General features: G+C 62.6%; 10 protein-coding genes and 1 long non-coding RNA gene across 30 annotated transcripts; 7 read left to right on the forward strand and 4 right to left on the reverse strand.

Annotated features, from left to right (window-relative positions):
* Positions 1–880: 880 nt before the first annotated feature.
* Positions 881–63506, forward strand: TNRC6C (trinucleotide repeat containing adaptor 6C). Of its 6 annotated transcripts, none has more exons than XM_045835884.1 (21): positions 894–926; positions 1683–1704; positions 17458–17784; positions 30322–32907; positions 40647–40862; positions 42549–42715; positions 45247–45327; positions 46469–46526; positions 48181–48323; positions 48513–48662; positions 49843–49986; positions 50696–50815; positions 52512–52595; positions 52809–53040; positions 54404–54607; positions 55373–55564; positions 56265–56408; positions 58269–58463; positions 59058–59128; positions 59403–59542; positions 62796–63506. In XM_045835884.1, the coding sequence occupies exons 4-21, from the start codon at positions 30540–30542 to the stop codon at positions 63154–63156; spliced, it is 5070 nt and encodes a 1689-aa protein (XP_045691840.1). In that variant the 5' UTR covers positions 894–926; positions 1683–1704; positions 17458–17784; positions 30322–30539; the 3' UTR covers positions 63157–63506. The 6 variants fall into 6 exon arrangements, with proteins under 6 accessions (XP_045691841.1, XP_045691840.1, XP_045691844.1 ...); XM_045835888.1 differs by having other exon boundaries at positions 54440–54607; XM_045835886.1 differs by having other exon boundaries at positions 17458–17769.
* Positions 63507–69623: 6117 nt separating this feature from the next.
* Positions 69624–85028, reverse strand: TMC6 (transmembrane channel like 6). Of its 5 annotated transcripts, XM_045835894.1 has the most exons (22): positions 84968–85028; positions 83001–83070; positions 80938–81355; positions 80648–80790; positions 80381–80476; positions 79852–80010; positions 78700–78805; positions 78515–78602; positions 78023–78280; positions 77525–77715; positions 76537–76681; positions 75422–75577; positions 74817–74968; positions 74639–74720; positions 74317–74414; positions 73535–73627; positions 73190–73265; positions 72341–72474; positions 72017–72193; positions 71831–71909; positions 70547–70614; positions 69624–69922 (listed from the first exon to the last, which is right to left on the reverse strand). In XM_045835894.1, the coding sequence occupies exons 3-22, from the start codon at positions 80979–80981 to the stop codon at positions 69772–69774; spliced, it is 2496 nt and encodes an 831-aa protein (XP_045691850.1). In that variant the 5' UTR covers positions 80982–81355; positions 83001–83070; positions 84968–85028; the 3' UTR covers positions 69624–69771. The 5 variants fall into 5 exon arrangements, with proteins under 5 accessions (XP_045691850.1, XP_045691852.1, XP_045691853.1 ...); XM_045835896.1 differs by lacking the exon at positions 84968–85028 and having other exon boundaries at positions 80648–80787; positions 83001–83147; XM_045835897.1 differs by lacking the exon at positions 84968–85028 and having other exon boundaries at positions 78023–78154; positions 83001–83147.
* Positions 83880–93351, forward strand: TMC8 (transmembrane channel like 8). 7 transcript variants are annotated; one of them, XM_045835903.1, is made up of 17 exons: positions 83880–83932; positions 85109–85175; positions 85691–85938; positions 86058–86206; positions 86517–86666; positions 86912–86994; positions 87417–87553; positions 87899–88046; positions 88373–88543; positions 88851–88987; positions 89954–90077; positions 90928–91025; positions 91226–91409; positions 91555–91685; positions 91813–91971; positions 92391–92441; positions 92876–93351. In XM_045835903.1, the coding sequence occupies exons 3-17, from the start codon at positions 85784–85786 to the stop codon at positions 93270–93272; spliced, it is 2274 nt and encodes a 757-aa protein (XP_045691859.1). In that variant the 5' UTR covers positions 83880–83932; positions 85109–85175; positions 85691–85783; the 3' UTR covers positions 93273–93351. The 7 variants fall into 7 exon arrangements, 6 of the variants coding, with proteins under 6 accessions (XP_045691859.1, XP_045691858.1, XP_045691861.1 ...); XM_045835902.1 differs by lacking the exon at positions 83880–83932 and adding an exon at positions 84649–85008; XM_045835905.1 differs by lacking the exon at positions 83880–83932 and adding an exon at positions 84651–85008 and having other exon boundaries at positions 91555–91677; positions 92876–93220.
* A 1650-nt stretch (positions 93352–95001) lies between these two features.
* Positions 95002–105108, forward strand: CUNH17orf99 (chromosome unknown C17orf99 homolog). Its single transcript, XM_045835945.1, has 6 exons — positions 95002–95135; positions 95499–95531; positions 101945–102244; positions 103516–103785; positions 103915–104011; positions 104982–105108. The coding sequence occupies exons 1-6, from the start codon at positions 95078–95080 to the stop codon at positions 104986–104988; spliced, it is 765 nt and encodes a 254-aa protein (XP_045691901.1). The 5' UTR covers positions 95002–95077; the 3' UTR covers positions 104989–105108.
* On the reverse strand, positions 103502–105510 carry LOC123816757. The gene is made up of 4 exons (XR_006785342.1): positions 105394–105510; positions 105068–105228; positions 104449–104603; positions 103502–103625 (listed from the first exon to the last, which is right to left on the reverse strand). It is a non-coding gene; the product is annotated as an uncharacterized LOC123816757 (long non-coding RNA).
* Positions 105511–106107: 597 nt separating this feature from the next.
* SYNGR2 (synaptogyrin 2) lies at positions 106108–110133 on the forward strand. Of its 2 annotated transcripts, XM_045835948.1 has the most exons (4): positions 106114–106283; positions 108342–108579; positions 108896–109035; positions 109155–110133. In XM_045835948.1, the coding sequence occupies exons 1-4, from the start codon at positions 106185–106187 to the stop codon at positions 109350–109352; spliced, it is 675 nt and encodes a 224-aa protein (XP_045691904.1). In that variant the 5' UTR covers positions 106114–106184; the 3' UTR covers positions 109353–110133. The 2 variants fall into 2 exon arrangements, with proteins under 2 accessions (XP_045691905.1, XP_045691904.1); XM_045835949.1 differs by lacking the exon at positions 108896–109035 and having other exon boundaries at positions 106108–106283.
* Positions 110134–111658: 1525 nt separating this feature from the next.
* Positions 111659–117759, reverse strand: TK1 (thymidine kinase 1). The gene is given in 8 exon segments (XM_045835946.1): positions 111659–111857; positions 111860–111959; positions 112072–112191; positions 112494–112583; positions 114356–114449; positions 116250–116360; positions 117396–117427; positions 117544–117759. Coding segments are annotated over 8 exon segments (702 nt in total). The 5' UTR covers positions 117610–117759; the 3' UTR covers positions 111659–111768.
* Positions 117760–117855: 96 nt separating this feature from the next.
* On the forward strand, positions 117856–136665 carry AFMID (arylformamidase). 4 transcript variants are annotated; one of them, XM_045835940.1, is made up of 11 exons: positions 117856–117971; positions 119549–119639; positions 132122–132226; positions 132309–132357; positions 133399–133484; positions 133569–133641; positions 133838–133935; positions 134205–134283; positions 134400–134541; positions 134741–134845; positions 136068–136665. In XM_045835940.1, the coding sequence occupies exons 1-11, from the start codon at positions 117912–117914 to the stop codon at positions 136101–136103; spliced, it is 924 nt and encodes a 307-aa protein (XP_045691896.1). In that variant the 5' UTR covers positions 117856–117911; the 3' UTR covers positions 136104–136665. The 4 variants fall into 4 exon arrangements, with proteins under 4 accessions (XP_045691896.1, XP_045691897.1, XP_045691899.1 ...); XM_045835941.1 differs by lacking the exon at positions 132309–132357 and having other exon boundaries at positions 117892–117971; positions 132118–132226; XM_045835943.1 differs by lacking the exons at positions 133569–133641; positions 133838–133935 and having other exon boundaries at positions 117892–117971.
* Positions 136666–137965: 1300 nt separating this feature from the next.
* On the forward strand, positions 137966–145374 carry BIRC5 (baculoviral IAP repeat containing 5). Its single transcript, XM_045835952.1, has 4 exons — positions 137966–138181; positions 138305–138414; positions 142139–142256; positions 145149–145374. The coding sequence occupies exons 1-4, from the start codon at positions 138071–138073 to the stop codon at positions 145236–145238; spliced, it is 429 nt and encodes a 142-aa protein (XP_045691908.1). The 5' UTR covers positions 137966–138070; the 3' UTR covers positions 145239–145374.
* A 16224-nt stretch (positions 145375–161598) lies between these two features.
* Positions 161599–166790, forward strand: LOC123817210. Its single transcript, XM_045836762.1, has 3 exons — positions 161599–161803; positions 165641–165842; positions 166317–166790. Exons 1-3 carry the CDS (start codon positions 161599–161601, stop codon positions 166618–166620), a joined length of 711 nt encoding a protein of 236 aa, XP_045692718.1. The 3' UTR covers positions 166621–166790.
* Positions 166791–216032: 49242 nt separating this feature from the next.
* SOCS3 (suppressor of cytokine signaling 3) lies at positions 216033–219378 on the reverse strand. The gene is made up of 2 exons (XM_045835947.1): positions 219062–219378; positions 216033–218476 (listed from the first exon to the last, which is right to left on the reverse strand). Exon 2 carries the CDS (start codon positions 218386–218388, stop codon positions 217699–217701), a length of 690 nt encoding a protein of 229 aa, XP_045691903.1. The 5' UTR covers positions 218389–218476; positions 219062–219378; the 3' UTR covers positions 216033–217698.
* Between the last annotated feature and the right edge of the window lie 11340 nt (positions 219379–230718).

The raw sequence follows: 230718 nt of genomic DNA on the forward strand, positions 1-230718 counted from the left end.
GCAGCTGTAGAACACCATGGTGCGGGGGCCGAGGGAGGGGACCCGCGGGAGGACTCAACTGGAAGAAGGCGTGGCTGCGGCCCACTGGGTGGCAGGGCAGCCCTGCATCTGCCCGGGCCAGAGCTGGTCTGCCCTTGCCGGGCAGCAGGAGGCATTCCCCGGAGCACAGCCGGCAGCCAGTGGCGCGGGCTCACAGGAGGTGGGGGCTCTGGTGGCAGCCCTCCCGCTGGCAAATGGCACCCGCATGGCGGAGCACTTGGGTGTGCAGAGGGAGTGGGGGTTTTCTTGCGGCAGGCACGGGGCACATGGTGTCCAGTTGGGGGAGCCATGTCGTGGGGAGGACTGGGGTGGGACAAGCAGCAAGAGGCCTTGGAGCACACAGTGTGTGTCTTGAAAGGGTCGCATCTCCAAAGAGTTGGGCTGGGCTGGGATGGGATGGAACCCAGGAATCTGTGGGTTTAGTAGGTGCCCCCATGATTCTGATGCCGGGGGTCCCAGAGACAACACTTAAGGGCGCCAGGGCCAGGGCTGGACGGTAGGGGCTGTGTGTTGCTCCTTCTGTGCCCTCATGGCCTGGGGAGAGGCCGGTGTTCACAGGGGGCTGGACGAGTGACCGGCTGAACCACTCCAGACGGCAGGCGCCTTGCAGCCGTGCCAGAGGCCCGTTCCAGTGGGGGACGAGTCCACGCCTAACACCTCTCCTCGAAGTGTCCGTGCCACACCGGCGACACTCCCAAGTGCCTCGCGACTCCCCGGAGACCCTCTGTGTTTGTTTTTTGGTTTAAGATGGACTCGTACTAATGGCACTTTCCTTTGTACTTAATAGGGAGAAAGAACAAGAAACACAAAAAGAGGAACATTTGATGGAAGAAAAGAAAAAGAAAAAGCAGGAAGAAAAGAAAAAGAAGGAAGGTGCTCAGAAAAAGGTTTGGCTAGAGTTACTCCTTGCTTGTCTTTATACTTGCGTGTCTCATTGGCATCACCGTGGCCATCCCATCGCAGGAGTTCATTTCATCACTTGGAAAGGTCAATGTGCTAAGTCTGTAGTTAGCAGAAAATAGATATTTTGCTGGTGAAACAAATACAGGGTGACAGCCACAAAATTTCTTTCTTAAGGACCTCGAAATACTAGAGCTGTGTTTTAAAGACGTTTGCTTCCGGTGGTTGGTGGCCGAGGGTGCTCACACTGTTCTCCGCTTCAGCGAACTGCCCGGAAATGAGAAGGGGGCCGTTCGGCTGAGGTTATTAGAAAGCGAGAAATAATTGTTGTAACTTTGGCAAATGTTCTTCTACAATTCCTGTTAGTAAATATTAAAAATTATACTTAACCTTATAGTCATGCTTGAATTTTCTGGCATTTAATATACCAAGTTATGCCATTTGTTTTTGCTCTCGCCTGGTTTAATGGACATTGTCGTTTAAACTGTGTACCTTCTAGACTTCATTAAAGTAAAGAGCTCATGTGAGCACCCAGATATACTTGTTTGCCTTTGGATCGATACCGGCATATAGTTAAAAGCATGTAGACAATTAGACATTATTCCCAGAAGTAGAATGGATTTTAATCAATGAACTGGGCAAAAACTTGTTTTTAAAATTTCCTATTAAAGTCTACTTATAAACTTTCATAGATGTGTACGCTCTACACATTATTCCTAAAGAGTTTCTAATTTTTTTTTCAGGCTGCTGATCAAAAAACCAAAGGTAAGTTTATTTTATTTGTGGGGGGCACATTTTATGGCAGTACCAAGCTTCTTTTGACAAAGATGACTTTTGCTTTAATTGATGGCTAAAAACGGAGGCTCTGACCCTGCCTCTGAATCCGCTCTTCATTGTTCACTGTGAAATTCCTCCTGTATCGCTGGCTCCCATCCGCGGCTCGGTGGTGTCGGTTTGACCTGGAGGCCTGGACAGCAGGGTGCTAGCTTTCCGCACAGCGAACAGCGCTCTGTGGTTCCCCCTGGGTAGTTTCCCCCGGCAAGGGGTCACCTGATAAATCGCTTCAGTTCGATTAAGAATAACCAAAGGACCCTGAATCCTTTCACAGCTCCTAATTTGTCTGTGCCAGCTGTTTATAACGAGACCTGTGTTCTTCGTGCGTTCCCTCTTTGCGTATTAATATGTAAGGTTTCTTTCATCCTGCAAGTCCAGAGCTTGCTTGTTGTTGTCCTAACGGGTGTCGGTGGGAACACACGTGAAGATCTGTCTCGGTCGCTCAGGCGTCCCGAGATCGCGTCTCCGCAACGAGCCACCTGGAAGCGCCACCCCAGCCTCTTCATTTTGTGCTTGACGGGGAGGGGCACTGGCTCCATTTCTTTAGGCCTCAGGCGTCTCCCGTGTCGAACAGGAGAGGTAATGGAGGAGCGGTGCCCCGCTCACGCAGCTGCCGTAAACACGGGAGGAGAGCTCTCGGGGAAAGGTGCGGCGCCGCGCATGCAGGCGGTGCTCAGTGGAGGGCGCTGCAGCCCGTTGTGTTATTTCTGAGCTTTCGTCTCGGGGGGGACCGTCGTTTGCACACAGTTGCATACGCAGGCAGGTGCGCTGCGGAGGCTTCCCTGACGTGCGGTCTCAGGCCGAACCCCTACCTGTGCTTGACTCTGGTGCGGCATTTTACAGTTTTCAGGGTGAGGTTTATGTTTCTTCCCTCCCTTGAACTTCATACTCGCAGGTGTCAGTTTACGTTGGAGGCACTGAGGCTGAGAGCGTGAGTTCCTTGGCTTGCTCTTGGCTGGGCAGTCAGTGTGAGGAGGGGTGTCGGGGGTGGCTCCTGGCCCCACTGGGGCCCCTGGCCCATCCGCCGGGGGCGGCGGGCCGCATCGAGAGGCGGCGTGCACAGAACGCAGGTCGCCGGAAAGGACACGAGGGCCTGTTCTGTGCCCTCGGAGCCGCGGGAGCTTATGTGACACTTCCCACGAGGGTCCAGAGGGCTGTGGTGTGGGGTTGCATTTGAGTTCATGATCTTGAATAAGAAACAATGGTTTCTTTTAATAGTTATTTAAAAGTGCAGAATTGTTTGAATCATCCATTTCTTTCTATTTTTTTTAACATTTTGAGAAGTTTTTACAACCTGATTCGGTACCAGCTGTACTCCATTGTCACTGTCAGTGGCGTTCTTTTCTCTTCAAACAGTGCCGGTTGCTGACGGTCCGTCGGTCCGTCGCCTTCCCCAGCTGCTGCTGTCTCTGCTGCTCCCGCTCCCTTCTCACTGCTGACCCCCCTCCGCGGGCCTCGCCCTCGCTCTCGCCCTTCGTCTTCCCTAAACTACTGCTCCTTTGGGTGCAGCCTGTCACCCTACTAGTTAGTAGCGACCCTACTAACTATAACTAGCATCAGAACAGACCATAGTTATTACTATTATAATAATGTCCTTCTAAACAAAAACAATGCTTTTTTGAATTGTAAATAATCTAGCTGAGCGGTTAGGTAATTCATTCATCTACGGTTTTCTCAGCCTGTCTGTTACTGCCGTTCACGTGAAAGTGAGCTGCCTGCGGCCGGTGGCCCGAGTCTCTGACTGAGTGCCTGTAGACCCCACACACAGGCCTGTGTGGACAGGAGCCGCTCGGCAGGGGGTGGGGCTACCCCCGTCTCATGAGCCCCAGCTCCTAGCGCCCCGCTCAGTCGGTAGGCTGGTCGGCGCCTTCATGCCAGTCTTCACAGAGTGTTAATTATACTTGAAAAGTTTTTAGTTTCTGCAGTAACCGTTGAACTCGAACAGTGAATCTTCTTTTAAAAGATGAATGCAGAACAAATCTCAGTAGATACTTCTTTTGTGATGAGTTCATTCTAATACAGTGTGCTTCCCGCTCCCACCCTGGAATCTTACAGTTTCATCCCTGATTGTGTTTCAAACCCCAAAGCGCGGTTCCTTTGGAGAGGCCCTTTTCCTCCAGTCACGAGATTCAGGCCAGCTGAGCCAGTGTGTCGGAGGCACCGCATGGCCCCCATCTGCCCCCAGCGCCCCACCCTGGTGGCCCGGGGCAGGCCTGTTTCCCCAGTGCAGACACTCCGACTCTGCTCCGGGCGGCCCCCCACCCATGGCTCTCCCTGGGCCTCTGCCTGGGCTGCCCTCCCTGTGTCCCGCCGGGCATGCGAGTCCAGAGGAGGGATGAGGGCCTGTGCTTGTGGGGTCCTTGCTCAGTCAACTTGCCTTTTCCCCAGTGATGAAAGACATGGGAACACAGTCTCGATGGAAATCACGGGCACTGCCTAAAATGAAGGGCAGGCCACTCCAGATCCTTTCTTCCCGAGATGCTGCCCAACCGCCCGCCGTCGCACACCCGCGGAGGAATCTCTTCGTGAGCGCACACGCGCACTCGCAGAGCTGCTTCCCGCAGCTGACGCTCCCGTCGGGGACCGCACTGAGCCGCTGGGGAGCAGGTTCGCACAGCAGGTGGTCCCTTGTGAGCCCCAAACAGTGTCTTTGCCCGGTGACTGAAGGCAGGGCCAGCTGCTCACACTCGCCCGGGACTCCTTTGTGAGACCCTGGCGCTCTCGTACGGGGGGCGGGGCCGCACACCACTGTTGGCTCCCGAGCTGCGGCTCGGCAGGGCGCCCCTCGGGTCGGTTGCGCTGCGGTCCCCAGTGTTGTTCTCCATTTGGGAGGGACGCCACCCTGAATTTGGTCACAGACAGTAGCTTTACATGCGATGTGGTGGCTCTGTGAGCCTCAGTTTTCCATGTTGTCTTCTGGGTTTCAAACGGATTATATGAAGTGAGCTGAATTTGGTGGTTTTTAGCCATATTTTCTGAATCTCATAAAATAGATAAGTTTTCATATAAAAAGCTCAAAGTAAATTATTTTATGTGTGAAAGTATGTTAATGACCCAGTATGGCTTCAGGTCCATGTAATCAATGGTTTGTGATTTTAGGGCAGCCCTGCACTTTTATGAATTCATACATTTTAACTAGTTGCCTAACCCTGCTGGAAAGAACTACAGATTTTTTCAATCAAGTATTCAACTTTGCCACGCGTTCACTTTGCCACTGTTAATCTTCAGAAAACCTCTGCATGCTTTTGTTGGTGCAAACCAACAGAAACCACGTTCTTCCGGAGGCCTGGCGGTGAGCGGCGAGGCCCAGGGCGGCCTCCTGTGAAGGCTCGTTCGCTCTGCACTTACCTTTCCCGGAGCTTCCCCTCGCCGGGAGCGAGGCATGGTGACGTGGGCTTAAAGCAGGGCCCCCCCCGCTTCGCAGTCAGAGGTGGGCGTGGATCTGCACCCATGCACTTCGCCGGGGAGGTGGCGCGTCCGTGGAGCCGAGCGGGGGGCCTCCCCTGTGCAGGGGTCTCTCGGGGTCTCCGCGCAACACGCAGCGAATAGTATTTGTGGAGCAGCAGACCCGTGTTTCCCTGAGTGACGCTGTGCGTGAAAACTGGCCGGATTCCCTGAATTTACAAGTGTGCATGTTCGTGTGAAGCAAATTACTATTTTGAGTGTGCGACTTACTCTTAAAGGCAATAACTGAAAGTCTAGTCAGTGTGCTCAGCACAGTGTGTTTTATAAAACATGGCATCTTACTTGCCTGTCTATAAAATTAATAAAATCTTAGCGCTTGAAGGGTCCTTAGAGGTCATCCAGTTCCTGTGTTGGATGGGAAATGAGACTCAGAGGTTAAGTGACTTGTATAAGTTTTGACAGCTAGTTTGTCCGAACTAGAACGAGAACCCTTATCTTCTGGTTGTCAATTATATATTTTTTTCTGCCATCATTCTAAGAAGTAATTTAGGATCTTTTCAAACACGGCTGAAAGAAATTCCTGAGTCAGATTACGTGCGAGACCTCTGTGGGATGGCATCTCATTGGGAGGGATCTCCGGTGCTGGGTCTGTCTTGAGCCGTGCTGCTCCGTGTGCAGCGCAGTCACGCACCGCACAAGAGCGGTCCGGTCCGAGACGCACCGCGTGCATGACAGTGGGCCCACAAGGTTCCAGTGGAGCTGGAACGTTCTGTTGCCTCGTGCAGTAGCCGTCAGAAGGTCGCAGCGCACACATGGCTCCCTCCCTGTCCCTGGTGGTGCTGGTGTGGACACACCCCCTGCACTGCCTGGCGCACGAAAGCGCAGCATGCGCAGTCTCGCGCAGTCTCGCGCAGTGCGTGATGCTTGATCCCGATCACTCACCACTGCACTTTCAGTCGTTGTTTTAGAACGTATGCTTTCTGCTTAAAATAAAAAGCTTGTTATAAAGTTGTGGCCCTAGTATGCTGGCAGCAGCCTGTCAACCAAGCATAAATGAGTCAAGAGGCTTTGCTAGAATTAAGTGACAAGTTTTATTTGAGGGTCTCAGGCGCACCGCAGTCCCGGAGAGTTTCCACGGTACAGAGCACGTTCTTGAGAAGAGTCGATGCCGCGCTCTCAGCTTGCGGAGCGGCGGCCCCTGACGGAGAGCGCTCTCCCAGGTGCCCCGTGGTCTGTGTGCTGCACGCCCCTCCGCAGTGCCTCAGGGGGGTCTCCCGGGTTTCTGTGACTCCCGGTGCTGACGCACAGCTGAGAGCTTCAGGTGCATGGGTCTAATTCTAAGCCAGTCGAACTAAGGTAAAGTTAACTGCTCCCATTTCAGCCCATTCTGATTTCAGTAGTTGTGCTGGCCTGACTGCAGTTGACTCCATTTTGTTTCCTCACTCTTTCCTTGAGCCTCACGCGTCTCCTGTTCACTGCGTCTCCTGACGGCATCGTTTCCTCCTGTGCTCGATGCACCGTGTTCTAGGGCCGTGAGACACACCGGGCCGTGAGACGCACCTAGGTTTTAGAGGAGGAAAATAAGGGGAAAAGTTTTGAAGCAAAAAATAGGGTAAAATATTTAATAACCTGTGACCCCACTCCACCCCACCCCCCAGCCAGGTAAGCTGCATTCAGACTATAAGACGCACCCCGCTTCCTTCCCACATTTGCGGGGAAAGTGTGTTTTACAGTCTGAAAAATAAGTGATCCTGTGTTTCGTTCGGTACAGCCCCTAAGCTTTGCGCAGCGGCGGAACATACTGATGCATTTCTCTGCACGCACCCCCGTCGCTAGGTGATGCGTGACTGTATTTAATCTTACTGCTGAGCCCCTCGTGGAAGGAAGACATAACAAGTGCATTAATTTTTTTCCCATGAGGACAAAAGAAAGTGTATTAAGATGTGGTATTTCCCCGCTAATTATAGGCAATTTGAAAGGATAAAAATTTATTGGAAAAAAACTACCCAGGTACATAAATACAAATTCGTGATTAAATCTTAGAAGGAAGGAAGTAACCAGTTGTAACGGGGAGCACACTGCTTCTCCGCTGCCCGCCAGCCCCTCTGACCGCATCTGCGGGGCCCTGCGTCGAGTCTCAGATACAGGGGAAGTCCGCACCTCTAGCTAGTGTAGCTGTGCGCTGAAACGTTAACACGAACGCAGTTAACAGAGAAAGCTACAGTTCAGAGCTCTAGAGGAAGCTGACTGTCTGCTTTCCGAGAAATAATTGATCAGATTACCTGCTTTTCTTTGGGCTTTTTCTAGTAGCTTTATTGTGTTAGAACTGACACACAGTAAACTGCACTTATTTGAAGAGAACAATTGAGTACGTCGGCATGAGCACACCTGTGCGACCATGCCCACAGTCAAGACGGTACCCGTCATGCCCCGGAAGGTTCCGAGCGCCCCTCCCCGCCGCCTGGCCTCCTGCCCGTCGCTGCAGAGGTCTCCCCCCCACCCCCACCCCCCGGCCCCAGACGGTTCGGTGGGCAGGTGGGGTCACACAGCCGACACTTCTGAGAAGCATCTCCACTGCTGCGTGTGTCAGTAACGCATTCCTGCAATTTTGGGCACTATCTGCCGTTTGGATGATGTATCGCCACTGGTTAGCCCATTCATTCACCTGTGCGGGGACATTTGCGTGGTTTTAGCTTGCACGAATGCAGTTACCATGAATGCTCAGGTGCAGGTCTGTGTACGGACATGCACTTCCTTTTTCCGCTGGTAAATGTGTCGGAGAGCGGCCGGGTGTTGAGAACAAGGTAAACGTGTGCCAGAGAAATCACCCCTCCTGTGGGCCCTGAAGCTGGCTGTGAGGACAAGGGCGGGGGACGTCCCCCCCCCTCCTGGAGCCACCACCCATCAGGCCCTTGGGACGGAGCACTCTCCACCGCCTCTGCAACAGAAGGGCTGGAGACAGAGGGGCAGGGAGGCCGGTGCGAGGTCCTCGTGCGCTGTGCATGCGCAGGGCCCTGGAGCGAGGTTTTAGACCGGAGGGCGTGTCGGAGAGCTCCAGGTCAGGGTGACAGCAGGAGCTGTCTGTCTGCGGGAGGCCGCCGAGGTGCTGGGTCGGACGGGACTGGAACAGGCGGAGCGAGGGCCGGAGGCCGAGGGTGCAGTTAGACTGCTGGCCGTGTAGTTCGGGCACAGGTGCCTCTGCCACTGGGTCAGGTGGACAGGAAGGGGTCGAGTTGATGGGTAGACTGGGCTGAGCATAGAAACTCCCTGTGCTGATGGTTTCGTTCAGCAGGTGCTTTTACCAAGCGCTGCTGTTTGCCCTGCACTGCACTGTTCCCTACGGGGAGAAAAAGATGTAAGGAAACGGATAATCCTCCCACTCCCATGGAACACAGAGATGTCTGGGGAGAGGGATGAACCCCAGTGTGGCGCCTCAAGTGTCGGTGCCGACTGAGCGGTCACGTGGCAGGAATGTCGTCTCACGAGCCCGGAGAGCGGAGGGCCTGGGCCGGGCCGTGGGGGCCTTCTTGGAGACGCCTCAGTGGGGCCTGGAGGGCGACAAGAGCATGATGGGGCCTGGGTCTCCCCGCAGAGGGAGCAGTGTTGGCAAAGGCGCTGGCTGGGGGGCGGCACTTCGCGGGTCCTGAGCGGCAGCAAGCCGGCCTCGCAGGCGACTGGTCAGCCAGGTGGAGTGTGTGGCGGAGGCACGTCCCCCGCCTTCCCTGACCACTGTCGGCATCGTTAAACTCGGGCTCCCCCTGCTGGCAGTTGGTGGAGTCTGCACTTTGGGGGAAAACATCCCAGGGCTATTGCTGTCCCACAGTCCCTTAATTCGGTGCAGAGGCCACACAGCCCTGCTGCACGAGGCGGTGCACGCCCCTCGAGAGGACGAGAGGACAGGCGCCGGGAGCCGCGATGCCACGGGGGCCTGTGGCTCTCAGGACTGGGACTTGCCGCTCCTCGGGGGCCGGTTCGGCTCAGGGCGGCGTGGCGCGGAGAGGAGGGGGGGCCGGCTGGGCAGGGGACGGCAGCCGGACACCCCGTGGGCGTCCCCTCCTGTCTGTCCAGTGTGCCGTCCCATCCGGGGGTGTTCAGCTGACCTTGCAGGTGGGAAGGGTGGTGGGAGAGCCGGTACGTGTTAGTGCTGTATTGGTCACGTGGCTTTGACGGACGTGGTCATCGGACTGTCCTGTTTTAATCTTTGAAAGCAGCTGGCTGTTGTTCAGAAGAACTTAGAAATACCTGCTTGTATGATTAACAGAACCTCTTTCAGAGGAGAAGAATCCAAGGACCAAAACAAAGTAAACTTCTAATGAAATGGTTTTAATTGTGAGTAGTCATTAAAATAATTTTACTTTAACATTTATGTTACTCATTCTGGTATATCTAGAGTAGCACCTAAGTGAACACCTTTTAGAAAGGTCATTAATATACTAGACTAGAAAATATCTCTGAATAGAATTTCCCATTAGCAACAGACACTAAGTTGATGTAGTTAGTAGTTAATGAGTTTGTGCCCATTTTGAGTTGGGCTCCAGAAGTTGCCTTGGCGACAGATCAGCCAGAAGCTGTCAACAGAACAAACAGAAGGCCACTGCTGTGTACCCCCCTGGGACAGCCGGTGAACACGGCAGATGGGCCCGAGTGGCGCACGGCCGCCCTACCTGCGTCCCATCGTTCTCGGGGAGCTGCCGCGAGCCGTGGCGCTGGCCGCGGTGCCAGCTGCAGACGAGGTGGTAAACGGGGAGTCGCTGGTTGCTCCAGCACAGGAGAGGCGCTCTCTGTCGCAGCCACACGAGCAAATAGTCCGTCACAGATGTTTGATTAAATTTAAATGTAAAATTTTAAGAGACTCTGAACCTTTCAGTATATATTCCAGAATGGCTAGAATTAATGCATGCTTTTTGAACATTTTTTCTTATTGTCTTGTGGGTTATCTGCATAGGAGAAATTCCATGCTTTACATACAAAATTTCTTAAGTTCTAAGATGCCATCAATTATAGGCTATATCATTGATTTAATAATTCTTTTTTATTGATGGAGTCTGAGGATGAATGAGGGAACTATTTAATTTATGCACCAGTTGGCCCTGCCTGGTGTCACTCAATGGAATGAGTGTCGACCTGTAAACCAAAGGGTCACCGGTTCAAATCCCAATCAGGGCACATGCCTGGGTTGCGGGCCAGGTCCCCACTGATAGGTTTGCAGGAGGCAACCAGTTGGTATATCACACGTTGATGTTTCTCTGCCTCTCTTTCTTCCTTCCCCTCTCTCTGAAAATAAATAAGTAAAATCTTAAACAAATGAATGAACTTATGCACCAATTGTAAGATGCATCCAAATTTCAGAAATAAGACATGTTAGAATGTGTGGGCTCAGATGCCCCTCTAGGCTAGCACTTCCCTTTGAACAGCTACTGAGGAAGTGTTTCCGTAACCCACTGCGTGCCCGCCTGTCAGCGTGCGCTGGGCTCGTGGTGGCGGCCTTCAGCAGGCTGCGTGAGGTGTGTGGGTGAGTCACGGTGTCGTACGCGCCGTCAGAAGGAAACCATCGTTGAATACCTAGCTCCTGCCGTATACCACAAGGTCCAGGCAGATGACAGGTTTAAGTGGACTACTTGCTAGAAACCTGGAGTCTTCACCGAAGTTCAGCCTCAGGATGTGGAACCGTGCTGGGGACGCGGGTGTCTGTAAGGTCACCGCGAGGCCAGGCCTCCAGAAAGGGTCCCCCAGAGCACCCTCCTGAAGAGCCGCTCCTGGGAAGAAGCAGAGGCCCGTGGCACTGCTGGCGCCACCTGTGCAGTGTCTCTGCTGCGGTCTCGAGGTCCTGGACTGGCACCGGTGCTGTCTCGCTGCCACTAAAGCAGTTACTGGAGACTGGGCCCGCACAGAAACCTCCACCAACCACCCCCAGGGCCGTGCTTACCCCGGGAGCAGAGCGGTGCCTGCTCTGCCGGCCAGATTGGACCGCAGGTCCCCCAAGGCGGGGCCCAAGGCTCAGCCCGAGGAGGACCCTGTCCCCCTGCGCTGGGGTGCGAGGTGGGGGAAAGGGGACAGCTTTGACAACTGCTCTGTAACTTTTTTTTCAATGATGGGGTGACTGTTTATTTACACTGTGTAGTGCTTAACACCTTCCAGACAGTGGAACTGTGAACCCCAAATTAAAGCGGGGGCTCAGGGCCGGACGAGGGGTCTAATCCCCCAGTCCTGAGAACCGCCGCGGTTCTCTCTCCTGGTCACCTGCAGCTGCGGTAAAAGCTCGGAGTCTCTTCCCGCTTTCTTATCTTTTTTAGCTCGTATTACATGCGGTTCATCCAGCAGGACTTGGTTTTTATTTGATCAGCCTGGAATACTTGCCATTGCTTCCGAGAGGAGGGTCACCCACTCTGCCCGACAGATCCTCCGACCCAGCTGCAGCCGGGCTAGCGGGCCCTCTCCCCGGCCCGCCGTGCGTTCCCTGGCAGCCCGGCTGCGCAGGAGCCGGCTGAGTCCGCCTCCTGGGGTTCGCCCGAACCCCCATGTCTGCTGTTTCCTCGTGGTGATCCCCCCCCCCCCCCGCCGCCCTGTGGCTGTGTGTCCCCACTCACCACGCCGGGCTCCGAGTTGAGCCCAGCCTGGCCCGGGGGGAGTCCCACGGCAGGGGGCCCGGGCCCGTCTCGCGTCCTGAGTCGGGCCGGCCTCACTGTCGTGTACGCGTGCCGCGGGGCTTTCCCCTTGCACACAACTCGAGCACGCGCAGCATGTTTATGGTGTGCCGGACCCTGCTGTAGGTGCTTCTGCCACCTGTCAGCAGTTACTCCCCACGGGACCCTCAGCAGGGGCCGTTGCCCACGTTTTACAGGTGGCACAGCTGGGGGACAGAGGGGTTAAGGAACTGGCCCAGGGTGGCCAGCCAGGAAGTGGCCGGGCTGAGGTCGAAACCCCAGTCCGTGCTCCGCATCTCGAGAGAGGAGCGTGCCCCGGCGTGCGTGCAGTGACGGCCTCACCCGGGAGGGAGGAGGGCGCGGTCGGGGAGGGGAGGCCGGGGGTGCTGGTACGACTGCCATGTTCTTGGTAAGCTGGAGATCGGGCACGACGAATGTCGTGGCAGTGACTTGGTGACTCGGACGGAAAGGCCTGGGTGCTCTGGGCGCCCCCCGCTCCCTGCCCTGGGGAGTCCCTGGTGAGGAGCCAGGTGGGTCGGAGTGGAAACCGGCCCTCCCCAGTGTGTCCCAGCCTGATGCCGACCCTGCCGGCAGGATCCGTGTGTTGTGGCTGCAATGAACAAATGCGCACGAACTACAGAGTCCGTTGGAGAAAGGGGGGCGTCATGGCCGCTCTCTAAGTGGGAGGGCGAGAGGGCGCCCCAGCCCCTGCCTGGACAGGCTTTTATTGCCTCTCTGGGTACGTTACACAGGGGATGGTCCTCATTTACTGTGCACACGTTTACTGCAGGTGATTACCTTTTACAGATAGCAGAGGAAAGAATGTTGCTAATACATGTTGCTAAAGAATGTTACTTCAAAGAGAAGGATGTTGCAGACCCAGGGGAAAAGTGGTTGAACCGGTTACACTCGATACCATTACATTCCATCCCCGGGAGATTTAGCACAGATTTTAGGAAGTTACAGTAAGTACTTACTGCCTCAATTCAGGGTGAGGGGGTTAGCAAAAGCAAGCGTCATAGCGGCCTAGGTACAATGCAGGCCTGATTCCCCACGGGAAAACCTCTCCGTGGGCGTGGCCCTGTGTGCTGACTCGCTTCCCACTGGCCTTTCCCAGTGGGACCTGAGCTGCATTTCCACGCCGCGAGAAATGGCTCTCCGTACCAGCTGTCTGTAGGGCTGTGGAGCGGAGAGAGGAGGGCGCGGCACCTCACCTGGAAAGGTGCTATCGGTCAGGGCCGCCTGGCGGTGGAGCCGCACAGACAGTGTCTCGGTCCAGTCCCCCGCTTGCTGAGTGAGCAGCCAGTGACGGTCACATCGATCGGTACCCCATGAGCTTGTCACCAGAGGGACCTGCCCCTGGAGACCTGCTCTCCAGACTGGAGGTTCCAGCTTCCCCACGTGCTGCAGCCAGGACAGGAACACCGTGGAGGGGTCCTCCCACCGGGCCGCCTGGCCACGGTCCCTCAGCCCCCGCGCTCTGGCCCCGCCAGCCTGCGTCAGTCCTGGGGAACACGGGGTCCCCTTCCCGTGCACCGTCCCCCTGCAGGAGGGACAGGCGGGCCTGCATGTTGCCTAGCCCAGTTCTCGGGCTCCGCCTAGGGGTCCCTTCCTCAGAGGAGCCTTCTCTGAGCCCCTGACCTCACTGTTGCTGCTGCCGTGCTCACCGCAGCCTGTAACTGTGTCCTTGCAGGACGGCCGTCAGGGTCGTCTTGTACCAGACTGTCACCCCCAGGGTCGGGAGCCCTGCTCCTGGCACAACAGGGCGCACGCCGGCCACCTCCTGAGTAAGGAGACGGGAAGGTGGGGGGTGCTGGTGCGCTGTGTGAAAAGGGTGGTGGGGTGAGAACGTGGGGCTCGCCCCTACCTGCACCCCGGCGGGCGAGTCTCTGCGGCACTTGACGTCCGTCGGTGACTGGCGTATGTGTCATGGTGGTCGTGGGGCTTCCCCCGCCGGGGTGGGAGCCCCACGGGGTGGGAGCTGCCTTCTCCGCTCGCTGCTGCATCCCCAGTGCCCGAGGAGCAGCTGGGCCGTGAAAGGGCCGGGGGCCAGTGTGCTGAGCGGAGCGGCAGCTTCTCCCGCGGTGACCTGGGAGCCACGGGCCGAGGGGGAGCCGCCTGGGGGGCGGGTGCTGAAGGGCGCAGGGGACGTGGCACGGGCACGGGAGAGGGGCTCGGCAGCGTAAGCGGGGAACAGACCTTGTGTCTTTCGGAGCCTGTGGTGCACCCGGCAGTCCAGACAGCAGGCTGGAGGCTGGGGCAGCGTGAAAGTGTGGGCGGCACAGAGAGGGGGTGGCCGGGGCCTTGGCGTCCTGGACGGCCATGTAGAATGGCTCTGGGGGCGGGAGGGAGAACGGGGCGAGAGCCAGGGCCCTGAAATCAAGGAGCTGGGGCAGCAAGAGACGCTCTTCTGCCCTTGGTCCAGAACGACAAGGCGCACTGTGAGTTCAGAGAAGGCGCTCCTCCCAGAGCCCCCCAAGGCCCCGGAGGGACCGCCCGAGCTCCCTGCCGCGCGCTGGCCCGTTCTGGGAGAACAGTGGTAGGGTTTGTGAGCTGTTTGGACCCTGCTGTGGCAATGCCCTGGGAACATTTCAGCTAAAAGCAGAAAATTGTTTCTTGGAAAGAACATTATTTTAAGATTTGCTTTCTTATGTAATGATTTGACACACCACCTTTTCACCAGCAGATGTCGCCCTCATTGAAAAGAGGAAAAGCTGATTAGGCAAAGGAGCCTAACCATAATTTCCAGCTTACCAGCTTTTTGATTAGTTATGTCGTTATTAGCTGGGTGCTATTGTAATTTTTTCTAAGTAAAACGAATGATTTGTTTACGATCCATGAAGAAACTCAAACCTGAACTGCCCTCGCCTTGTGCATGTGCTGGGTGACACGGGTGTGCCGGCGCCGTGGCCGGGCCTCGGCCCTGCAGGTGTGGCCGGGAGCGTCAGGACGGCCTCGCACCCCGCGTTGTGTCGGGGCCACGGCAGGCGGACAGAGGTGGGTCCGAGGACCATGCACGGCTAGCCGGGAAGGGCCCGTGGGATCTGCCGATAAGGGTGGATCCAAAATCTGAGGTCCTCCACTTACCAGTTTGGTGTTACGTTCACTGGCTCCTGGTTTCAGAGATCTGAAAAAACTGGCTTCAGCCAGGAAAGACTGGTCAGCAGCTCACAGGAGAGAGGCCCGAGGCGCAGCTCCACAGGTCCGAGTTCCTGGCTCCCTCAGTGCTGCTGCTGAGCGAGGCTCCCCCGCCTTCCCCGGGGCCGGGGCGGCTGGCAGTGTCCCCGTGAGGAGTGTGAGGGTAGCCGACAGGGCACGAGGCTCCGGGCCCCCGGCCTCTCGTTTAGCTGAGCAAATGCTTGGTGGCGCTTCTACGTGTGGGTTAAGGCGCCAGGACTGGGGCCGGCCCAGAACCACAAGGGGACATCGGAGAGCTGGCGACCTGCCACAGCTGACAGTCCTCTGTGAGGTGGCCGTTTGCATGTACACGGTCCTGAGGACTCAGCCCAGACTCCGTCCCTGCAGGAGGCAGACCGTGCTGTTCGGCAGGGTCTTCTAGTTCAAGCCACATGAGTCATTTTAAATATTCTAGCAGCAACATTTCAAACAAAAGCACAGGTGAAATTACAGTTAATAAGAGACTTTTAGCCTAGCACACTTAAAATGGTATCATTTCAACATGAAATCGATGTGAAAGTTGCCAGTAAGATGGATTTCCTGGGTGTTGCACTAACTGAAGTGCAGTGTGTGGGCGCATGCGCCCGTCTCGGTTCAGGCTTCCAGGGCTCGGCGGCCGCGCGTGGTGCGTGGCCCTGGCTCCTGCGTGACCGACGGCCAGTCAGCGCCCCGTGCTCCCTCGGCGGGCTGCCGGCCCACTCAGGTGACCGCCCTGCGCGCCCCCCTCTGTGCAGCACTCCCGCCGCCCGGGGCGCAGACCCAGCTCGTTCGCGTCGGGCCTTGGGCACCTTCCGTGTGAAGGGCGGCCGCTTCCCAGCAGCACTGTCCGGCGGGCAGCTGCAGATCGGGGCAGGACTGAAGCAGAGGGCAGCACGGGGCAGCATTTGGGTGTCACCAAAACTGGGTGACCTTTCCGGCGAGTCCAGGGCAGAGGAACGAGTCCAAAGGCTTGAAGCCCGTGCGGGGTCTCGGGGCCCGCGGGGCCCGGCGGAGGCCCTGAAGGGCCCGGACAGCCAGCCCGCCCGTCCTCTGCGGGCAGGCCTGGAGGGGTCTGCGCGGGGTTTCGGGGAGCGGCCGAGCGCACCCTCGAGCTCGGCGTGCTCCCGTCGCCCACTGCGCGGTGGCAGCGTGCTGCCCCTCCGTCCAGCGCTGCAAGGGGCCGGCTGTCCTCGCAGGCGGAGCGGAGCCCCGGGACTGATGGATTAACTGTGATTATTTTTCCTTTTAAAACCGAACAACACCCACACGAGACTTCGAACGAGCTGTTGACAGCAGTGGGACTGGGCAGACCCAGGAGACTGCAGTGTGGTCAGGAAGAGGAGGGCGCCCTGGGTTCGGGACCAGGGTCGTGGTGGCAGACAGCACACAGCGTGGCTGTGATTTCCCGAGAGAGAGGGAGCGGTCTGAGCCCAGGCGGAGGGTGGGGACGGCGGCTCCCACCCTGGGAGATGAGAAGGGGGAACGGGAACGTCTCGCGCTCTCCCCCGTGCTGCCCGGAAACGGTCTTAGGGTGTCCCCTGTCCGGTCTGTATGAGACGCACACAGACTAGGTGCAAACTCCTTTCACGCGGAGCTCTGCTCAATTAGGGAACCAGAGACATTTACACGCTGAGTAGACAGAAACTCTTCTCATTTCCAACACCAAGATACACGCGGTGTTTGGTGGATATTAATGTTGCAAGTGCAAGATCGGAAGAGCCGTTGGGGCTCAGGTTCTCTTGCACTGGACACGTCTGCGCGCCCTTCCTCCTGCGGGGCTGCCGCTCGGACCGCCCCCAGCGCTGGCGCGCCCGTCGGGGGAACCCCATCAGGGTACCGCTCTGCGCTCCCACTCCTTTCCTTAGTTAAATTGCTGTGCAGCCTTCGTCGAGCACCGTCCTCTGACAGGGTTCTGGCTTTCGCTTAACGCAGAGGCATCACGTGCAGATCGGCCCTGCGCTCTTTCCCAGTGAGTCCGTGACGCGGGGCGGGGGTGTCGCGGGCCCCACCCTGCGAACGCCGGGCTGTCTGAGTAACCCAGGTGCATGCCCCGATGCGTGTTCTTTAGACTGTCGTTAGAATTAGCACAGCACAGTTACGTTTCAGTCGTGGGCATCCAACTTAAAGACCCCACAGGTTCGCAGTGCTCCCTCCCCCGCTCACCTACTCCTTCCCCCCGGCGGGGCCCAGGAGCCGGGCTCTCGCCGGCCGAGGCCTGTGCAAACTGGAGGGTGAGGGCTGCTCTCTGACTCGACACCCATTTCGCAGACCAGCACCCTGGCTCAAGGCTACGGTCAAGACTGGTTAGTCTGTAGGAAAACTAGGCGTCAAACCTCGAATCTAGACTTCAGTCCAGTTCTGTTCCCAAACACTGCATTGCCATCTCTCTCTCAGATTTCTGCTTCCTTCCTTTTGGTTTGGGTTGGGTTTTACAGGGGCGTCACTAAAGTTTCCGGTTCTTTTCATTTCGTCCTTCTAGTGCCAGAACCTACTAAGACCTGCTCCAGCCAGCCCCAGCCTGCCGGCCCCGGGACCAGCACTTCCACCAGCACTCTCCCCAGCAGCAGCAATGGCAAGCGCGCACCTGCCGGCGGCCAGCAGCCAGCTGCATCCCGTTACCTGCCTCGCGAGGTGCCTCCACGCTTCCGCCAGCAAGAACAGAAGCAGCTATTGAAGAGAGGTCAGCCGTTGCCCACGGGGGCGCTGACCAGTGGAAGCCCCACCCAGGGTGCTGGGCCTGCGGGGGTAAGCCCTCCTCCCCCGCCGGGAGCCGGCGCACAGCAGCAGCCCGGTAAGCTCCAGCCAGGTAAGACCCCACAGAAGGGCAGTCCCTTACCTGGGGGCTGGGGCGCCGTCTTCAGCCTGGCTGCCCGGGAACACAAGCGGACGTATTTGTGTCCGTCTTCAGCGTATACGTGGAGCGGAGCTAGCTGGGTGGGTGATAGAGACACAAGTAGATTAGGTCATTGAGAATGGGTGGGTAGGCAGGTAACAGGTAGATTCACTTCAGTTGGATTTTAAAGTTGAATTCCCTTTCCCCCACTTGTTTATAGTACGCCTCACGTACTTGCACTTGGCAGCAGCTGCTCTGTCGCTCTCCGGAAACCAAAGGTCTGGACGTCGGCACACAGGAGCGTGTCAGGGCGGGTGCTTTGGAACCCTGCGGTGAAAACGCGTCAATAACACCCTTTCTCTCGGTTCACTAGGGTCGCTCGTGACCTCCCACACGTGTGCGTCGCAGGGAGGTGACCGTGTTTTATGTGATGTGGGTGTTGCTAACTGTCATGTCACACACGTCCAGCCAGACCTGCCTGGCAGCCCTCACCCTCAGCCCTGCGGCGTCTCGGGCTCGACCCGCCTGCTCCGGTGGGCGCGGCCTTCTCTTGCTCCCGGAGAAATCGCCCCTCGTTCGTTTGCTTTCCAGCTTCCAGAGTGTGACGTCTCACCTCCCAGCCCCTGTTCCCGGCGTCATGACTTTATGGGTTTGGACCTAAAACTTTTTTACTGGAATTCTAGAGGTGTTTTTGGAAGAGAGCGAAGTACATGCGTTCCAGCGCCAGGCTCCCCTTTCCTGCAGCCCGCCCGTGTTAACGACTGGCTCTGGTCCCGGCGCGGGGACCCTGTCTGCTGGCGGCAGTGGGGTCCCGGTCTGTGGTTAGGGAAGGGGGGCTTCTTGGATTGGGTGGAATTTGAAACACACATGTCACGAATCATGTTAACATTTTTTCTTTCATGGGCTGCCTTTTAACGTGGGGAATAATTTCCACGTGGTGTAAAAGTGTCTGTAGCAGGGTTTCTCCAGACCGGGGCGTGCTCAGAACAAAGTCAGACGGCCTGGCCGTGTTTCTCCCAACAGGCGTGACTGTCACCTGCTGCGTCCCTGGGAGAGTGGACACAGGTCAGTGATCAGATACATTCATTGACCGAGAGTGTAGTCCGCCTCCTTTGCTGCAAGCCGCTTACAGTCAAACGTGCCGTTACTTTCTAAGCTGAAACGTGGTCCTCAGTGAAGCCGTAACACGCACAGAGGTTGTGTACTCGTGCCTGAGAGGCTTGATGTGTTAGGTTGTGATGCGTATTTTTAAAAAACTGAGGAGCCAATGTGGCGGCCTGCCCTCTCCGGGGCCTTCCCGTCACGGTGCTGGTCGGGCGCCAGAGCTGCGTCAGTGTTCCCGTCGAACGCTGCTGGGGCGGGTGTTGCCGGTGTCCGTCTTCTCAGACGTGCAGGGAAGTGACAAGAAATTCATTCGCTGGAATTTTATGTGAGAATATTTTTTATTAAAACATTCGTCTCTATACCTGTTAACGTTCTCTAGAAAGTTATCCCTAGTTCATTTTACTTTAAAATATATAATAAAGACTAGTTCATCATTTTATGTATGAAAATATCTCAGAAAATAACATTAGTCCACATAATATTAACAAAATAAGGAAAGATTAATTTTTGGCTCTCAAACTCAACTCTTCACTTTGCACCAGTTTTCTCCCGGCAGTCTCTGCTGTCCCGGCAGAGGAATCTTGGCAGTTCGTCCCCTTGCACTGACTCAAAGGTCCCTGCAGCCCCTGTGCAGCTTTCCGCGGCACCCGGTGCCCCGTCGGACAGTCCCGCCGCCTGGCCGTCCTCGTGTCCTCAGAGGTCCCTCACGGCCTCCCCTGCCAGCGTGTTCCCTGCTTCTCCCCACAGCCTGCCTCCCGTGCTTCCTGCCGGTCTCACCGGTGTGCCCACCTGGCATTGTCGCGTCCAGTATGTGCGCACGCTTGGCCGCCCTGCCCCTCCCTGCACACCACTGTATCGCCTGCCCCCCACCCCCAGGAGGCCCGGAGCATTCCCACCCTCGCCGTGCCCCGCTCTGCAGCAGGCACTCCCACCCGAGTGCTGTGTGTGCTCACTGCGGCGCGCTCTCAGGACGGGGCCGAGCCACCCCCGCGGCACGAGGGCGGCGCGGCGAAAGGACTCCGGGGCGCAGGGAGGGCCCGGGCAGGGCGCCCTCGGAGCTTCGCCTGCTGCCGGAGCCTCGCGGCCCGTCCTCCCTTCCCAGAGCCCGTTCGCCCTGTCACTGGGAGTCCCTGCTCGCTCTCCGGCTCTCCCCCTCCCGAGGCCCTTCACGGGGCTCCCTCCAGTCACCACATGGCACTTCCAGGCTGCAGCCGCCCCACTGCTCTGGACGCACCTGTTCCCGTGGTCCCCGAGAGGACTGCCACCCTCGGGAGGTCGCAGGGGCGGGACTAGTGGGGTGGTGTGAGCCCGGCGGGAGGACCGCGTCCTCCCTCCACCGCTGCCGGTCTCCAGGCACGCAGGCACGAGGCTCGGGCACTGGGAGGGCTCCTCCCAGCCCCCGGCCCGGCCCCGGCGCCAGTCCTCCCTTCAGATAGCAATTGTCTGTCCTGACGTGGAATGCGGACCTCTGAAATAACTCAGGGAGCTGGATTTTCACATTCATGTATTGAATTGGCAAAAAAAAATTTAACTGGTAAAAGTGTAAGTGTAGTGACTCGGGTTCCAGAAAAATGTCATTTTATCACATTGTTTTTCGTTCAGACCCTGTTCCTGCAAGTCTGAAGCAGAGCTCTGGCTTGGAACACTTGGGAGCTTTTATCAGTTTTTAAAAGCCTCTCTTTAGTTGTGCTAAAGACGGACAGTGTATTGTTTCGGTGGCCGCTTTGTACGTGTCGTGTATAAACAGGCTTCGGTGACTCGGCGGCTGTGTTTGCTGCTTAGACATCCTTCATATGGAGGCAGGAAGGTAATTAAGGAGTTGGACACTTGCCAATTTGCATATGGTGCTCATTTGGGATATTGGAGCCAGTGTCGGAATGCCAACTGTTCAGGGGGCGAAGACGGAGAGGGAACGGAGACAAAGGCAGCGAGAGCGTGCGGCGGCTCATTTGCATGCGGCCCACGGCCATGTGCCGTTGTGCTCTTGGCTGACTTTCAAAAAGGCAGAAGAAAACTGGCTCTGACGCTGCCTGTGCCCAGGGCCCGAGCAGGAACGTGGCGGCAATGGAGGGAACTGAAAGAGGAGGGAAGATCGGTTTAGTGTCAGCTGCAATTAGATAATCAAAGCTTTCCAGGCCCTCCGTGGGCTCTCCCCCGCAGCGGGGCAGCGGGGCCTCCCGGAGCGGAAGGGCTGCCAACGCTGCCCGCTGGCCCCCGCGGGCGCCCGCAGGTTGCCTGGGACTTGGCTGGCAGCGCGACAGGATGAGGCTGTCGCTGTGCGCGGCTGACATGGTGGAGCTGAGAGCCCAGGCCACCCTGGAGGCGGGCGAACAGGCCGCCAGCTTGCAAGGTAGCGTCCCCCGGGGGTCGGGGGCCCTTTCTGCAGGCACTTCTGCCCCGTCAGCCCTGGCAGAGGAGGGGAAACGAAACGCACACGGAGCAGAGCGTGTGCTCGTCCCGAGCCAACACGTGACGTGCCCTCAGAGAGCAGCGGCAGCTCCGAGCCCGGGCTGCCGGCACAGGTCGCGCCGTGAAATGGCGCCCTGGGGAGCTGCTGGCCCCGGGCTGGGCAGGGCGGCCCGCCGGCCCCCCTCCACCTTCTGGGCATGGGCCGGCCTCCCGAGGGAGGACGCTGCTCCTCAGGGTCCCAGTGGTATCTCGTCCTGACAGGGTGTCAGCCTGGAGGAAGCGGTCTTCTTCCCTGCTCGTTTGAAGAGAAATCAGGGCAATAAGCTTATTCTCTTCAACACTTCCCATCGTTGTTGCCAGTACACCTTTTACTCTGAAACCTGTACTCAGGTTCCTCACTCTCGGGCTCGAGCGATCGGCCGGGTGTTTTGGACTCTGTCTGGCGACAGAGTTGTGCATCCAGGTCTCCCCGCAAGCTGCCCGCACAGTAGACGCCATCCAGGGAGGTGTCGGGGGTCCTTGGGGGCCGGCAGCGGCTGCTGGCGAGTCCCGCCGCTCGGAACCTGGGTGACAAGGGACTTGTGTGGCCGGCGAGCGTCTCGTGGAGTGTGTTTCCGGTTACGGAAAGCCATTGGAGCTATTTTTCATAACATCTGTAATATTTTTCTAATTTCCATTGAAAGGCTATGGTGATAAAGAATGAATTATGTCCCGTTTGTCAGCGTTACGACTAATTAAGCATTCTGCACACTTCTGAGTAAATCTTGTCCGTGCTTCCCTATCTGATTAATTTGATACCTAATTAAGTTTTTGCTTAATGCAGCTTTTGGAAGCTCTTTGTTAAATACTCTTCCTTGAAAACTTTATTTTTACATTTTTAACATTTTAAAATTTAAAAGGAAAAAAAAAAGAAGAAAGCTTTTCTCTTTAAACCAAGCTATCCTGTCATGTAATCCTTTTTAATTTAATCACTTAAGGCAGTTATGTTACTTAGATTTTTATAGACATTTATTTTCAGAATGTGTGAGCCATTGAAACAGAAGAAAAGACAATTTGACATTATATACAAACTTCATTACTTTTTTCTTTTTAAGACTTTTTTTAGGGGAAATTTTTCTGATAGTAGAATGGTATAGTGGAAAGAGCAGTAGGATTTTATTCTAAAAATGTGGGCTTTAGTTCAGTCCTCACTGCTTTATTTGTTATATTTGTTATAACACCTTTTCCAAGTTTGACTTCTCCTAACCTCTCTTTCCCCATCTCTGAAGTGGACATAACTTGTAAGGTTCGGTGCACTCACTCACTGTGTGTGGAAGCACTTTTAGACCTTCAGAGTGCCGCGCAGTGTGTGCCGTCTCCTGGAGTGAAGACTGGCTCGGGAACTTGCTCAGACCTGCTGCGTACAGGCACGTGGGACACGGCCCCCAGGGCCCTGGACTGCGCGGGGGGCCTGCAACCCCTTCGAGGCGGCGCCGCCTCCGTCCCTTTACGGCTTTTATTTATGGCAAAACGCTAGTCCTACATGGCCAGTCTTTCCACAATTTTTTTTTTCACGTAGTCCTGTCTTTTAGGTGACTACTAAAAGACAGATTGGTGAACTGAAACATGGTCAAGACACTTTGGGTTATGAAAAGCAGATTGTTCAAATTTTGTTGGAATCCAAGTTCCAAGAAGAGTGCGTGCGCTGCACATAAAGAGAATAATGGTCTCTTTACATGTTCATTTTTGGAACAGATTCTGGTGTCAGGATACGTTGTGGTGACGGTAAGGGGGTGGTGGCGCTGACGGTGATGATGGTGCCCTGGTCGGTATGGTTCGGTTGGTTGGGGCGTCGTCCCGTACACTGAAAGGTCGCAGGTTTGATCCCTAGCCAGGGCTCATGTAAGAAGACAGCCAGTCAGCGTTTCTCTCCTTCTCTCCCTTCCCCTTCTCTCTGAAAAGCAATGAAAAAATGTCCTCAGGTGAGGCTTAAACAAAAAAGATGATGGTGGTGGTGAAATAATGGCGGAGGCGGTGGCAGGAGTAGTGATGAGGACAAGAGACATTTAGGGATTCCCTGGGGCATCTTCTCAAACCTGCTCCTACGGTGCTCCCCACAAGCCCCCAGAAGTCGTTAAAGGAGTCTCAGCGGTGGGAAGGGACGGCGGCGAGTGGGTAGAACCTGATTTTCCCAAAGTGGCTTTAGGTTTGACCGTGTGTTGGGGATACAGGTCCTGCTCTTCACGTTCTGTGGCTTGTATTGTTTCTGCCCCCGCACCAAGACGACAGTGGTGGTGGTATTTTCAACTCATCTTGAGTCTGTATTTGAAAACCATAAATACTGCATTACAACCATGACGTTTGCTTTCTGGTTTTCAACACCTTTCCAGCTTTTAAATACATTTTATGTTCAAACTATTATTTTTTTAAATTAATGGTTTTTCTTAATATTTTATTTTTAGAGAAGGGAGGGAGAAAGAGCGGGGGAGAAACATCAGTGTGTGGTTGTCTCTTGTGTGCCCCTTACTGGGGACCTGGTCTGCAACACAAGCATATGCCCTAGACCAGGAATTGAACTGGCAACTCTTTGGTTCACTGAGCCACACCAGCCAGGGCCCAAACTATTTTTTTTTAATTAATTTATTTATTTTTAGAGAGGGAAGGGAGGGAGATAGAGAAACATCAATGTGCGGTTGCTAGGGGCTATGGCCTACAACCCAGGTGTGTACCCTGGTTGGGAATCGAACCTGCCACACTTTGGTTCACAGCCCACGCTCAATCCACTGAGCTACACCAGCCAGGTAATTTTTTAAAAATATATTAAAGTAGGAGAGAACTTCCAGTCAAGATGGTGGCACAGGTAAACATGGCTCGCCTCCACACACAACCACATCAAAGTTCCAGCCCTGCCTGGTGGGGCTCAGTGGATTGAGCGCCAGCCTGCAAGTCAAAGGGTTATCAGTTCAATTCCCAGTCTGGGCACTTGCCTGGATTGTGGGCCAGATCCCCAGAAGTGGGGTTGATTTGAGTGGGAGTCTGACAGCTATGGCATTAGAGAAAACACATCCGTCCAGACTGGTAGGAGGGGTGGAGGCACTGAATGGCTTGGCCCCACATCCACGTGTCTTGGATAAATATTCGGGAGGGATATCTTGGGAGTGAGAGTCCCAGCCCTGTATCAGCCCCCCAGCCCAGTTGTTCCAGTGCCGTGATGATAAGTCCCCATAACAGCCATCTCAGACTGCTTTATAGCCCAGGCAGAGTAGCCCCAGGCAGAACACGGGTGGGAGCTGACCTTGGCTTGCACCACCCAGGAAACTCCAGAGTCTGCACACCCAGGGCTGCAGACCATGTCAGAGCACCATCACCCTGCCGCCCTGCACAGCTGATCCCCCATGGAAGGCCGAGGGTGGTGGTCGGCTGTCACAGCCAGTCCTTGTAGCTGACTGGCCTGGGTAAATCCCTCCCACTGACCTGCCAACAGCAGTCAAGCCTTGACTATAAGAGGAGAGTGTCCTCAGCCCACATGAAGGGCACACTGTGAGTACCCAACTTGGGCAATAGGGGAGGTAGTACCCTGGACCCCACAGGACACCTGCTGCATTAGGCCAGACCACCAAGACGCGGAGTCACAGCAGCTCTGCCTAGTACGTGGAAACAAACACAGGGAGGCTGCCAAGTGAGGAGATAAAGAAATATGGCCCAAATGAAAGAACAGATCAAAACTCCAGAAAAAGAGCTAAACGAAATGGAGATAAGCAATCTATCAGATGCAGAGTTCAAGGCGCTAGTTATAAGGATCCTCCAGGAACTTCGGATCTCAGCAGCATAAAAAAGATCCAGTCAAGATGAAGGATACACTGAAGCAAATAAAGAACAATTTACAGGAAACAACAGTAGAGTGGATGAAGCCGAGAATCACATCAATGATTTGGAACATAAAGAAACAAAAAACAACCAATCAGAATAACAAGCAGAAAAAAGAATCCCTCCAAAAATGAAGATAGTGTCAGCAGCCTCTGGGACAAGTTCAAGTGTTCCCAAGTTCACATCTCGGGGGTGCCAGAAGAGACGAGAAAGAGCAAGAAATTGGAAATCTAATTGAAAAAATAATGAAAGCAAACTTCCCTAATTTGGTGAAGGAAATAGACGTGCAAGTCCAGGAAGCACAGAGTTCCAATCAAGATGGGTACAAAGAGGCTCACTCCAAGACACGTCATAATTAAAAGGCAAAGGCTAAAGATAGAGAATCTTAAAAGCTGCAAGAGAAAAGCAGGTAGTTACCTAAAGGAGGGTGCCAGTGAGGCTGTCAACTGATTTCTCAGAAGAAACTTTGCAGGCTGGAAGGAATTGCCAAGAAATATTTGAAGTCATAAAGAGCAGGGACCTACAGCCAAGATTGCTTGACCCAGCGGGCGCGTCCTGCCCACTGTTGTGCCGGACGCTGGGATGGAGGAATGCCTTTTCTCCCCGAGCCCTTTCTGCAAACCCGGCAGGGCAGGGCCGCGTGGGCGGAGCCGGGTCGTTGTGCTCCGGCGGCTGCTGCAGGCGCGCACGCTCCACGACGCGGCCCAGGCGGCGCTGCAGGCCGGAGACACCTCACTGGGACGGCTGGTGTTCACCCTACTGACTCCTGTTGTTGTTGAAGTGCGGGATTTTAAAAAATGTATGGGAATGAAAAGGTCCTTGTTCTTACAGGATTATCTCCTTAATTCCAAGGTGAGCCTCTGTTGCTCTTGAAAAGCTCTAAGGGCAAAGGCTGTCCATGACAGTGCAGAATCCCAGGGCCTGTCAGCAGGGCCATCGCGAGTCCCTGCCTGCCCTCCGAGGGGCAGGGCACTGCGCTGCGTGGGACTGGTCGCCTACCTCAGACTCCAGCTGCCTCGGGGAGGGGTTTCTGCCTTTCGTTTTCTCGCAGAGCACGGGGCGGGGCTCGGACTGCGAAGACCCCCACGCCTGTTTGTCTTTCTCGTGAGCAGCAGCATTGCCTCTGCATTCTGCCCTCTCGGTGCCCGAGATTAATGTTCCAGCTCAGCTTGGGTTCACATTTATTACTTATAGTTTAATGTCCTGATTACAGATATTTGTAGAAAATTTCAAAGCAGAGCCAGCAGAGGAGGATGGCGGAGGCTGGGTTGTCTGTCCTACATCTGTGTGTGGGGAAACTCCCTGCGCTCAGGGTTTCCTTACCTCTCGACGGTGCAGCTCTTCTGTCTTTGTTCGTTTTCAGTAGAATAAAAAAGTTCGATTATAAAAACAACTTTGCTTTACATCTGAAAGGATGCTCAACATCACACCGATTGTTAAGGAGCTGCGCATGAAAGTCACTGAGAGCCGCCACTTCCCCCCAGGAGGATGGCTGGCACCCGCAGCGCAGCCCATAGCAGGTGCCAGTGTGGCGCGCGGGAGGGTGGGGTCCTTGTGGGTGCTGGCCGTGGCGCTTACAGTGGTCGGCTGCGGCTGAAACCATGCCTTAGCCCCTCCCACACCAGTCTGGGTCTGCACATTTCGAGCTACATCCCATAACCTTCTACAAGAAAAGGTAATTTATAAAGCAATCCCACTTCTGTGTGCGGACCCACAAGAATTGAAAGCAGGGGCTGGAACAGATACTTGTATGCATGTGTTCATGGCAGCGGTGTCCACAGTAGCCAGATTGCCTGCGGTAGGTGAATGGGTAAGCAGTGTGGCCTCTGCTGACAGTGGAGTGCCGCTCCGCCTTGAAGAGTAAGGGAATTCTGACACATGCTAGAACGTGGATGGACCTTGAAGATACTATGCCGAGTGAGACAAGCCAGTCACAAGAGGACGAATACTGGGCGACCCCGTTTACAGAAAACGCCCGCAACAGTCAGAGTCGCAGAGAGAGGGGGTGGGGGGGAGCGGTGGCCGCCAGCGTCTGGGCACCGGGAGTGGGGTCGCTGTCCCGTGGGCAGAGGGTCTCGGTTGGGTGTGGCAGGCAGAGGCGCTGCCTGCGCTGCAGGAGTGCGCTGAGCCTGTGTTCTTTGTGTCTCCGGGAAGCATTGCTTGGTCGCCGAGTCCGTGGCAAGCACGATGGATATAAAACTAAGGAGATACCATCCATCCCCTTGAGAAACTCAACTTCAGAAATTAGACTCCTAGTTCAGTGACCAGAGCGTTATTTTAATCACACTGAGCCTCTTGGCTCTTGTCAAGTTTTCACATTTTTCTAACAATACAAATGTGTTCTTTTAGTTACATTCCTATTACTTACGAACATTGGCTGCTTACCTCGGGTACGTTTGGGGATTCCATCTTCCACCTCATTGATACCATGTTTAAGCATTTTACTTTTTTTTGTAAAATGTCATTTACTGTTTCTAATCCTCACCCAAAGATATTCTGTTGCTGACTTTAGGTAGAGAGACAGAAACACCCGTCAGCTGCCCGGTAAACTCCTGAGCCGCGGTCGGGCCCACAGCCTTCTGGTGATGCTCCGACCCGCTGAGCTACCCAGCCAGGGCACATGTAAACATTTTTCAGAGTTTTTTTTAATGTTTTTGAAGTAGAAGAAACTACATAGAAAGTAAAACTATTCACAGTATAAATTTGCCACAGTGTTTTGTCATATTTCCTTCAGATCTGTTTTAGAAATGTTACAAAAATCACCCCCAATTCCATTCTTACGTCCCCCCAAAAGAGCTGCGGTTCTGGGTTCTGTTGTGAAAACGATCGTCCGCGGGGCGACGTGCCCGGTTTCTGAAGGGCGCGCCTCGAGCGCCGCCGGGGGTGCTCGCGTGTCGTGCCGCTTTCTCTTCCCTGCGCTGCCCTTTGCGGCCACTTCGCGGCCTGTCGGACTGCCGGCGGCCTCCCTTCCTGCCCCTGGCTGGTTTCCCGCTTCCTCTGCGTGACGTCTTCTGTCGCGCACGTGCCGTTAGCACCACGGTCAAGTCTTTCAACTTCTGTGCGTCTTCTGTAGGAAGGCGCAGTGTCCTAGGTCATAGCGATAGCCTCCTGGGTTTCTTTATTAAGCTTTAAGAAGTTTGGCATTTTGTAACTCACTCTTGAATTCCTCTAGAGCTTGTTTTCATGTATGGTTTGAGGTAGGGATCCACTGTGACTTCTGCCACACAGCTAACCCCCTTCCAGCAGCACTCAGCAGTCCTTCCCCTCTCCCTGGTTTGTACTGCATGCTGTCCTGGTCCCTCGGATAGAAACAGCTGTTTCAAACCTGACCCGTACCCAGCGTGCGTCCCTCAGATTGGGGCTGGGCAGTACTCAGAAGCATTTTACAGGAGCCCTCAAAGCAGACCAGTAACAAAGAGCCGATCCTCTTCCAGTGGGGCCCATAGGGAGTGGGAAAGGTGATGGGAAGTATTCGGAAGGCACTGGGTGCTGGGAAGGAAGGCCGGGACTCCGGGCGGCAGCCTCCGGCCCAGGCCAGGCCGTGGCGGGGCTGCAGTGCGCGCTGGCCCGCCTCCTGCGCACCCGTCCGGGAGAGAGCTGAGGTGGGTGTTCTGATGACGGGGCAGTCTGTCTTTTGAGTCGGTCTTGTTTTCTGTGTTGAGTGATGTGTGTCGCCTGTCTCTTTAACTTAGTTATTATGTAAGCTAGCTCTTATAGTATGTGCAAAACCAGTAGGGGAAGTCATCTTAACCTGGGACTGCAGAACCAGCCCCTAATACTTGGCAGTAAAAGACTCAGTTGCTTTGTAGTAGTTTACATGCTGACAGTTTTCTGTTGCCCGTCCCCATTTTCCCCTGCGGTGTTCCCCTGGGATGGCCTGCCCCTGCTAGAGCCTAGTTCCAGCTCAGCACCACCCTTTGGGTCGGAGCAAGAGTGGTTAGCGTGCTTGTCTCTAAGGTTGGAGCCAGCTTTGTGTTGCCTTTCTAGTGATACTGGTATTCTTTACATACTGCCTTTTTTTTTTTTAGCTCCTTCAAACTTTTAAAGAGACTTTCTTTAAAAACCAATTTTACTGTTCACGAGTAAGATTTTTCTCGTTAAAATAAATTTGAATAGAACATAATGATGAAAGGTTCCAAAAGAAAAAGAAATATTTTATTGTAGTTATCTGCATATCATACTAGAAAGAAATTCTGTCAAGGATTTCTAAATTGTGTGAATTTGTTATACGTACAAGTTAATTTTTTCATTTCACTGTGTTTTTGAGCGATACATTAAATAAAGTCTGCTGGAAAACTAATTGGAATATAATTTTGATTGCCGTATGAGAAACACTCGAATTGTTAGGAAATCAGAGGAGATAAAATACACCAGGCACTGGATCCTTTTGAAGGACCCTAAGAGTGAAAGGATAGAAACACTGTAGCAGGAGATCACACGAGGAAGAGGCTCGTTCGGGGAACGGAAGGCCGTTGCAGGAGTCCTCGGGGGTCCAGGAAGACCCCAGGTGTGGGGCAGAGAACGTTTGTTATTGATGCGCAGGAACCAGTGATGAATCATGAGGTAGCACAGATACGAGTCAACCCTTCTAACCCTTAGTATGCTTGATAAAACACAAGACAGCATTTTGTCGTGTTTTTTCTCCCCTCCTGCCTCTGTCCGCCACTCCTCGGGGAGTGTTCTCGCACGTGATGCTGTGGCGCACTCACGGCTCTTCTCGGCTGCACACGCTTCCGCCGCTGTGTGCCGCTGTGACTCCAGCTGGGTCTTCGAGGGCACGTAGAGAGCCTGGGGGGCCTTGTGGCGGTGTCTCCCGAAGCCGGGGCGGCCAGGGTGGCGCAGCCGCTCTGGGACACGAAGCAGTGTCCCTCACTGCAGGTGTCTTCAGAGACTCGTGTGCCGCTGGAGTCCTCTCGAGAGGACGACACGTGGTGTACTGCCAGGAGTTAATGTGATTGTAGCAACATTAACTCTTTGTTTAATGGGAGCTTTTAAGAAGACAAACAACTCTCTTCTTTAAGTCCTTGTTCTAGCCTTTTTCATTCCGAACTGAAAACTTGAAATAACGAGCTTCCTCCAAAGAGGAGCCGAAGCTGATTCCTTGACACATGGGAGGAAAATCTAATTTTGAATGTGTTTCATCTTTTTCAGATCTCAGTCACAGCGGACTGGCAGATCATTATGAGAGCTCCCACTGGGGACAGCAGCCCACTTTCCGAAGCGAAGCCGGCTGCAGCTGGGATAAAGTGATCATAGACAGGACCGATAAGGAGGCGTGGCCTGCCATCGCGGGGACCGAGACGGAGTCTGCCTCAGAATGCGCTACGGACACTGACTCCGCCTCCAACTGCGGCTCGGAGAGCAGTAGCATGGCCACGGGGGGCGCCCAGGGCGGCTTCACTGGACACGCCAAGAAGACCAATGGCAACAACGGCACCAGCGGCACACTCGTCCAAAGCCCCCCGAACCCGAGCGCCCTGGGAGCAGGGGGGGCCAACGGCAACGGCAGCGCGGCCAGAGCGTGGGGCGTAGCCGCGGGCTCCAGCTCCGGCCTCGCTCACTGCTCGCTCGGCGGCGGGGACGGGAAAGTGGACAACATGATTGGAGACGGGAGAAGTCAGAACTGCTGGGGCGCCTCCACCTCCAACGCTGGCATTAATCTCAACCTTAACCCGAGCGCCAACCCGGCTGCCTGGCCGGTGCTCGGACATGAAGGAACTGTGGCAACAGGCAGCCCTGCCAGTATTTGCAGTCCGGTCAGTGCCATAGGACACAGCATGGGCACCCAGAACGGGAACCCGGCGGGCACTTTAGGTGCTTGGGGGAGCCTGCTGCCGCAGGAGAGCACAGAACCACAAACATCCACTTCTCAGAATGTGTCTTTCAGCGTACAACCTCAGAACCTTAACACTGATGGACCAAATAACACTAACCCCGTGAACTCTTCACCAAACCCTATCAATGCAATGCAGACAAATGGGCTGCCCAACTGGGGCATGGCTGTCGGCGTGGGGGCCGTCATCCCGCCCCACCTGCAAGGCCTTCCTGGTGCTAACGGATCGTCGGTCTCTCAAGTCGGTGGGGGCGGTGGCGAAGGGGGCGGCAGTTCCGTGTGGGGACTGTCCCCGGGTAACCCTGCCGCAGGGAGTAGCGGTTCTGGGCTCAGTCAAGGGAGTGGAGACACTGTGAACTCAGCACTAGGTGCTGAACAAAATGGGTCCAGCAGTGCTGTGCAGAAGGCGGGGGGCGGAGCGGCTGCCTGGGACTCGGGGCCTCCTGCTGGCCCCGGGATCCTCGCCTGGGGGAGGGGCCGCGGCGACAGCGGCGTCGGGAATACCCACTCGGGCGCGTGGGGCCGCCCCAGCCGAAGCACTGCTAACGGGGTGAATGGGGAGTGGGGGAAGGCCCCGAACCAGCATTCCAGTGGCGACAGCGGCGGGAAAGGATCCACGGGGTGGGACAGCCCTGGCGTGAGCGGCCAGAGCCCCGCCGTGCAGCCCGGCGGTGACCACCTGAGCTCATGGGCCAAAGCCGCCTCTTCCGGAACCACGGCGAGCGAGGGCAGCAGCGAGGGCTCCGGCAGTCACGGCGAGGCGGGTGCCGGGAGGGAAGGCGCCGAGGGCCGGAGGCGAGAGAAGGGGGTTCTAGACCAAGGGCACATCCAGTTGCCAAGGAACGATCTGGACCCGCGAGTCCTGTCTAACACGGGCTGGGGACAGACTCCAGTAAAGCAGAACACTGCCTGGGAGTTCGAGGAGTCCCCGCGGTCCGAGCGGAAAAACGACAATGGGACGGAGGCCTGGGGCTGTGCGGCCCCGCAGCCTCCACACTCAGGGGGGAGGAGCGATGGGTCCATCACCAACAGTACAAATACCTCTTCGGTGTCGGGCTGGGCCAGCGCCCCGCCTGCCGCCGGGCCGGCAGACGCGGGCTGGGGGGACAGCGGCGGCAGGGCGCCGAATGGCCCCGGGGTCTGGGGGGACTCGGTGAGCTCCACTGCTGTCGCTAATGCTGCTGCCGCCAAGGGCGGCCACTCCTGGAGTGGGACCGTGGGTCAGGAGGACAAGTCACCCGCCTGGGGGGAGCCTCAAAAGCCCAAATCTCAAAACTGGGGAGACGGACAAAAATCGAATCCAGCCTGGAGCGCGGGAGGGGGAGACTGGGCAGACGCGTCTTCGGTCCTCGGACACCTGGGGGAGGGGAAGAAAAACGGCTCCGGGTGGGACGCCGACGGCGGGCGGTCGGCGTCGGGCTGGAGCGAGTCTGCGCGGGCCGGGACCAGCGGCTGGGGCAGCGGCACGGGTGCAAAGGTGAACGCAGGGGCGAGCTGGGGGGAGTCTTTGAAACCCGGCCCCCCGCAGAACTGGGCGAGCAAGCCCCAGGACAGCAGCGTGAGTAACTGGGGGGGAGCCGCCTCCGTTAAACAGACGGGGACGGGGTGGATCGGGGGGCCGGTCCCTGTCAAACCGAAGGACAGCGGCGAGGCCACGGGCTGGGAAGAGCCTTCTCCGCCGTCCATCCGACGCAAAATGGAGATTGACGACGGCACCTCGGCGTGGGGCGACCCGAGCAGCTACAACAACAGAGCCGTGAACATGTGGGACAGGAACAACCCGGGCCTCCAGGGCAGCGCCGCCGCCGCCGCCACCACGAGCAGCAGCAGCACGAGCGCGGTCGAGACGCCGCAGCCACACCCGGCCAGCGCCCCACTGAACCGGTCGCCGCTGCTTGGTCCAGGTAGGCGAGGCCTCGGGTCTCTGAGGGTGAAACCGCGTTCGTCCTCGCGAGGTGCGCGTGTATCCGCCCGCTCACGTCTCCTGGCGAACGGCACTCGGTGCCCGCCACCTGGTGGCAGTGCTGCACCCCCGTGTCCTCGGGGGGCCGCGAGTCGCGCAGGGTCCCTGGGAGCTCTGTCCCCGAGAGGCCCCGTCCTGAGCCGAGCAGGGAAAGCAGAGGGAGGTAAACACACGCCCTCTTGGGAAAGGACGGCCGTTGGGTGAGCCTGCGCGTACGTGCGGAGTCCCTGTTTCTCTCCGACTCGAACCAGCGGCCCTCAGCCCAGGCCTGGTTCCAGTGCCCTGGGGGCGCAGGGCCGTGTCCTGGGCCTGCGGGGAAGCCCACCCACAGGCACTTTCTACAGCTCCACGGAGCTGGTGGGTGTGGGGGGGGCTGGCTTTGTAGCGTGTGAGTGGTGTCGCGCAGGAGGAGGCGTGCTTTGATTTCAGCTGAAAGAAAAACCTTGAAACCTGACTAAAACTTGTGTTTTGAGTTCTGCCTCGCATGAGGCGCTCTCCTAGACACTGGGGCGGACGAGAAGCAGAGCCCAGAGCAGCGCCAGCCCGCAGGGGCGGGGTTGTGACAGAGAGTGACTGGGGGTCCTCCGGGCCGGGGCTCACCGCATGGGAGGGAGCGGGAGGAGAGTGCAGGCCCCCCCTTGACACTTCCCACCCCCAAAGGCCCACGTGCAGGGCCCCGGGGCCCCACCCCACACTGCTTTCCTGGCCACTCCCGCCATCCTACCTCGGGACTGCGTCTGTGTCTGAGCCTCCCTGGCCCCTCGGCGCCCGGAGCTGCACGTGGGGTGGGTGCCGGGGTGGGGCAGAGCGGGGCTCAGTCTCCAGCCCCCACTGCAGAGCCTCAGTGCCCGTGCACAGCCCTGACGTCCATCCTCTCGTCGTCCAGGAAGTGGCCCCGAGCCCACTGCTGTCCCTCGGGGGCTCAGCTTCCCGTCTTCTGGTTGTTCTCCGGGTGCCCGCGCCAGGGCTCGGGGTCGCTGCAAGTGCGGTTTAACCGGCGCGGGGTGGCGGCGGCCGCAGCCCTCCTGCCTACCTCCCCGCTGAAGCCGCACTCCTGGGAGTGCAGTCTGCGCCCCAGCCTCCGTGAGGCGTGCTGTGCCACTTCTCTTAAATCGTGCTGGTACCGGGAGCTTTCGTTTTCACTAAGGCTGCTGTGAAGCCCTGCCTCCCTCCTGGCCAGTCGGCCTCTGGGTCCCAAGTGTAGAGCTTCATTCCTGGGAAGGTGCTGGACCCCAGCCCCGCGGCCGGCCGAGACCTGCCTGGACCCTGGTCCTGTGATCGGCGTACTCGCTCTTTCTGGCAGCTTCTCGCCGTCCCTAAATGCTGTAAGCAGGCAGCGCAGGCAGGGCTGGGGACAGGGTCCTCTCTCCGTGGCTGTCCACCCATCTTCTCACGCGTGGGGCCGAATCTGCATCCCAGAGCCCTCTCTGGAGCTCCAGACTGTTGAGCCCCCCCACACACCCCACTGTCACTAACCCGAAGGTCAGACGGCTGGCGGCCCAGGGCCGCGCCTGCCCCCACGCACCTGCCCTTTGGGCACACGTTGTTCGTGTGCATCAGTGTTTTCAAAGGAAAATGTTCTGTATAAATTCCAGATTTCTGGCTTCTTTTGGAAGCCTGGAAGCTCTGATACCTTGGCCTCCCAGGGCAGCAGTCGACCGGAGCGACCCCCTCAGTCAGACAGGGCCTGTGCCTTCCGGCGTGCCAGCCGCCGTGGCTCCTGGGGCGTGTGCTGGTCCGACCGGAACCGGCTGGCTCTCCTGGGGTATTCATATGTGTGATTCCTGGTGGTTTCTTTCCCCCACTAACGTATGGCTGACACTTCTCGGCACTCGGCTCTTGTGAAGTACTCAGGTGAAGGGGGGGCAGCACGGAGGAGGAAGGGCAACCGATGCTGGGTCTGGTTCCGTGGGCGGGGCCGTGGTACAGTCAAGGTAGGCAGAAGGTTCTCTGCGACTGTCGTCCTGCCCCCCCAAGACTTTCTCCGGGAACCCTCGTTCCCATGGCTGTCTTCCCAAGGTCATGCCCGACCCCCCCCCCCACACACACACACACACACACTTTTCCTGGCAGAACTCCAGCCGTACAGCGCGCCCTTGTGCCTGGCACGGGCTCCTGGCGGTGGGCGTGGTGACCACAGGGGGCTTGTTCCTGCGTCCTGCCGTGTGACGCCCGTGCTGTAGGGGGCGCAGTCTCCCGAGGGCACAGGCAGAGAGGGGGTGGTGAGGCTCCGCCGTGTGAGACAGGCCTTGCCTGCACCTCTTCCAAACACTAGGCCCCCCTCCCCGCGAGACGAGCCCCACCGCACGGGGACAGCTGCTTCTCCTCCCTCTGCGTGTTTCCCTGGATCAGCCCTTACCCGTGAGCTTCCCCCGTGTGAAGGCCTTCCTGGTTTGTCGGCAGGGCCAAAGAGACTGTCTCTCATCTGCAAAACGTTTACAGGTCGTTTTCCAACAAGCTGCACATTATCGCCCAACGTGAGAGAGGGTGACGCGGGTGACCCCCACACGCAGCACCGGTGTAGACGCAGTCCCCACGGAACAGAGACAGACAGGGCGGGTGCTGGTCTCCAGGCAGTGTGCTTGTCTGCAGAGCCCGTGTCACGTGTAGTGTGTCTCACGGCGTGTGGCGGGGTTGCTTCGCCATGTTTTTCCATTGATGATGTTAGCCTCTTCCACCGCGACACCCAGGGCTGCGAGAGCCGTCGTTCCTGCCCTCACTGCCTGGGCCCTTGAGGCCTCTGCCCTGAGCCAGGCCCTCCTCGGCCAGGAGGGCGGCTCCTCTGCTGCAGGCTCATCTGCTGCCCGAGCTTGTCCCCGCCCAGCACCCCCCGCCCCCCACACAGCTGAGCTCGCTGCTCAGCCCACAGCGGGCTGGCTCCTGCGGTCCTCTCATGAGGGGGGGGTGGGGGGGTGACAAGTGGGTGCCCGAAGCAATGACAGGAGCAGCAGTCTCAGCACCGGCCAGGCTGCAGAGGAGCTGTGGCTTGAATACGAGCCCAGCCTGGACTCCGTGAACTGCCCAGGGTTCTCCGCCCCAAACGGCCAGGCACACACACGCCTGAGGGCCGTCGACGAGGCTGCTGCTGCCTTGCTGCTCACTGCCTGTGCCCAGCTGCTCAGGCCGGCACGCTGGTGATCCCCGGGCATTCGGCCCTGCCTGCCGTGGTCACCGGGGGTTTCGTGCTGCAGCTGGAGGAAAGCCAGCCCCCTTTGCGCTGGGCTCCTCGCTTAGTCTAGTGCTGTGCTGTTTGCCTGATCACTTAGTGTTCTGGACAAATACTGTAAGCAAAGGCAGCGATCATGTGAATTCATCATGGAAGAGGCAGATCGCCCACGCCCTAAACTAAAATTTGGGAGTGCTGACTCTTGTGGCTCATGGACTGAGCACCAGCCTGTGAACCAGGGGGTCGCCAGTTCGATTCCCAGTCAGGGCACAAGCCTGGCTATCAGCGCCAGGTCCCCGGTGGGGGACGCATGAGAGGCAACCACACACGGATGTTTCCCTCCCTCTCTTTCTCCCTTCTTCTCTCTCTCTAAAAATAAGTAAATAAAATATTTTAAACATAAGTAAATAAAACTTGGGAGGAATTAGAGTTAGGAATTCTCTGGCTTAGGGAGCTGTTTCCCTAAGCTCAAAAGCAGAAGCTGGGGGACCTTGTCCTCCCTCCGAGACGCCCTGTCCTAGCTGCCCGGCTGCCCCTTTGTCTTCCTTGGGGTGGAAACGACACCCAACACTGGAGTCACCTGCGGGCCGGATGAGTCAGCAGGGCGCCTTGCGCGTCCAGCTGCGTTCACGCCGCAGCCTCAGAAATGGATCCCGCCGGCCTCTCCGGCCAGGGCGGTTCTATTTTAAGCACCATCAGCAGTTACTAAAAGGGGTGATCTGAGCGAGTGCTCTGTGCTTTTTATGGGTCCACGGGGCTTTTCTCGGGTCTGGTGCTGTGGGGCGGTTTCTGTTCACCCCTGTGTGGTGTGGGGGGCTTGGTGGGTGGAGCCGGAGCGGGGAGCAGAAGGCCCCCCTGATGCAGTAGGGGGAGGGTGTCCTTCACGCACGCACTTCCGGGGCTGCGCGCCCAGTTCAGGCCCTGGCTGGGGCGGCTCCGGGGTGGGCCGAGCACCGGCCTGCGCACCAGAGGGGAGCTCCCAGTCGGTCCGGGCGCAGGCCTGGGGTGCGGGCCGGGTCCCCAGCAGGGGGCGCATGAGAGGCAACCACACATTGATGCTTCTCTCCCCGTCTTTCTCTCTCCCTTTCCCTCTGTCTAAAAAATAAATAAGTAAAATCTTTAAAAAACAAAACCGTTCGGCCCCCACCACATCTCAGTAAGACAGACTTAGCACATTCAGAAGCTGTATCAGTGCATTAACATAAAAGCTAAGTAGATTTTTTCTGTTTCTAATACACTCCTGTGAGCGGCCACTGTGCCGCTCCAGGCCGCGTGGCCAGCTTTGGAAAAGACCCTTGTCCGAAACCGCCCACTGCAGTCCCCTGAGTTTGGGACAGAAGTGTCAAAGACATGGCATGGAACGAGGCATTCGGAAAAGCAGTGCCCCCGCCACCTCCCTGAGCAGACGGCTCTGGCTCTGCATAGGGCTTCGCTCCCTCCCGACGCTGACTTCAAACGTGAGAAGTTCCTTGCTGCGGCAGTGACCCGTTCGGCACCGTCCCTCCGCAGGCCGGCAGCCCGGCAGGCGCCGCAGTGACGCGCGCTGCGCTCAGAGGGCCCCAGTGTGAGGGGAACCCCACCCTAGGGGCGTCCGAGTCAGTTCCTGAAATGCCGAGCACAGAGCAGATACTCAGGTGCTCCTCCAGGTGAATTTTTAGTCCTTTATCCTCCCCGTAATGGTAATCCGCTACTCTTCAGCTCAGCCTTTCTTCCCAGAAGGGGCTGCCTGCCACACTTACAGAACTGTGGAGGCAGCATCCGCGGAACGGGCTAGAACTGGTTTCTTATTTCACAGAAGAAAGAGCGTCCCCTACCGACACCACTGTAGTGCCCGAGATGAGAACCCTTCCACCAGGTGAGGACTTCCCCTGGGCTCTGTCTCCTGGCCTTTTACCCGCTCCGTGTTCGTCTTCACGTCGGCCGCCCGGGCACGTCGCCGGCTCTGCCCGGGTGGAGAGCCGGAAGTGCGGCGCGTTGAAGGTTGAACGGAGGCAGTGTACTCCGGGGGTGTCCGTTACTGTCATCTCGTTCCCGGTGCCAGTTTGCCGGGCTGAGGAAGGGAGACAATGACTCCTGAACCCCAGGAATGAGCGCGCCGCCCCCCCCATGCAGAAGTATTTTGCCCAGAGCAGTGGTACAGGGTGGGGCGAGAGCAGGGTTGCATCGCTCAGTGCTGGAAGCACAGCCTGTCCTTGTGGTACTTACTGATTATTGCATTATTTTTATGTGAACCACCGTAAACCTGCTTTTGCCCCACTCTGTATTTGAAGGACCGTTTTTTAAAATGTTAATGGCAATGTTTTAAAAGTAAGTTAGGAATTTGTTCTGCCTCATTAAGCCCAACTTGTAAAAGACCTCTGTAAAATTACTAACAAAAGAAGATACCAGATTCACTCCACCAGTAACCACTGAGCAATGGAGAATGTATTTATTTTAGTAGTGTGTATGTAAGATTATTCGCAGCCACTGAAAATACTTGCTCGTCATCGAAATTACCCAGGGGGCCTGCCGTTGGCGTGTCTTCCAGGGCCTTTGGCACGTCCAGCGCGCACGCGTCCTGACGTGTGCGTCCGCCCGGCGGTGCAGGTGAATTCCGCTCCTGCCGGAGACGAACTCGGGGCGGAAACACTGCAGCCTTTAGCTTCGAGCGATGACTATTCTTCCACCTATTTTTAAGGTTTTGGAACATGCTTGCACACCATTTGCCTTCTGTATAAAAATATTCTGTAGACACTTGTGCCACTTTAAAAAAAGGAATTAAAAACCCTTTGTTAAAAACTATAATTACCGTAGTCTTAAATATTTACTTAGATTTAGTTAAATAATTTGTAGTATTGCCTTCCAAAGATATGGCAGTACAAGGGTGATAAAGTTTAGGTGAATTCTTTAATTACCTAAATAAATTAATATTTTTACTACTGATTGGCTTTTAGTAACCCCTCAATTGTCATTCCAAAACACCCATAATTTGAATGAGCTATGTTAATTTTCCCAATTTAATTTTGTCCCTTCAGTTTGTAAAACTACTTCTCCCGATACACTTCATTATTTTCTGGGTGAGTATAGGTGATGTCGTGGTTGGCAGTCGCTGGCAGTAACTGGTTAGGACTAACCTTCCTGTTATCAGGAACAACTTACATACTACGTCGCTCAGCATAGAGCTTGCCATTAGAAACGACCCAAGGCCCTGGCCCGGCAGCTCAGTTGCTGAGCGCATTGTCCCGATGCTCCAAGGTTACTGGTTCGATCCCCAGTCAGGGCGCGTACAAGAAGCAGCCAGTGAGCGCACAGATGAGCGGAACAAGTCAGCCTCTCTGCCTCCCTTCTCCTCCCTCCCCTCCCCTCCCCTCTCACTAAAACCAATAAGTGGAAAAATTAAAATGGCGCAGAGGTTGAATGTCCTTTGGTCACTAATGAATATTATTGTATTTCATTAGAATAAAGCACGTCAAGGGGACTGACCCTGTGCTATTTTTAGTCAGAAAGTTCGTGTTTTCTAATTGAGATAGAGATATCCATGTGCCAGCCAGTTTAAAATCTGGTTAACTTTGCATCTTACGCCCTCTGTTCTTCTGTTCAGTTAGCGTCTGTCTCTGAGAAACTGTATCGATCTGAAGATGACAGCTGACGTGTCGTTATGGCTTTCAGTGGTGGGGGGGGGGGAGCAAAATGATCAGAATGTGCGTTGCTCCAGGGGAATGAGGTGTATGTATGTAACGTAAAAAGTTTTCTGGCTGAAGTGTAGAGGGAGACCGTACTGTGGCCTGGTTCTGTGACATCTGTGCCGTAGATGGTAATGCCTGACCTTCTGGAATCATGAGGTACCCTGATCAGGTGCCAGTCCCAGATCAGCAAGCTCTGGTGACAAGACTGGGCGGAGGGAGAAGGAAGAATTTCTGGAAAACCCTTGCAGTCACTGTGTGCACGCTGGGACCACCCCGAGCCCAGACCGGACCCACAGCTCCCCCACTGGGTCCCCATCTGAAAGACAAGGGCCTCAGCTCTAACTCACCCCCTACCCCAGGGCACCTGGGGACTGTCTGTGTTCTCCACCCCTGTTCAACCTGCCCAGTCTTCCCATTTCTTTGCCCGCATCTGTGTCTTTGATGGTTGGTCAAAAGATAAGCAAGAATAATTTCTCAATATACATTTACAACTTGCAAATTTTTCTTTTAAGGAAATAATGTAACAAAATTTCTTTTAGGTTGTTACCTATAATACCAGAAGTAAAAAAGCTACTTCTTAATCTTAGTTTTAAACTGTGCTTTTAAATACGATTATGATGCAAATACTGTGACTATAACGGTCTTTAATGGGGTCAAGAGTGAGAAAATTGCAACTCTAAGAAGCTAAACAAATCTGATTAGATTTAATGTGTCCTTTTCACTTTCTGCTGAAAGCCCTCTTAAAGACAGATTATCTCAAATTTGTGTTGGATTTGAAAGTACTGTTTTTACTTCCTCTGTTTCACTTCTGTTGCTCTCTCTCTCCCTCCCCCACGGGGCCCTTTCCAGTCTCGTCAGGCTGGGGGGAGATGCCCAGCGTGCACTCAAAGGCCGAGAACTCTTGGGGAGAGCCGTCCTCCCCCTCCACCCTGGTCGATAACGGCACAGCAGCCTGGGGCAAGCCACCCGGCAGCGGCAGCGGATGGGGGGACCAGCCCACGGAGCCAGCGGTGACCTTTGGGAGAGCCGGCGCGCCAGCCCCAGCCCCAGCCCTGTGCAAACCAGGTAGGACGAGCCCCCGGTCTGCCCGCCCTGATGGGCGGGTTAGAGATGGGTCAGAGCAGTTTCTCTAGAGGGATGCTTCCTGTGGGATTTCAAGAATTAAGTCTTAGGACACTTTCCTCATTTCATTTACGCTTTAAAATTAACATTAAACTGAGGCCGTGAAGAAACATTTGCTGTGTCTGATACACGAGCACCAAGGAGCTTCCCGAGAAGCCCAGCTTCCCTTTTCGAAAGATCAATAATTAAAAGGACCAGAACGGTACAGCGTGTCTGCCTGACACCGCCCGTAGCCTCCACCCGCGCCTTCCTCAGCGCAGCCGCCCGGCTGCTGCCGCGAGCGGTCAGAGCCGGTCGCCTTCCCTGTCTGCGGCTGGGGTCTGGCACGCGCGCCACCCTGCCCAGCGGGCCAGCGCGTCCCGCCTTGCTTTTGTCTTGGAAACAAAAGTCTGCTCTGGGTACTCCAGGTTTCCAGGCTCATGCTTTCTTTCTCCTCTTCTCTTTTTTCCCTCCCTTCCTTTCTCTCTCTCTCTCTCTGTCTCTCTGTCTCTCTCTTTCTGAAAAAGGGATGAAAACCGTGCTGCATTTCCCTCCCGCTATCTGAGAGTGTGATAGTGCACAGATAGAAATGTATTCAGATAGAAATGTATCCTTACAAGTGTTCAGAGCGCGTTTACCGCGGGGAATTCTCTGAGGTGTGGGTGTTTGACAGGGTGATCCTTTTGATACTAGTGTGAGACTGCTGACTGAAGTCTGAGGTTAAAATCAACTGTTCCCACGGCTGCAGAAGCCGCACATTTTCTCTGGACACTCTGTGTGTCTTAGATCTTAAAATGCAACTCGAATAGCCAGCGTCTCGGCCCCTGGCTCACCCCGGGCAGCGTGCTCCACGTCTGCCGTCCTGCTGGACCGTTTATGCCCTTCCTGTTGCCCCCGTCCCGCATCTGAAGGAGAAGCCAGCTTCTGGGTGTCGGGGGTCATGTGCCGTTTGGAGGCGGCACGTCTGTCTGTCTGATTGGTCCTCAGAGGCCCGACGATGCGCCCGTCGGCCTCGGGAGCACCACCCCTCCATGGCCTGCAGTCCCCGGCGGACTGTGCCACCCGTCTTTGGCCTACTTAAGGTTCTCCCGGGAAGTGGACATTTTAGATAAATTTGACACCAAAACTCACGGAGAAAAAACAATACCCTGAAATAAAGGCTCAGTGCTCAGCCTGTAGCTCCACCTGCCTGGGCCGCAGCTGTCCCCTCCAGGTATTCCGGGGCAGCTCCTGGGGGCTGGTCGGAGACAGAGGCCTCGGCATGCAGCCACAGACCTGCCGCGCCCCCCACGGTCCCCAGGCGACTCCTGGGGTCACGCTGGGGCACCCTGGTCAACACAGCCGACCGCTGCAGGTTTGGGTCCAGCGGTGACATTTTCAGGGCTCTGTGTGTTGCTGGCCATCATCCCGTGTAGAGACGGCCACTGTCTCCCGTGGCCCAGGGATTCGTGTGAGAATGTCCGTGCGCCCACGAGACCCGTCCCGTGGGGTCCGCCCGGGGTTGGAGCAGCACGGACGAGAGAGGGCTGGCGTTCGGACGGAAGAGCGCATCCACTGGGCCCTTCGGTCTGGGGGAAGACAGGTGACAGCACCGCTCCTCCAGATGACGGGATGACCCATCTGATGAGTTCGTGTTCGCTCTCTTTCTAGCTTCAAAATCTATGCAAGAAGCCTGGGGCGGCGGTGGGGACGACATGAGCCTCGGCCCCGGTCAGTGGGAAGATGAAGAAGGGGGCGTGTGGAACAGTGCTGCTTCCCAGGAAAGCGCCTCCTCCTGCGGCTCCTGGGGGAACGCCCCCAAGAAAGGACTCCAAAAGGTGTGCGCGCGCTCGGGGGAGGCAGGACGCGCCCTCGGACACGCACGCAGCTTCGCACGGCGCCCTCAGCTAGCGGCGGCGGCGGGTCGGCCTTGGGGCCCGAGGACCCTGGGAGTCCCCGGGAGCCTGTCGGGGGTCTCCGCTCAGCGCAGGGTGGGGTTCTCTGGAGGCCGCACGGGACCGCTCTCACAGCAAAGCAGATGCGGAGACGGGCGGTGGGGGGGGCCGGTCGGCCAGGAGACCCGGCCGTGCGCACGGCAGCGCCTTGCTTCTCCCGCCCCTCCCTCCGCAGGGTCTGTTCCAGAGCACGGAACTGTTTTCCACTTAAGTGCCTCCCATTAACGTGATGCACTGGCTATTTTTTAAACAGATGCTTCTAAATTTCTCAGTGTTCACTGCTAATGCAGTACACGTTGAAGGACGTGGGTCCCGAGCCCCAGAGGTCCGTCCCTGGGCTGCCGGGGTGGGCCGGTCAGTTGTCCTGAGACACGCAGCCGCCCCCTGGGAAAGCCTGAGCAATACAGGCACCCCAGGAGCCCCTAGGTGGATCACAGGTGCAGGTGTGAAAGGTGAAAGGACGCGGTGCGAGAGAGTTTTCCAGGCGCACTGCAGGGGGGGCCGGTCTAGCCGTGCTGCCGGCCTGAGCCGGTGGCGGGGGGGGCGTGGAAACGGTGGCGGGCGAGGACACAGCTGCCTGGCAGAACGCCAGCGTGTCCGGAGTCGAAACACAGACGGCCGCCTGCAGAAAGGGTTTGTCATTCACGTCGAGGGGAAGGCTGCCCTCCCTGGTGTGTAAAGAAGGCCCCGGAAACTGGTCTTTTTAAGACCAACCAGTACCCGGATAGAAAACACGCAGAGCTTGAACAGACGACTCACAGGACAGGGACACAGACAGCCCCTAGCCCGGGGCGGGGGAGGGGGGGGCTGTCGGCCTGGCCCGCGGCGTTCAGTGCAAAGCGGCGAGAGAGGCGCCGTCCCTAACCTGAGACCCGCAGAACGCCGCTTTCATGAGCACGCTCTGCGGGGGGCGGGGGGGGAGCCACGCCGTGCCGCTTCGCAGGCAGCACGCACGGGAGCGCCGCCCAGCGGAGGGCGCTGCCTGCCCGAGTGACCAGCTCTGCCCGGCACGCCCTCTGGCCATGGGCCTGGCAAGTGGCGTTTGCACACAGTTTTCTGTTGCAGCGTTTTTCAGTAAAAAAAAAACAACTGCACGCACATGACGGGGTAGCTGCTCCAAGTGTGCCGCGTCCATGTTGCAGAAAGCTGGACAGGTGTTTTGAAAGGGGTCCCCTCTGTGCTCATAGGAAGGGGTCGCCGAAGTGGCAAATAAAAAGGGTAAGATGCATACAAAGTGAGTGTAATACACTTGTGTCCAGTACTGCAGTATCGTGTCACTTTGGGGGGAGGGGAGAAAGGACAGAAGTGTGTCTGAGTGTGAGCACACGCGCACTGGTGGCCCCCACGGAGCTAGAAAGTCTGCAGGGGTGAGGAAGGCGCCGCTCAGGGTGGGCTTTCCTCGGAGAGAGCAGGGGGCGGGCGGGCGGGGGCGGGAGACGCGTGCCCCTCCCCCGCTGGCAGGTCGTGTGCACGGAGCAGTCAGTGTTCGAGCGGTTTCCACTGAGGAGAGCGCTCAGTTATCAGTGAGCGGAACCCGGAGGCTAAAACCAGGGTTCTCGGTCGTGAGGGGTAGCTGGGATCGCAGGCATCGAGGAGGGGAGTCTTCTCACAAGCAGGCTGGCAAGTAACCCAGTTGGGGGGGGGGGCAGCCACAGCGCGTGGGGAATTAAACGTCGTGGGGTCCTGGGAGCTGCTCGGGCAGCGCTGTGGGGGTGTGCTGCTTCCTCAAGGAGAGGCCCGACAGGTGAGGTGGGTGCCCCCCAACGCCGCCTCCGCACCCCCGGCCTGTGGTCAGGGTGGGCTCCATTCTGGAAAGCCCCGTGGGGGAGGACTTATTGTGCTGTGTGGGGGCAGCGGGGCTGCAGCTTTGTGACTGGAGAGGGAGGGGGGAGCCCTGGGGAGCCCCTCGCCCCCTCTGCCCTCAGGGCCGTGAGCAAGGAAGAGTTGATACAATTAACAGGTTTTTCTGTTCCTTCCTTCTTACTGCCTTTTTTGTTCTGCTGGAAGGGACCCCCTGCGTTCTGTCATCTTTTAGAACAAAGCTTACGAAAGGGGGGGAATGTAGTTTTTAGTGAACTCCACGTAGTATTAATGTTAGCAGAGGGCTGTGTCAGGGGGACACTTCCTGCAGGTATTTGATGCTGGAAGTGACGCGTGCTTGTGACGAACTAGAGTCATTGTCGGGAGCAGAATTATCTTGCCTTAAACCCACAAATCCCCCGTGTGGCCCCCTGCAGACGCCCCTGCAGCGCCCCACAGAGCCAGCCACAAAACAGTGTCAGGGACACAGCACTCTCCGACAGTAGCACAGAGAGATTCGGGGACTCGAAGTTCTGTGAACTTCCGGTGCCTCCCATGACTAGAAGAAATACACGCAAATGTACTCACGGGCCCCCCACCCACACTCGTTCCAGGGCGTGAAAGCATCCGGCAAGCAGGACGAGGCCTGGATCCTGAACCGGCTCATCAAACAGCTCACGGACATGGGCTTCCCGGTGGGTGCCTGGCTCTGTCTCTTGTTCTGCTGCCCTGCCCCCCACCCCCTGCTCCGTGGGTTCCCTCCCTCACGGCCCCCGCTGTGTCCTTTCCACACTCCTGGTGCGACAAGGAAACTCCCTTTCATCTCGGCACTTGCGTTTAGGGCTCACTGCTTTGAACCACAGTGAAGAGCCGCGTCCCTTCTCTCAAGGAAGGCACGAGGGCCTTTTCCTAGAATTAAATTTTCACTGGTTCGTGCAGTCTTAGAGTTTCATTCATGATTAGAAGTGAGTTTATATTAGTTTGCACAGCAGATTGACAAAAGTAGTAAGAGAAAGCTTGGTGTGGAGGAGAAGCTTCGTGTCCAGAAGAAGAACCCTAAGGGGGCCTGGTCGGTTCCTGAGTTTCAGGGGGTGTGCAAGGAGCTCAGAATCACGGACGTGCCTCTGAGTGGGGCCGCGGTCTGTCTGGGCCCTGCGGTCGGGGGCAGAGAGCAGGGGGGCCGCCTGCCCTGCCTGTGCCAGGCAGTCCCTCCAGACGCCTTGTCTCCACGCACGTATGCAGTGGGTGCTCGTCTTGTGAGCGCTGTGGACGTCTCCTGAGAGAGAGTCCGGCGGGGCCCCGGTCCGGAGGGGGGAGCTGCCTGCTCCACGTGGGATGCAGGCCCCCCCCCCCGCCCTGAGCAGGGCCCCGGGCTCGGCGGGTCGTGGGAGGGAGACGAAGGCCAGTCACAGGGACCATTGTCACAGTGAGCCTCTGTGCTTCGTTTCTCGTTCCCCGGGGGGTTAACAGCAGAGCCCGGAGTCCCTGAAGGAGAGGGTGGGCCTCCGAACTTCAGCTCCCGCGCTGACACTCGCACAGCTGCAGGGGCACGGGGGTGGGTGGTGCCGGGGCGGTCCTGCTGTCCTGGCCAAGGTGTGCGCCTCACTCTGGGCGTCAGTGCTCGAGCCGGCTCGCTGCGTTGTGTCCTTCCAGTGGCTTTTTATGTGCAAAACACTCTCCTCGAACCGCAACAGTGAAAAGAGGGTATTTCCGGTTCTGAAATCTAATAACATTGGGTTAACAACAAGCACTTCCCTGAGCTGATAGTGATTAACTCCTTGTAAGCGTTTCCTTCGGCTAACATGCCCGTCTAACGAAAACTCTGTTTCCCCCCAGAGAGAGCCAGCCGAAGAGGCCTTGAAGAGTAATAATATGAATCTTGATCAGGCCATGAGTAAGTAGCGTGCACACTCAGAGTCCGTCTTCTCAGAGGTCCCAGCGCGAGCATTGCACTGTAGCCGTGGGTTACTGGTGGAACCCGTGCTGGGCGGACAGGACCAGCCCCAGCGACGGGAAACTGTGTGATGTGCCCTAAGCCCGGAGCAGGTTTCGGGACTGTGGGCTGTGGGGACAAAGGACCAAATGCCACCTTGAGCCATGTTTGCTTTTTCACCTTTTTCCAGAGCTTCGACAAATAGATGAGGTCCCCCCCCCCCCGCCCCCTTTTTTGAGGAAGATAGTCGGGACACTCGTGGAGAAAGGCCCCAGCGCACACGCCAGCCCCCACGCCGCACTGGCTGAGCTCTGGCTCTCGCTGAGACTGCCGGGAACGAGCCCCTGGTCCTGGAGCCGCCCTGCCTGTGACTGTCACGTTAGGGGCTCCGTGTGAAGGCGGGTCGCTCTGGTCGGCCGGCCAGCCCTGGCCTCGTTTTACCCACGTCTCTGTTCGGAGACCCGATTTCACACACATTTCTCACAAGTACGCCATGTTTCTTCATCATGAAAACTGGCTGACAAGGGTTTAACGTGTCCCTGGGCGAGGTGCCTGCCCGTAAATTTCTTGGGCTTTTAGACTCACACCTGCGCTGCTGGCTACACTCTTTTTTCACCGGTCCCCTCGTGAAGCTGCCTCTTTCCCACAGCTTCGCTGCACACGGCAGGCACTCCCCTGCCCTGCCCTGCCCTGCCCGGGCGTCCTCGCGCGCACAGGCGGCAGCTCACCTCTCCTTTTTCTGGAGGCACCGCCTTGTGGGCTTGTCAGCGCTGAACCGGTGGCCAGGAGCCCCATCCCCGGCCCGAGCGGTCCCACCTGACCCACACGCTCCCTCCGTGGGGTGCGTCACAGCCTCGCGCTCGGGGACCCCGCCGCCAACCAGAAGCACCGAGACGTGCAGACGTGGCACTGAGTGGGCCACAGAGCACGCCGGCCTGCTGGGGGGGAGCTGGGGGCAGGGCACCGTGTTGTTGGGCCTGAGCGGGGAGCGAGTGTGCGCAGCAGCCGGTTCCCACCGCCCAGCACGCTCCAGAGGGCCCTGGGAGTGCTGCGGCCACTGATCCGGGCCGCCGGAGGACGGCACCGGCAGATGAGTGCCCAAGGACGGGAACTGCCGACGGCGGGGACCCACTTCGTGACCGCGTGCAGGGCCCGTGCAGGGCAGCAGCTGCCAGAGAACGGGCGGGGCGAGCTGGGGGGACGCTCCCCACCTCTTGTCACTGAGAAACAGACAGAGGGGCTGAGAGCCAGTGGGCGGCCTCCCCAGACAGAGCGCCCCAGGGCCCAACTCTGGACTCCGCTGTCCTCGCTGTGTTGTGTCCCTGGCCGCTCAAAGAGCCCTCGCGACTGGGGGCACCCAGCAAATGGAAACGGTGGCTGTGGGGGGACAGGGTAGCTGTGTTAGACGGGTGGCTCGGGGACATCCCCTCGGAGAAAGTGCCCGCTGAAGGGGGGTGGTCCCGGGAAGAGCCCAGCCCAGCCCCGAGGGGCGGTGTGGCCGGATGGAGGGGGGGCTGAGAGCAGCACCCCCCGTTTCCTGGGGGTCGAGGGTCTCGCACTCAGCGTCGCGGCCGACCCTCAGGCGGCTGTCTCAGGGGTTTCTGGCGTGCTCTAGGTGCTCTGCTGGAAAAGAAGGTGGACATGGACAAGCGTGGACTGGGAGTGACCGACTACAATGGAATGGTCACCAAACCCCTTGGCTGCCGCCCACCAATCTCCAAAGAGTCTTCCGTGGACCGCCCCGCCTTTCTTGACAAGGTGTGCATTCAGGTGTTTTTTGTCTATTTAACCAGAGGTGTCTTTCATTTTATCTGTGTCTGTTCTGCCGCATTTTTGCTCCTCTAATTCTTTTTTTTACGCACATCCCGTACGTGTCCTTGGAAACTGCCGCGTGCCCTGTCTGCGGGCAGACACCGCACACGGCCCACCCTGTCTTTCTCCGTTCAGGACGGCGGCCTCGTGGAAGAGCCCACGACTTCACCATTTTTGCCTTCGCCAAGCCTGAAGCCCCCCCTTTCAAACAGTGCACTCCCTAACCAGGCCCTGGGCGGGGTCGCCTCAGGGCTGGGCGTGCAGAACTTGAATTCTTCTCGGCAGGTAAGGCCTCGCTCGGGGGGTGGGGGGGCTCTGTCTTGTCTGCCTTTGAAAAGGCTGGGGCACAGGCTTTCGCGTTTTAACCAACGTCGTGTTCTAGGGTGTGGTCAGACGCGTAACGGTGGTCACGACCCTGTAAACGTCGTCTTCCCGCGACTTGCTGGTAGCGGGGCTCGAGCTCAGTTCCTGAGATTTAACCACATTGGAAGAAAAGCTTCAAAATTGTATTTCTTTTCCCACGCACCTAAAGTGTATTTGAGTTCAGCTCCCTTGGTGTGCTAACTTACTGCTCATTTAAACGGCAGACAAATCGAAACCATAAATGTCTTCCTCTGCCGAGAAACACCACCTTGCCCCCTTGTTCTCAGAGAGAGGGAGGGCCTCTCCTGTAAGGTCCTCGGTGACTCTCGGAGCCCGCCAGCGCCTCTCCCTGCCTTGGACCCTCCTAGGGAAGGGAAGTCACTGTCGGTCAGGCCTGAGGGCGGGCCGGAGGGTTTTGATTGGCGGCTGGCTGTTCCATGTCCCTTTCCGGCCCCAGATTCTCCGGAAGGGAAGGGTGTGGAGCAAACCCCGCCCATCCCACCTGGAGAACGCCTCTTCCTGCTGATTTTGTCCTGGGCGAGGCTCACGTGCACACATCTGTGAGACTTCTAAGTAGCTGCGGCGGCACTGAGGGTGGCCGAACAGTCCCAAGCGTGCCTGTTGTCCCGGCCAGCCACCAGCAGTGTGTCTCCCACTGTCTGCAGTGTCCCCAGCTGCCTGGCCCTCGGGGCCTGACGCGGCCAGCCCAGGGCAGTTCGGCGGGACGCCTGCCACCTGCAGGCCACGGCCCCGGGAGCGCGCAGTGCTCCTCGCGGTCTGCTGCCCGGACGTGTCCGTTTGTGCGACGCCAGGGCTCGCCACTGGAGCAGCGCTGTATCGTCCCAGTCCCTTTTCGTGTGATGGACTTATCTCAGGACACTTCGAACCCGGCGCGTCTGTGGTTTAAGACACAGGCTAGCCCCCGGGGCCGATTCTCACCACCCGTAGCCCATTGACACAACAGTTAGTAAAGCGACGCTTTGGCAGGAGTTACGAAGGGATTGGAGACCCTGTTGCATTCCTGTTCAGGAAGACAGATTGTTTGCCACCCTGGTCCTGTAGTTCCGACTCTGTGACGACTCTGTCCCCCCGTCCCCCGCAGATACCGAGTGGCAGTCTGGGCGTGTTTGGCAGTAGCGGAGCAGCACAAGCCAGGAGCATGCCGCCACCGCAGCCGCCCATGCCGCCGCTGAACCCCTCCCAGCCCGGTCTCCGTGCGCAAGTGCCTCAGTTTCTATCCCCTCAGGTGAGACCCGCCGTCGGAACGAGACAGAGCGCACAGTGGGGGTACTGCAGTCCAGCGGCCAGCCCCCGATTGGTTCAGGGCAGTGAGTTCCAGGCAAAAAGGTGCCGTTGACCGTCAAGGTCAGGGCTGGCAGAGCCATGCAGGTGCATGTGCTGCACGGGAGGCTGGGGACACAGTGCTCACTGAGAGGAGTGTCTGCCTCCTCCCACGAGCAGGGGGACCGCTTCCTGAGCCCGTGAACTCAAGAAGGGGCTACCGCCCCCCCTGGGACGAGACCCACTGGTCGGGGGCACGGTGCCATCGACAAGGGGGTGTGCACCTGCCTCCCTTGAGAGGTTCGGCCTGAGCGACAGGGACCCCTGCCCTGAGGCCCGCCTTGCACTGCCTGCAGCCCTTGCCTCGGGCCCGCTGACTGTCACTGTGACGGGGGCACCCGGAGTCACTCCTAGAAGGGAAATGAGGAAGTTAGTGCATAACCAGAATGTTTGGAGGGAGAATCTCCTTCCTTCCTCCTGCCCCCTCCCTTCTTCCTTCCTTATTCCTCGCAGAAGCGTGTTAACTAGTGTTAAGAGGTCCACAAATGTTTTAATACTCATTCACAAGATGGGTTAAGTATCGTTTAGTTAGCAGTTCCGAGTGCGGGGACGACGCAGGGAAGAAGATGCCCTCACAGTGACCCGCTGCCCCGGGCGTGTTTTGTGTCGCGCAGGTTCAAGCACAGCTTTTGCAGTTTGCAGCAAAAAACATTGGTCTCAACCCTGCACTATTAACCTCGCCGGTTAACCCTCAGCACATGACGATGTTGAACCAGCTCTATCAGCTGCAGCTGGTGAGTGGCCGGGCCGTCCAGGTCGCGTTCTGGAGCACGGCGACAGCGCCCCCCGACCCTCACAGCCACGGCTGGGCGTGCGGCGCCTGGCTGATGAGAGGAGTAGGGGCACGCTTCCTTTGTCCTGGAGGCCTTTGCGCTGTGAACTGTCAGAACAGGTAGCCAGTCTTCCACTTGGCGGTGTTTTCCCTGCGTGAGTGAACTCCGGTTCGCAGGGTCTCCCCCAGCCCCAGTTGGGCGTGTGGCAGCTCGAGCTCCGACTGGCCTTCCCCGTCCAGGGCCTCTCGTCTGTTTAACGGTCTCAGTGCTTCTACTATAAAAGGTCGTGACCTTACGTCTAGGGACACGGCGAGTGTGTGTGCACTGAGCACCGCGTGCATTGTTCCTGCTTTAGTACGTGGCCACCTGATCTGCTTAGAGGTCTGTCCCACATCTCTACCTCCTCGGAAATGCCCAGGAGTCATGCAGGGAAAAGGGCCCGTCCTGGGCGCGCTCAGTCCAGCCCGGGGAGCGTCCACTCTCCCCAAGGCACCCCGGCGGGAAGGAGGGGGAGCGTGTCCTGGAGACCGTCACGGTCTTTGGGGAGCGCCCGGGGCTCGGGATGGGGGTCGGGCCACCGCTGGACTGTCAGGGAGACGGGCTGCACCGCAGGGCTCACTGAGGCCCGAGGACCGAGGGCAGGGGTGTCACTTGCAATGGCCGGCACTCGGAAGAGACCCTGACCTCAGGCGGAGAGGACCGGGCACGGCGTCTGCGGCGCTGCTGCTCTGCGTCCTTGACTCGCACGCTTCGCTGACCCTGCGCGTGGGAGGGCCCCGGGAATGCCGCGTCACGTTCAGTGCATTTTGATTTTAAAGCACCACGTACTGTCTCCACATTTTCTCCAGAAAAATGGGGAAAAGAACATTCCAGTGCATTCTACGATTACATTTTAGGACCTGTAGCATTCACTTATGTGAAGTATTTCATTCCTTCATAAGTAATCCTGCAGGTTAAGGAGGCATTTCCAATAGTGCGGTCTCTCCATTTGCTTGGATTCTATTTTCATACAGCCTCTTGCCAAAAACTTCCCAGAAAACCCATGTTGTATGTAAAAACTGACGATATTGAAGTGACATTTTGAAATAGATGACCAAACCTTCTGCATTTGCGTGTGAAAGAGGGTCACGGTCACGGTCGCCGGTTCACGGACGGGGTCTGTGTCAGACGTGTCACGGGTCTGGCTTCAGGCTCCACGCGGTCGGAGCGCGTCTCGCCACACCCGATGCGACTGACGAGCCCGTGAGCCTGCGGTGTTGCGCGCCCGGGCAGGGAACCGCCTCTGAGCCGCCGTGGACAGCCTTAGTCTGTGTCGTTATAAGAATGAGTGGTTTTGGTTTTGTTTTTTTTGTGTTTTTTTTTTTCCATTTTTCCTCTTTTCACTTTAATTTTAGTTTGTACGATTGACCAGGAGAACTCTGATCTCCTCGTTAACTGAGAAACACCCCTGGCATGTTTCCTCGCCAGCACTCAGCAGGGGCGCAGCCTGGGGGTCTCTCTAGGAACCTCTGGGCGCCCCCCACGGAGGGCTTTGGGAGGGCACTTCGCCTTCCAGAAAGGTCCCTTGGCACACAGAATGTGGAAGCCGCCGTGTGGTGGGGGGGAGCGCGGGCCGGTGGCCGTGTCTCAGCGTCCCGGTCGCCCTCTCTGCCGGCAGGCGTACCAACGTTTACAAATCCAGCAGCAGATGCTCCAGGCCCAGCGGAACGTGTCCGGACCCATGAGACAGCAAGAGCAGCAAGTGGGTGCCGGCAGGGCTCGGCGGGGCCGTGGGCGCACGTCCTCGCTGCCCCCGGAGACGCCAGTGGGTGGGCTGGTCCCCTGTCCCGGGCTTCCCCCCCCCGCTCAGCCTCCCCCTCTGCAGGGCTTGAGGTCACCCGGGTCTGGGAGGAGGCGGGCAGTGGGGACTGGCCGGGGTGGCCGGGCCCGCTCACCCGCACACGTCTGCCGCCAGGTTGCGCGCACAATCACGAACCTGCAGCAGCAGATCCAGCAGCAGCAGCGCCAGCTGGCCCAGGCCCTGCTCGTGAAGCCCCCGCCGCCCCCGCCGCACCTGTCTCTGCACCCCTCTGCAGGCAAACCGGCCATGGACAGCTTCCCCCCGCACCCTCAGGCCCCCGGCCTGCCCGACCTGCAGACCAAAGAGCCGCAGTCTTCGCCCAGCACCTTTGCTCCCTACCCTCTCGGTGAGTCTCCGCGGCCCGGCTCGCGCGGGACACGCCGTTCCTGGCAGGCTGCGAGCGGCTCTCGGGCCTCGTGCTGACGGGACAGCTGTAAATACCCCAGTGCGGCCTCTTCTAAGCAGCACTGGCCAAAGCGCCCAGGTCACCTCGTGCCCCTTGTCGAATCTGCGGTCGCTGCGCTCCTGGGCCACTCCTGACTCGCCTCAGCTGCCGCCGTCACCCGGCCTCGGCTGCGGGGAAGAGGGTGGCACGGTTTTCCGGCCAAGGTGTTGGGGTCCCTGTGACCCAGGCGCTTCTTTGAAGTGACAGACCCCCCCGCCCGACCGGGTGTGCGCAGTGGCAGGGAAGGCAGTCGCGAACGCAGAGCCTGCAGACGGGCAGTGTCTCACGTGCACAGGCCTTCGGTCGGTCAGGTGTGCACAGCGTGCGTGTGTGTTCACTGCCGACACTTAGAAACTGCAGTTCCAGATGTAAGTGGCTCCCGGCTTCTCTTGAGTGGCGGCATTCGGGCTGCGTTCCGTGCGGGCCCGGCAGCACCTGCTGGCCCGGGACAAGCGCTGTCCCCACCCAGCCCACTGCCCTGGGCTTGCGCTGTGCACTGGCCCGTGCAGGCACCTGCGCTTGCAGCCCTGACTGAGGGGAGAGCAGAGGCGCTGAGCCCCCTGCTCAGGGCAGAGGTTCACCGGGGCCTGTGGGGCGGGCCTGCGGCTCGGGGCGCCCCTCAGGCTCTGCTGCGCTGCGCTCCCCTCCCGGCGGTGGTACTGTCCGGCTCCGGACCGGCGTCCCCACCCGGAGCTCTGCTCTGGCCTTCCCGCCGCCCTCCCCGCCCTCTTTGTTAGCCCAGCACAGCGCTGGGCCGCGCTGGAAGCCCCCGGTAAACCCAGGGTGGCACAGCATGCCGGCAGAGGCTGCCGCAGCACCCACACTCTCAGGTGGGTCTGCGCCCCAGAAGTCGTTCATAGTGAACTGATGAACACCCTCCGAGCGGACGGTGAAGGCAGCCCATTAGAGGTAGACTGGAGTTACCCTGACCAGCTTGTTCCCGGGCTGGGGGGCCCTTCAGACCACTCCTCCCGGCTCGGAGAGGGGTTTTGATCCAGCGATTTCCACAAGAGACCTGAGATCAGAGAAGGCTCTCCTGGCAGGCTGGCCCTGTCCTGTGTTTCTGTGAGTGGGAGGCCTCAGGACCGCGCCGAGCGCCGGGAAAAGCAGAGCAGAGACCCGCTGGTCTTCCTCCGACGAGGACTGCTCACCGCCTCTCCGCCCGAAAGAGGCGCGGCTCCTTTCCCTCCTTTCCCGCGCCAGTGTTGGGTGTCGAGGGTCCGGCCGCGGACCAAGTCTCAATGACGCTTCGGGCGCGCTTTAGGAAGCCGCCCTGCCCTGACGGGGCCTCTCTCCGTAGCTGGACTGACCCCCAGCGTGAGCGTCGGCAGCATGGACATGACCGGCGGCTTGCCAGTGAAGGACCCGTCTCAGTCCCAGTCGCGCCTCCCTCAGTGGACACACGCCAACCCAATGGACAACATGCCCGGTGCTGCTTCTCCTCTCGACCAGAACCCCGGCAAGCACGGTACGGCCGAGCCCCGGCACCCAGCCGCGCCGCGGGCTCTCCCCTTGCCACCCAGGCTGCAGCTGTCCTCTGGGCGTCAGTGCCGGGAGCTGCCCAGAGAGGCCCTGTTCCCCTGCAGGGACGTGGGGTCCCAGCTGGTTGGCGGCCCGCTCCCTGAGCCCTCCCGCACCCCGTCTTAGCTGCCGGCCCGAGGACGGAGATGCCCCAGAGCAGCAGAGAGGACAGGTCACAGCCTGCATCGTTTCCGCTACATCCGTAGTCCTCAACAGAAACGGTGAACTGCTGAGAAGAGGGTTTTTTAATGAAAGGATAGCATGCAGTAGGAAACCAAAAGCTTAGAAAGGAAGAAGCAAAAACACTAATAAGCATTGGAGGTGACCTCCGTAAGCATTCAGTTTGGTTCTGAATTTCATGGTAGCGTAAGCAGCAGAGGAAATATGATAGGGTGTATCATCTTCTCTTGATACAAAGCGTTCTGAAAGGAAAAAGTCTGATGGCGAGTTCTCCAGGACGGCCGTCACGTGCTGTCAGGGCGCCTCCCTGGGCCAGCTTCCCGCCGTGGCTGTGCGGTCCAGCGGGGTGTCCAGCGGGGCGAGCAGTACAGCTCTTAAAAGAGTTTGCCTTTCGAGGACGAAGCCACTGGTTCTCAGAGAAGGCCGGACTGACCACGCCGGCCGCTCACACTCTGGACGAGGGCCGGACCTGGTGCTCGGCGGGGCGGGCTCAGGGTCCCCGCTCACACGCTGCCCCCCGCTGCGCCCGCAGGTGCTATCCCCGGAGGCCTGAGCATCGGGCCCCCCGCTAAGTCCTCCATCGACGACTCCTACGGCCGGTACGACTTGATCCCGAGCAGTGAGTCGCCAGCCAGCCCTCCGGTGGCGGTCCCCCACAGCTGGTCACGTGCCAAGTCTGACGGCGATAAAATCTCCAACGGCTCCAGCATCAACTGGCCCCCAGGTGAGAGCAGGGGCCACTTCACGCCGCGGCAGGCCGGGACCCTCTCCGGGCCCCAGGGCGGGCAGTGAGGCCCCAGAGACCCAAGGGTCCTGGAGGGACAGTCCCTGGGCGGTGGCTTCCTCACTGGAAAGCCCCGGGTCAGATCAGCGCGGGTGCGGCTGGTGCCACGCGCGTTTCCGTGGCCCCTCCTTTCGGTGGAAGGCGTGGTCGGGCGGCGCTGGGCTCCGTCTGGTGTGGAGTCTCGGGGCTCAGCGTACCGGCCGAGCCGTTTCACGTGGTGGCTGCAGTGCCTGGTTCTGCTCTGTTCCAGAGGGCTGCTGATTTACGAGAGAGCGCCTAAAACGTCCCTTCGGATTTAATGAGCAGGTTATCGAAAGTTTGACTTATTTAGCAGATTATTAAAATTTCCAGCCCCAGCTGGCGTAGCTCCGTGGGTCGAGTGCAGGCTGTGAAGCAAAGGGTCGCCAGTTTGGTTCCCAGTCAGGGCGCATGCCTGGGTTGCGGCCAGGTCCCCAGTGGGTTGTATGACAGGCAACCACCCATCAACGTTTCTCTCCCCTTCCCTTCCCCTTCTATAAACATAAATGAATGAAGTATTTTCAATAAGTAAAACAAGATTTTCGTAGATTGTCATGGAGCAACGTGAAGGTGCCTAATACTCCTGTTTTGATCTTCACTTTCCTTGGAATCAATCTGCCAGAATTTCACCCCGGAGTTCCTTGGAAAGGACTTCAAAACATAGACCCTGAGAACGACCCCGACGTCACCCCTGGGAGCGTGCCCACCGGGCCGACCATCAACACCACCATACAGGACGTCAACCGCTACCTCCTCAAGAGCGGAGGTAAGGCCGCTGCGCCCGTCCGAGTGCGTGGGGGCGCCCGGCGGGCCCCGGGCGGCGGTGTGGGCTCCGAGCGGGTGCGGCCGGAGGCGCGCGGGCGGGCCGCTTCTCCAGCCGCTCGAGGGGTGGCCGGGTGGTGCCCGTGGTGACGACGGAGGTGGGTTTGCCAGGTGTACCAACATCCCATGCTTTATAAACAGTGTAAAGGCCACCTCGGCTTTTCCTGGGGGCCCTGAACTGGGCTGGGGCGTGCGGTGTGGCGGACAGCGGGCCTGGGCTCCGCCGGGGCACAGCTGCTTCCTCGGGCTCAGCGGCGATGGCGGCGTCTCCGCCGGCGGCTGCCGGATGGCTGTGGGAGCTGCTCCGGCCCGAGTGGGTCTACTTGCCTCTCCCCGCCACCTGCCCCCCGCCGCACAGCTCTAAGACAAGCGTGGGGGGGTTCTCGTCCTGGAGGCAGTCCCTGCCAGGAGCTCGCTGTCCCTGCATGTGCCACCAGGGCGGAAAGCCGCCGCCGCGGTCCCTGAGGTCAGCGCCCGCGTGCCCACTGCCCACTGCCCACGCTTGGCTAAGTGCAGTTTCCCTCTGACCACGGACATCACGAGTCCTTCCAGGAAGAGCCGAGAATGGCTTGAGACAAACCTCGGAGGAGTCTGAGCCTGAAGCGTTGGGAGGGCCAGGACATAAAGCTGCGAGCGCACACACACGCACAAGGCGGGCGCCGGTCCGTAGACAGGGCGCACGTGAGGAGGGCGCACTGCTCTCACGGGTGTCTTCACGTGCACTCTGTGTCCCCGCCGCTCGCTTCCCCCCGGGCTTGGAGCCCGCGCCGGAACGCTGACCTGTGCGGGCTCTCTGCTGCCCGTGCGTGGTCCCTGGGGGAGGAGGCCGTTTCTGCGAGCTGTAGCATCTTACTGCAGATGGGGGAGGGGGGAGTCTGCACTGGCTCGTCCCTGCCCGCCCGTGTGTGTGCTCTCCGCTCCTTACAAGGGTGCGCTCGGAGACCTTGGCTGCTCCCCGGACCGTCTAGCTGAAGAGGGGGGCCAAGAGGGAGCCATCTTCCCTGCATCCAGCGTCGCTTTTTGGCATCTCTCTTTCTGCTCGGCGACACGTTTGCCAAGATGAGCATTTGTTTGTTGTGGGGTCACAGTGGACTGCGGTGGCCAGAGCTGGAGACCTGCCCGTGGGGTTTCTGTTGTCCTGGTCACTGCGGGGCTGTCCGGGGAGCAGTGACAACGACACCTCCGCCACCAGCGCCTCCCATGCAGCCGGTGAGGCAGGCGCCCAGGTGTCTGCACCTCCTGGCCGAGCCTGGCCGCAGCAGGGACTGGGGCTGACGGGAGTGACCATTTTTTTGGTTCCCCAAAGAGACTTAAACAGGCCCCCACCCAGGTGCCAAGGCGCCCAACTGCCCGGCCGTCCAGGTGGCTGGGCCGCTCCAGTGCTGCAGGGCGACAGGGAGGGCGCGTCTCAGAGCCGGGGGAGGTGACGGCGCGGGCGGGAGGGCTGTGCAGAGGGCCTGGCTCTGAGCGGGGGCTGAGACGCAGAGAAGCCGCACCCCTCGGGCTCCAGCCTCGACCGGTGCGTTGCCCCCTGCGTCCTCGCAGATGCGTCGAACTACACACGCGCTTTGCGCGAGAGCCGACGCGCGCCCGCACGTTCAGCGCGTTGGTGGCTAAGTGTCAGCCGCACTGGCCCGGCCGACGCTGGATGAGGCAGGCGGAGGTTCGGGAGGGCGGTCCCGTGCTTCTCGAGGTGGGGGGGGCGGCGCTTGACTGCGGCCAGCAAGGCCCTCGGGGGGCCCCAGGCTCTGCACGGACCCCCTCTCCCTCACAAACACCTGTGCCCGTGTCCTCGCCCTTCTAGGGAAACTGTCAGACATGAAATCGACGTGGTCCTCCGGCCCCGCCTCCCACACACAAGCCTCCCTGTCTCACGAGCTGTGGAAGGTGCCCAGGAACACTACTGCGCCCACGCGGCCGCCGCCCGGCTTGACCAACCCCAAGTCTTCCTCCACCTGGGGGGCCAGCCCCCTCGGCTGGACCAGCTCTTACTCCTCGGGTGCGTACCGGTTCCCGTGTCCAGACGGGGTGGGGGTGGCGGCTCCGTGTCCCCTCCACTTACTCTCGGGGGAGCGTGCCTGCGCCCCTTGGGAGCACTCTGGGCCCAGCGCCAGCTGCCGACGCTCTCAGCATCGGCCCTGGGCGAGGAAGCCCACGCAGGTCCGCTCCGAGCGGGCAGGTCCAGCGTCTCGGCACATGCAGGGGTCACATGGGGTCCTGGGGCCAGTCCCATCGACCCTTCCCTGAAGCGTAGGGCTTTCCTGGCCAAGCACAGACCCCCGGGGTGAGTGAGACTCCCATCCTCACACCGCAGCTCGGTGGCTCCCCGGCAGCGCCCTCTGCCGGCCGGCAGGGATGGGAGATGGGCACGGGGCGCCCAGGACCCTGAGGCGGAGCCAGCCAGGCAGCGTGAAGTGCCCGTCCCCTCCTGCTGATCACAGCCCTGTGCTTGGTCTCATGAGTACGTCTCTAGGGGTGGGGAGGCGGGGGCAGCCCTGTTCCCAGCCCCAGGGTCTGCGCAGCGACGCTCCGTGCCGGCGGCTGCCCGCACGCAGGCGGCTCGTTGACCCAGTCCCTCCCTGGCCCGGGGCAGGTTCTGCCTGGAGCACCGACACCTCAGGAAGAAGCAGCAGCTGGCTTGTCCTCCGCAACCTCACGCCCCAGGTACCGTGGGGGGGGCGGGCACCATGACCCTCGAGGGCCCCTGCCCACCCGGAACACTGTCTTTGCACTGGGCACCTCATCCGGGGACGGGGGGGCACGGGCAGCAAGGAGTGGACGCGCCCGGGGGTCTTGGAACCATCACGTACAGGAAGCCCTTTCAGAAAGACGCTTTCCCAACATTCAGTGCACCCGATCCCATGTACGTTTTCTTTGAAGAGCGTAGTGGAAGAAGTCCCGGGAAGCTCGTTACCGCCCCCTGTGCTTCCTCAATCAGATCGACGGCTCCACCCTGCGGACGCTGTGTTTGCAGCACGGGCCGCTGGCCACGTTCCACCTGAACCTGACTCAAGGCAACGCCGTGGTCCGCTACAGCTCCAAGGAGGAGGCCGCCAAGGCCCAGAAGTCCCTGCACATGTACGTGCCCCCGTGCCTTGGCAGCCCCGGCAGGGTCGGGTCGGGTCGGGTCTAGGGTGCGGCGGGCATGCCCTTGGGCTGCCGTGACCGAGCGCCAGCGGCAGATGGACACGGCCCCTTGGTTCTGGAGCAGGGAGTCCGAGGTGTCGGCAGGGCCGGCTCTTCCCGAGGCCCCGCCCCTGGGCTTGCAGACGGCCGCGGTCCGTGTGTCCGTGCCCTGACCTCCTCTTCTTACCAGGGCACCAGGCAGAGTGGGCCGGGGCTCACCCTGGTGTCCTCGCTCTGCTGGAATTGCCCCTTTCAAGACTGTTGTCCAAGTACAGCCGTACGCAGCGGTGTTGGGGGTTAGGGCCTCGACACATGATTTGGGGGAGACAGCATTCACCCTGCAACTGCAGCCGAGTGGCCGTGGCCATGCCCTCCACGAGGGAAAGGCCCCAGGAGAGTGGGCGTAGAGCCCGGGGATGGAAAGAAGACACCCTCCCCCCGCCTCGGGTAACAGCGGGCGTGCAGCCCGCTCGTGTCCCCTGCTGGGCTTAGCAGTGGTCCTTACAGCCCCCTCTTCCCCCCGTTGAAGCACGGGGTATTTTTTAACTTTAATATTTTTGTGTGTGTCTAGAGAGAGGGGAAGTTGGTAGGGGAGAGAAAAGGAGAGAAACATCCATGTACAAGAGAAACATGGATTAGTTGTCTCTGGGGGTCTGGCCTGCTGCTCAGGCCTGTGTCCTAACCGGCCACGTTTCTGTGAGCAGCCGGCGCTCAGCCCCCCGCGCCGGCCACAGCAGCCGGGCTGCGGCCCGGTTTCAGTCAGATGTGCGCAGAGACCTCCTCGGTGACCGCGCTTGAGGTGCCGGCCGGGATGCAAACCACTCTGATCCTGGGTGGTGCTCCGGTTTGCTTGTGCGTTTACAACAACCTCGGGGGGGTGCTGTCCACAGCACCCCCCTGTGCCCGCTGCGAGAGTCCAGAACGAGACGCATTTCGCTCTGGGCCGGGGCGCGGCCGTGGTCGGCAGGAGGCGCGGCCTGGTTCCAGGGTCCCGGGGCGGGAAGCCCTCGGCCCAGCTTCTCCCACAGCGGGGGCGAAGGCAGGGCGGGGCGGCGGCGCAGGTTGGGAGGGGCTGTGTGCTCACGCAGCCCCGGCCTGTGCTTTTGGTTGCTCCTTTGGGGGTTTGGGATAAAGTTGACAGACAGCGTGTCACTTCAAGGGGTGCAGCGCGTCAACATGACGCATTTCGGTGTCGCAGCGTGGTTGGCGCCTCCGTCGCACCGCGTGGCCACCGCGTGTCCCTTCCTCATGGAGAGGCCACGGAAGGTCTGCTCTCGGAGCAGCTGCCCCGTGTCCGTGCGGGTGGTTAAACTGCCGCCGCCCGGCTGAGCGTCCCGCCCCAGAGCCCACCCCTCCTGACGGGAAGTTGGCGCCCTCCGGCCCACGCCCCCAGTTCCCCCCGCCGCCGCTGTCCTCCCTGCTCCTGCCAGTCTGGCTCCTCCACACCCCGCGCCCAAGTCCTGCCCGGCCGCGGCTCCTTGTCTGCCTGCCTGCCTCTCGTAGCTGAGTCACGTGCGTGCGTGTAAGCGTGTGTGCGTCTTGTCCACTCTGCCCATTCTTGCGTCCGCCGATGGGCGCCGAGGCCGCCCGTCTTCCAGCCGGGTGGTTTGGGCTTCTGTTGTGGAGCTGCGTGAGGCCCCTGTATCTGTCGGATGCTGAGCCCTCCTGGAAGAGACGGTCAGCGAACAGTCCTCGCTGCACAGGCGTCTTGCCGTGCTCAGTGCTCTCCTCCGCCGTGCGGGCGCCTCTCGGCCCTGCGGGCTCTCCGGCCGGCTCGTGCCGGTGTTGCCAGTGCTTTACGCGTCCTGTCCAAAAAGAGTGGTTGCCAAGGTTAATGTTAAGGAGCTTTTTCCTGTGTTTTCTCTTAGGAGTTTTATGGTTTCGGGTCTCACGTTTAAGCCTTTAACTGATTTAGTTAGTTTCTGTGAGTGGTGCAGAATAGAGGTCCGGCGTCATTTCCGTGGGTGTGCCTCTCCGGTTTCCCCGCGGCGTGTGTTGGAGAGACGTGCGTCCCCGCGGCGTGTTCTGGGCACTCTTGTCCAACAGCAGCCGGCTCTGGGGGGCGACGCCCGGGCGCTCTGTGCCGTCCGTCTCCGTCTCTCTCCGTGCCGGCACCGCCCCATCTTGGTTCCCGAGGTGTCCTCGTGGGCTTGGAAATCAGACGGCGTGATGCCTCCAGGCTTGTGTGTATCCGCGTCGCTTCCGCTCGTTCGGGTCTTTCGTGCTTGCGTACGCATCGTGGGGTTCTTTGACTGTCTCTGGGGGGAAACCACTGGGATTTTGATTGGCTTTTCATTGGCTCTACAGATGGCTTTGGATTATGTGGACGTTTTAACAGTTTTAATCCTCCTGATCCTTGAACGTGGGATATCTTTCCGTTTGTATCTTCAGTGTCTTTCGCTTCCTTGGTTAAATTTACTCCCGAGTGCTTCCTGGTTTTCCTGCTGCTGCCGTGCACGGGGTCTCCCCAGCGCGTCACTGTCAGTGCACAGAAGCCGCAGGGGCGTCCGTGTCCTGCTGCTGCACTGCTGACCGCAGCGGTGAGCCCCTGCGGTCCTTCGGCTGCGTCTCCGGGGTTTTCTTCATGCAAGGTCATGCCATCTGCAGATAATGACAGTCCCATGGGTTCCCAGTTCGGGTGGCTTCTGTCTCTTCACCTGGCCCACTTGCTGTACGGGCCCCGGCACCGTGTTGAAGAGCAGCAGGGGGGAGGGGGCGCCCTCTGGTCTCTGGTCTAGAGGAAGGGCTCGCCGTGCGGCCTCTGTTCCCTCCGCGCCCTGCCTGCTGGGGGTGTTGATCACGCGCCACACGCCGTTTCCGTATCCATTGCGATGGTGATACGCTTGGATCCTTGGTTCTGTAATGCGGTTTGTCACGTGTGCGGGGTTGCAGGTGTTGAGCCCTCCGCATCCGAGGGAAGAATCCCACTTGATCAAGGTGCATGACCCTTTTACTGTGCTCCAGAACTTGGTCTGTTAATATTTTGTTGAGAATTGTTTGTACCTAGCTGAGTTTTGGTCAAGATGGAGGCATAGGTAAATATGCTTTGCCTCCTGGTACGACTGCAGAAAAAATTACAACCAGGACTGGAAACAGAGAGTGCCCAGAACAAACTAGCCTCTCCGTGGCTAGTCCAGCTGCAGGGCTGTCGGCGTCGTTTCTCTGGGCAGAACCGGGTCTCAGCTTTGTCGCTCTTCTCCGGCAGGTGTGTCCTGGGAAACACCACCATCCTGGCGGAGTTCGCGGGCGAGGAAGAAGTGAACCGCTTCCTGGCCCAGGGCCAGGCGCTGCCGCCCACCTCCAGCTGGCAGCCCGGCACCGGAACCGGCCAGGCGCGGCTGGGCGCCGCGGCCAGCTCCCACGGCCTGGTGCGGAGTGACGCCGGCCACTGGGGCGCCCCGTGCCTGGCGGGCAAAGGGAGCAGCGACCTGCTGTGGGGCGGGGTCCCCCAGTACTCGAGCAGCCTGTGGGGCCCGCCCAGCAGCGACGACGGCAGGGTCATCGGGAGCCCCACGCCACTGAACACCCTGCTTCCCGGCGACCTTCTCAGCGGGGAGTCCATCTAGGACCGCCAGGACCCCGCGGGCGCCACAATCATCCATCAGCACCGGGGCGGGACGCGGACCCTCTCCGGGCCGGGCGTCGCGGAGGACCCGCTCGCCGCGCAGCCCGGCAGCCCTTCCAAGTACCTCTGCCCAGGACTGAAGACGGACCTCGGCGCGGCCCTTGCGAACTGTCCCGGGACGGTGCGGGCCGCGCCTGGCCGGCGTCCCTCGCCAGGGACAGGACGCTCCTCATGGCTTTTCATTCTGTGTTGTCTCACGTTCGTGTGGCGTGTCGTCATTTTGATTTTTTAAGTATAAAAGCTGCTTAGAATAGTTCTATCATGAAGGGCACTTTTCAGATTGTGGGCTGGAAAGGGTTATTTTATCAAAGGGGGGGAGGGAGGGGGGAGGGAGGGAGACGAGAAAGCCTATTTAAAACGAGCCTGTGACGATTATGCACATTACCAGAGGCGGACCCCGCGGTCGGGGGGGCTGGCGCTCGCCACCGGGCCGCGGCCCCGCGAGCGGGGCGGGAGGGGCGGTCTGCCATCTGTCCTCCGTCCCCGCGGGTCCGCCCACGCACATTACCCTTGTCTCATTGCTTTTCCATGTCATTGTTTTTATCCCAAAAAATATTTTTTAAAAGTTTAGACATATCAAACATGCAAATACTTGAATCCAGCAGGCCATAATGAAATGTGAACACTTTCTAAGTCTAATTCTACACTTCCAGGTCGGCATCCGTACGCAGAAACAGGCTCTAGGAGAAATTTCTAAGTTCACAGCCTATGTGTGTGCGTGTGTGTGTGTGTGTCTCCAAACAAGCGAGTGTGTGCGCGTGCGCATGTGCACGCCCCCGTGTCCGTGCGTCCGGCGTGTGAGGGCCCGACCTCGGGCCTCCCCTTGATTCAGTGTCTGCTTCTCCTCGGGCGTCAGTCCGGCGTCCGGCGTCACTCGCTTCTAGCTTTGCACTGAGTGTCCCGCCCTCCTCCGGCCGGTCCGCCGCGGGCGGACGAGGACTCGCAGGCCAGGGCCGCGGCGCTTCACGTGTAAATGTTTACTCAAGGACTCTGTTCTCGCGTCTAGAACTTACCGTGTGTATCTCTGGAGAAATAATATGTGTACCTACCTTTAGCAGCTTTTTATTGCGGACTCATGCAAGAAAACTATTACCAGAGTATTGCACCATTTTTCCACTCGGAGTATCAAGTTCAAGAGAAAGACTGTTGCCGGACCGCGGCCACGCGTCCTCGCGGAGGGCGGCAGTCCCGCGGGAGGAGCGGAAGCGAGCACTTGGACGTGGGTCGTGACTGCTTTCGGAGGGGCCCGTGGTGGGGGCTCCTGCCTGTTTACAGACCTTTTTTCTCCTTCAGACTTTAAAATAAAAAATTTTAAAAAGGAATTTAAAAAAAAAGAAAAAAGAAAAAAAAAGACTTCCGTCGTAAAGAAACCTATTTTCAGAACGCAGACGCGCTACTTCAGAGCTCTGGGATCGAACAGTGTTGTTTCCCCCCGGCCGTCGCCGGGGGCTCTGTCGGTCGCCCCCCTCCGCCCCGGCGACTTGGCGTCGTGGTCACTGTCTTGCACACGCGGAAGCGCGCTCAGGAAAGCCGGGGTTCCCGAGGGGCGGCTCCACACCGTTTCATGTATTTTGTAACCCAACTCCTAGCACTGAAGATGTTATTAAAAAACAAAAAAATACATAAAAAAAGAAAAAAGAGGAAAAACACACAAAGAAGAAAAGTACCTAATCTCTAATGTGTAGCAGTTACATATTTACCAAATAATGGACTCAAAAGAAATAGATGTTTGAAGAGTGCTTTATATATTAAAAATTGCTTTATGTTTTAAAAAAAAAGAATCAATGTTTTGATTGTTTTGCAAGAAAGAAAGACAATGGCATAACATACCCTCACGTATGTTTTAAAAATATATATATATGAACTCTGTGCTCCCTGCCTGCTCGATCAGGAAACTCTTGTGCATTACATTTTTTTTAATTCGCTTTTTAATGGTTTTATCAAAACGAAACAAAACAAAAAAAAAAAAAAAGAAAAGGCAAACGAGAAGAAGCAGGCCCCGCAGAACCGCGGGTCTCCGGAAGCTGGTTTTCTAGAGGATCACGAACTATGCACACCTGGGTCCCAGGCCTGTTCCCCGGGTCAGCGTGTGTGCGGCTGAACGGCCCGCCCTTCCTCGGAGGAACCGCGTCCCATGGCCATTGCGTGCACTCGCTGTACTTGATGTACGCACACCTGCCGAAGTGTATCAAATATGCGGGCGTGCATGCGTGCGTGTGCACGCGACACACGGCTCCCCAGGCCGCCGTCGGTAGCGTTGAGCTGTAGAAAAACTGACGTTTGAAAATTGGGGATGGGAATAAAGAATCTGTTTGTTTGTTTTTGTTTTTTCTGTTGGGTTTTTTTTTTTTCCTGACCTCTCATTTTGAATGGAAGATTTCTAACTCTGAGATTAAGAGACAAGTTTGTGGCTTTTCATGTTTTTTCCTCATAGAATGTGATTGTTGAAGAACACGCACCGGAAGTTGCTTTCAAAAGTACAACGCTTTGTTGAATCTTAATAAATCGCAATTTTTTTCTTGGCTGTTGAAATAAATGTGGTTTTTTTTTTTCTTTTTCAAAGGCAGATGTCATCAATTTTCACTTTGTAGGTACTGAGAGAGTGTCGACCTGCTGAGTGTGACAAACCCCCGTCTCTGTGGTGGCACCCTTCCCGTCTGTATCGTTAGCCAAACCCCGAGTTTCGGGTGTCCGATTGCACCTTCACCACCACCTGCGTGGTGGTGGTGCAGTGAACACTGAAGTCGCATTCCCGGTCGCCGAGAGGTGCAGCAGGGTGGGTGTCTGAGCTCTGGCACCCGGTGGTAACCACCGCTTCTGTGGGGCTGTCCCCCGAACAGCAACGCCTGCCGCAGGCCTGGCCTCCACTCCAGATGGCTCCCCGTCATCGTCATGGAGACCGGAGGCTCCCCCAAGCAGACCATGTCTGCAGCCGCCCGCACCCACCTGCGACCCAGCCTGGGCGTCAGAAATCCGGGGAGAGGCGAGCATAGTGACAATCCTCTGTGTTTCCCAGACGTCTGCACTGTCACCGCAGTCTTGCAGGCGGAAGTTTGAGCTCGGAACACTGACCGTGAGCTGCGGTGCAGGGCCAGGCACCTGCTCCATCAGGAGTAACAAAACCAGCCTCTGGGAGACAGCCCCCGCCGCCCCGTGTGGCTCCTTGCTCAAGAGACCAGCAGACCAGTGTCCCTTGTCTCCCGCTCCTGTGCGTGAGTCCTTGTTTCAGCAAGAGTACGGGACGTGGCCGTCCCTCGGGCATGGCGGCGAGCCCCTGGCTCTGCAGAAAGCTGAGAAGGAAAGCGCCGAGCGGGTTGCAGCCAGGAGAGAAGGTGCAAGACCAGAGGAGGGAGGACCGAGGCCGGACGACGCGCCTGACCGGGAGGACCAGCGTGAGCCTGGAGGCGGCAGCCGCCAGCACGGCCAGCACTCCCGCGGGCCTGCGTGCGGCCACCACGGGCACAAGCTGCCAGCGCCCGGCCCTGGAAAACCAGCTTCACCGAGGCAGCAGCACCGGCCCGGGGCCTGGGAGGCCGGGTGGGGCTTTGACCGACCGGGGAGGGTGAGGGAGTCGGGAAATGGGTCGGTTCGGAGCGGCATTTTCTGGCCGCTCTGGCAGCGCCGCGGAGCGCGGCAGGGAGGGGAGTGGGGGCTCCGTGAGGGCGGAGGGACGTGCGTGGGCAGCCCTGTTCCCGGAGAGGCGGAAAGGACTGGTGGTTCCCGTGCCGCAAGAGACGCCCTCGGAGCTGCTGAGGAGCCGAGCTCGCATTTGCCAAGAGGGCGGGGAGACCCCGAGGCGCTTCAGGAAGAGTCTTCAGGGGAACGCCACGTTCGGGACGGACCGCAGACGCCCGCGCAGGGCTCCTGGCGGGAGCGCGGCCCACCAACCGAACAGCCGTGCCCGTCGGTCCTCGGCACAAGCACCACTGCCAGGCTCTGCTTGCATGTGACTCTCCCGGAGCGGCAGCCCCTGTGGCCGGTGCCCGGGCCTTGTGAGAACAGGCCGAGGCCCGGGGTGTCGGCTCGGGCTGGGTGCAGCGGAGCAGCGCTTCTCCCGTTTGGACGTTTTCTGGGCCCCCCGGGCTCGGCGTACCCCAGGCTGGTGCGGCCGGCATCCCAGGGGTGGGCCCGCGGCCCCAGGCTCTTCCATCTCCCCGCTTGGTACCCCGTCGGGCCGAAACAGCTGTCCCCCTGCCCACATCGCAACACCGGTACCGCGGAGTCCGCTTGGCCTCGCCTGGCAAGTACAGCAAACCCTTGGGTTTGGTTCTTGTAACAGAACTGCGCCGTGCACACTGCTGAGCTCTGTGTGGGAGCTGTGGCCTTCGCCCCACCAGCCCTGAGGGCCAGAGCCCAGGCCCGCGCGGGCCGCCTCCCCCGCACACGTTGGAAGCTGACCAGCCATGGAGGACTGCTCGCACCGCAGGCGGGGCGGGGGGCCACGGCCCAAGGCGGAATTCCTCCGGAAGACTCTCGCTCTCAGCCTTTCAGATGATTGGGGGAGGTCCCCGCCTCTGGCAGGAGAGGTGGCCTCCTTGAAGTCACTCAAGCTGCAGAGTCCCTGCGCAGCGACACCTCAAGTAGCGCTGAAGGAAGTAGCTGGTGTCACTTCCCGGGCAGGCCTGTCCCCGTGTTACAGAACCAACAAGGGGGGGCCCGAGGCGATGTACTATTACTGAAAGAAGCCCCCAGGTCCGTTATGTCCGCCGCCAGAGGAAAGACGTCTCAATGCCAGAGATTTGTGAAAAGGAAAGGAAACGTTTATTTCATGCTATACAGACTTAAAGTAGGGACCTAATGTCTTCACCAAAAATCCTCAAGTCCCTTAAAGCACCCACAGACACACACAGTCCTTCCCCCTTTGCCCAGTCCAGAGTACTGTATCTCCTAAAGCCACGGGGGTCCCTACTCTGGCAAAGGCACGCGGTCCTCTCTCCCCGGGCCATGGGAGTCCCCACTCTGCCAGAGCCGCATGGTTCTCCCTCTCAGGGCTGCGGGAGTCTCCACTCTGCTAGAGCTGTGTGGTTCTCTCTTGCAGGGCTGCGCATGGTCCTCCCCCTCTCCCCGCCCCAATGGCTGCCGCGTCTCGGCTTAAATCCCAGCGCCAGTCTTCCTCCGAAGCCCCATTTCCGGCTCCTCTCACAATTGGCTACAGCTGCCAGATTCTGGGCAGGTGTGGCCCTGTGGTGTGGAGCCAATTACCTCCAGGCTTTTCTGGATCTTATTACAGACCCCTATTGGAGGCTCCCCTCCTGGCTGCACCCTGTCACACCCGTCTGTCCCAAGTAGCTCGTCCTGACTTCAGAGTGGCCCTGAGGCAGCTCCGTGGGTTGGGACCGACAGTGATGCCATCAGTTGGAAGTGGTCACCTGGTGCCCATCACTGGAGGGAGGCGTCTGGCCGGGTTTGGCCCAGAGACCTGAGGTCGGCCGTGCTCTCCGGACCGCCCGGCGCCCCCCAGCAGCGCTCATGCGCAGAGCCGCCACCCAGACCGGTGCCCGCTGCTTGCAGGGGTCCCTCAGCACTGCTTGGCCGGGATCGGCCACACGCCCAGGATCCTGGCGTGTCGCGCACACTGAGGGTGCCGTCCCCTGCCTGCAGAAGTCAGACTGACTGGGTGGACCTCGGGCTGCATGGACACACGGCACGTGCCCGGACATGCACGCTGGACACGGAGCACCTCCGGGGGACTGCCACGGTGGGGTCCAGGCTGGGCCCTGCCGGCGGTGTGGCGCCTCGCTGTGGGGCCTGGCACGGCCCCTTCCCCACCCAGGGCCAGCGCCCCGGCTCCCGCGGCCGTGCGGCTGTGACCCCTGGGCACACGTCATGCCGCAGGCTCCTCGGTCCGCCTGTTGGGACCTGCGTGCACCCCTCCTGCCCCAGCCTGGGCCCTGGCTGCCCCTCCGCCTGGCCGGCGCCTCTCCCCACGGCTCATTTGAGACTGAAATGCCACCCCTAGCCCCTCCCTAAATGTGCCTCCACCCCAATAACCACGAAGGCTTTCTCGCTGCTGGCTCTGTCACACTGGACACGCACACCCCCACAGTGGTTCCTGCAGGCTCGGGTCACCCCCCAGCCTCTCGCTGATGAGGTGGCGTTCCATCTGGGATGCATCAGTCCTGCCATCTGGAGCTTGGCCAGCAGAGGGTGCTCTTCGCCGAACACTGGAGCCTGGTTTGTCGATAATGAAACAACCTGGCACGTAGAGACGCCCCACAGAGGACCTGAGCACAGGATGAGGCCGCTGGGGCCCCTGTGTGGCAAGAGGAGCCTCAAAGAGCCAGGAGGAGGAGGAGGAGTTAAAGGGGCTGCACGCAGTCCCAGGGGCAGCGGGAGGCAGGCCGGGCACACCTGGGCACACCTGAGCGGGCCCATGCAGGCATGAGCACAGGCTCCCACGAGATGAGCCCATTTTGCAAAATACGTTTAATCAGAATAAATAGAGTACCAGGTGCGGGGTTCCCCAGGGGGCACCCCAGCCCCACTGCCGGCCGTCCAGCTCGAGCCTCACACAGGCCGCAGAGTCCCGGCAGGGTCACCAGAGGGGCCAGCCCGCTCAGGTTGGCGCGTGTGTCTGCAGGGCCGTGGGGTCCGGGCCGAGCCGGTGGGCAGAGGCGGGGCTGCCGGGCCCCGCGCTGTCCTGCCAGGGGTCCCAGTCCTCTGCATCCAGGGCTGGGGGCGTCACAGCCGCCTGCGTCCTGCCAGCCCTGCCAGAAAGGGAAGTCAGCCAGCGGCCGCTGAGGCCCCCGGACCCCGGCCGAGGCCGGACACCCAGAGCTTCCTCCTGAGAGCTGAGAAGCGAAGGGCCTGAGGGAGGACAGGAAGTTGGTTCTGCAGACCTGAGCCCTGCCCCCTGGCCGGATCTGTCTGTCTGTCTGTCTGTCTGTCTGTCTAGGCAGCAGGAGGAGGTCCGAGTGCATCTCCCTTTCCCTCAGCTGAAGCACAAGTGACGGAGATGAAGGGTGGGAGGCAGGGCTCCCTCCTGCAGGCCCAGGGCCTCCAAGGCTGAATCTCGGCTGCCCCCTGACTGACACTGGGAGGGGAGGAGGCGGGGGGAGGAAGGAAGGGCAGGAGGAGCCCAGCCCCACCCTTCCCCCTCTTTCACTTCCGTTTTCTCCTCTCGCCAAACTTGACCTTTTTTCTCCTCCCCGAGTGCCCCCCTCTCCTGGTGGGGAAAGTGGGGAAGGTGGGCAGAGCGGGTCCGAGAGGCCGAGGGCCGCTCCCCTCCCACCCCGAACTCCACCCGACGCCGCAGCGGGAGAGGCCCAGCCGCGTGCCCCTCCTCCCCACACGCGCACACGGAGCGGCCCGCGCGGCCCCAAATCCCGCACCTGCTCCTCTCTTTCCTCTCGCAGACGGAGTGAAGCTTGTTGATTAGGAAGATTTTGTCCTCCCCCTCCTAGAAATGCCAGAACAGGAAAGGTCAGAGATCAGAAGAGCTGTTGCAGACAGCCCTTGGGGACACTCCAGGGAGTGTGCAACATCACAGGTGGAAAAAGTTTAAAGAAGGGGGAAAGAGGCACCAACACAAGAACAACCCCGCACCAGGCAGTGGGCGTATGTGCAGGTCTAGGCTTCCCAGTGGCCAAGGTGAAAAGGGAAAGGGGACCAGCCACCCAGTGAGGGTCCAGAGCCAGCCTGACTTAATTTAAAACTGGCCCCCCCATACCAACACTGCCTGTGCAGCTCTGTCCTCTGACCTCCGGGTCACGTGTGTAACGGGGGGATGAGAGTGTCTGAGTCAAGGGGCTTCTCTGAGTTCCTGCTGTCGCTCTAGCCAGTTGCTGCAAACAGCCCAAGTCCACCCCCCTTCATTCTGGGGGTCAGGAGTCCAAAACAGGCCTCACTGGACCTGGACCGAGGTGTGGGCAGGGCTGGGTCCTCCTGGAAGCCCCCCGGGGCAGAACTGTACCCCCCACCCCTGCCTCCCGGAGGCGGCTGCAGCCCTTGGCCCACGGCCTCCCAGCCGCAAAGCCAGCGGTGGCCAGCCAGGGTGGGGAGCCAGCGTGGGAGGACCTGGGGCTATTTTCATAACTGAGTACGAACAGCAGAGACCTGCTGTCCCACGGAGCGGCCAGCCCAGAATGGGCAGGAGGGGCGGAGGTGAAAGGCCACGGTCCTGCTTCCCGTGAGCGTGGTGACTCACTGGCCGGGAGGGGGGGCTGCGGGGGCAGGGGCTTCCCCGCTTCCTGGCCCACCTGCCTCTCCCTCTTCTATGGCCAACTGCCCCGTGCTCAGTAAGGGCGGTTTGACCCTGAGCCACTTTTAACCGTTCGCAAGATGAGAGTGCAGAACAGGGTCTGGGTCTCCACCTGGGTCCCCGGGCAGTCCCAAAGCCACTTCCAGGGTCTCAGGAACCCTCACGGAGACTGCCCGCACCCACACTGGGCCCCACCCTGAAATGCCGCTCTTCTCCCGTGCGGCCGGCCGCAGTCGGGTGCTCTGGGCCCAGGGGCCCGGCTGCCTCGTGTCCGCCCCTCCGCCTAGTGCAGACTCCGCCACGTTCAATGGTGTAATCTGTTTGACGAACAAACCCTTTCCACAGCCCAGGTCGGGGGGCCTTGGGGCACGCTCACGGGTGGCCCCTGGGTGGGGGCAGCCAGAGGGGCACTCACGTTGCTGATCTGCTCCTTGAGGAGGCCGATGACCTTCCGCTGGCCCTTCACCACCTGGATGTTGAGGTAGATCATGGCCCTGCCGGGGAGGGGACAGGCCAGGAGACAGCCGGTGGTCAGGCCGGACCCCCGCAGGAACAGGGGACGGGGCTGCGGGGTGGGGGCCCTCCTCCTGCCCACACTCACAGCAGCAGGGCCGACACCAGGTAGACAGGGAAGGTGTTCTCCACCAGGTACCGGTGGACCCAGGGCAGCCAGGAGACCCTGGGGCCCGCCCTCTCCAGGTGGCGCACCCACACCTTGCCGGCCTCGTACATGGTGTCCAGGGTCCGGAAGGGCCCGCAGAGGCTCGAGGGCCTCACCCTGCGGGACGAGGGCGACCTGAGCCATCAGCCGGGCAGAGGCGGCCACCCCATCACCCCGAACCGTGGCACCCCCACGGGCCCTCCAGGGTGCACCTCCCCACACCCTGGGGGCACCCCACCGGCCCCGAGGCCGGTGCCCACTCACTGCCAGATGGCGTAGCAGAGGAAGATGGCGGCGCCCAGGAAGGAGGGGAAGCAGAGCAGCGAGATGAAGACGGTGCTCATGTGAGAGGCCAGCCAGGGCCTGCGGGGCGCCTGGCAGTTGGCCATCAGGCTCGCCTGGGGACAAAGGCTCCGTTCTGCCACCACCCTCCCCCACCCCCTCCCCCAGGACCCGGGAGGGAAGAGCCGTGAGGCCTGAGCGAGGCCCCAGGACGGGACCGGACGGCAGAGAGGCAAACACTGGAATCTCAGCCCGGGGGTCAGGAGGCACCAGCCACGCCCCCGGTTTACGGAGGGGAGACCGAGGCCCGTGGGGATGGCCTGTCCAGCCTCTCCCGTCTGCGGAAGGGCTGGCACTAACGGCCACCTCCGCGGGTCCGAGGTCTCTGCGGGGCCAGCGCTTTATAAACACCATCTCCAGCCACCCCCCTGGGGCGCTGTCCCCGCCGTGCAGATAAAGAAGTGGAGGGCCAGGGAGAATGGCGCCACGCACACCCGCCCCAGGACGAAGAACCGAGGTCGCTTCTCACGGCCGGTGGGCCTGGGGCTCGGAGCGCCCCCCGGCTCCCCGGCCCTAAGCTGGGCGCACGGCACCCAGCCGTGACCACGGACCCGGCGGGGCGCTGCCCAGCCTGCCAAAGGCAGCGGTGCTGGGGGAGGGGACCACGGCAGTGACCCCGGAGGGTGACCCCAGGCTGCCAGCCCCATACCACGTGGGTCCGAAGTCCCAGAGCGCTGAGGCTGCCCGAAGAGCTGCTGCCCGGGGCCCCGCCCCCTGGAGGCCCCGCCCCCATGGCCCACCGCCCTCCCAGGACCTAGCGGCCCCCGGTACCTTCTTGATGTAGAAGAGCAGCAACAGCTTGATGACCTGCACGGCGGGCAGGAGGGGCGAGAAGAGGACCCCCAGCCTAGGGAGAGGAGGGGAGAGCTGCGGTCCAGGGGCCAGGCCTTGGCGGGGTGGGATCAATCCGCCGCACGCCTCCCCTTCCCCCGCCCCCTCCCCAGGCCAGGAAGGGTGCAGCACAACCGGCCGCAGACTGCGCGCCCCGGGGGGGCAGGCGCCAGGGCCCACGCCACCCCGCGGTCCCAGGGCTGGGCCTTGCTGCGGTCCCAACGGCAAAGGGGCGCAGCCGCCCCCCCGGGGAGGGGCAATGGGCGGGGCCTGCAAGATGCTCACCAGGTCAGGGTCTGCCCGTAGATCAGCTCCAGAACGTTCCCGGCAATGTCAAACTCGGGCTTCCCCCTCCTGAGCTTCTTCTCGGAGATGAGCCTGCGGCAGAGGCGCGGAAGGGTCACCGGTGGGGCCAATCCCGGAGACCAGCCCTGTCCCCGCCCCTGGAAGACGAGGCACCCGGAGGGTGACCCGCACACCAAACTAACGTCCATGCCCGCCCCACTCCGGCGCCCAACCCCGGTCAAGGGGACACGGCACCTTGGGGTCCCTGCCCTGAGGGGCCCCAAGCCCCAGCTGGCCTCATCTCGGTCCTTTTTCTAAGTCCGAGCGGATACCTCCAGGCACAAACACGTGCGACTCATGTCACGCCTTGCACATCTATGTTATTACCACATTCACATGTTCTCCAAGGAAACACAAAAAGGAGCAAAGAGCGAGCGCCTGCCCCGCGGCCCGCGAAGCACTTTGAAACGCCCGCCCCCTCCCTGCCCTTCCCCCGACCCCGCCCCGCCCCGCCCCGCAGCCTACATGCGGCCCTGAGGCTGCGCCGCGCGCCTGGCGGTGGCCTGTTCTGCTTCCCGACCTAAAAATAGGTTGCGCCCCGACCCGGGTTTTCCCAGATTAACGATGTTTTCCGAAAACTGTCCTGGGCGGAGACACCCAGCCCTCCACGGAGAGATCGGAGGTCAGAAAACCTCCCACGTGGCCCCGCCCCGCCGCGCAGGTGAGGATGCGCGCCTGGGGGTGGGGGGGGCCCCAGGAGCCCAGCGGGCGGGGCCTCTCACCGCCACACCAGCTCCCCGAAGAGCGTGTCCAGCAGCGTGAAGAGGAAGTCCGTCACCACGAGGCGGTACAGCTCTTGGCCCACGAAGTTCTCCCAGCACTGCAAGCAAGGGGCTCAGCCCTGGGGCCCCAGGGGGTCCCGCCCGCCCCGCTCACTCGAGCAGCCCACCTGGGGCCTCCAACCTGCCCGCAGACCCACCCAGCCCGGGGAGGGCTGGGAAGCAGCGCCACTGTGCGGCGCCACTAACCCCCTCCCCGCACCCGCCCCTCCTGCAGACCAACGCAGCCCCTCACTCCCCCAGCGCCGCCCAGACCCCCGCTCACCTGGTTCTTCAAGGCGCCCACCCTACGGCCCAGCCAGTGGTAGCAAAGAATCCCCAAGACGACCATCTTGAGGATGAGGTTCCTGCGGAGGGCGAGGGGCCGGCAGGCTGAGGGAGGGGTGCCTGGCGGGCAGAGGGCGCACCCTGGGGAGCCCCACCTGCCCCACCTGGCCACTCACCTGCAGATGGCCACGTACACCTCCAGCACGGGGGAGTCCTGCCGCTCCAGGACGGCCAGCCCACGGTACAGGTAGGGCGCCGCCAGGTTGAGGAGGCCGACCACGAAGGGCAGGCCCAGCAGCGCCCCCTCTGGCTGGACAGACACTGGGCTCTGCAGGGGCAGAGGGAGGGGCGGTGGTCACCGCGGGCGCCCGGTCCAGGGGCGGGGCCGCATCCACCGGTGGCGGCGGGGGTGGGGGGCTGTGGGGCGGGGTCCCGCAGCGGAAGGAGGGGGTGGAACTGGCAGGCTGCAGTTCCCCCAGATACATCCACCCCGGGCCTGCTGTGGAAACCACACAGGAAGGGGGGTGGATCACAGGTGTCGGAAAAAGAAGAGTTAGACGAGCAGACGAGAAAACAAAAGGAAAGAGAATGGGGAAGAGTGTGAGGGGGGTGAGAGAAAGGCGGTCCCAAGGGAGGGCCCCCCCCCCCCCGCCAGGGCTCCCAGGCAGGGGGGGGAGCAGGGACTGAGTGGATGCCGGTCACTGGGGACCGGGCCCAAAGCAGCGCGACTCTGGTCCTCCCACGGCCAGAGCCCCCGGGCCCACCCGCCCTGTCCCTGCACCTGGATCGCCCGCTCGGAGAAGGCGTAGACGGACACGGTGCACCCGAGCGTGATCCCCAGACACAGCAGCCACACGAGGGCCAGCACCGCCGCCCGGTGCAGCCACCCGCACAGGCTCCTGGGGCCGCGCTGCAGCCGCCACTCGGCCAGCAGCTCCTGCGGGAGGGCGAGGGCGGGCGGGGACGGAGGCTCGGGAATGTGCAGGCATGCAGGGGGGACCCCCAGAACCCCCGCTTGCCCCTCCCCCAGCTCTGGGGCCGATCCCCAGGCAGACAGCACAGAACTCGGACCCCACCCACCCTGTGGGTCACCCTGCCTCCCCCCCCCCCCAGGGCTCCTGCTGCATCCTGAGGCCAACCCCACCCTCTCCCACCTCCCGAGCCAGGGCGGCCCCCATGGGAGCCCCCCCAACGCCAGTCCTGCGGCACAAGCCCCAGAAAGGCAGCGAAGTTTCCGGCTCCGCCGCCCTGGGCCCTGGACACGGGACTGGGCCTCTGGGCCTCAGTCTCCTCCATCGTAGCCTGGCTGGTGGCCCCGGGCTACTGTGATGAGCGGGCAGTGCGGCCCGGCAGGGGCCCCTCAGGCCCATACCGGCCGGGGACTGAGGACCCGGGGACCCCAGGGCGAACCTAACCGCTCCCCCTCCGGAGTGCCAGCCCCTGGTTCTGCGGCCCAGAGCCGGGCGGATGAGCACACCGAGTGCCCACGGGACGGAGCGCAGGCTGCTGTCCAAGGCCGCCCCTGAGCACGCACGCCCCCGAAAGCCCCCCGAGGGCAAAGCTTCACGCTGACTTGGCTCCTGCATTGCCCGAGGGCCGTGGGTGCTAACACCCGCCAGCAGGCGAGAGGCAGCCCCAAGTGGGGGGCGTGGACGGGGGCAAACCCAGGAGGACTCGGGTGCCCCCTCGAGTCCCGGGAACCGGGAAGCAGCTGCCAGGGCACTGAGGGCAACACGAGGCCCTGGCACCCCACGTCCAGCCCGCACGCAGTGCTGCCGCTCTGGCTGTCCGGCCCTAAATGACCGCAGGCCGGGGCTCGGGAGCCGAGTGAGTGGGCTGGGACTGGTGCCCGGGGCTCGGGGCGGGGCAGCGCCCCCCCCCCCCCAGCAGGCTCACCTTCAGCTGCGTCCGGATGTTGTCATGCTGGAGGCGTGAGGCCCTTCTCTGAGTCACCTTGTGGTCCCAGGTGCAGAAGACGGTGATGGCGTGGGCCCCCGAGGCGCTGCCCACCCGGTAGCTCTCCCCGAAGGAGCGGGACATGCTGGGCGCACAGAGCCGGGGCGGGGCCGACCGTGAGGGGCGAGGGAGTGGGGCCGGGGAGACGGCAGCCCGGGCGGTCGCCAGACCCCACCGGCCCCTGGGAGGAGCCCTGCTGGCCCCGGCCCTGCCCCTGGCCTCCCGGTGGAGGCCTTCGGTGACTCCGCGCCAGCCCTGTCCGAAGGTGGTGCCCAGCAGCCACAGCGGCCGGAAGAGCGGTCGGGCTCCACTCCCCACTGACGGGCCGGCCGCAGCTGGAGGAGACACTGCTCACCCCAGGGCCTTTGCACTGCCTCTCCCACCTCCCGGTGTGCCTTCCTCCCCTTCTCCCCTGCCCGTTCTTGTTTAAGTGCCCCCCCTGAGGCGAGCGCCGCCACTCCTAGGAAGCTGGCCTGACTCCTCCCCCAGCGCTCCCTCGGGTGTGTGCCCCGCTCCCGGGCACGCACCCAGCCTCCTCACTGGCCTGCAGCCTCCTCCCCCAGAGGGCGAGCCCCCTGAGGGCAGGCACCGGGCGCATGCACCTTCTTGCCCCGAACTACGCACAGAGAGTGCCTGTGGGGCGGACGGGTGGTGAGTGCACGTGTGGGAGGGAGGCCCGTGGGTGGGGGGTTGGATGAGTGGGTAGCTGGATAGGTGAGAGGGTGGGGTGATGGATGGGTGGATGGACGGGTGGATGGATGGATGGATGGACAGATGGATGGGGGGATGGATGGATGGATGATAGGTAGATGGATGGAGGGATGGATGGATGATGGGGTGATGGATGGAGGGATGGGTGGATGGACAGATGGATGGGGGGATAGATCAATGGCGCTGGGAGTCAGGCGCACAGGGGGAGGGCCGTTACCTGTACACCAGGGTGATGCAGGTGATGAAGAAGGCGGCGCCCACCGTGAAGAGGTAGGCCAGCGGCATGTTGTAGGGCAGGCCGGCCGCCTCGGGGGTGCACTGGCCGCCCTGCAGCGGGCCGGCACACGGCTGGTTCAGGGTGGCGTTACTGTAGTAGCCGTAGTACATGACAGTGTCGGTGAAGCGACCCTGAGGGGAAGGGAAGGCCCGGCCACATCAGGGACCCGCCCCCTTCCCCACACCTGACGCCCCCTCGGGCTTCAAGGGGCGGGCGGGGGGAGGGCACCCGAGTGGGGGGTCAGAGCAAGGCCGGCAAGGACCACACAGAGGCAGACGGGAGGCCAAGGCCTGGGTCCCGGGTCCTCCCAGGCCCCCCTGACGAGGACGACAAGGGGAGCTGACTGTGGCCCACCCGGAGTCACCGCGCTGGGGGGAGGCCGGGGTCCCCCCAGGGGAGGCTGGGGCGAGAGGGCGCCCCGCCCCGCCAAGCGCTCACCCCACCAGTGAGGAGCTCCAGGCCGGTGAAGGCGGGGGCGGGGCCGCGGGGCGCGGGCGGGAAGGCGGCCTGCACGCCCACCACGAAGGCCAGCAGGGGGAGCAGCAGCAGCACGTTGAAGGCCAGCAGGGTCTTGAGGAACAGGAAGTAGGACAGCACGCTGGAGCCGAACTGGCCGCCGATGCGCTTCAGGGCGTAGTGCCACGGAGCCAGGGTGCGGAGCCCGGCCAGCAGCCCGAGCCCCGGGTGGTGCGAGGCCTGCGGGGACGGTCACGGAGATGCGGCGGGGTCCGGCCCGGGGGGCCCTGAGCGGGCAGCTCGGGGCCCAGAGTGGGGCTGCAGGGGCAGTGGTGGGGGCGGCGCTGCTGGGGGCCGGCGCCACGCAGGCGCCAGAGCCAGGCTGAGGCCAGGGGACCCCGCAGGCAGCACAGGTGGCCACCCCCCGGCCCCCCAGCCCCATCCCCAGTGGCAGCCCAGCCCGGGGGCTCCTACCAGGACCCGGGCGCAGGGGAGCCGGCTGCAGCAGGAAGGGAACCTCAGACGGCCCCGCCGCTTCCCCCTCGGGGTCCGGGTCTCCTCTCTGTGGGCAGAGGTGGTAGCATCGGGCCTGGGCGGGGACAGGACCCAACCCCCTCCTGGGGACCGCCCCCCGCCAGCCGGGAGGGGGCGGCACTGACCGCAGGCGCCGTTTCTCAGCCAGGCCGAGGGGCATGCCCCGCAGCATGTGGTCCCGCTGGGCCGGCGCCAGGCCCCGCAGCTCCTTCACCAGGAGGGCCCGCTTCTCTGCCGGAGGAGAACCAGGAGGCCCCGTGGGGTCCCCTGAAAAAGCATCCCCCCCTCCGTCCCTCCCTCCCTCCCTCCCTGGCAGGCCTGCCCGCTGCCCACCCCACCCCAGGCCTCCACCCACCTGCCTCACACGCCACCCCACAAACCCTCTTCATTGAGTTCTCAGCATCCCCCCAACGCCCCCCTCCTGGACCCACACTGTCCTCCAGCCCCCCCCCCACAAGCACCTCACTCCGACCACCACTGACCCCAGCCCCGCCCACCCCCATCAGCAGCGGTGGGGTCCCAACCCCACCCCTGTCGGACCGCTTCCCCCCACGCCAGCCCTCGCTGGGGGAGGAGGGAGGGCAGGACTGGCAGGTCCTGGATGAGAACTGGGGTGCTCACTCCCCTCACCCCCCACCGTGGGGGGGAGCCACGTGAACCCCAGTGTTACAGGTGAGAAATGGCACCCGGCCTGGTGTGCAGAGTACAGCTGGAATGTTCACCCTGACCGTCGAGCCCTGACCACCCTCCACTGCTGTGTTGTCCCCCGCTGGGCCCTTGGGGAGACCCGGGGAGGAACCGGGGGCGAGGTCCCAAGAAAGCACCCCAGGCCTGGGGAGGTCAGAGTCCAAAGGGCGCAGCCAGGCACATCCCCCACCTCAGGGCCTTTGCACATGCCCCTCTACTCTAGCGTCACCTCCTCCAGGAAGCCTCCCTGGATCCCTCTAGGCTAGACGGCGTCACCATGCTCTCCCGGACGATCGCCCTCCCTCAGTTGCCCTTGTCTGGGCCTCAACTGCCTGCTTCTCCGTAGATTTGGGGCCGCTCTGTGTCACCGGGCAGACAGCCGGAGGCACAACAGCCCAAAGCTCACCAGGTGGTGTGGGCTGCATGAACTAATGTTTCTGGGTGTCTGCCAGCTGGAGCCAAACCCTTTGCAGCCCGGAAGGCCCCCACCTGCCCACCCCTGCCCCAGGGGCCCGCACAAAGTGAGCGCACCGTTGGGTCCCCTGCCCCCGGCCCTCACCCTGGCCCACCCGGCCTGCCCCCCCACTCACCCTCCTCCTCCAGGGCCGTGGAGTCCAGCTCCAGGTCGTACAGGCGGAGGCTGGGCCTGGCGGAGCGTGCCAGGCCGCTGAGTGGCGGCCGGCTGGCGCGGCGCCGCAGCTCCATCGTGCGGTTGTAGTACTGGGAGATGATGGCGCCGTGGCTGCGACCTGCAGGGGCCGCGGCGGGTGGGTCGGCGCGGGCACGCCGGCCCGGACGCCCACTCCCGAGGGAAGGCGGCGGCTGCTGTCCCCGCCCCTCCCAGGACCCAGGAAAGTCCTTTGGTGAGAGCCCTCGGGTGCTGCCTGCCGGGTTCCCAGGAGCCTATTTTTATCCCTCGGCCCGCAGGCCCTGGAGTCGTTTCCACAGGGACCCGGGCTGCACGGGGCTGCACCGGCCGGAGACGCAGTGGGGCGGGCGCCGGGAGGGCCTGGCCCTGCGGGACACAGGTCCCCTGGAGAACCCGGCCCGGCCCGGTGCGGGGGTGGGGGGGGGGTGCTGGGGTCAGCACCAGGACTGAGGGCACAGGGCCCCACTCACCTATGGTGCGGCTGGGCATGCTGGCCAGGATGCGGAGCGTGGCCGCGCTGTAGACGGCTGCCCCCTCGGGCCCCAGGAGGGCCTGGCGGTCACTGCCTGGCAAGCAGAAGGACTTGTCCAGAGCGCCCGGAGACGCTGCCCCCCAGCAGGTCCCCCGCTCCATCCCCGCCCCCTCTAGCCAGGCTGCCAGGTGGGCTATCTGAGAGTCTAAGGGGGCTCAGGGCCCCGCCGGCACCGTCCGGCCGGCGGGCCAGGCCGCGGGCTCACCTGGGGGCCCCAGGGTCCCGGTGCCCGGGCCCAGGGGCTGCAGCTCCAGCCCCTCCTCGGCCGCCCTCTGGCTCTGCTCCCGGATCAGCTGGTGGAAGGAGTCATGCACCACACTCTCATCGTAGGGGCTGGGCTCCGGGCTGCTGGCAGGGGAAGGGGGGGGCCGGTCAGCTCGGGCTGACCAGTCCTCACCCCTGCAGCCTGCCCCTTCCCGAAGGCCGAGGTCCAGTCGGCCCTCTCCTGCGGACGGCACGTCCCCGCCCACAACCCCCCGGCCCCAGAGCACGTACCCCTGGTCCTCTGGGGTCTCGGAGACGTCGAGGACAAAGGCCATGTCTGCTGCCCACGCCTCGCCCGCAGCGGCGGCTCAGAGCCTGGACGGCCGCAGCCTCGGACGCCTCCCGCTGCCCGGCTGACGAGGCGAGAGGGCCGCCCTGCCCTTGGCCTTCAGCGCCCAGCTTGCTGGGGACTGCGGGAGGGGCCGCTCACTGCCCAGGCTGCCCCAGACCCTGCCCTGCCCCCATCCACGGCCAGGGCGAGGCCAAGCGAGTGCCCCCAGATGGACTCAGGCCAGAGTGGGCTGCAGGACGGCCCCTTCCAGGGCAGGGCGGGCGGAGGCGGGGGAGGAGGCGCGCCGTGCGGGGGCCGCGAGAGCGGGGCAGAGGAAGGAAGGGCGGCGTGCACCGGTTTGCTCGGAGGTCCCAGGCCCTGGGAAATAGGCAAGGGGCGGGTGCTGTGGACACAGCGGCCAGCCCTGGGGTTCTGCCCCGGGGACACCGCCCCCCTCCTGGGGGGAAAGGTCAGGGCCGCTGTGAGACCTCCCCGTGACCTCACAGCACTTCCTCTCGCAGGAAGTGCCCCCCGCCCCCACCCCACCAGCCCGGGCCCTGCGGGATGACCTGCCTCGTCCAGCTGGACCCCCACCCAGCCAGCATCCCCCTGGCACGTGCACACTCACACACACACACACACACACACACACACTCACACTCACACGCACGGAGCAGTCACCGCGCCCCCGCCTGCAACACAGACAGCTCTTTGGGGACTGGGCCTCCACTCAGCCACCCAGGGCCAGTGGGCCGGTCAGCCGGCAGGGGAGGGGCATGAAACAGGCCGCCTTTGTCTGCCTTTGTCGGGGCAGAGGGCCGGGCCGTCCCTGGGACAACTGGGACCAGGGCGGCCTTGCCTGGGCTCCTCGCCCCGAGGGAGTGGGGCGGGGGTGGCGAGCTACCAGCCGCCAGCAAGCGGACGCCTGCAGGGCCCTGCCCCACCACGCAGGCCGGCCCTGGGTCAGCCCTGCCCCCTCCGCCCTCTCCTCGCTCCCCACCTCCCTGGGGCGCTCAGCGCTCAGGAGAGCTGGCTCAACTCCAGGGGGCTTCCTGGGTGAGACCAGGGTGCCCAGACAGGGCAGGTCCTGCGAGGGCTGTGCCCGACTGGGTCCTCCTCACTTAGGGGCACCCAGGACGCCCAGTCTCTGAGCCCAGGCCCCCAAGGCCCCCCAAGCCCCTTCCCTGCTCCAGCAGGAGCACAGCACGGGGGACCCGTGGAGAGGGCTCGGGTTGGGCGTCGGCCCCTCAGTCTGCAGAGTCGCTGCAGGGTGCTTACGGGGAGCCTCCCGGCCCAGCCCCTGGTGCTGGGACCCTGCAGACCCACCCTCCCGAGCCCCGGTCCACGGGGCCCAGACACAGCCCTTCCGCACGCAGGGAGACGGGAGGTGGTCCAGGGGGCCCCCCTGCCTCCCCTGGGAGGATGTGTCTCTCCTGGGCCCACCTGGGCACCGTCCGGGACTCACTTCCGCCTGGCGCCCTGGCCCCTGCTCCAGGTCGGCGCAGGTCTGGTGAGTTTCCGGGCGGGCACACCATTCCTGAGCCCTGAGCCAGGCGGGGCGGGGTGGGGCGGGGCCCTTGCTGGCAACCCCAACCCAGCAGCCAGTCCTCGGAGCGCGGCCCAGCCTCCTCACCCAGGGCCTGCGCAGCCCCGGGGCCCCTGGGCCCCGGCCGCCACCCTCCACTCCCTGTGGGCGGGCGGGCAGGCGGTGGCACTGGCCTGTGCACTCTACCTCCTCACCCTTTCCCACCCCAGCCCTGGGCTCACACCCCCGCCCCCTCCTGGGTGCTGCCTGCCGGCCAGGATGAGCTGGGGGCTCCCGTTCCCCGGCCCCCGCCCCTCCTGAGAAAGTCAAACGTGGGGACACCCAGGAGAACCCGAGGAGATAACCAGTGGGGAGGGGGTTGGCTTGTGACCCAGTGGCCCCAGGGGCCAAAGGAGTTCGGACAGCCCAGCCACCGGGGACTGCAGGGGCCCGGGGGTACAAGGCACCTCCCCCAAGCCCCAGACCAGGGGCACTCACCTGGGAGGCATCAGGGAGGAGGCCCTGTCCCAGAGAGGGCTGCTGGGTCCTGTAGCCGGATTCCCACCGCCTGGGGGAGGGACCGGGGGTCAGTGGGAGGAACCCTCCCAGGGCCAGGGGACCGACCTGGGGCCCGAGGGAGCTGCACCGCCCAGCCGGGCCCACGTGGTGGCATCACATGACCGGGCTTGGCCCAAGGGTGAACCCCACCCCTGCACCCCTGCCCTGGGCCCCTCGGGCAGCCGTGCCCTCTCCCTGCCAACTTCGACCCCTCCTTGCACCCCACCCTGAGGCCGGGGCAGGCTGAAAGCCCGACTGTCTGTGTTGACCCCAACCCCTGGGTGAAGCCCCCCCACATCTACAGGACTCAGTGTTCCCAGATTTCGAATGCAGACCGTAACGGCAATCCCACCCACTTCCCAGGGTGACTGTCGGAACGGCAGGTGCTGCAAAGCCCCACGGACACAGCGCTGGGGACCCGAGGTTGGGCGACCCGTGCCTTCCGAGACACCCTCCCCTGGACCCGAGGCGCAGGCACAGGCTGGCGGAGCCTTGCTTATCTCGGGCCCCAGATCTGGGCGGGGCTTCTGCCACTGCCTGGGCTAGACTCCAGGCACTTCCTGCGTGCTAGGTGGGGGGAGGGGGAGGGGCGAGCCAGGGGCACGGACACAGTGACCGTCCCCACGGCTGTTTTTGTCACTCCCCACAAGCCGGGCACGTAGGCATGGGGGCCCCTAGTTTGCAGACGAGGAAACTGAGGCTGACAGTTCATCGGCCCCCAAGCCTGAGTCTTGTCCCCCTGGGGACTGCCCAGAAGCCTGGCGTGGAGGAATCCTGGAAAAAGGGCAATGGGGAGGCTCCCGTGGGTCAGAGAGAGCGGGTGGGGCTGCGGCAGCAGGGGGGCCTGTCCGGGCTGGGAGAATACCTGAGAGGTGAGCAGGGCGAGGGAGAGCGGGGAGGAGATAAGGGAGGAGAGGCCCCAGGCGGGAGGAAGGGGTGGACAAAGCCAGGATGCCCGGATGCAGGCACAGGGTGCTGGTTGCAGGGAAAGGGGTCTTAGGGCTGAGGCAGGATGGCGGGGGGCGGAGGGGGGTTGGGTTGCAGCGGTCCCTGTAGTCCTCCAGTGGGTCCTCTCCAGCTGAATCTCAGCACGGGGGCCCAGGCCCGCCTGGCTGCCTCTCCTCTGCTCCTCCCCACCCCACGCCCCGCCCCCTTGTGCGTGCAGGACCGCACACCCAGCGTGAAAGTCGCCTCCTCCGAGGGGCCTTCCTGGACTGACCCCTTGCTGTGCACACCTGCCTGCCTGTGTCCTCTCCCCCCGTTCTCTGACCCTCCACGGGCCCAGCAGCAGCCCCCACCGTGGGGCCTGGCCCAGAGGAGGGACTTGGAAAGCCAGGAGGGGGCCAGGCAGGGAGGCCGTAAAGCCGCTGCAGCTCAGCCATGAGCTAACTGAGCCCTCCAGGTGGGGGAGAGGGAGCGAGGGGGAAGGGCAGGGCCTGGGGGACCCCAGGAGAGAGAGAGAGAGACACGGCCAGGTGCCTCTTACGCTTCTGAACACCTAGGGCGGGAACAGAGGCCACCCAGAGTGCCAGGCCGAGGCCTTGCGAGGGGACAGTGACCGAGGTGGGAAGTTAGGAAATAGCTCCGCCGGATGTGATGGGGCCCACCCGTCAGTCACTGTCTCGGCCTGGCCTCCGAGCAAAGCTGGGGCCACTGGCGAGCGGCAGATAAGAACCCGGCGCTGCACTGGCAGCTGCCTGCAGGGCCGGGCCAGGCCTCAGCCCCCGAGGCTGGAGGGCGGAGGACCAGGGCCGGCGGGACTCCGGGCTGCCACCGGGTCCCGGGGGCCTGGAAAGCAGCGGCCGGGCCGCAGGAGCCGGAGGTCCCGGTCCAGGCGCACCCCGGGGAGGGGTAGGGCCGACCCTGCCCAGCGCGCACTGGGCAGGCCCAGCTGCCCGCCTGCTCACCTTCAGCCTGCGCCCCGAGTCCACAGGAAGTGCCCGCCTCGGTGGGGAGCAGAGGAAACAGGGGCAGGTGGGGGGCAGGGGCGGGGCCGCAGTGGAAGCCGGGGTTCCTGTCATGTGACCCCTGCCCTGGGCTCTTCACAGCTCTGCCAGGCCTGCGGGGAGCCAGCCTGAAGGGGTCCCCTCGGGTCACCTGTCCCCTCATCCGCAGGTGAGCTGAGAAGTGGCGGGTGGAGGCCGGGTGAGGGGATGCAGAGAGAACCGAGGTAGCCGCTGCTGGGGCGGGAGCCGGGGTCCCAGCGGTCGGGGCTCCAGGGGTTGGGGCAGGTGGGGGCACCCGGCAGACCCCCAGGTCTGGGGGGCGGAAGCACGAGGTAGAAAACTGGAGGGGTCCTAGCACTGCCACCCCCCGGGCGCTGCAGGGCGCCGGGTCCTGGAACCTTGGGCTCCGGACGGGGACGGCTTCCCAGCTCCTTGCAGGGAGAAGCCGCATCCGCAGAGGTGTGGGAATTTCCTGTCGCCCGCAGGTCCCCTGGGAGGCCGCCCACTGCGGACAGCAGGCAGAGCAGGCCTTGGCCCCGCCTGCTCTGCCTCGGGCCCTGAGGGTCCCCTCTTTCCATGCCCTCTCCACCTTTGTCCCCATTTGGCAGACGGGGAAACTGAGGCCCCTGGCCCCGTGTGGCTTTGGGATGCGGACAGGGGCTGAGGCCAGATTTCTTCCAACAGGATTCTTTCTCCTCGCGTCTGGGCACGCCTCCGCCGAGACCTTGACTCCGGCCCCAGGCGCCGCGCGTCCCTCCCGGGGACCGCCCCTGCGAGATGCTGCGACGGCGGTCCGGGCAGGCGGGGCAGGCCCACGGGCAGCCGGAGCCCGGGGCCGAGGAGCTCTGGGAGCAGGAGATGGAGCGGCTGCGCGGCTCGCGGGCGCCCGTGCGCACGCTGCCCTACGCCATGGTGGACAGGCGCCTGGTCCGGTGGGTGCCGCACGCCCGGTGGGTGCGGAGGGCCGGGTGGAAACCCCCTGTTGCGCTGCTCTGCGGGCCGGGACGCGCACGCTGGGTGACTCCGGACACCGGTCCCCACCCCGTCCCAGGCAGCTGCGGGAGCCCGAGGGGGCGAAGACCTCGTGCTGGCAGCGGTGGCAGCGAAGGCGGTCGGCTGCGGGAAGGCGCCTGGGGGAGGCAGCGCAGAGGCTGGCGCGCGGCTTTGGACTCTGGGAGGGCGCCCTCTACGAGATCGGGGGTGAGACCTGCGCCCCACCGCCGCCTCCCCGCCCCGGGGTCTCCGTGTCCAGCTTAGAAACGGGGGGAGGGCATCCCGCTGGCCCTGGCTCCCCTCGGCCCCCACCAGCCAGCCAACCCCCCATCCTCCACACCAGAGATGGGGCGAACCTCGGTGACGACAGCACCCCCTGGTGGCTGTCGGGGGTACTGTTAGAGGAGTCTCCAGGACGGGACCGTTAAACGGGGGTCTTAGGACCCTGATAGGGATTCTCGCTGGGGCCGCACTCAGCGACTCCCTGATCCCTCTGCGCTTCTCCCCGCCCTCGCAGGCCTCTTTGGCACCGGAATCCAGTCCTACTTCACGTTCCTTCGGTTCCTGCTGATGCTCAACCTGCTGACCCTGCTTCTGACCTCCAGCTTCGTGCTGCTGCCCCTAGTCTGGCTCCGCCCCTCGGACCCAAGCCCCGCCCTTAACTTCAGTGAGTGGCTGGCCCACGAGGGCACAGTGACCCGAACCGATCTGCGCCCTGGGCGTCCTCCCACTCGGGTTTAGCCCTTGGACCCCACTGGCCCGGCCTTGGCTCAGCCACACCCCCTGACGCAGCCCCAGAGTCCTGCTCACGCCCCACCCCCCGGGGGCTGGGGGCTGTGGCGTGGCGAGGGGCAGGGTCTCCCTAATGTCCTGGGGGCCCTCTCCTACGGTCCCTCTCTTCCTCCTTCGCAGCCCTCCAGTGCCCTGGCGGCCCCCAGCCCCAGGCGGGCACCCTCTATTTCTACGATCAGCTGTGGGACGTTTTAACTGGCAGAGTAAGTGGGCTCTGTCCTGGGGGGTGATGGCTTGGGGACCCAGGGAACTGGCCTCCGGGGGCCCCCGTCTAGGCAGACCCCCCACCTCTCCGAGGACGCTGTGGCTTTTAGGGAGACGGCCTTACACAGACAGGCTGGCCGGGCCAGTCTCGGGGTCAGAGAGAGGCCACCGCACACAAGCCAGGCCTTGGGACACGTGCCCGCAGTCTCGGGGCCCAGCTGGCGGGGGAGGACAGGGAACAAGACGGGACAAGCGTCCCGGCCTCTCAGATAAGCACCACCCGGCCCCGGTCCCTGAAAGCCGCCTAGTGGCTACCGTTCAGGCTCCAGTGTTCTGGTCCGCGCTCTCTTTCAAAACCGTGCGGCCTGGGGCACGTTCCCCGGTCCCATCTGTGAGATGCTGCCACCGCCCACACCCCTAGGCCTTCAACGACACCTACCTCTTCTACGGCGCCTACCGGGCGGGGCCCGAGAGCGGCTCCGCCTACAGCATCCGCCTGGCCTACCTGCTGAGCCCGCTGGCCTGCCTGCTCCTCTGCTTCTGTGGGACGCTGCGGCGGTGAGGGCGGGGCCCTGCCTCCACCTCCTGACGGGTGGGGGGCTTCCCTGGAAACCCCTCCCTTAGCGTGGTGCCCCCAAGGTAGCAAGAAGGCCCCGCCTCCTGCCCAGTGTAAGGCTTGTAGGTGCTTCCAGGGCCCAAACTCTGTGTCCCCGGCTGCAGACCTCAGAGACAGGGACCTCGGCCTCTCTCGCCCCACGCCGCACCCGGGCTGAGGCCAGAGCCTGCCCCCAGGGCTGCCAGGGGCTTCCCGCCCCACCAAAGACTCCAGCCCAGGCGGCGGCTGGGGGCCCAGTGGGAGGTGCCCTTCCCTCACAGGCCGCCCCCCACCCGCCACCCCTGCAGGATGGTGAAGGGGCTGCCGCAGAAGCTGTTCCTGGGCCAGGACTACAGGGCTCCTCTCAGCGCCAAGGTCTTCTCCTCCTGGGACTTCTGCCTCCGGGGGCAGGACGCGGCCACCATCAAGAAGCACGAGATCAGCAACGAGTTCAAGGTGCGTGTGAGAGTAGGTGTGCTGGGTGAGGGAGCGAGCGTGGGTGCCTGTGGGGGGGGGGTGTGGGCACACGTGTGCACGCAGGGTGTCCCGGCGGGCGCAGGGGCTGCACGAGGGTGCAGGTGAGCAAGCTCGCCGGCCCGCCTGCTCAGTGCGAAGAGGGGCGGCCTAGACTGAAGCAGCCGCCACCCCTGGGCCTGTCCCAGCGGCACCCGAACCCAGCCTGCGTCCTGGCAGCCTGTCTCCCACGAATACTGACCACTCCCCTTGCGTGCACCCCCCGGGCCGGGCCGGCCCTACCTGCCTCTGCTTCCACCCCCCGGCAGGTGGAGCTGGAGGAGGGGCAGCGCTTCCTGCTGAAGCAGCAGCAGACCCGGGCCCAGCGAGCCTGGCAGCTGCTCCACTACCTGTGGGTCAACCTGCTCATCGGGCTCCTGGTGGTGGGGGCCATCAGCGCCATCTTCCAGGCCACCAAGTACTCACAGGACAACAAGGAGGTGCCAAGCCGCTGACGCGTGTTTATTTAATCCTAGACAGAACGGTGGGAGGAGACGGGCTGGGCCCACTTTGCAGATGAGGAAAGTGAGGCTCAGAGAGGTTAAAGCCGTTTGCCTCAGCTCCCAGCCCCCTGCAGACGGGCGCTGCCTCTGGCCCTCTCCCAACACCAGGCTGCTGCAGCCTGCGGGCTTCCGGCCGCAGGGCCTGCCCAGAGTCGCCCCCGCAGGAGGGGTGGCGGGATGGGGGGCCGCTGGGGTGCCTCCGGCTCACGGCGCCCGCCCTGCCGCTCTGTTTGTGCCGCCCCAGTCCCTGTTCGTGCTGCTCCAGTACCTGCCCCCCGGGGTCATCTCCCTGGTCAACTTTCTTGGTCCCCTGCTGTTCGTGTTCCTGATCCAGCTGGGGAACTACTCCCCCAACACCGAGGTCAACCTCACCCTTATCTGGTGAGCGCCACCCCTGGGGCGACAGACAGGCGGGACCGTGTGGAGCGGGGGAGGCGGGGAGGCACGTGAAGAGCTGTGTTCCGCTGCCCGTCTGGGCGGTCTCCTGGCGAAGGAAGGTGCTTCCAGAACTCGCACTGTCAGGGCCCTGCTGTGAGCCGCTCCAGGCCCCCTCCGTCCAAAGCAAGCCCAGCACCAGCCTTTCAGAGGGGCCGGCGGCCCTGTTGCCCCTTCATACACGCAGGGACACGGGGGACGGGGGACGCACACAGTTCCCAGGTGCCCAAGGGCTCACACCCTGAACCCCAACCCCCCTGCGTGTGACCTGTGAACTCAGGACCATCCTCATCCCCCTTGGCAGATGAGGATACTGAGGCTTACAGGGACCGAGCGCCTCGGCCGAGGCCCAGCTCCCCACGCCTGCTGGGGGTGCGGGCTCCAACACCGGCCCTCCTCGGCCCCCACGCTGACTCCCCACCCCCGGTGGGGTCCTACTGTGGACCCCTCCCCGACCTGGGCTCCCTCTGCCACCCCACCCGACCTCCCTCGGCAGAAGGACCCCTGCCAGCAGCCCGCCGTGCGCCAGCTTTGAATGGCGTGGGGCTAACCGTCCACCTGTATGACCCAGCATGCATTTAAGATCCCGCAGGAGCGGGCCTGCGCGTGTGTGCGATGCTCGAGGCCGTGCGGGCGGGGCTGCGCGTTAACAGGCAGGGGGAGAAAGGGCCATCTGACCGGCGACAAGGATGTTAAAGGCCCGCGAAGGCCTGTGAATCCCCAAGCAGGGCATGGGGCTGGACAACTGGACGGGGCAGCGTTTCCAGACTGGTTTAAAAACGGAACCCTTCTCCCGTGGATCAGCTGGGGACCAAGATTCCGGAAACACACTTTGGATTTAGAGGGCGCCGGGCCGCGGGGAGACCTGAGCCCCTCCCCTGACCCCGCCGCCCACCCCCGCCCCGCCCCCAGGTGCGTGGTGCTGAAGCTGGCCAGCCTGGGGATGTTCTCCTTCTCCCTGGGCCAGACCATTCTGTGCATCGGCCGAAACAAGACCAGCTGTGAGTCCTACGGCTACGACGCCTGTGACTACCAGGTGGCTGGTGGCTCCGTCAGGGCCTGTCCCTTTGGGTGTCCGTCCCCACCGCGCCCTCCACCCCCCACGCTTTGATCTCCTTGCCCCTTCGATCTGCTTGTCCATCTCCAGGTCTCACTTTGGTGAGAGGCTGTGAGTAGCGCTTTCCACGCCACGACAAACCTCCAGGGGGCGCTCCTGGCCTCATTCTGCACTGTGCTGGGTGGCAGCCCTGGCTCTCGGGTTTGCCCACGTGTGTCTTATCCTCGAGACCCAGGCTGTTTTGTTTTTTAGTTTTTTAAGATTTTATCTATTTATTTTTAGGGGCGGGGGTTGGAGAAAGACAGGGAGAGAAACAATGTGTGAGAGAAACATCGATTGGTTGCCCCTTGTACAGGCCTCCACCAGGGACAAAATCCTGCATGCGCCCTGGCAAGGAATGGAACTAGCAACCTTTTGCTTTGTGGTGTGAGGACACCCAACCCACTGAGCCACACCGGCCAGGGCAAGGCCCAGGGTTTTTTTGTTTTGTTTTTTAAGATTTTATTTATTTATTTTCAGAGAGGGGAGGGAGGGAGAAAGAGAGAGAGAGAGAAACATCCATGTGCGGTTGCTGGGGGCCGTGGCCTGCAACCCAGGCATGTGCCCTGACTGGGAATCGAACCTGCGACACTTTGGTTCGCAGCCCGCGCTCAATCCACTGAGCCACGCCAGCCAGGTGTGAGGCCCAGGTTTTAACTTAGCAATCATATTAGACTTTAGCCAAGGCTCCTGTCCACAGAGACCCCTGCCCAGCGGTGGGTGAGGGATGGCTGGGACCACGGGGGGGGGGGGGGGACCACGGGTGGTGACGGGCGCCCTTCTGCACCAGTGCTGGGAGAACCTGGTGGGGGAGGAGCTGTACAAGCTGAGCATCTTCAACTTCCTGCTCACGGTGGCCTTCACCTTCCTCGTCAGCCTGCCTCGGAGGTGAGCCCCGTGGGGACACCCTGGGGGCGACCCGGGCGCGCCTGGGACAGCCAGGGGCTGCAGCCAAGGGTGGGCAGTTCTATCTACACGCGTGGGTCCCCGTGGTGACTGAGTGTGGGACGGTCCGTCGCCGTGGCCTTGATGGATGCGGCCCACGCGCCCCTCCAGGGCGGTGACCCCCAAACACGCCCTGTGCCCAGGCTGCTGGTGGAGCGATTCTCAGGCCGGTTCTGGGCCTGGTTGGACCGGGAGGAGTTCCTGGTGCCCAAGAACGTGCTGGACATCGTGGCGGGGCAGACGGTCACCTGGATGGGCCTCTTCTTCTGCCCCCTGCTGCCCCTGCTCAACAGCATCTTCATCTTCCTCACCTTCTACATCAAGAAGGTCCGGGCACACGGGCTGGGAGGGAGCAGGGCGCCCCCTGGAGGGGGCTCACGTCCTGCCTCCGCGCCCCAGCCGGCAGCATCACGCCCCTGGGCCTGACTCCTGGGCGCTGCTAACAGACCCGTCCTTGTCGCTTGCTCCCCAGTACAACCTGCTGAGGAACTCCAAGGCGTCTTCTAGGAGATTCCGAGCCTCCAGCTCCACCTTCTTCTTCCAGCTCGTGCTCATCCTGGGCCTGCTGCTGGCCACCGTGCCCCTGGGCTACGTGGTCAGCAGGTGAGGGGGGCGGAGGGAGCGTGGCGGAGGGACCCGGGCGGAGGGGTCTCGGCGGAGGGGCGGGCGGGAGGGCGGCTCCCCTCCGGGGCCCTGACCGCAGCCCGGCTCTGGCCGTCTCCGCGCACAGCATCCACTCCTCCTGGGACTGCGGCCTGTTCGCCAACTACTCGGCCCCCTGGCAGGTGGTCCCGGAGCTGGTGGCCCTCCAGCTGCCGCCCCTTGGCCAGCGAGCCCTCCACTACCTGGGCTCCCACGCCTTCAGCTTTCCCCTCCTCATCCTGCTCAGGTGCATCTCAGGAGCGGGGCAAGGGAGGGGGTGCCTAGGAGTGGGGGTCCTTCCCCCGGCACCCCCATCCAGTCTCATGGGACCAGACAAGGGGAGCTCAGGGAGGTGGACCCCCGGAATACGGAGCATAGGGCCCAGGGGCCTGGGGTTTCCCCCTGTGCCCACAGGCAGCCCCCCGGGGGCTTCACCTGACCCCCCCCCCCCGCAGCCACGGAGCCTGGCGCATGCGCTGAAAACCTGCCGTGCTTGTGGCGGTCGTTCAGAGGAGAGGGACTGGGCACAGGTGGGGGGAGGGAGGGGCGGAGAGAGGACCCCAGGAGGCGGTTTTAAGAGACTGGGGAGGGGAGGGAGGAAGGAGGGGTGATGACCTTGGACCCCCCTCTGTCCAAAGCCTTATCCTGACCGTGTGCATCTCCCAGTCCCAGGCTAAGGCGAGGGCCATCCAGGGGCTCCGGAAGCAGCTGGTGTGGGTGAGTGTCCGCTGGGCTGGGAGAGGCCACCGACCCCGGGTGAGCCACCCTCCGGGAGGTGTGGTCTCAGGCTGGGAATAGAAGCGGGGAGGGTGGAGGGGGACGGGCTAGGCGTGGCCTCAAGCTAGGAGCCAGACAAAGCACTGTGGCCTTAAATTTGAGGACCATGGTTTAACGTGAGAGTGGCTGAGGGCCGGGCCGGGACGCTGTTTGAGGCGTCCTTGGGCGGGAACCGCACTTTATGGGGCGTGGCCGCACGGGAGGCAGGTCCGAGGACCCGGTCTTTTGAGGGGCGGGGCTTGCGTTGGGCGGGGCCTCAAGCGGGCTGCAAGCGGCGGACTCCGGATCAGCTGCCGGGAGGCAGGGACTGCGTCCAGGCCTGGCCTGCCCGCGGGGGCGGCGCGGCTCCTAACCCGCCGGTCGCTCCCCTACAGCAAGTCCAGGAGAAGTGGCACCTGGTGGAGGACCTGTCGCGGCTGCTGCCAGAGCCGGGTCTCGGTGACTCTCTGGGGCCTGAGTCGCCTCTCTCTCGATCTTCGCGCCCGAGATCCTTCTGCCCCGGATTCCCGTGCCCCGGCTCCCCGGGCCCTAGGTCCCCCCGGCCCTCCCCCTCCCGCGGATCCTTCCTGTAGATTCCGCTTCCCAGCAGCGCTGAGGCCCGACGTGCAGACCTCAGCTGGACCCCAGAGGACCCCTTGCCCCACGCTCCTGCCCCCTGGTGACCACGGCCTCCCCGTGGACGCCCCAAAGCGGGATCACACACGCGAGGGCAGCAAGAAGACGATATGGAAATTTGTGTTCGTAGTTTATACTTTTATCTTATTTCTTTAAGTTTTCTGTTTTGTTGTCTTATAATGTCCCTAACGTATTAGTATGATAACCCATAAATACAGTTTATAAATATACATCCGCCGGGAGCGCCGCTGTAAAATTAAAGGGTCCCCCCACCTGTGGGGAGGGACCACCAGGCCACAGAGCAGACCTGCAGGGGGACGGGTTCGTGGCTCCGGGGTGCCGCCCGAGGCTGGGTCCGTGGTTTCTGAGCCTGCTGGAGCTTCCTTCTCGAAACCCGAGGCCGTGGTGGCGGCTCTCCATCCACCGACCTGGGCCTGGGAGGGCGCCTGAGACGCTGTCAGAAGCTGGCCCTGGCCAGGACTCGGATGGCATCCATCCCGGCGGAGCCAGCAGCCAGGGATCGGCTTTCTAAAGCCTGCCCCGGACTTACCGCGGCCAGGGCTGAGAACTGCTGGTCCAAAGGACCAGGGCGGGTGGGTGGGGGGCAGTCAGAACAAACCCCAGACCTGCTTGAAAAGGCCCCGCCTCCACCGGGGGCCCAGCACCTGCCTGGACCCGGGTGGGACTGTCGGGTGCCCTCAAACCAGCAGCTTAACAAGGTCACGGAAGGCTCAGCTGGCTAGCTCTTCCTGTCCCGGTCCCCTCGCACTCACCCAGCATCACGAGACCCATCAGTCTTGTCAGCACACGCTGGGCCCTGTCCCAGGGCTGGTGACGAGCCTACGAGGGAAACGGCTCTGTGCTCAGGCGAGGAAGGGCCACCCGCCGGGCCCACGGAGAAGGGACACCCATGAGTTTGCAGCTTGGGGCAAAAGCGGGGTTCTTGGGTTCCACTTCCAGCATTGCCCGGGGACTTGTTAGAAATGCACATTCTCAGGCCCCCTGTGGGCTCCGGAATCAGAAGCTTTAAGGGGGTTGGGGGTGGCTAGCAGGTGAGTCCCTGGGGTGGTGACGGCCCCAAAGTGGGAGAACCACGGCGTGAACCACGGGCGTCCTTCCTCCACCCCCTTTACGCACCTCCAGCCAACAGTCCCGGAGGGCCAGCCGGGCACCGGGCCAGTCTCCCCGGGAGCCGTGAGGGAGCAGGCCTGCTCGGGGCCCGGGGAGCCAGCAGGTGTCCGTGAGGATGTAATGAGCAGTCACTCACACCGTGTCCAGGTGGGTGCCTGGCCCTCCCCAGGAGGGTGGTCCCTCCCCACTCTGAGCTCAAAGACGCTGCTTGAGCGCAGCACCTGCTTGAACACACTCCTGGGCTAACCAGGCACCTCACCTGGTCTGAGGTTAAACTTGGGGGCTGAGCCCAGCACCGGCCACCTGACAGGTGCCCAGCAGGCAGGCAGGCATGAGTGAACCAGCTGAGATGGGTGGAAGGAGCCTCCCCCGCCTTCCCCACTAACGGGGGTCCAGCCCCCCAGCCCTCCAGGCGTGCATGTCAAACCCCCCACGCAAAGTGTGTGGAGCTTCAGAAGGACCCTTGTGATTACACTGGGTGCACCCCAATAATCTAGGATAACCCCACTACCTCGAACCCATCATATAAACAAACTGAAGTCCTCCTCACCAGGGGACATGCATGCTCCCGGGGACATCCCCCCACCCAGCAGGCCCAGGGGCCCGCAGCCTGGCAGTGGTGGTGGAGAGCAGCCCCTCTGGGCTCCACAGCCCAGGCCCCTCCCGATTCCCTGTGGGGCGTGGCCGAGGCTGCGGTTCTGGGCCCAGCCCCGGGTGCCGAGGCCTCTGGGTTATCTCCCCCGCCCACGGTGGGCACCTCCCGGGGAGTACCCTGGGAGCGTCGGGTGGCGGAGGCCCCTGACTGGGGGAGCCTTATCGAGCCGGAGCAGATGGGCCGCACCGACGCAGACATGAGGCTCCTGCTGCTGCTCTGTGCGGCCACGCTGGGTGAGCTCGCGGGGGTGTCTTGGAAGGGGGTCTCGGTGCTCAGGGTGTGGGACGCCGGGGGCACCGGAGATGTGGGGCCTGAAGACAGGGACACCTCCGGAAACACGGGACAGGGAGGGACAGAGCTGGGCTTCGGTTTCAGTCCGGCCCCGCAGCATGTGCGGCCCGGCCGCTGCTTCTCCTTCCTGGGCCCACTGTTTGCCCGTCTGCAAAATGGGCTGATGCCACGAAACATGGGCTTGAAAGGGCTTTTGTGAGTGAAGAGCCTCGGTGCATCCCGGGCCTCCCACCTGGCCTCAGGAGGGGCCTCTCTGGGTAACGACAGCCTCCTCTTACCACCCTCCGCACCCCCCTCTCTTACAGCTCCCAGCTGCTTCTCCCTGGAGCAGGAGACAGGTGAGCAGCCTGGCAGCGGGAGGGAGGGCCTCCCCCTTCCCCGCGGTGGACCCTTGGCTGTGGGGAGGTTGCGGTCGGTGGGGGGGTGTCTGCTGACAGACATTTGGAGGACTCTAAAGCCCGACCCCCAGCCCTGCAGGGCCCTGGGGGAGTGGGAAGGAGAAGGCTGGGTGGGGGGGGGCTCCTGGGGACTTGGGGCAGTGAAAGTGGTTGGCTTCCTGTTGGGCTGTGTGTGCTGGGGGCCTGCTGGCGAGGGGGGCGGGCCGGCGTGTTCCTGGGCAGGTGTATCCCGGTCACTCTGCCCCAGGTGCCAGGCAAGGAGCAGCAGCTCTCAGGCAGCTCACAGCTCTGCCGAGTGGGTGTGGCCCCAGGGAGGAGTGGGAGCATTCAGGTGGGGCACTGGGAGGCCCAGAAGGGAGCAGTGAGCAAACGGGGAAGTCCAGGCTCACCCCGAGGTGTGGCAGACGAGAGGCTGCCTCCTCCTGCGCAGGCTCAGGGCCCGCTCTGCTGCGGACTGGGGGTCCCAGCGCCAGGGGAGGGCACAGTCTCAGTCCTGCCGTCTCCCCTCAGCATGGCCCCTCCTCTTCTCGGCTCCCTTCCCTTCTCCTGCCATCTCTCCTGCACCCACTTCTAGCCCTTTGCCCCTCGTTGCGGGTAGAGGTCGTGGGCGCCTCCTCTGCTGGCCTCCCAGTCTGGCCAGGCCACAGGGTCCGGGAGCCGCACCCGCCCCTCAGGGCGGGTCTCGACAGCACAAGCCGGAATGTCATTTCCTCATTTGCTTTAAAAACAAATGCACTGTGGCGCTTTTTTGCTAAATGAGAGGGGGGGAGCATGCGCCTAGCTCCTCCCTCTCATTCCCGGGCTTGGCTCACTCTCCCCCATCAGGTCCTGCTACCTGAAGGCCTAAGAGACCCACTGGCAAACCCTTCCTCCTTCCCTTCCCGCTCTCCTTCTCACTGAGCGCGCTCGAGCTGAGAGCGCCGGCGTGGCCCTGGGCCCTGCTCTGCCCGGGATGGGCACACCAGGAACAAAATCGAAACAACAGCCCCTGCCCTCGGGTGGCTCCCATTCCTGTGGGGACAAGGGAACAGGTGACATGATATGATTGGGCACACTCTCCAGTGTCCCGGGAGGTCACTGGTCCGAGAGAAAAGCGAGCGGTAGGCGGGAAGGGAACTCTCAGGTGGGGAGGGAGGGCGGTACTTACTGGGAAGTTCACACTGATAAGGGGACACCCTGCCTGTCACAAAGACAGTCAGAGCAGGATGCGCCTGGACAAGGACCCTGTGGCCAGAGCGCAGGAAGGGCGGGGAGGTCAGAGGGGCGGGAAGGTGGGGAGGGAGGGCCGAGCTGTTGGAGGGCTTGCTCGGGGACAGGTCTGAGTGAGGCTTCAGGGGTCCTTTCGGCTGCAGTGTTGGAAAGAGACACGTGGGGACACCGGGTGCAACCCCAGAGAGCCATCGGGCTGTCCCCGGATCCGGAGGGGAGGTGGCTGACGCCAGGGAGGAGGGGCCGGGAGACAGTCTGCAGGCCAGGCCTGCCGCACTGCTGGGGGGTGGGTGAAGGGGGCGCATGCGAGAGGGCCCTCTCCCCCCGGCTGTGCCCTGAGCCAGGGCAGGGACCGGCTGCCATGCGGCCTCGCTGTGGAAGCGGCATCAGCGGAGCGGGAAGTGGGGCAAAGGACACAGGCTGTTCGGGAGCTGAAGAGCCGAGAGGTTGCAAAGGTCTGGGAGCTGGAATTCTCAGGAACAGCAGCAAGTGCGGAATGAAGAGCTCAGTCATGCGCCACCACACAGCGGGGCACGTTCGGTAGGCCGCGCCCTGGGCAAGCGTCCCAGAATGCGTGGACACACCTGCAGGGCACGGCCCACTGCACACCTGGCCGGCGGGGCAGAGCCTGCGGGTCGCGGGGACTGGCCGGCACAGCACGCCCGCCCCTGCACTCGACGGCAGGACAGTTGGTTAACCCGGCCGGCGCGGACTGGCGCGAGCGAGGTGCGGGAACCCCGGCGGAGGAGGCGGTCCGACAGCGAACTGTATTTCCGGAAGCGGAAAGAGGGCGCCAGAGAACAGCGAGGAGATGCGCAGCACAGCGGACACACAGATCCCTAACATGTCGTTGGTCACAGTTACCCAACATCCATCACACACGGCATGCGACTGTCCCTGCCGCCCTTTCCCACGGCTGGCAGCACAGCGGGTCTGTTGACACCAGCGCCACCGCCAGCACGTGGGCGAGGCGTCGCGCAGCCGGGTGGAGACAGCTCCGATGGCACCAGGAGGTGGGAACCTTCCCACTCCAGTGGACCCTTACTGGGCCAATGGGGCCATGCGATATATGTGGTCTGTCATCCACCGCAGTGACCCGCCGCGGCCCGTGACTGTGGCAGGAACCAGGGACACGGACCTCCAAGGTCATTGTAACCCAGAGGGCCCGCTGGGGGATGTCTGAAGACATCAGGTTCAAGGCTGGTGTTTAGGGAGTGAGCAGGGAGAATGGTCCGGAAGTACCAGGAGGAGGACTGGCTCGTCGTCCAAGGTCACGGCCAGGCAGGCTGTGGAGCCCCAGCGCCCGGAGACAGCGCAGGGTGGGCAGGGCGCTGGGGAGGAGGTGGCTCCCGCTGGGCGTGGGAGTTGCAGAGCGGTGGAGGGATCCGGCCAGGGGCCAGCTGAGCCTGCGTTCCAGGGGGCGCGGTGAGGAGTGAGGGTGGGAGGGGCCGGGAGGTGGGACCGGACGTGGGGCAGGAGGACCAGGGTGAGCTGGGGGCCAGGGGGTCCCCGTGGGGCTGCCGCGACCATCGGACAGTGTTCTCCTTCAGTGGAGCCTCGATGAACGGGCAGACGCCGAGAGCGCGCGTGGTTCCGAGCCATTGCACCCGAGTCCTGCGGAGGGAGGCTGTCTGGGCGGCCTGGGGCAGCCACGAACAAAGTGCCACAAGGCGGGCAGTTAAAGACAACAGGCGCGGATCCTCTCCCTGTTCTGGCGTCCAGAAGCGCAAAAACCAAGGTGTCGGCGGGACTGGTTCCCTCTGGAGCCCCTGAGCAGACACTGCCATGCTGCTCTCTGGTTTTGGTGGGTGCCGGCAGTCCTGGGCGAAGGCAACTAGTCCCCGTATTCTTCCAACATCTGCGTCCGCCTTGTGCGCATGCGCATGTGTGTATCTCTTGTCAGGCCCCGCCCAACCCAGTATATATTATTGGAGTACGTCTGCAAACAAGGTTATTTCCAACTAAGGTGCCATTCACAGGTCCCGGGGGTTAGGGCTTGAACTCATTTTTCTGGAGGACGCAATTCCACCCTGAGCAGTTGGGCCACCCCCTGGAAATCAGACCCCTGGGCCCAGCGCAAGGCCTCACAGGTTGGAACTCCAGGGTCCGGGCTGCAATCTTCAAGCTCCTATTGACAACAGAGACAATTGTGAGGAGCAGGGCGCCCCCAGGGCCCCGGCGGAGCTCTGTTGCCTGAACTTCTTTCTTTAGCAGCAGAGGGAGGCCCTGCCCAGCCGCCCACGCAGCCCAGCCTCCCCTCAGCTCAGCTTCTAGTCCCAAGGGTGGCCTTGTCGTCACGTCCTGAAATTTTGAGTGTGCCATCTGGTCATTCAAATGTTCTGACACCCTCGATGAATTTTTAATTAAATGCCAACTCACTCGTTAGTGGTGGCTGGATGTGTACGTACGCTACATAATCCGCAGGGGGAAAACCCACAGGAGTCTGTCTTGTTAGAATCAAAAGGCAGTGCCTACGCACAGGATATGAAAAGACAGCCTGTGAATTTATGTAAATCAAGCTTCTATTAATGGCCATCGAAATGGAAATGAAGGTGGCCAGCTCTTTCTTTTCACTTTTCTGAGTCAAGTTCGGCTCCCCCCCTCTGTGTCTGGAGCTCAAACAGAAGTGGGTCGGTCTCTGCCCTGGATGCCCACCGCCCCTGCAGAGGAGGGTCTGGCGCAGAGCAGCCGGGGGCAGGGGCAGGGAGTGGGCCCTTGGCCCCAGGGTCGAGCTGGTGAACAGTTAGTAGCAAAATTTGCAAAACGGTGCCCCGGAGAGTAGTTTCTAGTAACTCTAGAAACAGCTTCACTTGCTTCAACACCAAGATTCTGCGTGAAAAGCCTGCTCCCTCAAAGACAGCAGTTCTCACAAAGTTCAGCGAGAGGCACAGATGAGAATCTGTGGGTGACTATGGCCCTGGGCAGGGTGACACCCTGATTCCAGCCACAAGCTGCCAGCCAGCACCACCGCCGCCCGGCATCGGTCCTAATGACGCTGGGGCCGGAGAATCCGTCACAGTGACCGTAGGACACGGAGCGGCCTCTCCGGCCTCTCCCCCACCAGATGCCAAGAGCACCCTGCACTCGTGACACCAAAAATGTCTGCAGGCGTGAGGTCCCTGGAGACAGCATCACCCTGGGTGAGAACCACTGGGCTGGAGAGAGACGGGTTCAGTGCCGGAAAGGTGGGGCCCCAGGGACGTGTCCCCGGAGACCACGGCACTCTGCTCCAGGAGCAATGTGCTGACTGCAGAGCGTTTCGGAAGCCAGGGCGCCCAGCAGGCGCGGGGGGCGCAGGAGGCTGTGACACCGGATGCTTCCTCCACCCTGCCCAAGCGCTGCCCCTGCACCGGTCTTGAAAGCGCGCCCTGAAGAATACGCCCCTCCTTGCCCTGACCAGCACGGCGCAGCGGGCGGGGCGTCTTCCCACGAAGCAGAAGGTTGCTGGCCCCACTTCCGGTCAGGGCACGTGTTTGGGTCTCAAGTTCGGTTCCCAGTCGGGGTGAGCTAGAGTCTCGCCATCGATCTTTCTCGCATCTGTGTTCCTCTCCCTCACTTGCTTCCTCCCTCCCCTCTTTCTAAAAATAAATTTGAAAAGAATTTTTGAAAAAAAAAAAAAAAGAAAAGAATATGCCCTCCTCTCCCGAAGGCAGTTTTGTTTGAACCCTACGACAGGACAGCCAGAGAGGCCTGTGGTCTGCGTCCGTATGGGCTCCGGGGCCCGCCTGCGAAGCAGAAAGAAAGCTGCCTCCCCGCGGAGAGGTGGTCTAGGTGGGCGCCGAGGGGCTCCGGACCCGGGTCTGCGGAGGAGAGGCCCGCGGCGCCGTGAGCAGGCGTCTCCTTCTGAAGTCCCGCCCCGGAAGTGGCGTCTGTCTCTCGGGTCCCCTTCCCGGCTGGGATCTGTGCTGCAACAGCCCCGGTGGGTCTGCTCGTGCCCCCGGCCCCCCACTGTCCCGCGGACCTCTCTCTCTCAGGGAGCATCCCAGGCCCGCGGTGGGTCCCACGCGAGGGGCCTCTGATGTGCGGGAAGACGGGCGCTCGCATTCCTCCCGGCCGCTGCCCGGGCTCAGGCCCGCCGCAGCGCCAGTCCCTCGGGGGGCCGGCTGGCATTGTCCCTCGCGGGTCCCCATCCCTGTAAGGGAACCCGCAGCTCAGTGCGTCCTCGGGGAACGCGGGGACGCACGGAGCGAGGCGCCGTCATCCCAAAAGGAGGTCCCCACACCGAGGACACAGGCCGCACCTCGGCCTCTCCCTGGACGGTGACCGCCTTGTCGTCGAAGTGAATCATGCAGTGACAAGCGGTAAATCTCTGGTCTCCTACCGTGGGCCGGGGCACAGTGGCCGGCCAGAGGGACGCACGGGTCCCGGGAGCGCAGGCCCGACGCGACGGGGGTCCAGGGTCAGCCCTCCTAACCCGTGCCCCCCCGCTCCTCCAGGCTTCCTACTGCTCTGATTCCATTTCATCTTTATAGTAAAACCTTCCGCTTCTTTTTATTTTCTTTAAGAAAAATTGAGGTGAAATTCACGTGGCAAATTTAGGCATTTTAAACGGATAATTCAGCAGTTCATTTAGTGCGTTCACAATGCTGTGCGGCCGCCACCTCTGCGTACGTGCAAACCACTCCCATCGCCCCACGAGGAAACCCCGGCAGCTCAGCAGTTGCTCCCAGCCCGCCCCTCCCCCCAACCGCACTACCCTTCCCCCCTTCTGTCTCTGGATTTTCCCACTCCGGACATTTCACATCAACGCAGTCAGTCACACAGTATGTCACCTTTTGCGCCTCCTGTCACTAGCGTCATATCCTCCAGGTTGCAGGAGTGTCCGCCCTCCTCTCTTTTTCGGGGCGAGCAACATGCGGTTGTGCGCACGAGCCCTACTTTGTGTTCGCATCCATCCGCGGGTGGACCTGGGCGGGGAGCGGCCTCCACCGCCCGGAGGCTGTGAGCGGCGCTGCTGGGAACGTGTGCGCGCATGCGCCTGTTCCAGGCCCCGTTTTCAGTCCTGTGGGCGAATGTCTAGGCTTGGGAGTGCTGGGTCACGGTGATGCTTTGTTTAACTTTTTGAAAAACCGCCACCCCGGCCTTTTCTTACCGTGCTTGATGAATGTTGGGTTTCCTCCCGCCTCCTCTGTGTCACCTCCCAGAAGTCCTCCCCGAGGTCTCCATTGCCTACAGAGTCCTGGAGGTCTTCCCCCGAGGCCGGCGGGTGATGATAACCTGCCACGCGCCCAACCTGCCCCCGCCCATCACCTACTCCCTCTGGGGGAGCCAGGACGTTCAAGTGGCCAAGAAGGTGGTGGACACCCGCGACCCGACCTCCTTCAGCATCAACGTCACGCTCAAGTCCAGGCCAGACCTGCTCACCTACACCTGCCAGGGGGCCACCCCCTGGGGCTCGCAGGTGGCCAGCTCCAAACTGCAGCTGTACTGGGAGCTGTGGGCCGGTGAGTTCGTGGGCACAGGGGATGGGGCGCATGGTCTGGAAGATAAACGAAGTTGCTGGGGATGAGAAGCGTGGGGGCTGGAGTCCGAAGGTCAGGAAAGAATAGGCTGCCGGACTCCAAGGGCCACCCCAGTCCCTTGGGGCCTGGCCAGGCCAGTGTAGATGCTGCTGGGCCCCCGGGGTGCTGGCCTCTGGCCTGGCTGGGCCCTGAGGGGGTTTGGAGGAGAGCAAAAATGTACCCTCAGAGCTCTAGCCTCAGGCTGATAGAGCGGGCACTCGGTGCTTCATCTGGTTTAATCTTGCCGCAGCCGAGGCCACCCAGCCTCGATGAGAGGAAGCTGAAGCTCTTGGAGGCCGACACAGTTATCCCAGGCCGCCCAGCCGGCAAGTGGCTAAGGCCGGTTTCAAACCCCGCACCATGGAGCTCCAAAGCCTGTGTTCTTCCCATTCCGACCCTGGTCTTAACTCAGGGGTCCTTCCCAGTGGGGGGCTCAGGGTGGGAGCGGAGAAGTGTTGCCCACCCGGTGCTGGGACTGGGACCCTGAGGACTGGCACCCAGTTGGAGACAGCCTGGGGAAGAGAGCCCCGAGTCTGCAACGCCACAGGTCCAGGGTTCAAATCCCCACACCCCTAGGCTGTGGGTTCTTAGGCAAGTCACTCAACCTCTCTGAGCCCGGTTGCTTTGTCTGCAAAACAAAGGCAGTAGTTCCTGCGCCAGGGTTGGGGTAGGAAGGAGCCAGTGGAAGTTCTCGGTAGGGGGTAGGCACTGGACCAGGCACAGGGGCTGTCGCTCACAGAAAAGCTGTTCAGAGCATGAGGCTGTGGGCCCCGGGGGTTTCTAGACTCCAGACTCTGCTAAGAGGCAGGTCTTGCCCTTTAGGAGCCTGTGTATTTCAGCACAAGGGTCAAGACAGAAAGGATACAAGTGGGACTGACAGATACATTTTGCATGGGACATACTTGTACTAAACAATTATTCCTTGTTGACGGGAAATGCAAATTTAACTGGGCATCTTGTATTTTTATTTGCTCACACTGGCAACCCAGAATATCCTGCATGAGAATAAACCCAAACGAGAACACGTGTGGTACACACCGCACGTGGGGAAGATGCCCAGATGTGAGGCAGAGGGAGCAATCCGGAAGGCTGCCTGGAGGAAGCACAATTATAGTTAGGCCTCCAGGCTCAGTTTCTCATAACAAGCGACCTTGCTGGGAAGAGTGTGTTGTAGTCTCCCAGCCATACCTGTGCTTCCCATCCTGTCCTGCTAGAGCCCGTGTCCCAGCCGCAAGCCAACTTCACCCTGCTGGACGGAGGGGCAGGCCCGATGGTGCAGGTGTCCTGCCAGGCCTCCTCGGGCAGCCCGCCCATCACCTACCACCTGGTCAGGAAGGACGGGCATGTCCACATGCAGCAGACGCCGCACCACAGGCAGCCTGCCAACTTCTCCTTCCCACTGACCCAGGCGTCCTACTGGTACCAGTGCCAGGCCAAAAATGACATCAATGCCCAGAGCAGCCCCTTCACCCTGGTGCCCCCAGGTGAGAGGGCCCCTTGGTTTCCGGAGGGGCAGCTGCCACTTCTGGGCAGCTGGGCGGGAGGTGCCGAGAGTGGGGAAGGGCACCGGGAAGCAGCCACACCTACCCTGGCCCTACCTGCCTCCCTCACAGGACAGCTGCCCAAGGGCCCCACCTTCGTGCTGGCTGCCAGCCTCACCTCCATCACAGCTATCACCTCCGGGATGCTGGGCTGGACCGCGTGGAAAAGGTAGGAAGTGGGCGCTGGAAGCGGGGGAGGGGTGGGAAGCGCCGGCAGCCTGAGTGGACCAGCAGAGAACCCGTCTGGAGAGCACAGGGCGCTGGGTTTGTACGGCGGGGCTGCCACCAGGGCGGAGAAGGGGCCATACTGCTTGTGCGTGACTTGCAGAGGTTTATGAAGGGCCTACTATGTGCCACATGGCTGCTGAGGGCTTGCTGATTCACATGGCTTTATGTGACCTTGACCACGGGTCCCTGTTGTCCTGCCCTGCAATGCAGCCAGCTGGCCTCTGGGCGGGGCACTCTCTGTGTTCCTTATGGGTCTGAGCAGGGACATTGGCATGGGGACAGGCCTCCTGGGACCAGGGTGGGTCAGTGGCTTCTGCCCTGCATGGGGACCACAGAGGTCACTGCTCCCCAGCTGGTGACAGGAGACAGGGGTCTGACCTCTCAGGGACCCCCTCCAGCGTCGTCACTCCGCTGACTTGTAAAGTGGCCAGGGTCTGAGGGCTCCACCTGTCCGGCCCCGGGAGGCAGTCGCGTCTGCTCTGTTCGATCCTCTCCTTCCTTGGTTCCTGAGACACCGTCTCCCGGTCCCGCCTCTGTGGCAGGCATTGTCCAGGAGTCTGTCCTCAGCACTCTCCTTGTCTTATCTCGGGGTCCCTTCCTCCAAAGCTTCTGTTCTGCCCAAGGCCGGACTCAGGGGCGAGCCACAGCACATCTCTGAGCCTCAGTTTTCCCCTCCACAAAATGGGGTCAGAGTCCTGCTTCCCACTCACCTCGTGACCAGGGCCCAGCACTTGCCCTCCGGGTGACTCAGTGCCCCTTTCATTTAGTGGGGTGACTCAGCCTCGCGCCTCTCCTCCTGCCCAGGGCCCGAGTGCGCTTGGCACCATAAAATCCCAAGATGCCTTGGGAGGGGTGGCTGGGAGGTACGCTTGCCTTAAATAAGCTGGAATCTCACCTCCTTTGTCATCCAGGCTGTGACCGGAAAATGCAGGCTCAGCAGAGTCCCCAGCAGAACGCGCCTCCCCCCCCCGCCCTTGCCCCCTGCAGAAGGACCCACCATTCGGATGGAGAGCCGCGCCCCGGCCTGGACTCCCGGAGCCCTGGTGTCCCGCAGGGAGGGTTTCAAGGTGGGGGGAGGCTGTAGAGGGGAGAGGAGGTCCCGGGTCAGAGGGGGCCCTGTGTCCTTGCTCCTTAGCCACTCATCACCGTCCATGCGGCCTGGGAAGAAGGTGGGGAAAGACTGTGACAAGGCCCAGCTGTACCCCCACTCAGGGCCTCCCCTCCCCTACATCGGCTCCCCTCTTCCCTGCAGTGGCGCCCTGTCTCCCTGTGGCCCAGTCCTCTGGCCTCACCTGGCCAGCCCCCTCCTCCCATTGACCTTACCTGCAACTGCAAAGAGTGTCTGGGACTCCTCCCTCCTCAGCGCGGGGTGCCCCCACCCGAGAAGGCACCCCCAGCCCCTCACAGAGCTTCCCTGTTCAGATGCTCTGAACCACTTCAATAAAGAACTGGATTAAATTCTGTCGTCTTGCCGGTCACCCTGAAAATCTGCTTCTGGCTGCCCGTCACCCTGCGGCCTGGAAGTCTGAAGTCTCACGGTCCCTCACAGCCCGGGGCTGGGACCCAGCCCTGGAAGAATCGGGGGTGGTCTCCACCCCAACCCGGACCCAGCTCCAGGGAGGAGGAGGGCGTCGCAGGCTATGCAGGGCGGGGACCGGGCCGTGTGGCCGGGGGTTCTGGGTGAAATGCGGAAGCGAGGAGTGGGCGTGCAGGAGCCTGGGCACCAGCAGGTGCGTCCGGAGGGCTTCCTAGAGGAGGCAGAAGTGCTGGGCAAAGGGTGGGTGGGGCCGAGGGCGGGGCCCTCCGTGAATCCCTCTAGCCCCTCTCTGACCCCTCTCGGGTCGCACCGCGGGACACTGTGGGGGGGAGGGGGGCGGAGGCCGGGGACTGGACGATGAGCATTAGGCGGGCGGGCAGACGTCCGCCGAGGGAACGGCCTTGCAGTTCGTGTATCCCGCCGCCACTCGCCGCCAGCCGACACTTTGCCCTCGGTCCCTGAGGCCGCGCTGACCACGCCCCTGGGCGGGGCCGGGGCCGGGGCGGGGCCGGGACGACTGGCTAGTTCCTAGGCGGTCGGTGGTGGCGACGGCGGCGGCGGAGGCGGCGGCGGCGACATGGAGAGCGGGGCCTACGGCGCGGCCAAGGCTGGCGGCTCCTTCGACCTGCGGCGCTTCCTGACCCAGCCGCAGGTGGTGGCGCGCGCTGTGTGCTTGGTGAGTCGGCGCGGCGACCCAATTCGGCCCCAGGCCCCGAACTGGACGCGCGACAGGTGGCAGCGGCCAAGGGCGGTGGTGTGGGAGGCGGCGCGTAGGGCCGGCGCGCGAAGCCAGACCCGCCATCTCCCAATCTCCGGCTCTGCTGCCCCCCACCCCACCCTTGGGCCCGGGCGCCCTCCACTTACCGCCCCCGCGCCAGGTCTGGGCGCAGGGTGGCCCGGATGGCGCCGTAGGGAGCAGGCCCCTGTGCCTGCTGGCAGTGGGAGGAGTTTGGGGCAGCTCCAGGACAGGTGGCGGGCGCCCGGCACTCAGCACTGAGAGACTGAACCTTGGGGATTCACCTGGAAGGGGCTTTCCCGAGCCACGTGCTGTGTGGGCGGTGGGGCTGTGGGGGGTAGGCCTAGCTCTGAAACAGGATCTCCTTTCCAGGCAGGAGCAGCCAACAGGTCTGCTTGCCCACCCGAGATCCGGTGACTCTAGGATGTACCCCTCCCCATGAGCTAGGTGGGCCCTGCAGCACTGGGTTACTGGAGGTTGGGAACGTCGGGGGTGGGTCCCGTGTTCTCAGACCGCCAGCATATCCAAAGCTGGCAAGGCAGGCAGCAGGCCGGGCCTGGACTGCTCGCACATGCCCGCCTGGTACCGAAACCCGAGGGGCCCTAGTAGCACCCATGCCCCCGCCCTACCCAACTGTAAGGTCTGACCCCAGGAGCAGACACCAGGCGCTGCGTGGGGTCAGCAGTGCCAGGAGCTGGGCCTGGCATGCTGCTTCCAGCATCCCGGAGTTCCGGCTTCACCTCCAGCGGGGGTGGGGCTTAGGACTGCCAGCCCCAGAGCCTCCCGAGCCCGCCTTGTGCAGGCAGGCAGGGTGCGCCCGGGCGGGGCCTGCGCCCGGCCCAGAGAGAGCCAGGTGTCCAGGCTGTCCTGCCCCTGCTCACTGCGGCAGAGACGGGCGGTGGCCTTGACGTTTGGGGAGTTGACCAGGTGACATGAGGCTGTTGTTCCCAAGGGCCTGGAACCACTCCTGGAGCCCTGGCTGGTGCACCCCCTCCCCAGGACCTTCGGGGCTCTGAGTGCAGAGCCGTACCCCCAGGCCTGCCGGTCAGACCAGCCTGGAGCCCCCTGTGTGGCCAGGACCCACTTTGGTTGGGAGACGGAATGGGGTTTCCTCGGAGGGGAGGGGCCAGGACTCCAAAGAAGCTGGAATTCCTTGGGAGAAAGCCGGCCAAACCAGGGAGGCCTGTACGGGACAGGGAAGCTGGAGGGGCCGGGGAGGTGGGGTCTTCCCACTCCCAGTGCGCCAGCATGGCTTTGCAGAGAGGTGGGGGTTTGCCACGGCCGGAGCCCTTGGGCAGGGAGGTGGGGCGAGTGGAAGCAGACGGCTCAGGCGGGTGAGCGGAGCCGACCCTCCAAGCCTGAGTTTCTATGATGCTGTGGCCCCTCGTGTTTAAAACTCATTGAAAGGCGCCCTGGCTGGTGTGGCTCAGTGGACTGAGTGCCGGCCTGTGAACCAAAGGGTCGCCGGTTTGATTCCCGGTCGGGGCACATGCCTGGGTTGCGGGCCAGGTCCCCAGTGGGGACCACACGTTGATGTTTCTCTCCCTCTCTTTCTCCCTCCCTTCCCCCCTCTCTAAAACTAATACAATCTTTAAAACCCGTTGAAAGGGGAGGTGGGTAGGCCGCCCTTTAAACCTCATCACGTACAGCCACAAAGACCTTTCTAGGCAGGACAGTCCCCTCCCAGGAGATCCCCATACTTTCCTCAGTGTCCTCAGTCCAGGAATCCCCGAGCCCCAGGACGGGCCCCTGTGGTGGCGACGGTCACCTGATCTCAGAGAGAGCCCGGGAGAAGGGAGAAGTGAGATTGAAAGCCCTGTGCACTGGGAAGCAGCTTTGCATATTATCAGCTGGCTACCCAAGTTGAGAAGGGGCTTTGAAGCTGAGCCCCTAAAGGGGAGCAGCGGCAGTGGGAGGGGCCAGGGTCCCCCCCACCCACCGTGCACCGGCCCGGGCGGCCTGTCCGCGGCGCCGACCCCTCCTGGCCTCTGCCTGCAGGTCTTCGCTCTGATCGTGTTCTCCTGCATCTTCGGTGAGGGCTACAGCAACACGCACGAGTCCGAGCAGAAGTACTGCGTGTTCAACCGCAACGAGGACGCCTGCCGCTACGGCAGCGCCATCGGGGTGCTGGCCTTCCTGGCCTGCGCCTTCTTCTTCGTGGTCGACGTCTACTTCCCCCAGATCAGCAACGTCACCGACCGCAAGTACCTGGTCGTGGGCGACCTGCTGTTCTCAGGTATCTGCCCGTTGGCGCCTCGGTCGCCCTCAGGCGGTGAACCAGAGCAGACGGTTTCCCCAGAAAGCCCTGGGGCCCCCCGGGGCCCTCGGGAGGGGCGGGGCGTGGGGCACGGGGCCCTGAGCGTGCAGACGGCTCGCGCACAGCGATCCTGACCGTCTGAAACCCACCGGTGTGGCGGGAGAGCACGCGGGCCGGCAGCCCGGCCTCCCAGGGTGGCGTCCAGTCCCTGCCTGGCCTCTGGCCCCGGGCCCCGCCGGCTCCTGGAAGGTGCCCGTCCAAGGAGCTGACCCTGCCCTCCTGGCCCTCTCCCCAGCTCTCTGGACCTTCCTGTGGTTTGTCGGTTTCTGCTTCCTTACCAACCAGTGGGTGGCCACCAAGTCGGAAGATGTGCTGGTGGGAGCCGACTCGGCCCGCGCGGCCATCGCCTTCAGCTTCTTCTCCATCTTCTCCTGGGTAGGTTGGCCGGGGCCTGGCTCCTGGTGCCTTGGGGGGACAGGGGAGGCGGGGGGCAGAGGGTGGGGGAGGCCTCTGTGAAGGGCAGTGGAGGAACCCAGCCTCGGGGCTCCCTGCAGGGCCTGCTGGCCTTTCTGGACTACCAGCGCTACAAGGCCGGGGTAGACGACTTCCTGCAGAACTACGTGGACCCCACCCCAGACCCCAACACCCCCTACGCCTCCTACCCGGGCCCATCTGTGGACAACTACCAGCAGCCGCCTTTCACCCAGAACGCGGAGACCACCGAGGGCTACCAGCCGCCCGTTGTGTACTGAGCTGCAGTCCGGGGTGGTAAGGGGCGCAGGGGGGCGCCTGGGGGCCACCCCTCCATCCTGGACTCCGCCCCCCAGGCCAGCCTCCCGAAGCTGCCGGCCCGGCCCCCTGCCTGGTGTCCGTCCCTCCTCACACAGCCTGGCCCACGGCGCCCCTGCCCGAGGGCTGCAGCTGCCCCTCGGGGGTGTTTTTAGGAAGAGAATTCCCCGCTAGTTTGTCGTTGCTTCTCCGGGTCTGCAGCCCCGCCTGACAGCTGGAAGTGCCTGACAAGCCGTTCTCACAAGTGCCTTTGTTGCTCCCAAGCTGATCAGGAGCGGGGCCGGTCCAGGCCACGGTGCCCTGAGGCTCGGGGTTCTCTGCCAAAGACGAGGCCGGGGGCCTCCCCTTGCTCTGTCCCTGGGGCGGGGCCTCCCTCTCTCCTCACTCAGGTCTGCCGCCCCTGCCCCGCCTGCCCCAGAGCTGGCGGCCTCCTTGCCGCTGCTCCCTCTCGGGCCTGGGGTCACCCACCACCCCGTGCCAGTGCCGCCGGGCCTTCTTCCTGACAGCCATGGGTGGGGCTTGTGCCCACCCAGGGGACACGGGGCAGCACCCCCTGCCCGGTACCCCTCCCGTCACTCCCGCCCACCCCGCAGCAGGGGGGGCCTCTGCCTGACAACACCCAGCTTTATGTAAATACTCCGCCACTGTTCCCGGGGTGGTGTGGGTGTGCCCACGGCCCCGTGGCCCCCTCAGATTCTGTCATGGACTACTTGGAGGTGGAATAAATGGTTTTCTCATTTATAATCTCCGGTCACTGGTCGGGCCTCAGCAGGAGGAAGTCCTGCTCTGGGGGATGTGCCGCGGGGTGGGACTTCTGGGGAACTTGCATGTTGAACGAGGTTCCAGCAGGCTGGCTGCCAGCGTGCCTGGTGACTGTCCGCTCCCCGCCTGGGGTCTCATTCCTCACGCTGCCCTCCGCCGTCTTAAAATAGCAGCTGCGCTCAGCTGGTAAACAAGACGGGCTCTTCGGACGCCCTGCCAGGGTCCTGGTGGAGGGCCCTGGGGACGGGCTCTCTGAGCACCCCTTCCCTGGGGCCCACCCTTCCCTTCCCACCCTCTTGGAGTGCAGGGGCCCCCCAGTTCCTGCAGGCGGGGCTCGCACCTCGGGAACCCTGCACAGGCAGGACACCCAGCCCCCTTCCGGGCAGGCCAGGGCGCTGAACCAGCTCCCAGCTTCCCCGTTGAGCAACAGCAGAGCAGCTGTCAGAAGCAGGCCCGACTGTTTCAAAGTGCTGAGTGAAAACGAGGAGGGTTCCGGCGAACAGTCGCACCTTCCTGCAACCTGGTCCTCTGCCCAGGGCCCACCTGCAGCCCAGGCCCACCCCACCCCCACCCCGGCGGGCTCTGGCCACCCCCCCCCTCCCCGCGGCACAGCTAAGCTCGTGTTCTTGGCCCCTGCACCGGAGTGTCTGTTTCACAAACAAAACCTGACCCCGAGGCCCCAGCTGACTGCTCTGAGCCCGGCCTCCCCAACTCCCCCATCTGGGCCCCAGGCTCCTTTGCTCGCCCACGTTGTCCTGAAGCCCACCCAGAGTGAAGAGCAAGCAGACACCCTCCCCTTAGGACGCGCATCACGAGCATTTCTGTTGGGAGGGGCGTGGCCGAGAGCGGCGGCACGAGGAAAGACCTGGAAAGAAACCCGCCGCAGACCCGCCAGTGTCCACGGCGCACCAGGAGGAATTCCAGGCGGTGAAAGAGAAATGGGCTCCCACCAGCCAGTCCATTGTAATGTCAGTTTAATCTCACACACTCGCACAAACACCCGGGTCCGGAGCCCCAGTAGGACCTGAGCGCCCGTGCGAAGGAAGCTGGCACTCTGGCCACCAGAGTGCGAAGGACTTTCGTCCCAGAGGGAAGTAAGACCTGAGTCTAGCTGACATCCAGGGCCGGGGCCCGCCCCCTGGGGGCAGAGGGACAGGGACCCGGCGCTGATCCGGAGCTGCTGATGCCGGGACTTGCCAGCGAGAACAGAAACTCAGCAGCGAAAGCCGCAAGGGGGAGGAAGCCAGCAGCGCGGATGTCACAACAGCATGTGGCCGGCCGGCCCCTCACCCCAAAGGAGAAGGAGCTGTGTCTGCCAAGGCGAGACCCCGAGCCACAGGGCAGGGCCGGTTCCAGCCCCGGGTGGGTCGTGAGCGGACCGGCAGCCGGGAAGGGAACCGAGAAACGCCAGCGGGCAGGCAAGGAGGGGAACGAGTCTGTGGAGCACCAGCCCGCAGGGCCCTGCAGACGCAGGAAGCCCACAGCCAGCGACCCTCCCCGGGCCGGGCCGAACTTCCTCTTCCTCCTTCGGAAAGGCCGCGGGGGTTGGGGGGGGGGGGGCGGCCCCCCCCCGCAGGGGACAGGTGTCCAGCAGGGGGCGCCGGCCGCCCCGGGCTCTCAGTTGGCCCGGATGTACTGCAGGATCTGATGCGGGGCCAGCGGCTTCCTGGTCCCGGCCGCCTCCCCGAGCTTGGCCTCCCCGGGCAGTTCTCCTTGTCGCCCGGCCCGGCTGGCTGACCTGCGGCCTTCTGGAAGTAGCACAGGCGGCACACGGCGTGGTATTTGTCTGCTCCTCCGATCACCTCAACCTGGCCCAGGGGACACAAAGGGCCTGAGCTGAGCGGGCCCAGAACCTGCGGGGGGGGGGGGGGTCCTCCCGCACCACCCCCCTCCCCCCACCAGAAGGCGGGCGGCGGCTACCTCCTTCTCCAGGCCCAGCCGCTGGGTGTAGGCGGCCTCGCAGAAGCACTCCATGCACACGGCGTTCAGCTTCACCACGCTCTTGGCCAGCGGCACCAGGTTCAGGACGGCTCCGAAGGCCTGCGTGCGCGGGAGGGACAGCGGCGCGTGCTCGCCTCGCCCGGCGGATTCACAAGCGCCGAAGCCAGGAAACCGGCCGCCCCCACCCCAACGCCCCCCACCCCAACGTTAGCCCTGCCACAGAGGGCGTCCGTCTGGGGGCGGGGACGCTCCTGAGTCCGGCTCCTCTGAGCACCTGGGCTGGGGCGGGGCCTGGTCGTCCAGGGAGCGCGCACGCGCCTCAGGGATGGAGAAGGGCCCCTGGGCCGCCCGGACCCTTTCCTCCCTGCCGGCTCCCACCCACCCACGACAGGCCACCTCACCTTCCTCTGGAAGGTCCCGTCCAGGGCAGCCACGATCACGGTCTTCCCCGAGTTGGCCATGGCCTCGCTGAACTCCACGATGTCAGGGAACTGCAGAGTGTGGGCGGGGGGAGGAGGGAGTGAGCTTCCACCCGGAGCGGCAGCTTCCGGAAGCCACGGGGGAGACCTCGCGGCACCCAAGAGGTCCTGCCACCTGGACGGGTGGCGTCCTCCGCACCGAGACAAGTCAGGACTCGGGTCCTTTCCACACCAGGGCCTGGGGACACGAGGAGGGGCCCCGGCCCCCCACTCCCAAACTGATGCCCACAGCAAGCAGGCTCTGCTACTGGAAGGCTTGTGCCGTTCCCATGCCAACCCCCCCTCCCAGGGGACGTGAACCCTGGGCCTCGGCAGGGTTCCCCAGTCGGCAAAGGTAAGGCTGGAGCCACCCAGGTATCTGCTGCGTCTCCAAATGTCCACTGGTGGCCATGTCACTGGCGTTTACCGCCTTTAGTTTTATAGGCTGTTATGGGTTGAATTGGGTCCCCCCTCCCCCACAAACGGGTGTTAGAACCCTGACCCCCAGTACCTCGCAGTGTGACCCTATCTGGAGACAGAGAAGCTCAGGGGAAGGGAAATTTGGACAGAGGCGCACAGAGGGATGAGACGTGAAGACACGGGAGCAGCCTGCAGCCGGCCCCCGTCACAGCCGCGCCCACAGCAGGACTGGGGGCCCGCAGAGTGGTCAGCGCCGCCGCGGCCAGGGCACTGGCCCTGAGCACATTGACACAGGTGACATTTAAAGTGGAACTTCAGAGTACTCAGCAAACCTAGGGCTTCCCTGGTAGATGACAGTAGCCAAAGTGAGGGGTGCAGGCCGGAAAGGAGGGGTCCACCTACAGCACCCCGGGACCTGTGGCCAGCCGCTTCCTGAGGTCTGAGCGGGGAGACCGCACAGGGGAGACCGGGAGGCTGGAGCAGGTCTGTGCCTCGGCCACCATCTCGCCAGGAGCCGGGGGGTGGCCGAACACCCCCCAGCTCCACCTCCCCGCTGTCATGTTGTCACGGAGGCCACGGAGGCCAGGGGTGGAGGATGTAACAGCACAACATTCAACTGCAGATGGTGAAAGACCACGTGACGGGCCAGACAAAACCCAGCTGACGAACAAACGGAGAAATGTTCACGGCGCGTGCGCGGGACGGCGTCGGTGAAAAGAGACACGGCGAATGGTTACGCACAGGCCAGTAGCAGGCAGAGGAGAGGAGCCTCCCCGACTCCCCGGGAGAGGAAAGCAGCACTTGGAAACACGCCACAGAGACAGACCCACTCAGTCACGGCTTCCTCCTCCCGCCGCAAACCGGGCCACAAGTGCTCAGTGAGAAGGCACGGTGGCTCAGTGGATTGGGCGCCGGCCTGTGAACCAAAGGGTCGCCGGTTCAATTCCTGGTCAGGACACATGCCTGGGTTGCAGGCCAGGTCCCCGGTTGGGGGGCATGTGAGAGGCAACCACACATCGATGTTTCTCTCCCTCTCATTTTCTCTCCCTTCTCCTTGCTCTAAAAATAAATGAATAAAATAAATTTAAAAAGAAAAAAGAAAAAAAAAAGGAAGGCACAGTGAATGCAAAGCAGACCTTACACCACACCCCGGGACATGCTGTTCTGAGAGCAGGTCGTGGCCCTGCCTGGGACAGTAACCGGTAAGGGGACGGTGACCTCCTAGCAGCCCCAGGAATGTGTGCTCATGCTTTCCCAAAGGAACAGGAAAACAGCCAACCATTTTTCCTCGGCTGCCCAGCTCAACTCAGTGAACAAGAGAGATGGAAAAAGGGGACTGAGTCTCAGGGGGTTCACAAGAACAAGGCCCAGACAAGCCCACTTACAAACTGCCCTTCGTCGATGCCTATGACGTCCGCGCCTAGGGCCTCCTGGGTGGTGTCCCGGAGCTGGCAGGCGGGCAGCGCCTCCATGGTGTTCCTGAGGAGAGAGAGCCAGGGCGTGAGCCGGCAAGGGGGTCCCAGGAGACTGGAGCCAGAAGGGCTGCCCTGTCCGCCTAGAGCTCGGGGAAGACTCAGCCTCGCATTGCATTGGTCTTCACATCAGTGCGGTCAGGAAACGCACTGCTGTTTTTTCTTCTTCGGATGGAAGAAGAGACCCACCAAGGCACAGCACCTGGGGCCTCCAGAAGCTGTGATCACTGGAGCCAGAGGCTGGCTGTGAGTCCTGCGCGCCCAGGCGGAGCAAAGCCAGGGATCCCAACGGCAGGGCGATGACCCAGAAAGATTTCTTGCACTCGGCTCCTCCGGGCCATGAAGGGATTTCTCCGTGACCCGTGACCAGCTGGCTGAGCCAGGACGCCACCCGTGGCCTCGCGAGTCCTGGGGGACAGCCCTGCCCGGCAGTGTGAAGGGCAGTGTGTGGGAACATTCCAGTGCAGTAAAAGACACCCCGCACCCCCCCCACCGAAAGCCAGGGCCTTTTCAAAGAGGAATGCTATTCCTTGTCCTGTCTTTTTAAATAGTTTCTATGTTTTCCCACAATGTCATTTTCTGTGTCCATTTCTGCCTCTCCCGGGCTCACCGCCTTCAGAGGGGCGGGCAGTTTCCCGGAGCCGGAGGCTCAGCCGTTTGCGGCTGTGTAGCACCCCCACCCCTCGAAACCCAGGAGAGCAGAGGGCAGGCAGGGGGCAGGCTGGGTCCAGCTGCAGCAAGGGCAGTGACCGGGAGCTCTGTCCCGCCTGCCAGGCACTCGGGCGCCACCCCCGAGGCCCAGGACGGGTAGGATTGTGACGCTCGGCCTGTTCGGATTTAACCCTGACCTGACCGACTCCAGAAACGTGACGTCTAATCCCTGCAGTGCTGTCTCCTCTGCTTGCACTGTCCTCCCCAGACACGCCCCCGTTCCTGTGCGGCGGCCACGTTTTAGAGACAAGGAAGCAGACCCGTTGGCACGGTGGACCTGCATCAGACAGCACTGCCAGAAACATCTCTCTCGGTCCGGACACTCTAAGTCCAAGTTCCCAACACCGCCCGCCCACCAGCCACCTGGCTTCTGAAATGCCACACACCTGCAGCGCGGCTTGGCTGCTGGGGGCTCAGGGGGACAAGTGTGGAGGAGCGAGATGGCAGGGACTCCGGCGCAGAGACACCAGGCCCCAGTCTGCTGCCAAGGGGGGTGGGCAGCGGGAAACTACACGGAACCCCAAACTCAGGTTGCGGACGGAAAAGCCCGCACTGGACGTGGGTAAATGTAACAGGGAAGCACGCAGGCCAGGAGGCCACAGGGAGTCCGCGAGGACGAGCGGACGGAAAAGTTAAGTCAGAACCGCCGTGCAGGCCTATCAAAACCGGCTTGCAACCTCCGCACACGTGTGAACGCCAGAGCGGGGGGTCGGGGTCGCAGCAGGTGCTACGGACCAAAGGGCGGCCGGCTCTGTGTGGTGGGGGTGTCCCGTGCGCGGAGGATGCTCAGCAGCGCCCCTAGAGGCCAGAGGCACGCACCCCTTTCTCCAGTTGCGAAAACTAGAAACATATGCAGACATTGCTAAATGGATTCCAGGGGGCAAAATCGCCCCCGGTTAAGAAGCACTGGGCCGGAGACCCCCGAAAGGCCGAGTCCTAGGCCGCCTCGCCAAGCAACCTTGAACATGCAGTGCCAGGCATCAGCTTCACTAACCATTCCCACATGACCTCTCACCGCATCTTCTGTGCCGGGTTAGTTTTGGCTGGGGGAGGGGCTTTTCGGGGAGGGGGCGGGGCAGAAGGGGCAGGCACTGACGAGTCGTGGGTGGAGAACAGGTTGCTGTACCGCGTGTCTTTGGCGCATTTGATCACCAGGCACTTGTACTGGGCAATCTGGAAGCGCTGGACGCGTCTCATCAGCTCAGTGCTGCGCAGGCAGAGGGGGCGGGTAAGGCCCATGGCGACAGGGCAGGCGAGCAGGACCCAGCTGCCCACGCCGGGCTCCCCACCACCTGCTGGGGGCTTACAGACACCCGCTGATGGACAGGAAGACCGCAGGGCAGGGCGTGGGAAAGACAGTGGGGACCAGAGGGCCCCGCCCTGAGGGGCATCTAGACCCGAAAAGGACGTAAACCCACCACCCGTGTTACTGGGATGTGGGGGGCCTGGCGGCCAGGGATGGCTCTGAGGTGGTCCGGGGAAAGCTTACCCTAGAGGGGTAAGCTTCTCAGGGACCGGGTGGGGTGGGCGGACGCACAGGCCACAGGCAGAGGAGAGGAGTCCGGACTACATTCCAGATTAATCTCCTCTGAGAGTTCTTTGCAGTAGGAACTGACGTCACAAGCCGGCTTTGTGCGGGAAAGGAGACACTTCGCTTCCAGGCCCCAGAGACCGCCCTGGGCCACAGATTTGGGCTGGAGCACCGTCCAGCAGTACCCGACTCCCCGACCCCTGCCGCTGGGCCATGTTCAAAAGGGCCAAGGAGTTACCGCGGCGCTCATAGCCCCACTTCCGAAGCAAAATCACATCGCTCCACTGCTCAGTTTGGAAAGTCAATTTCCTGACCATCCAAGGAGATGGTCTCCCTGCAAGGAGGCGGTCCAGGGCCTGGCCCCCAGGGCACGAAGTCTTTAAGACCTGGACGCCCCTTTCTGAGTAGGGGCGAGACTAGCAGTGCCAGGACCAGCTCAGGAGGCACCAGCTCTGGACCGAGGATTTAACCTGGGTGGGGGTGGGGTGGGGCGGCCCCTCTGGGATCAGATCCGGGGAAGTGGGGCGGGGGGCGGCATCCTGGGCGGGAAGGCTCCAGGGCGGGGGCGCGAGGTCCGGGAGTGGGGGTTGGGGGCTGTGCCAGAGGGGGAACTCTGCCAGGGGTGCTGGGGCAGGAGGGCGAGGGTCCCAGGGTGGTGAGGGAGAGGAGAAGGCGGTCCGGGATCAGACCCCCGCCCCTTGAAGCCATTACCTTTTTCCTGAGAACATAGGTCCGAGAATCACCTAGGAGAGAAGGAGAGGTCACTTCGGGGCCCACTGCGCACGCATTCGGGGGCACCGGCCACGACCCCAACCCCCCCCCCCGCCCGCTTGCCAGGACCCCGCCCGGGCGCCCGCACCTGGATCTGCCCCCCGGCCTTGCAGGGGGAGCCGGGCAGCACGGTGGGCAGGGTGAGGCAGCTCATAGTGCCTGCGGGAAGACAGCCAGAAGGGAGCCCCCCTTCTGCGCAGGACTGCCGCTGCAGAAGCTCTTTTGGATTCCCGCGCGCCCGCGCGCGGGCCAATCACCGCGCGATTCCGAAATCGACCGGAGATTTCCCGCGCAGCATGACCCCCTCCGGGGCGGAACCCGGCACAAGCTCGCTCGGCATCCGTAGGCAGGGCGGGGGCGGGGCTCCAGGGGCGTGAGCCTAGCTAGTCCAGTCCCGTCCCGTCCACCCCCGGTGCGCACGCGGGGGCGGCGCTGAGTCAGGTTGCAGACGTGGAGATGGATGTGCCCGTGCAGGCTCCCCAGAGCGAGGCTCCCTGGAAGAAGATGTCCGAAGAGGTAGGCGGCTAGAAGCGAGGGTCTGGGGCTGAGTGCAGCTCAGCGATGATTAGGTGGAAGGTCTGGGAGGAAGCTTAGAAGCCCTCTAGACCACTCTTGTGGGCGCCGTTGAGTGCCCACTTTGGGCCCGCTTCCGAGAGCTCCAGCGCCGTGATGTCACCCCGTGATGTCACTGCAGGCAGGCCTTTGTGAGCCTGTGGGCCTGACTTGAAGGGTAGAGAAAACTGAAGCCCTGGCTACGTGAATATCCATAAGCTACAGAAATCGGCAGAGTCCTTGACCTCGGTCCGAGCTTGCGCAATGAGTGCGTAGGGTGCGCAGGCCGCAGGCCAACTGCGGAGGTCGGGGTTTGCTGCTGGGTGCTCGCGAGGGTTAGAAACGCCCTGTGGCAAGCGCCTGCGGGGATTACCCTTGGATCACAATCTCCTAACTCGTCTGCCTGCCTTTGAGGCCGTGGTTCTTTGGTCCGGGATGCCTCTGAGAACCTGATGCAAGTCAGGGATGCTGCCCCGAGGAAATCCCAGCATGCGTCCCTCTCTGACACACACACACACACGCGCACACACGCGCACACATCCCCAGCTGTCAGAGGACCATCAGAGTCCTTTGCAGGATCAGTAGGATAAACCACAGCCCTGAAGATGAGGAGGGAGCGCCAGGCATGGCTGCGAGCCCCTGGCGGGGAGCCCTGTTCCACGGGAAGAGGAGGCACCCACGTTGGAGTGGTTAGCTGTGCTGGGCTTGCACGCCTTGTGTCTCTTTACCTTGTGAAGCTGCTGTCACAGTGCCCGGTGCTGGTAGGAAGGAACTGAGACCCTGAGGCTGACGGCTGCCCGGGGCAAAGCAGCCCGTCGGTGATGGAGCCTGGGCAGCACGTGGCCCAGCGGACTGCAGAGCCCGGGACCTTTCCCTGAAGCCTCGCTGTCTTCAGATTTCCCGGTGCGGCGTTGGCCTGTTCTCCTGTACCTCTGTGCCCTTTCTCAAGATCCCCGTTACTTTCTGCATCACGTCCAATGTCTTAGCTTGATGTTCAAGACCTCGGGTTCTCCAGCGGCAGCTTCCTGGCCTCGCCTCTGTGTGTGAGCAGTCCTGCCGGTCAGCATTCCCAAACTGGCCCTGGATTCCTTCCTTACCGCCTCCATGGCTTCACCTGTGCCGTGTACACCTGTGGTCAGAATCGTACCCTTCCAGGGAGCACCGGCTCCACGTCACTGTCCTCAGTGGCCACCCCAGTGCCCCGGCCTCCCGACGTCTGAGTTCATTGGGACACATTTATGGGGCCTCATCTTCGCTTTGAGGCTGTTTGCTGGTTAAAGGCATGTTGTCACTCTGGACCACGGATGTGAGAGCATCTGCGGTGTTGTGTCCGAAGCACCTCACTCATCAGTGGGGGGGAGTGGAGAGGGGTGCCAGGCTGGAGACCGGAAGGGCTTGCAGGAAGCCAAGGGCGTCTATGAGAGCCTTAGAGATGGGGGAAGGGGCGTCTCAAGGCAGACGAGCACCCAGGCACGTGGCGGGCGGGGCGCACTCTGCGTGGAGAACGCAGGCCTCACAGGAGCTGTGTCTGTGTCCTGCAGGAGCTGGAGAAGCAGTACTCCCCCAGCCGATGGGTTGTCCGCCGGGGAGCAGAGGGAGCCCTGAAGACCTACTCGGAGATGGGAAAAGAGGGTACAGGGGACCTGTCCACGGCTGCCAGGGGTGGACTTTGGCTCATGGCAGTGGTTCAGAACGGCGGGGGTGGGAGAGGAGCTGCCCCACAGCCCGGCTCTCAGGGCAGTTTCCAAAGTCCAGACCCCGGAGACCTGCGAGCTAGCGAAGTGTCAGGGTTCATCCCCATCTCTGCCCTGCGTGTCCAGAGTGACGTGGTGTGGTTTTAATGCTGGGCGAAGCACCCACACTGAGCTGGGGAAGCGGGCATCACGGGGGTACTGTGAGGAAGGAGGCAGCCAGCCGCTCCCCTCTGCCCGGAAAATCAGGTGTTGGCAGACCTGCTGTGTCTGAGCAGAGCGAATGGAGACCCTGGGGCGCCGGGGCTCTCTAACGGGGGATAACCCAGCCCGGCGCACTGGCTTGGGCTTATGCCAGCACCCACGCTGTCCCAACTGGTGTGGGTGGAGCCTCGTCTTGGGCTTTTGGAGTTGCCTTCTGTGCTTACCTGTGTGCCTCTGTTTGCTCAGTAAATATTTGCGTGTTCGGTGACACCTGCACGAGCTCATAGAAAACCTGGGTGCTGTCGAAAAAGGGAGTCACTCGTAAGCGGCAGGAGCTAAGACAAGTGCGCCGCCGTTGCCTTCGGAGACTGTCTTTAGGAGCTGCTCCCGTGAGCCCCGGGGTCAGCTCTCAGGTCACGGTCCGCCTCCTTCCTTTCTCGGTACTCCAGCTGGCCCAGCGGGGCCGCGGGCGCTGCAGACCCATTTCATAGATGCGGAACATCTTTAGGGTTCGGGGGAGGGGAGCAGAGCCACGCATGTGCAGGGGCGGAGCCTGTCTCTATTTAAAATGCCGGCATTTTGTTCATCGTGGACTTTGGGGCCTTCATTTTTATTTAAAAATATAAATTGCGTTTAAATAGTCTTAATCTTTGTATGGGTCTGCCTGAGCTGCCATCCAGGAGGCCGTACACTGGGGTCGCTTCAGCAATAGGAGCCGCTTCTCACGGTTCTGAAAGCGAGAAGCCCAAGGCCAAGGTGCCAGCCAGCTTGGGTCCCCGCTGAGCGTTCTCTTCCTGGCCGGCAGGCAGCCACCGCCTCCAGGTCCTCACGGCGTGGACAGGGGGAGGGTTCTGGTCTTGCTTCCTCTTCTTACAAGGCCAACTATCCCGTCCCGGGGCACCCCCTCAGGGCCTCATCTAACCCCAGTCACCTCCCAAAGGGGCCACCTCCAGGGCTTCAACACAGGACTTTCGGGAGGCACGGACATTCAGGTCGTAACAGTCTTCAGGACGGAGGTTTCTGGTGCCACCCGCCAAGGTCGTGCCCCACGGGAGTGCCTCACCCACCGCCCCCTAGTCCAGGCGCTGCCCGATGAGGTTCAGTGACTTAGCCAAGCTCACTCGGCTGGTGATGGTCCCCACGCCCTGAGCAGAGCCTCCAGGTGAGAGTGGAGCAGGTGCTGTGCGAGTGTAGGGGGCGGGGGGTGGGGTGGGAGGATGGTGACAGATGACATCGGTGAGGGCCCACCAGCTGGCCTCTCCCGGTGGGGTTCCCCAGCCCTCACCGGCACTGCTGTAACCTTGGAGTTTGCCTTGTTGGAGCCAAACTGGCGGGAGGCAGCAAAACGTAGGAAGAGAAAGCAGGAAAAAAAACAACGACAACCCACAACGTCTCCTGCCAAGCCAGAAAACTAAGAGAAAGGAGACGTGTTTTGTTGGGTAAAGATGCAGCCAAACGACAAGGTGCGCCTCAGCAGCGGGTAGGGAGGGCCGAGCCCGAGGGAGACCTCGCCCGCTAACAGGGCCTGGCAGGCCCGCCCCCCGCCTGCCTGTGCTCCCGAGAAAGGACGCCTGTCCTCAGGCCGGAGGGCCTGGCCGGACCAGTGGCCACACTAGTGCACCCCAGTCCACCGGGCACCTGGGGTGAGCGTCTGTGTTTGCTCATTGCCTTCTTGCGGGGGGGACTCCCTGTGTCTTTATGACCTGAGGTAGTTCTGCGACCTAGAGCCAGCAGGGCTGAAGAGGGGACCCGGACCTCCCTCGAGGAGCCGGAACCGGAACCGGAACCGGAACCGTGTGGGCTGGGTGACACTATCTTCCTTGATGATCACATTTCAAAGAGAGGGCTGGCCGGCTGCCAGAACTTTGAGAAAAACACTCCCAGGTGGTAAAACCGGCTGGAGGCTTGTTTCGCTTTGAAAACTACCTATGTCTCAAAGGGGTAGGGAAAGGACTTACAATTTCCTGTAAGTTTCCTATACTAAACACTCTGAGGATAGGCAGCAAGGTAAATGTTTCTCTTCTTTTAAGGTTTTACTTATTTACTTAATTTTAAAGAGGGGAAGGGAGGGAGAAAGAGAGGGAGAGAAACATCCATGTGTGGCCCCATCTCCCAAAAAGCGCCCATCACCGGGGACCTGGCCCGCAACCCAGGCATGTGCCCTACCCTGGGGAACAGACCGGCGACCCCGTTTGGCAGGCCGGCGCTCAGTCCGCTGAGCCACGCCAGCCGGGGCTAAACTCCTCCAATTTGCACCTTTTCTGATTCGCATTCGCTCTTACAGCACCTTGGCAGTCCGGAGAGGTTTCTCCACCTGTCCCCGTCAAAGGCGGGCCTCCCTCAGGCTGGGCGCCCTGGCGGGACCGCGGGATGGGCGTGGGTTGAGAGCGGGGGGGGGTTAAGAACTATTTTCTCTTAAACTTGTTTTACCAAGACTCTCATACATGTAATATATATGATAGACATATAGGAGCTGCAGTCCTGCGGTTCTGCCTGCGAGCTTCACCCGCTCACTTGGGTTTTCCAAACTCCCCGCTTCCCAGACCACGCCTCCCTCCAGGAGGACCAATCACCAGCGGGGTGGGGTGGGACCTTGTGATTGACAGCCTCTGCGACCAACAGGGTTTCCCAGGGCCCTTCCTGCCTTCACCAGCTAAATGGTTGGGCTTTTTCCAATATGTTAAAAAAGGGGGGGCGGGAGGGAGAGACCAAAGGGACACAAAATACAACCCCCAGTTTGTTCTTGTGGCAAAACACCCGTAACAGATTTTACCATTCTGACCATTTTAACACCTCAGTAGTATGTGATACATCCCTTCTAGTTCCAAAACATTGTCATCGTCCCGGAAAGGAAGACCCCTCCTCGTTAAGCACCACCCCCCATTGCCCCCCCCCGCCCCCGCACCCCCTGCCCTGGCAGCCACTCCCTGCCTCCTGTCTCCATGCACTTGCCTATTCCGCACATCTCATATAAATGGAGCCACACGTACACGGTCTTTCGCACCTGGCTTCTCCTCCTCGACATAATGTCTTAGAGGTCCATCCGCGTGGCAGCGCGTGGCAGGACTTCATCACTTTTTCTGGCTGCGTAACATTTCTTCCCCTCCCTTCTGCTCTCTAAAAAACAAATAAAATCTTTTTTTTCTTTTAAAGAGTGGATTCTCCACAAGGTAGCAATTTAATGAACACAGAGCTCTTAGAGTACACGTGAGCCGACTAGATTTGCGTTGTGCCAAAACTGAGGAAAAGATCAAGAAATTCAGGATCTGAACTGGGGAGCAATTAAAACCAAGCAGCTGTATGTGTTCATGATAGTGCACTGTAGCATCCAGCAAACTCGAGAACAAATATCGGAGACTTTCAGGGCATCAAAGATGTTACTTTATTGGCCAAGTTTAACCTGCGCAGGGGCGAACTCTCAAAGTGTCCAGCGACACAGTGCCCGCAAGGAGCTGCAAACGAGAGCTGCGCCGAGCGCTTACAACTACGTTCTTATATATGGGCGGGCAAGCAAGCGTTCTACAGAAGCAGACGTGGCAGTTAGCAATTCGCTTACAAAGACCGCGCGCGGGAATTTCAAACCAAGCATTCTTTCATAAGGCGGGAAGGCAGGCTGTTTGTTCATTAACCTAGTAATCTCCTGGCTCTAGCTAGCTAGTTTTCTATTTTCTCATTAAAAACTACAAAGCACTGCTTAGCTGGCCTACCCAGGGGAGAGCGTCTGCTAGACACAGGATGTTTGCTTTAACTGTACTTTGTCTCTTTTATCATTTCTTTTTAGCTACAATGTGGTTCTTGTCTATTAAGGTTAAATTTAGTTCTTAATTTCCTTGTCCCCAACATTCCCCCGTTTTCTCTTGGGGGTTGTCAAACCCTTGACTCTTCATCATCAGGAATCATAGTATAGGGTTGGGATACAACCATTAGCTTTACTACTTCTATTCTTTCTTTAATAAAGGCTATGACCCTATTTAAAATGTAGGGCCCTATAGTGATTGCTAGCAGGAGTATATCCCAAGGTCCAGTCTACTTTTCTTCTAATTGATTTTCTGGGGATTTTGTCCTCCAAATCTCTATTTGGGGACCCTTTGGCTGCACTCTCCTTTTAGATAAACCCACTTTAAATTCTTTTAAAGGACAATGGACGAAGGTCTCATCTTCTTGTAACTGCTTCCGGCTGGAAAATGGCCGTTGTTTTACCCACCCATGGGTCAGGGGTGCCTGAAAGGGGGGGGGTGTGTGCAGCACGGAGGGAGGCCTTCCTGTCAGGGGAAGGACCTTACAGAATCCTGGTCAGTTGGCTATTACCAGGAAGTCGCAGGCTCGGTGTCCAAAGGCTGGCATTACTGGACCGTTGGCATCCTGATTATTTTCTGGAGGTGACAGATTTGGAAAGAGTTGGAAGGCACAATTAAATCATAACCACTAAATGACAAAGGCAGGGGCTTAAGTAAAGAATGGCTTATCAGGAGGAAGGTGTACAAGGCACACTTCACCTATCCGAAACTTGTGGCCCGCTATACTTCACTCAGGCTGAGGGGAATATGTTAGGATTTCCCTCCTTTCAGATACCTGGGCCCTTTCTGTCCAAGCCATCAAGACAGAAAAGGCAAAATTAGTTCTAAAGTGAAGCCCACAGACCGCCCAAACCATTCACCAACCCAACCACTCAGTTCAGCCAAACTGTTGAGTCTCGGGGGTGATGATGAAAATGGGCTCCTTAAAGCGAGGTTTATATTCACTCACTCATTCAACCAATTACTCAGGTAATGAAGTCATAGGCATATGCCCTATGAAAACAGAAGAACACACAGGTTAAATTCACACAACAATCCCCAAACCAGTCTCTGTGCCTGTGAGACTGTCTTTTGGGAAGACACTGAATTTCAAGGTCCTTCCTGCAATAACATTTAGCAATGGCAATTTCACAGGTCCTCCATACCTATAAATTGTACATCTTTGGTGATATTACAAACCCAGTTTTCAACTTTCAAATGAAAACAAACTTTTAAGACAGTTAGCTGCACCATTCTGATGTCCAATACTAAGCATTGTGATTTTCCTTGAACCACAATTTTTCTCTGTAAGATCACCCTCACTTATTACGGGGACTACTTTGAGTCCCGCTTTTAATTTTGACTGTTTGTTTGCATAAACACACCAAGAGCAGCCTGGATCACTTATGATCCTTGAGTCTACCTTGCTGGAACTCACACAGGCAGCCTCTAGATTGACTTCTCAGTCCGCCTCCCTCGGGGCACAGAAGCAGAGTCACACATTTGCCATCTGGCTTCGCCTGTACCAGTTGTTTCACTCAAATCCTTGAGGCTTCCATTGTGCTTACAGGTTCCTTTTGGCCATCTTTCAGAAAAGCAACCGTCGTTCCTTCCCTGGAAAGACTGCCATGAACCACACAACCAACCAAAGTACCAGGCTTTTTCGTGGGCTTACGCTAGCTTCACAAGTCAATCCCAGTTCCTCAGGGCTTTCTGGTGATGACCAGAACCCATACATGCCTCCTTCAGGCGTGCCATTCCAGTCAAAGTCTCAGTTAACAAAACCACTATTAAGGACCGGTCTTACTGGTTTTATGCAAAGAAATCTTATATTATCACTCACTCCTTCAGAATGCCAAATTCTGGAGGGATCAGGTAGGGAGAAAAATACAAAGCCTGAAGGAAAATCTTTTCCTTTCTGATATCCACCAGGCTTCTTAAAACCTTCACTTCCACAGACTTTCTGCAACATTCACAAACCCTTTATTTTATACAGCTTCTGATATCCACCAAGATTGTATCTTTATGCCTTATACCTTTCATTACTAACACACACCACATAAATTTTTTTCTAAAACTTTCACTTTTCCATTTATCTTTACAGCTTTCCACGGACTTTTTTTAACATTTACAAACCTTTTATTTTTTCTTTTATGCACCTTTTTCATTTATGTATTTTTCACTTTCTTATTTACTTTCCTATAGAGTATGAAGTTTTAACCTTCCCTGGAATTCTTAATTTCTTTTTTTAGAGCAGATACAGAGCAAAATCCAAAACACAGAGTTTCCAGAACAGTACACAGGTAGGGGCATTCTCTTGCACAGAGACATGCTTCTTCAGGCCCGGTCTTTTGGCAGAGACATGCTGCTTTGCCCATGGCTGAAGCACTTATCAGCCCCAAATGACCCTGCCTGGGTCCCCGAGTGGCAAAGGCATCCTCCCCAACCGGTTACAGGCAACCTTTCCTAGGTCTTAAAGTACAGAAGGTTTCTGATTAGAAACAACACCAATGTTAGAAATCTTGCTCGTTTCCTACAAAACCAGAAAACAATTCAGGTTTCCTCTACTCCAGGTTTAAAACTTTCACATTCTTTACACAGAATTTTTACACATTCAGATTTAACCATTAATCTTTTTTAATCCTGGTTCCTTTCCCACACTGGGAAGGATTATACTTAAACTCAGTACTTAGACTCAGCATGTGGCACTCACCGATTCTGATTGGTGCCTCCGACAGTTCGTGGTTCCTCTCTCCCCCCTCCGCCCGGGTCTTAGAGCGGTCGGGGATGCGGCACGGGAGTCTTCACTTAATTCCTAGGATTTTACTAACCTTCTGTGTGATTTCTTGAGTTGATACACACATTCACTCTCTTTCCATGAGACAATTCCAGTCTGGTGATGAAGCCAGGTGCACTTTCAGAGACTCAAAAGCCTGAGTGCGCTCCTTTGTCCACTCTCAAGGGCTATATTCCGGTCCCTTCAGAGCCTCACACAGTGGATTAGCAGTGAGCCCAAAGCTTGGAATTCAAATGCAGCAGTCACTTGCCATCCTTGGGAATCTCCTTAACTGTTTCTTAGTGTTGGGAAGAGTCCTCTGTGGACTTTTGTTGCATGGCCTGCACTTACTTAGTTTTTGTTTAGGAATGCCTTATAATGCTCTAAGAGAGAAAGGCCATCCCCTTAAGGGTCCCAGTTGGGCTCAGTTATAGGTATTGCCCTGGGAAGGCCCAGAGCCCCATCTGGATTTTCTTGGTTTAATCTCCAAGCCTTTTCATTTGCCTTATCCAACACCAGCCTCTGCTCATCCGCCTTACTGAAGCAAAGAACTCAATAAGGCTCCTATGTCTGCCCAATTGAGATGATAAGTGGCAAAAAACTGACACAATCAAATCAGTCTTTTTAGCAGGGTTATGCCCATAAGAAGGATTTGAGCTTTTCCACTTTAACAGATCCAATGTACAAAACAGAGTATGTGTCAGATAACATCTAGCAGACTGACCTTCTGGCCTTACTCTCACTAAAAAAAAAATCTCCAAAAAGGATATTGCCCTGCCCCAGTAGGGGTTTTTCCTCCACCGAATCTGGTTTCTTGACCGATTCAAGATAGCGATGCCAGTTCAGGCGCACTTTTCCCATTTCACTCACAGGAGTGGATCCCCTGGGGCTGGCTGCAGGAACTCTGACCAGCCAGCAGCAGTCTTAATACCTAGATCTTCTTGGCCCCTCTCCTCTGACCTTCTATCTTTCATACGTAAATTTTCTTTTCTCTGAGCCATTAACTGACTTTGCTAAAATTGGTAGGCTTCCTTGCTGCTGCCTTTAATCCCCTTAACAGAACCCTGCGGTACTGGAGGAGCGCGTCCCTTCCCCCAGTAGTATTAGGGTCCAAAGCAGGGGGTTGAGAGGGGAGGATGTCCTCGATCTCACTTCTACCAGCTATTGTCTCCCCCTCCTGTCCTAATACAGATTTTGCCGCCTCCCTTATAACACGGTCTCTTTCCTCTGATGTAAAGAGAGTCCGCAAAATCTGCTGACAATCGTCCCAAGTTGGCTGGTGAGTCCTGAAAATGGTTTCTAGGAGGGAAATCAATCTCTGGGGTTTCTCAGAAAACGGGGGATTCTGGTGCTTCCAATTATACAAATCACTAGTGGAAAAGGGAACACAGATTAGCCGTGGGGGTGCCCGCGGCGGCGCATGCGGTGCCGGGGGCGCTTCCCGGAGCGGCAAGATGGTGGCGCCCCCCGCGCCCGTTCCATAGCGAGTTCCCCCTCGCGTATGTGGCGGGCTGGAAACTCCACCTATCTCCTGCAAGGAGGAATCAGGCTCCTCCTTCCGGGGATAAGGCGGGGGTGCATTCACAGGATCTAAATGGTCCTCCAGCGGCCCTGGTAAGACGGGGTACAGTCTCGACCGTCCCGGGGGCCCGCCTGATGCGGTGACCGGGGTCTCAGTTCCCCTCCCTTTCGCCTTATTCCCCGCTGATGCTAGGCACACCGCCCGCCTCCCTCTCTGATTTCCACCCTGACACTTCTTGATGTATCGGGGCCGCTCGGTGGCAATGTTGACCCAGACATCTATATAGAGGAACTGATCTGGATGGGGAACCCTGTATACTGTGGCTCGAACAGCAAAAAGGGTGGGCAAGTCAACAGTCCCCCCCGAGGGCCATCCAACATCAAAAGTGGGCCACTCCAGCTGGCTTAAGGTTCTTAAAAATTCCGGATCTGGTGGGGGTCCTCCATACCCTCGTGCTCGCCGCTGGAAATCGGAAAAATTCCTTAACAATCAAGTGGGGATCCCGGCACCGACTCCTGTTGGCCCATTCTGATGAGGTCCGGGAGATAGGAGAAGAGACAAATAATACAAACCAACAAGGCGACAGACAAGGCAATATCCCTCACACACGAATTAGGCATGTAATTCAGAAGTCAACTTGTGACACAACGCACAGACAAAACAAGACACAGAACACAGTCGCTCGCCCGCCTGGCCTGCCCTCTCGCGAGGTGATGTCGATCTTGGCTAAGGCTGCCCGATCAGAGTCCGGGTTAGACTGCCAGCCGTTATGCTGTATGACCTGACACAGGAACCGCAGGTTAGGGCCCTCTCATGCCCCGTAGGTTTCCCCGTGGGGCTACAAACACAGTCACTCACGAGCTCGTTCACTCACACACTCAAATATTTCAATCGCGGCGCGGCGCAAAAGTTCCCTCTTTAATGTGACCGGTCACGGAACTTTCTTTCCCAGTAACTGAAAACCTCCCAGGCGGCGTCCCGCCTCTTGGGAGCCCCTGGGTGGACTGCCGGTGGCGTCCCACCTACCACCACAGGGTAGTTTCCTTACTCCGGAGTCGAAACCAGGAACAGAAAGAGGATCCCCACTACTCACCCGGCTCGAGCCGTCCCTTCAGTCTCCGACCTGTGATCTCGCTGGGGCCTCCAAAATGTAGCATCCAGCAAACTCGAGAACAAATATCGGAGACTTTCAGGGCATCAAAGATGTTACTTTATTGGCCAAGTTTAACCTACGCAGGGGTGAACTCTCAAAGTGTCCAGCGACACAGAGCCCACAAGGAGCTGCAAACGAGAGCTGCGCCGAGCGCTTACAGCTACGTCCTTATATAGGGGCGGGCCAGCAAGCGTTCTACAGAAGCAGACGTGGCAGTTAGTAATTCGCTTACAAAGACCGCGCGCGGGAATTTCAAACCAAGCATTCTTTCATAAGGCGGGAAGGCAGGCTGTTTGTTCATTAACCTAGTAATCTCCTGGCTCTAGCTAGCTAGTTTTCTATTTTCTCATTAAAAACTACAAAGCACTGCTTAGCTGGCCTACCCAGGGGAGAGGTCTGCTAGACACGGGATGTTTGCTTTAACTGTACTTTGTCTCTTTTATCATTTCTTTTTAGCTACAATGTGGTTCTTGTCTATTAAGGTTAAATTTAGTTCTTAATTTCCTTGTTCCCAACATGCACCAGTCTCCGTCTCCCAGGCGTTCAAAACCTCAGTGGACCGGAGAAGAAATTGCCTCTCTCTAGGAGGTTGCCCCGTGGTTGGTGGTGGGCAGCTGGGAGCAGGGACAGAGAATGAGGGGACCCACAGTCTCCCCCAGAGTGTGACCCCTCACGGGCAGGGACCCAGGAGGGCTTCAATGAACAGACCTCACTGCAAACTTCCTTTTGTGAAAAAGCAAAAACTTGGCTTCTATTATCTACAACCCAAAGTTGTCTTACAGACAAACTCCAGGAGCTAGAGGCAGGAGCCAGAGACCCAACTGAGCATGGGTTTGAGCACCCAGGGGCTGCAGGGGCCCGAGCTCCTGGAGCCCAGTTCAAGTGTGGGCCAGAGGGACCTGCCAGGCAGGTGGAAGGTCCAGGGTCGATTCGACGCATGGCAGCCGCTGAAGAAAAGGTCAGGGCCCATCTGGTTAATAATGCCAGTGAAACTACCGATGACTTTATCTTTTATTTTATTTTTTTAAAGATTTAATTTTTTTAGAGAGAGAAGGGAAGAGAGGGAGAGAAACATCAATGTGTGGTTGTCTCTCATGTGGCTCCCAACTAGGGACCTGGCCCACAATTCAGGCATGTGCCCTGACTGGGAATCGAACCGGTAACCCTTTGGTTTGCAGGCTGAACCCAGTATTTTGATGGGCTTGTCAGGCAAAGACACATTCACTCTGGGCTGGTGGGAGGAGGACAGCCATGGGGGGCAGTGGAGAGTGGCCTCGACAGTGGCGAATGCATGTATACCTTTGAGCCAGAAGTCACGCTGCCAAGAACATGTCCTTCAGATCCTGGCACGCAGGTGTAACGGTGTGTGTACGAGGCTCTTCGCCCCAGGCTGTCTGTGTCAGCCAAGCCCGGATGATTTTCAGCAGTGAACAGTTCATCCTTTAGTCATCCATTAACTGAATACTGATCAGCTGCCTCGTCTGTGCTGGTCTCCTAGGTGCATGGGGCATATGCGTGGGCCAAATGACCGCCCCCCACCACTACTGCTGTGATTCTGTGGCGGGGCGGGGGGGGATGATGGCGGACAAAGGACATGAGGAGTAAGTAGTCAACGTCTGCCTGTTAGGAGGCACATGCTATGGAAGGTGAGGCAGATGGCGGAGGAGTGGTGTTGGGGGGCCAGGGTCACCCCCGTGGAGAAGGCGAGCAGGGGAGACTTGGTTTTGTGCAGCCCCAGAACCACTGGGGAAGCATGGGAGCTGGCTCTTTGTGCCCCCCGATTCACATGTTGAAGCCCTGTCCCCTCGTGGGGCTGCATTTGGAGACGGGGGCCTCTAAGGAAGTAGTTAAGGTCAAACGGGGTCATAAGGGCGGGGTCCTCCTCGGGAGGATTATCGGAAGTGACCCCAGAGAGCTTGCCTCCCCGGGGAGGGGGGGAGCTCTGGGCAAAAGAGGGGCCATGTGAGCTCGGAGCCAGAGGCTGCCACCTGCCACCCAAGGGGGAGGCCCCCACCACCTGCCACTTCTGCTGGCCCCATGACCTGACTACATTCCATGATAAATATACCAATAAAGACTTACACATCGAGAAATAGGATCTCTGCCCTGACCGGTGCGGCTCAGTGGGCTTGGGCATCCTCCCAAAAAGCGGAAGTTGCCAGTTTGACTCCTGGTTGGGGTGCAGGCCTGGGCTGCGGATTCGTTCCGGGGTCAGAGCATGCCAGAGACCACTCGTCAATGGTTCTCACATCGACGTTTCTCTCCCTCTTGCTCCCTTCCTCTCCCTCTCTCTTAAAAGAAAACAAGAAAAGAAATAATGCTCTTCTTGGCCCGAGATACGTATTTCCCAGTTGTCCTCCAGAAGAGTTTACCACGTGCCAGATTTCGAGGAGTCCTGCGGGAGCTCCTGGGGACGTTTCTTACTGCGGCATGAACGTGCCGTGCCTGTGCCAGCCCCGCTCTGCCTGCGGCGTTTAGACACGGCCCTTAGGATTGCCCTCAGCACCCTTCCCCCTTTCCTCCCACCCAGGTGCCAGGCCATTCTCCCGCCACCCTCATCTCTCCCACCTTGGCACCCAGTTGTATACTTACACTGCTCCACTGTCTGTGTAGTCACCAGGTTTCCCTAAAAGATTATTTTTGCAGATACCTGGAGAAGTTCGCACTCCCCAGAGTATGCAGCGCAGGGTGACGCACATAAGTACGAATGTGCCGAAGCCGGGGTCAAAGGGTGCTTCTCGGGACCCATCACTCACCCCGGGCAGAGGTCATCAGAGAGTGTGGGTCCCACGCAGGTGGGCCAGTCTGGCCTCCTTGTGACCACACACACATGGAGTGCTTTGGGACCCAGCACGGGGCCCTAAGTAGGACAGCCGCAGCCATCTGGTCAACCCCACAGCACTTCTAGCGAAAAGGTTTCTACCAGAAATAAAATACAAATTGCTGCTCCCCGAGTGTGTGCTGACAGAGGCTTGTCTGTTACCCGAGACAGCCACCAAGAGGGCCCGGGCCACCAGGAGGACCCTGCTGAATGTCCCCTATGGAGACGGCGAAGGGGAGAAACTGGACATCTACTTCCCGGAGGCGGGGTCAGAAGGTGAGCGGCGGGGCTGGGGGTCCCCGGGGCCGAGCCCAGCCCGGTGCCCTGCCTCAGCCCGGCCCCGTGTCTTGTCTTGCAGCCCTGCCCTTGCTCGTGTTCCTTCACGGCGGGTACTGGCAGAGTGGCAGGTGGGTCCGGGAACGGGAGGAGGGGAGACGCGGGGAGAGACCTCTCTCCCGGGCTGCCGAGTTTCCCGGTCCTAGAGCCGCCGCCGCCGCAGATGACCGCACACGGGGCGTGGGGGGTGCACTCGCAGCGAGGGACGTGGGTTCTGTCTCAGTTCTGGGGCCAGAAATCAGAGGTTGAGGTGTCGGGGTCGCACTCCCTCCAAAGGCCTCCGGGGAGGACCTGTCCCCGCCTCTCCCTGCTTCTGGTGGCTCGTGGCCGCCTCACTCCAGCTCGGCGCCCGTCTCCACGTGGCCTTCGTGCGGCTGCGTCTCGGATCGCCTTCCCGTTTCTCTTACAACGCCACCAGTGGTCGGGTTGGGGGCCCCTCCTAAATTTGGGGTGATCTCATCGCAAGATTCCTAGTCACACCTACAAAGATCCTACTTCCAAATAAGGTCACACTCGAAGGAAGGCACAGGGGGGCTAGGATGTGGGCGTACCTTTTCGGGGAGCACTGTTTGGTTGGGCCCTCTGTGCCCGGTGAGGAGCATGTCCAGCCCACTCTGTCATCGAAGGGAAAGTCGCAGTGAGGCACTGCGGAGGGCGCTCGGAGAAAGTCCCGGGCAAAGCAGGGCTGCTGTTCACCCCGCGACAGGCAGGGGGCGCTCGGGGTCTTCCAGGGCGCTTGCTCCCCGGACTCTCGCCTAGGAGGTGCTGAGACAGGGTCCCCCACCTTCACGCCTTCACGTTGATAGGACCTTCATTACCCCTTTACCCTTTGCCAGGTGACGGTCTCGGCGTGTCCGATCTCCTTCGGTTCTCAAAACCAGCACTTAAGCGAAAGAACATAATTGTACAGATGGGGAGACCAGGCTTAGAGGTTACATGAAGTCCCCGAGGTCCCATTGCCTGCGTGTGATGCGGCGAGGACAGAGCCTACACCCTCCCCCACACCCCGCGAGGTCGCTGAGGGGCAGTGCTCTGGGAGGAGAGGGCGCAGGAGCAGTACGGTGGCCGAGCTGCCCGCCGTTGTCACAGTTGTCACCTCTTTGTCCCTACAGTAAAGACGAGTCAGCGTTCATGGTGGACCCAGTGACGGCTCAGGGAGTGGCCGTGGTGATAGTGGCTTACGACATTGCCCCCAAAGGTAATGGGTGGTCTTGCCGGTTCCGGGGGCTGGTGGGCTTTGGAGGAAAGTGAGACCCAGGTCACCCTTCCTCTCTCGGGGCAGGCTCCCTGGGCCAGATGGTGGACCAGGTAACACGGAGCGTCGCCTTTCTCCAGCAGCGGTATCCGCGCAGCCAGTGGGTATCACGGCGGGGTCCCCCCCGGTCAGAGGGTCGTGGAGGAAGTGGGGAAGGGAGCCCGGGTTCAGCCCCTGCGATGCAGCCCGGCCGCCCTTCTGGCCTGTGGAGCAGAGGACACAGCGGGACTCCTCGGCACTGGCCAGGGGCTTTGGGGAGCCTGAAGGCAAACCTGTCACTGCCCCGCCCCATCCAGGGGAATTTACCTGTGTGGACACTCAGCTGGGGCCCACCTGGCCGCCATGATGCTCCTGGTGAACTGGACCGAGCGGGGCGTCACGTGCAACTTGAAAGGTCTCCATGGCGACCGCGCACGGGCTGGGCAGCTCCCCCCTCCCCCACCGGCCCGAGGCACTGCTCTAAGCTGCTGGAAGTCCCCACGGGTGGGCTGGGCTTGACCAGGGGCTCCTGGGAGCAGGGCCACTGGCTTCTCTTCTCCCTGATCTGGTCTTGTCTCCCTGGCTGTGGGGCCCGGACCGGCCGCCTTTTGCCTGCTCCGCGCCTGCGTGAGACCTGGTCTGAGTGGCGTGACGGCCCCACTTGCCCCTCTGACCACTTCACAGGCTTTTTCCTGTTGAGTGGGGTCTACGACCTGGAGCCCCTCGTGCACACCTCTAAGAACGCCCCCCTTCTCCTGACCCCGTGAGTCGCCTTCTTCCCGCCCCCCCCTGCTGGCCCACAGCCTGGGAGGAGGGGCTGGGGTGGGACATGGGCTTCTCTCGGTCCTCATCCCCACCCCCACCCCCACCCCCCACCAGGGAGGACGTGCAGAGGACCAGCCCACAACGGCTCCTGGAGGCAGCCCCCAGGCAGCCCGCAGATCCGGCCTGCCGCGTGCTGGTGATTGTGGGCCAGCATGACAGCCCCGAATTCCTGCGGCAGTCCAGGGAGTTCTACCAGGTACCCCGAGCACCCTGCTTCCGGCTGGAGGTTGGGGGTCCCACAGCCTCATCACCCTCACCTGTGTTTCCCCCCAGCAGCCCCATCAGTCCCTCACTTGCTGGATGTTCTGTGAGCCCCTCATGTGTATGGGCTCAGGGGGAGACCCCCCTCTCCTCCTGCGGCCTCATGCCTCTTCCTCATCTCCCCCTCCCCCCAGACACTGTGCCGAGGAGGGTGGAGAACCTCCTTTGAAGAACTCCAGGACGTGGACCACTTCGAGATCGTCTGGAAACTAACCCAGAAGGACTACGTGCTCAACCAGGTGGGTGTGCCCCTTCACTGGGGACAGAATGGGTCCCCGGTGGCCCCTGCTCAGAAGGAGAGGTGGGGAGGCGGGGGACACGGAAGAGCCACTTCCCCGGGCTTTTTGGTGTCCCCCAGGAGGGTGGGGGACCCGAGGGAAGGAATGGAGCGCCACACTTGCTTCCTGCACTTCACCTCCCTCGGGAACAGCCCCAGGAGACCCACAGAGCCTGGTGCTGGGCGCACGAGTGGGACCTTCACGGGGCTGCGGGTGGGGAGAGGCAGGCGCCAGGTGGTATCCACCCGTCCGAGTCTCAGCATAAAAGCGAAGCCAACTCCATGTGGGGAAGGGTGGGTGAATTTGGTGTATAAATGTTTATTACAATTTTAATATGGAAAACCCTTTTTAAAGTCAAAGGATAAACTGGGAAAAAAAACATGTGCCCCAGAACTGGCAGAGAAAGAGTTACTACTTTTTTTATTTTTTTCTGGGCAAGCGGGCACTTGATTAGCTTCACTTTTTAATCAGCGGCCGCCTCTGACGGGCTTTCAGTCCTTACTGCAAGAGCCCTTTCAAGTCAAAAAGGAAGAAGCTCAGCCCCGGCTGGTGTGGCTCAGTGGGTTGAGCGCTGGCCTGCCAACTGAAAGGTCGCCAGTTCGATTCCCAGTCAGGGCACATGCCTGGGCTGCAGGCCAGGTTCCTGGTGGGGGTGCAGGAGAGGCGGCCACACTTGGATGTTTCTCTCTTTCTCCTTTCCTTCCCCTCTTCTAAAAATAAATAAATACATACATACATACATATTTTTAATAAAGATTTTATTTATTTTTATTTTAGAGAGGGAAGGGAGAGAGAGAGAGAAACATCGATGTGTGGTTGTTCGGGGCCATGGCCTGCAACCCAGGCATGTGCCCTGACTGGGAATCGAACCTGTGCTGCTTGGTTCACAGCCTGCACTCAATCCACTGAGCTACGCCAGCCAGGGCTAAATAAATAAATATTTTTAAACATAGAGCCTTTCTTGGCTCATGGGTCACACCTAGGGGGGCAGCAACCAGGAGGTCAGTGTGCGTAGGTTGGGAGCTTCATGAGCTCCCATGGGGAAGGTTCCTCATGGGAGCGGGGGAAGGCTCCTGAGTTGCATTGCTGTGATCGACAGTGCGGGTTGTTTGATGGGATTCCTCCGAGAGATCCTCACAAGAGCCTCTCCCATGCTGGGGCCTGGGTCTCCTCCCCACTGCAGCTCATCCTGAAGACAATCTTCCAGGACGGCCTCTGAGGCCCGGCCAGCACGCACCCGGCCTGCGAGTCTTCTCCAGAGGGCCTGACCGCACCCCTCCCTCCCACCCGCACTTCTCTGCCGCCCGGCAGCCTCCATTTGCCCACCCACCCTGGCGAGAGCCCATTCTTCCCCTTGCCCTGAGCAGAAATCGTGCCCTGGTCTGGATTGAGTGGCTCCAGGGACTGTCTGGCCCAGGGCAATGCAGTGTGAGGCTCAGCACCTCAACTGAAATTGGAATCTGGAAGGCCTGCAGGGAACGGTCTCATGCTGTACCACTCACAGTCAGGAGAAGACTAACCCTGCATCTGCAACAGGAAGGCGTGTTGACTACATAGGCAAGAGGAAGATTCCTTCTTGTCCAGCAACAAGCCCAGCCAATGGAAAGTGCTGCAGCTCAGCCAATGAGAAGCCGCATCACCCTGAACTCTAATGAACTTTTTTCCCCCTAAGGATTTTGTTGTGGACCCTACTTTCCATTTTTTTTTTGCCCTGGCTAGTGTGGCTCCATGGACTGAGTGTCTGCCTGCAAACCAAAAGATCTCCAGTTCGATTCCCAGTCAGGGCACATGCCTGGGTTGTGGGCCAGGTCCCCAGTGGGGGGCGTGTGAGGGGCAGCCAACTGATGTTTCTCTCCCTTTCCTTCTTCCTCCCTTCCCCTCTCTCTAAAAATAAATACATGAAATCTTTAAAAAAAAAGTTTTCCATTTTGTATAACTCCTGGGAATATCTGTTTCTGAGTTATGATGCTGTCAGATTCATATGAATCATTTAATAAAGCCAATTAGAGCTTTCCATTTACAGAGGTGAATGTTGTTTTGTAACAGCTCTGACGCCTGTGTGACCTCTGTGGACATCATGTATGCCGTACAGATCTTAATTGTCTCATCTGTTACATGGCAAGTTGTAACACCTAACAGCTAGAAGGCTAGAATCACATTATCTATGAACTAAAACTGATAAGAAAAGAAGGGACAACTCAGTAGACAAGTGTACAAAAAGTACACGTTGGCAAAAACTTGAAAGGTGCTGGCAAGGCAAACAGGCATGGTGGATGGCAAGGAGTCCTACTGCAGCTTCTCGGAGAATAATTTGGTGCTAAGTGTTACAATTTTAAATGCACATTAGCCTAGAAACCCACTTTAAGAAATCTAGCCCCTGGTTGCAAAGTACCAGAACACAAAGAGACTCATACAAAGTATTTATTGCAGTACTATTTATAATGGCACGAAATTAAAACCCGAGGGCCCACCAACAGGCGCATGATGGAGGGAGGATCCGGATGCCGCCGCCTGGAGCTCCAGCCATTGACTGAAGAGCTAGCTCATTCCGGAGGAATTCGGATGGAAAGGGAAAAACAAAGGTCCAAGGGTCCGTTTCTGGTCTTCCAGAAAGCCCCAGTGAGAAGACGAAGAGAGACGAGTTAACAGCTCCCTCGAGCGAGGGTGGAGGTTGCGCCGTGGCTTTCATTCACAGGACATCTTTTCCTTGGAAGATGCGCCGCCCGGACGGACGAGTCTGGGCACAAGGTCCAACCCGTGCAGCCCGAGGGCAGAAGGAGCTGGACCGAGGGGGTTCCGGCCTGGGCGCGCATAAAAAATGAGGGTTTGCAGGTCGAAGGGCTTAATACATAGGTACTCGACAGGTGCCCCCCCTTAGGTGCGTTCCGGGGGCTCTCGCCCACCCTCAGCTCCTCTCCCCACCACTCCTCGCTCGGCGTCTGAGAAGAGGCGAACTCGGGACCCAGGTGCACAGGTGCGCACGAGGCAGAAGCCGCGCTGCGCCGCGCAGGAGGACTACAACTCCCAGCACGCCCCACGGCGCCCAGCCTCGCGTTCCCAGAAGGCCGCGGGAGCCCGCTCACCCATTCAAAAGCGGAGGTTGCGGACTTGTTTTTCGGCCGCTGCCAACCGCCGGATTTGAATCGCGGCGCCGCTTCCTGGCGCCGGCAGCAGGGTGGCGGTGAGATGGGCGCCCCTTCGTTGCCGGAGACCTGGAAGCCCTTCCTCAAGGACCACCGCCTCGCTACGTTCAAGAACTGGCCCTTCTTGGAGGGCTGCGCCTGCACCCCGGAACAGGTGAGACCGAGGGGCCTCGCGGGTCCCGCGCCGGAGCCCCGACCCCGGCCTCCGGCTCGTCCGTGGGCTCCCGGGGCCCGGGCCGCGCCCCGCCGGGGTTCTGAGCCGTGCTCTCCCTCGCAGATGGCGGCGGCCGGCTTCCTCCACTGCCCCACGGAGAACGAGCCCGACTTGGCCCAGTGTTTCTTGTGCTTCAAGGAGCTGGAAGGCTGGGAGCCAGACGACGACCCCATGTGAGTACCCCAGGCCAGCCTGGCTCGGCCCCTGGGCGCCCGGCTGCATCCGGGGCTTCTGTTTTGGGCTGAGCTCGGGAAAAGTATTTGAATTTCCAAGACCCTTAGTGAAGGAGTCGCGGTTTTCCGACCTCATTTTGGACCCTGAACAGCTGTCGCGAGTGGCTGAACCTCTGTGTGGTGGCGCCCGGGTGATGCTCTCAGCCTCGTCGTCGTGATTTGGCCAAACGTCCCTGGGGGCGCGCTGGAGAGGGGCTCATTCTTGTAGGCACCGGGTGCCTGTCAGGGTCGACAGAACCTGGGAGCAGGTCGTGTTGTGACCTAGGGACGAGCAGGTGCCTTTCTTGTAGCACAGTTTTTAAATACGAAGCTTTTTTTTTTTTAAGATTTTATTTATTTATTTTTATGGAGAGGGAAGGGAAGGAGGAAGAGAAGGAGAGAAACATCAATGTGTGAGTTGCCTCTTGTGCGCCCCCTACTGGGGACCTGGCCTGCAACCCAGGCATGTGCCCTGACTGGGAATTGAACCAGTGACCCTTTGGTTCACAGTCCTGTGCTCAATCCACTGAGCCACACCAGCCAGGGCTAAATCCAAAGCTTTGTTGAGCTGTTGCTCACACACCACAAAAACCACCCCTTTAACCCTGCGGAGGTCGAGCTCAAAAAAATGGCAGCGTTGGGTGCCTGCATCCATCCGAGAGACACATCCATTACTAGCATGTGCTGAAATGCGGAAAAAAAATTAAAACCACCGCAAATTTGCATTTGTTGTATTTATATAATAAATTACATGGTTTTTCGTTTTTCACTTACAATCTAGAAATTATTAAACAAAGAAATATGAAAACATAATTTAAAACTTTCTTTTCAAAGAACAGGAATATGGATACTGCTAAAAACTACAGCCAAGAATGTCTTTAACACTCATTAAGTAGCATCTTCGGTAGTCAGCTTTGCGAAACGTTGGTAACTGTCATCGCAGGCGAGGGCGCTGCGCTGAAGCGTGAACCCTTCTCACACGCTTGCAGAAATGTTTCTTAAGGATTTTATTTATTTACTTTTAGAAAGAGGGAAAGGGAGAGAGGAGGGGGAGAGAAATCTTGTGTGAAACCATCAGTTGCCTCTCGCGCGCCCCCTGCTGGGGACCTGGCCCGCACTGCAGGCATGTGCCCTGACTGGGAGTGGAACCCCCCAGTCCCTTTGGTTCCCAGGCCAGAGCTTAGTCCTCTGAGCCACGCCAGCAAAAATATTTTGATAAGCGACTCGTTTTGGATGCATAGTGCTAAACGCATCTTTTTCTTTTCCTGCTCGTTGTGGGAGCCGTGTCTATGCCGTCATTAGAATCTCCTTCCACTTGAGTTGGAAATGGATGGCGTTTCAGGCGTGAGGACTTATGCGTACTTGGAGAGGTTTTCGGACACCTCCTTTTTGTGTTCTGATGCTAACTGCGTTAGGAGATTGCTAATAACCATTCTGCACCATTCCCAAGTTGCAGCTCAGCATGTGTAGTACTTGAGCGTTTATTTCTGCAGCGTTCAGAGAACTGGGTAGGCAACAACCACCGGCCCCCTCCTGGTGTTCCTGGCCACCTCATCCGTCCCTGTCGTCGGGCCCACAGTGTCCGCTCCTGACTTGGTTTGGTTGTAATATTCTATTTTGTCAGGCTTTTGTGAATGTGAATTTACAGCGTCATCACAGTGCCGTTAATCACGTTTTCTCCCTGTCGGGGTGTAGGAGATATAAGTGTGCAGTCTGCACCACGCCCGTTTTTAGAACACACGAATTCAGGGCGTTGCTGGGGTTTGTTCTTACAGGCAGTGCCTATGCGTGAAAGTCGCTTCTTTTTCAAGTCAGATGAGGTTCATGGCAGTGAACCAGTGACCCTTTGTCCTGGGAGAGGATCTGTCCGCTTCCTGGGGTTTGCTCTAAGCAGGTAACTTTGCATCAGACCTGATACGATTGTGAATAAATCTAAATCCTCATGAAGATGCCGTAAGTCTGAGTGCAGCCCCCACCGCCCACAGCCCCTAACACCCACTGGTGGGACTGACCGCGCACGGTGAGCCAGCTGGACGCGGGGGGGCTTGCAGGTGCCTTCCGTGTGGGTGTGCCTGCCTGTTGAGCATCTTTCCCGTGGACACCGGCCCGAGATGGAGCCCATGTATTTATTTATGCGTAATAAATTAGATCCAAGCTGTTATTTATGGTAAAGAAGTTCCAAGTTGTCTTGGCATTTTTTGCATTTGGCTGAGCTAATGGAAGTTGACACAAAGTATTCTGTGGCTGTTTTCTAGTTTGCCTTCTTACTGGATTTTCCCTCCGCTTTGATTCTTTATCCTTTCCAAAAAAAAATACTCTCCATTCATGTCTAATTCCTCTTCACCTTCTTCGATAGACATATCTTGCTCGGCACCCGAATCTTCTGGACGAACTTCCGCGTCGTCTGCCCCTTCTGAGTCACTTCTGTTTTCGCGTTCGACTCTCATTCTCTTTCGTGGGGCGCGAGCAGCGTTGGCTGAAGTTCTTCCGGGTCTCTTGGCTCATCCGCTTGATACATTTTTCCAGCCATTTTCAGTGGCAAATGAAAAAAAAAAACCCACAACAATGAGTTCAAAGTTCACACACACACACACACACCCCAACAAACAAGAACCCACTGCAGCGACGCTGACCCCGGAGATCGAGGGATCTCCTACGGTTCCCTGGGGAACGTCACACACCCTTAGGAGACACGCGCTGTAACCAGACTGGTGGCTTAGACGTTATGGCTTGACGGTAGTCACGTGCAGACGCATAGCTAGTTGTGACCTTGAACCTGTGCACCCGATAGACGCAACGATGTTTCAGAAGAGAGTCTGTGTCTCTCAGATCAGCCGCGACCCTGGATGGTTGAAGTGGTCCGCTCCCCTGGTGTTGTGGATGTTGTTCTGTAAGGACCGGAATTTGTGTGTGTGTGTGTGTGTGTGTGTGTGTGTGCATGGACTGAGGGGGAGCCGGCAGCTGTCTTTCTGCCGTGCGACGCCACATTCTTTGGTTGCCTCCCCCCATCAGAGCCGATTGTTTGCACGGCTCTAATTTTTTTTCCTGTAGAGAATCCACTGAGTTGTTTCTCGCCTTGGGCAGGACGTGTGTTTGCCCTGGCGGTGAGCGGGCAGGGCTCCCGGGGAGAGTGCCCGTGGTGGTGCTCCTGGGCGCTGGCTCATTTGCAGACTGTGATTACTGCTGGCTGTCGCCGCGGACCTCGTGAGGCTGTGTGTCTGTCCCAGCGCTGTGCCGGTTCAGTTCAGCGCGGTGTGCTCCGCAGCGCTAGGTCCCCAGGCGGGAAACGAGGGTGCGGGCCAGAGGGCTGTGCTCACCCCAACCAGCAGGCGGTGTGACAGTGCCCGTGGAAGGAGACTGCTCCTGGCTGTCCCTTGGGGGTGGGGCTCCGAGGGGCCTGACTGTGGGGCCCTGGACTGCAGTGTGGACCCCGCTGCCCACTCACGGCTGCGGGGCTCCAGGCTGTGAGCGCCGGCCGGAGGACTGGGGGCGGGGCAGGGTGCTCAGACCAGCTGTGGGGGGAGGTGGCCTGGCACCCAGCGCTGGTTCGGTCCTCTTCGGGCCTCCCTGCGCCCCTGCAGCCGGGCAGGGTGTCCGGGAGGCTGGGCAGGGGGCGGGCGGGGGGCTGTCGCCCTTCTCCCTTCCCCGACTCCCGGGTCCACGTGCTCCTGTGTTGGTTTTCCAGGGCGGAACACAGAAAGCACTCGCCCGGCTGCGCCTTCCTGTCTCTCAAGAAGGCGTGTGAAGAATTAACCCTCGGGGAGTTTTTGAAGCTGGACAAAGAGCGAGCCAAGAACAAAATTGTACGTATAACCTGCAGCAGGAGTCCAGAGCCAGCCCCTCGCGAGGTCTTTAACCCTGACCTTCCCAGCCCCTCACTCGCCTGCGGGTCTGACGATGCTCAGCTGCGTGCGTGGGGGCGCACAGGGCGTGGGCGCGCCCTCAGGAGAGGTGTCCCCCGCGGGAGTGCCCTCTGCCGGCCGGCAGTCCTGGCGGGAGGTGGGCGTGGTGTGTCAGAGGCGGGAACAGAGGGATGGGGCGGGCGCCTAGCAGAGCTCGCGCTGGGGAAAAGGTGCTGGTCCCACTGGAACTTGAGGGGACTTCTTCGGGGGGGTGGGGCAGCCAGGGTGACTGGGAGATGCGGAGAGTGAAGCTCTCAGCCGGGGTACAGAGGGGGAGGGTTGCCGGGGAGACCCCGGGGAGATCAAGGGTTGCCGGGAGACCGTGATGGCGGAGGGCCGCTCAGGTTCTGATGGGCGGTCTGTAAGAAGTGACTCGTGGGTACGAGGGTGAAACGCAGCTGGGCGCCCTCTGCCTTCCTGCGCCCAGCCTGGCCGCCCCACAGAGGGTCATGGAGGCGTGCTGATACCCTCGTAGCGCAGGTCTGGCGCGGTGTCCCGCCGCCTGGTCGTCTGTCCCTCCCAGGCCCAGCTTGGGGAGCACTGTCTGCTGGCTGGAGGGCCCTGGCGGGGGCCCGGGGAGGCCCCCACTCTGTGTCCGCCGCCCTGGATCGCCTCTGCGGCAGAGTGCGTGGGCCCCGATCTCTGTGAGACCGTGTTCTCCTTGGGGTTCGGTTCTCACAGCTGCTTACAAAGGTGAAGACCCGAGGGCTGTGCAGAAACAGGCCCGGCTGTAGGTGGGGGGCGCCCCTGTGGGGTTGGGGAGCAGCTGGGAGAAAGCGGGGCGAGTGGGCGGAGGGTGCCGGGGGCGTGGCCGGCGAGGCTGAAGCGGCTGCGGGTCGCTGAGCAGGACGAGGGAGTCACGGTAGCCGCGACCAACAGGGAGACGCTTCGCTGGCAGTCCCGAGCAGCGCCCGGGTGCCCAGGGACCCTGTGGTCTGGCGGAGGCGGTGGGCAGCCTGCCCGGGAGGAAGCCCCCGGGGCGCGGTCTGCACCTGCCGCGTGGCCAGCGGTCATTCGGCAACTGGTTTCTGTCCCCCGGAGCCAGACCAGAGGGCACTTAAAGCAGCGCGTGAGGTTTTACTTGTTCGTTTAGTTACAAACAACATGGGCTTCTGTAGGGTACATTTCCTTCCAGATCATTAAAAAATTTGCCTATTTTAGATAAGAGTAGAAAGGTTAAGCCATCCGTACCTAATTGGTTTATGAAACTTATGCAACAGGAAGGGTTTTCAAGTCCGTGGCCCTCAGCACACTGTTGGGAGGTCCTTGTGCCTGGCCGGCGGCAGCGCAGCCCCGGGCCCCCGCGGCCACGGTCGCTGAAGCGGAGCTCCAGCCGCACCACCGCACTCCCCGCAGCAGCGGCTGCACCGGCCAGTGCTCCTCCCGCGGAGAGTTCTGCCGGACGCGGCCGCCCTAGGGCGCCTGCCGGTTGTGAGGCTCGGTGCGAACACCTCGTCGCTGATACAAAGCAGGTCCCTGGTGTCCCCCTGTGGATGGATGGTGAGGCCTGGGTCAGAGCCGGGGCCGGGACGGGCGTGACCGGGGGCCTGTCCGCATGACACGAGCGCGGCCCCGGCCTCGGGGCCGTCTGGGCACCTGGCTCCTTGAGGTGGGCTGGCCTGCGAGGCCGGTCTCTTCTGCAGGGCGGGCGGGGGCAGGAACTGCAGCTGGGAGCCGGGTGTTAAGCCCGCACTGTGTGGGCACCGCACCGGGCGCTCCTCGCGATCCTGCGCGCCTCCGAGGCCCCCGGACCCACCCCCGAGGGCTCCTGCGGGCGGGTGCGGCAGGGCCACCACCGGGGCGGCCGGCGGCCGACTCCCGCGGCTGCACCGCTGCCCCTGTCGTCGGGGGAGAAGTGAAGTGAGTGAGAACCACCGCGAACACAAGTCCGTCCCAGAGGAAACTCCAAACTCATTGGGAGCGAGTGGGGAGCCCCTCTGTGGGCGCCCTGCCTGATGACCCATGCGGTCAGCGGCTGCTGTAGGATCGCTCAGCGGGTCTTATTGTGGTTCCCAACACCAGGCTTCTTGGGGGGTTTTACCCCACCCCACCCCCATTGGAAATGTGTGAAAGTAGGCTGCCCCCTCCGGGGGGGGGGGTGCCTCCCGGGCTCCGCCGGCAGGGGTCCGGCCGGGGTCCGCGGCCAGGCCCCCCTCCCCCACCCGTCAGGGGCTGCTGCCTCGCGGTTCCGTCAGCGTGTATCTTTACAACGGAATTTTCTTGTTTGATCTTACAGTAAGTAAGCCTCACACACGGGTAATATTTAACATACAAAAAAGGTACATGCTGAAAGTAACCTTTACAGCGTTAGCCGTTATCGTTTTTCTTGTTGGAAAACATTTACCCTGAGAAAGTTGTTGGTGGTTAAAGTGACCGGCGTCCAGGAGGATGCGTGGGAGGCGGGAGGGCAGCCCCCGCTGGCTGGGGCCTGCCCTTGGTGCCGCCCTCCCGGCCCCATGCTCCCGAGGGCGCGCGCACGCGCACGCACGCACGCACGCAGTGGAGCGGCGGAGCAGTGGTCGCGAGCTGGGTTTAGGGGAGGCTGGCGGCGAAGGTGTCTGTGTCTTCGGAGAAAGCTGGTGCCGGCGGGCAGCCCTCCCCTGGGCAGGGCGGGGGCTCGGACCCTTCCCGGGGGGCTCGGGGCCTGGCGGGGCGATGCGGAGGGCAGGGCTCTGCCAGGCTCGCTGGGCGACCAGCCGGGCGCGTCCTGGGCCCCAGTCTCCCTGGCCTTAGCAACGGCCTGTGATGGGGAAGCCGTTGTTTCCATTTCCTGAGTCTCCTCTTCATTTCCAGGCAAAGGAGGCCACCAGCAAGCAGAAGGAGTTTGAGGAAACGGCAAAGCAAGTCCGCCGGGCCATCGAGCAGCTGGGAGCCAGGAAGTGAGGCCGCCCCCTCTCCTCCGCGGGCGGGCCGCGGCCTTGGCGGGCACGGCCGGCTGCGCCCTGCCGCCACAGTGCCCCAGGCAGGGAGAACCTCACGACTTCGAAATGAGAGTATTTAAACTGTGTTTCTTTTCTCTTGGGAGTGGGGCCACGGGCTCCTTCTGTCTTCGCCTCTGATGTCACCGAGTCTGGTGACCGGCCCCTTTTCCGCCGGTGTTTCTGCGCTGTCGGCCCCGGGTGCGGCCTGGGCGGAAGGGCAGCAGAGCCCTGCCCAGCAGAGTGGCGGGCCTTCCGCCGCCCGGCCGCGGAGCCCGAGACCCGATGTGGATGCAATCATAGGTCCGCTGTGGCTGGACGAACCGAGAATTAAGGGTGCCATTTAAAGTGTCGTTTGCATAACTGAGTTCACCGTGTGCGTTTCTTGTGTCCCCCGTGCTCCATGGGGCGTCCCTCGGACAGGCCCGCGGCACCTGGGCTGACGGCCGCCGGGGGGGAAGGGCTCTCCTCGCCTGTCTCGTCCCTTCGTGGTCTGCAAGGCCGAGGGGGGGACAGCTGGTGGCCCGGGCTGCCTCTGGACTGTGGGGGGGGGGCGCCCATGACTGAGGCCCGAGTGGCCGGGAGGGACGGAGGGGGCTGGAGTCCTGGGTAAAGCTGGCCTCTGGCCGTGAGGTCCGGTGGAGACCCTCACCGCCACTGGGCACGTGGCAGGGTCACAGCGTTGCCAGGGCCCTGCCAGCACAGGCTGCAACCCCTCTCTGGCTGGGGGGTGGGGGTGGCTTCTTTCTTCCCGGGAGTCCTGCCCTGGGCGGGCTGTCACCCGTAGGCCAGCGGGCAGGCGGGCAGACCGCCGTGGGAGGAGACCCACAGGAGGGCCTCCTGGTCTTGTCTTCCCAGGGTTCTGCAGGCAGGCATCTCCCGCCCAGCGCCGGGGGCGGGCGGCTGGTACTTCCCCTGTCTTTCTAATCTGAATCTTCCTAAAGTAGGACATGGAATAAATGAACTTAAAAATTGTATTGAAAAAACCTTTTGGAAAAACTTTTAAAATAATGTTTTCTTGTGTCTGCACCCTTACAAGACCATAAACTCAGTGATGCTTGAGTCTCAGCCCTGGCGTGCGCTGGGCAGAGGGTCTGAGCAGCCAGGGTGGGAGAGGTGGTCGGATCCAGGGTGACCCCAACACCCCCCCCAAACCCCGACCCCCCACTGGCTCTCAGCTGCAGTCTTGTCAGCCAGCCCACGGGGGCCGCAAAGCCTCAGCTGGCTTTTCTCACTGTAGGTGCGCGGTTTCTGGGTGGTGGGGGCGGGAACCGGGACAAGGTCCTCGGCCGCCCCGGGGGTCCGCAGTGCCGAACTCCCAGGTGGTTCCAGTTCCTTCCCGGACCAGCACCGGCCAGCATGGCAAGTGAGCGCACGGCCACTCGAAGCGACTGGGGAGGCGGACGTGAACTTGAGGTGGACCTGGACGGAGAGCAGCGTGGCGGGAAGCACCGTCCGGCTGAAAGGGTCTCCTGTGAAGCTGCTACTCGGCGCGCCAGCCCAGGGCCCTGCAGGGCGCGCACTGGCCACTCCCTCCCCAGAGCAACGCAGTGGCCGCGTCCTTTCTAAACGACCCGGCCCGGAGCTGGGGGGACTGGGGGGCTGCTGCGGGCCGTCCCTCCGCACCACTGGTCCCGTCCGCATCGCTGCGACACCCCCCACATCCAGCCCCACCCCAGTGTCCTGGTGTCCTCCTCTGGGCCCGCTCACACAGGGCTGCGGCCTGACGGGAAGGGGATGGGTCGGGGCCAGCGCCTCCGTGGGGTTAAGCTGCGGGGTGGACTGCCCCCGTCCTATACCGGGAACCTCTGGAGGTCATCTTGGTTGTTTGAACAATAAAAACCATTTCATTCTAAACCTGGCTGAGGACCCTACTGGGTTTTCGAAGTGTTGCTGTCTTTTCAGGGTCAGTCCTTAGCCTGGCCCTGCGGGGGAGGGTGCGTCCCAGCCGCTATAGAGCTGGCGGGGGCAGGGGGGTGTGTGGGGGGGGGACGGCTGCTGGGACTGGAACCCAGGTCTGCGCCAGGTCCTCCAGACCCCAGCACCCAGCTGGCGACAGCAGAGGGAGGGGTGGAATCCATTTCTCTGGGCGCCCCAGGGGCATGGCGAGCTGGGCAGGCGAGTGGCGCACGGGCAGGACGGGGCTCTGCACCCGGAAGAGCCCCCGAGGTGCTCGGCGGTGTCCTGCTGCCTGCGGCGGCCCAGGCCCTCCGCCTGAGCTGGCAGCCTGGTGCCCACCACTCTGGCCATGTGAGTCCCAGGTGGGAAGGTGGCGGGGTCAGAGAGGGGCTCGGTTTCCCTTTGCATCCTGGGACTGGGCACCCCAGTTCTGCAGGCCTGGCAGGAGTCCTGGCTTGGGGGGGGGGGCCTGGGGGCAGGCAGGGAGCTGGGGCAAGCGTCCAGGCCACTCTTGCTGGGCAACGCCGGACGCCCGGGGGCTCCCCTGCCCTGTTGGGCCTCCAGGGCCGCCTGCAGAGACGAGAAAGGGAGTCCCAAAGGGGAAGCAGGTGCCGAGGGGTTGCGGTAGAGCAGGGCGGGGTGCTCAGTGGTCCCCCGGACTCGGGATATGGCTTGCATTCGCCCCGCTGCCATCAGTCCTAATGTGCCACAGCCATCCCCATTCCCGGGGACCTGGGTCAGGGGGAGAAGCCACCCCTGTCTCGGGGAGGGGGAGGGGGAGACAGGTAGGTACCCGCCGTGCTGGGCACGGTGCTGAGCACCATCTGCTACCTGCCCGTCCCACCGGCCAGTGGCCTTAGCAGTACTCACCGCTCACCCGTTTTACAGAAGGGAAGACCAGGGCCCGCGTCACCCCGGAGGGAAGGGCCAGGTGTCCTCGCTGGCTGGCGGGGCTCCCGGGCCTCTGTTCTGTCCCTGTGCCTCCAGTGGTGGGTGTTGTGGGGGGAGACAGTGGGCCCGACAGCCCCCCCGGATCTGCAGTGCAGGTGAGCCGAGCGAGCAAGCGAGCTGGACACACCCCGGCTTGTCCCTTGTTTTCAAGCCTCTGTCCTCGTCCTGGAGTGAGTGGCCACTGCTCCTCCCAGCCTCCAGGACCAGACCGTCCCATCTGCAGCTCCCTGGGGAAGGGCCGCAGTCGCCAGGGGCCCATGGGTGCCCTGCACGCGCAGGTGTGGAAGTCCTAGTGGGGCGGGGGGCGGGGCTGCCTGGGCGGGGCCTGGGACCCGGGGTGTGGCTGCAGGCTTGTTGAATGGAGGCTGCACCCCCGACAGGGTTCAGGGGACTCCGCTGAGACCCCAGCCTGCAGGCTGCAGAAGAGGCGCCCTTGGAGGGCCAGACAGGTAGGAGGCCAGACCACCAGCCCGCACTTGGTTTGCAGGGGCTGAAGCAGCTCACTTTCCTGCAGGCGGAGAAGTCGGGGTGACCGAGAAGGGTCCCCGGGCTGTGTGGCACCTGAAGCCCAGAACAGCCCCATCCTCAGGGCCTGCCGGAGTCTGGGCGTGTGCGGGGGTCGGGGAGGGGGCCTCTCTTGCCCCGTTCTCCCTCCCCGTCCCCCCTACTGCTGTAAAGATCATGGGGGGCTCCTGGGGGCACAGGCGCTGGCACCACCGTCGTGGGGTCCCCCTGAGAGGTGAAGAGCGGGGGCGCTGAGTGGGCCCCCCCCTCCTCCTGCCGTGTTAACAGTTCTCACTCCCCGCAGCAGCACGGAGCCCAGCGTTCTGTGGGCGGCGCCAGCCTGGTGCCTCTCAGACGTTCCCAGGACAGAGACCATGTGCCTCCGACTCGTGAACAGAGCCAGGGCCAGACCCGGGCTACCAGCCGCGTGCGAGTAGTATCCCTCCGCCCGGAGACCCCGAGCGTGTGTCTGGGTGTCGGCGCACCTGGAGACGTCGTCTTCTGCGGGCACAGCTCCTCGCTCCTCTGACCCCCGAGGACCACCCACTTCCAGTGCCAGAGGGGACCGAGTCCCAGGGGTGGGTGCCCTGGTGCCTGGTGGTGGGGGCACAGTGGTGGGGCTGGGCCTGCCTGGCACCGGTGGCCCCAGGAGGACCTGTCCCCCCGTCCGCAGCTGCTGTGGGCGTTTTCCAGCCTGGCCAGGTCCGGGGTGCCAGGGGCAGGTCTGGGAGGGGTGGGGTGCACGCCTGCAATGTTGAGGTGTGTGTGTGCATGGGGGGCTGGGGGGCCGGGTGCAGGGGTCCAGGGCGTTTCTTCCCTCTGTCCTGTCTGCTCCTCCCTAGCTCCAGGCCACGGGGCCTTCCCCTGTGCTTTGGACGTGGGCACCAGTGTCCCAGGGATGGAGGGGGACGGTCGGAACCGCCCCGTTCTTTTGCGAGTTTGTCCGTCCCTGAGTGCCCAATGCTCCGGGTGGCCACTAGGGGGCAGAAGCTCTCCCCGTGTCCGAGCCGATGGCCTGAGCTAGTGCTGCCCCCAAGTGGTCAATCTGGGAATGGCTCTCGTCTACCTGGAGAGGCCATCCCAGGTCCCAGCCCAGTACCTGGGAAGCACCCTGCGCTGGTCCCAGGGGAGGGGTGCCGGGTCCTCACCTGAGCCACCCAGCCCTGCTTATACACGTGGAGGTGACACTCCTGCCTGAGGAAGAGCTGGGAACCCCAGTGCCTGAAGTGACACATCATTTAGAAAGACAGGTGGGGCCAGTGTTGGCACAGGGTCCCATGGGCGCCACGGGCCCCATGCAGCTCCTCCAGGCTGAGCTCCAGAGCCACAGCTGACTCCCAAGTGCCGATTAGGGAATAGCAACCCCCCGAGACACCTGACCCCCATGTGCCGGCGAACAGTCCCACTAAATAACTTAACTGCACGAGTCCAGGATGACCGAACCCCTGTGACCGCTGGGCTGGCGAACTTGCACCCTCTGCTCTGAGGGCCCCTGCAGGGCACCACCTGCCCCCTGGGGGAACCGGTAGCTGGGCACAGCCATCAGCAGAAAACAAAGGGCACAGGGACACTGGGGAACCGGAGAGTCTAATAAAGGGACAACCTACCAAGGTGTGGCAGAGTGGAGGGAAGTCAGCAGGGACGGTGCAGGACCCCCAGGCCGGAGGGGCGAGGAGGGGTGACAGGGACCTGGGGACAGGGACAGGCAGAGAGAGCCCCGGCCTGGCTCGGGGACACCCTTCCAGGAGGGAGCTGGGCAGGGGCAGAGACACGCCAACCCCACTCTCCTCCCTCCCTCGTCTCCTGTCGAGGCCCCACCAGGTGACACCAGTGGGCATCCGGAAGGCTGGGACCTCCCCGGTGTGGTCGCAGCCCCCAGCACAGAGGGGAGAAGTAGGGGGGGAGGACCTGGAGGGCAAAGGGACGTCGCCCTCGCTCACCGGAGATGAGGCTGGCCACGGTGCTGGTGGGCGCAGACCAGGTCCAGCCTGCCCCCTACTTCCCCGCAGTGTTCCCCTGCCACTCCGGCTGGCTGCCTTTTCCTGCAGCCCTGAGGGAAGGAGCAGGGTGGGAGGGGGCTCCATCGACACTGGCCCCGGCCCCGAGTGAGGCTCCCTAACGGCTCCCTGGTGAGGACCCTGTGCCGAGTGGCTGAGCAGGACTGGGAGCCCAGGCGGCCCGCTGCACGGCCTGCGGTCTCACTGACCAGGTGTCCGGTCCGGAGGCCCCTCATCTACCTCCTGCACCCCACCTCCTCCTGGGCCGTGGTCCCCCCACGTTTAAACTGTGGTTTGAACCCCCCTTACCCACTCAGCTCTCACACCTGTCTTACTTCCTTTCCCATCAGCCCCTTGCAGGTGGGGCCCTGCGGTTGCACTGCCGACTTCCTCTCCCAGAACAGAAGGACCGGAGCCTGCTCGAGGGGAGACTCCGAGGGGCTGGGGGATGGGGGGTTGGGGTTCCTGCTTCAGAGCGCACCGTGGCGCTCCTTTCCTGTGGCATCAGGCACGAAGCCTTCAGCATGGCATTCACAGCGGGTGGGATCTGGCCTCTGCTTCCCCCTCCCCCCAGGGAGAGAGCGCCCCCTGCACCCCAGCCCGTTCCCTGTCCTGTCCCGAACCCCTTTCTCACCACTCTGCTCTTGCCTCCGCCGTGCCCCGCCCCGTCAGCCAACCTGTCCTCCCCCGCCGTCCCGAGCCTCCCCTCACCCCCGTTCCCGAAGCGCGCTCTGCGGGTGCCCGGCAAGCGCCGCCCCTCCCCCCGTCCGGCTGCGGGCAGTGACTGTTCATGCACCGGGCTGCCTGCCGAGCAGCGGGCTCAGCGTCTTTGAAGTTCCAGGCAGCGGTGGTGGCTGGATGCCTGCTCAGTCTCAGCCACCACCTGGCCCCGCCCGCAGGCCCTTGGGGTTGCAGCGGGGACTCGGACTCGTCCCTGGCACAGCCATGGCTCGTTACCGCAGCAACTGGCAACCCGGGGCGGGAGTGCGGGTCACCGTGCCTTGCAAACACGCCCTAGGCTGTTGGGACCCCCTGCTCTGGAGGTGCAGTCTGTGGAGGGCCCCCTTTTCCGGATCAGTTTTTTGTTTGTCTTAGTGTGGGAAGGCGGTGAGTGCAGGACACTAGCTATAGGCTTTAGAGAGAAAAGACGTGGGTTCAAATTCTGCTTTGCCATTTACTGAGTACGGGACCTTGAGCGCCTTGCTCAGCACCTCAGAGCCCCCTCTTGGAAATGGGCTAACACCCACCTTACCGGGCCATCGGCAACACTTCAGTGCGCACACAAATCACCTGGAGACGGTGTTAACGTGAAGACTCTGGCTCAGCAGGTCCCGTGTGGGGCCCCAGATGCTGTGCATTTCTGCCGGCCCTTCGGGTGACGGGCGACACTGAGCAGCAGGGACGCAGAGCGCGACGCCTCGCCCGCGTCCGAGCCGCCACACCGTGCGCTCCAGGCCACCCCTCCCGCCAGCACCACGGACAGCGCCCGGGGTCACCCAGACGACCCCGGGCCCCGGCCCGATGCCGGGCGCACCGCGGACGGCGGGGTTTTCGCCGCAGTCGTCGTCCCCCAAGACCGCCTCGACCTTGGCGAGCCTCGCGGCCCGCCCGGGCTGCGTCACCGGGTTGCTACGCAGGTCCACCACCTGCGTCGGGACCCCCGCGGAACTCCTAGATCCCGGCGTCCCGCTTGCCCTTGCCGCCGGGCCGCGCGGCCCGGGCCAGTCCGCAGAGCTAGGCGGCGGCAGCGTCCGAGCCCCCTCCCCGCCCCTCCCAAGCGAGGACAGCCGGGAACTCCAGGGTCCCCACAGCAGGACTTCCCAAACTTCGGACGCAGCTGGCCTGGGGCTAAGGAGAGCACCACGGCATGCTGGGAGTCGTAGTTCGGGCTCCCTCGGGGCGGGCAAGGCGCACGCCGGGGCGGGAGGCCGCGCGGCCTGCTGGGGGTTGTAGTTCGGGCTGCCTCGCGGCGGGGCTGGACGCGATCCCGGGAGGTGCGGGAGCGGGGGCGGTTCTGGGGGGCCAGGGAGAAGCCGAGGCGGGGCCAGCTTTCAGAACGCAGGCGCTCCCGCGGCTCGTGTCGCGAGCCAAGACCTGGCCTGGGCACTTAATACGAACGTCGGTGCATTTGAGCCTCCCCTCAGCTCTAGGTGAGGAGTACCCTGATCACCCAGGTTTTACAGATGGGGACCCTGGGACGCACGGATGCTGATGGCCGTGCCTAAGGTCACTTGATGAGGAAGTGGCCGGTGCTGCCGTCTCCAGAGTCCAGCTCTGAACCACTGTATGACGTTTATGTTTTTCAATACATAATACACAATACATAATAAACTACACAGTAGATTTGCAGAGCACCTACTGTGTGCTCAGCTTTGTCCAGGTGCCAGGCAGAGGGACACGGCGAGGGTGCAGCTGCCTTCACAGGCACGATGGGAGGCAGACTCAGAGGGCTGCACGGAGAGCCCCCTCCTCCCCACACCCCTGCCCTGGAGGGGCACTGACCGACCCGTGCAGGAAGGACGGGGGTGCGGGCACACACACCCCCCGTGCAAGGCAGTCGGCCCCAGAAGCTGGAGACCCGGCCAGGGCCCCCCTGAGCCAAGAGGCCGCGAGTCCTTCCTCACCGACCTTGGACCGAGCTCTGGGGGTGCCTGCTCCGGTCTCTCTGGGGACGCAGCAGGGCCAGGGCAGCCTGCCCTCTGAGCTCCGGCGCCGGGGTGGGGCCAGGCCGTTGCAGGACGGAGCTTCACCCAGAGGGAGTGTGTGGGCCCTGGGAGAAGCTGCACTGGGCCTGGCCCAGCCGGAGTGTGGAAGGCAGAGCAGGGCAATAGTCATGAAAAGGCGCAGGGAATGGTGCCCGCAGACAGGGGACACAGCATGGGTGAAGGCTCGGGGTAGGAGGCCGCTGCAGTGTCCCAGGCCCCCGAGGAGGCCAGCCTGGCTGCAGGAGTGCGCAGGGGTGGAGGTGGAGCCCAGGTGGAGCTCCACAGGTGGAGGTGGAGCCCAGCAGCTCTGTCCGGGGTGTGGCAGCCTCCCCAGGGCTCGCCCCTCCTGCCCCGTGCCCGGTAGGGTCACCCTGAAGGGGCGGAAATGCAAGTCCCCGTAGGGTCTGTGGCCCCAGGAGCCCTCTCTAGAGGAAGGGCTCCCTGTGCCCCCCTCCCCCACTCCGGGGCCCCTCTGGCCCTGACCCGAAACCTCCACGGAACTCCAGGCCCTTTGGAAACCAGCCCCTTATCTCTGCCGGCTCCAGCCCTCCTGCTGGGAAGTGGGGGTGGGGAGCCAGGGCCTCGTGGGAAGGAAGGGCGGGGTTGGGTCACCATACTGGCTCCCTCGGGACCGAGGAGAAGAGGAACCCGCATCTGGGTGCTCAGGCACCCCCTCCTGCTTGCAGGCGCTTCCCGGTTTGCGCAGCCTCCCTGTTAGTCCTCGCAGCAACCTGGGGGAGCGGTCTGGGCAGGCGGTTTAGGGCGATCTGAGGATGCCCCCAAGGCAACACCGCTGGTCGCCAGACCAGACCTTTCTCCTCCCACAGCCAGGCTGTCTCCCTGAGAGCCGGCCCTTCCCGGGGGGAGCTGGGGCCCCGCAGAGATCCCTTCTGCCCGGCAGCTGCTTGCCACCCCCTACCTAGTCCCGGGGTAACCGGCCGGGCCCTGCCTTGTCCCACTGGGGCCTTGCCCCCGAGGGACAAGGCCTGTGGGCTGCGGGCTGAGCACACAGAACACTCCAGAGGCTGAGAGGGCCCCGGCTCCTGCCCATCACCCGCAGGCAGTGAGGAGAGGCGTCGTGACCCCAGAAGCAGGGTCACCTCCTGCCCCTGCCACGCTGGATTCGGGGTGCTTCCTGGAAAAGGGGTGTCTCAGCCGAGACCTGTGGACTGAGAAGGTGGGAACCAGGGCCACCTGCCTACGGTTGGGGAGTTTCCCGGCAGGAGAAACGGCAGGTGCGAAGGTCAGGGGTGAGACAGTGCGCCCTCCTTGTGGGGGGAGCAGGGGGCGCGGGAGGAGCGGGGCCCTCCTGGGGCCATGAGGCGCCTTCCCAGGCCTTGTCGTGAGGGGAGACCCTCTGACCCAGCCTCGGTCTCAGCGGTTGTCCAGGCTCGCGCGTGTATATGTATATTGTACACATGTGTGCACGTATGGTGGTGCATTTATGTGCACACGTGCATATAGCTTGTTTGCCTGTGTGCATATGTGCACATGTGTGCATCCGTGTGCAAGCACTGCTGTGTGCATGTGCCTGTGGGGGCAGGCATGTGGGCCGTGTGCCCCTGTACAGGTACACACGTATGCATGTGTGACACGTGTCTGTGTGTTTGGGGGTGAGTGTGTCCCTGGCCGTGTGAGGTCTGAGTCATCCTGTCGGGAAGCCGGGGACAGCCCACAGCTCCCAGGCGGGGATGAGAAGCCGGAAGTCCCTCGTGCAGCCCATGGAACTGGCCGCTCCCCACGGCCCAGGTCACCGAGCTGACCCCTCCCCTCCTCCTGTCCTCCAAAGGAGGGTCCAGTTGGATCGCCAGCCCCCACCCCTGGAGGTCACGTGATCACCTCCTGCCTCCACACAGACCTGCCCCACCTCACCCATCAGCTGTCCCCCTTCTCCCCCACAGCCACAGCCCCGGGCCAGGCCGCCTTGGGCTTCTGCCCTCCCCAGGGGTGCAGCCCCACCCAACCCCCTCCCCCTGCTCCCGGCCCCCTCCCCCACACCGCGCCGCTGCCAGGCTGAGACGTGTCTGTTCCCCCAGAAGCACTGGCCTCCGTCTCACCCCCGACCTTCGCACCTGCCGTTTCTCCTGCCGGGAAACTCCCCAGCCGTGGGCAGGTGGCCCTGGTTCCCACCTTCTCAGTCCACAGGTCTCGGCTGAGACACCCCTTTTCCAGGAAGCGCCCAGAATCCAGCGTGGCAGGGGCAGGAGGCGACCCTGCTTCTGGGGTCACGACACCTCTCCTCACTGCCCACCGGTGATGGGCAGGGGCCGGGGCCCCCTCAGCCTCTGGAGTGTCCTGTGTGCTCAGCCCACAGGTTTCGGGAATTCCAGCTGAGTGACCGATGAGACCGGGGCTCATGGCGCGGCTTCCCGAGACCCCGGGAGCCCGGGGCAGCGTGGGCGCTGCTGTCTGAGGCGGGGGTGGCCGGGAACGGGCAAGGAGTGCACACTGGTCCCACCCCAGCTCCTCCATGGGGGGGAGGGCCTGGGGTCCCCAGGATAACCCTCCCCCTGGCCTTTCTGAGGTCTCTGCGTCTCCCCAGAGCCTCTGGAGGAAGCGAGGCGGGCTCCCCGGGGGAGCAACACGTGAACCCTGGGGCGGCTGCCTCTCACGGCGCCCCGAGGCCCCCTGGCACCCCTCCAGGTGCAGGCGCTGGGGTGTGGGCTCCCACACGCACGAGCGCAGTGCGGCGTGCGTGTTCCTGGAAGGCCGGGCCTCTGGCAGGAAGTGATGGCAGGAGGCTGCTGCTGGGAACCGCGCCGGCCCGGCTGCGATAAAGCGGGGCAGCAGATTGGAGCTGCAGATAGCGGCCTGGGTCCCGGTAAACAGGCTGGGGGGACGTCCCCCCCCAGCCCGTCCTCTTGGCCCCGCGCCCGCAGGATCTATAGGACGCTGGCCTGGGTCCAGCCCGACAGCCCGCGTGTGACGTGAGAGCTGTTTGCACCATCATGTCCCCGGACTCCGGCGGGGGAAGGGAGGCAAAGGAGAGAATGCTGGGGCCGGGGCCCAGGCCGAGGGGGCCGGGGGCATGCACTTGATCCCTGTGGGGGCTGCCCCGTGTCAAGGCCACATGTGCTGTGGGGAGGGAGCACGGGTAGGAAGAAGGTTTCCCCAAGACCTGTGTCCCCCTCCGCGGTGGCAGAAACAAGACAGCACATTGCAGGGGGCACCTTCAGAGCCATTGAGGGAAATCCAGATAGGATGGGGGGTCGGGAGAGAAGGGGTGAGAGGGGCTGCACCCCGCTGCTCAGCAGGCAGGCGGGCTCTACGGACAGCCCACGCTGGCCTGGGGCCAGGCAGCTGAGGGACCCGCACTGTCCCGGCCCAGGGAGAGCCGCGGAGCTCCCTTCCCGGACGGGGCGGGGCAGGGCACGGCCGGGGCCGGGCGGGCGCACGCACGGAGTCCCGCACGAGGGTCTTCCCGTCCACTTGGGTTTGGGTTGTGCTTTTTTCTTTTTTTTTTTTTTAAGTTATGAGCTGCCACCCAACATGCACAGACGCATATTGCATTTTACAAATAAATATAAGACGAACTTCCCTGGGGTTGGCGCCCCGGTCACGACACAGACCGTGGCCAGGATTCCAGAAGGTTCTCGGGCGTTCACTTCTGCCGCCCGGCTTGTGTGATCGGTTCCCGCTTTTCTTTATGGTTTCGCCACCGTGGTGGGTCCCTTAGTGATGGCCGAGTGCTTCGGGATTCTGAACTTGACACAAGGTGACTGGGCGCGTCCCCTTGTGTGTCCGGCTCCTTCGGTGGGGGGGGGGGCCGTTAAGCCCATGAGATTCACACGTGTTGACCTCGTGTGGCCGTGTGCTTCTCCCCAGGGTGCCTGGGCCGCAGCTGACGACCCGCTCCGCCCGTTGGGGACCTGCGCTGGCTGTCGGGTGGGCTCACTCCTGGGAGCACCTGTCTGTGTGGCGGGCGGCCGCCTGGGGCGGAGCCGCTGGGGCCCGATAGGCATCTCCAGCGTGACTTACTCGAGGTCTTCCCGTCACCTGTCACCGTCCCCGTCACTGAGCCTTATCAGACTTCGCAACCCGAGCCCTCTGGGCGGATGACAGGCGCTTATCTTTTGCTTTTCATCTGCTCTTTTCCGACAGCGCGCCGAGAAGCCCCTCGCCGCGAGGACGGCTCCCGTGCCAGATGCGCGACGGATGGCAGATTCTCCCTTTTCTGTAGTTACTCGTATTCCCGCCCACCCCCACCCCCGCCCCCACCCCAGGCCTGTGCCTCAGGAGCTCCTTCCGCTCCTCAAGGTCACGGTGGTCTTCTGGAGCTGGGGAGTGCTGCCCTTCCCAGGAAGTTTGCACCGGTGGACTGGCTACCTCCTTACCACTGCCAGCGCACCCTGCAGCTCCCCGGGGTGGGTGTTTGCCCGCCTGACTCCCCAGCCGCTCTCCCTCCACCCGGGACTGCGGGCCACTCGGCTGCTCCCCGGTGGCCACTGTGCCCGGGGGCCCGGGCCAGCAGGGTGGGATTCGGGGTCCCGACCGGGGCCAGGAGTGGTTGCCTGGGGCTGACGCGGAGGGGAGCACGGGAGGTGGGAGGCCTTGGGAGGGAGTGAAAGGCGGCCTCGGGCAGGCCTTCAGCCCCGCGAGCCTCAGGGCCCCTGGTGCACGGCAGGTGCAGCCCCGCCCCACCCCGCCCCTCCTCTGTGGCGGGGCTGGAGATCCCTCCCTCTGCCGATACTGCCCCTCCGGCCCTCAGCTGCCCCCCTCGGCGGTGGGAGGCCGCTGCTGCCTCTCAGGGTCCCTCCCGCACCGTGCCAGGTGGGGGGGGGGAGGGTGCCCAGCCTCTTGGGGTTGCAGGTGCTGGAGGCGTGACCATTGCCACGAGGCACCCACAGCTTGGAGTCCGGTGGGGAGGGGCCACAGGGAGCTCCAGGTCTTAAGGGCTGCTGGGGGTCCCCGGAGGCAGAAGTGCCCAGGGTCCAGGCTTGGCGCCCGGTGGGAGGAGCAGGCGGAACCCTGGGCAGCCCACTGGGACAGGCGCCCCGGGCTCCCTCTGCTCTGCTGGGAAGCAGCCAGCCTTCCAGGAACCCGCCGCAGGGCGGGGGCAGGGAGGAGGGTGGGGGGAGTCCAGCACGCCCAGGGCTGGGTCCCCTCTTCAAGGGCCTCGGTGGGGGGCTGGGGGCTGGGCCCAGGGGACCCTCTGCAGAGCTTGGGAGACCCTTGGCCTTTCAGGCCGGCCCGCTGGACCCCTGCCTTCCCAGGCCCACCCCCCAGCCCTGCCCCGCCCCATGGCCCCTGCCCCCCCACCCCGCCCCTCCCGGGGTCGCAGCGAGGGCTCGGCTAGGCTCTGGCCCGGGACAGGCCCGGGGTCTGGCGGTATTTACCGCTGCAGCTCCCTCCTTCCAGGAACGCGTCCCCCACCCCGGGCAGCAGGCCTCTAATCTCTCGGATCTGCTAGTTACTGGCATCGGCCTCCCGTTTCCTGTTACTGCGCCTGGGCCGAAGTGCTGGGTCAGCTCCGCGCTGGTCCGGCCCTCGCCGGCTCCCAGGGCCTCTGCCCTGGGCCCTCAGCCCCCCAGGCGGGGAGGACAGAGGGGTCAGGCGGGAGGCGTGGCCCCGGTGGCCTGTCTGGGGCCGGGTCCTGTCCCGCAGACGCTCACCCCGTGCTGGGCACAAAGGACCCAACGAGGAGGCTGGCCCACTGGCTCCAGCCTGGGGCTCATGGTCCCGCAAAGCCGGGGCACCAGGGCTCCTCCACCGCCGCTCGGGCCTGGCAGAGAGCCGCCGGCATCTACGGTGGCTCTGGATCCAGCCTCCCCATCTGCCGTTGACCCCAGAGGCAGGATCCGAACCCGGGTTATCCAGGGCTGAAGAGCACCCTCGTCCTGTGTCCTGACCATCCGGGAAATCTGTCTTATAAGGAACCCCAATCCTTCTGTTATCTGGTCCCTGGTCGGCCTGTTTCTGTCCCCGGTGCCACGGACAAGTCCAGTTTGTCGTCCCCCCCCCCCCCCCGCCATCCTGCAGAGGTTGCAAGGTGGCTCTGGCCAGGGGGCCCTCCGGGCATGCTGGCGTGGCCCCCAGCCGCGGGCAGGCTGGCCCTCGGAAGAAGGAAGGCTGGAACTTGAGAGGCTGGGGACCGGACCAAAGTCGGGGAGGCGCCGGGGACCCCACATGCTGGGCAGGCCAAGGTCTCCGAAGGAAACTCCACTGCCCGGTCCACGGGGGCCGGGAGGAGGATCTGTGCTTTGTATCTAAATTTCAGCCTTTTGCAATGTGAGTGTTTGGTAACGCAGGGGACAGAGTCTCAGAGTCATGGCAACTTGCGGTCTCGGTCTCGGGCTGACCGTGCGTCAGGGTTACGAGCTCGTGAGGCTCCGACCGCCGGGCGCCTGGCCCTGGTGACGAGCAGCGGGAGGTCTGAAGTCCAGGCCTCCTGGGTGGGTGATTTCTCATCCATGCACCTGCGTGCGGAGCCCAAAGTCCGCCACGGCGGGATGAAGCAAGGCCCTGCGTTCGGGGACCTGGAGGGCTGGCTGCCAGGAAAGGCCTCGAGCTGGAGTGACAGGGGTGACAGGAGGTCTGAGGAGCAGGAGGCCTCTCTGGGGGGGGGGCGGCTTGTTCCCGTCGGGAGCAGAGACAGGGCGGAGGTGCCACGGCCGGGGGTGTCGGGAGGCCGCCGTGGCCCGGCTCTCTGCTCGGGCACCAGGCACCCCTTCCTCGGAGCGGGCGACAGCGCCCGCAGCGGCGCCTGCAAGAGCCCACACACGTGTCTCCCCGGCCCTGGGTCCCCCGGGAGGAGCGTTGTCGCCAGAGACATGAGTTCCACGGACACTCATTGGTCGGGCATCTGCGGGGCCTGTGTGGCACGTGACCCAGGCCAGGGGCTCCCTGCCGGGACCCGTCGTCCTGAGGCAAGGCCGCCCAGGAGGAACACGCCCCGGTCTCAACCCACCCACCAGTCTCTATCCACTGGGCCCCTGGGAGGGCTGCCGGCCTGTGCTGGGGGGCCGGAGCGGGGCGCCGTCTCCCGCTGAGGTGGATGCCCAGGGGCTCTGCATGGCTGGGGCCGCGGTCCCCGTTTTACAGGTGAGCAAACAGAGGTCTGGAAGTTGGAGTCCCTGCTGCTAAGCAGCAGGAGGAGGCTTGGAACCCAGGCCTCTGTGGTCTGGCTGTGGGCACCACGGGTGAGCGTGGAGCCAGCAGGGGGCAGTGCCCGATGGGCCTGGAGGCCCTGCCCAGCTGTCCTCCTCTTCTGCACCCAGGAGCCCGTCCATCTTCTAGACTCCGCCCGGCTGGCGCCCTTGGCCTAGAAGGGCGTCCGTGATGGTCTTCACCCCTCAGCCAAGACACACCCTTCTCTCCCTGTTTCTTTACACCTGGCTTACCTCTGAGCAGCCCTTGCCATTGGTCACTTGCCCGTGTCCCTCACCGGGCCGAGGGCCACCGGAGGGCAAGGCCTGCACATCTGTCCTTGGGACCCCTAGCACAAAGCCCGGAACCTGGTGAAGGTTGAGGAAACACCTGCGCGGACCAGGACCAGACGGGGATGCGAGTGTGGAGAGGAGGGGGCGTGAGGGCTTCCTTCCGGGGATGGGAAGGGGACCCAGAGAGGAAGAGGATGTATATGGGGAGGCCCGGCCCCGCTGGGCAGGCCCGCGCTGACCCTGCTGCCCAGGGCGGCCAGGCGGGCAGCCAGAAGCCCTTCCAGCCTTCCCACCTGAGGCCCTCCGGCTGCACCTGGGACAGGAGTCCGCCGGCCGCGGGGGGAGGGGTGGGGCGCGGCCGGGGCTCAGGACAGACACGCCCCCGGAATCTGGAATCAGTCAGCTCATTGGCTCCTTCATTCATTTGTTCAGGAAATATTTATTGGGCACCAACGGGCGGCCGGAGGGCGGGGGAGGGGGGGCCCTCCTGGCACTGGGGTTGGGGGGGTCCCTGCTTAAGGGCTGGGCCTCTGGGGCGGGCACGTGGACCATGTGCACCCCCATGGTGCGGGGGGGGGGGTCTGCCCGCCCCACCCTGGGCGCAGAGCCCCTCCGCCGCCGTCGCTCTCTCCGCCTGGGCCCCGCAGGGAGACGGCCACCCTGGACCTGGGGGCCGGGCTTGCTCGGGGCGGAGCGAGCGGGGGGTGGGGCGGGTCTCCGCAGCCCCGCCCGGGCCCCACACTCGCCGCTGTTCCCGGAATGGGGGTTTTAAACTTTTTTTTTTGTTGTTGGCGATATGCATGTGGTCTTAATTATTTATGCGCAGCACTTATCTCCCCCAAATGTTGTATCGGGATTCGGCAGATCCGAGACCCGAGAGCGCTAGATGGATGCCCCGGGCGGCGCGGGGGCGGGGAGGGGACCTGACTGGAGCTGCGGGAGCCGGGAAGCCGGCCGAGGCGCCCCCTACACAGGCCCGGGGGCAGGGCAGGGAGGATCCCAATCCGCGTTCGGTTAAAGCCTTTCAGGCGCTGGTGGGCGTCGTCGGGGAGCGGGAGCCGGGCGTGGGCCCGCGGGAGGCCACACCTGGGGCAGGTACACTCCACGGCTCAGACCCGCGTGGACCCCGCCGGCGGCGGCGGCTGTTCGCGGTGCGTCCGGGTGGGCGAAAAGGAGGGCGCAGAGCCTCATCGCGGCAGCAACCCAAGCGGCCTTAAAGGGGGTCCCAAGGTTTTCCTAACGGGAGTGGGGGGAGGCGAGAACGGCCGCGCCCGTGAGTCCCGCACCCGCGAGCAGGACGGGCACCCGCGGTCGGCTGGGCGCTCCTCACCCCTCGGAGGCTGAGCAGATGGAGGTTCGGGGGAGTCCCCCGTCACGGGACCTCCCGCCAAGCGGCGAGCGGTTCCCCTGTGGGCCCGAGCGGGTGGGGGCCGAGCCTGCCCCTCACGTGGCCGCCCCCCCGCCCCCCGCTGCCTGTGCCCTCGGTGTGCCCTCCCTTCCTGGACGTTGGGGCAGCGCCCTCGCCGATTCCTGGAAGCGCCTCCCGGGCGCGCACACACAACGCCTCCCTCGCGCTCGCCCACCCTGCGCCTGCAGGGTTTGCATGGGGGGGGGCGGGCTCCGAGGCCAATGCCTCCGCCCCGAGGAGCCCCGGGAACCTGAACCTGGAGGACCCCAGGAGTCCCAGACCCCTTCCACCCGCAGTGTCCGCAGCTCCCGGGCCCCAACTGTAGGGTCCTGGCCGCGCCCAGGCGGGGAGCTGCAGAGGGTCGCGAGCAAACGACTGGGGGCCGCCTCGGCGGGGTGGGGCGCTGGGCCGCGGCGACCCCAGCCGCCTGGAATTCCCTCCGGGGTGGCGAGTGGGCGGGGGCGTCGGATTTGGAGGTGCACCCAGGGTCCCCCTTGCCTGGGGGCTGCTTCTGCTTGTCCCCACCCCACTCCAGGATTCCGGAGGTCCTTCGCGGGGAGGGGGGGGCAGTGTTGGCCTGGGGGGTTGGGAGGACTTCCTTGAACTGGCCGCTTAGGCCCGAATCCTCCCGTTGGGGGTCGCGGGGTGAGCTCTTGAGCGCCCTGGAATCCTAGACTCCCCGGATAGGGCCTGGCGGCGGAGAGGGCAGCCTCACGGAGGCCACTCCCTAAATCTCATCCCAGGCCCTGGAGGCGAGTCTCTTTCCAGAGGTAAAGCTCCTTCCGGAGGGAGATTCCCGCCAGCTCCCTGGCGGCCGCTGGGTAACTGGTCCCTGGACTAACAGCGGGTGTGGGGGGCGCCGCGATTGGGGCGGCAGCGCGGCAGGCAGGGGCCCAGCCCTGGGGACCTGTGTGCCGCTGGAGGGAGGCAGGGAAGGCGGGCATTCCCGGCTGGGAGCGTCTCTGTGCTTCTCCGAAAGGGTGAGGACTCCAGGGAGGCAGCTGTACGGCCTCTAGGCGCCAAGCGCCCGCCGGGCCCCCTTGGGCCCCTGGAAGAATTGGTCCCCAGCAGCCAACCTGTTCCCTTAGCCAGAAGTTGCCATGGTGACCCCCTCCCACCTTCAGCTACAGCTTTTCCAGTAAAACCACTGCAGAAATCCATACTTCCCGACAGGCACGCCCCCCACCCCCCACCCCCACAGTGCAGTCTGGGAGCAGCTGGGAGTTAACCCTCCGCTTGCCAGCAAATGCTCTTTGGGGGCGTTTGGGGAGTGAGGGCGGCGGTGGGGGCCCGGGTGGAGAGGCGGCAGGGAGGTGCGCAGGGGGCAGGCCAGCTGCCCTGCCCCTCGAGGCCCCGGCAGGCAGGCTTGAGCGATGCCAGGAAGCTGCAGGGGAGAGAGGACGCCAGTTCCCGACACAGGGCCCCCTCCCCGGGGAGGCTGGCTGGGGTCAGGGCCCCTCCTGACGTGCTGACGCCGGGCTCCAGCTCTCCGGGGGGACCTCCCTGCCGTGCGGGCAGCGGCTGCTGGCCCCTCCTCTGGCCCTGTCCCAGCACAACTTCTGTCCCGGAGACGGCTCAGGCTCCAGGGCCCCCCTGCCCAGCACTGGAAGCCCCCCCAGGTGGGCTGCAGGCCCAGAGCCTGGCACGGTGCTCCCAGGTGGCCCTGACGGGCTGTCGGACAGAGGGGACTGACCCTCAGGGTCTGGTGTACCTCGCCTGAGAAGTGGCGGTGGCCACATGGGCTGCTGGCAGGTTTGAGAAGGAAGCGCCAGTCTGCGGGGCCCCCGAGACTGGCCAGCCCGCTTCTGCCCCGGAGGGGCCCCGGAGGCCCCTGAGGCCGGACAGGCCAGGGCCTCGGCACCGTGGCCCAGCCCTGCCGCCGCCGCGTGTCCGAAGCCATGAGCAGGACACGCTCTAATTGCTCTCTGTGTAGCCCCGGATGAATAATTGAGAGGTCTTTGAAGAGAATTAATTAGCCCGTTTATTGACTGTAAATGCTTTGCTGCAGACGATAAAGAGGGCTCCCGGCCCAGCCTGTGCGGGAGGCTGCCCGCTCCACCCGCCCTCTGCAGGCCCGGGGCTCAGCCTCGGCCGGCCGGGGTCCCGCCCCCCCTCCTCAGGAAGAAGGGGGGCTGCTCGTTGTGCCCCCCACCACAGCTCGCCCCATTTCTCTTCCAGGAGACCAGGTGGGAGGCCCCCTTTCCCCAAGGAGAGGGGCCCCTCCTCCCAAGGAGTGGGCGTGGGGCGTGTCCCTCTGCATGCTGGACTTCTCTCCTGGGGCCAGGTGCTCGGGGGAGCGGCACCCCGCTGGACCTGTGGGCTGCCCGCAGTTCTGGGGGTCTGTTTCCACTCAGTCCGGCACCTCTGCCGTCCCCCAGCCCCCGTGCAGCCCTCGGGAGTGATAGGAGAATAAAGGTTGGGTGGGGGCTCAGCCCTGCGTACGAGTGGGCGGGACCGAAGGAGCCGGGCCCTGCCCTCGGCGCCCGGCCAGGCTTGCTCCAGGGTCCCGGTGACTTGTCACACGGGCAGACAGCTCCACAGCCTTTACTCCGGGCCAGACCCTGTCCCAGGCACACTCCAGGGACTTTTTTATCCTCCGACAACCCCCTGTGGGCCCCACGGAGACCCGGCGTGGGCTTGTTCCCCGATGGGTCGGCTGAACCTCAGCAAAGTGAGGGTTTGTTGGATGAATGAATGAATGGACAGACGAACAGACAGATAAACGTGAGGACGCTGAGTGTCAGTGCTGCACCCCCACACCCTCTTTGTCCGACTTGAGGACCCAGGCTCTGATGTGTCTGCCAGCCCCCGGGGGGGGGACAAAGTGGGTGCCCGGGGAACCCCGTGAGGGGTCAACCCCCGCCCCGGCTGCTGGGCGTCAGTGAACGTGACAGCCAGCACCCGCGCGGGCACGTGGCGACCCGGGCTGGAAACCCAGCCCTGCAGCTGTGCGGCGTGTGGGCCGGAGGGAGCGGGCCTCGCGCCGGGGAGCTGGGCGGGGAGCAGAGCACCTGGCCCAAATGAGCCGTGACAGGCCCTGGGCTGAGACCGCAAGGCGGGCCAGAGAGGCTGCGCCGGCTCGGGTGTGTGTGGGGGGGAGTGGGGGGGCATAGCACTGAGTGAGTGACTCGGAGCTGGGGATGGGGGACAGGGGAGGGGAGATGACCCCAGGGGTGTCGTTGGCCAGTGAGGGCATAGCTCAGGAAGCACATGAGGACAGCCAGCCCCCCAGGGCATGAGGATGTGCCCCCCACACGTGCCCCTTCTGCTGGGTTCAGCGAGGAGGCTGCAGCCGAAGCTGGGGGGCGGAGGCCAGTGCCGGCGGTGCGTCTCCCTGTGCCCCCCCTGCACCCCCTCCGCCGTCCGACTCTCTCCCCAGGGCTGCGGACAGCGTGCCTCTGTTTTTCTGGAGCCTCCGCTCCGTGCCGGGACTTCGGCACATCCCGACGGCCCCGCCGGGTGACGTGGCTGCATGGCTGCCTCTCCGGGTGCATCTGACTTACACAACTACCCCACGTTACCAGGTCAGAAGACGTCAGAGCCAGACTCCAGGTTACAGCGACGCCTCTGGCTTCCCCTGCCGCCTCCTCCTCGCCCCCCTCGCCTCGAGGAACGGCGCCTGCCTGCCCGCCCTCGGCGCGGTGATGTCTGGAGCCCGTGGGCACATCAGCTGGCTTCTGCAGCTGAGGGAGAGAAGCCGGTCTCCCTTGCGGTGGCTGAAGCCTGGTGCGTGGGGCCTGGGAACGGTTGGTGGCCCTGCGGGAAGGGCACCGCGCAGGAGCAGAGAAGGAGTCTGAAGGGCTCTGCGTCCCAGGTGGGGGGCCGGGCCGGAGGGGAGAGTCGGGGCCCGCCTTCGGCCCCTCCCTGTGTTCCTGCGGAGGGTGGGTGTTCGTCCCTGTATCAGTCAGCTATTGCCCTCTTGGGCCACGTAACAAATAGCCCCGCGCTCCTGATGGCATTCAACAGCTTCATAGTTTATTTTCTGCTCTGCTTTCTGTGGGTTTGCTGGGGTTCAGCAGACCCAGTCTGGGGGCAACCGGACGTGGGTCCCCGCTACAGCATGGGTCCGAGTTTGCCCCGAGTGTTCCATACCGTCCCGGAGCAGCAGGGACCCTGGGTGTGACCTTTCCCGGGTTGCTTCAGCCCCTGTGAGAGAGCACGTTTGTTGGGTGAGCCTACAACTCATGTCCCCTCCCCCAGCACATCCCTGACGGCCCACCGGGCGAAGCAAGGCACGCGGTGCTGTGTTCCGGACGGTTCCGCGTGTGGAAACCCTCAAGGACCACCGTGTGAGGAGGCGGAGCCTTCGGGAGCTGAGCAGGTCACAGGGGCTCCACCCTCGGCGATGGGACTAGTGCTCTCAGGGAAGACCCCACAGAGCTCCCGGCCCTACCCCCTCCTGGGAGCCCACGGGGAGAGGCCCACCCACCTGGAGCCAGGGAGGAGGTCCCTCCCAGTACCTGGTACCCATGTGATCTCGGACTTTCCGCCTGTAAAACTGTGAGAAATCAACTTCTGTTGTCGACCCATCACCCCGTCCGCGGCCCGAACAGACCAGCACGGGCGACGAATGTGGTCCGGGGCACGGACGTATCACTGCAGTAGAAGCGCATGAAGAAGCAGGATGGATAGCTCAGTTTCCACCTTCTCATTTTTTTTTTTCAAACATGTCTGGTCTTTGTCCTCAGTTCTTTTATTTATTTTTTTTTACGATTTTATTTATTTATTCATTTTTAGAGAGGGAAGGGAGGGAGATATATATAGAGAGAAACATCAATGTGTGGTTGCTGGGGGCCATGGCCTGCAACCCAGGCATGTGCCTTGACTGGGAATCGAACCTGCGGCACTTTGGTTTGCAGCCCGCGCTCAATCCAATGAGCTACGCCAGCCAGGGTTTCCACTTTCTCATTTAAAAAAAAAAAATATTTATTTTTAGAGAGAGGAAAGGAGGGAGAGAGAGAGAGAAACATCAATGTGTGGTTGCCTCTCGCGTGCCCGCAGCCGAGGACCTGGCCCGAAACCCAGGCCTGTGCCCCGACTGGGCATCGAACCAGTGACCTTTGAGTTCGCAGGCCGGCACTCAATCCGCCGGGCCACACCAGCCAGGACTCCCCTTTTTCATTTGTAAGTTTTGCTGTGAAAATAGTTTTTTTAAAACCCCCAAAAAGAAAAGCAGGCAGAAAGGTGAAGGGGGTGCGTGCCCCTCGGACGACAAGTCTCCCCGTGGTTGTCTGGTCTGCGGTTCTTTTCCCGTGAGGGTATTGTCAGCGTTTTGAAGTTCGAGGTGAAATGCGCCGGACGCACATTCAGCGTCTCGGCCGCCGTACGTGCACGGCTCCGGGGCGCCAGGCGCGTCCCCGCCTGACACTCCTCGGTCCGGGACCCAGCAGCGCCCCTCCCCGCCCCCACCCCGGGCGCCGCCCTCCCACTTTCCGCCTCCAGGAACCCGACTCGCCGGGTTCCTCCTGCAAGAGGAGCCGTGCGATACTGTGACCGGCCCGTTTCCCGTAAAATCGCGCTTTCCCGGTCCTTCCCCGTGTGCTGCCGCAGGTGGCAGGACTTCCCACCTGCGTGGGGCCGAGCGGCGGTCCGCCCGTCGCGCGGAGAGCCCGCCGTCCGCCGGTCCATGCTCGGGTGACGGGCCCCGGGGTGGCTCCCGCCTGCGGACCATGGTGAGCAACGCTGCCGCGAACACGGGTGTGCGAGTACCCGTCGCCACCCTGCTTGCGGGTTCTCGTGGGCCTCTCCCCAGAGGAGCGATCGCCGGCTCACACCGTCCTTCTCTGGTTGGCCTTCCGCACCACCTCCCGCCGCACCACGCTCCGCACCCTGCTCACGCCCCCCAGCGAGGGGGCCCCGGGGCTCCCGTCCCCCCGCACCCCTCCGCGGCCCTGGTTCTTTTCTGCCTTTTTTGTTGATGTCAGAGCAGCCACCTTCCCCGGGGTGGAGAGGCCTCTCACTCTGGTTTTGATTTGCATTTCACTCCTTGCGATCTCTCAGCTGATCTGAGATGGGTTTCTGTTTCTCGTAACTGGCACCGGTTAGCGGCTGTCACCGAGGGGGGGGGGGGAGAGGGGGAGACAGAGAGAGAGAGAGAGCGAGAGCCCGCGCAAGCGCTGGGAGCAGGGCCTGCTCAGCTCACGGTTGCGTTTCCTTCTCCTTCTCGCGCCATCCCAGGTCGGGGCTCCCTGTCAGGGGAACTGGTCCTCCTTTTGGGGCCCCAGGTGGGTGGGCGACTGCTCTGTCTACTGGAGATGGAGCTTCTGTGGTCACCTGACCCTCTGAGAGGAGGCAGGGGCTGGGCTCTGGCGGCGGGTCATCCCAGGGACGCACCCACTGCCATGGGGGAGGGGACGGCAGTCCTGACCTCCCCCAGAGGAGGAGAGAACAGATTCCGGAACCGTCCCAACCGCCGGCCTTGCTGCGCGTCTCGTGTTCCTCCGGTTCCCCCCGCTGCAGACTGACTCGGGGGGACCCCGGGAGAAGCGTGGACCCTGTGGCCAGGTGGAGGTGGCCAGGGGCACCTGCCGGGGCACCAATGCCCAAGGCTGTGGACACGACAAGTGGACACTGGGCAGAAAGAGTCTGCAGTCACGTGCGGTGACGGAACCCCGAGGAAGCCCCCACGAGCCCCCCAGTAAATGGTGGTCCCCCCAAAAGACGCGTCCATGTCCCAAACCCCAGACCTGTGAAGGCGGCCTGATTGGGAAAGAGGGTCTTCGCAGATGTAACTGGTGAAGGGTCTCTCGATGAGATGAGATCCTCCTGGCTTGTCTGGGTGGGTCCCACCTCCCAGGATGGGTGCCCTCGTGGGGGACAGACAGAAGCAGGCCCGAGCCCGGGCCCAGAGGGGAAGGAGGTGGGGGAGGGTGGGGGCGGAGACTGGAGGGAGGCTGCCACGGGCCAAGGGGTGCTTGGGACCCAGAGGTGGGAAGCTGAGGAAAGACTCATCCCGGAGCCTCAGGCGGCGGCTCGGCCTGCCCGCTCCGGAGTTGGGACCACTGGCCACCAGAGCCACTACATCGTAATCGGCAGTGGTTGTGGCCACCCAGTTCGCAGCTCAGGACAGTCATACGTAGGGGCAGCTGGACTAGCGCCGGTGACCAGACCACTGAGCCTGGAAGCTGCTCCCGATGACCAGCAAGGCCCCACGATCTGCCCCAGACAACCAGGGGCACGGAGCAAGAGATGCCAGCAGGCCTTGGGTCTGTCAGCCTCCGGTGCCCGTTAGGGGAGGCCCACACCGCTGACACTCCCCATGGCTCTCTCCTGCTCCAGTGTCCTCCGGGCCCTGCAGGTCCGGTTCGGGGCTGGGCGCTGCCCCTCTCCCCAGGCCTGCCTCTCCTGCTTGGACCCACTGGCCTCCTGGGACCCCGCCCTGAGCCCGAGCCCGAGCCCGGCTGGGCTGCAGACCCCTCGGCTCCGGACAGCAGCTCCCCCGAGGTCCCAGCCACCGTGCGCTGAACGCCCACTGTGCACCAGGCTCCCCGTCCCCAGGCTCTGTCCCAGCTCCGCGGGTGAGGCAGGTGCTGTGCACAAGGCCCGTTGTGGGTGAGGCCAGGAGGTTGGCGTGGACAGGTGACTTGCCCGAAGGCACATGGCTAGGATCCAGAGGCAGGTGTACACCTGGGCCCCTGCCACTGCAGGGTGGGCATCACCAGGTCACTGCCGTGGGGACGTGGGGAGCAGACCCCAAGGCCTGGACAGCCGTGGGGTGCGGGCAGGCTGGGGCAGGACAGGCCCTGGGAACTGTCCCTCCTCCCCCAGGAGGAGGCCTTTGGAGGCCGAAGGCGTCAAGGGCAGAAGACTCCTCGGCTGGCAGAGCTGCTGGGACACTGGGAAGGGAGGCAGTCCCCGCCCCCTCACCTGTAAGCCGGCTGCGGGCTCAGCCTCGCTTCAGCCGACACCTGCCCCTCAGCCGGCCCCAGTGCCGGGGCACAGTCTTGAACTTGGAGTGAGTGGGTCCACTGTGTGCTTCTCCCGGCCAGACGGGGCACTGAGAAGGGCCTGCGGGGGCCGGTCTCCGGGACCTCAGGTGGAGCTCAGAGGCGGGCGGGGCCCCTCCCCTGCTGGAGGCCCACGGCCCCGCCCCCGCCCCACGGGGTCTGTGTGGCTCCCTGTATGGCGTGTATGTCCAGGCATGAGTGCTGTTTCCAGTGAGCCAGGGCTGCCCATGCAGGGGGCCTCTGCAGGACGGGGGGCCGCGCCAGCTGGGCGTGGACGCCCACCCCACCACCCCCAGGGTCTCAGGGCCGCGGGAGGCCACCTGCCGCAGGGGCCATCGCGGGGCAGCTGGCACAGCTGGGCTGTGGGAGGGGCCCAGGGGCCGCTGGGGAAGGGACTTCCCAGCAGGCAGCTCTGCTGAGACCCCAGGGGGCCCTCCATTCCGGGAACGACAGAGTGTGGGGTGGGGTGCCGGCTCCTGTGTGGCCTGAGCCCCAGGCCCTGCCCCGCCTCAGTGGTCTCCCACCAGCCCCCCCACCACCACCCCGACGACTTTCTCCTCCCTCTCCTCCCTGCAGCCCCCACCCCCCCCCAAGCCCTCCCTCCCTAGGGCCACCCTGAGGGGAGAGCTGGGGCTACCCTGTCCCCAGACCAGGGCAGTGGCCGGTCCGAGGGACAGCTGGGAAGAGAAGCAGGGCCGCTGGGGACTCCTGCTAAAGGGTTTGGGGACAGCAAGGCCCACCCCTTCACCCGGACACCTTCCCAGCCAGGCCCGACTTGAGCACCTGCCAATGTGCTGGGGGCGGGGAGTGGGTCCCTGCCTCCCTCCCGGGACCTGCGGGGCAGGAAAGGGAGAGGGCGTGTCCCAGGCAGCGGGGCTGGAACCTTCTCCAGGGCCCCCTGTGACCCTGCTCTGAGGGACGCAGGGCTGCCTGCTGACACCTCTGCGCTGTCCCCTCCCCCACCTCTGCCCTCCTGGGACCTGGGGCTCAAGGCTAAGGGTGGGCGGTCCTTGCCCCCGCCCACCCCCAGGCCCTGGGGGCAGGGAGTGAGCCTGGTCTCCGGGGAGGCCGCTGGGCAGGTGCCCAGGGCCCGCAGGGCAGGGCGGTCCCCCTTTTCCAGAAAGAGGAAGGAAGCAGCATCTGGGGAGCTGGGAGGCCTCCACACCCCCCCCCCACCCCGCCGTTTGTGGCCAGAAGCCCCACCCCGTGACCTGGCCTCCAGGAGGCAGCCCAGCTGGAGGGGGTGAAGAGGGTCCCCAAGGAGACCCCCTGGGGAGGACATCCGCCCTCTGCGCCCACCTTTCCCGGGCCCGGCGCAGTCAGGACAGGCCCCTGACTCTCCCAGCTCCTCGGGGGCCTGCAGTAGCCCTCTGCCCTCTGCCCTCTGCCCTCTGCCCTCTGCCTGGCAGTTCCGATGCTCAGTCCCGGGAGCAGGTTGCTCCGAGGACACTTCTCTGGGCCTGGGCACCGGCCCCACCCTGCCCCTGCCCAGGGATGCCCCTGCCGGGAGGAAGGGAGGGAGGGCTGGGGCTGGGGCATTATGCAAAGCACACGTCAGTGAGGCCCCGCCCCGGGCAGGCACCCCCAACCCCCCGCAGCTGCAGGGGTGCCTGCTGCAAGCAGGGTCTTCCAACAGGCCCTGGGGCGGCGGCCAGGAAGGTGTTCCTGTGGCTTTTAGGGGGTTCACTGCGATCAGGGGACGAGGAAGAGGCCTGGGGGGCCCCATGGCTGAGTGCGCCAGTGGGTGGCGGCCCCCCGGGAGAAGCAGGGACGCCCTCCGCGTCAGATCTCGTGGGAGGCGAGCTTGCTCCTCGAGCCGCCGTCCACTCCGTTCACTCCCTCCCTCGCCGTCTCGCTGCTTGGCAACTTTGCTCCTTCCTTCGCTGCTCCAGGGGCCGGGAGGGAGGCTCCGCAGACAAGACGCAGGTGGTCGGCGGGCGGGCGGGCGGGCGGGCGGGAGGGGCCAGCCAGGAAGGAGCCTGGGGACAGCTGGAGCAAACCGCCCAGGGAGGCCACAGCCCTGGGGGAGACACTGCATGGGGGGGGGTTCCAGGAACCGCAGGGCGCCCGGGGCCCAGGCTCCAGGCGGAAGGAGCAGGCACATTGGCGGGGTGGGGGGAGTGGTGGGGGGACCTCGCAGGCTCCCTGTGGCGGGACACGGCTGCCCGGGGAAGCAGCTGACTTCTGGGTACGGTGTGGGAACTCGGGTGCGTCTCCACCTCGTCTGCATTCAGAAGACACAAAAAGCAGAAGCACAGACCTGCCTGTCCAGGGACGTGGGTGTCCGCAGAGGCCCCGAGCCCGTGGGGGCTCCTGAAATGGGAGGGGAGTGGGGGGACGTCCCCGGGGTGCAGGGAGGGGGTCTTTGTGGGCCTGTCCATGCACCGCCGGCACCCACCCAAACTCAGCCAAACCCAAGTGGGGCCAGGACGGGGGGCTCACCCACGGAGTCCCCTTGGGGTGGAGCCTATTCGGGGGGGGGGTCCCTGGTTTGCGCCCCTCCCGACGTCCCCCTGCTGGAAGGAAGGAGGAGAGCTGCCCGCTGGGGCACGTGGGTTTGAGGCCGCAGCTGGGGCCCCCGGCGTGGCGTGCGGCTGGGCGAGCGAGTGGCCGGTCCCGCCCGGACGCCACAACGTCTGGGCCGAAACAAGCCCCTGCTCGCGAGCCCCGAGCTGGCTTTCCCGGGGGGCTCCGGGCGCCCCCAAGGCCAGGCCCCTGCACGGGTAGTCTCTGAGTGGACACGCTCCTCTCCGCCGGGCTAACCCGGAGGTGCGCCCTGTGTGACCTCACCCTGCCGTCAGGGGCAGACGTCGGGCTCCCCAGTCCCGGCCCCACAGGCTGGCCCCTTCACCTCTCTTTTGCGAACCAGCGACCGGCACCCCCCCACTTCCCATCACGGTCGTGCCGCTTAAATGGAAGAACACCTGCGTCCCTGTCACACCCGCGTCCCTTATCACTCACCGTTGTGCCTGCACGGCCAGTGCTGAGGCTCCGCTGACCCCCTCGGGGCACCCCTCACCTGTCCTCGCTCGGGCCCGGGGACTCAGCAGACCAGCTGAGACCCAGGAACCCCCGCCTGGCCGGCACTGAGCAGCCGCCCCGGTGACTGTCCCCCAGGTTCTTCAGTGGTTCCCTTTAAGAATTTACTCCTGGGGGTGGAGGTCCATTCTTTTTTTGCATTTTTTTAAAGATTTTTTATTTATATATTTTTAGAGAGGAAAGGGAGGGAGAAAGAGACAGAGAGAAACATCCACGTGCAGTTGCTGGGGGCTGTGGCCTGCAACCCAGGCATGTGCCCTGACGGGGAATGGAACCTGTGATACCTGGTTCGCAGCCCGAGCTCAATCCACTGAGCTGCGCCAGCCAGGGCTTTGGAGGTCCATTCTCAGTCTTCAGTCCCACCTAAGGTGTCCACATTTTATACGATCAACAAGCAAAAGCCCAGGTGCCAAGTTCGGTGTGAATTTCGGATAGCAAACGCACTCGACATGTGGGACGCACTGCACTCACACTGGACAGCGCTGGTGCTGCGCCTGAGATTCGAACTGAACTGGGTCTCCCGGGTTTTCGCTGGCAATCCCGGTCCCACCCACCCCTCCGGCTTCTTTCCTTTTCATCCCGGAGCTGAAATGGGTTTTTGTGTTGTTGGGCTTGTTTTTTGTTTTTTTTATAAAGTTTTTTTTTAAGATTTTATTTATTTTCAGAGAGGGAAGGGAGGGAGAAAGAGAGAGAGAGAGAGAGAAACATCAATGTGCAGTTGCTGGGGGCCGTGGCCTGCAACCCAGGCATGTACCCTGACTGGGAATCAAACCTGGGACACTTTGGTTCCCAGCCCGCGCTCAATCCACTGAGCTACGCCAGCCAGGTCTTTTAAAGATTTTATTTATTTTGTTTTTTTTGTGTGTGTGTGTGTGTGGGTTTTTTTGTTTTTGTTTTTTTCATTTTGTAGCTTTGCAAAGGCAGCAGTGAAGAACCCTCATCAGCAGGGTGGCTGAAAATTTAACTCCAAAGGGCGTCACTGGTTTTATCTGTGAGCTGTTGGGGGGAGGCACGGGCCGCAGCCTCCGCTGGGTTCCCGAGGCTCGGTCCCCTGCTAAGGGGCCGCACACCCGGCTGAGGCCCCTTCGCGGCCGCCGTGGAGCGAGCCTGCGTCTGGGGCCCAGAAGTAACGTTCATTCCCAGCGATCTTGCCGTCACGGCTTCTTGAGGATATTTCACGGTTATTGTTGTAGTAAAATTTATATTTTTACAGAATGATGACAATACCCAGCTCCTAACGGGATGATTATTGTTGCTTGTTGGTGTTGTAAAGCCATGGAAATAAAATTTACTACAAACAATGCAGCTACAGTTTGACGTCCCTGGAACTGGCCGTAAATAATAAACATAATAGCGGGATGACTGTAAAGCGCTTACAACATCCTTCTCGGAAAGAGCGGCTCCCCGGGTCTGCCCCGACGGGGCCGCGGGGTGAGGCCCACCCCGCGGCGAGGGGGCCCGTGTGGGATGCGGAGGGGCGAAGCAGCGTCTCCGCAGGCCCCCCGGGCGGCGAGTCACCGGACACGTCCGGGCCTCGGTGGCCCCTGGGACGGGAGCAGAGGGACCCGCGTCACAGGGTTGGCCAGAGGGCTGGTGGCGGCCCCCCATCGAGTGGTTCTGTGTTGGTTTCCTGGGACCGCTGGGGGGCTTGCAGCGACGGGAACTGATTTTCTCGGGAGGTTGGAGGCAGACATCTGAAATCAGCCCTGGCTGGTGTGGCTCAGTGGACTGAGCACTGGCCTGTGGAACCAAAGGGTCACAGGTTCGATTCCCTGTCAGGGCACAGGCCTGGGTTGCAGGCCAGGTCCCCAGTAGGGGGTGTGCGAGAGGCAACCATGCACTGATCTTTCTCTTCCTCTCTTTCTCCCTCCCTTCCCCTCTCTAAAAATAAATAAAAAATCTTAAAAAGAAAATAGTCCGAAATGGTGGCAGCAGGGCCGGCTCCCCCCGACCGACCGGGCCTCGGGGGAGGACCCTCTGTCACCTCACCCAGCCCACGTGACTCAGGCGTGGCTGTGCTAGTGGCCGCATCGCGGTGGCCCTGCTCTGAGGTCTCAGGCTTCTGTGTCTCTGTCCTCTCCTTTTCCGAGGACACGGCGTCGGGTGGAGGGCCCAGCCTAGCCCCTAGCCTGGGGTGAGCTCATTCAAGATCTTTAACTTAATTGCATCCCCAAACACCCTTTTCCAAATAAGGCCCCTTCAAAGGGGCTGGGGGGGACATCTTTTTTTGCCGGAGGTGTGGTCCATTCAACCCATTACAGTAATTACATCATCATCATCATCATCGTTACGATTGCCAGTCGGGAGGTAAGGTGGGGAAGCCGAGAAGCACCAGCCCCAGGGATGGAACCCAGCGGGAGGGGACCCGGGGCGGGGTGGGGGGGGCAACGTGGTCCATGCAGACCATGGGGCATCACGCAGCCGTAACCAGGGAGGAGACCCTGCCACCTGCCGCCTCCTGGGCGGACCCCGGGGCCGCTGTGGTCGGTGAAATGCAAGCGGACAGCTGCTGTGCGATTCTACCCGTCCGAGGTGCCTCGGGGGTCGGATCATGGACGGAGAGCGGGTCGGGGAGGGTGGGGAGCTGCCGGTCCGTGGGGGCAGAGATGTACTTCGGGAGGAGGCGAGAGCTCCGGAGACGGATGGGGGCTTGCCGTGCAACGGTGTGGCCTCGCCGACCGCCGCTGGACTAAAAACACTAGCAAATGCTTCAAGTGGCAAATTTTAGGTCATGTTTTTTTTTTTTAAGGTTTTATTTATTTATTTTTAGAGAGGGAAGAGAGGGAGATAGAGAGAAACATCAATGTGCGGTTGCTGGGGGCCGTGGCCTGCAACCCAGGCATGTGCCCTGACTGGGAATCGAACCTGTGACACTTTGGTTCGCAGCCCGAGCTCAATCCACTGAACTACGCCAGCCAGGGCTATGTTTTTTTTTTTTTTTTAAGGAAGAAAAAAGAAACTCTCAAGGAATCCATGACTCTTCTGGGCCCACGGGACTGTGCAGCCACGGGTCTCGGAGAGGTGGGTCGGGCTCCCGGGCACAGGCAGCTGCTGGTCAGCGGCGGCGGCGGCCAGAGGGACCGGCAGCTGGGGACGGGGCGCCTCCCCCTCCGAGTGGGCCCAGAGGCCCAGGCAGGGTGGGCTTCCCTGGGGCCCCCAGAGCCTGGGCCGTTCCCTCCTGACATCGCTAGCCTGGTGTCCCTTCTGAGCCCCCTTTCGTCTGTCGGGGCTCTGTGGGGCCAGCACCTCCGGCCTCAGGACCCGGGGGGCTTGTCCAGCGCAGCTTCCGGAACGTGCCCTGGACCTCCCAGCTCAGGACCGCAGGCCTGGGGCCTGGCCGGGCAGTCACACGCCGCCACAGGGAGCCCGGGGCCTTTCCGGGCCCGATCGGGGCGTTCCCCGGGCTGCTGGCCGCCCCCTGGTCCTCCGTCTTCTCCCCTGCTAAGTCCAGACCAGCCGTCGGGCAAAGGCGCTTTGGCTCCACGGTTAGGAGCTGCCCCTGGCCCTCGGGCCAGTACCAATGGCAAACTGGGTGGTGAGTCACCCTTCCAGCCCCATCTTGTACCGGCCTGCCCCTCTAGTCAGCCCCCAGCACCTCAGCCAAGCCCAGCGGCCTGCTTCACACCCCCAGTCCCGGCCAGGCCTTCCCTCCCCGCCGGGCGCCTTGCTGCTCCTGCTTCTCCCCCTTCGCCAACACAGCAGGGGCTCTGGGACGCCTCCCCGCGGTGCGCATCCTGTCAGCCAGCTCTGTGAGGGGTGTGACCCATGGGGTGGCCGTCAGCACCCAGCGGGGATCTGTTTGCTGCCCCCCAGCCTGGGACCCCGTGAGGTCCTGGGTGCTGTCCTGCTCCGAGCTTCCAGGCCCTGCCTTGGGCTGCTGCTGCTCAGGTGCGCGCATGAACAGGGGGCAGGGAGCCGGGCCTGGCTGGGAGCTGGGAGGGAGCGGGCCCCTCGGGGCTCTGCTGCAGGCCCGGGTGGGAGTCAGGTTCCAGGGCGTCCTGCAGAGCGTGGGAAGTCAGGCCCAAGCCACAGCCGCCGCTGCTGGGGCCGCTAGGGGGAGACCTTGGCGGCCCGGCCTCACACTCGGCCGAAGCCACAGGGCGCAGCCCCGGTGCACAGCCCGGGGGGCAGAGGGAGAGAGTGTGCTCGCGTCCTCACCCTGGTAGCGGCCTGAGCCCCTGCGGGGGCGGGGGGGAGGAGAGAAGTTCTGTGTGCTGGAGGGCGGGTGAGACGTCGCAGCTGGGGGGCGGGAGGAGGTTCCCCCCCGCAGGGAGGACAGCGGAGAGACCCCGTGGGAGCACAGGTGTGGGGAGCCTTCCTGCGCCCGGTGCCCTCCTAGGCATTCTGTGTGTATTATGAGAAATAACCCTTCAGGGGCGGGGTCTGTGAATACAATAGCCGTTTTACAGGCAAAGGAACTGAGGCCGAGAGGCTGAGGAAGTTGCTAGAGCGGTAAGGGAGGCCGGACTGGGGGCGGGAAGCCACGGAGGGGGAGCTGAGGAGGCTGGGGCGGCCCGCGGGGGTCCTGTGGGCCTGGCTGAGGGTTCCAGCGCCGCTCCCTGCCGGCCGGGCGTCCCGGGGCAAGGCCCCTCACCTCTGGGAGCCTCCCTCCCTGCTCTGCGGAGGGGGACTCCTGTCGTCCTCAGAGGTGGCACAGGGTGGCAGGGAGGCAGGGAGGCGGACCCTAGGGCTCTAGCTGGGACTCCGCCTTGGCAGAAGGGCCTTGACCCCTGACCCCCGCTTCCTCCTCCCCGTTTCAAAGAGGCCTCGGCCTCAAAGAACAGCCCAGAGGCCCAGGCCACGTCCAGAGCCAGGCCCTGCCCTGACCCAGGCCCCTTCGTTTGGAGATCTGGTCAGTCCCAGTAGCTGGCCACTGGCCACTGCGTGTTTCTCTCCCTCCCCAGTCCGCACCTCCATCTCACGTTCACGGATACGGAGGGAGCCCCGCCCTCCACCCCGGACCCCCCAGCGAGCAGCACCCCTAGCCCGTGCTCGCTCCCCTCCCACCCAGCCCCTCCCTGGGATCCCAGGCGTGGGCAGCGTGGGGCCCTGGGAGTGACCAAGCTGCCCCCTCTCTGAGCTCCCTGATGCTGCTGCTGCTGCCCGCCGGCACCGGGCAGGCGGGGTCAGAACCCCGGGGGCCGGGCCCGCCACGACTCTGGCCACGGATGGGCTGAGGCCAGCCCAGGACAGCGCCCACGTGCAGAGGGACCCTTCGCTGGCTCTCTGTCCCTTCTTGAAATTCTTATTTATTTATTTATTTATTTTTAGAGAGGGAAGGGAGGGAGAGAGAGAGAGAGAGAGAAACATCCATGTGCAGTTGCTGGGGGCCGTGGCCTGCAACCCAGGCATGTGCCCTGACTGGGAATTGAACCTGTGACACTTTGGTTCACAGCCTGAGCTCAATCCACTGAGCTACGCCAGCCAGGGCCCCTTCTTGAAGCTTCTGGAGCCTGGGGCCCCCCGCATGTTCATTCTGAACCTGCAGCTGGATCCCCTCTGCCGGTCCTGTCCCCGCCCCACCCCGCATCCCCAGGTGCAGCGGGCCAGGGGCCCACTCTAGGGACAAAGGGCACAGGACCAGCAGCGAGGCCCCCAGAGACGCTGACCTGCCCCTCCCCAGAGGGGCGGGCCCTCCTTTCCGGGGGGGCCCACACCTGCTCGGCCTCCAGGTCAGCTGCCCCCTAAAATGGGGCTGGAGGTTGGGGACCTGTCTCCCTCTGAGCTGCGGTATATCTGACCCCACTCATGCCTATCCTGGACTGGCAGGGGGCACCCTGAGGCCGGGGTCTCCCTCAAACTGGTCAGGCCACAGTTTGTTCAGCTTCCTGTGCCCCCCTGCATCCTCCCCCATTCCCCTGGGGAGGGGGCGGTCCCGAGGTCAACATGCCGGCGCTCAGCCGCAGCTGCCCACCCTCTCGGGAGCCTCTGTCCCGGCCGGCTCCCATGGGCCACCCACCCTCACACGGGCCTCTCAGGGCCCCCACAGCGGCCCCGCCCCGGGCAGCCCAGCGGGGACACACACGGGACCTGTCCGCAGGCACCTGCCTGTCCTCCCTCAGCCCGGCCCCGGGGCTGGGCGGCTGCCCTCTGGCCCGGCCGGCCGGCCGGCCGGCCTGGGTGAACGTCCTTGAGGACAGGTGGTGTTCTGGGAACAGGCAGCATCCTGGCCAGCAGGGAGGCCGGCGCTGGGGGCCTCTCCAGGGTCCTCGCTCGGCCCCCCCAGGCTTTCCCCAGGTGCCTTGGACACCCGCCAGTGACAGGCCGACCGAGGGCAGCCAGAGGTCACCGGGTAGGAGGGAAGCGGCCCGGCTCCTTCCACCTGGCAGATGCCCCGCACACACGGGCTCACCCTGTCTGATCTGAGGGCTGGCCTCCGGGGCTGCCGGGTTTGCCAAGGTGGGCATGAAAGAAACGTGGGGGCCGCCGCTCCCGGAATCAGCCCTGGCCCCCAGGCGGCCCCTCCCCGCCGCTTGGGGGCCCCAGCAATTGCCTCCCGTGGGCCTCGCCCTCCTCTTCATCCTCCGCCTTTGACCCGGCTTCTCCTCCCCGGGAAGAGCTCGCTCGCCTCTGCTCTCAGGAGAGGCTCTCCCTGTTACTGGGAGCCTCTGCTCTTGACCTTGATCAGCCGCGTGTCCTGGGCTCCGTTCCCGACTCCACCAGCTCCAGGAAGTCGGAGCGGCACACTGGCCTCTGTGTCTCCAGCCTCTGCTCCCTCTCTCCCCTCCCTCCTTCCCTCCCTCCCTCCCTCCTTCCCTCCCTCCCTTTCTCTCACCCACCCACTCAACAGCCAGTTATCAAACACCTGTTGTGTGGACACACTGTCCGCGCAGATGTCCTGCAGGAACCTCCGACCCCAGAACTTTGGGGCGCGCCCAGTCCCCACCTAGAGTGAGGCTCTCGCTGTCCCCTGTCCCCACCCCAAGGTTCCCTTTCCCCATGGACCCTCCGGCAGCCACAGGGGTGCACCTCGGCTGGTTTGGGCCAGGGTGACTGTCTCTGCTCCTTGGCGTCATGTCCCAGCTCAGGCCACACGGGGCCCGAGAGATGTGACTCCCCGGCGTCTGCGTTGGCTGGGAGAGACTCGTCGTTTTTCTGTCCGACGGGGACCTAGAGGCACACAGAGCTATGGGACTGCTCAGAGGCACCTCTGAGGACGGGGGGCAGCTGCCGAGGGGGGGCCGGGCCCTGGGGAGCGGGGCTCCTCTCGCTGGCTGCTCGTCTGTACGCAGGAGCCTTTCCGGACCCTCCACACCACGGTGACCTGCGCCCGTCTGGGCCCCTGGACGTGAGGCTGGGCCGAACTTGGTTCTTGCTCACCTGCACTTCACGGCGTCCCAGCAGGCACAGCGGTCTGCATTCCCAAGAGGGGCTCGCCCCTCCCCCACCCCCAGTGCCCAGCCACAGGGGCCCCGCCCCGGGAGAGGCGGCCCACTTCGTTTCCGGAACTTCCTGTCTCAAGAGAGCACTAACGTTGACCCCGACCTGCCGTCTCACAGTTCCGACCTTGCTACACGTGGTCTCAACTCATGTGCACAAAGGCACGACCCCCAGGACCCTCTGCTGTCTGCCTGGGGACACCCCCCCCCCCCCACAAAGCCTTGCTTTTGGCTACCCGCTTTGCATCTCTCCAGAATCTCTCTTCCTGGGGGTCTTCAACCCCATCCAGCCAGTCCTGCTAGACCCCTGCCCCGGCCCTTGGGGGTGACCTCGAGGGAGCCCAGGCCGACACGGACACTGATGTATGGAGGGAGGGCGTGAGAGGCCCCCAGGGTTCTCCAGGGCACGGAGGCCCTCACGGGGTCAGCGGATGACCGAAAGCGGTGGTGGTCAAGGAGGCAGACGGGGAGGACGCGAGCAGACGCCCCCGCGGGCTGGGGGAGGGGCTCGGTCTGGAGCACCATGGGAGCACCGGACCCTTCCGGGCTTCAGAGCGCCCCCCCAGGGCCGTGGGCGCCGGGCTGTGAATCATGCGTCAGTCCCAGCCGCCCCCCAGGCCCTGCAGACGTGCCCCAGTGTCCGGCCGCAGGAGGGTGACTCACTGCTTACACGGGGACGGTATCCCAGAAGTAAGGCCAGCCGGGCGGGGGTCCTGGAGGGGCTTCTGGGCCAACGCCCCCAACACACAATCTTAGGGCCCGGCTGCCCCGCGGGGCGACGCCGGCCCCGGGGTTAAGGGGCGGAGTATCAGAAGCCCAGGGCAGCAGGGCGGTGTGGGCGCTCCCACATACACAGCACTCCGCAGCCGTGGGAGAAGGGGAGACAGCTGCCGGCGCCCGTCTGGGCTCTCAGGGTGTTTGCAGCCGCGTGAGGCGCGCTGAGCCGTGAACAGCACGGGCTTGGACCGCGCGTGCGGGCCGCTCCTTCGAGGATGTTTTTTCCGTAGGTGCCTGTACTGTCCTCTGCAGCCGGGAGTCTGCAGATGCAGCGGACTCCGTGTGCACGGACCTGCCCCATCTCCCAGAGAAGGGACTTGAGCATCTGAGGATGTTTTGTATTCGCGACATCCAAGAGCTGGAACCAAGCTCTTGTTGGATGCCAAGGGGCCACTGAAGTGTGGGGGTGACCGTGTCACCCGGGATTGCCAATGAAATGTAAGGGGGAGATTGCTGAGGGCTCCTGAGAATTTCAAGGAGAAATCTGTGTTGCTTGTGCCCCATTTCCTCTTGCTCAGTGCACCGCCACATGAGAGCACGATGCTTGGCACTGTGGCAGCCCTTTTGTGCCCATGAGGAGCCACCTCTTCAGTGCTAGGGGGATGGAAAGACTGGATTCGATTTCGGGTTGCAGGGCTTTCAGCACCGAAACTGGTGAAGTGCTGGGCAACAGGATGGCTGGCGACCCTGAGTCAGCGGGTGGCGTGGAAGCACAGAGAGTACGTGGGTCCTGGCCAGCGCCCTTGAGCTACCAACCATCTCTGGAATCCCCAACCTCTGGATTTTCTGTTACGTAAACGACGGATGTCTTTCTGGTTTAAGTCTCCGTTGCTTGCCCCTGAGGTCACAGGCACGCCAGTTGCACAAGCCCGTCCTTTTTCACCTCTTGTTTTTGTGCTGCTGCCCGCACGGGGCCCCACCCCGTGGCCCCCGTGTCTGCTAGGGACGCTGCGTGCACTCCGCCGGCCGCCACCGGCTGGGGACTTGCTCCCCTTTGCTGTCCCTTGCTCCCTCTTCCCCGCTGACGCTGCGTCTCACGCTCTGCCCTGCACGGCAGCTGACCGGGTGCTCAGTGTCTCTTCTCCCTGCCAGCTCCCTGCCCCACCGCCTGCCCCCCCCCAGGGAGGGGGCAGACAGCCAGCTGTCTCAGTGTCCCCTCTGTCCCAGTCCTGGTGCATGGAGAGGGTCTATGGTGTCGTCTCTGTGCCAGGACAGGAGGTTAGACCTGGCCCAACGGGCGTCCTTCCTGGGCCGGGGGCTCCCTGCACCCCCACCCCACCCTGCCTGGTCTGTCCTCTCCGCCCTGTGCTGTGGCCACCTCAGCCCCTTGTCGCCAGGCCTGCCCCCCCCCACCCCGGGACGCCAGCCCTCCCCGGGCTGCTGCCAGCAGCCCCCCTGCCCCGTCCGGCAAACTCCCTCTCCACCGGGTTCAACTTTCTCAAAGCCACGCCCCTGCGCCACACCCAGAGGCTCGCCTGCCCAGCGGCCCCCACCGGAGCCATCGCAGGAACAGCTGTTCGGGCCGTGAATCAGCCCCCGTGACAGGGAGATGCTGGTGCCCGAGTGGCCCAGGTCTTGTCCTGGCCTGTCTGTGACTTGCTCTGTGACCCCGTCCCAGCCCCGGGCCTCTCTGAGCCCCGGCCTCCGGCTCCAGCAAAAGGGACTCACGGGACAGGCACTCTCTCAGGTCCTCGGGGAGCTGAGGCTGGGAGTATTTGGGGAGCAGGCTTCCCGAGAACCCCCTCGGGGCGGGAAGGAGGCAGCGAGGGCATGGGGGCGAGGACCGGGGTCTGCAGTCCCCCGGTGCGGTGGGCCCTGAGTCCCAAACCAGGTGGGTGACAAGCTAACCAAGCCAGCCTTTCTGGGGTGACCTTTCCTCCTCTAGGGACTCAGTGCAGGGCGGGGGGAGGTGGCCTGGGCTTGCAGGCGACGCTGCTGGGCACGGTGGGACGGCAGCCAGTGGACTTCCAGGAAGGGAAGCTAAAGATACCCCTTTCCCGGCACGGCGGGGACCCTGAGAGGACGGGATTCAGTTCCCGCCCCAGCCTCGCCGGGGGCAGGGGGCGGTGACCAGGAGGGCCCTGCGGCAGCTGTGCCGGGGGCCGGGGCGCCGTGGGGGGCTGGAGCCCAGGCCCCGGGCCTCCATTGGCCGAGCCCCCGGGCTGGTGGGCGAGGTCAGGGCAGGGCCGGCTGTTCCTGGAAGCCCGAGGCGCTGCCTGTCGCTCTGCCAAGCTGCCCGCTGCATCCTCGGGCTCCTGTTTCCAGGCAGCCTCTGCCCGTGCCCAGCCCGGCCCGCCGAAGCCCAGGCTCCAGGGTGCCATGCTGGGGGCACTTGAGCCTTGTTTGGGGCGGCCCTTGAGATGGGCGGTGGGTGGGGGTGGGATCTGGGGGGGCCGGGCAAGGATCTCCTGTCCTCTGTGCAGTGCTGGGGGCTCCGGTGACCTGGACGACGAGATGTATCAGTGTGTGCTCGTGTGTGTGTGTTTGCGTGTGCGTGCGACCAGGGGCCATCAGTCGGCCTTTGCCCCGGCACCCCAGCATGGGTGGGTGGGCCCCGTCTTCCCTGTGGTGGGGGGGGCCTTGCTCCTCGGGCCCGGGGCAGGGACCCCGAGGCTCTGCCCGCCGAACCACAGTCTGTCTCTGCGGGGCAGCCAGGATTCATGCATTTCGGCGGCTGTGCCGTAAACACGCATTCCATAACTGGGACTTTTTGTTTTTTTCTCGATGTTTTCCATTGTGGTGAAGTCCAGGTCACATAAAACTTGCCGTTTTAACCACATTCGGCACCCAGCTCCGGGGCACCAGGCTCGGCGCCCTGCCGTGGGGCCGTCACCACCGTCCTCCCCAAACTGTCTTCATCGTCCCAGCCTGACACTCGGTCCCCCGAGCCACTCACTCCCCGGCGCCTCCCCACCCCACCCCTCGCACCCCCCATTCCACCTCCCGGCCCTGGGGACTTGGCTGTTTTGGGGTCCCTCACGTAAGTCAGGGCACTCTCTTCTCGAGGCTGATTTCCCTCGCTGAGCGCGGTGGCCCCTCACCCACGCTGTAGCAGGCGTCAGAATGTCACTGCTTCTCACGGCTGCAGAGTGTCCCCGTGTCTGTCTGCACGGGCCACACGTTGTCCATCCTTCCCCTGGGGGTGGGCAGTCGGCCACCCTTGAGACGCCCAGCAGCGAGGGCCTGGACCCCTCCGGACCTCCGCGCCAGGAAACGGGGTGCGCACCCGTCCCAGCCCCCCAGTCCTCGCGCTTAAACGAGGTCACGTGTGGAAAGCACTGAGCGCTGTGTTCCCGGAGGAGGAAGTGGGCGAGGGAGCTCCCCGGTCTCAGCCCGAGAGTGGGGAGTGGGCATAGCGCCCCCCCCCGGGGGCCACCTATGTGACCGGGAGCAGAGGTGAGACTCCCCGGGCGTCTGGGATGTCACCCTGGGGTGCTGACTCCTTCCTCGAAGGGGAGGGCACCGCCAGGAGCCGCGGGCAGCACCAGGAGGGCCCAGGGCCTTTGCCGGCATGTGGGCTGTGGGGGGAGGGCACTGCTTCCCCTGCCTTCCGCACCCCCGTTCCCAAGACCCCGGGTTCCAGTTCCGTTTGGGGTGCCGTGAGGACGACTTCCATTCGGGAGGGAAAGAAATGTCACCATCCCCATCGGACAGGGAAGGACGGAGGCTCTGGGTGCCGAGTTGCTGTCCGCAGCCCCAGGTCCCAGGGCCACGTCTGCTGCCCTCACTCGGAGGAGCCCCCCCTCTGTCCTGCACACCCCTGGCTTCAACCTCGGGTCCCCCCCGTTGGCTCCACGGGTGCTATGTTTCTAAGTAGGTCGGGTACCCCGTGGCTCAAAATGCAGGGGTGAGAAGGGTTGACTGAGAAACGTGGCCACTCCCTGCGGGTGGCTGCGTATCGGGACCCGACGATGTCCACATCCCGCCCCCCAGAACCTGTGGCTGTGACACCTTCCTCGGCCGACAGGACCTGGCAGGTGTGCTCAGGGTTGGGGCCGTGGCCTGGGAGAGCAGCCCGGGCCGCCCAGGGGACCCCTAAACGCCGTCGCAAGTGCTGGGCGTCTCTTGGCTCAGAAGCAGGAGCAAGGAGTCTCAGCTCAGGTGTCTGGGCTGAGTGCCATCTCACCGAGTGCCATCAGCCAGGGGCGGGGCTTAAACCGCATGTTTATTTCTCACAGCGCTGGGGGCTGGACATCCAAGGTTGATGTCCAGCCAGGTAGGTTTCCGGTCGGAGCCTCTCCCTGGCTTTCAGGTGGCCAGCCACCTTCTCCCCTTGTCTCCACGTGGCAGAGGGAGGGAGAGAGAGAGAGAGCAAGCGAGCTCTGGTGTCCCTTCTTACCAAGGCAACGGCAATAATAATAACAACACGGTTTAACCCCATCATGGGGGCCCCACCTCCGGACCCCCTCACGGTGGGGGTCAGGGCTTCGACATGGTCACTTTGGGGGGGACCCAGACATTCAGTCTGGGACACAGGGGCCGTGAGCCGGTTCAGGGGCTTCTGTCTGCCCCGTGCGCATGGCTGCCCGGACTGTAACGGGGTCCCCCCCGCCCCAGTCGGACCCTTCTGCGGCACCTGGCGTCGCCGGCGTCGGACCCGCCCGGGGCGCTCAGCGAGGGTGGCTGAGAGGCAACGAGCGCCTGGGTGGCCGCGTGAACGGACCCCCGGGGGGGGGGGAGCGCGAGGAAGGAGGTGACCACCCCTGGACTTCGGAGCAGGGACGCCCCTGGGGAAGCCAGGCCACACGCCCGGCCTGAGTCCTGGGGCCCCTCAAACGCACACTGCCCAGCAGCCAGCAACGTGAGGGACTCGAGTCCCCAGTCTGCTGCTTTCAGACCCCCCTCTGGGAGCTCGCAGTCCACGGCGACGCTTCTTGCTGACCCCAGTTGTCCCATCACTGTTCTCACTGCCTACCGCTGACCCTGCCCGCAGCCGACACCCCCGGGTCTCCCTCCCCTCCACACTGCCGTCCCAGGAGGGGCGGAGCCCGGAGTCCCCGGGGTCTGAGGCAGGAAAGGGGGTGGGTGCTCAGATCTGGGGTCCTTCCGTTCCAGGGGAGCCGTGAGCCACGAGTGAGGGGGAACCCCCAGCCTCACGGGTCCTGCTCTGCCGCTGCCCCCGGTCCCGTGAGGAGGACCTCTCCCTTGGCGTCCCGGGGCTCACACAGGCCGTCCTGCGGGGGCAGGGAGGCGCTGGGCCCCGGGGGACCCAGGGAGGGGACGGCAGCGCGGCCGTCCACCTGTGTCCCTTCCCCAGACACCCAGCAGGGCGGGGGCTAACAAAGGCTCAGTCCCCCTCCAGTCCCCACCCATCTCTCTCTCATCTCCCGCCTCCCCTCTCTCCTTCCGCGCTGGCTCCCACCTGGGGAGCAGGCACGTGAGCTGCAGTGAAGACGCTCCCCAGCCTTTCCAGGGGTCCCCCGCTGATCTCAGGTCCCGGGCCTCCTTCCCTAGCCCCTCCTCCAGCCCCCCTCCTAGCAGACACTTTCCCTTTAGGAAGACAGAGCAGCGGCCCCAAGCCTGGCCCAGAGCAAGTCCCTGAACTCTGGGAGTTTGGAGGGCATCTCAGCTGATCCCCGGAACCCCTTTCAAGAGCCGGGTGGGAACATGGGGGACGGAGAGAATGGTTCCAGTTGAGGGGGATTTGCTAGCTGGTTCAAGCACAGGTCAGCCCGCCTGGCCAGCGAGGCCTCTGCTCCGACCTGCTGGGCACCAATGAGAGTCGCGACTTCTGATGGGCCCCAGGCCGGCCCGGGGCGTCCTGCACCGGCTCCCGCGCCCGCCGCCCTGGGGTGGGGGCGGGCGCGCGCACTGTCCTGCGGCACACAGGCGCGGAGCCACTTGTCCGCCGAGAAGGGCCCCGGGGGCCGCGGGTGAGCCGAGCCCCGGGCGTGTGCGGGGGACGGCCGGGCCCTCGCTCCATTAGGCGGGCGGAGCGCCGGGCGCGCATCGATTGCTGGTGGAGACGCAGCTGCGGCTGCTGCTCCGCGCCCGCGCCGGGCGGCTGTCGGGAATCGGCGGCCCCGCGCGCGCTTACTGGAAACGTGCTCCCGAGCGAGCGACGAGAAGCTCGATGGACCGAGACCCGGTCGCCTTGGCTGAGGGCTGGGCCGGGCCCCCGGGGCGTCCGCGGCTGCGGCCCCTGCAGGGCCGCCCCGGGGGGCGCGCCGGCTCCATGGGAGCCGGTACGTCGCAGGGCGCACGGGGCCTCCCGGGCGAGCTGGAGGCAGAGGGCGCTGGCGCCCCGCCCGGGCGGGGGACCCACCGGGGAGGCCGCGGGGCGGGATGTCAGCAGCTGCAGACGAAGCCGCCTCCCTTCCCGGTACCCTCGCAGCCGCACCAGGAAGGTGGCGCCGCGCCAGGCGGGGCCCAGAGCCCCAGCCTGAGGAGGGTGCACATGGGCCTGGCCCGGGAGGGGCTGGGGACTTTGTCTCCTGACACGGGAAGACCCTCCCTGCCCTGCCCCACCCCCACTGTGGCCCGGACAACCCAGCAGCCACAGCCGCCCACTGAGCACTGACCACGTGGGATCCCGCGTGGGGCCAGCACCCTTTCAGGAAGAAGTTCCAGAGTGTAGCGAGTTGTTCATTAAAACCAGGGGCGCATTGTTACTAGGTTTATATGTATGTACCCACAAAAGTTGACATTTTTGAAGGATGAGACAAAAAATAGAAGGGTTGTGTTTCTTGCCATATGCTAGTGGCTTGCCTTGTGCCCGGCCCAGGGTAGGTGGGTGCCCCCGGGCTGGGCCTGGGGCCAGAGCAAACGCCCCACACCTGCCCGCCCGCCCACGGGGCCCCACGTCACCCTGTCCCACCAGGCCGCAGGCCCAGCTGCCTCCCGACTGCTGGTTCCTACTTCGCAGGCCTCAGCCGAGGGAAGCACCAGCTGTCTGGGGGGCCCCCGGTGCCCTGAGGTCTCGGTTCAGAGTCGTGCATGCATGCTGAGGCCTGCCCCGGGCTCTGCTGCCCCGTGGGCACCGGCAGGCTGCGGGAGAGCCACCCGAACGACCCCAAGGGCAGAGCAGGTGGGAGCAGAGCCCAGGGCCAGGCAGGGTCCAGCGAGGGCCAGACAGAGTTGGACGGAAGGACTTCACAGTGTGTCCGGCTGAGATACAGCTCCGGCGCAGGCCGGCGGTGGGCACACTCTGTGTCACACAACGCAAAGGCTGCGGCGGGAGGCAGAGGGAGGGTTCCAGGAGGAGCTGGCGGCGGGAAAGGAGAGCGAGGGACCAGACAGACAGCCTGTCAGTCGGCAGGCGCGGGCAGAGCACGGGCTCTGTGCCAGGCGCGGCCCTAGGGGCCGGGCCGACAGGGAGCCTGCTCAGCTGCCCGGGGTCCCCGGGGCGTCCCGACGGGGAGCAGCACCGCTGGGAAGAGCTCCAGAGCCGCCTGCAGGCCGGGGCTCAGGGGCCCCCCAGGAGCTAGGCGAGGCCAGGCCCTGAGCTGAGGTGTGGCCCCCCCTCCGGAGGCAGAGAGTGAGTCAGGCCCCGCCGAGCCTCCCCATCGCCTGGGTTTGGTTTGTTTAAGAACAAATTAGTCACGGAACAGGCAGCTTTCCCGAAAATAAAATGAGAATCCCCAGGAAGCAGGGAAAATTGAAGGCAGGCGGGTGAGTCAGCACGTGCTGTCCCTCGGCCCCACTTTCCCAAAGGCCGCGCCCCGCCCCTGCCCCACCCCACCCCCTCCTCCCTCTCTCCCTTCGGCCCCCCACCCGCCTGCTCCGGGCACCGACGCCCACCTCCTCCAGCAGGCTCTCCTCCACCGAGGTCCCCCCTCTCCTCTCCGCCCCTTGTCCGTTTCCTCCTGCCCACCCCCACCCCCACCCCCACCCCCACCTGCGCTGCCTCGGCTCCTGCCCCGGGCCTCACCCACACACTCGGGCCGGCTGACCGTTCCCCGCCCCCCCCAACATCCATCCGTCCCTGTGCATTCTTCCATGTGCGCTACCAGGCACCTGCCGGGGGGACAGGAGACTCCTGGGGGGACGTCTTTGCCCTGGGAGACGTCACCTGACTGCAGTCGGGGTCCTGGGCCCGGCCCCGCCTCCCCTGTTTCCCGGGGTCACTCCCTCCCATGGGACAGGCAGAGCTGGGCCCCCAACCCAAAGGCCAGGGGCAGAGCCTGGGGCTGCATTTCAAGCTCGCTGTCCTGCCTTCCTCCGGGTCCGAGCGCGGGGCTGGTGGGCCGAGGGGTTGCAGGGTGGGGTGGGTGGGCCGAGCAGAGCGGGAGAGCTGGGAAGAGCTGAGGGGGGGAGGCATGTCTCCCCCACTATTACTCCCCCGCCAAGAGCAGGGGTCAGGGAGGCCGGGCGCTGGGCCGCGTTGTGAATTTGAGGGCTGAGTTCTGACGCCCTCCTGTTCCCTGCCTCTCCGTCTGGAGCCTTGTGTGGGCAAGAGGGGCCAGGCCTGTGCTTTGGGGGGGGACTCCGGCCATGCCCCCTGCCACCCCGGCCCCTGCGGGCGTCAGGGTGGGCTCCAGGCTGCGGGAGGAAGACGCAGAGGGGCGCCGGGCCCCTGGGATCCTGGCCTCTCGGCAGCGAGTTGCGGCCTGCTGTCCCTCTAGAGGCCGGCATCGAGGCCCCTCCTTCAGGACCAGATCCTGGGGGGCCCGGGGCGCCTCGTGAAGCTGCTCTCACAAGGGACTCAGTCGCCCTCACCCCCACCTCCCCGCTGGAGCCCCCAGGACCCCCAGGGCCTCTTGCTCCCCAGGCCCCTCCAGCTGCAGGGGACGGTGGCCCCAGGCTTGGGTCCCCACGGCCCGGCCGGGGTCTCTGTCTCTCCACTTGCCGTCCAGCCTCTGCCTGCCGCTCCCGATGAATAATTCAGTTGCGCCAGTTACAGTAAAGAGCTATCGAGCGTCCCTTCCCAAACCGTTCGGCGCTGATACAAGACGCCTTGGTTCTTTCTAAGGAAAGTCCCTTTCCCAGCGAAACCGAGTCTCGCGGGCGGGGGCCTCCCCTCCCCCCCGTCGCTCACCGACACTGGGCAGTAATAGCAGATTTGTTTTCTCAGTCCCGGCTGTAAGGAGTGGGGTGAAGGATTAGGTGCCGGTCCTTGCGAGAAAGGAAAGTACACCTGTGCTGAGAGGTGGGGCGGGGTGCTCCTCGGGAAAGAGCCCGGGGGAGCTCCTGTGAGCCCCAAGTCACGAGCGCGGCCCCGGGAGGCGGCCGAGAGACAGGCAGGGGCAGCACGGGGGGGCCTGGGAGGGAGCGTGGCCCGTGAGGCCGACTACCGTGCAAGAGTGCACCTGCGTGTGCAGGCACACGGGAGAGGGCTGGCACACGCATGTGAGGGTATACACATGTGCATGCTGCACACGTGAGCCTGTGCAGTGGTTTGTGTGTGTGAGCGTGTGCAGGTGAGGTGTGTGGCGCGCAGGTGGGTGTGTGCGTGTTTACGGGAGCTCAGGTGCCGGGGTGTCCCGGCCGGGGTGAGCGCCTGGGGCGGGCTGGGGCGGTCTCAGTGCAGGAAGGCGGTGGCGCCTGAGGGTGGGGTGGGGTGGGGAACCTGGGTGGGGCCGGGCTGCTGCCGCCCAGTCAGGTGACTTGCAGGCAGGCAGGCAGGCAGGGGAGGAGCTCCAGGAAGTTCAGAGAGAGGGAGGGAGGAGTGGGAACGGGCGAGGGTGGGGACGGAGGCTGGGAGACTCCGTGGGGTGAAGCAACATCCAGGGGATGGAGCATCTGGGCTCCAGAGTCCAGGGCGGCCGGGAGGTGGGGCTCCGCCGGTGCTGGAGCTGCTGGGAGCGGCCCAGAGCACAGGGGCCGGGGCCAATGCAGGTGGCCCAGCTGCCTCAGGCGGCCCAGGCCAGGGGCAGGGGTTGGGGGGCAGGGCGGGGAGGGCTGAGGGGCAGGCTCCCACCCCTGCAGCCGTGTGAGGAGCAGCAGGGCGCAGAGGGGAGCCTCTGACGGCCTGCCTGGCCGCAGGCTCAGCAGGGAACCGGGGCTCCAGCCAGCGCTCCCCGTCCGGCTAGAGGAGTGTGTCCTTTGCAACCCCGTGGCAGGGATGGACCGCATTTCCCATGACCCCCCCCCCACCCCAGAGCCACTGGCCTTTGGCCTACACCTGAGGCACCAGCTGGCCTCCCGAAGGCCTGTGCCGCCTCCTCCTCCTCCTCCTCCTGCGCTCCAGGGCAGGGACACCCAGCCCGTGAGCACGCGGCTGCCCCAGGGGCGAGAGCGAAGAGCCTCCTCACTCCTCCCTCCGCGCTCCCGCCCCACCTCCGAGACCCCCTAACTTCGGGAGCCAGAGATGGCCGAGGGAGTGTCTAGAGCCACTCGAACTGGTCCCAGATGCCCCAGGGCTCACCTCGGGAGGAGAGACCTCTGGACGCCCTCGGGCTAGGCCTGCCCCACCCCCCTCATGGGGCGGCCCGGGAGTGTGTTGGCATGGCGGTGGGCACCCCCCCCCCCACAGGTAGACGGCGCGGTTTGACCTGCGATGCCCAGTGTCCCCCCGAGGCTCTCGTGCACCCCCAGCCAGCACCCCGCCGCCTGCAGGACGCTGCACGATGCTCTGCAGCCCAACGGCTGTGTGAGGCCCAGCTGTGGCCTCAGAGCCACCTGGCCAGGTGTGCGCCTGCCCTGGCGGGAGGGTGGCCCTCCACCTGCTGTGTCAGAGCCGCTCCAGCCCAGGCCAGGCAGGGGACAGAGAGAGCACCTCACAGGCCTCGGGGGCCCCTAGGATGGAGACGGCAGCCCCTGGGGCCGTCCTGTCCCTCCCCACCCCCAGAGCCCTGAGCCCAGTCTGGGCTCCTCGGAGAGTAGGGGGGAGGCAGGGGTACCCAGCCCACAGAAGGGAGGAGAGAGCTGTCCCCAGGGTCCTGGGAAAGGAATGTCCTGATTCCCCAGCCCTGCTGGGCGCTCCCTGGTGATCAGGAACAAGCTCCCCGCGCCTCCTCCCTCTCCCCACCCCCTCCCCCCGGGGGGCTTGTGCGGGGTGGGGGGCACCCACCCCCACCACCTCTTCCCTCACAGGCAGCCTGGCACCCGCGGGTGCATGTCAGTGCTCGCTAGCGCTTGTGGGTGAGACACGCTCCCTACGTCCTCTCGTTCGGTCTTCACGGCGTCTGAGGCGGGCACGTCACCTCCCTTTGATGGGCGAGCTAACTGGAGCCCAGAGAGGTCAAGTCACTTGCCCAGGGCCACCCAGCTCGCCGGGCAGCGGCGGGAACGGAGCCCCCTCTGCACTGTGTCCTGGATGCAGGGCAGCAGGGCCCGGGTCCTTGGCCGCCGTCCCAGGGCCAGGCCTCTGGGAGCTGCGGCCAGGCCAACCTTCATCCTTGGCATCCGGCTCCCACGTCCGGGTCCTCTCAAAGGCCCTGCCCTGCCCCGCCCCGGGGCAGTCTTCTTTGTGACCCAGCGCTTCTGGTTCCCTGATTCCGCGGTCACCCCTGGGGCCAGCGACAGCCGTCCTCCGGCCCTGACTGTGGACCTGTCCCCATGGGCCACGGGCTCCACTCACCCTCCAGCCCAGTCCTTCTTGCCACGTGTTCATCCCCCCGTCTGTCGGAGGAGGACAAGGACCCCGACACCTTCCCGCCCCCGTGGTCAGCCCGGGAAGCGGGCTGTGCCCCCCGGGTGGGCCGGGCTGGGGCTGGGTCAGCACGTGGTCCGGCCGTGCTCCGCCTGCCCATTGCGGGGCGTCTCAGGCGGTTTTGGAGGTTGGGGGCTGGAAGGTGCGGCCCCTCCCTTGCAGGTGGACACCCCGACCCCTGCAGTCGGCTCTCCCTTCCCGCTCTTCCCCACGGAGCAGCCTGGCTTCAGGGGTCCCGTCACCTGCTGTGATGGGGGCCAGAGGTCAAGTTCCCCCTTCCCCCCGCACCCAGGGAGCAGGAGGAGGGAGACCAGGACCGTCCCTGCGGGGGAGGGGGGAACAGAGCCATGATTCTATTGCGGGGGCAGGGTCCGGGAGGGTCCATTTGCGGGCGGCCTCCACAGTGCAGACCCCACAGTGGACACGATGATTTTGGGGGCAATGCGATGACAGTATCGCCCCCAGAGACCTCAGCTCTCCTCCGGGGGCTTGAGGAAGGCGTGTCCGGCCCAGGAGATGGCCGCTGTCCTGGAGCCAGTGTGGATGCAGGAGCTGGGGAGCCAGGCGGAGGGAGTCCCAGACACCAGATGTGGCTCCTTAGAAGGGGTCCGGCGGCCCCCCTCATTTTCCCCTCCTCCTCCTCCTCCCGGGAACTGTGGCTCGGGGGGTCTAGGGTTTCCGGCCGAGGGAGTGAGCATGTGGCCACCTGGCCCCCACCCCGGGGTGGGGGGCTCCCTTCGTGCAAAGGCAGCCCTGTGGTGTCAAATGTGCCAAAAGCCATCTGCCAGCTGCCACCAGGGAGCCAGGGGCGTGGGTCCTGGGCCCGGGCAGGAGCGAGGTTGACCACCCGGGAAGCCCTGGGGAGAGGAATTATGGGAGGAGGGGAGGAGAGCAGGAAGGGGCTGAGAAGGGAGAGAGGGACCGACAGATGGAGAGAGAGGGGAGGAGAGGGGAGCAAAGAAAGAGGGGTGACTGAGGGGGAAGGCGCCCTGAGCTGCCTCCCAACCTGGCAGAGACCGCCGGGGGTCCCGGGCTGAGAGGCCCCTGGGTGTGTGCGCCGCCCGTTCAGGTGCCCTTCCTCGGTGCTTGCCGCCCTCCCACCAGCACTTAGTTATCTCTGGGCTGGGGGGGGGCCCCAGGTCCCTCGGCTGCAGTTGCCCTGGCAACGCCCCTTGCTTAGGCACCGGCGTCTGAAAAGGTCCCACGGCGGCCCGACATGGCTCCCTCCCTTCTCCCCCCTTCTCCTTTTTCAACGCGGTTGCCTCTGCCCGACTTGCAAACTTCCTCCGTCTCCATGGGGATGGAGGAGGCTGCCTCTCTTTTTCCGTCCCAAACATCTGTCTCTATAAACAGTTGTGCGCGGCGCCTCCTCCTCCTCCTCCTCCTGAGCCTGGGCCTCGGGCTCGGGGAGGAAGTGCTTTGTTTGTCTGGAGGGGTTGGTTTCCTTGCACCTCTGGGCTTGGCCGGCGGGGGACGGCCGCGGCCCTGGACTCCGGGCGTCCTGGGCGGGCGGCCAGGGTTCCCAGCTCCTCTACGGCCAGCTGGTGCCCGGTGGGAAGGGCGGCTGCCCTGCACGGTCATCTGGTAGACCCCGGCGGTGCTTTCTGAGCCAGCGGCACGGCCTTGAATGGGTTACCTAGCCTCCCAGAGCCTCTGTTTGCTCCTCTGCGAGCCGGGGACGCCCACGGCACCCCCCCACCAGATTTGCCGAGGGGCGCACGCGATGATGACCTTGACCCGGTGGCAGGTGCCGTCATCGGTGCTCCCTGCGGAGGGTTCCTGTGTTTGGTGTTCCCAGCGCAGTTTCCGTAACCACTGCGAGGCTCGCCAGCCCCAGGCGGGAGGGGAACTTGGCAGCCGGAGCAGGATTCCACCCCGAGATGCGAGCCCAGACACCTTCCGACCCGCCAGGACCTCCACCCGAGCCCCAGCCCTCCATGCGCAGGCTCCTCGGAGGGTTTGGTCAGAGGACAGGCTCCCCGGCCCGAAACTCTGATTCGTTTCAGGGAAGAGGGTGCGGCGGGCTGAGAAGCTCTCGGGGTTCTGCCGAGGGCCAGGGCCTGGGAGGCGCGCTGTGTGGGGGAGGGGGCAGGGACAGGGGCTGCGGTGACTCCGCCCTGCCTTCCCCGGCCGGTGGAGGGGAGAGCGGGGGCCACCTCCGAGGGCCCGGCCACCTGCTGCGGCCCCGGGCCCCCCCCCAAGCCTCACTCCCCGCTGTAGGTGTGGTGTCCACGATCCGGCATAGAGCACACAGGATGAGACAACCCCCTGTCGTCGGGCGACGAAAGGACAGGCCTCAGAAACACCTACACCAACAGCCGAAGGGCAGCGAGGTCTTCAGAGCAGGGAGGACCGGGTTCGAATCCCGCTCTGAGTCACTGGCTGGCCTCGGGGCGGGCGACCTCCCTGGGTCTCGGCTTTGTCATCTGTGAAATGGGTAGCAGGGCAGTGCCTCCCGGGCAGGGGGTGCCGGCGAGCGCTCGGGGCTTCGCCAGGGGGTGCGGGCGGCTCGGGCAAGGAAGGGCGTTGCAGCTGAGACGTTCAGCTGACTCGGGGTGGCGGAGGGCTGTGCTCCCCAGTCCCCCCAGACCGGACGCGGGGGCCTGGGTCCCCACGCAGCGTGAGCACCACACGCACGGCGAGCGCAGCAGGGAGCGGGCAGGCGGAGGGCCGGAGCGGGCCCCGGCTCCTGCTCCCTCGTCTCATCGGCCCCCCGCTTAGACACCACAAACGGAGGGGGGGTAGAATTATTAAGAATGTCGAGGTGGCTGCAGAGCGCGGCCCCCCTTCTGAGACTGGAGCCCTGGGGGTGCCGCCAGGGGGTTGCTGTCTCCTGGAGGTCTCCCAGAGACCGGAGGAATGAAAGGACCTGCGGGCGGACACGGGAGGGACGGCTCCCCTGGCCGGCCGGCCACCCGGCAGCGCAAGGTCTCGCCTCTCTGAGTGACCGCCCGGCCCTCACCGGTGCATCGACGCTGCTGCTGCTGCTGCTGCTGCTGCTGCTGCGTGGTCCTTCGGCTCCCAGGCCGGGCTTCTGGGCCCCGGCCAGGCCTGCAGGCAGGGCCCCCCGCCGGCCTCTGCACGGACCAGGACCGAGTGCCATGGGACAGCCAATGGCTGCCCACTGCACCACGACTCTGACGGAAGGGCCTTGTCTGTAGGACACACGGACTGAAACGTCCAGGTGGGTGGGTGGGGGGAACACATGAGTCTGTGACTTACTCCGCGACGGTGTGGGAAAAGGCGGGGATCGAGGGTGAAGGGGGGAGTGACCGCTCAAATGTGGTGACTCTCGTGCTGTCCCGTGGGGGTCTGGGTGAAAGGCGGATGGGAATTCTTTGCAGTAGCTTTGCTACTTTTCTGTGAGCCGGAAATTATCGTAGAACAAAACGTCGGGGTGGGGGGGGGGAATTGTTTTGTTTCGATGGTGATGGAACCATTATTATTGCCGGGGGCGGTGGCGCGGGGGCTGCTGGAGGCCCCCGGGTCCCGGGAGAGGGCAGCTGGCACCCCTGCTCTGCCACCGACGGGCTCCAGCTTTCTGGCCTTGTGGCTAGCCTTTCCCTTTGGGGGGCCAGTGACTCAGCCACGGGATCCATGTGGCAGGAAGTGGGCACAGTGACTCACGGGTGGCTCTGCGCTCCCCCTCCCGGAGGCTGGGATAGCGGCCGAGGGCCCGGGCCAGACAGGGCCCCAAAGAAGGGAAGCGGCACCCCACCACGGCAGGGAGTCCAGGGGGGCCGCTCCAGAGGCTGGCAGGCCTGCAAGGCACAGCGGGGTGGGCCCTGCCTCGCCCTCGGGGGCTGGCTGAGCGGCCGCGGCCTGTGGGCTTCTCCGGCCATCCGGGGGCGCGGGCACGGTCCGGGACGCTGCTTGAGAACTCCCCACCGTCCGCAGCGCCGGCGGCCGCTGCCGAGGTCCCCGACCCTGCTGGCTGCCCCCTCTCTGCGTGTCTGTGCCGAGGACCTCATTAGCACTCGCAGTCCTGCAGACGGCCTCCAGGGGCCCGCCCGCCCGCGGCCTAGGACCCCTCCAGCCCGCTCCCCGGCATTTTCCCCCCGCCTCGAAGACCCGTGCAGGGGGCTTGTCTGCTCGCTCGCTGGCGCGTTTGCAACCCACGTGGGCGTGCGAGCGGGTGAACACTTCTCCGGGGCCCCGGCTGCGCCCTCCGACCCAAACGCTCTGACTGCGGGAAGCTTCCCTTCCCGCTCGGGGCTGGGGCGGCTCACTTCCAAGTTAAGGCCTGCTTGAGGTTACCGGGGCGACCCAGGGGTGGGCACATGTATTGTCTCGTGGGTCCCCGTAGCAGGGGAGAACTAAGGCGCAGAGAGGTTCAGTACCGTGCCTGACGCCCCACGGCAGCCAGTGTGGGGGGCTGGCTGGGGGGAGCGGCTTCCTCATTTTCCAAACCCTCCCCGCACCGCGCAAGCAGTCCCTGACACATCGAGGCGCCGGGGCATGACTCCAGGGTGACTCCGGGCACAGCCCTGTGCAGCGAGCCTGCCACTCCCACCCCGAGCCCCGCCGTCTCCGACCCAGGTCTCACGTGCACAGCTCCACGTCAGAGGAAGCCGGGCGCCGTCTCGCCCTGCCCAGGGTGCCCGGGGTGCCCGGGCCGGCGCCCACCTCCGGGGCTCCGCACGAGGGCCCTCGGCCACTCTCTCTGGCCTGCGCTCTGCCCGCCCGGCCTCTGACGCCCAGCCACATCCAACCTTCTCTCTCCCGCCTTTGTCTCGGTTCCTCGTTCTCTCTCTTGATTTCCCTTTCTGTTCCCTCCTCCCCTGCTTCCCCGCGTCCCTGTCCTCCTCCGCGTTGTCACCGGGCTCAGGTGACTCGTCCCAGGCCGGTCAGCCAGGGCCGACTTCCCCAGGGCCGTCCCCACCCAAGGGCCCTGTCACCTCTCTGTGCTTTGCAGAGAGGGGTCACTTTTCACTTCCCCAGTCCAGATCCGGACCCAGGGAGGGGCTTCCAGGTGACTCAGAAGGGGCCCCCGGGGTCTCCGGGCCAGCCGCCCTGGGGGTCCGCTGTCTCTGCTGGGGCTCTCTCCCCCGCGGCGGGCGCACGGCTCCTGCAGACCCGGGGTCCCACGCGGAGGCCGGGCTGGGCTCCTGGGAAGGCTGCGAGAGGGCCAGCGCTCAGATGAACGACGTTTTCCCCTTGCGTGGTGTTGAGTTGAAACCCGCCCCCTGGAGCCGTCCCCTGTTCTGTGGTCTGGGGGGAGCCGTCTCCCCGTGACTGTTGCTGAGCTGGTGAGACTCCTCGTGGCCTCCGTGCAATGTGACTTTCCTGGGCTTCCCGTCCTCCTCCCACTGACGCCGCCCCCCAAGCTGCTGACCTTGCTCCGTGAACACGTCACCCAGAACTGTGCCTACTTCTGGCCACAGAGAGCCCGAGGCCGCTCCGCCCTGAACGGGCCAGGTGGTGGCGTGGCGGCTTCCCGGTGGGCCCGGCACCCATGCATCGACGCATCCGCCGTCAGCTAACACCTCCGTGTCTCTGCTCCTAGACCCCCGGTTCCGACCCCCCGGGGCATCTGATTCGGGCCCCAGATTTGCTCCTACTCGGTTTGGTCCGTGTCTTTCAACCCGTTGTTCCAGCCGCTCACCAGTGTCGGGTCCAGATGAGTTGCACCACCCGCCGCCAGTTTGGTTTTCTCCGACATCCCGACCCTGGGCCGTCGCAGTTTCCATTCACGTCGTGGACGGAAACGGTGGGCGGGACTCGGTCCAGGCGGCGGGCTTGCGGCTCATCCCTGGGGGCTGACCTCCGCAGGGGCTGTTTGCTCGTCAGTGGCTTTTGTCGTCTCTCCAGCGACGCGCTACCGGCTGCAGCCTCATTGCGCCGCGTTCTGGGCCCCTTTCTCCGTGCCCTCCCCGCGCCGGTCGCAGCGCGGGAGATGTTCGGATGGAGTCGAGGCTGTCTCTGTCCTGAGTGTTCACATGATCTGACATTCCTATCAGGGAGGGAAGAACACATTTTGGCCTGAGTTGATAATAATCGTGTGTTTAATTTTGTTTTTTGAATCCTGGAAAGGATAGCTGGATTCATTCTCTTAAAATTCCACACTAGAGGTAAAAAAAAAAAAAGAATTGTAAAGCATTCTAAACCCCTGTCGCAGAGAAAAGCACTCACACTGCTTGGCATATATTTCTAAAAGTTTCCAAAAACATCTCGAAGTACATACACCCCAGAACTCACAGAAAATGCAATCAGCCCTGGCTGGCGTAGCTCAGTGGATTGAGCTCAGGCTGCAAACCAAAGTGTTGCAGGTTCGATTCCCAGTCAGGGTACATACCTGGGTTGCAGGCCACGGCCCCCAGCAACTGCACATTGATGTTTCTCTCTCTCTCTCTAAAAATAATAAATAAACAAACAGACAAACAAACAAACAAACAAATAAATAAAAGAAAATGCAATCAGACCGAAATACTCTCTGTCACCTGCCCTTCTCATGTGCTGATATTTGGTGAATATCTTCCCACAGGAGTCAATGCATGGCTGCCTAAACTGTTTTTCTATTTGCTCTGTAGCCTTCCATTCACGGGTATATTTCATTCAATTGTTACTCGATTTGAACTGTTTGCCTTTTTTTTAAAGATTTATTTATTTATATTTAGAGAGAGGGGAAGGGAAGAAGAGAGAGAAACATCCAGGTGTGGTTGCCTCTTGCATGTCCCTCAACTGGGGACCTGGCCCACAGCCCAGGCACGTGCCCTGACTGGGAATCGAACCGGCGACCCTTTGGTTCACAGTCCAGTACTCGATGCACTGAACCACACCAGCCAGGGCCACTGTTCGCCTTTATAAACACTGTTGATGGACCTATTATGACATGCCTCGCTTCTTCCCCCAAATAAGTGCAGGTGCAGCCTGCCTCTTCAAAGTGCCCCTTGAACTACCCCGGGGCTTTATCCGTGCCTGTCTGATGAACGTGTTTTCCAGGACAGTAACCACAGGCCGTGCTCTCCCGGCTCGTCACTGCTAAGACCCCGTGGGGCACAGGGCGCTCCGGCGGCAGACCCCACCCCGACGCCGAACGCAAGAGCTCGCGCTTAGAGACGCTCCGCAAATATTTGTTGACGAAGGGCATGAATAGATGAGTTTGCGTAATGATTCATTCCAGAGCTCCACGGTGATTAACGCGGCACTCGCGCGTTTCCAGTTTCCCAAGCCCGGTTTCGGCCCCCCAGGGCCCGGTTCGCCCGTCTTCCCGCCCCTCTCCCCGATCCCAGGGATGACGGACAGATGACACCGTGCCAGGGCTGCACGCTCCCGCCGCCGCCGGGCCCCGGATGGCGTGGACCGGGGCTGACACGCGGGGTGACTCAGAGTCTCCCGGCCCACTCTTTCTGCCTCCGACTTCGGTTCCCTTTAGCCTCGCCCTGCCCTACTTTCTTTCTGAGTTTGTGGAGAAGCGGCGAGGGCTGGGAGCGGGTCGGCGGGGCCGTTTGGAGAAGTGGGGCGGGCGTGGCCGCCTGGCGTCGCTCCCTCGTCCGGAGGGTCCACGGGCCCCTCGGGGAGGCGGACAGACCTCGGGGGCCGGCCGGCGCACAGTAGGTGCTCAGTCCGGGCACTTCTCATTCTCCTCCCTCTCCCGCCGTTGGTCACACGTTCAGGCTTCCCACTGGGGCCACATCTGTCGCTTGTGACGGAGAGCCCTCCCCCCCTCCTTCCCCATCCGGCTTCCTCTCCCTTATCTCTTCATCTTCCCGAAAGGTGACTTCAGCTTCCAGAAGGTTCCCAGGGCTTTCCTTCGTGCCCCGCCCACCAGTTCCCCTCTCGCAGGGATCCTTTGCCATGGCACCGTCTGAACTGTGGATGTTTTTCCCCCAGCCTTGTTTTTTGTTTTTTTTTTTTTTGACCCATTTTCACTCCTGGAACCTATAGCTTATGTTGGCCCGAGTTCCCTGAACTTTTTGAAAAAATATCCCCTAACGTGCAGGGTGCCCATCTGACAATTCCTAACATCGCCGTCCTTCGCTGCGAGTGGCCCACAGGGAATTACCCTGCGTGAAAAGCCAGCTCACAGGAGCAGAACCCCCGGCCTGGCACGGGGACCGGCGCCGGCCTCCCCTGCGCCAGCCTGAGCCCTCAGCGCAGCCCGCACTGGCGGACGCTGCCGTGCCCGGCTCTGGGAAGAGCTGCCGTCCGAAACTGCAGCTGAGAAGGACGATGTGACCCAATATAACGAAATCCACGGCCCTGGCTGGTGCGGCTCAGTGGACTGAGCCCCGGCCTGTGAACCAAACCCGCCAAGGGTTCCATTCCCGGGCAGGTTCCCACGCCTGGGTGGCGGGCCGGGTCCCCGGTGGGGGGCGTGCGAGAGGCAGCCCATAGATGTGTCCCTCCCTCTCTTTCTCCCTCCTTTCCCCTCGCTCTAAAAATAAATAAATAACATCTTGGCTTTAAAAAAGGAAAGAGAAGGAATCTGCCTCGCTGCGGGAGAGCTCAGAATCTGACGGCCAAGAGTTTGGGATTCAAGGGTTGAGCTGGACCTACAGTGAGTCCGTTCTCAGGAGACGGAGCCCTGTCCCTGGAGAGAGTCTAAATCGCAGGGACACCGAGGCCGGAGGGCAGACCCCCTGCCTGCACCAGTGGGAGCCGCCTTAAGTTCTCCTCGAGGGGCTCGGCGTTGGGCCACTGAGAGTGGAAATCTCTGGGAAAACCCTAACACCTCTGTTGCAACGTTCTAGGAAAATGGCCCAGCTGGAGAGTAAGGGTGAATCAGCCAGGGGAAGGTTCGGGGCGGCCAGTGCTGTCCTAGGGCCCCCAGTTTCTACCCTTCGGTTCCCCGGTTCCCCGCTGCGGGGAAGAGAGGACAACCTCTGGTCCCTCTGGTCCGGAATTTCACCGCATTTCGGTGAGACGTATGCAAATGGCCGGGAGGCACAGACCTGCTCCACACGCGCTGGAGGAAGTTACGAGCGGGGAGCGCTGTGGGCAGCTCAGCGTTTTCGCCCGCAAAGCAGAAGTGAGAACGGAGAGATTTCCCAGCTCTTCCTCCCCCTTTCCCACCCCCTTCTCAGTCTGCCCCACCCCCCCACCCCCACCTCCCGCAGGCCCAGGTCCTTCCCTTTCGGAGAGGAGGCCGAGACTTTCCCCAGTTGCCCAAGTCTGGGAAAATATTCTCCCCAGTTACCCAAGTCTGGGAAAACACGCGTCTTCAAAGGGAACTCGATTCGTACGTCTCCTCTGGTCCCCAGGACTGAGGGGTAGATTTGGGGCCCTCAGTGGGGCCGGTGAGCAAGGCGACGCAGGAGGACAGGAGGGACCCCGTGAGCCTGCCCCGTCTCCGTCCCTGGACCCGGGGCCGTGCTCCCCAGCCCCACACGCACCCCCCCTGCAGGGTGCCACCACCCTCACTTCACGGACCAGAGCAGGGCCCCTCGGGGGGGGGGGGGCTGGGACGCCCTCTGAACCAGCCTGCCCACTGCCCGGGCCTTCTGGCCCGGGGTGCCACCTCTCCCCGGGGCCGCCGTGAGTGTCCGACTGGGCACTCCCTGTCCTTGGGGAAACGTAGGCTCCGTGAGTGCATCTCGGCCGCAGCTCCGGCCTGCCCCCAGGGGGCCTCCGCGCTGAGTTTGGGTGGAGCAGCCCGGATTCCCAGCAACCTCCACTTCTAATGAATTGTCCATCGATCCCCCTTCCAGGGACCGGGGTGCGCAGGGGAAGGCTCCCGCCTCTCCATCAGGAAGTGAGCTGTCTATTGAGAAGTGACTCAAAGCCTTGTTGGCACTTACTTATTCACGAACCTGGGTGTCGGCGCGGCTGGGACCCCCCCGCCCCTGCCGTGCCCAGCGGGCCCTGGGCGATGGAAGCAGAGGACCCTGGGGAGAAAGCGGTTTCCTCGCTCTTCCCGGCCCGTGTTCGCACCACACTCTCTCCTCTCGCTCACGTGCTCGCCGGGTTCCCCTCCCGGGTTGGGCGGCTGCTGGCCGCACCTTGTCCCCCACCTCCTCCTGCAGGAACCAAGCCCAGGTGTCAAGAAAACACCAGGGCATCCTCCCTCGTCAAGAACCCGCGGGGAGCTGTCGAGGGCATTTCTCGTTCGGGGAAGCGAGCGAGGAGCTGGGCCTGGGCGAAGTTTCACTTTCTGTTCATCTGTAACCTAAGTGTCGTTTACTGTCGCTGAGGACCAGCATGCATGCATTCAGTGCACACACACACGCCGCCGCACGGGGCCCAACGTGGTGCGGTCCTTTGAATGAGAGGAAAGGAAGCTGCGAGCTGTATGATTTTGGGGGGCGGGGGGTCTGGGACGTGGGGTGGGGCCCCTGGAGGACCCCAGCCGCCGAGGCTCCGGGCACAGGGCGCAGGCCCCGCCAGCACTCCCTCCACCTCAGAGTCCTCGTGGGAACTCAGGTGGGCTGCTGTGAGGACCTCCCTCCCTCCCTCCCTCCTCCGTGCCCCCGGGGCGAGGCGCTGGCCCACGGAGGCCCCGGGCTGGTGAGCCCACAGAGGCCCCGGGCTGGTGAGGAAGGCGGCCTTTCACCTCCACGACCCCCGAGTTTCGCTCTGAGGGGAAGGGGAGAGCTGCTGGGCTAATGCCCGCAAGGTGTGTGTGTGTGTGTGTGTGTGTGTGAGTGTGTGAGTGTGAGTGAGAGAGAGAGAGAGAGAGAACGAGAGAGAACGAGAGACCCCTGGCACAGAGTGGGCTGGGGAGATATTAGCCCCCGTCCCCGCCCCCGCCCCCTTCCCTGAGCCTTCTCCCACATTCCTTGAGAACCTTTTGCTCTGGAGGGAGGGGTTGCCTATTCTTTTTTTTTTTTAAACAATGACAGCAATGGAATCGTTTTTTTATTCTTTTTTTTTTTAAAGATTTTTTACTTATTTAGTTTCAGAGAGGGAAGGGAGGGAGAAAGAGAGAGAGAGAAACATCAAAGTGAGGTTGCTGGGGGCCGTGGCCTGCAACCCAGGCATGTGCCCTGACTGGGAATCGAACCTGCGATGCCTGGTTCGCAGCCCGCACTCAATCCACTGAGCTACGCCAGCCAGGGAGGGTTGCCTATTCTGTCTCTTTCTATACGTGGATGTGGGGCAGACTGCAAATACTCTTATTCTGGTTCCCAACGGTAGCCCCGAGGAGTCCAGCAGTTGGTCCTAAGGTCACAGAATAAACCCGAGGGGACCAAGGTCCCATAGACAGCTACCCCAGACTTGTCCATCAGGCTTAAGCCACCCATGGAAGTGGTCACTCCTTCTGGTGGAGGAAGGGACGCCGGGGCAGTTGGACCCTATGACCATCAGAGAGGTTTGCAGGACAGGGTGTGGGGGGTGGGGGGGAGAACAAGAGGCTGGAGTTTGGTGTCCTAAATGGCAGCCGAACAACTTTTATTTAAGGACCATTTTGGGGGGCACCCACCCCGTGCTGGGCCGTGCAGATTCTATGCTGAACCACCGGGGCACACGGGGGAGGGGAGGCAGGTGGACCCCACACGCACCAAGGCGGGGCCCACGCAGGCCCAGGGTGCTGGGAAGACCACCCTCGGACAGAGGCGAAGGCGGAGAGTGGACAGGCCCCAGCGTCAGCACCTGCGAGGGGCGCTGGAGGAGGCAGCGCTGCGGCCGCGGGCTCTGGACGCTGTCAGTACCTTGGCACCAGAGAATGTTCCAGGCCTAGGGAAGGACCTGGGTCTGGCCAAAATGGGGTGGGAGCGGGGAGCGGCCTGGGAGGAAGGTGCGGTGGGAGGGGAGGCGGGGAGGAGCCCTGCCCTAGCGTGCCCTCTGTCCCGTCCGCGCACCCTGCCGGGAAGCCCGAGGCCGCAGCTGCTCGCGCCGGCGCGGCCCAGAATAGCCTCCCTTCCGGGCAGGGCTGCCCCGGCCCGCAGCGCCAGCGCCCGAAATAGGGCTCGGCCCAGAGGCCGGCGGGCACCCGGGCGCGCGTCAGGGATCGGGTCGCGCGGGCCGGGATCGGGGATCCAGGACAGGGCGGGGCGCAGGCCGAGAGAGATCCTGGAGCGGGGCCGGGAGGGGGCGGGGGCTGGGGAGGGGAGGGGGCGGGGCCCGGGGGCGGGGGATCCGGGCTCTGGGACCCCGCGCAGGAGGACGGCGGGGCCGGGGACCGGGATCCCGGGCGCCAGGCCAGCCCGAGGCGGAGGGCGGGGCGCTGACCTCACTGCCTGCGAGGAAGCCCGACGGGGGCCGGCCGGGCTGATGGAAGGACTGAGGAATTCGCAGCTGGCGGCGCGCTGGGGCGGGTGTGTGTGTGTCCCCGTCACGTCGCCAGGAGTGGAGCGGTTGCCATGGGCACGGGTAGGCCTGGGGACTGGAGCGCGCCTGGTCAGCGGTTCCAGGCCCTGCACCGCCTCCAGGAACCCCCCCCTGCCCTACCCGGGCACCCCGCTGGGCCGGTGGAAAAGCAGTGTCACCCTCACAGGCAGACCAGGACCGAGTGGGTATGGGAGGCCCTGGGTCCCACCTCTCAGATCAGAGGGTCTCAGCTGCATGCAGGCAGCTCTGTGCACACTAAAGCTGAGCGAGTTTCCAGGGGGCCTGACCTTACCAGCTGCCGCTGCAGCCCCTGCTCCTCGCCTGCCATCTCCGGGCAGGCCGGCCCCCTTACCCTCTCCCAGCCTCAGTCTCCCCATCTGTTAACCAGTCGCTAGTGGCATCTGCTGTGCAGCGCTGGTGATGATTAAAACAGAATAATTACGTGAGGTGGCCCGTGCTCTATAAACGGGGTCCCCTTCCCCGCCCCCACCCCAGTCACACCTGGGGGTCAGCTAGGCCTCCCCTCGTCACTGCCCTGTGCCCTGGGCCTGCAGCTGCCCCGCATGGCACTCTTGCCAGCACCCCCCCGCCCCCACCCCGAGGGTTACCTCGGAGCCCGCCTCACAGGGGAGCGTGGTCAGAACCTGCAGGAATCCTGGGCCCGGGTCCAAGAACACTAATGGAGGCCCAGCCTGGCTGGGGTGAGTCAGCCTCTCCTGAGCGTTAGCTGCCGCTGCAGCTGCTGCCCTTGGCCGGGGGTTGCCAGGATGAGGTGGCCCCTGGAAATCGCCGGGAAGACCAGCATGTCCCTCGGGTGGGGTGAGAGCCCGCCAGGGCACTGGGCTGGGAAGGGGCTCTGATCGCCCCCCCTTTCTCCTCCTCCGTGGGCACGGGGCACGGACCAGGCCGGGAATGGCGGCACCCCGTGTGAGGAAGGGCGGGCCTGGCTTACTGTAACCGCCTGGCCCACAGCCGGAGCGTCCTGCGGTCGGGCAGGCGGGCCGGAGAGGGGCCGCGGTGCCGTGAGAAGTGGGGCAGGGCTCCCTGCCTCCCCAGGGCCGGCCGGCGGGCCGGGCGGGGCTGCCTGGGGCCTGCTAAGACCTCAGCTCTCGCCCCTCAGCCGGCCAGGCCGCGACCCCGACGCCAGATTGCTTGCAGGACATCGAGTCCAGCCCAGGGGCCCAGCCCCTTCCCAGGGGCGTCGAAGCCGCCAGGGCTGACCCAGCACTCGTGATGCGCGAGGCGATGTGCGAGGCGATGTGGGTGTTCGCTCACTGAGCTATCACAACAACTCTAGGAAGTGGGGCCCTCATGGCCCCATTGCACAGATGGGGACGGGGCGCAGAGGCCTGGCAGGGCCCCCTGGCTGCCAGGGGCTGAATGAGCTCGGCTGAGAGCCCAGACTCCCACGCCCCCACTCCCCCTGGCCCCCTGAGTGTGGCCCAAGCCGCCTCCGACAGCCCGGCTGACCACCCAGGTGCCCGAGCCCTGCCCCCAGGCAGCTGCTTGCTCGGTACTCAGCTGACTTCCTGTCCCTGGAAGTGCAGCTGCGGGTAGGCCGGGGCAGGGCGGTCCCCTTCCTGTGGTTCAGGTACGAGTGTAACCCGTGCCTTTTCGGCATCCTCCTGCTCCTCTCCTGGGCCCCAGAGTCAGACCTGGGTACCCAGAGAGCCTCTCGGGGCCCGGGGGGAAGGGCAGGTGAGGGGCTGCAGGTGAGGGCAGAGTGGGCAGGGGCACCTGAGAACTTTCCCTTCGGCCCTCTGGGACCGGCTGGGGGCTCTCTCCCTCCTGCCTCCTGTCCGAGGTGGGGAGGACGCAGCGAGAAAAGCTACCACTCCCTACCCCAGCTCTCCCCACCTGGATTCCGCAGGTACCTCCGAGGAATGCCGGCTGCTGCGCGCCGGCCCGGGGCATCCCCTGGACTGTTCCCCCGGTGGCTTTGCCAAGAGCTGGGGCACTGGCCAGATTCCCCACGCCCGGCCCCACGGCTCCACCTCCCTCTCCCTCTCCTGCCCGTGGACGCCCAGAATAAGCTTCCCCGCAGACACCCTTTCTGTGAGGGGTCATCCGAGGTGGCCGAGACGGCGGCTCTGCCCCAGAGCCTTGCAGGAAGCGTCCTTTGCCGCTCAAGGAGGCCCCGTCTGAGGAGGGCGGGGTCGTGCCGGGCACGCCGCAGACACACGCTCGCTCCCAGGAGGCACTGCCCCAGCCCTGCACTCCGCTGTGCCGTCTGCGGGGCGCCGACCTTTGCCCAGGGCGACTTGAACAGAACATGCACGGACACTCCACTCGCCCCTCCGTCCAAGAGCCGAGAAGCACACCATTCTCAGGCTCTTCCTGGAAGATGCAAAGGAGGAAACCAGCCGTCCTTAAAAGCCGAGGTCCCCGGCAGAACCGCCCGGCAGTCCTGGGTTGAATAGTTCGCCCCGGACTCGAGTCTGTGTGGAACCTGCGAGCGGGACCTCATTTGGAAACCAGGTCTCTGCAGATGTGATCGGTTAAGATGAGGTCATTGGTCTGGGCCCTACTCCAACGACGGGTGTCTTTACAAGAACAGGGAGACCGGGACGCAGACACACAGGGACGACAGCCGCGCAAGGCTCAGGCAGAGACCAGAGCGACGTGTCTAAAAGCCCAGGATTGCCAGCAGCCACAAAAAACTGGGATAAGGAGAGAGAGGACCCCCCCCAGCCCCCGCCACCAAAGACTTCCGAGGGAGCAGGGCCCCGTTGACGCCTCGATCCCGCGCTCCTGGCCTGCAGAAGCACGCGGGAACCCAAGTCTGTTGTCTCCAGACACCCCATGTGGTGCTCTGTTATGGCTGCCGAGGACACTCATACACCCACCCCCCCCCCCAATGTCAAACAGAGGGCAGCGGAGGAAAACAAGAAGGAAATGCAGCCGGCACATAAAGCCAAGGCTTGGAAGGGTCCAAGGAGGAGACAGGAAGGAATGCTTCCTCAGCGTCTTCCTCCCGCCTGGGACAGGAAGCCGTGGCCCTAGCGGCTGAGTCTCGCTGGTGGCCACTCACTGTCCGCCTAGCGGGAGTTTGAGGGGCGGGGCGGCAGGCGAAGGGGGGGTGTTCCGGTCTTGCTGGTCCCAGGAAAGCCTTTCCAGTAACCATGAGCTTGGACACGGTCTTCTCTTGACCTCACAGCGGTCCAGGAAGCCGGTTTGGTCGATGTCCCCAAGGGTAAGGTAGGGGCCGAGGCCAGGCCGCTCAGTACCGGACAAGGTCATCCAGCCGCAGCACAGACCTGGGACTCTACCCGGCCTCTCCGGCCCCGCGGCCCTCTACCAGCCCGGGGCTCCTCCGTGGGGTCAGCAGACGCCGGCCACGGGCGTGGACGCCGAAGCCTGACTGCCTGGTTTTGGATGCGTGACCTGATCCTGCTTAGCGGTGGGACCCTGGGCAAGTCCCATCAGGTCTCTGTTTCACGGTCCCGCCCACTGAAACAAGAGGTGGAAGCCTGACATAAATGAGACGCACTGCTGAGGCCGTCCTTCCCCCCGGAAGGGCGGCAGGGTAGCCACCCTGGCTTAGTCTTACTCCACAGGCCAGGGGGAGACCAAGGCCAAGAGCACTGTCAAGCCGTTCTTGTCTGTTTCCCAGAGAACTCCCTCCGCAGAGACCAGCGAGGAGAGCCCCGAGGCCAGCGGGCAGAGTTCTGCCTGCCCCCCGGGCTGGCTCCTGCAGTTGCTTGAATCCTGCCTCCGAGGCCCAGAGCGCCTTTGACCCTGGTCCAGGCCAGCGTTTTCCCCCACCCCCTGCCCCCCGCAGCAGTGCTGCCCCCAGTGGTACCCTAGACTGGGATGACTCACTGTCACCCACCCCTCACGGAGAGGTCATCGACCACGTCCACCTGGGGGGTGGGACCATCTGTCAAATTTCCGGAAGGGGCTCAGCATGTGTGGACAGCAGGTGTGTGCGGCAGCGTGCCCACCCCACACACATCCAGGACGTCTCCGGTGTCTCTGGCCGTGTCCCCATCTTTCTGTCGGGGCCAGCACCTCCACGGGGCGTTGGCCCTTTCCATCAGCCCCTCCTCTCCAGGAGTCCTCCCTACCAGGCGCAGAGCCCAGCCCGGCGGCCCCGAGGCCGTGCACGCTGTGCTCAGGGGGAGAGTCCCGCCTGCCGCTGCCAGGACAGCCAGCTCGGCCTCGTGCTGCTGTGGGCACGAGGTCTCCTGCCACCGCTGGGCCCTCGGCCGACCTCGTCTTACACTGGACAGACCTGGCCGTGTGCTGGCGGGGAAGCCTGACTGTTCTCCTGGCTCCTCCCCCTCGCCCCAGGGCTCTGCCAGAGCCCCCTCAGGGCCCTCGCTGAGCGCTCAGCCAAACCCCGAAGCGGTGCCCCGGGGAGCCCGATGGGGGAGCCCCAAGGCGAGGGGCAGTGTTCCGCGTCAATGCCCACCCCCACCTGTGACGGGCAGCGCCTGCTGGGCTCTGAGTGTCTTCTGGGTGGCCCTCCTGCCCGACCCTCCGGCCACTTCAGGGTGCCCAGGGACCCTGAAAAGCTGGAGGGAGCCAGCCTGCCCAACCCTCCAGTCCTGGCTCCCCCCCCCCCCCGACCCAGCATCCTTTTCTAGAATTCTCTCATAGGAAGTCACAGAGAGGTCATTTCATCCATCCCTGGGCTTCTAGAAAGGCTAGTTTAGAGCAACGCCGGGATTCTCCAAGGCGTCAGGCAGCAATTCCCTCGCACGCTGGGTTGGCCAGAGGTGTCACCGGAATACCCCTGGGACTCTACGCCCAGCGCCGCCGCCAGCCCGGAGCAGCCGAGGCTCCCGCCGATGCCGGCGGGCGAGACGACCCCGGTGAGCTGTTCTGCGTGGACGGAGGACCAGCCCCGACACTGACCCCAGGGCTGAGCTGGATTCTGATGAGAGGCAGGCGTGGACGCAGCCACCCCTTGGGGAGCCCTCACAGGAGCTGCAGAGTGGAGGTCCCGGAGGGTGGGGCTGCACCCACGGGCACGAGCAGCAGTGGACACGGCACTGGGTTTGGAGTCTGTGGAGGAGCGGTGTTCCGGCGCGGCTCCTACCGCTCCCGGTCCGCGTTGCCTGAGGCCCGGCCCCGTGCCGCCTCGCCTCGGTCCGCTCCCCTGGAGAGTGCAACGCCATTCACTTTATCGGCTTCCCTCTCGTCCAAGGCATGAAGGGAGGAGGTGATGACATAACGTATTAGGACGCGGTCGGAAGACAAACAGAAGTGCTATTTATGCAAACGTAAGGTGCCGAAAATAAAAGATGCCTGCTTGCTTCCCAAAGCAGAAAGTTGTAAATGATTTAAATCACATTTTAATGGCTTTGGCGACTCCATCACTTAAAGACATTTCTTGTTTGGTACAGCCACAGGTCAAGGGGGCGGGGGGGGGCCCTCGGCAGAGCACCCCCCATTCTGCTGCATTCCGAGAAAAACAAACCCAAGGGGAAGGTCCGGTGCCCGGTGCCGAGTCGGCAGCCGGTCGATAATTGTTGAAGGAATTAATACGAGCAAGTCTCTCCCTTCAGAGAGTTTCCAGCCCAGTCTGGAAGAAACCAGGGGCAGGAACCCCAGGTGACCGAGTGGTAGGGAATATGAATGACTTACGGGCAAACAGAGGGTTCCAGGACTGTGGAAGTCCAGGAGAGCTTCAGGGAGGAGGCGGCAAAGGGAAAGGAGGGGGCAGGGCTGTCTGGGCAGGCAGGGTAACCCCGACCTGACCAGGCTCACGGCTGGCTAGAGGGTGAGCACAGGAGTGAGGCGGGTGATGGGCAGGGGAGGAGGCCGCCTGGGGGGAGGGAGTGGGTCTCCCAGAATGGGGCGCAGCGGGCGGGAGTTGAGAAGGACCAGCACGGCACCAGGGTGAGACCTCAAGGTGTAGGGAAACCGGCTCGGCACAAGTGCCCACTGGGGCCGGCGTGGATCTCGTCGGGACGAGCTGAGCTGCGCGTGTGACGCGATGAGAGCGGTATTTTTAGAAGATGAGCCTGGCATGGATGTGCCCGATGGGGACAGACTAAACTTGAGGTTCCCCAAAGTGTTTTCCCTTTTCCGGCCCATTTCCCCGTTTCTGGTCGTTCGAGTGCCCCGCTGTCCCGTGCCTGCCAAGAGGACACCTGCTGTTGCGCCTCAGCTGGACAGAGTCACCTCTTCTGGGAAGCCACCGTGGGTCATTTCCTCCCCCCCGCCCCAGCTGTACCCTGTATACCACTTTATTTTTATACCCATTCCTTTTTAGGATACTTCTTGGTTTTCTTGTCTGGTTTCCCTTTCAGACTGGAAGCCTCCCGGGGCCCAGGGACCGGCAGCGTCCGTCGGCGTCCAGTGCAGGGTTCCCTCCTGCACGGGCATCACCCGGGGCACCGCTGCTCGGGCGGGCGGCCGCCGCTGCCGATGCACCCTGAAGATGACACTCTAAATGGCGCCCCCTGTGGTTGTGCGATATGGTGCCTCCCCCACGCCCGAGGACCAGGTCCTCGTGGCTGATGCCTTCCCTCCCGTGTCTTGTACATTATAGATCCTCCCAAGTAACGTTTTCTGTTTGAAAAGGAGATTTGCGACTTGGGGGAAGGGAGGGGAAAGAAAGGAAATACATTTTCTTGTGTAATGTAAATAACGAACTTGCATCCTGGGTTTGTGGGGGGGGGGCGAGGTTTGCTTGTGAATATAACCTTGTTTGTGTACATATGTGCGTGTGTATTTATTTTTGAAGTCTAGGTGCTCAGCCTCCTTCTAGAGCTGGGTCTGTAGGCCACTGTGGGTAACGTCAGTGACGGTGTCCGTGAGGATTGCGTGAAGTTTGAGCATTCACGGCTCTGGCTTCTTTCCAGAAGGAGCTGCTGGTGGTGGTGGTGGTGGGGGGGGGTGCTGCGACTCTCCCAGCCACATAGCTTCCCAGGCCACCCCTGTTGCTTAAGGCCGTGCCGCAATGCCAGCACTCAGGAGTGGGAAGTCCAGAGTTCTCCCTGCTTCTGGGAACAGCCCCCCGCCCCCGCCCCCTCCGGCTTCCACAGGCAGGCCGCATGACAGCGCGTCAGGCGCAGGGAGGATTTCACAAATGCCTGGCCCGGGCCCAGCACCGCACAGCTGGGAGGGCTCAGCTCTGGGGTGGGGAGGGGCCCCGTGCTCCCCCCCAGGCCCCGTCCTCCTCGGACAGGGAAGGGCTGCACTTGTCAGTGCTTGCCGCAGCCCGGGAGGTGACCTCGGGCCTTCCCTCCCTGCTGACTTCCCAGCTCGGCTTAGTCAAGGTTCGAGGAGGAAGAGAGGAGGACCCAGGCTGGTCTTCCCCGAAGGCAGCAGTGGTCTCCGAGTCACCTCCCGAGCTGTTGAGTGTTGACATTCCTGGACTGTCCCCGGGCTTCTGATTCAGAAGAGCTGGGGTGGGGAGTCGGGCCTCAGTAATTTCACCCACTCCCCCGGGGCCTTGCACGTGCCTCAGTGCCTCCAGGGGCCTCGCTGGGAGGGGGTCAGGCAGGGAAAGGGCTCACAGCCTAAAAAGCCCGGGGTTCTCACTTAGGACTTCCCACTCTCTCTGACTAGCAAGCGCCCCTGCCCTGGGGGAACCGCCTTGGATTTCAGGCCTCAGTTTCTCCACCTCTGAAATGGATGTGTCCTGTCCCGAGGGTAGGGTGCTTACCTGTCCTGATTTTCAGGTCTACACTGGGACTGGGGCTGGACAAACCGGGACAGGCTGGTCATCCTACCTGAGGGTGGGACCACATTGCCGGTTCGAGACATACGGGAAATGTGAGTCAAAGTGCACCTTTCGGCCCAAACACCAGGCCCCCTTTTTGTGTCTATTTACTGTCACTACATCGTCTGTCGCCCCCACGCCATCTCAGGAGAGCAGGGTGGGCAGGGCCTTGTCTTGTTCCACACTCCCTTCCCGGACACGCAGGGCGAGGGGATGGCGGGCTGCAACAACAGGGTCCCTGGGTTCGGGGGTTGGGGGGGCCTCTGCCGGCCTGCAGGGGAAGCCTGGCTCCCCCAGGAGCAGGGAACTTGATCCCCTCCCGACCGGGATCGAGCGCGTGCTTTCTGAGCAGCGCCCCCCTCGGAAGGGTCAGGGACCCCCCCCCAGTGACAAAGGACTCCCTTCCCCCAGGAGCCCGGGAACGCCGGTCCACCCTCTCTGCTCCCTCTCCCGCCCCCCACCCCAGGGAGGCGCGCCTGGCAGCCTCCCGGCCGAATTTCCTGGCACTGGGCTGAGAATAAACAGCCCTCTGCGCCCGTAATCCCGTCGCCATAGTGACCACGCTTTGCGGCGGGCGGGGGCGGGGCCTGGGAAGGGGCGGGGCCTCTCCCGCGCGCAGGCTCGGCTGGGCGGCGGCCGCGGCGGTGTCGGCGGCGGTGTCGGTAGTGGTCGTGGCGGCGGCGGCGATGCGGGCTCAGGAGGTGTCCCCGCCCCGGCTCGGCGTGGACACTCTTCGCCCATCTCCGCCAGGGCTGCCGCGATGTCCGGGAAGTGACTCTTCCTGGCGGAGGGCGGCGTTGGAGCGACGCGGCCGCCTGAACGGGGGCGGGGGGGGGCGGGGGGAGGGACGCGGCACGGGAAGGTGCGCCTGGGCCTCGGCCTTTCCCATCCTCGGCCTTGGTCTTCCCGGCCCGCTCCTGTGCCAGTTACCCCCCGCCCCGCCTTGCAGGCTCCTGTCTCCGCTTCGCCTCCCTGTGTGGCTGGCTGTCTCTCCCCGCCTCTCTCTGCCTGGTACCCCGGCGGTGCCCCCTCCCAAACACCCTTGCTACTTAAGACTAGTGCGGGCATATTTTCCATCTCCAGCTCCCCTGTCTGGGGCCTCCCTGCCTCCCTCCCCCCGCAGCAGGAGTTCCCATTCCCGGCTCTAAGTCATCAGGAGGCCTGCCCCAAAACAGCCCCACTGGAGAGAGGATTGGGCCTCTGGAGCGTGCATTCTTACAGCACCAAAAGTAGCTAGGGCGCAGGGCCTGGGAGTCGCCATCTCCCCACTTTCCGTGGGCCAGGGGACCCCAGCCCTGCTGCTGCTAACGCTCCTGAGGCGTGGGTACCTGCTGAAGCCACAGGGAATTGTCCCCATGCCCTGCAGGGCGCTTCTCAGCAAATGTGGGGACCAGGAGCACCCTGGCTCTGGCATCAGGCCAGAGGGCCCCCCATTAAGTCCTTGAGAGGAGAGGTGTGGGCACCTGGAAGAATTGGGAGGCAGAGAGAGAGAGTTGTGCAGGAGAGCGGGAGGAGGAGGGAGCCGTGCAGGAGCCCTGCCCCGCAGACACTCTGAGGGAGGGACCGTGGCTCTGCCGTGGCCACTAGCTTGCGCTGAGGCCGAAGCAAGTCGCTGCCCTTCTCTGGGGCTCAGTTTCCTTGTGTGCAAAACCAGAGGGCTGGCCCAGGCTGTGGACTGAAAGTGGAGGGAGACAGAGGAAGGAGAGGGGAGGGAAGGGAAGGGAGGAAGGCTGGAGTAGGCGTGAAGGAGAGGGAGTTAGGGGCCTTCCAGCCTCTGCATTCAGCCAGGGGTCAGGGAGAGCTGCTTCCTCTGGGGCCAGAGAAGGCCACTCCCTTCTGTCAGGGTCCCATGAGCACTGCACTCTGCTGTGAGTTCCTGGAGCTTTGGGAGGCAGGTGGTGTCTGACTGGCAGGCTCTAGGTTGGGGGAGAACCTGCCAGAACTTTCCAGGCTCTTTCATCCTCCTGGGAGGCCCCGCCGGGACGGGTGGGTGTGGGGGTGGGGTGCTCTGGGCAGGTGACCTGATCAGGGTCCGCACTCCCAGCTGCAGAGGGTGGTCTGTCTGGTGCGGTTCCTGCACAATGTCTTCCCCGAGGCCTGCCCCTGTCGCGTCCCTTTCGGTTACTTTCCTCAAAAGGTCAGGAAATGGGACAGAAAAACAACTGTTTATTTACTCTCTTGGTTGCCATTTGGACACTGATTCATGAAGCAGCTTCTCAGGGCCTGGCCTTTGCTTCAGGCAGTGCAGGCTCGGAGAGGGGGGCTCGGCCTGGACTCCAGGATACAGCCGTCCTCAGCTGTCAGGTCCAGGGGGTTGGAGGGGGACGAAGAACCCTAGCGCTGACACCCCCAGAGCCCTGGCCGTGGGGTGGTGCCAAGCCCTTGGCTTTGCAAGGGACAGCCACCTAAGGGCAACCCTGGGTGCATACTTAGTGCTTAGGGAGGCAGAGAGTCCGTGGGTTTTGGAATAAAGGCTCCCGGGGCCAGGCCTGCCTTCCCCACATTCCCAAACGGTGTGTCCTTGGGCAGGGTGCTTCACCTCCCTGGACCTGAGTGGCTGTCCCCGCTGCGTCGACAAATATTTACTGAGCACTGTCCTAGGCATCAGAAGGGACCAGGCCACATCCATGCTCCCACAGAGGCACGGCTGTGTCTGACAGTAGCGGGGTGGTGACATCTGCCCTGTGGGGGTGGCCGGGAAGGTTCATCCGGGTGATGGTCTCCCTTGCAGGGTGGGGGGCGGTGAGAGTAACTAGCAAAACAAATACATGGGTGCTCTTGGTGGGAGGTCTGTACCCCATCACCGCTCAGACGGCGGCGGTGTGGGGGGGGTGCTCCTAGGGCTGGGTGGAAAGCTGGAGGTGTGGGGAGGCAGTGCGCCTGGGAAGGGCCCCACCTGCATGCAGGGGGCGTGTGTGGGGACTACCCCTCCCCCCACCTCCCATGAACCCAGCGACACTGGGGTCACGGGTCATCGCCAGGACCCCGTAGTCTGGGCTTTCTCGGAACACCTCCCCGCCAAGGAGCCGAGCGCCTCTAATAGCTCGGAGCCTCTGAAAGCTTTGACCACAGCTCAGCTCACTCCTTGCAAGGCCTTTGAAGTGCTTCCTTCGAACTTGCTTTGCATATTCTGGTCAGATCTGAATCAGACGAGCAGGAATTACCCTCTCGGCACAGTCTGGGTGGCTGCCAGAGCTTGTAAGTGACGTGAAGCCAGGGCAGCAAGGGGGCAGGGCCCCGGAGGGTGGCGCCTCCCTCCCGCCTCCCCGGGGGCGGTGCAGAGCGAAGCGTGGGGGTGGGCGAAAGAGAAAGCAAGGCCGGGAAGGGGCCCCGGGAGAGAGGCTGCAGCCAGGCTTTTCATTAAAAAATAGTGCTCTTTATTATAAATTACTGAAATGTTTCTTTTTGAATATAAATATAAATATGTGCAAAGTTTGACTTGGATTGGTATTTCGTTGAGTTCTTCAAGCATCTCCTAGCAGCCTCGAAGGCCTGAGTGGGGGAGGGGAGAGGGCTGGAGGTGGAATCTTTATAAAAGACAGAGCGATTGAGGCAGATTGTAAACATCATTAAAAAAACAAAACAAAGTAACAGAAAATGAAAACACCCCAACACACAGCTGCCCGGTCCAGACCAATACCTGACACAGAAAACTTTTGTGTGTTTTGTTTAGTGGCCCCCCTCCCCCCCAAAAAAGACAATTCCAGGTAATTCCATGGCCGCTACATTCCTGTAAGCTTTCACTGGTCAGTGCTATAGCGGCGCGGAGGCCCCCAGGGGGCCGGGGCTCGGGCCTCTCCGTGACTCCCTGCCCGTGCCCCCCACCCGGGTGAGGGGGGAGCCGTGTGCAGAGCCCGGGGGATGCGGGACCTGGCGGCTGTGCTCTGGCCAGAGCCGAGGCACCTGTGGCAGCCCAGTACCAACTGGGCTGGCGTCTTCCCGGTGCCTGGCGGGAAAGCTGGATCGTCCCTCTCTGCACCCACCTGCCACGGTGGGCGGCCAGCTGCCGGCCCGCTGGGAGCCCCTAGGCCTCTGCCTGGACTGGCCGAGTATGTGGCTTCTTATGTGCCGGTCCCCATCCACGGGACAGGGAGCATTTAAGGCAAACCTCCCAGCCAGACACAAGGAGGCACAGCGGGAGAACCCTCCATCTTCTCTGGCTGGGGTCAGAGGTCAGAGGTCAGAGGTGACTCATCTCCTCCACTGCCCGTCCCCAACCCCCAGGTACTGGGAGGTAGAGCAGGAGTGAGGGGAGAAATGACCGGCCTGTCCCTCCCCTTTCCAAACGCCACTTCCCCCTTAAAACGGGGGAAGGGTCCTGGACTCTCGGGCACCCAACAGACTCTACAGGACCTGTGTTTTCCGGTGGGGGTCCCAAGGGGGAGGGAGCAGGATGGTCTCCTGCAGGTCACCCCTTGGCCTTCTCGCAGAACCAGGGCAGGTGTACCTGGCCACCCTCCTCACCTGGGCTGGGTGCTGGCAGTGGCTGTTTCCTTGGCCAGCCTGCAGAACCAGGGGGCCCTGAGGTGCCCTCTCTCGTCCCCCCCCACCCCCCCCCGCCTTTCCCAGGCCTGAGACTTGCTCAGGGTTAAAGCCATGTTTAAAACCAAATCAAAGAGCAAACAAGTTCCGCTGGAAAGTCTGCAGATTCCCCAGCAGTTCACACCAGTTCAGCACTCCCGCCGCGCGCCGGGCCTGGAAGTGCGCGGGAGTGGAGGAAGCGGGGCGGAGAGCAGAGTCAACCCACCGCGGTCGCAGCTGTGGTCCCGGCGCGCCGCCCGGCTCCTCCGGAGAGTCTGGAGTGGGGGAGGAGCGCTCAGGTGACACTCCCCTTCCCTCAAACACATTCCAAGTCCCCTCTGCCCCCGGCGGCAGGGGGCAGGGCCCGAGGGCGGGGCCTGTCCATCCCCAGGCTCACCCAGAGCTGCAGGACTCTCCTGGCTGGATTCTTGTGCTTCTGCCATGTGCCGCGGAGGAGGGGAGACCCAAGCCTCGCCGCTCGACCCCTGCCCTTCGCTCTTTAAAGGGGAGCATCGTACTGGTCCAGGAACTCCCGAATGGGTCCAGGCAGCTGGGTGACTTTCTCATAGGAGTCCAGGTGGCCATTGACGGTCTTCCGACAGAGGTGCTGGAGAGTGGCCACGTTGGAGGAGAGGGGCCTGCTCAGTACCAGAGGGATCTTCTCGCCCCCCGAGTAGATGTAATAGGCTCTCCTGGGGGGGTTCCCGGGGAGCGGCTGGGCCGGCGGCTGTTCTGGCACCTCGGAGGTGGGCGAGGAGGAGGGTTCAGTCGGCGGAGAGGGGCAGGAGGGGGCGCCCCGGGGCGGCATGTAGTGATGCACCAGCTTGAGCACGCAGTCGAAGCGGGGCACGGGCTGCGTGCTCCGGGGGTCGCTCTGCAAAGAGAAGCTGCCCCCCTCGCACTGGATGCGCAGGTTCTTGGTCCCCGACTGGGTCTTGACGCTGAGCGTGAAGAAGTGGCGCTGGTCCGAGCTGTCGCGGATGAGGAAGGTGCCGGCGGGCTCGGTGCTGAGCAGCAGGTTGGCCTCGCCGCCCGTCACGGCGCTCCAGTAGAAGCCGCTCTCCTGCAGCTTGCGCACGGCGTTCACCACCAGCTGGTACTCGCTCTTGGAACTGAAGGTCTTGAGGCGCAGGCTGGTGTCCAGGGGGCGGCTCATCCCGGCGGCGGGAAACTTGCTGTGAGTGACCATGGCGCACGGAGCCAGCGTGGATCTGCGCGGGGGCGGCTGCAGCTGCTCGGCGGCCTCCGCACAGCGGCCGCTACCGCATCACGGGGGGCTGGAGGGGAAGAAGGTGCACGCCGCGTGAGTGCCCGGAACCCTCCGGCCCGCCCGGCCCGCCCCGGCTCCCCTGCCTCTGCCGAGCGGCGGGGACACCCACTGCCCTGGAGGTCCTCGCCTGGGCCCTCGTTTCTACACTGGCACCCCGCGGACCCCGTCCAGCCCTCGTCCCCACCGACGGGGGTGCCGCCGGCGGCCCCTTCCCCAGCGCGCACTGGCAGGGCGCCGAGTGGGAAACTCGGGCGCGGAAGTTGGGTCTCCAGGAGCGTGGCCGGGGTGGGGATCAGAGAAGAGCCCCCGGGACTCTCTGGGCGCCGCTCAGTCCGGTGGCTCAGGGCGGTGGGGACAGAGAGAGAAATCGGAGGCATGGGGGGCGGGGTACGCGGGGGGGGGGGAGGGCAGGAGAAGCCTGAGGGCCCCAGCCCGGGTATTCCGGGAACCTGGGATTTCCGACTTCCATCCGCTCAATCTCCTACCTCGTCCCCTCCCTGCCGGGAAAGACCCGGGAAAGGGAGGGGAAACCGAGAAAAGCTCCCGGGACTAGCAAGGGCCACCCCCTCCACACCGCGCCCCTCCTTCCTACCTGATTCCAAACTGAAGTCTCCGGCCTTGGGGCTGAGCCTCCTACGGTCCCCAAGGCGAGGCGGCGGCGAGACGGCCAGCGGTGGCCCGCGCTGCGCCCAGATGTTGGCGGCGGTGAAATCCACAAAGGGGCTCTCGCGCGCGCGTCTCTCGGGCTTTGCCGGGGCGCCCGCTCTGCCCTCTGTGCACCTCCGGGTCGACCCGCGCTGGGGAGAGGCGAGGGGCCGCGGGGCGAGCTGCGGCGGGAGGCGTGTGAGCCGGGGTCGCGGCGGTGGCGACGGCAGCGCAGAGAGTCCGACTCGGAGCCGCCGCGGAGGCCGCGCTCGCGGGTATATACGCGGCCGACGCGCCCCGCCCCCCCGATTCCTGGAACTGCGTGGCCGGCCTTCTTGTAATGTTTAGTCACTACTCGCAGCAATGAAAGGCTGCGAGCGAAGGGCGAGGGAGGGGCCGCGGGCCGAGGGCGGGCCGCCGGCCGCGCCAGGGACCGGCAGAGACGCGCGCAGAGACAAAGCGCGACGCTAGCGGCCGGGACGGCCGGCGGGCGCGGCGCCAGCCCCGGCTGCGCGTTCCTGGCAGCGGCCCCTCCCCACCGCGCGCTCCGCCCCCAACTTCTCATTCACACTTTCCCCCCTCCCTTCTAAGAAGGCTAGTTTCTGGCAGAGGCGGGGGTGCAGCCCCGGGAGCTGCGCGGGCAGTTCCAGGAGGCCGAGCGGGAGAGGCTCCCGGCTCCCCGTCCCTTCTTCTCGGACCTCGCGGGGACACCCCCTCGCCCCCAGCCGGCGCGCCCGAGTCTTGATCGTAGCCCCAGGAGGCCTCGGCCTGCCTCAAGGGAAATGGGAACACCCCAAAGCCCGGCCTGAAACTGGGGCCGGATCTGCGAGCTGGAGCGGGTGGGGGCGCGCCATAGTCACCTGTGGACATGTCCCCGAGGCGAAGCTTGGGTCCCAGGGCGGAGGGGACTCGGCATGCGTGGCAGCTGTGCGGCCTCGGCCCATGGCCCACTGCCAGTTTCTCTGCCCATGCTGACAAGGGTGCCGCCTCCCACCTCCAAACACCGACAGACGACGACGCTTTCACCCATCTTGGTCTCCAAACCTGCGGGGTGCTGCGACGTGGTCTGGCCAAGGGCTCTTTAGCGACCAGGCTGGCCCGAGGGCGTGTTGGCCTCACTCCGCGCCTCCTGTCCGCCAGAGGGCGCCCTGGGGTCTCCTAGGTGGCGTGGTGTTCAGTGCTGCTCCCCGAAGCCCAGGAGTGAAAACCAGAGGTGGGGGCGGGGGGGGGGGGCGTGAGGGGACGCGGAGGCCAGCTCAGGAACCGCGGTGGGCGGCCTGATGGGGCTCCGAGGAGAATTTGCATCACAGCCTTGACTTAAACATGGGAACTGCAGTCCAGTAGGGGCGATTTTTCAGAAAGCTCTCTGCAGGAGTTAGGCCTGCTTCCAGACGAGCCAACGCGGCCTAGAATGCACCCCCACCCACATCTGAGCGTGGGCTCTGCTCTCTCCCCGGGGCCGGGAGCCTGGGGTCCTGTGTGACCGAGGTGAACTATGCTCGTGGCCGCATTGGCATGGGTGTGGGTGGTCTGAGCGCACCAGGGCCAGCTTTATGAAGAATGGGAGGTTTTGCAATCTGTCCCCAAACAGCCAGTGGGGTGCTGGAGACATCTAAGAACCAGCTTAAGTGGCATTAGAGCGTCGCCTCTCAGGACACAGGGGCTGTGGGCTTTGGGCCCTGCCTTCTTGCTTGATGCCACACGACGGAAGATAATAAGTCGGGGGGAAAAATAACACCGACAACAGAGAGATGCCTGCAACCCCAGCCAGCATGGGAGTCAGGAACGTGGAGACCCGGCCCCTTGATTCTGGGGGAGCCCATAGGACCACACAGCCTTTGCCAACGTGGACACAATCTCTCGCCCCCACAGAGGTTGGGGGAACTGCGTGAGATTTGGGGAGGACACCCAGGCTCTCTGAGATCCTGTTTTGCTATACGCTACACGGGAATAGTAACCTTTTCCCATCAGTCCAAGCGTGCTAGAAATAGAAACAATTCAGTCCAACTCTGCCTTCTGATTCTATTAGAGGGCGGTAGCGAGGAGTCTTCTTGTTACCTCCGTAGAGGGGGGAACTGATGTATTCGACACATTTCCAAAAAGGGGGCTTGTTGTAGCGGGCGTTGTGCCGGGCACTGAACTCTACGGACGAATAAGACCCAGTCTTTGCCCTCAAGATGCTTGCGGGCTACGGGAGTGGAGTCTCCTTCTCGCTGGAATCGGGAAGCCATTCTTTTTTTCTCATCCATTGATTATTAGGAGGCGGCGCATAACCATACACTTTTGTGCTGAGCCTCGTGGGGGACAGGGAAGGCGCACAAGGAATAGCCCTTGAGTTAATGGACGAGAAAGTGCTTTGTAAATTATGATGCTCTGACACAAGTCAGGTTCATTCATCCACCCACGAACCCTCGCCGAGCGCCTGCCTTTGCCAGGCACGGGGCGCAGTGCTGGGAAGACGGAGTGCTGGGTGAATCCTTCGGGGAGACGGGCAAGGCAAGAGACACGGGACTCCCCCCTCCCCACCCCCCCTCCCCCGCCAAGTGATGAGAGCCATGAGAAAGGTGCATGTGCGACTTTGATCCTGTGACACTGTCATAGTTCATTTTGGGGGAGGAGGAGGAGGAGCTGTAAGTGCGGGGCGGCGGTGGGGGGGGGAGCAAACAGGAAGGAACAGCCCTGGAGCAGCTCAGGGAGGTCCAGGCTGGTTGGAGACCCTCTGAGACGGGGGGGGTTGGGGGTCCCTAACGCCAACAGTGTGGCGCCCACTGTGTTTGGTTGGACTCGGGAGGCTGGACTGCAGCCCCGGCTCCGCCGCCCCAGCAGCAGTCTCGCTTTAGGCATTTACTCCCGTAGCCGTGCCTCCATGTCCACACCTGTAAAATGGGCTGACAGTAGCACCCACCTGACCCAGTGTTTGTGAGGACTGAAGGAACCGATGCGTGTGCTACAGGATTAGACAGCGCCTTGCACATACCAAGTGCGTGTGCACGTTGGCTGGACTTACTGTGAAGGCGTGGGGAAGGCTCTGCGGAGAGGGCAGCTTGGGCTGCTGGGGGGTGGGCGTGGCCGTGAAGGGCGTGCGGTTTGGGAGACACGTGTATCTCTGGGGTCTTGGCATGTTTGCACCCCTCCGGGTGGAATTACCTCCCACGCTTTGGCTGATTTCTACTTGCCCTTTGAGATTTGGCACTTAAGCCCCGGCCGAGGTGGCTCGGTAGGTTGGAGCGCCGTCCACGGAAAGGGCACAGGTTCGATTCCCGGCCACGGCACGTGCCCGGGTTTCGGGTTCGTCCCTTGTCAGGGCGTGTACGAGAGGCCGCTGATTGGTGTTCCTGTCTCCCATCCATGCCCTCTCTCCCTCCCTGCCCCTCTCTCTACAAATCAATAAGCACGTCCTCGGGGGAGGGTAAAAAATAAAACAATAACGTAAAAATTAAAAGATTATTATGAAAGAAAAAGATTTGGCACCGATGACTCTACACTTCCAGGGCAGCTCCTTCCGCCTTGGCCAACATGCTCGGACCTGTGTCCAGTGTGGGCGGAGGTTTTCTCTGTAAGCCTAGAACTCGGTGCACAGAGCGTGCTCATCAGGACCTCACCCGAGGGCTCGGGCTTATTAACAGCGACGTTTTCCATCGCGTTAGATCAGGTCTCGCCCACTGCCTTCCTCTGGAGGAGCTCTTGGCTTCTCCTGCCTCGCCGGGCTCAGCGGGCGCGTGGGTTGGTGGAGATTAGGAGGCCGGCTCAGCTGCAGACAGAGCGAGTGAGGACTCCCGTTTTGCTGGAAGAGTCGGGGCGGAGACCCACTTCTGGGAGAGAGAGATGCCCGGACCGGAGCGGGTCACCTGTCTCTCGCTGTCCCTGTCTGCTGGGGGCTCGAGGGGGCGATGGTAGGTAGCATCCAGGTCTGGCCCCTTGGCCCTACTCTGCCATTTTCCTGATGTGGGGACCTGGGAGGCCCCCCCATTTCCTAGTCTCTCCCTTTGCAGAATTTCTATGAAGTCAGGATCCCATTTCCAGGCAAAGGAGCTTGCTCATAAAGATAACAAAGATTCATTCTCGATGGAGGGGAAGTACGCCGTGGTTTCAGCTGCCTGCGGGATGCCACTTACTCATGGTGTGTGACGGACCATGCGCTCTTCCCCAAGCCTCAGCGATGGGAAGCCGGGCGCCCCGGGCTGGTCACGGGGAGCTGTGCGCGGCTTGGTGAATGAAGGTCCCATTCTTGCAGGAGTGATCTCCTGTCTTCTAGCCGGCTCCGGGGGCGGGTGCTAAGGTCATCATTGTCTGGTGGCTGCGTGTGTGTGCCCGGCCAGCTGGGCTGGGAGACGGGCCACAGACCACAGAGTGGCCCGAGGCCTCTGAGGTAGGCTTTCCTGGGCACCAGGCGGCAGGCCGGGTCTGGCTGCCCAGGGGCCTGGCGCTGCTGACTTGACCTGAATTGTGCTGGGTAGCTGGCAAGGCCTGGAGACACGGTGAGGGAGAGAGAGTCTGGTTCCTTCTGTCCAGAGCATCTCCTGTAGCGAAGGGGGTGGGAGGGGAGGCACTGGGGGCAAGGAAGCCCCTCTCTCCTGCCCCGTTTCTCCAGGCCGATGGGGAGGTGACACGGGGGGCCGGAGCCTCTCCTGACCTCGCGGAAGCCGGGCCCCTGGCTGCCCCAGTGCGGAGCTCGCAGCTGAAGCCGGCACCCAGCGGGCCTGATGGCGGGGACCGGCCCCGATGGCAGCAGCTGTGGCAGAGGTGACAGTTGCAGGGCAGGAGCAGAGGTCACAGAGCAGGTTGACCCCAATCTGTCTCTTTCCTGCTGCAGACAATCCCGGCCCGCAGGCGGGAGGCGGGAGGCAGCGGCGGCGGTGGGGCCGGCACAATGGCTTACCACCAGGAAGCGGCATTCCAGTCTGCAGGCCTTTGTTCCGCCCAGAGGGGCCGCAGAGCTAATGAAAAGGTTTGCGGCTCGGAAGTCCTCGCCGTGGAGGAGTTCTTTCAAGCCTGACATTCCAGGCCCAGCCGGCCTCTGGCATTTCCCAGAAAAAGTGCCCAGGGAAGGGAGAGAAAACAATTCACCAGCCCCCCAGCCAGCCACCCACTCTGCCCTCCCAGATTCCTCTTCCCTCTGGGGCTGGGCCGGGCCTGAGCTCTCCACCCTGGCTGTGGGGCACCAGTTCTTCCCCCCACAACGGATCTGGGGGCTGCAGGGGAAGGAGGGTGCCAGGAGTGTGAAGGGTGTGGGGTGCAGAGGGACGGGGAGGGAAGTTTCTTCCCACTGGCTCTGTGAGGAATTCCCATGGGGCCCAACTTTTGCATGGGGGGGGGCGTGGAGAAAGAAGGGAGTTAGCTGCCAGCCGGTTATCTCCCTTCACCCGGAACCCACAAACTGGGCTCGTGCAGGGCCAGGGTAGGGGAGCCTCCGACTGCCCCGCAGCGGCGCTGTGCCCGCGCCCGCCCGTCCCGGGAACAGACGCCGGGCGGCGGGCAGTTCTGGGAAGCGAGGCTGTGGTGAACCATCTGGGCTGCTCTGGGAATGAGGTCTGGCCCGGTGCCTGGAGCTAAAGTGCCGGTGCCCAGGAGCGGGAGAGCCCGGCTCGGGGCGAGGAGCGCGTCGGGCTCCAGGGAGCTGTGCTCCGGGCCCCAGGCGCCTTTGGAGAGCCAGGCCTGGTGGGGGGCCGGCGGGATGCGGCTGTCCCGCTTGCCCTACGGTGACCGGGCGGGCTGGCTGCTGCAGGGAGACCGCCGGGGGCCCCTGACCCGCTGGGGTCCTGGACCGAGTGCTGCTCCTCGCCTCCCCTGGGTGGGCGTTGAGCAGGTGAACGGAGGGACCTCCAGGGGCACGCTCCGACGTCCTGCAGCGGCGGCATCTCCACAAGGACCTCCTGAGTCCTCCCCACCCCCCTGCCAGGTGTGTGGCACCCCCAGGAATGTCCCCAGCTCCTCCGCCCACACCTTGGCGTACACATTGGCACTAACGTTTGTCACCAGACTATTTGAGCAAGTTCCAAAGGAAAATGATATTCTGTCTCTCTGGTCCCCAATCAGCCAAAGTGGCCGAGAAGTGGGTCGGAAGAGGCGGGGAGGGGGGCGGTGCCATGAGGGACAGAGGGGAGATTCCGCCCGCCCGTGACGGAGGGCACCTCTCGGGGCCGCCCTCACCGGCCGCACCCGGGTGCCGTTGGGACCTCCTGAGCCCCGGCTGGGGAGCTGCCCCCTCCCGTTGTGAGCCGAACGCTGCTGGCTGTCCGGATTCCCGGTGGGCAGGCGGACCCACTGCCGTCAAATTTTTTTATTTTTTTGCACACACAGACTTCTCATCAAGGTCCTGCTGTTGTAAGGAGAGCGGGAAACTTCCACAAAGAGGTCGTTTGGTTGGTTTCCATCTATTTTCCTCTCTGGGCACCGGACTGACCCGTGGGCAGATCCAGAGCCCGTGGCCGCCCCCACCAAGGAGGTGAGGGTCACAGAACCAGGAAGGACAGCGGGGTGGGCTGATCCACGGTTGTGGGTGTCAGTGGAGCCACCTGAAGCGCCAAGGGGCAAGGGACGGGTCGCGACCAGACCCTGCTCGGCGGAAGACTGGGCCTTCGGAGGAGCGAGACCGGCTCGCCGCCTCCGGTTCCGCAGGCCTGCAGGACGCCCTTAAGCCAGGCTGTGCGCGCTGCTCGCCGGCGGGTAACGGAGAGCCGCGGTGCGATCCCAGGCTGGCACACCTGTGGGATCCGGGTGCACCAGGAGGGCCCGGCGCGGGAGCTGGGGAGACTCCTGGGTTACCCACAGCCTCTCGGGGGCGGGGCCAAGTCCGGCCCTGGCTCCTCCCCCTCCCCCCACCCCCGGTCTTCCTAGGGGCCGGCAGGGTCAGCCCCGCGTCTTTGATGGAGGTGCGAACGGTGGACGGAGGTCGGAAGTGTAGGGACCGGGCCTCGAGGCGCGGAGCGGACCTCCGTGCAACAGTCGCTAGGGAGCCCGTTGTCACCCCGCCTCCCTAGCGACTTCTCCTTTCCGCAATACTTATTCTACAAAACGATTCCTTCTTTCCTTCCCGCCTGCCTGCCTCTCTCCTTCCCTTCCTTCGAGAGGGAGGTAGGGAGCACCTACTGGGTGTCAGAGACTGCGCTGGGTGCCTGGCGTCGATCCGTCTGGGCGCTCAGGCAGCGTGGATTCTTTCCAGCAGGACAAGATTATTCCACCACGGTCGAGGTCGCGAGTAGTTCATTTCCGCTGCACTGAAGTGCTGTGAAGACGGGGTGCAGAGGTGCGGAGGCCTCTCCTCGCCTCCCCAGGGCTCCCAGCCCGCAGGTGCCCGGAGCGAGCAGAGGCGGGGGCGGGGGAGCCTCAGGCCACCAGCGCCAGGGCCCCTGCTCAGCCGGCCACCTCGGGCCTCCTCTGCGGGCCAGTCCTGCCTCACGTGGCTTCCCACCGCCTGAAGGCCTCAGCCGCCTGCTTCCAACGTCAACCCGAGGGGGCGACGAGCTGAGAACATGAGAACACCCCACTCCCTCCCGCCGTGGGAGGTGGGCCGGGCTCGGTCTCCGACTGAGGGCACGTCGTAAACTTAAAATGTGCTTCACGAGCTGGCAACAGAGCCCCGCGGTTCGACACCCGAGAGGTACAGACAGATGACCTCCCGTTGTCACCCTGTCCCCGGGGGGTGCCAGGGACACGTCTTCATAGAACAAAAGGGGGGTGCAGAGTGGGGGGGCCACAGGCCGGAGATACACCGTCAGCCTGTTGTTGGAGACAACATGTAAACATCGGGACCCGCACACCCACCTCGGGACTGGGGGCTTTCTTTGGAAAAGTCGGATGATGTGGCATGTGTGGGCCTTGGTTCTGGCCGCTCTCCTTGGGTCCTAAGGTGGGCGGGGCGGGGGGCCCTGGAGCTCAGCACGGCCGCCCAGGATGACTCCCCCCCCCGGCCCCCGCCCCCCGGCCACACACGCATGCACGCACCTCCCCACTCTCCCAGGAGCCTCGGGCGGCTCTCTGCAAGTCCACCCCCCCACCCCGCCCCCGCTCCTCTAGGCTGATGCGGGCCAGGAGGCCGTTGTCTCAGGGGCTTCATCTCGTCTCCTAGACCCCAGGAAACCGCAAGTACACGGAGCCTGGGCCTGCCAGCCCCAAGCCTCTCCTCCCACCCGCCGGGGCCTGGTCGGCGTGGGCCTCCTCTCAAGCAAAACCTGTCCTGCCCGGGGTTCCGGTGCCAGCTGGCCCGGGGTCACGTGTGGCCTGTCGGTTCGATGCACAGTGAGCGAGGGCCGGGCAGGGGGAGGTTCTGCCAGGGAGCCCCCCAGCCCCTGCAGCCCCAGGGAGCCGGGATTCCCCGGGACGTAAGTGGCCACAGGCCACGGCGCTTCCCCACGCCGGGCCGCCGGAGCCCGGGGAGGCCTGCAGCTCCGCGCTGGGGCGGCGCTGGCTGCCTGCCACGCCGCGAGAGGCCGAGCTTCCCCTGAAGATGAGAGACGCATTCACCTCTCACCGGGACAGCGGCGCACCGGCGGCGTTTCCAGAAACCTGGGCTCTGGCTTCTGGTCAATGGAATGCCACCCGACCCCGGGCCTCGGCGTGGCCAGGGAGCCTTTGTGCAACAGGCGTTTCCTGTGGCAGATGACACGCTTTTCGACCTTGGAAAGACCATGTGGACGCTGCCCCCGCCCAGCCGCCGCCCCTCCCCCCCCATGGGACAGGCTGCTGATTGGAGCTTCAGCGTTTGGGAAGGTCGTTCTCGACGCCCTTCAGCCCCTCGGGGGTCCCCCAGGGCTCCCGCCGACTCGGGGCCCTGGTGCCACGGGCCTCAGGCCTCCCAGTCGTAGGGCCACTCAGGGCACAGCTGTTTGCCAAAGCAGAGGATGGCAAATTGTGGTGCACGAGCTGGCGTACTGTTTTTGTAAATAAAGTTTTATTGGAAACCTAGCCACACTCATTTCTATTGCTTGCGGCTGCTTTGGCTACTGAGTTGAGTCATTGCCATCTGGCCCACAAAGTCTAAAATATTGACTCCTGGGCCTTCTGAGAGGACGCTGGCCAAGCTCTTCTCTGAGGCAACGGGAGCCTGCCTCGTGCCAGGGAGGGCTGGGGTCAGATCTCGGTTTCTTGTGTTTTTTTTTTCTCTCAAAGATTTTATTTATTTATTTTTAGAGATAGTGGAAGGAAGGGAGAAAGAGAGGGAGAGAAACATTGATGAGGGAGAGAAATACCAATTGGCTGTCCCAAGCCACCAACCAGGGGACCTGGCCCACAACCCAGGCGTGTGGCCTGACTGGGAATCGAACCGGAGACCTTTAGATTCGCAGTCTGGCGCTCAACCCACTGAGCTACACCAGCCAGGGCCAGGTCTTAGTTTTAGGGAAAGGGTATGAAGGACTGGAAAGATCAGAGTAACAGCTCGGCGGGGAGAACAGATCCTGTGGCCTGGAGGGAGACCGGGAGCTCAGGTGAGCCAGCCCCGGAAGGTAGGGCCCTGGGCCGCCAGGTTTGCGAGGGAGCTGTGTGGCAGGTCCGTAAACCCCCAGGAGGCCCAGTCCCAGTGTCCCCCCCTCCCCCAACCCGGGGGGGGTGGAAAAGCACGGAGGGCGGCTCCCCTCTGCGACCTGCAGACTCTGGGGTGACCCCCTTCCGCAGCAGGCGCCAGCGCGTCAGTCGGGCCAGTGTCTGCGGAGCCACCTCCGGTGCGGGGTCCTGTTCTGGGCGCCCAGAGGACACCAGGCTCTAAGGGCCCACGTTGGGGGGCGGGGGGGTGGGGGTAGGAGACAAAACACAACCATCGACCCGTGAATAGGGTTCCATCACCGCGAGTGGTGGGAAGAAAATAAAACCGTACAATCGTGTTGCGGGGCCCGGAAGGCGTTGCTAGGGGGTGGTCAGAGCCTGGAGGATGAGGGGAGCTTGGGGGGGAGACGCTTGTAACACAGGGGACAGTGGGCACAAAGATCCCAAGGCGGCCACGCAGGTGGGCAGTCCCGGGGGCAGAGGAAGGCCGGGCTGGTGAGGTCAGGCAGTGGCCACACGGGCTCGCTCCGGATCCGACAGGGACAGCGTGCTGCTGGGGGGAGAGCTGGTTACCCCCCCACCCCAGGCCGCCTGACAGTCGGAACTTTCACGCCGAGGCAGAAGCGCAGCCCGGCTTCCTCCCCCTCCTCCCGCTCCAATGGGCTAGCAGCGCTTTGTCTGAGAGAGACCCTCGCTCACACAGAGAGCTCAGCTCCGACAGGAGGCCCTTCCCTGTGTGCCGGCAGGATCCCAGTGCGGGGTGGGGGGCCGGGGGGTGAGTCACAGACAGTGGGGCACAGGCCCTCGGCTCAGGATGTCCGGGCGTTTCCTGCCGGGCAGGCCAGCTCCGCTATCAGGGGGCAGCAGCTCACCCCCCCCACCCCCTGACGTCAACACTCCTTCCAGAGAATGGGTTTCCTCTTCCGTCGGGGAAGACACGGTTTCTGTCGCCTGTCCGTCGACCCCCTCATTCGCACCCTGGCCCCTCCTGTTTGGGAAGAAGGGAGTGGACTAACAAGAAGGCGGTGGGTGAGGGGGACTCAGCGGGCGTGCGTCTGAGCCGTGCGGGGGGCCTCAGAGGACAGATGCTTCCTCCAAGGTCATCGGGTGCACCGGGGACCCCTCAGCGGCAACGGTCGGGGCTGCCCAGACTGCCTGCCCCCCCCAGCAGCTCTGGGGGGCTCCCAGGCTGACTCTCTGGGGCATGTGCCTTCTCTGAGCCGGCCCTGTCTTCTCTACGTGGTCTCACCAACCAGCCCCCCCCCCCCCCGGTGAGAGATGAGACCCCTGGAGAAAAGAGTGTTTGTGCCCTTGTCATGTCAATGTCACCCTTGAGAAAATTGCTCAGCCTCTGAAGACCATCATTTAAAATTGTTGCAATCGCTACATGTGCGTGTTCTGGGGCAAAGTGGTGGTTGCTCCACTCTGGCTGGAGCGCTGACAGTGTCCGCCTCCCAGACCGGAGGCTCCCGGCCAGTGTGGGTCAGCAGGCTCCGGAAGAAGGCCTGCCCTCTGCACTTGATGTAGACCCTGCACGTAAGCCTCCCGAACGCAATGCTGCCGGCCTCAGGGCGTGTTACTAGAACTTACTGGAGATCGGAAATTCCCAGTGGGTCAGGACTGCGGTTGTTTGTCTCACTTAATCCTTCACCCAGCAAAGCGCCGAGTGCCAAGAGGGGGGAGGGCTCTTTTCTGGAGGGGCAGGGGGCTCCGGGGGTGCAGGAGGGGCTCGCCATTTCTCGCCGCCGCACGGCCATCCAGCAGCGCCGGTCTGCAGCCGCCCCGGGCGCTGTGGGCGCTGTGCAGACCTGGAGCCGTGAAACCGATGGTCTCACTCCAGTTACTGGAAGTTAGGAAATTTGATGATTCACCACTTCTAACTTGGAATAGTTGAATCAAATTCCATCTTCTATTTGTGAAGCTATCTCATCTTAATGGAAACATTAAAATCGATGTGAGTCCCTGCTGATTGTCAACGGTGTGGAGATTCTTGAATGGCACCAGCAGCCCGTGTTGACATTTTGGTGGACTTACGTCCTGTCTCCCTGTGTACACGCTCTTTTCAATTTTTAACGAAATATGATAAGCTTTATTCGACTCTTTGGTAACCTGGTTTTACACTTC

The sequence above is a fragment of the Phyllostomus hastatus genome, unplaced genomic scaffold (genome assembly GCF_019186645.2).
Source record: "Phyllostomus hastatus isolate PE091 unplaced genomic scaffold, TTU_PhHast_1.1 phas_contig_210, whole genome shotgun sequence".
Classification (NCBI taxonomy): domain Eukaryota; kingdom Metazoa; phylum Chordata; class Mammalia; order Chiroptera; family Phyllostomidae; genus Phyllostomus; species Phyllostomus hastatus.

What these genes read in the sequence shown, in the direction of transcription:
- TMC8 (XM_045835903.1), top strand. Translation starts at nt 85,784, where the DNA reads ATGCTGCGACGGCGGTCCGGGCAGGCGGGGCAGGCCCACGGGCAGCCG. An exon ending in AGATCAGCAACGAGTTCAAG is followed by an intron (nt 88,047 to 88,372) that starts GTGCGTGTGAGA and finishes ACCCCCCGGCAG; the next exon opens with GTGGAGCTGGAGGAGGGGCA. An exon ending in GTCAACCTCACCCTTATCTG is followed by an intron (nt 88,988 to 89,953) that starts GTGAGCGCCACC and finishes CCCCGCCCCCAG; the next exon opens with GTGCGTGGTGCTGAAGCTGG.
- CUNH17orf99 (XM_045835945.1), top strand. Translation starts at nt 95,078, where the DNA reads ATGGGCCGCACCGACGCAGACATGAGGCTCCTGCTGCTGCTCTGTGCG. An exon ending in GCTCTGTGCGGCCACGCTGG is followed by an intron (nt 95,136 to 95,498) that starts GTGAGCTCGCGG and finishes CCTCTCTTACAG; the next exon opens with CTCCCAGCTGCTTCTCCCTG. An exon ending in GTACTGGGAGCTGTGGGCCG is followed by an intron (nt 102,245 to 103,515) that starts GTGAGTTCGTGG and finishes CTGTCCTGCTAG; the next exon opens with AGCCCGTGTCCCAGCCGCAA.
- AFMID (XM_045835940.1), top strand. Translation starts at nt 117,912, where the DNA reads ATGGATGTGCCCGTGCAGGCTCCCCAGAGCGAGGCTCCCTGGAAGAAG. An exon ending in CTCGGAGATGGGAAAAGAGG is followed by an intron (nt 119,640 to 132,121) that starts GTACAGGGGACC and finishes TACCCGAGACAG; the next exon opens with CCACCAAGAGGGCCCGGGCC. An exon ending in TTACGACATTGCCCCCAAAG is followed by an intron (nt 133,485 to 133,568) that starts GTAATGGGTGGT and finishes CTCTCGGGGCAG; the next exon opens with GCTCCCTGGGCCAGATGGTG.
- TMC6 (XM_045835894.1), bottom strand. Translation starts at nt 80,981, where the DNA reads ATGGCCTTTGTCCTCGACGTCTCCGAGACCCCAGAGGACCAGGG. An exon ending in CGGGACCCTGGGGCCCCCAG is followed by an intron (nt 80,477 to 80,647) that starts GTGAGCCCGCGG and finishes TCTGCTTGCCAG; the next exon opens with GCAGTGACCGCCAGGCCCTC. An exon ending in TGCATCACCCTGGTGTACAG is followed by an intron (nt 76,682 to 77,524) that starts GTAACGGCCCTC and finishes CTGTGCGCCCAG; the next exon opens with CATGTCCCGCTCCTTCGGGG.
- SYNGR2 (XM_045835948.1), top strand. Translation starts at nt 106,185, where the DNA reads ATGGAGAGCGGGGCCTACGGCGCGGCCAAGGCTGGCGGCTCCTTCGAC. An exon ending in TGGCGCGCGCTGTGTGCTTG is followed by an intron (nt 106,284 to 108,341) that starts GTGAGTCGGCGC and finishes CTCTGCCTGCAG; the next exon opens with GTCTTCGCTCTGATCGTGTT. An exon ending in TCTTCTCCATCTTCTCCTGG is followed by an intron (nt 109,036 to 109,154) that starts GTAGGTTGGCCG and finishes GGCTCCCTGCAG; the next exon opens with GGCCTGCTGGCCTTTCTGGA.
- TNRC6C (XM_045835882.1), top strand. Translation starts at nt 21,178, where the DNA reads ATGAGGCTGTCGCTGTGCGCGGCTGACATGGTGGAGCTGAGAGCCCAG. An exon ending in CCCAGCCCTGTGCAAACCAG is followed by an intron (nt 40,863 to 42,548) that starts GTAGGACGAGCC and finishes CTCTCTTTCTAG; the next exon opens with CTTCAAAATCTATGCAAGAA. An exon ending in CTTTGCTCCCTACCCTCTCG is followed by an intron (nt 53,041 to 54,403) that starts GTGAGTCTCCGC and finishes GGCGCGCTTTAG; the next exon opens with GAAGCCGCCCTGCCCTGACG.
- SOCS3 (XM_045835947.1), bottom strand. Translation starts at nt 218,388, where the DNA reads ATGGTCACTCACAGCAAGTTTCCCGCCGCCGGGATGAGCCGCCCCCTG.
- LOC123817210 (XM_045836762.1), top strand. Translation starts at nt 161,599, where the DNA reads ATGCCCCGGGCGGCGCGGGGGCGGGGAGGGGACCTGACTGGAGCTGCG. An exon ending in GGAGGCCACACCTGGGGCAG is followed by an intron (nt 161,804 to 165,640) that starts GTACACTCCACG and finishes CCACGTTACCAG; the next exon opens with GTCAGAAGACGTCAGAGCCA. An exon ending in CTTGCGGTGGCTGAAGCCTG is followed by an intron (nt 165,843 to 166,316) that starts GTGCGTGGGGCC and finishes CCCCTCCCCCAG; the next exon opens with CACATCCCTGACGGCCCACC.
- BIRC5 (XM_045835952.1), top strand. Translation starts at nt 138,071, where the DNA reads ATGGGCGCCCCTTCGTTGCCGGAGACCTGGAAGCCCTTCCTCAAGGAC. An exon ending in GCGCCTGCACCCCGGAACAG is followed by an intron (nt 138,182 to 138,304) that starts GTGAGACCGAGG and finishes TCTCCCTCGCAG; the next exon opens with ATGGCGGCGGCCGGCTTCCT. An exon ending in AGCGAGCCAAGAACAAAATT is followed by an intron (nt 142,257 to 145,148) that starts GTACGTATAACC and finishes CTTCATTTCCAG; the next exon opens with GCAAAGGAGGCCACCAGCAA.